Raw genomic sequence first — 273202 nt, forward strand, 5'->3', positions numbered from 1 at the left:
CTTCATAACGACTTTAAAACGTTTCCCGTAGGTTCGAGTGGTTTGGTCACGGCACCAAATTATGTTTGCACAGCGAGTAGGACCCTTGTAATACGTTGTGTGATAGTACGGATATTATTGAAAGACAGTGGCGTTTCTGACCATCCTGCCATAGCGGAGGTTTACGATATACTATTTATTTCTCTTCAATCAATCTTACAGTTATTTGTGAGGTGTATGTGGTAGTATAACTGTGTTGAGTGGTGGTACATGTTTATGACATTTTGCACAAACAGATTGTTTTAAGACACGCTTTTAATTCTTCTATTCTTTTTTTATTTATTTTTATTATTTTTTCTTGCGCCAATTTTTTTGGCGTCTTACGTAGTTTATATGGACATTACATCAAATATTTTTGTTTGTCTTTGTTAACGAGATTTTTAACCCTGGGCTAGTTCATTTCGAGACCAACAGCTTCCAAATGAAGTCGCCACTATTACTTTTTGAGTCATAAGTGACTACCTCCAGAATGGGATTCAATCCCAGGTCCTCGACGTGTGTTCTACACCAGGTCCGTCACCACATCAATTTGGTTCAGAGATGTTTTTTTTTCGTTATAAATTCGCATTCATGTAAAATTTCTGTGTTTAGAAGACGTTGCGTTATTTGTAAGAAAAATAGATAAAACTTGTTTTTAGATTAATGATAAGATATCGAATGTTTAGAATTTCTAGCTCAAATCAAATCAAAGCTTATAAATGCCATATAACATAAGTTTACATAAAGTATGTCTGTCGTTAAAAGTGTCGAACCCCGCCGATGGGGCAAATGTTTGATTAAGACAATCAGCGAAATTATAGCAAATATGTTGAAGGTTCACTGTATTGTATTTATTTTCAACTATTACCTATTGTTTTTATACAAATGTTGATTATACCACTAAGGTCGAACTTTTGCTCTGCCTTACTATGATTGGATATTAATAATTCCATGAGCAAAATACCTTCCATCCTGTTTTCTTCGAACAACTGTTACCGTACGAATTTGCTGACGACAGCTTTATCTGAATACAAAAAAAAACTCGATCCTTCAATATGATGGTAGTCAAGCAGCTTTAGGATTTAAAGTTTTTAACTCTAACAAAAAAGGTATTATTCAACCCTATGTACAAATTTTGGTTTCGAGAGGTTTAGAGAAATGAATCGTTTGCTACAGAAATGCTAAGCAACAATAATCCATATTTTCAAACTGGCAAGCATTTTTTTTAAAGGCTTGGGTGATACATTTAAATCTTTATCTTGTTTTATAACTTTGCAAACATCTAGTTCAAATCAAATTGGAAAGGTAAATCCTGATTATAATCTGCTTTAAAAAAACGTGTATTCTATTCGAGATCTATAAGATTGGGCTAAATAAGTCATCTTGACAATATAAAACGAAAACATAGATTTTTAAATAAATTTTTACTATTTTTCAATGAAAGTGACATTTGGTATCTAAATCTAAGAAAGTTGATCAGTCGGTTTTGGACGATTTTTAGGTTTTGATCCACCTCTGTATGAAAGTGCGCCACCATAATCGGTTTACAAATACTACGGAAACAAGCGTTGTTAAGTTATCTAAATCCTTTACGACTTTTATCTCTCATGAGAAGGGGCCGTGGCCCCCCTCAAGTCTGATGGCTATTTACGCCCATGGTAATTCTGTGACTACCCATGTTTCATACACGCAGTAGAGCGCAAGCTCGCATATCGAACAAAAATGACACGAGCGCTACCAGTGAGCATTTGGTCAACTATTGTGCTCTGCAAGATAAATCCACGTAATTCGATTATCTGAAAATGTCGATATACCGTCGCAGTGGTAATTAAAATCTCCAAATGTTTCAGATTTAGCAAATTTGAAACATTGCATCCTTGAAGAACGAAAAAATCCAAGCCTACTTGAATATTGACATTGCGTTTGAATTGCGCGCATATCTTCTGCGCGTTACCGCCACCGCTGGATGTGGATTTAAATAAAATGAGCGCCGCAATACCAAGTTTTAGAATTGAGCGCTTAAATTGCTTTACGATGAAAACAATTCGAAGCACTAGAGGATACGCCTGTTTAAAAAAGTTCTCGATGCAAAATTTGCGAATAGTCCTTTTTGAAATGGCTCACTGCAAAAACCTTTTCCCATCGCACTGCCCCCGGCGTATGATTGTTTTTCTCTCCGCGTGTTTTTGACAGCGGGAAACGTCAAATTGCGTGGCTGTCTCTCTCCCCTCCACAACTCATCCGCAACCGCAACGCAGCACTTTGATCCTTTTTCGATTGCAGTTTTGTTGCAATTGCTGCAGCACATTCCCGTTCCATAAATTTCACAAAAAGTGCTAGATTTTAGTCAGTTTTGTTTGAAAGTGTAAGATCAAAAAGTGTGAAAATGACGGCCCTCACTTGGGAAGAGAAGGAACAGCTGATTACCCGGAACCTGCAGGAGGTTCTGGGCCAGGACAACATGCGAACCATTCTGAAGGAACGGGACCTGAAAGTGTACTGGGGAACGGCCACTACCGGTAAGCCACACATTGCCTACTTCGTGCCGATGTCCAAGATTGCAGATTTCCTAAAGGCGGGTTGCGAGGTGACGATTCTGTTCGCGGATCTGCACGCCTATCTGGACAATATGAAGGCCCCGTGGAGTTTGCTGCAGGAGCGTACCAAGTACTACGAAGCGGTCATTAAGGCTATGCTGTCTTCGCTGGGAGTGCCGCTGAACAAGTTGAAATTCGTCTGCGGAACAGATTATCAACTTTCGAAGGAGTACACTTTGGATGTGTACAAGTTGTCTTCGGTAGTGACCCAGCATGACGCCAAGAAGGCCGGAGCGGAGGTTGTGAAACAGGTGGAACATCCACTGTTGTCGGGAATCTTGTACCCGGGACTGCAGGCCCTGGACGAGGAATATCTTAAGGTGGACGCCCAGTTTGGAGGTGTGGATCAGAGGAAGATTTTCACTTTTGCAGAGAAGTACATGCCACAGCTGGGATATGCCAAGCGGATCCATTTGATGAATCCGATGATTCCCGGTTTGGCCGGTGGCAAAATGTCTTCCAGTGAGGAGGATTCCAAGATTGATTTGCTGGACAGCGCAGCGAAGGTGAAGTCTAAGATTAAGAAAGCTTTTTGCGAGCCGGGCAACATTGAGGACAATGGGCTGCTGAAGTTCGTCAAGCATGTGATCTATCCGATGTTCAAGGCGGGAGATGGTTTCGAGATTAAGCGCAAGGAAGAGTTCGGTGGGGACAAGAAGTTTGAAAAGTACGAAGATTTAGAAGCAATGTTCGCTGCACAGGAATTGCACCCAGGAGATTTGAAAGCCGCCGTTGAGATCTACATCAATCGGTTGCTGGATCCGATTCGTAAGGCCTTTGACGATGACTTCCACAAAGCGCTTACAGAGCGAGCTTATCCTACTGGAGCGACAGCAAAGAAGGGTGCAGCAGCTCAGGCCACCGGAGAGAACACACCCGACAAGGTGGAACTGAAGGTTGGCCAAATCCTGGAGGCAACCAAACATCCCGATGCCGACACCCTCTGCATCCTGACCGTAGATATCGGAAACGACACGAAAAAGTCCATCGTTAGCAACCTGATGGCTTACTACGGCCTGGAGGATTTGAAGGGACGTTCGGTGGTGACGTTGACCAACATGAAGTCCTCGAAGATCCGTGGAGTGGAAAGTGAAGGTTTGGTGCTGTGCGCCTTCAATCAGGAGAAGTACGAGCCGTTGGTAGTGCCGGAAGGAGCCAAGGTTGGTGAGCGCCTCATCGTAGAAGGTTTTGACAACACGCAAGCTGAAGTGCCGCAGTTGAACCCCAAGAAAAAGGTACATTTGTTGAACTGCGATCATTTAATCCTAACTTGGTTTGCGTCATTTGATATAACGCAATTTGGCATAAAGTAAATTTAGCATAATGGATAGCAAGAATAGACTCTAGGGTGGTTCAAAAAATCATTTTTATTCCAAATCGCTCATTCGATTCTAGATCAAATTCTGTGTGTCTTCCCAAAATTTGAGTTCATTTGGACAAAAACTAAGATGGCACAAGATTTTTTTTAGAGAATGCAGCCAGACATTTTACCATGAATATTACTAAAGGTTTTTTTTTTTTAGAATCACGGCAAGCATTGATTTTTCAATAAATTATTTGAGGTTCTGCTAAATAACATGATATTGATACGTCGACCAAAAATTTCAACTAAAAATTAACATCACCGCGTAAATTTTAGCAAAATGTAGGGAGCGGAACTATTTGGACAGTTTCATGATTCACTTGACAGCGGCTGAATTTTCTTAAACTTCGCTATAAGAATAATTTTAATAGCACGCATATTGCGGCCAAAAGAGCTCAGTAGCTTAAAAAAACAGCAATTCATATTCATGCTTTTTTGACCGTATAGCAGCGCTGGTAGCGGTCAGACAATAAAATAATAGTGACTTTAGTTACCAAAGTGTTCAAAATAGTGAGCTAAAAGTGACATCAAAACACAAACTGTATTAAATGATTTTCGATATTTCTTAAGCGTCATACAATTTATTTTTAATTTTTATACAAAAAATCTTACCATGGGTGGAGGGGTGGTTGAATAACTTCTCAAATTGTCTTACATAATTAATGGACAGCCACTATGACTTAAATATTTTGAATGTCTCTTTTTTAGAAATCAGGTCAGCGAATCACAATACGCATGAAGCATCATGACGGGAAAAAGTATGGCTGAAAGATATTGCCTTGGATATTTCTTTCCTTATTTTTCTACGAGCCGAATATGAGATAGAAATCAGGTATAATTTTTAGAGAAGATTAATAGATCTCATGCGGTAGAAAACTTCTAGAAATACCCAATTCATAAATCCTGAAAAAAGTGACTGTTTATTACTGAAGTGTTTATAACAAACATTCTTGCAATAATTCATTGAAGATTTCTTAGATGACGTAGGGGTGTACGCAAGGTTCCGAATTCTCACTCACTCTCACGATAATGGATTTATCCCTCAAAGCAATTTTCAGCAATAAACTGGCTTGCGATTTTATCCGTCCACAAAACAACGTGAAAACAGATAATTGCACATTTCCACAGCTGTGAGCAGTTTGTTTTCTCTTTTTCCTATCCATGAAGAACTTCTCCTGTGTCCACCACCACGAGCAGCAGTTGCTTTTATGCACCAAATTAACCAAAACTTTCGTCAAGTTGGTGTGGTAGCATGATTAGCGTGCGCGCATCGCAGTTGTTTTTAACAATGATCTAGGTTCGAATCCCATCGCCGGCACTAGTTTTTGTTTATCCACATAATGATAATAATTATTCTCGAGAGCAGTTGGTGAGCGAAAATATGATGGAGTGAAAAAGAAATTATCTCCAGAGTGGAATGATTTTCGATTATCCTCCATCGTAACTCTAGGGGAAATTAATGTGAGCGAAAAAGCATGCTCCTTACGTGTGAAAAATCGTAGATTTCGCATCATTGATACGAAAATTCAGAACCCTGGGTGTACGGAACATATTCTTGGAAAAAATGCTTTTCACGTTTCTAGATCAATTCCTTGAACAGTTTATGAGGAACCTATTATGGTAGAATGCATACAAAGAAAAACAATCCCAACATTGGATCCTACGAAGTGTTCTTGGTTAAGTTCCAGTTAAGCGCATTTCTTAATTGTTTAAGTGATTTCTAACGAAATTACCATACATATGTCACCAAGCTTTGAGACAAAATATTTGGAGCATTTTCAAATTTCTCAAAATGGATAGGAGATACCTTCTGACTTTCAAATTAACATTTAGTTTAGTGTATAGCAGCATCCATTCATTACGTAATGCTGAAATTGAATGTCTTCAATCTCCTCCCAACCCCCCCTTCGTAACACTTTTTGTATGAAGAAAAAGTACATTTTTGTATGGGCCGTAACACTTTAGTCTACGTTTAGTTTTTTTTTTTATTTTTTTGGATTAGGTATCACATGAAATGAAGATAAACATTTGTTATAGTCTTTTCAATACCGTGTCATTGGTACGTGTGAATTTCGTATGGAATGTTGAATAGTTTGATCACCTTAAGGAAAAATCTATAGAAGTGCAGAGAATAATATAGAGGTTTCGGATCTTTGTATGATTTCTAACAATTTTTAGATCAATACACTAGATACGCACAATTTCCGTTGTCTTATAAAGTTCACGGATTAATGAATGATTTTTCAAATATGAGCAGCCTACTTTAGGTTGTGAATTTATCTCATAGAATGTATAAATTTAATTATTATATTCACTAAACTGGAACGTTATTAGTAATTTGAAATACTCTAAGCAAAAAGATTAAATTTTAAAGAACATTGTAACAGACAATCATCAGCATTATAAAATGTTGAACCTTGTGAGAGCTATTCGGGGCAATATGGGCAGTTTTTTCGAACATAATTTATTCCTTTTTTAGTTTAGAACACTGACTTATAAAATGCCTATTGCCTCATTTCCTTGTCAGCTTTGGGGTTGCATATTATTTCAGAAGAAATTTCTACAAATTATGCAGTTTTCAAGGGGTGCTCACTCCCCCCATTGGCAAAACCGCCCCGACTACACCTATATTTGTATTCTGCACTGTTCATACAACACAAGGATCAGTTCGCATTATTGCTTGGAATGTGGCTTGAAGGCCGCTAATGCCACTGGTAACTAAAATTTAAATTTCTTAAGCAAACCAGAAACCTCAGAAGAACCGTAAGGGTCATCCATAAATTACGTCACACAAAATATTACCAACGAGTGTGTCGTAATTCATAGAAATAATTTTATTTGTTGTTTTCTCAATAATTCTATAAGGATTGTGAAATATAAATGAGGGTCGCTATCAAATGTACATTGGCAATTTGTGGTTCTCAATGTTAATTTTGTGTGCATATATGTATGGGCTGTCCATAACCACGTGGTATTTTTCGCATTTTTAGAACCACCTTCCTCTCCCATTGATATTTTAGATTATATGCAATAATTTCACAACCAAAAATAGGGTGCTCATTTTACCCCATCGGTAATTCAAGCGACTAAAAAAATTAAAAAAAAAACACTCATTCATTCGTGAACTTTATTAGACAACAGAAACCATACGGATTTAGTGTATTGGTCTAAAAACTGTTGGAAATCTTGTAAAAATCCCAAAACTCCATAATATTTTCAGCACTATTATCGAGTTATCCTCAAGGTGGCCAGACTGTCCCACTTTCCTCTAAGTGGGGTTTTCCGATATTCCTCTTGTACGTGAAACATATTTATGCATGGATATACTTTTCAGATAAATAGTCAGAAGTGAAGACGAATATAGCATGTTTTACTTGTTTGTTGGGAACTAGGAATTAGGGCATTATGATAAAAGACGTGACCTAATTCCGCGCAATATATTTTGGGATAGAACTCAATAATTATTAGTAAAATTTGATAAGATTTCATAGAAGCACCATGAAACATGTGTGTAGCAAGTAGCTCCATGAATATTGCATAAAAAATAAAACATATTTAATCAAGAAATCGCGTTTGTTTTGTCCCATAATCTTAGCACGATCGCCAAGGAAATTAGAAAAATGGCGTCTACTTAGACGGGCCTCACCCAATTATTTTTTACGCCGCGAAAAAATGTCTTATTTGCTTTTATTTGTGATTCAAACTTATTCTAAATGAAAGTAGCATCAAACGGCATTGAAAGTTGCTGGAATTCTTTATAAAAAGCAGTTCGGCTCCGTAAAGCTAAAAATGGCGGTTGAGCCTTTCAAATAAACGAAATAAAAAAAAATGTGTATTTCCATGTATAAATAATTTTGTATGAAATGCGCGGAATTAGGGCGCTTAACAGTATTCAAAAGGTTTCTCCAATTTCTTCAGCAATTCCCCTAATTCATCATAAGTCCATCGAAACGTTAATTCTCTGAATCTTCTATGGATTCCGTCCAAGATTTTCATTTAAAACATCTTCAATACCTACCAGTATAAATTTCTCCAGAGATGCCTCCACTGATTTTTTAGGTTTTCCTCCAAAACTGTCATTCAGAATATCTTTGAGATTTCAACCAGAATTCTCTTTTCATTAACAACTCCAGAGGTTTAGCCAGAAACTGTTCGAGATTTTTTCAAACAAGCCTCCAAAAAATTATCCAGGACTTCTTCTATGTATATTACTAAGAAATAGTCATGTTTTTTTCTGAAATTATTAAAGTAATTTCGGAAAAAATCTTGTTGGCATTTCAAAAAGAAATGCTTATTCAATCGCTGATAAAACTTCTAAAAATTGTTAATAAAATCCCGCAAGGACGTCTGGAACTCCTGGAATCTTGAAGGAGTATTTATAGAAGGATTTTAATGATAAATTGCTATCAGGGTTTTAATGATAACAGATATCAGGCACCTATCTAATTATTGAAAAAAATATTCCATCGAATCCCTGTAAAATAACCTGCATGGTTTTCTGAAGTAATTCTTTGAAAAACACCGGACGGAATCGAAAAATTAACGTGTAGAAATAATCGGAAATAATCGAAAGAATCACTGAAATATAAGTATGAAGCTTTTAAGATTCATGGAAATTCTAATCCCTGGATAAAATGATGGATAAATTCATAGATAGGGGGAGATCCCCCAGTGCCGGACAGCACCCAATACCGGACAAAGTCGAAACATTGAGAAATCATGGTCCAATCAAGATGGTGTATTAGTAGAAAAGAAAGCTATTATGTAGACTAATGTTTGCGTAGAATAACACATCCTTGAAATATGCATCCCTCTTTAAAAAAGTAGAAAAGTTTGAAAATCTTTTAAAAAATGACGTATCTTCTTAATTTTGAGCCTATTTAGTAATTATTTTGAATATGAAAAAATACTTTGGATCCCGCAAGCATGATCGAACATAATTTTAATATGATAGAATGAATGTATTTTGTACCATAATTGAAGTAAATATGGACAAATTACAATTTTGGTTAAGCACCTCCTGTCCCACAGTTTCGGACAGCTTGATTTGTTATATGATATCTTTGTAATTATTGCATCAGTGTCTCAAAATACTTTCATTTTTCATGGGTTCCGTCGACCATGGTATCAAACATGCAATAAAATTAAGAAGAATGAACATTCATAACACCATCGTAAAATGTGCTATTTTTCATCATATATGAAAGAGGTTTTTGATAGGCATCTTGCAAACTAAGAAAAACTCAAATTATTTTTGTAAATGTTGCAAATGCATTGAATTGGTAATTATAAACTATTTCTATAGTGTACACATTCAATGATGTTCAAATTTACAGAATTCGAGGCATTTCCAGATCGTGTCCGGTATTGGGTGCCACCTTTCAAGATCGATCAATTTGGTACTAAAATACATCATCAAAACTCAATGTCAAAATTCATATTTATATTTTCAAATTTATTTTTGTACACTATAAAAATGATAATATTTATCATAAATGGGTAGCACGAGCCCATAAAATCAATATTTTTCGAATTATGAATTTAGTGGCTTAAGTGTCCGGTACTGGGGGATCTCCCCCTACATTTTTGGAGGACCTTCTCGAGGAATTTCTGTTTGAATTTATTCATAGTCCTGGCAGAGTTCTTAAGCCTTCCTGTACCTTCCTGTAGAGGAATTATTTAAGGTGAAACATCTCGAAATCCAAAGATGGTCGGCACAATGGCCGAATTCTCCCCCCACTCACGTTTTCAAACTCACAAAATTGGAGAAGCAATTGGCAAACGTTCCTGATCTTATTTTAAGCTTTCTGCTAGTGCACAAAGCCAAAATAAAAAGTGCATTGTTGTGGGATGCTTTCTTCGCGAGATTTGTGCCTTTGAAGTTTTAGTGTAATCTTCGAAGTTGATTGCAAACTGTTTCACCTTAAGCAATTCCTAAAATAAACTGTATAGACAATTCGTTAGTTACATTTTTATGATTTTTTTTTGGAAAAATTACTATAAAAATCTGCATGATTTCTTATAAGGTTTCCTGAAAAAAATCGCTAAACGGATTTCTTTGAAATCTCTCAAGTAGACTTTGACAATTATCCTGGAAGAAATAATGTAGGAGTTTTTAAAGTCTAATGGGGTTTCCGTGCAGCTTGCTATATCGGCTATGGGGTATCGTAAAGCTTGGTATATCGGCGATAGAATTAGGGGAAACATATTTACATGAAACATTAGGATAGTACCTAGGAAAATGTTCAGATGCTGTCAAAATTACTGAAGGCCTTGGCCTCTTGCTCAAAGATTTGTTGGAGTCGATTTTTTTTTTTTATTTGTTTCTGAAGGATACTATGAAATTTGTAAAGAACCTGTGAAATAAACCCGTAAAATTGTTTGAAGGCTATATAATTTACACCATTGTTGACTGTGAAAAAAGTAACTTTAGAGACCATTTTGGTTGAACCAGAGACTTTAAGAAACCTTCCATTGAAAATAGAAAGTTTTTAGAAGCTTGGAATCAAATAGTGACCAAGTTTCTAAAAAGAGACCTGCTACCAGCCCTGCATGACCTTACACCAAAAGCCCGATAGCATCCTAACTGATTTTTTCTCATGTATACTTCTAGGTTTGGGACAAGATCCAAGCGGAACTGAAAACGAATGCCGATGGTGAAGCGCTATGGAAGGAATTCTCCATGCTGACGCTGAATGGCGATAGGATTACTAGCACACTGAAAGGATGTAACATCAAGTGAAGATGAAGAGGATTTCGCCAAACAAGAAACGATTATAGACGGATCAGTCTACAAGACGCGGCAGTGATGAAATATTTTTAATTTATTTATCAGTTTGTGTTTTCAAGCAGCAGCAATCGCCATGTACACGCGCAGTTTCGATCATATTTTGCATTTCAATGATTCGTTGCGAGTTGAATAAATCTCATATCGTTGGAACGAACCTATTCACTGGCAGTTGTTTTCTTCCACAGAGTTTGAAATATAGATACTTTATCCCTGGCTATTACCGATTTCTAAAAGATCCTACGTGAGTTCTTCCCAGAAAATCCTGAAAGAAACTACCGTTTGAACTACACTTCTAAACAAAAATCTTAGAGGTACTTCTACGATAAATTCATGAAAAATCCTTGTTCAATTTTTAACACTCTCTTTTTCTTATGATAGCTCCCGAATTCCATTGATTTTCGACGAACCAGATCAATAATATACAATAAAGTTACTAGTATATGATTCTCTATTCATCAGATTTATCCAAAAATTAACTAACAAATTCAATTGTAAAACTATTGATAAGTAGTTTTGTTTATAAACTTAAAAATTTGAAAATAAGCTTTATAAACTTATAAATGTATAAATTTGTAAACAGCTCATCTTGACAATATTTGATCATGTTTTAGGAACGAAAAATGAGCGTATTTAAAAAATGTTTAGGATTGGATCTTATTGATCGCTCTTTTCAAATATACTTTGTCTGTAAGCTGGAATAGCTAATCGGGTTATCATTATTTATTTTCCTTAACGGTGAAAAATGTCCTGGGAAACTTATTCCATTTCAAAAAATCTCAAAGTTTTGAGAAAATTTGATTCCGATTTGACAAAAAAAATGTTTCTGTGACGCTTTTATCTTCAGTTATGATTTTCGAACGAAAATACTTGCACGAGAAATCTGGGCATTTTTCACAAAACTGAGTTGGAGCATAGTTTTTCCGGCTTTTCTTTACGAATTTTCTCAACGGTGGAAAATTTTGTGGAAAACTTTTTCCAGTTATGATTTTTTTTTATTCCTGAGAAAATTTGCTTTCATTTTCATAAAAAAAAACTTTGTTTCTACGATGCTTCGTTCTTGAGTTATGATTTTTCAAAGTAAGTAGTGTCAGAGGAAAACAAAAAATTCCAACTGAGTTTTCCGGGAAAATAAGCGACCCTGAATTTTTCTCATTTTTTTTATTCATATATTGATGAGCCCTGCCTGTGGAAAAAGTTTCATGAAAATCTGAGACCTTTCGGCCCAAACCCGTACGGAAATAAAAAAAATCCCCATATGATAAATGTCTGATCGGATTTCCTTATCCCTGTTTGGTATTTTTGATTCTTTTTAAATCTTAGTATCATAAGGTCTCTAAAGTTCTTAATTTTTGAGAACTTCGTCGCTACCAGTCCTGAAGGATTTCGGATATTTAGCTATCAGTTAATTGACTTTGCCATTAATTTTGGTTTAGTTTTTATTTAACAGAAAATAAACTAATAGAATCGTACTTCTAGCCCTAATTTAGTCGATGTTCAATCTCCTCTCTTTCGCGCAATCTTTCCCCGGAAACCTATCTTCGAGACGGGAAACCAGTCCGTTCAAGTGTGTATCGGTAACCTAGCAAGTAATCGACACCTATACAGAAGAAGTTCTGGATCTCCGGAAGTCTCCTCCATAAGATTTACAGAGGAAAAGTTCAATCATGGAAGGAGCAGCAAAGTTTGGCCAGCCAATCTTTGGTGATCCACACGATTGAAAACTTATAGGAGATAGGAACGGCAACAACACATCACAGCAGCTCAATCGATTTAAATGCAAATGCTTTATGTGATCATGTGCCGAGGGGATTAACTCATTCAACCTAATCCTCAATCACACACGGAACGATTACCGAACAATTCTATTCTAGGAGGTCTTTTGAAAACAAAAAGACGCCCTCCCTCGCCCTTAAGTTCTAGAGTTACACAATTAAAAAGCTTCAAAGTCGTACCTCGACCAGTTCTCCCTTCCTCGTCGGATGTCGTACTCGGATGAAATTCGCCTTCTTCCTTGGACGACCACGGTCATCACCGCACTCCCGGTTCTATTCGATTTTGGCAAGAATGTCCGCCTCGCGGAACAAATGGTACTCCTTGGTGTCTCCCAGATCGACCTTGGTGCCGCCGTATTCGGGCAGCAGGACTTTTTCGCCGACCGTCACGGCCAATGGAACGTGCTGGCCAGTTTGGCTGTTGCGGGCACCGGGTCCGACCGCCACGATCGTACCTTCCAGCACCTTGGATTGGGCCTTCTCCGGCAACACAATTCCGCCCTTGGTCTTCGTGAGGGCTTCCGCTCGCTGAACCAGCACACGGTCCAACAGAGGAATCAAACGCTTGGAGGCCTGTGGAGAGGTCAGGAACCTTGATTAGTAGGACACAACATAACCTCAACCCGATTACTTCCTATACGCTTGTTACCAAGAGCATACGATGCTTCGAGAAAGATGAAAACATGAAGCGGTGTCGTTACGTAATCTAACATGATTCTCAATACAAATGCAGAAAGTGAGGACAACTTTTTTTTTTCAATGAAAATCTTTAAAACTATCGTGAAGGATAAGAAAATCAGAAAATATATTCCAGAATCATGATAAGTTTGGACACAACGGAATTTCATCATTCTTCTCTATGAAGCAATCATGGAAGATTCCTATCGAAAACACATCAAAGCTACTTACCATTTTTTTGAGGAAGATTGAAGATATTCTATGAACACAAGCTTTTCAGCAAATGAAATTGATGATCCGCAAGGGGGAAACGGTTTCTTATAACTTTTCACTGAACCGGAAAATCTCTGTCCGATTATGAGGAACGGGAACTTGACTTCCACCACGCGACTTTCTGGAAAGACAACTTGACAGCGAATGTGCGGAACAAATTTCTGTGGAGAGAGAAGAGCGACGGACGATCAGCGAAGAGAGAAACAGGCAAACAACCGAGAGCTGGTGGCAGCTTGCGCTGACGTTTCTAGAAATTTTAGAGACGAAAAAAGTGAAAGATCGGCAGTGCTCTTAAGTACCGGTAACACCAAGGTATCATTATAAAAACCTTGGGTAACACTACTGATATTTTTTCTTTATGAACTAATCTAATCTAATAATGACGTCACGCTGCAACTTCCAGCGGGAAGGAAACCTTTACTGATGCGGGCCATATTTACAAAAAAGAACGATTTCGCTGTGCATTCATCCACTCAATGTTCCTTGTAAACGCGGCCCACATTTGGAGCGGAAAAGAAAAAGAAAATCGACAATAAAAGAAGACCGTGGATAACCCGCATAGCAAAATACAGTTTGTCTTACTTTAAGAACAACGGGTACGGTTAATGTATCAGAAATAGTTGCTTTTATGTATAACCATATGGACTTCAAAGCTGTTCACCATTTCAAACAGTATGATTAACCCATACCTATCAGTAACAATATATGATACTGCTCTGATATTGTTAAATTATATGGGAATGGATTCAAGCAAGATATGGTGGAAACATTATGCCACCATTCGGCAAATTGTTTTTGTTTTAATTTGTGCAACACACTCACACATTTGGATTTGACAATATTGAACTACATTTTAACAGTTCGACAAATAGTTACATTTTTTTGGTATTTGTGAGCGACAATCTAGCGTTGAGTGTAGAAAAAAATCGCCGTAGGATTGCCGTCAAAGGAAAACAGTCGAGTTAAACTGAAATTATATTTACAAAACAGCAATTCACATCAAAAAATGACAACTGCGATCGACCCAGTAAGTACATTTATTTCGCCAATCTGTTGGATGTTTGGTTCAAACCCAATCCCCGTAGGAACTGCGCACCAAAATCGATGCCGCTTGCCGAATGGAGGAGGAATAGGGTCTTAAAGCCCTGTCTCAATTTTATTACCAAACGCTTAAGTTTAGGGCAGAAACACATGTTTACTCAATTTTTAAATGATTTTCATTGGTTTAAGTACAAAAAACATTTTTTTTATGATTTTTAAGATTTTGTTACACCCCTTGGTTTAAACTCGAATTTTGGGTATATTTTGTTTTCCGTGTCCCTTCCGAAATGTCAGATAGGAACAACCCCAGTGTTAAAACTATATGCCCTGTGGCATTTTTGTCGAAAAAGTGAATGTCAAACAAGATCACAAGTGTCAAGGTTGATATTTGGAACCATTTTTGAAATTGAAGTTAAAAAATGATTTAGCCGTTATTTGAGCGGGAAAACTTGCTAAAGTAGTTGCAAGAACATGCTCTTTCGTATTATTGAATAAAAACGAGAATTCATTAAACATTTTAGGACCCAATTCACCAAACTGTACAACGAAAAAGTAGCCAAGAAGCGGCATCAGATGACCCGGCTCTACATGGACAACGGTTTGCTGGTGTGGAACGGAAATGGTGCCAACGGGAAGGACAACATCCAGAAGTACTTCCAGGAACTGCCCCGCTTAGAATACATTATGAACACCCTGACTAATTGAATCATCGCAGGGCTGGTAGCGGATCTGGTTTTCTATTTTAATTCGAATCTTTAAAAAGTGCAATTCTAGTTATGTTTCTACTAATCATTCAACCGAATTCTCCAGTTGTTACTCTGTCAAGCTAGAGCCTCAGGAGTTCAGTTGGATTGCTGTCGAATAAAAGTTCAAGCTACAGCCGGATACTGATGTGAATCTGAAGATATAATGGAAATGTTAACAAGTAATTATAAAAATGTAATAAAAAACAGATATTAAATAAGGATGGGGACTGGAACAATCATTTTTTGCATTGATTGTATAACTGTATCTCTCAAAAGAAACAATGAAACAAGGAATACCTGTGCTTTAATAATGTACAACTGAAGGCAGTTATTGAGGGAACTATGATGATTTGAATAAATAGTTGATCAAGTTGAAGCATTATTTTTCTCTTCACGTATTAATTTGTTTCATCATTTCTAAGACAATATTTTAATTCCTTAAGATGTAATACAACATAGAATTAAGCAAATGTGTAGTCTACTATTGATTGACGAAATAAATAAATAAATAAAATAAATATATAATGAATTCAATTCAAATATTTGATTCTTATGGTATAACACTAACATACCAGTATGGGATAGGGTAAAAATACAATAAAGCACCGTAATCCAATAATTATGCATACGTTATTTATTTCCCTTAGAAACATATGGTTCAAAATTTATCAAAACTATTTGGCTTACATTGATTTTGCCAGAAAATGGACAGTATATCTACCTTTTGGGAAACTATTGATGAGAAATTTTGTTCGAGAAAATCGACGTTTTCAAATGGTTACATAACTTAACCGCCTATTCCCCACATTGTGATTTTCCTATTTACCGTTTGTCGAATTGTTAAAAACATTTCGGGTATGGTGGATATATTGTTATTTTTCATTGTAACCAAAATGTTTCAGATATTGTTGCAAATTGTTGTGGATTTTTCGGGAAACTGTACTGATATAGTTCTTGTTTATGCGGGAAGTCCATAGGCTAATATTTTCAAAGCTAAACGATCACGTCGACATCTAGTGGCTAGTAGGAGAACCGTCAAAAAAAAAGGTTGGGTTGAGAACGCACCGTGTGTAGCATAGGCAAATTTAATGCGCCACCAGCACAGAGGTCGCTAGGTAAGAAGGAGAGAAATGTCATTGAAAATGTTTGTTTACGTCCAAAATTCAATTTTTCGACCCAAAAATTAGCTTATAATCAATTAATTATTAAACTATTTGGGCTTATTCACAAATTTCATAACGCTGAAGGGGGTGGGTGGGCACGGTGGTTTGCGAATACCCTTTTATGGGTAAAAATATACCCATTATCGAATAGCAATCATATCTGTCATAAAATGGGGGAATTTCACAATCATGAAATGGGTAAAAAAATACTCTTTCTTTTAACTCGCATACAGTATAAAAACGGGTAAAATTTTACTCATTAATGGGTGAAAAAATAGTTACAATCGAAAAAACAATCCTACACGACCATCATCATCTGGCAATTAGCACACGTTTCATAAATATCAGATGTCTTGTGCGCAGTTGCTAAGTTTAAATATAAATTGTTTGTTTTATTTTAGCTCCACTATTTTTTTACAATACTTGAACAAGCGGTAAGTTATGCACTCATAAAGAATTGCTATACACTAAAATCAATATTATAAATTCAATTTGAACTATCGTTGTTCTTGCAGGCTACAACAGATGCCAGATGATTCCAGCCACCGTTCAAATGACGGAGCAGATGGTGTGAAAATCAAATTTACTTAGTTGATAAGTTATTAATTTTGTAAACCATTGATTTCTATAATAAAATCACCTTATTTAGACAATTTTATTTCAATGGTCTTTTTAGTTGAGGTTATAATTATAATTATTTATTTCTGTTAATCGCAAAAAGGGTAAATTTTTACCCTTTTCATGCCAAAAAGGGTAATTTTTTACCCTTTTTATGCCGTGAGTGAGATTTACAAAAAGGGTAAAAAAATACCCATTCATTGACAGAAACCGCATTTACCCGTTAAAGAGTAAACCGTGTTTACTCTTTAAATGTGGAGAGGCACTTCTACACTGAACGAAATCTCCCGCCACTAATTGAATGATTTTTGCCTCATCCGAGCCCCATACCTATTTTCGGACACATTCCGGATGATTTTCATCTTCGTTGAAATCATCTGTTTACATATCGCACTGAATGAAAATCATCCAATCTTGAAATGATTTCAATCCCTCTAGAAACTGAATGAATATGAATGATTATCATTCATAGCTGTAAACAAACCCCATTGCATGCTGGTTAATAATTAAAAGAGATAACATAAAATTACATATAGTTTATTTCTCACACGATTCCTGGAGATTTATTAGCAATGTAACGAATAAGTGATCATTAATAATTATTATCATAGACTGCCGGAAAAGATGACAGCCTGCCGCATACATGCTGAGAGTTGTTTATTCTTCAAAATCCTCGAGTTTGAGTGGTTTGCGGTTCAGAAATCGGCGGTCAAACGAGCCTAAGAGTAAACAAATGCTTAAAAAAGGTACAAATTTGGATAATTCTACCATAAAATGCAATTACCTGCAAAATTTACGAAGAAGTTCGGAGTGACCACGCTGCATGCGCCATACTTAAATTAAGACTGTCAACAAGGATGATTTTCTATCTAGGATCATTCAACTTTTGTATGATAGTTTAGACGATAATTGAATGATTTTTGATTCGGGGCATGAAAGAAATTACAATCCGTCAAAAGGCCGATGATATTCATTTCAATAAGTATAACTCAACTACCTGCTTAAATTCATACGGAAATAGATAAGAAATCATCTTAGAATCGGATAATTTTCGTTAGATTGACGATGGATGCATCATATTGTTCCATGTTCATTCAAAATAAAGAATATGGAGATTGGTAGCCATGTGAATTACAAATCATTCATTACACGGCAGAAGCTTTCGTTCAGTGTAGCGGAAATGGGTGAATTTTTACCCATTAAAGGGTACAGTGGGATTCCGTTTTTGGCATGCTCCGTTTTTGGCATGCTCCATTTTTGGCACCCCCCGATTTTGGCAACAAAATGGATCCGTTTTTGGCAACATTTTTGAATACCATTAAAATTTGTAATTTTTTGTAAATATTATCATGTCTGTTGCTTTTTTTATCTGAATGGCAGGTCAATAACACACCGATTACATTCCAGATCTTCATTTTCGTTGATATTCCCCCAAATCTCATTAACTACTAAGGGCTCCCGTACGCGCTTATTTACTTCAGGATGGTCATTTGTCATGCATTCGCAACGTTTCATAAGGCCATTCATCTCCACCACAATCTCAACTAGAGATCAATCTCTTAGGCATTCCTATTAAGTGTCCAGCCCACTTGGGTCTGCCAGTAGGGGGTACACTAAAAATCACTTCTCTAATGATGTTTTCAAAACCAGTTTTGGAACAGCTTGTTTGAACAGAGCACAAGCACATGAGGCAACTGAAAGTCACCTTTTTAGCTCACTGTTATTTTTGTGGAGTTACATACATTGCGCATGAAAAACACAACGCAGTAATAAATGAAAATACAACAATATGTCGTGCATCATAACTTTTAAAGAATTTCATAGAATAAATTGCTTAATTCTAGTGAATTGCAGAAATGGCAACATATAATCCGTAAAAAGGGAAGATTTTACTATATTGCATATTATTTTTTAAGAATTCTAATGTTCCATTCAATACCGGCACAAATGCGAACACAGTCCAAACTACAACTTATTCTCAATAATTGAAGCGTGCGATAAAAACGATTAAGAGTATTTTAACTTTTTGCTTGTGGTTTTAGTGCGTATATTAATATTTCTGTGACAACTAATTAGAGCTACGTTCCCTCTTTGTTGGAAATTCTTTAAGACGTTAGATTTTTAAGAGACGAGTTCGGTACAAGATTTTTAATCAAGAATACGGGTCTCAACATAAACAAAATGTTCCTTGCGAGCTGGGACTATGAGTTTCCTAACTGAAGCCTGGAGAATCCTTAGGAGATTCTTAGTCCTTAAGAGACTTCTCAGAAGTTTTAATGGATTCTTGAGAATGTCTGCAGATTCCTAGCGGACACTTGGGTTTTTTGTGGGATCCTGAGAATGTATAGTTGGTTATTGGGGATTAAGTCCGAAATTTGGTGATTCCTAATAAACTCTCAAGATTTCTAGGGCATCCTGGTAATTCCTAGCGGGAAAATGTGAGTTTGTGGTGGCGAATTTGAGTATTTCTGGCGAAATCTTGTAGATTTTGAAAAGGATTCCAAAGGAATTGGAGGAGTGCCAGTGGTAGGGTAAGTGTTCCGTTAGTTGTGGGTGTTCCTATAGTTGCAATAGTGCCGTTTTCACTAATTTTATTACATTAGCCGCAGAACCGACACTGCCAATCGACGTATAGGCTTGTTGATAAACGGAATAGTTGAAAAGAGCGTTAAAATTGCTTTAAAAGTGATGACACATCACTAAAATTGCTAAAACTGTTCTTGTAGTTGCGGTAAAGTGTTCCTATAGTGGAGAATCCCATAAGAAAACCACGGATACCGCAACTATAAGAACACAAATTAAAAATATACCGCAACTAAAGGAACAGTTTACCAATAGTGGAGGTATTATTTTTTACTGACATGCCGTGGATTACTACGATGAAATATGTTTTCTCATTAAGTCAAGGGTCGTTATTTCCCGTTACAACATTAACATGTATATTAATTTCGCTTCTTGAATTTAGGCGGTTAAATGAAGTTTAATAGTGCTTAGTACCTCCACTATTGGTACATCTACCCTAACCTAAGAATAAAAAACATTTGAAAATTTTCCTTGGAGACTTGAGAATTTTCGGCAATATTGCTGCTATATATTCTTAGCAAGATGCTTCGGAACCTTAGCGTTTTCCTGTAGATTACTTACGAGCACCTGAAGATTCCTATCAAGTTCTTGAGGTTTCATAACATGGATATATGTAAATATATGTTTTATATGTTTATATGTTTAGCTAAATTTAGCTAAAATCAATACCCAGGGCTTTTGATTTGTACTTAAAAACGTCTTTGTATGAATACAGTAACACATTTTTTTTTTCGTATTCTTACACAGTTTTAGGGAAATGTTCAGTTCTTGTATATAAGCCACTTTTGCGATTATTAATTTTACATGGCCCACTCATACAAATAGTGTACATAAAGCTTCTAAAAATCATTAAAGACGTTTAGGCGTAAAAAGCATGGATGTAGAACGTTTGCCACAATTAACATTTCGGCGCTATAGATCCATAGCATAGTACAATATTAGGGAAACTGCTTCGAAGTGAACCGTTCAGAAGTCTTTATGCCATATGGTTCTATAAGGATGATGTAATAACATTCTAATGATGTTTTCAAAACCAGTAGTTGAAAAATAAAATTTAAAATAAGGGTTCCGATTTTGGCACGGTTCCGTTTTTGGCAACTGAAAATTTCTACTTTGTTGCCAAAAACGGAATCCCACTGTATTTGCAAACTACCGTGGGTGTCTTCGCGATGTTACGGCTCAAACAAAATTTGTAGACTATTCATACAAAAAGCGTTACGAATGGGTGGGTGGGTGTCAAAAATGGTCGTTTTTGGCGTTATGAAATAAATGAATGAACCCTTTTCCATTGGCATAATCATTTTGACCCTTCATTCTTGCGATACGCATGATTTCACAACAAATTTAGCCACAAACAAAGAATCCGGAAGTTTATAACCTATGTAGCCAAACACCAATTTTCCAATTTTATCCCACAAATCGTACATGAGCACTGACCGGATCTGTACATTTTGGAAGGAAAAAAAGTTTATCATGTTTTTCAGTGCTCTCTGATCGTGTACAACATAACTATTTCGAGAAAAAGTGTAATATGTGTGCTCCTTCCTATGCTGCACACGGTGCGTTTTCAACCCAACCTCTTTTATGACGGTTCTCCTACTAGCCACCAGATGTCGAAGTGATCGTTCAGCTTTGAAAATATTAGCCTATAGGAAGGAGTACACAATTTACACTTTTTCTCGGAATAGTTATATTGTAGACGATCAGAGATCGTTGAAAAACACGATAAACTTTTTTTCCTTCGAAAATGTACAGGTCCGGCCAGTGTCATGTACGATTAATGGGATAAAATTGGAAAATTGGTGTTTGGCAACATAGGTTATGAACTTCCGGATTCTTTATTAGTGGTTAAATTTGTTGTGAAATCACGCGTATCGCAAGAATGAAGGGTCAAAATGATTATGACAATGGAAAATACTTCAATAGTTCATTGATTATGACCTAATTTTTGGGTAATAAAACATGAATTTTGGACGTAAACAAACATTTTCAATGACATTTCTCTTCTTCCTCCCCAGCGATCTCTATGCTGGTGAGGCATTATGCCTATTGCGTGGTATGAACCTGAAACGTAAAGCGCAGAAGTAAAATTTATCTTTTGTACCAAATTAATTTTGACAACTGATCCAGTATGAGCAAGGTACTAATTTTACTATCGCAAAAATTGAACGGCGCATTTTTCCGTATGGAAAAGTGACAGCTCCATTTGATTTGTACGCAGGCATTGCAGAATTCGCTCTCATTTGAGTATGAAGCACGATCAAAGCAAGCAAAGAAAAACATTCCATCTGTTGCGGTCCACGATCGTCATTGTATCGCAATGTGTAACAAGTCTGATAAATGGAAGCAGCGAGCGAGAGCCCCAAAGAGAGAGCGATGATAAAATCAATTTTTCTCACTTGTTTACCGTTGGGGATAGGTGTTTTTCTTTAGTGGCACGAACTACCAATAGCAATAGTGTCCCCCAGGCTTGGAGCATGTTTAGAGGGGTTTTATCATGCACTACTATCCCCCCAATCTGATCAAAGTTGTAGCAGTATACGATAAACAGTCTCTCATAATGTGCAGCATGTTATGATCAGGGTTGCCACATTAAAATCTGTATTTTTTCCTTGAATTATCTGTATTTCTGTATCTTGCAGAAAAAATATCTGTATTTTAAAACTGTATCATTAGAACTTAAGATAGACAGGAGAATTACATAAGAAATTTAAGGAAATTCCAATTGGATCCTAAAATTTTTAATGAAATCTTGTTTTTATTTAATAACACGAAAAAGCATGTTATTGTAATTACTTTAGCAATTTTTCCCGCTCAAATAATGGCTATAACATGTTAAACTTTAATTTAAAAATTTGGTTCATGAATGAATCTTGACACTTTTGATCATGTTTGACGTTCGCTTAGTCGACAAAAACACCACAGGGGTTTTAGTTCGACCACTGGGGTTGTTCCTGTCTGACATTTCGTAAGGGACACGGAAAACTAAATACACCCAAAATTTGAGTTTAAGCCAAAGGATGTGATAAAATCTAAAAAAATGTTTTTTGGGCTTAAACCAACGGAAAACATTAAACTGACACTTATATTGAGCTATTCGGTAATCCAATCCGCATGGTTATTAAATTAATTAACTCATTACGCGTGGTAAAGATGGACAAATTATGGGTGAAATTATGAAAAAAATCCACGTGCTCGGCTGGGATTTGAACCCAGGACTCTTGTATGCTAGACGAGCGCTTTACCAACTAAGCTACCGAGCCACTTGGTAACCAACTCAGTTATTGGGTCACCAAGTGGCTCGGTAGCTTAGTTGGTAAAGCGCTCGTCTAGCATACAAGAGTCCTGGGTTCAAATCCCAGCCGAGCACGTGGATTTTTTTCATAATTTCACCCATAATTTGTCCATCTTTACCACGCGTAATGGGGAAAACATTAGAAAATTGAGTAGACATGCGTTTTTGGCCTAAACTTAAGCGTTTGGCACTAAAATTGGGACAGTGCTTTAGGACCCTATTCTTTGTAACTACAATGCTGAATTGTCACATCTTAGCTTGCCCGCATAATCAGGAACCGTATTAGAATAATTTCCCAAAACATCCACGACCGTTTGCGAGAATATCAGAATCATTTCACAAACCGACAAAATAAACAATAAAACAACCGTACCGCAAACGGGTTTGACAGTTCGGGAAATGGTGATTGGGTAAATAACAGTATGGAGAATAGGCGGTTAAGTTATGTAACCATAAAAAAAATGACGAATTTCTCGAACAAAATTTTTCGATTACAGTTTGGCAAGTGGTAGACATACTATCCATTTTTCCGCAAATCAACTGTTAAGCAAACAGTGTAAGAATTGTATAATTATAAAGTTTCATTGGAAACAATAATGTAAGGGTAATTATCGGTTTACGGTATTTTATGGTATTTCACCCATTAACGGTATTGTGCCGTTTCGGTCTTACTATAAGAGAAAAATCAACAACATGAAACATTTTTAAATTTATATTTATTTCATCCTTGCATTTGTTATTTTGTTTATTGAAAACATCGAAACATGATCGAATTACGTACAATTATTTTTTCATATTTTTCTATGTTTTTTGTATAGTGAAATTAAAATGATTCTCAAGTAAAATTCGTGGTAAAATGCTCAGAAGAATGTTCTTTGATACTTCTTTCACATGCTATCTAGATTGATCCGGAACAATAACGTAGATTTTGCAGAGCGGAGAAACTTTTGGTCCGTTCTAGGGATGAGAAAAACAACAATTATAATAAATGAATTAAAACTCAAACCGTTTCTGCTTACTTTTCCAGAGGAAATCATCATTTTGTGCTCCAATCGCGGTGTTTCATTCCATCCGAACCGCGCAAACCCAGTACTTCAGCGACGAATTTCAAAGTCGAAAATTGGGCCACGAAAAGTCCTGTTTCTCTTCGGATTCTTCCAGCTTCCAGCACGTTCACTTTTTAGCTTCTCTTCCGTGTTTCCTTGCAGTCAAAGGAAGTTTTATCACGAGGATAGCCTGTCCGCTTAGTATGCGCCGAAAATGAACCATATATTTTCAGCTGAACGGACGTATTCTGACCACTAAATTTCACGAACGATGTAAATTGTGACTGGGAATATTTTTTCTTAAACAAAACAAACATGGCAGCTACGGCAAAGCTATGAACATTTGGAAGCTTACGTGCATCACAAATACCAGTGCATGCAACTGTTTGCCAAACTGTTAACTAATAGTAATATATAGTAAAATACACACATGTGTTAGTGTGTTGCACAAGGCATCTGGGAAAAGGTTACGGTACATTTCAACCATTTCACCTTGCATTAGACACATGGTATATCCCCATATCATTTCACTATTTTTGCACAGTACAATATATTGTTACAGTTTGGTATGAATTACTCAATCCGTTTTGTATTGTTTAGCGCGAAAAGATTCATATTGTTGAACATTAAATCAATTGTTTTAAATACATTAACCTTTACAGATAGGATATATTTACTGTTCTTAATATAAGGGAAACTGTATTTTTCTATGCGGGTGAATTTAAAGGTTTTCAAAAGTATGTATTTTCTTCTTGGTTCTTGAATCTGTATAAATCTGTATAATTTTGGCAGAATTCTGTATACAGAATCTGTATATCTGCTTTTTTCAAAAAATCTGTAATCTGCATATACAGATTCTTGGTCACACAATATTTGAAAAAATCTGTAAAATACAAATAAATCTGTATATGTGGCAACCCTGGTTATGATAGTTACAAAGAGCGATACGTGAGAGATTCTCTCAATTTTCTCAGGATTCAATCCCTGTTTGTACGTTATGAAATCAGCTCTCAGAAGCGTACAGCTCAAGTAAAGGCCCAAATGCAATGATAGCGGAACGACAACGGAAAGCGGAACCGGTTCGCCAGCATGAACTACACTCAGGCAAATGGACTATCGATAAACATAGGAACCCCCTTATGAAAATTCGCCACAAGAAATCGGGTTGAAATTCAGCCATTCCATGAAAAACCGATCTAGTGGGTCTCCGAATTCCGTGCAAATTTGCTATTTTGTTCCTTATCCGAAGTAAGGATACACGTATTTTTGGATGTTTTGATTAGGGTGACCATTTCCGAAATAGGGTGACCAGAAAAATCGCGATTTTGCAAAATTTTTATTTTAAAAAAATATATAAATTTTGAACCGTTTGACCGATTTTCAATCTTTTTGGACGAAATGAAGGTTAAAGATTTTGACTTTTCGGGATAAATATAAAATTTCACAAAAATTGTGTTTTTTACATGAAAAAACTCAAAAGTTTCCGTTTTTTTGTGTTTCGAAGGCCTCGGGACCAAAGGGGCTATTGCTGCTCTCATTTTTTCTTAAAAGTTCAGAAAATTTTACGTAAACTGTCAAATTTTCAGCGATGTATGTTTTTTAGTTTTTGAGATGAGCAATTCTCGCTGAAACCAGGCCGCGATCGGCACCCATCGTTAGAATTCCAATTTTATGTCTCTGATCGCTAGCTTTCGATAAAACTTAAGGGTGGTCCTTTTTGTTTTCTCAAATTGGTGGACCCCTCGTACGCCAGCTAGCTAAACAGTTTGCAAAAAAGCCCATTTTTTGATAAATCTTGGGTATTTCTTCACGTGATATGTCTCATATTTCCCTTGGAACACATACCAAACTTAATGGCATCGTATAGAGAAAGGATATAGCTTTCATTTGAAGTTAAAAAAAATCCGGCGGCCATTTTGAATTTGGCCGCCATCTTGAATTTTGTTAGAAAAATCGTTTTTTCACCATTAGCGCACCGCTCGTTTTGAATTCTGAGATCACCATCAGAAAGCTGAGGAAAAATTGCGTAAGATAGGCTACAGAAACTAGGTGTGCAATGGTATTTACCCTATGAAATGAACGATTTTCTAAAACATGTTCCACGATTTTGACGTATATGGCGAGTGCAATCAATGCAAACATCATTTTTGGTACAACAAAGATACAAGTTTTCAATAGTTGGTGTATTTTTCGAGTCAGATGAAGAATAGGAGTATTATTTTGAGTGAAAAAATCTGGCGGCCATCTTGGATTTTGACGCCATCTTGGTTTTAAGTAGTAGAATGAGTTTTCAACGTGTCACTGTAAACTCGACATTACCCTTTAATGTGGAAAAAATACCCATTTTTTCTTGTTATATGGAAATGTCAAAATAAAGAGTACTTCCAAATTTTGAATAAAGGGTATTTTTCTCCCATTTCAAAGTTCAAAGCATTTACCCATTAAAGGGTGAAAAATTTCTTGAAGTTTGGGGAAGTGATTCAGATTAATCATTCATGGTCTAGAAGCGAGAACTGTGGATAGAAAGTAATGGAAAGAGCATCAAACATACTTCAAATGTAAGTAGAATTAATTAACTAGATCACCAAATCCTAATCGATAAAATGATTGTTTTTAGAATGGAAATTATGGAATCGAAGACGAAGTTAGGAGGCAACAAATCTTCCGATATCAAAGATGTACTGTTTTTTTTTTCACGGTAATGCCTGCAATGGGACTATTTGGACCAGTCACTAAGTTACCAACTGATGCAGGACACATAATCCGCAGAGCATTATTTCCGGCTTTGCTTCCAGTCGATGAAAGTTACCACCATCCAGTTATTTTTTTTCCTTCGGTGAATATAATGAAAGAAGAGGATCCCAATCAATTATTTTTATTATTTTTCAAATGGCTTTTAATAAATACATATAATTTAGCCTAACGTATAGCGTTTGTTGTGTTAGTTTTTGATTGAAATTGTTTTAAAAAGACGAAACTATGAGCAAATAAAACAGAGTGAATTTTACCCACTTTGCTAAACAATTTATTTCGAATAATGGGTAAAATTTACTCGTTGATTTGACGTACAAGCCCTTTACTCTTTAATGAGTACAGGCGGTTTACTCTTTTTATGAGTTAAACTAGTTTCTCTCAAAGAGGGTACTTTTTTACCCTTTAAAGGGTACTTTTGTCTCACAGTGTAGACTCTGACACGGACCTGTCACAATGAAAAGGGCTATTCAGTACCGAATTTGTGTAATAGAATTTTAGAGTCAAAAGCACGCTGCTGAATGTTTTGTCTGAGAGTTGTCAGTTTCCGTAAAAAGTAAATAAACAACCAGCAAATTAATAATTTAAAAATTAAAAATTTTGGCTAAAATAGGTGATTTCTACAGTTTCGTTGCAAGTCCCAGAGGTCCATGAGTAGTGCTTCTTGCGTAGCATGCCGCACTCGTGGGTCCGGCATGGTAGCCATCTACCAGCACCCGAATGGGTTGGATCAAATGTTCACCTCCGTCACCGGAGTTGAGGTACTTATAAATCTGCCGTAAATCTAATAACTTTTCTAACAAAATTATGTTTCGAACTCAGGTTGAGCATGAAGATCATCTCTGCATACCGTGTTACGACGACCTGAAGGCAGCACATCTATTCAAACAGAAATGCATCCAGAATAACATTCTTCGTATAAGTCGCTCCTCTCACCGTGAGGAAGTTGCCCAAAGCCAAGAAGTCGCCGCGATTCCGGTGGAAATCATTTCATCTAAAACGGAATCCATTCCAGGTGCTGAAATTTCCACTACAATAGCTGACGCGGACATTCTCGAGGAGCACCTGGTCATAAGATCAGACGTTTCGGAAGACGAACCGGAAGAGGAAGAGGATACAGAACTACTGGAAGAGAACGTCATTGAAGAGGGGAAAGTTATCCTCGACGGAATGGTGACTGCTGAACCGGCTGAAACGGATTCTATCGAAGAGGATATCAAGCCGGGCCCTATCCATGAACATATTCAAAGTGCCGAAGAGGAAACCATTGCTACGGCCTCGGAGGAAGCCCATGCCATCCGCTGCGAATCCTGCAATAAAGCATTCAAGAAACTTCACCTCTTGCAAAGGCACATGAAGTCTTACCATCAGGCTGCCGAATCTACCGACGAGGGCGGCGAACAGTACGTTCCAGGCACTTTGGCCACTCTTCCGACGGTGCACAACCTGATGTGCGAGTTCTGTTTCCAGGAATTCAACGTCCTGGATGAAAAGCATGAGCACGAATCGGCACATATGACCGAACCCAAACCGTTTAAATGTCCTCACTGTCAGAGAACGTTTAAGGACAAAGTTGGCCTGCGCAGCCACATACGGATCCATTCGGCGGTCAAGCGTTACAAGTGTCAGCACTGTGAAATGCGGTTCCATATACGGGGGAACCTAACGGCCCATGAGCGAACACACATCGGAGCGAAGCCGTACCTGTGTCCGCATTGTGGGAAAGGTATGGAATCAACACTCTCTAATACACATTTTTTTTTATTTTCGATCTAAACAAGACATGGTCTTTATTTTAATGTAAGTCTATTTTTAGTAGAAAGTCTCTAAAATCTCTTTTTATTTTATTTTAATGATGTAAAAAGGGGTCAGTCTTAAGTATAAGTTTGGAAACTCAAACCTTCTATAATACACTGGGAGTTTTGGAGTTTGGGACGTAGGCAACGCAACATCTTTTAACAGAAGGTTCTTTGAGTTTTGCTTCTACTCTAGAACATGAACAGAACATGAGTCAGTGATACATATAGCGGTAGTGAAGTGTTTTGCCTAAGAATATTGGAAAGGGGGGGATTTTGTGTGGCATTTTGTAAATAGCTCCACTGCAGTATCTTCCTTTTTGAATTATGCCAAACGACTTTTATACCAAACAACTATTATGTCAAACAACTTTGTGCCCAACGACTGTATGTCAAACGGCATTATGACAAATTACATTATGCCAAACGGGGTAGACCCCTATTACGGATACGGACCGCATAAAATAATCAAAATTCTCCTTAGCTGTGAATTGTGAATTTCTATTTGTATTTCAAGTATTTCTCGCAAAATCATGTAGTACGCACAAAAACAGCTGGGTAGGATATTATTATTTATCTTTATTAGGGAGATTTTCAGCCCTTGGCTGGTTCATCTCCGTGGGTAGGATAGTCAAAGGATTGTCCTAACCATGATTCAGCAAAAAAAAAAGATCAGCAGAAACTATTGACGTGATTTATATACATGACCCTCAAAATTTCAGGCTCGTTTCAAGATCAATTGAGAATATCAATAGTGAAAATCCTGTTAAGCTAACTGTAAGAATTGTCACAAGAAACTTTTTTAATCGTTAGAAAAACAAATAAAACAATGGATCAATGGAAAATGGAACCTCTATGAGAAGCTTCTAGAACATCCATAGAGATTAATTCTCTATGTAATTATTATCAGATGATTCTCGAAGAATGTTTGGAATAATTTGTGGAGGAATAGATTGTATCGTTCAATAGTGGAATGAATCAAACGAGTTTTATTCTAACCCAACGTTTCGACACTAAGATTGTGTCTTCTTCAGGGAAAATCAATTTATCGTTTTTTGTCTAGTTTTTTTTTTCTTTATATTGAGATTTTCAGCCCTACGCTGGTTCATCTCATATATTTGTCTTGTTTTGGCCTAACTTTAACTGTTTTATGTCTGACATTTCATTTATTCATAACCATTCGGAACCAATTCCACTTAAAGAATTTTTTGGCAAACCAGAACAGTAATTTTCACATAAATTACTTCGAAAAAAAATCCACAGTGGAAAAATTTTCCACTGATTCTTCCACAGTTTTCTCAAGTTGTTAACAAAGGTTTATTCCTGTGTTGAAAAAAAAAAGGTTTCAACATTTTTCAGAGCACGTCGATTTTATCATTTATTACATGAATATTCGTAAGGATTATTTTAGAAATTCGTCCACGATTACTCTAAGAAATTGCTCAAAAATTCCTGCTCATTATTCCTTGAAATCTATTATAAAATTTCCCAAGAATTCCTCGATAAATTCCATCAGAAACTTTAAGTTCCTCCAGAGATTTCTCTAGGCTTTTCTCCAGCATTTTATTGAAGTATTATTGCTGCTTTTCAAACATTTCTTAAAAAAAATCAAATAGAATTTCAAAATCTCCATGAATTTTTCAAAACTTTCAAGGTTCCACACCAGGTATTGTAAATTTTGCACCCTATCGGACGCGACGATTTGTAATCGTCGCCGGTGAAACCGTCGCCAAAATCGTCGCCAGCCAAGCAACCGCTGTGAATTTGACGTTACACCAGTCTTACCAACACAATGGCAAATCACCTCCTTTGATTTATTTTCTGGCATCTGACGTTTCCCCAGTCTTGCCAACACAAAAGCAAAGCACCTGCTTTGATTGGTTTGCTGGCGATGATTTTTTTCAGTCTGTTCGAAAGTTGGCGGCGCGTTTTGTTGTGAATGAAACAGACAATAATACTACATTAATTATTACAGTTCTTGGCCCGATCATTCATAGAAAAATTTCTAAAGGAATTCTGTCCGATTTTCTTCAAGAAATTTCTTCAATATCACAACTCGAATGTTGTTTTTTCAGTAAGGCCGACACAAATATTTTATTGACTTTTTGACCCATCGATATTCAATTGGTTGAGAGGGAGTGGATCCGGATAATAATAAATCAACAAAAAAAAAATGAAAAAATATATTAAAACACATCGGATTCTTAAGAAATGTTATGGAAAAAATGGAAATTTTTAAGCCAAAATGGCCCCGAAAATTTTGAAAGAAGGAAGATAAAAAGTAAAAGTCAAATTTGTATCGCCCTATTCTTAGCAATTTATTAAGAAAATCCAAGGATTCATCAAGAATCCAGATGTAGAACTCACACAAGTTTTATCAGAGGTTACTCAAGATTTTTTTTTTCAAAAAACTCTGAATTTTTTTCCTCATATTTCCCTGGAGACATCCCTAGATGAAATACTGCAACAATTGTTTGAAGATACCCTTGGGAAATTTTTTAAACAAATATGGAAGAATTACTGAAGGAATTTTTAATTCTTTAAGTATGGGAATGTTCGAGGAAACCCTAGGAAAATCAATGGATACATTTCTGGAGACTTTGGGACTTCCTTGAAAAATGTATGAAACGATATTGGGATGGATTCGTGATGAAATTTCCGTAGTAATTTCTGTGGCTATCCATAGGAAAAAATCTCAGAATAAATTATTAAACGTATTTAAAACGAAATTCTAGGATGAATTACTTAGAAAGTTAGTGAAAAATCTTTAAACAAATCCCTAAAGAGATAATCGGAGTTATAGGTGAATAAAAACTACAGTAAAACGAGCAGTAATATTTGGCTTAATGTCAAAAAGAATTCCAAAAAAGTCATCGAAATATTCTTAAAGAAATGTCTGTTCAAATGAGGAAATCAAATTCTTTTATCGTGGTTACTGGGGATTTTTTTTTTAATTTCCGTACGAGTTTGGGCCAACAGGTCTCAGATTTTCATGAAACTTTTTCCACAGGTAGGGCTCATCAATATATGAATAAAAAAAAGTTGAGAAAAATTCAGGGTCGCCTATTTTCCCGGAAAACTCAGTTGGAATTTTTTTGTTTTCCCCTGACACTACTTACTTTGAAAAATCATAACTCAAGAACGAAACAATCGTAGAAACAAAGTTTTTTTATGAAAATGAAAGCAAATTTTCTAAGAAACAGAAAAAAATGTTAACTGGAAAAAGTTTTCCACAAAATTTTCCGCCGTTGAGAAAATTCGTAAAGAAAAGCCGGAAAAACTATGCTCCAACTCGTGGAAAATTTTCAAAAAAATATTTTTGAGTAGGTAATTTCATAAGCTTTGATCGTTTGAAAAAAATGAAATGGTATTTTTTCGTTTTTGTGTGTTATGGCCAATTTGGCAAATGTACCATTTTGAGCCTTTTCTTTGAAAAATCATAGCTCAAGAAAGAAGCATCGTAGAAACAAAGTTTTTTTTTATGAAAATGAAAGCAAATTTTCTCAGGAATAAAAATAATGTTAACTGGAAAAAGTTCTCCACAAAATTTTCCACCGTTGAGAAAATTCGTAAAGAAAAGCCGGGAAAACTATGTTCCAATTAATGGAAAACTTTCAGTTCAACTTGAGTTATGATTTTTCAAAGTAAGTAGTGTCAGAGGAAAACAAAAAAATCCAACTGAGTTTTCCGGGAAAATAAGCGACCCTGAATTTTTCTCAATTTTTTTTTTTATTCATATATTGATGAGCCCTGCCTGTGGAAAAAGTTTCATGAAAATCTGAGACCCTTCGGCCCACTTTGTACGGAAATAAAAAAAAAATCCCCTCCTGTTAGGTTTATATTTGTATTCAACCTGAAAAAAAAACCTGGAAATATCAGGATATGCTGTAAATGAGCAGACACTCTGAAAAAGCTTTCTTAGTCTTGTAGTAAGGATTTTCATGCCAATAAGGGGGTGTGAACGAAAGGGGCGTCTGAGACAATAACCTAGTTGTCAGAAAATTTACTTTGAGCTTTTTCAGCAATCTTTTATTCTAAGAATTATGTTTTTTCTGTTGCTTGGAAAAACATCTGAAAATAGTGTTAGAAAGCTTGGTAATGCAATCCTAAACAACTTAATTATCATCAATTGGATAATCAAACACCCCTTTGGTTGTATACATAGCACAGAAAAATATTCGCCTCTGTTTCTTTATCAGAATGAGAGTGTGTCTGCGAATGTTGCAAGTGGTAACACGCAGTAATCGGCACCAAAAAGTGGGTGATGTGTGTCTGTCTTGTTTTCATTCGTGGCTCGTTATCTTCCACGAACTGTAATATCATACGCGTTGTGTGAATGCAGGCAGATAAATAGGATTAAATTATGGCTCGTGTGTCAATGATCGTTTAATTCTCCAAAACCTGTTTCGCTGCTATCATAATGTGTACTAAAATAATTGAAAGAACGCAAAAATGTTGTTATACTGAGTGACTACCAAATATAATTCGAATGACGTAATAGAGAACTGTCGAAACCTAGAAATGACACTATAAAAGTTGAAATTGGTATGGACATTGAAAATGTCGTTATAGAGAGATTTATCGCAATAAAAGTTGTCGTTAACGAGCTTTGACTGTAGTATACATAAATCTCAACCCGTATAGGCCTGAATCGAGGATGCTATTTACCATAATGAAAATCATTTTAGCATAGGCAAGCCAATATTTCAAAATTTGCGCCACTCTAACTGTACAATCTATCTAAATATTGGACGCCGCTTTCTTCTGCATAAAACGGAAATTATTGTTTGTGAGGGGAACTAGGAATTATGCCCTTTTTATGATTCTATGACACTACCCCGAACGCCACTACCCCGAATGCCACTACCCCGAACGCCATTACCCCGAAAGCCATTACCCCGAATGGGTCATTACCCCGAACGCCACTACCCCGAATGGGTCACTACCCCAAACGCCATTACCCCGAATGGATAACATTTTGAGACATATTCTACTTAGAGAGTGGGGAGATAATTGTACGATTCCTTTTGAGTATTTCACGAGTTTGGGTCAAAAATGTATTTTTCAAATATTAGAAGATAAAAAGCAGCTAGTTGTTCAGCAAATAATTTTTACACACTAAGTTTTGTCCTCTAATTTTGGGAAGATTCACACAGCCAAATTGCAATGCTCTGAAGAACAGCCTATTTCGAAAAGAAGGGTGAATTTATTATGAGAAGGATAGCTATAATATGCACAAAATTAGGATGTAGTAGAGTCTCTTATTGGACGTCGGTAGCCACTTCCTTTACTCATTTTTATAGGTGTCGGGCATTAAGATTAAGATCTTCTTAAAGATTTTGTTTCGTAAACGATGGTAATGGAAGTTCACCCTGAGATAGTCGCTGCAAGTGTTGTTCTATGGAACCCGCCTAAAAACCAACCTAATAGACGACCGTTCCGCTATCGCACTTGTACACTTGTACATGTTAGAAAAATCGTCGGCCTCTGATGTAGCGTCAATCTTTTGTTGATTTGTGGGATCATTGATTTGAATTTCTGTTAGATAACCAGAAAAAATTTTTTTTTTTATTCAAGATAATGAAGAAATGATGATAGCAGAAAAGTGGTGAAAAAATCTATAAGAGACATGTCTGTTTTAATACAAGAAGATAAAAGAAATGGAAAATTTCCGATTATAATTATAGCAGGAATCACTTTAGTGAATGCCTTCAAGATATATTCGTTTATAAAAAGCTGTTCTATATGGAAATATTAGTGACTAGCTTATCCAACAAAATCGTGAAAGAACAGCCTATTTAAAAAGAAGGGCAAATTTCTGGTGAAATGTTTGCAGCTATTACGTGAATGATCACTGTAACAACGTGATGCTATGAACACCACCAACAAGTCCAAATACCGGTGATTACGCATCTGTCAAGCAACACCATATTGAGAATTATGGATTCGAATTCCTTTCAGTCAATAAAAGGCTTATTTTATTAAAGCCCATTCACAAATTTCGTAACGCTGAAGGGAGCAAAAAAGTTTGTGAGTGGTTGTCCTCAAAATGTTACAGCCCATTCACAATATGTAGAATTTCCATACAAAAAAAAAGTACGAGGGGTGGGTAGGTGTTAAAAATGGCAATTTTTGGCGAAATGAAATTTGTGAATGAACCCTTGAATTGCGAAGGTACCCACTGAGCTGATAAACAGGCACTGTCTCAGAAAGAATGAGAAGAATATAGTTGCCATCAAGATATTTCGAAAGAATAGCTGGCATATAAAAGAAGGGAAAATATATGATGAACATTTTACCGACGAATTTTACGTGCCATTAATTACCAGCCTTCATTAGAGACGCATATTTGCACGCAAAACAAGATACTGTACTGTATCTCATACTATTCGGGGTAATGGCTCATTCGGGGTAGTGGCGTTCGGGGTAATGACCCATTCGGGGTAATGGCTTTCGGGGTAGTGGCGTTCGGGGTAGTGGCGTTCGGGGTAATGGCGTTCGGGGTAATGGGATGGAGCCCTTTTTATTTATTGGAATGAGCGAACACTTTTTTCTTTTAGTATCTCTGTTTAGAAAAACAGATGCATTTACGGCATTTGTTATAATTTTGCCACAGTAAAGTAAAAAAAAAACTTTGAAGTAGGAATCTCTTCCTAGGACGCTGTTGCTGTTGAACGGAATTAAAGCACATCTCAGTACTGTTTATCATTAGTTCTTCGCTATATTGTTTTAAATAAAATCTGAGAATTATAATCATGCAAAATTGTATATAAATCCCCAGCACAAGTTGTATATAAATCCCCAATACGATTTTTAAACGACCATCTGTGTTGACAGCAAAACATGTAGTAAATAGTGCAACATAGAATCGCGTTAAGTCGTATAAAATGACAGATCGTATATCAATCCAAATAGCATCATATGAAATCGCAATAAACTTAGAAAAAATTGCCACCCAAACTTGGTATCTGCTGACGATGGGCCTCAAAGAACAACATAACAGATGTCGTTGAACATGACTCGAACCTTTTTTTTTTATTTTCATTCAAGTTTGTTGGCATCGTATATCTGATCGCAGAAAGTCTGATAAAGTCGTGCCATCCCGAGCAGAAGAAAATAACTTCTGAATACCAAACTAAGGTATTCCATACCAGATAATTCCCAATACTTACAACCTGAATGAGGTATGAATGAGCCCTGCATAAGAGGTAAAAAACCTCAAATAATATCTCAAGCACATTCTACGAACACCAAACTGATAACTAGATCAGGTATTATAATACCTCAATAATACTTGATGGATTTTCATATAAAAGTGAAATTTTTCAATAGTAGTTCAATACCTCCAGCAGACCTCAATAGCTGTCTAATACCTCAATCAAATATTTTTAATTGTTTTAAAGATTTTTTTCAATACCTTCATAATCTTAAAAGTAGATGGAGTACCGTGTACCTTTTAATTCCGCTCCTAAATGCTTATCATTGACAGATACGCGTATTTCGACTACCACTTGCAGTCTTCTTCAGTTACTCGTATCCACTGTGTATCCAGTGGATACGAGTAACTGACACTGAAGAAAACTGCAAGTGGTAGTCGAAATACGCGTATCTGTCAAAGATATGCATTCAGGAGCGGAATTAAAAGGTACACGGTACTCCATCTACTTTTAAGTTTCTCTATTGAGATTCTGCTCAGAGGATTCGAACATTAATAAGACCTTTATAATACCAAATTGAGGTATTGACTACTGAGCAATACCTAATTTTGGTATGATACCAAAATATGGTATGCATAAGTTATTGGGATTTATTTGTTCCTTCTCGGGCAAGTACGCATATAGCCTCCACTTTCGTGCATTATATACGATTGAATTGATTCATATTGAATGATGTATAACAAAAGTTATACCAACCAAAATGTTGACTGGGTTTAGTGTAACTCACCACAATCAATTTCAACTTTTAGGTTTCGCTGAGAGAGGCAACCTGAAGAGCCACATCCGCTACCACACGGGGGAACGGCCGTACCCATGCTCCGAGTGCCCGAAGCATTTTCGGACACACTACTCTCGAACGGTGCACCTCCGATCGCACAGCAACGAGCGACCTTTCCGGTGCACCGACTGTGACAAGGGATTCTACTCGTCCGGTAAGTTGACTATCCATCGGCGGGTGCACACTGGCGAGAAGCCGTACAAGTGCAGTTCATGTCCGGCCAAATTTGCCGACAGCAGTGGGTTGAAAAGGCACTTGAAAAAGCATTGAAGGCGATAAAGGTGGGATCCAGAAATGTGCGATCTGTTGCGATAATTTTGAAGGTCTTATGATTTTTGAAAGAAAGCCTAAGTGTCGTGCCATCTCGTTATACAAGACCGACAATTCTCACCTCACGCCACTCGTAGAATAACCCCAATTCTGAAAAATCCATTTTGTGTTTTCCATTTTCTCAAATTTCATGCCAAATAGTGATTCCAAGGAACCTTCAATAGATTATATTAGAGAGCTGCTTAACTTTCATACGGTGTACAAGAATGGGGGAATTTTTCTTTTCTCACAAATAAATTACAATGCGTTCAAATTTTTAAAAACACTACAGCTGATTTTTATTTTTCTGTTTGTTTTGTATTTTTTTTTTCTTTCGCTTTTCAATTATATGCTCCTATATAGTTTATAGGCTAGTTGTGTGTAGTTGACCTCGATTGGTTGGTTGGTTTTGTTGCTTCTCCATTCGCCTCCATTTTTTTCATAACTCCAAGTTTATTCTTTCTCCTGCACACTCTTCTTTGCTGTATTTGTTTTCCTTTTTGCTTGTGTTTGGGCAATTTGTTTCGTCTAGTTTGCGTTCAGCATTGCTTAAAAATAAAGGAAACATATTCGTACTAATACGGATGTCATTCTTTCTTTCCTTCCGCTTTTGCTTTTTCATTTTTCACAGGGTTTTAATTGGTTTGTTTGCTTTGTGTTACTTTTTGTTGAGCTCGCAGTTAATGATTATTTTTGTTGAACGTTTAGCTTTTTACGAAACTTTGATTCTGTTTACGTTTTCAGAATAACTATTTTTGTTCTATAATTGGCTGATTTTTCTTTTTCGCTATATGATTTCTGTGTATGCTTTGAACTGTCATTGCTTCCTTGCTGATATTTCCTTTCAAGTTGCGAACTTAAACTTTTCCATTCCTACAATGATTTGTTTTTTTTTTTCCTGTAGATTGAGAGGTAAAAACAATCTAGTATGTTTTCCTACATAGGAATTAGGTTTGGACTATCACTTTCTCTGTGTCTAATATGATATTTTCCTGTTTCGATAGCTGCACCGAATGATAGTGGCTGCGGCATCTAAAACAAAATGGTGCTCTATAACTAGAAAAAAACGACTTCTATCAGATTTTTGGCGTCACTGGATGCGTGGAAAATGGCTAGCTTTTTTGAATAAGCTCTGCTTTTTCAATTATTTCAACAAGTGTAGAATGATTTACAATGCTTATTTTTTTTCGAATGAAGGAAACAGTTTACTGGAATGGTAACAAGCGAGAAAGGCTGTGATAGTGTTCAACTGACTTTTCTTATCTGTTCAGTTTTTTTTTGCAATTTGGTAATATATTTTTGTGTTTATAATAATTTTGCTGGTACGAGCCAAAGTTAAGTACTTTCATACAGATTTATGTTCTTTTGCGTTATTTTGGAATAAAATGTTAGCAATCTTGTATTGTAGTTTCTTCTTTATTTATATACACATTTGTAACACTTTTACACTTTTCTTAGTTCCTCCTGTAGCAGTAGTAGTTCGAATTAAATATATTAATAAAACAATAAAAATCTTTAAACAAATAAAAGAAAACAACAATCATGGAGGGAATTCAACCAAACAGAGAAATCGATTAAAATCAAATGTTTCGAAATTCTTCGTTCTCTTTTCCGCCTAGTTCTGGTAATTCACAGTCGGAATATTATCGAAATAGGAGAATCTACGCTCATTTACATCGTATAACAAGTAACCTTCTTTTTTCTCACTTCCACTGTTTAAAACATATTAAAATTCCTCTATAAAACAGTGCACTCAATCGAAATTGAAACGAAAGACCACAAACACTCTCATATATTACTCAACTGTACATATACCCAAACTCATATCGTCATAAACACAAACACACAGAGATGCACACTCAACAAACCAGTACAATTAGTTTTCTTTTAGTGTAATTATTCTAAATTGAATTCAATTCACAAGAACATACGGATTACTTGCTCGATAGTCTCGTGCCCGTTTTTTTTTTTGCTTTCCAAAACTGTATTGTAACATAGTGTTTTATTATCGATATCTAAAAATGACTGTCCGAACAGGATGCGTCTTATTCCTTTTCCGTTGCATACAAACTAATGTTCGTGATTTATTGTTTTCTACGCCTAACTCATTAGCTGCTCTCGCTTCTTCATGCAAGAAGAAGTATTGTTTTCCGTTCCTTTCGATTCTTCATTTCTCTGGTCACGCAATTCAAGTGTAATGTTTAAAGGGCGTAAGGTAATAAATTACAAATATGAATATCATATCGTTAATTATTGTATGGGTTATTTTTTCCTCTTTCCGTTCATTGGATTTGTTTTGTTTTCCCCTGTCCTAACTTAAAAGGTTTTCTTATGGATGCCGATTTCCATGTTAGGTTTGATTGTTTTTCTAATGAATTGTTGAATAAATTAAGAGATGAGAGGATTACTTACAATAGGTGGAAAATGTAAAATGTTATGAGACAGATGAAATCTAGAGAAAACGTTAAAAGTGTGTAACAACCTACGCAAAATGAAGCATGTTTCATCCACCCCAGGTGTAATTTGACTGATCCCGAAAAATCTCACCATTCATTGCCAGGTTGAGCTGATTGATTTTCATCGATTAGTGGGCAATGTTTACAAGAGTTTGTCAAAATGCGCCTTAGGTAGACGTAAGAAGCTTCATTTTTTTCATTTTTTTAAAGTTGTTCAGCCCTTTTCATATATATTTCTAGAAAAATGATTATTCTGCGAGTCGAATGAGTTTACATAAATCAATTAATCCTTAGGAGACAATAAATCAAATTGCATTTCGTCCCCCTATTTAATTCAACACTTCTATAACGACTTGCAGAATTGACCTGAAAGTTACATAGGTCCCATACAATTCGTAGCGTGAAGCATTTGCAGTAACCTGAAAGGAACTTCAGCTTTTCAACAACATTTTGTTTAGATAGGTAATCAGTAATCAGTTATCGATGAATTGTTGCAGATGCATTTAGAAGTTTCAAGTTTAGGGTTGGAATACTAATTTTCGACCAATTAATGCATTGATTTTGGCCTAGTATGAACGCTTGTAGATAAAAAGGTATTCTCATAATACGAATACCATTAATGTACCAGTATCCGCTCTTGCCCCAATTTCCGCTCACTAGTGTAAAAATTGATTGTTTGTACCAAAAACCAAAAGTTTTCGCACGGATATATACTAGCAATATTAACAACTTTCAAATGAAGTCGTCTGACATTATTTTCACTTGATAAAATAATTCTTTATATTGAAAAACAAGACCTCGTGAGCGGTTATTAGGTCACTAGGTATTTTTGTGTGTTCCAAGATTCATGCAAAAAATTAAACAAAATTTTGAAGAAATGTCGATTTTAGTATACAACCTTCTTTATTGAAGTAGTAGCTAAGGTTTGACCATAAAAAATATCAGGATAAATAACAAAATTCAAAATAATGCATTTTTTAATAAGTTCGTCTCGAAATCTGTTTACCGTGAGCGGAAATAGGAACACTTAGATGCAGTAATAAATGCAATTAAATATTTTTTTACTAAAGTTTTTCAAATTATTTTTATTTTGCTGCTGATTATCTATACTTGGAGCTACATTGTGGCATAAAAATAGTATTGATCGACACAATAGTTATTTTATAACAAAAATATGAATTCATAACTTCCCTTAAATAAGCGGAATCTGGTGCACTGATGGTATAAGTCAAATAAAACTTCACTACGGGTCATTAGGGTACCAAACTCCAAATGTCAATGTAGACAATTGTGGGGACTTTTGAAAGAATATGACCCAAGTAATCACTAGCCCGCTAAATCACCTTTTAGGAGTTATAGGAAGCACGTCAAATATATAGTAGCACTATATAGGGTAACCAATATATGTTGGACCTCTATATATTTTGGACCCCCTGGGCCATTTTCTTGCAAATCTCCCAGTTTAAATCAGAAGACCAACTAAATTCGCATGTCATTTAAAAAGATAGGACTATTCCGCACTTGCATCGACCGTTTGTACATAGAAAATGTGTTTATTTTATCTGGAATTAATTCAATTCAATAGGTTCACTCATGCAACCGTTACAACACGTTACACACAGAAAGTGAAGCCGTCAGAATGTTTTCAAATGTAAACAAAAACGTTTTTCAAATTTCTGGACTAAAAGCATAGAATTTCTTCGGTTTTCCATTGTGAATCGATTGATTAGACTATGGGCAAGCGTATTATACAACCAGTGTCGTAAACTTTTTCTCCAATCGATAAAAAAAATGCCGGGGGTCTAAAATATATACTTTGAGGAGAGTCCAAAATGTATTGGTGTGTCCAAAATAATGAAAAACAGTGCTTCACAATTCAATTATTTTCGACGTTTTTTGAATTTTACATGACCGTGTGGGCATTTTTATCTCGTAGAGGAAGTTTTTCTTCGTATGTTGGCGTGTTCTTTGTCTTGGTTGCGCTGTGCAATTAAATAATTGGGACAAAAAACTAAAATCACTTCCTTAAGGGGTCCAAAATACGACCGTTACCCTAAGCAAGCAGGGTGAATGGAAGTGCTATTCAATTCCTGGGGACTCAGTTGTATGCATGAGCAATATAGTACATTGCGCGAGTTTGAGCTGGTCACAAAATTTATCAAATTTATTTACGCTATCGTTAAGAAATTCAACAAACTAATCAAAGTTTTCCTAGGAAAATTAACGGGAGAAGCCTATGAAAGATCTGTCCTGTCACCAGGAAATACAGGAATTCATTAAGAATTTAAGGTAATTTGTCAAGATCTCACCAAAAATTGGATCTCGCTAAAGATTTAGCTAAAAATTCATCAAGGATCATTTGTAAAAATATCAGGATCTTGCCTCAGCCAGTTAACGCTAAGGATTACATAACTGCAAACAGAATCACCTTTAGTCTAGTAGTAACGTCTGCGTTTCTAAGTTGCAAAGTCATCGTTTCTTGGAATCATAATACTACGCACTTAAATTAGAATGCCGAATCACGGCTAACTTTAACCGAGATCCGCACAGCCGAGTATCCAGCAAAAAAGCCGAGTATCAGAAAATTGTGCTTCGTCGCTAATAATCCGGAAAATTTGTTAGCTGAATCTCGGTTAAAATTGGAAAACCGAGATTCGCACAGCCGAGCTCATGAAAAACATCGGAACACACACGGTCTACGAATGTTTGGAGCAACTTTTGCGTGAAGAGCGTGAAGACGTCAAATTGCACAAGTAGTGTATTGACCCAATGCACAGTGAGAAAATCGGGCTCCAAAATGCGACTAAATGCAATATCTCTGCTGGGTAATGGTTTCAGGAAATAATTTTGACCATTCTAGATCGGAAAAAGGCTGCTGCATCGTTTGGTGGCGGTCCCATTGACCGGAGACTTCGCCCTGGCCACCTAGAGCCCTGGAACCATCCTGAGTTCCTTACGGCAAGTAGAATTATTGGAACTGATATAAACTGTCATGATTTCGTTTTGCTGCGGAACAGCACACGACAATATTTTTGCATGGTGGATTTAGTGATATGAATTATTGACCATTATAGCCATTTCATGGTTGCGGAACTAACCCGGAACATCCGTAAAATTGTAAGTATTAAAAAAATTTGTTCTGATAGTTCCTTTGTCTCTTCTTGATTAGAAAGAAGTATTCTTACAATTCGGATTTAGTAATCTGAATGTTTGACCATTGCGGTTATTTTATGGTTCCGGAACTAACCCGGAACATCCAATTTTACGGATGTTCCGGGTTAGTTCCGGAACCATGAAATGGCCATAATGGTCAATAATTCATATCACTAAATCCGCCATGCAGGAATATTGTCGTGTGCTGTTTCGCAGCAAAACGAAATCATGACAGTTTATATCAGTTCCAATAATTCTACTTGCCGTAAGGAACTCAGGATAGTTTCAGGGCTCTAGGTGGCCAGGGCGAAGTCTACGGTCAATGGGACTGCCACCAATCGATTCAGCAGCCTTTTTCCGATCTAGAATGGTCAAAATCATTTCCTGAAACCATTACCCAGCTGAGATATTGCATTTAGTCGCGTTTTGGAGCCCGATTTTCTCACTGTGCAATGCTTTTGGAAGACATACCCTCCGAAATGCGTGGGAAGCAGCTTTGCTTCGAGGACATTTATGTGAATGGGGTGATAAGGACGCTTGCTCTCTTACGGTACCCCGTTAACGACAATTTTCCTTTCCGAGTCCCTACAATGGCAAGTACCTCTGGAATTCCAACTAAGCATCTTGAGCCTAATTGTGGTACTGGCTAAGCTGGTGATGCAACAACTCTGGTGCAATAAGCTTGATTGGGATGACGCTATTCCTAGCGAAGAATTCGAAATCTAGAGCAAAGTAAGAGCAGAATTGTACGAAATCAACAACATGAAAATTCATAGATGTGCTGCAGTAGACGCCCCGGTAGCATTTGAGTTGCTTGGCTTTGCAAAAGCGTCTCAACGAGTTCACGGTTGCTGTATTTACCTGCGGAGCTTTAACACTGAAAGAATAGTTGGTGTGAAGCTGATTTGCGGCAAATCGAGCGTAGCACCTTTGAAAGAGTTGAATCGAACAGAAAAAGGGGAAGCCTCACAATCGTAGTTGACAATTCCGAGGCTAGAATTGTGTGCAGCACTATTGTTGACAGAGCAGATTCAGACTGGGCGTGAAGCCTTGGAACTAAACATTCAACTGATAGTTCTTAGGTCTGATTCAGAAATTGTTTCGGGTTGGTTGAAAAGGTTGAACTCTAACTTGCCGGTGTTCGTGCGAAATAGAGAGTTGAAGATTCTAGCACTGACTCAAGATGTAGAATGGCTGCACATCGGCACGAAAGACAATCCAGTGGATTTCGTATGTAAGAGGCGTTCAACCGTTGGAATTAATGAATAGTGTAACTATAGTGGAACGGCCCGGCGTTTTCGGAAATCGAGGAAGATGAAGTCGCTATGGATTGTCCCGAAGAAGTTAACAACTGCAAATACGGTGTAAGCGCTTGTGGAGAATTCGTGGCTGTACTCCAGACAGTAGTGGCACAATATAGTCAGCTGTACGACGTGATTTTGAGCTGTAGTGACTATCGCAAAACACATAGAGTATTTGGTTACGTAGCTTGATTTATTCACAACTGCAGTTAAGGCGTCAAGCAAAGAAGTGGTAAATTAATGAGCTGTGACTATCGTGCGTTGTTAGCGATGGTGACAGTTGTTCAGCATGTCGTCTATGACGAGGAGATTAAAGATGTTGAACGCAACCGACCGGTGAGAGGTAAGCTCAGAAATTTGAATCCTATTTACTGAGAGTTGGAGGTCGAATCCGACATGCCATATGACCAGTAACACCCCATGATCTTACCGGAGAAGAATATTTTCACTGATTTGGTGATTGAGACGATCTATCGAGAGCAATTACACGTAGGAGTGAAAGGATTACTTGCGAAGGTATGACAGCAATGCTGGCCTGTGAATGCAAGACGAAGGTAATTCGCGCTCCGCGTTAATAACAGTCCTATAAACGAAAAAGGCGAATTAGCAGGCTTGTGATTATTTGGGTTGGACAACGACATCTCGAAATTTTGTCAGTCTCGTGGCATAACCTGGAAATTTATTTCTCCGCGAGCGCCGCATCAAGGAGAACTCTTGGAAGCCGGAGTGGACCGTGAAGAATCATTTGAATGAATGAATTTCATTTGACGTATGAGGAGAGGTGTACTTTATTCCACTAAAATGAAGCGATACTGTATTCGCGCCCTATCATCCGGCAAAGTGATAACCCTTCGGATCACCAAGCTTTGAGTGCAGGACATTTTTTGGTAGGGGATTGCTGAACCTTAATATGCTGATCTGAAACAGTTGACATTGTCCCGACATCAGTTGATCCAATGGAGGAAGCAAGTGTTTTGGCGTCGATGGTCCGCTGAATACGTCACAGGATTACAGAGGCGTGGAAAATGGTTCAAAAATTTAACTCTGCTACGCAAAGGATTGTTAGTGCTTTCGAAGGAAGATGGTTTACCATCGCAAACATGGAAGCTGAGCGAATAGCACTGCGGAACACGAATATATTGTCTCAAGCATCAAAATACCTCTGCCAAAACGATATGAGAAAATCATTGGAAGAGATACTCTCAAAAAAGCGCTAATTCTACAAAAAGTTCAACGCATATGTGTCAAAATAAAGATGAAGTATCTCGCCGTATAAGCGCGAGAATATTGAACTGTGGAAACACTACTACGATAAACATTGCATGGTGTGAAGTCAGAACACTAAGGTAACAGGAAGAAGCAATTGGGTTTATTCTACGACTGGCGTGAGGTGACAATTGTCGGTCTCGTATAGCGAGGTGACAATTCTCGACTCGAGTGAAGTGACTCGCCGTGTAAATCAAATGGAGAGTCACTTCACTCGAGTCGAGAATTTTCACCTCGCTATACGAGACCGACAATTGTCACCTCATGCCAGTCGTAGAATAAACCCGAATGTGTCGACTCCCGAGTGTAGAATGCAGGCAAAACGGAAACCTCTCATTATGACTTCGATGGATAAAAATATGATGTTGCACTTCCAAATTTGCTGTTATTCTTCTTCTTAGCATGAAGTCCAAAGCTCAGTATTCAGAGCGCTTCCACAGTTATTTGAGAACATTCTTTGTCAAATCTGCCATTTTTGTAGTCGTGTATTATGTGATAGCCATAATATTTGAAGTGAAGAAGGTACCATGGTTCAGAAAGTCTATTGTCGAATTCGTTTTTGAACCTAGGTTGGAACTGGCGCAACCCGTTCTGAATCACAGTTTCAACCCCAACCCGATTCAGGTTCGACCGAACTACAATTTGCTTAACGTTGGTTTGTTTATGTGTTGATCACCGACCCAGTTCCTAAAAACGAATACGACATATGAAATGTTCATTGCGAAAAGACCTTGAACCATTTGGGAGGATGGCTTTACTTTATAGTCGAGGACGTTACCACTGGGCCAAGGATTTCAGAATGCGGTAGGGAAGTGTTCCTTTTAAAAAAGAGACGGCAATGATAGACAGTCGACGTAAATGTTGCAGGTAGAGACATAAGCAGATATAGTGTTGTTGATGGTGAGGTTATGCTCAATGGGAATGTATTGCTGAAGATTTTGTTTATCGAGGAATAGTAATTTGCTCCGTAAACTACGGTGATGTTTACGAGACTTTTTATTTGCGAAATTTTGACTATGAAGACTCACATTCAATGTGCGAAGTTTTGACTGAATAGAACAAAAATGAGTTAAAAATAGGCGACATAGGATAGCCATATCACATAGCCAGCACATCATGGTGTATCGAAATTCAAGAGAGGGTAATTTTAAAACATGTATGTTTACAGAGATGCAATTCATGAAATGGTAATAGCAATTTTCACCTAGCTGCCAAAGAATCACCCTACGGTTGGCAAAACGTATTTAAGAATTTTTATTTAAAGTAAATCTATGTATGTGTAAACCATGTGTGAGCATTAGAATAGTTCACATGAGAAAAAATTCGAAAGCACAGCTCTCATACCTTCAGCTAGAATTAGAATCCGATCAAATTTAAAAAACGGATTGGATTTTTTTTGTAATCAGACTAAATGATGTTGACATAGAATTTAGTAGTATTCTTTGAGCTACCTCTTACCTTTAAAGAACAAATGGAAAGATGACACGAAATCCAAAGCTTGCTAATAGTGTTGTAATATCGATGAAGCAAAAGACTCCAACAAATGCATTATAGATATGGAAGCTGTGTCTTTGTAATTGTGTCATAAAATGCAAACTACTCTAATGCGGACGCTTAGATTTTTCGAGTGCATTGATTGTCCCGAACCCATTACGTTTGTGCCAACAATTTCCCATTTTTGTGTGAAATAAATAATAAACCCTATGTAGTTATTGTCCGTTCCCGAAACAGAAAGGAAAACGCATTCTTCCCTCGAACCAAAAGTCTGATTCTATTACACACTTCACAGTAAAACATATTCTACATTGTAGTGACTGGCTGCATTTTGCTGTAACTTAAAACATATACTAATTCCAGAAAGAAAACAGGGAAATCGTTCATCCACACTCTTCAAGGAAAACACAAACTATGGATGCCACCTACCTATTGGAACACTTGATCTCTTAATTCCAATCAGCGCTAATAAATTAATGCTTAATCACTATAGGTCTCCTTCCTTTTTTTTCGAATCGTGCCTATTAACTGATTAGACGACTTGTGCTGTTTACTATGTACATTGTGAACTTTTGTTTCCTAGCACTAAGTGAATAACAAAATGTGGGTCCCTCCACAGCATAGAACGTAAATGCTAGTTGTACCAAAAACAAACACGCGAGACTGTAGTCAATGTGGACGAACGATCAATTCAAGAAATAACCCACTAGCATCATCTGTACAACTTCTTCCAAAGCTATCTCTTGATCCTTGAACCTTACTCCTTACTTTCCTACAATCGCTTTTTGGGTATTATCAGAGGCTACCAGAAATTGCATACCTACTTAAATGGCATTTGTGTTCTTCCTGTGTCGTCCACTAGTTGCATAGGGAATTAGTACTTCTACTTACGCAGGCGTGATTTTGGATGAAGAAACGGCTTGTTTAGGATTCACTCCAGGGCAGGTAGTTTAGCCATTCTACGCCACGTAACTGTTGGCCGTTTCCCGCTTGCAGACGGCGAGTCGTCGTTTCAGCTCGGCAAAGGTGGGCCGCTTCTCCGGGACCAGGTCCCACGCCTGGCGCATCATCTCGTAGATCTCCGGCGGGCAGCCTTCGGGGGCTTCCATCTTGTAGCCGCTGCCGACGTGCTTGACCACGTCCGCTAGGGGCTGCATTGTGGGAGGAACAGGATTAGTATACAGATTTCTAGTAAAAGGGCGTTGCGGTTAAGATACTTACGATTCTCGGGTATGGTACTCGACCGAACGAGTAGATCTCCCACAATAGGATTCCAAAGCTCCACATGTCGGTTTTGTTGGAGAATTTCTGATAGAAATATTGAATGAGATAAATAATTTGTCAGTCCAAGTTCAGTTTTAGTCAATGTTAAGGTGTTTAAAAATGGGTAACCAAAGATATCAAAAATTATATAAAAGAAGCGAGATCGTTTGGAGGAACCAATAGAAGATTAAACAGGAACCAGGAAATACTAAGGATTCTCATGAAATCCAACTAGACATTCCTAAGGACATCATCAAAAATTCTCTGGAGAATCCTCGTGACGTAATACTTATGCAATTAGTATTTATTCATGCAACACCGCTAGTGCATGAAAGATCTTGAAACTATGCTTGTTCCCGGTACCCTACGAAATAGAGAGCGATACAGGGCAGCGAGAGTCAAAGAAAAGTGAAACCATCGCAGAAAGAAAAGGATGGCCTCATACGCCCAATCTACAAGAAAGGGCACAGACTGGAGTGTGCCAATTACATTACTCTGTAATACCCTGCGTAGAAAATACTGTCGCATATCGTGTTACACAGAATGAGACCAGTTGGGACGCTATCGCCGCAGCCCTACACAGAATACGGGTACCCGAATATCTGTGTAAAGTTTTGCAAAGTTTCTTTCAGAACCGGTACTGGTTTACGACACAAACCACGGACGGATGTCAATTAAAGTAACGGCGGGAGTTCTACAGGGATCCATACTTGGCCCAACACTCGAGATCGTCGGGTTCGCAGATGACGTCGTTTTTGCAATAACTGGTGAGACTGCGGAGAAGGTGGAGATGCTGACGGCGGAATCGCTAGACACCATTGAATCGTAGATGACTGGAGTCCAGCTGCAGTTGGCTCATCACAAAACGAAGGTGATGCTGGTCAGCAACTGTAAGGTGATTCAACAGCTCGAGATCAACGTCGGAGGACACGCAATCTCATCGAAGCGCTCCCTGAACCACCTTGGAGTAATTGACAACGACAGGCTAAACTTCAACAACCACGTACACTATGCCTGCTAAAAGGCAGTGAAAGCAGCTAACACTGTAGCTTGGATCATACCGAACATTGGAGGACCAAGAAGCAGTACAAGGCGTCTTCTGACGATCGTATCATCGTCCATACTGAGGTACGGAGTCCCGGCTTGGGCTGCAGCGTAGGGAACCAAACGTAACCGAGAGAAGCTGGTAGGTACGTTCCGGCTCATGGCTATACGGGTGGCGAGTGCCTACCACACTATATCGTCGGAGGCAGTGTGTGTTATCGTCGGAATGATCCTCATCTGCATCACTCCGGCTGAGGTCATAGCATGCTACCACCAAAGGGACACAATGAATGTGAGGAATACCATCAGAATAGATATGGCGAGGTGGCAGCAGGAGTGGGATAACTGGGAGAAATGAAGCACAGACTAATTCCTAACGTGTCGGTGTAGACGACGAGGAAACATGGAGAAGTTAACTTCTTCCTGACCCAGTTCTTGTCAGGCCATGGATGCTTCCGGAAATATCTGCACATATTCGGACACGCAGAGTCTCCACATTGTCCGGCCTGTCCAAATATCGAGGAGACCCCGGAGCAAGTTATATTCGACTGTCCTCGATTCAGGGATATACGAAGCGAGATGATGCCAGAAACCGCAAGCGTCCTGAATCCGGACAACATCGTGCAGAACATGTGAGCGTCGAGTAGGAGTTCAACAGGGCTCTGGCGCGTGGCCAGCCCAAGGGAAGTATGCGTCGTCGCACAGAAAGCTGTCCAAAGCCCCGGCGAGATATTAAACCGCCAATTGGGCAAAACGAGTAATCGCAAAGACACCGTAAAAATGTCTTAGTGGGCAGCGTTTTTGACGACATAAAGCGCCAACAGCGAACTATCAAAACAGCTAGAGGCTGAGATTGACGAAGTGCATGAGCACAGCCCTCCCTCGATGAAATTGCCTGATGTGAAGCACAGGATCAGTAGGGAAGTTTAGGTTAAACATGCTTAACGTGAGCCCCACACCGTAGCAACAAACAACAGGCCAGGCTTTTGAAGCTTTTTTATACCCTGCTATAAAAAAAGACTGAGATCGCTCGAGGAGTCCGTCAGCGAATACAAAAATGGTTTTCATGAAGGCCGCTCGACAGCGGATCAGATGTTTACCTTGCGAATGATGCTAGATAAATTCCAGGAGTATAACTTGCAGACTCACCATCTGTTCATAGATTTCAAGGCGTCGTACGATTCAGTGAAAATAAATGAGCTGTGGCAGATAATGTCTGAACATGGGTTTTTCTGGTGAAACTAATTAGGCTGATACCTGCTACGCTGGATGGTTCGAAATCAAGTGTTCGGATTGCAGACGAGGTGCCAACCTCGTTTGTGATGTTAGACGGATTGAAGCAGGAAGACGCACTTTCGAATTTATTGTTCAACATTGCACTCGATGGTGTTATTAGGAGATCTGGCGTGGAGAAAAACGGCACTATTATCACACGGTCACACATGCGGTTGTTGAAGAATTTGTTTACCTTGGAACACTTGTGACATGTGACAACGACGTTTCCCGCGAAGTGAAAAGATGTGTTGCTTCTGTGAATAGGGTCTTTTACGGAGTACGTAACCAGTTTAGGTTCCGCTACTTGAAAACGGAATCAAAATTCGCCCTGTATAAAACATTGATTCTTCCGGTGGCTCTCTACGGGCATGAAGCGTGGAAGTTGAAAGAGGCAGACCGAAAAGCCTTCGGGATTTTCAAGTGTAAAGTGTTGCGGACAATATTCGGTGGGAAACTCAAAAACGATTTGTGACGTAGACGCATGAATCATGAGTTGTATAAAGTGTATAAAGATGCGAATATGATTAAGAGTGTGAAATACGGCAGACTTCGGTGGGCTGGTCACTTAGCGCGAATGTCGCAAGAAAGAATTGCAAAAATAATATTCAGCAGGGAACCAGGTAGAGGTAGGCGACTTCGTGGAAGACCACGAATACGCTGGATGTACGCAGAGGTAGAGGACCTGGCGACCCTAAACGTTACAGGGCAACTGGATAAGTATCGCCCAAGACCGATAAAGATGGAGCTCTACAATACGTCCGGCAATGGCGTCACACTACGCTGTAGCCATCAACGTACAAGGTAGGTATTTATTCAAGATTACTTCCAGATTTTTTTCTTCGGGAGTTGATTATGATATTATTTTGAAGTTTTCTCTTGGTAAACCTGAGATTTTTCTAAGGCTTTCTTTAGGAATCATTTTAGATATATTACTCTATATTACTCTAGGCTAGATTCTTTCAGACATTGCACAAAGGATGGCATAAAGAAATTTATCCAGAAATTCTTCCAGTAATTTCTACATAAACTTCTTCCAGTAATTTCTATATAAACTTCTTCAGAGAATTCTCATTTTTTTTAGAAATGATCGAAAGCATTCCTGAAAAATGCGGGTGCTTAACCGGTAATAGGTATATTTTATAAACTTCGTCACTATTTCAATGCAAGTGATCTCTGGAGTCACATTTTACCACATTTTACATTTTACCTTCTTCTGGAAGTGAATCATGGTGTAAATTCTTAAGGCTTAAAAGATCCTTACAAGCCTATTCCATAGTTTCTTCAGGAGTTCATTCAAAGTTTTTCAAAGAGAAGCTTCACAGATTATCAAGAAATTAGTTCAGGAATACTTTCAGTGAGTTTTGCGTGGATCGCTCCGGAAATTCCCCTAAAGATTCGCCAGTAGTTTTACCAGTAAAATGTACTGGTGTTCAGTCAGCCATATCTCAAGGGACGCTTCAATAAATTCACCCAGAAATTGTTCCAGGAAATCCTGCAGTAGTCGAACGTTGTCATCTTCAGTAATTTCTACACGGATTACACCGAAAATTCACGCAGGGATTCCTTTTAGAGACTCTCAGCAATTTTTCTACCGACTTCTTCAGTTGTCACTCTGAACAACTTCTAAACATTCCTACAGAAATTATTCCTGGAAAATCTTCAAAGGTACATTTTAGAGTTGAGTTTGTTTTGGAATCAAGATTAATTTTCGAATGGAGCTTATCCTTATAACCATCCTACTCTAGTAACACAACTATTCCCATCCTGTGACAACTATGAAGATAATTTGGGTTCCCTGTATCTTCTTAAGTAGATGCTTGTTTTGTTTATGCTAGGCTATTTCAGAAAGTCCTATATATATTTCCTATGGTTCCGGGTTATTTGGCCGAATGCCATTTGGCCGAATGCCGTTTGGCCGAACGCCATTTGGCCGAAAGCGTCATTTGGCCGAACGCCATTTGGCCGAATGCCGTTTGGCCGAAATTGAAAACAAAAGTGAACTACAGTTAGCATGGATTTATCATGAATTTCAAAGAACTTATTCAGCTTATTCATAAAAATAGAAAACATCATCATTGATATACATAAACTTTTTAGTGTTAGTTGAAGAAACAATCAGAGCTGAAAGAAGAACATCCTAAATGTAAGAAGTTGTTCAATGCTATGCTAGTGGTAATAGCCACCAGCAGATGTTTTGGCATCGCGTTTGTAGTTAACTTTTGACAGTAACTGAAACAGTTTAAAACGTATTCGTCCTTCTGCTGGATCGGCTTGCTTCGATCCCTCGAATCATACTAAGTAATATATGTCATAGTTCTGACATCAACAAGTCTTGGCTTCTTCTTTTCACAACGGAGAAACAGTGTACTTCTTTGACGTAAGTGCTCACCGAGTCGTTTATTGCTATATATAAGAAACGGCGCAGTGTTCAGTTCCCAAGTTGTAATTTTAATCTTGGAGGAGAATGACATCTCATCTACACTCTTAAAAATAATGAAAATCACTCCGGACGTAATTCACATTATGACTGAATGGCACATTATGTAAGTTATGAAAAGACGTAAAAATGGGTTCTGAAAGATGTATTGAAAGAAAAATGTAATGATTGATTGCATTCGGCCAAATGGCAGAAACGTGATTTTAGTGCTTAAAATAATCACTAAAATAAAAAAATCGGTAGTTTCTATTTCGGGGTGAAATTTATCACTTGTCAATGTGATTATTGTTAGTTTTGAAATAAACTCTACATACTCAATTTGAGCCTCCTGAATACGAATATGCCTGCCAAATTCTTAACAAGACAATATTCATAAATTAATTTAATCGTAAATTAAATTTCAACAATACCACGGAAAACGCCTAAATGTAGGCAATTTCCAAAGGAATTTTCTAACATGCAGCCGAAATTCAATTATTTCAACAAAATTAGCAAATTGGTACGAATTTTGATGGTAAAATTGGGTTTATGTTAAGCATCCTCACAAACTTTCAGGCTGACACCATGTTCAAATCCTCGTCTAGAACTAGAAGTTTATGGTTGTCTATCAATATCACACAAAACATGATTCTGAAATTTTACATTATTTTCATAGAAATAAGCATTATTTGACGCAAAACCCTTCACTACACACATTTTGACAATATCTAAGACAAACAACGTTCATTTACTCTAGATTGCATTTATTTTTGTGCAATATTAGTAAGATTTTAAATCGCATGACGCGGTGATCAATTTCACCCTACTGATCAATTTCACCCGAATTTACGGTAAGTTTTTTACAGTTTTGAATCATAAAATTGTACAATAATTATACCTGTAATACCTCCGATAATTCCCAAACAAAATTTCTCCAAGAGATCCGCTTGAAGTTTTTTTTTTGGGATTATTCTGGCGAAACCTCTAGGATACTAAACAAGGTTCCGTTAATATATTTTTTTTTGCGATTTTTTTTGGAAAAAAAAATATCTAAGACTCCCTTAAAAGTTCAGAATATCCTTCGCAAATCCTTTTAGAAGTTTTCCGACAAGAGTTTATCGTACATTGCACAGAGGTTTCGTCAGTAATTATTTTATAATTATCTTTAGAAGAACCTCTTGGAACTCCAGTAATGTCTGTACATTTACTTGAGAACTGCTGGATAAATTCATTGCAAATAACTGAAAGAATCCTGGAAAGAGTGACTGAAGTAATTCCTAAAGAAATATCCTTAAAATATTTTGAAAAATTCTGGTTGAATTCTCAAGAAATTCTAAACCAAAATTTTAGAGGAAATCCTGAAAATGCCTAGAGTAATTTTCAGAGTAAAATCTGGTGAGAAATTTCTGACAGTATCTTTGGAACATTTTGGAGGAAATTCTTGGAAAGCCCGTGAGAGAAGTTATAAATAAATCTTTCGTTCAACACCGGAAGAAAATTTTGAGCAAATATTCGAATAATATCCTGGAAAAATACATAGCGTAATGCCACGAGGAATCTTCAAAGAAATTACCGTCAAACGGGGTGACTTGCAACACTTTTCAACTTCAATCAACATAAACCATACTCTAAACGTAATCTAAAAATCTAAATTCCTTGTAGAACTTTGAATGGCCGGCTCGCCTACAGAATGAGATGATAGAAAATTAAATCGAATTATTTTGTCATATCAAAAGTCATCAAAAAGGTGAAATTTTTTAAATGTCCTTGTGCGGGGTGACTTGCAACACTCACTGCTAATTTAGTTTTTTCCTACAAAATGTTGATATTTTTTATTAGTCACACTTGTTAAGTATTGTTATTCATGTATTTAAAGCATTCGAACCAGTACAAGAACATTTAGAATACATTTTTGTAAGAAAATAATTGAGCTATTTTTGTATGGGAAAAAGAGGCGTTAAATCATCAAGGTCCAATATCTTAACCGAACAATATTTTTAATAAGTGTTTGTAGTTGATTGATGAATTATTACTCTTTTTATTATAAAGTAGACCTAACACAAAAGATTTTAACTTATATAAAACTCTAAATTGCTTAGAAATAAAGTGTTGCAAGTCACCCCGCGTAGGTACATGTGTATAAAAATTATTTATATTAAAAAGTTGTTGCTACAATTTCGTAAAATAAAGTTCGTCATATTATCACTTATTAGTTATAGAAACAACATGTAGAGTATTACTTTTGTACATTAAATCTATCTCATGTTTTCAGGTCACGATTTCGAACCTCCATCAAGTATCAGTTTTCTAGACATTTAAAAGAATTATGTTTATTGTATAAACATATTTATAATAACAGTTTTAATCGTGGCCCCTACTTGAATTGTGAGTCACACGTATTGAAGCACCGATTTAAAACGAATTTTCTATTGAAAATTGTGTTTTATAGTGAAATTTAGTTGTAAATTACAATGTGTTGCAAGTCACCCCGCCGTTGCAAGTCACCCCGTTTGACGGTATTAGAAATACCCTCTGAAAGATGTCTGGTTGAAGTCTCTGAGGAATTCTCATTAAAAATGAGAAGTATTTCCTGGTCTTTGTTGGGCAGACAGATTTTTCCAGGCATGAGAAATTCCAAAAGTAATCTGACATAAAATTGCTGGCAACACCTGATAGACTTTAGCAAAAGAGAACTCCTCTGAACCCATGCAAATCTTTTGAAGGATTCTCTAAATAAATTGACGGGAAAGTTATTGGACAAATATAAAACGATAATCAGGATTTTCTTAAAAAAAAAACTTCAAAAACCTCGAGCGACTAATTTCTATGGAAATTATAGGTGGAATCTCAAATAATTGCTGAAGCATTTCCAGGGAGAAATCATAACAAACTTTTGAAAGAATCCCTGCAAAACATATTTAAGAAATTCCTCGAGAAATCGTTGAAATTGAGCTGAAAATATTTTTGGACGAAATGCTAAGAAAATCGCTAGAGGAAGGAAATACCTCTGTAATAAATTCCTGAAGGAACTTAATTGAGAAAACATGAACGATGATTTTTGGTATATGTACCTACTCTGCCCTTCTACGCCTATTTTCCCATGTTCTATGTAAACCTTATGGATCGCGGGACAAATATGTGTAGAACGGCAGTACTAGAGGAATTATCTGTAGGAATCCCTGTGAGATCTCATTGTAGTGATTCCTGGAGCATTCATTATAGGAATCTTTGGGAAAATGCCCTGATAAATCACCAGAAAACTCGCATAGTAACTCATCGACAAATGCGTGTAGGATTTCCTAGGAAAATCGTTTTTTTTTTCTCAATACTGCTGGTTTAACCCTTTATCAATTCATTGACGAATCTTTAGAGGTAATCCCAGTAAAAATTGCTGGAGTGAAGCCTGGGTAAATCCTCTGGATGTATCTACGGATCACCCTTTATAAATTACTGGACATATAAATGTTGGACGGAAGCAGGCCGTTAGGCCGAAAAAAAATTGAGCATTTAAGGTGAAAAATACTTGCTATTATTTCAAATGGCTAACACATTTATTAGAGTTTTTGCTTCTTTTACACATAAGGTATTATTTCTAGCAACATTTCTCAGCATGTGGGCCTTACGACCCATTAGAACTATCGGCTATTTTCGGCCTTATAACCCATTTGGCCTTATGATCCTTTTGGCCTAATGGCATTCGCCTAATGTCCTAACGGCATAAAACCGCGTTGTACTGCTCGAGAAATTATGAAAGGTGATTTTTCTAAAGGAATCCCTATAATAATACCTCGTGAAACTCCTGGTAAAATACCTCTTCTTAAGCAAAAGTTTATCCTACTTAAAAAGAGAGACTTTTTAGATACTTCCATTAAGATAATCACAAAGTCTCTCTTGGTTCCTTATCTACATAGGTTTCCTAACAATTGTAAGTAGTCAAGTATGAAACCCCTTTAAAACTTACCCCCTCTTTGAGCGCCTCCGGAGCGGTCCACTTGATCGGTAGCTTGCTTATATCAGCCGTGTACCGTTCGTCCCGCGCCAGTCCGAAATCGGACACCTTGGCGACGCACTCTTCCGAAATGAGCACATTCCGGGCGGCCAAATCCCGATGGATGACCTTCTTCATCTCCAGGTACTCCATCCCGGAGCAGGTGTCACTGTGGGGAAAAAGTGATACAAGCGTTTATTAACACTTAGTTTGATATATCTGGGAGGAACACTTACAAAGCGAAATTGATTTGATCTCGTCGGGTAATGTGCTGCCTACCCCGCGATCGAAGGTAATCCACCAGAGAACCTTTGCTCATGTATTCCGTCACCAGATAGATGTATTTGTCGTGAAACACCAGTCCGATGAATTTGACCAGATTTTCGTGTTCGAGGGTTCTGTAATTACAGATTCTAGAGTTAGAAGACACCCACAACTTAGTTACCACATCCAACTTACGTCATCACGCCAGCCTCGGCAAGGAACTTATTAGACGCCCGACCGGCATCCTTCAATACTTTCACGGCAACCTTCTCCCCCTTCAGGATGCCGAGCATCACGTCACCAAACTCGCCTTTGCCGATGTTCTCCTTCAGCTGCAGGTCCTCCATCTTGATCTCCCACCCATTGTCCTGGAAGTCCTTGACGCAGAATTCCTCCTTCGGTAGGGCCTTCATCAGCTTGGTGCACAGTCCGTCCGAGTCCAAAGTGTAGTGCTGAATGGGACAAAACAAACGTTGGCGGTTTGGTTAATCGAAAGCAATTGGATAATGATGCCGCGCGTCGCTCGGAACTTACCTCCACCAGTTGGCCGAGATTGTCAAAGTACTCGTCGTCATCGATCGTTAGCTTGTTCTCGGCGTACTTAATTCGGTAGTGTTCGACCTTCTCGTTGAAGCAGACACACAGCGTGTAATCGCCGGGGAAGTTGGTAGATTCACGCACCAGGAATAGCCCGTCCTCGCGGGGCTTCAACAGATTTTCCGCCTCCTCGCGCTTTATCCGTCCGTGGAACCATCTGTTTGAGAGAGGAAAAATGGGATAATAAATGTTAAAAAACATATACCCGAGGAAAGGATCGAAATATGTTCTCAACAAAAACCAAGAAATTAATCAGAATTTTGATTTGAGGTTCAACAAATTGGATACTATAAACTGGGTTCAAAATCAATAATATACGTACATATACAGGAATTGCCCAAACATTTGGCTAAAAGGTCAACAAAACTTTCTTCATAATTTTCACAGGATAGTTTGGATAGATTGCACTAAACAATCATTCAGATAATGTTACAATAATTTCAACAGATTTTTTTTGTGAAATTCTACATGTGTGTTTGGATTTCTAGGTGGCTTACGATAATATCACTGGCAAGAAAAGATCAAGGACGAAAACAGCAGTGCTTCCCCTGGAAGCTAACAAGACTGATTATTGTGACAATGGACGTTTTGTAGAATTGCGTGATGTTCGGGTATTAAGACAAGGTAATGGGTTTTCATGCATGTTGTTCAATATTCATGACCTCAAGGGGCTTTCGCCTTGAAAATAGATTCAGAAGCCTCGGACCAACTTATAAATGTGAAGACCAGTTTTGCCAACCTTGCAAAGCTGAAGCAATCTGTTATCATTAACAGATTTTCTGGTACCGAGACACGTCTAATGGTCCTAACTAGCAATGAAAAATACATTAATTAACTCATTACGCGTGGTAAAGATGGGCAAATTTTGGGTGAAATTATGAAAAAAATCCACATGCTCGGCTGGGATTTGAACCCAGGACTCTTGTATGCTAGACGAGCGCTTCACCAACTAAGCTACCGAGCCACTTGGACCCAATAACTGAGTTGGTTACAAGTTTAGAATGCAATTCCCTACAGACCACGCAGACCTCTTTCATAACCCATATCCATCCATCTCATGTTAACTTCACACACGGGAAGAGCGAGTGCGATTTATTTAGTGTTGAAACTGTTTGCCTATCGTACCTACATCGCTTCCACAACAACTGTATTGTGGAAGAGTAAAGATGTGGGAAGGCTATCAACGTGTCGTTCTCACTCAAGTGACGACATGACTACTACAGAGAGGCAGTAACACTCTAATATAAATTGACGCTTATATTGAGCTGTTCGGTAATCCAATCCGCATGGTTGTTAAATTAATTAACTCATTACGCGTGGTTGAGAAGGACAAATTATGGGTGAAATTATGAATAAAAATCCACGTGCCCGGCTGGGATTTGAACCCAGGACTCTTGTATGCTAGACGAGCGCTTTACCAACTAAGCTACCGAGCCACTTGGTGACCCAATAATTGTTACAAGTTTAGAATTCAAATCCCTACAGAACACTTGAACCAACTCAGTTATTGGGTCACCAAGTGGCTCGGTAGCTTAGTTGGTAAAGCGCTCGTCTAGCATACAAGAGTCCTGGGTTCAAATCCCAGAAGAGCACGTGGATTTTTTTCATAATTTCACCCATAATTTGTCCATCTTTACCACGCGTAATGAGTTAATTAATTTAATAACCATGCGGATTGGATTACCGAACAGCTCAATATAAGCGTCAATTTAATGAAAAATACGTTAGCTGGAAACAGATTCTATATAGAATATTCTATATAGTGATTGGTGAATAAATGGAGCAGCTGCATCGTTCACAAGAAACGCGAAAGTGCTACAAGAAGCTCGACTCATCCCGAAAATAATTCGTGTTGCGAGCCGAAATCAGAGTTGCTTAATATCAATCATATCAGCTGATGGCTGATGCTGTAAAACTATCAATATCATTTGCGAGCTATCAATATCACTTTGATTTGACAACCAACAGCAGTGATGCGCCAGCGCACTCTAGATCATTATCACTGCAGAATGAGTGATCACGTGGTAATTATCCATGCTATTATTGTTTTTCAGTGACATACGGAGCATACGGAGAACTAGGATTGGTGAAATGATCCCCTAGTCTTAAAGAAGGACGCCAAGGAAAAGGGTGCAGTCTATAAGCAACTGGCACAAGAAGTACATGGCGACGAGGTTGATGTAAGATCCCTTACTGCTGAAGCGACTCTTCAGTGTAAAAATCTGGGTGAGGTCACTGATGCAGTTGAGGTCTCGGCTGCCCTCAAAGAACAGTGTGACATTGACGTAGCTAGTAAGGCCATCCACCTTAGAAAGGGCCCGCAGAGCACCCAGGTGGCGGCGATCAGGCTGCCGGTCGCAGAGGCCAACAAAGCGAAGAACTTGGTCGGTTTGCCGGCTGAGCATACAACAGCCTCCTAAAGTTTTCTTCAAGTGTTTCGGGAAGGGCCATAGGTCGTGGAATTGCAATGGTCCCGACAGAAGTAAGATGTGCAGAAAATGCGGCACCGAAGGCCATAGGGCAAGCGATTGTAAGCAAATCTCTAATGGCCAATTTCTTCACCTTCGCTTAAGCCGTAAACCACGCTTACCCATATAGTTAAACTAGGTTTAAGGCCTAAGTGGGGGCGAATAAATCGACCCTAAGTGCCTAATATGTGTCGACAAAACGAACAACGGACACTTAACGGGCGGACCCAAATGTCCGGGCACAAACGGAGTATCAAAGCAGCCAAAACGGAAGTAACACAGTTAAATTTAAACCACTATGATGCAGCCCAGCAGCTGCTTTGGCAGTCAGTCTCGGAAACCAAGACTGACGTGGTGTTACTATCGGACCCTTACGGCATACCAGCCAACAACGGAAACTGGGTGGCGGATAGGTCTCAGCAGCTAGCAGATATAGGGACGACAGGACGATACTTAATCCAAAAAGTAGTCTCTATCTCAAATGACGGTTTTGCGTTAGCAAAAATCAACGGCGTGTTCTATTGCAGTTGTTGTGGTCGATTGAAGAATTTTTCCACATGGTCGACAGGATGATAGCCAAACTAGCTAATCGAAAGCCAGTAGTGGTAGCTGGTAACTTGAATGCATGGGCAGTGGAGTGGATTGGCCGCTGTACCAACCAAAGAGGCCAACTATTGTTGAAATCCCTGGCCGCATTAAATGTAGAGTTGGCAAATGTGGGTACAGTGAGTAATCAAACTTAAACTGTCGAATCGATTCACCGATTTAATCGAATCTTTTGAATCGAATTCGAATTGAAATTTATGAATTTTGAAACGAGAACAAATGCAATTGAATTCGTTTTTCACTTTAAAGGTCGACAATGACGTGATGCTGTGACTATTAAATGTTGGAATAATACTAATTTATAGTATTTTTAGGCTTTTTAACGAGAGCATACGTATTAGGTCTTAAGTTTGTTGAATCATATCTGAAAAATACTCACGGCATCGCATTCAGTTTGGCATTGACTTCGGCCCTCCTCTGGGCGGCCGCGGCAGCAGTAGGCGAAAGGGACGACGTTGGCACACCACCCGCACCGACCCAACTCACTCCATTACTGTCGAACGCTCCGCCAATGGCTGACGGTGGCGGGGGCAATCCAATTTGGCCGTGCATCGAGTTGGACATCCCGTGCGGGGCCGGTGGCACCTGTGGCGGCTGCTGTTGCTGCTGCGGAGGAATAACAACGCCTGCACCCTGCCCCGCGGACGCCGGCTGTTGCTGCTGACTGGTAAGGATGTGATTCTGTAGCTGGGCACTGTTCATCGAGGTGGACATGAGATTCGATTGATGGCTACCCAGTGCACCGTGCTGGGCCGTTGGCTGGTGATGTTGGGCCGCTTGCTGTAGACCGGAAGGCCCCAGCATGCCGTGCTGGTTGGGCGATTTTGGTATGTGGTGCCCCGGAGGAACCATTCCGCCGGAATGCATTGTTGGTGGTGGTTGTTGGTGATGTTGCTGCTGCTGCTGCTGAGCCGGTGGCAGGTGGATGGAATTGAGATTTTGATTACTCTGAAAATAGGGAATGCAGGTTTAGCAAGGGTAGCCGTATAAGAGGTTAAAAATAACTTACAGTAACACTGTGAGGAGGTAATTGCGGTGGCGCCATCTGTTGGTGTTGCTGGGGCGAGTGCTGCGGCGGTTGCTGGCTCTGCTGCTGTGGTGCCGGCGGTGGATTAATGAACTGTGGCGGTTGCATCCCCACGACGTGTCCCATGCCACCGCCGCCACCCCCGGGGACACCTCCTACACCGGGTTGTGGCGCGGGTCGTTTGTGTTGCCGCGCCGGTGCCGTTGGGGGCATCTGATGCGGCATGAACCATGGACAATCCCCCGAAGCGGCCGAATTGGCTGCGGCAACGACGGTTGACGAGAAACCTCGATGATGACCAACGACTGCTGTTTGACCGGACGATTGCAGATTGATGGCCGCCGTATGGCTGTTCATTCCGCCGTTCAGCGCACTGCTTCCGGTGGAATTCCGACGCGATAGTGTGTTTTGGTATAGGTGGTGCTGGTAGAGAGATTGCTGTTGCTGCTGTTGCGGGCTTCCGATGCCTCTGCGATCAATTCGCGTCTCGCTCCTCACATCGACATCTGCGAATGAGACAATCAAAGCAATTCAAACGTTAGTTCATGTATTAAACCATTTCAACAGAATCATCATCAGCAGTTTATTGTATAAATTAAATTATGTTAGATTAAACCGAGTCCGCGAGCACAATTGTGCCCTCAGTTGATGAATCACCGCACATTCAATCCTCACATGGACATCGTCGCTTGAAACCGATACGTATTCTACTATGATGATGATTATGATTGAGATCATCGTTGTTCCACTTCACTGGAATTTCATTCAGTCAACCGAACCCATCCTCAGTCCTCGAATTTGTTTAATATAGATAGTTCAACAACAGCTGGTTTCGAATCGATTGATGACTGCCAATACTAGGTGGCTTGAATTCTGTCACGTGGTATACCTACTCCAGTGGTGCTCACTCTGGGGCCCGTCGAGAACTTTTGCGAAAGCAAAATTGTTAATAAATATTTGAAAATAAATGCAATTAATTATAAATGCATAACCATTTTGTTAAATTAAAAATCATAGAGCTGGTGGTGACTGAGTATTCTCAAAATAGGAACTGATGTCTGAAAAAAGAGATCAAACAGTAACCCAAAGGAAGCTATACAAGAACTAAGAAAACAGAAAGGATTCAAACAAAAACCAGGAGATGAGTTTCTAAAAGTTTTTTTTTTCTGAGAACTCGCCCAAACATTCCTGTAAGGATATTTTTGTGGCTTTTTTGTGGAATAACTACAAATGTATAACTGTCCGTTTCACGATATGTATTTTCCATTATTTTTTTCGAGGATTTTCTTCACAACTTAATTCAGTAATTTTCCCTAAAAGCAATAAATGCAGTGATTTTTTCTAAAAATTTTGCAGATATTATTTCAGAGATTCATTGAAGAAGTCCACCAGAAAATTAAAAAAAAAAGAATTCTCAAGGATGAAACGTTTGTAGAATTTCATGATGAACTCCTACAAGGATCTCTAAAATGCCTGTAAACTCCTGAGGACGGGATTCATGAAGAAATTTGTGATCGACTGGAAAACTGGAAAACTGGAAAATTTGGCGCAGGAACTCCTGGAGGAAATCTTGTAGAGTTCCCTAAAAAATCCTAAAATGACTTTTTTATTCAAAAACTAGAATAAACCTTTGAGGATTTTCATGGAAAAACTCCTCTAGGAATTTATGGAAGATCTGCTAGAGCTAGAGTAACTATTAATGAAGAAATCGATGGAAAAATCTTGGGAATAGCTAGAAGAATAACTGAAAAATTTGGCATATGATCTCTTGGAGGAAATCTTATAGAGTTTCCTGAAATGACATTTTTTCACAAACTAGAATAAACCTCTAAAGATTTTCATTGAAGATTGTAGTGATTAATTACGTTAGATTTTCTAGAGAAATTCCTCTATGTCACCGATAAAAAATATGGAGGAATTTATGGTGGAATATAATGGAAACTCTTAAAGAATATCTGGAAGAATTTCTGGAGGAATGCCATGAGGAGTCACCAAAAGTATTCCAGAAGAAATCAATGAGAAGTTTTGAAGCTTTTACTCGATTCTGAGAAGTTCCTGAAAAACTCGTAAGTAATCGCGTTAGAGTCTCTAAAGGTGTCTCCGAATCACTAGGTTTCATTGCAAGGTGAATGAGGAAAAAAGTGACTTCTGTGACCATTTAAGTCAAACAAGAGGCTTTTTGAGAACTTTCTTTTCAAATAGAGACCAAATCTCTAGAAAGAGACGTGCTACCAGCCTTGATATCAGCATTCAAGTTAATTTGTATTGATCAAGGCGTGTTTTCATGAATTTAAGTGCAGATTTCAATACAGTACAGTATCGGACATATAAAATGCACCAAAGCGGTTATCCCATACAAAATGGTCAACTTCAGAGGGCTTTATATTCTCCGTTTCTCAACCGATTATTTTCAATTTTTTCTTTGACGAACTACAAATTATATCAATTTTTGATAACTATTGAAAACTTTGTGTGAAAACTATTGATTCAAAAGTTACAGATAGACTAAATTTTGACATAAAAAATGCACCAAGGCACAAAGTGATGTTGCAAAAAAACTACGGGTCGAATCATTTTGGTGTCATCTGCGCATTTGTTCATTGAGTGATAAGGACCAAATGCGCTAAAGACAGTAAAATTATACGACGGGTGGTTTGTGTGCTACACAACATTTTGTCTTGGTGCATTTTTTATATCAATATTCAATAGACTGGCCCTTAAACAAAAAAGTTGTAAAATTCAACGGGGCACCCCCTAGATATGTGCCTTAGGATAAGAAAAAAGCTCTCTCAAAATTTCAACTCATTTGGTTGCTCCCCCAGCTGGCGCATTCAATTCGAAGTTTGTATGGAATATTCGTCTCAAATATATTGAAAATTGACCCTATGTCACTGTTTCGTCTCGTACACTAGTTAATCGTGTTCAATTGAGCCCAGAATGACAAATTCACTAGTTGATACGCTAATGAACATTGTTGCCGAAGGTTGTATCTGGATTTAAGCTCATTTTCATTAAGCTTTCAGTTGTTGAAAGTTAGGCTTAGATCAGCACTCCCGTACAATCACACATGTGCATGCACCTTGTGCCGCAGCTCGCCCAGCGTCATAGGTGGCTATGATCTACCATCCAGCTAAGTTGAAGGAATACTATGCAATATTGCAAATCTACTTCAGATAGTTAAAACACAAACTTTATCAATTTTAATCATCATACAACCTTCTACAATATTGTTTGCTATAGTATCAAGTAGTGTTTTTGACATTCTGGATTCAATTGAACGCGATCAACAATTTTCCTGACTCAAACAGGAGATGATGTGCTGTTTCATATACGTTGGAGCTGAAAATCCCATATTAACTTCAATTCAATTGCGCCAGCTCATGGAACGATCAAATGAGCTGAAACTTTCAGGAAGTCTTCCTCTAACCCTAAAGAATAATCCTGGTGGGTGCCCCGTGGAATTATACAACTTTATTTTTCTCCCATACTAAAGTGGGCCAGTCTAATATTCAACATATCTCTAAAATTTGAATGAATAATTTTCACACAACTCAATCAAAAATAGAGATAGAGTAAGGTGGGGCAAAAGTTCGACCTTAGTGGTATAATCAAAATTTCCAGGAAAATAATAGCAGATGAAACAAAACAAATACCATACAGCGAACCTTCAACATATTGGCTATAACTTTGCTGAACAAACTTGTGTCAAAATATTTACCCATTTTTAGTTATAACAGTTTCAAAATTGATTGTCTTAAACGAACTTTTGCCCCACCGGTGGGGCAAAAGTTCGAATCTAGTGTGGGGCAAAAGTTCGTTGGCTAAAACACAAAATATCAATACTTTTATGCCAGGCATAGTTTATACCAGCCGTAAACTTATGTTTGCCGAAAAATACACACTAAATTTTCATCAAAAAATGCCCAAAATAGGGTTAATTGTAATACACCCAAAAAATAGCAGTTTTTCGCAAAACTATTTGAAAATGTAAAATTTTTGTGACATTTTTCGCACGATCAGGCAAATTTCACTAAATTTGAAGATATGTGGATTTCAGGCAATTCGAATTTTTTTCCGTGGGTTTATACATGAGTCGAACTTTTGCCCCGCAGATTCGAACTTTTGCCCTGCTATGGGCCAAAAATTGATTCCAACTATTTATGGAAAAACTAATACACGTCAAAGCATCCTTATGATAGGCCTAGAAACGCCCTTACATAAAATATTGAAAAATATTTTATCTTCATTTGGATCCATACATCGAAAGTTTGACCAAATATTACAATATTTGCGTTGAAAAACAACAAACAACCATAACTTTTCCAAATCTCAATCGATTTTTATGATATTTGGAGTGAAAGTCTCTTACTTGAATAGCATTCGAACCACCATGACATTTCTAAGTTTTGATTTGATTTGAGCTAGAAATCTTAAAAAGAAACTCTTGCCCCACTCGAACTTTTGCCCCACTTTACTCTAATTAGTAGTTCGTCAAAGGAGAAAAATTAAAAGAATCGGTTGAGAAACGGCGGAGAACAGCTCTCTGAAGTTGACCATTTTGTATGGGAAAACGCCTTTTGTGCATTTTATATGTCCGATACTGTAGGTACTCTACTAGTAGAAAAAACTACTAAGTTTTGTAAGGGACACAGAGAATATTTCCAGTGCTGTTTTTTTCTAATTCTTAATCTTAGTTGAAAAAAGATTTTGCATCACGCTTTTTTATTTGTAGATGAAGCAAATGTTTCAAACAAGTCACTGTTAGCCATAAATTCCATCCATTCGCATAGCTGCTTTTACGAGTAAAACTGGAAAAACTAAACAAAGCGAAATTTTTTTGCCCATTTACTTTTATTATTATTTTTATTCAAGAGATTTTCCACCCTAGGCTGGTTCATCTCAAACAGTCCATTTACTTTAGAAACCGTGACAGAAACATCGAACAAAATATTTATTTTGGGTGGTAGCGGACCTAATATATTGAAAAAAAAAAAAAAATCATCGGTGACTTTACTAAATTGATCAGAATAGTGCCCAAAAATCTACTTCAAAGTACACAAATTACCTTCTGAAGTAGTTTGTTTTAGATAGTAGATCGGAGATTCCTGAAGGCCTTCTGTGAACGGCCAGACAGCAAAATAATAGTGACTTTAGTGGCCAATGAATGTTAAAAAAATATTGTTTTGATAAAAAGTATATTTTTTGTCAATGGATTTCTAGGAATTCTAAATCCATGTACCTACTTCACAATAAGAAACTCGCAATAGATTTTTTGATAAAATTTTTTGAAGTACTTACGACAAACTTGCGATAATGGAGATTTTTCAGATGTCGTAAATATGCGAAATGAGTGTTTTTTATCCTTTTATGACAAACTCTTTGAGTAGTTGGAGGGGAAGTTTTAAATGGAAATAGTTAAAGAATATTTTACGGAATTCTCAGAACATTCATGATTGAATCCCTGTTAGAATCTAGAAATAGAAAATAGAATAAAGATGTTCAGGAGGTATACCGTATTGATCCATATTACGCACACTTAAGGCCTCAGTGAAGCATAATTCATCAAAAAGCATCTACAGTCAACTATCCATAACTCGATATTGAAGAGACCATCGAGTTACAGAACACAAAACCAGTGCAACTGTGATCCAAGGGACCATCGAGGTAGCCATGAAAACCAACTTTAACTATGGTTCTCTTACTCGATATCGAGATACGAAATATCGAGTAAGGGAGAGTTAACTGTGTATAAATAAAAATGGAGTGGTGTTTGTATGTCACGAAATGGCTTTAGCATAACGGTAAAGGAATCTGTGGAGAAGCATTTAGCAAAATAACTGGGAAAATGAGGAAGGAATTCATCAGGATATTCATAAATATGTGCCAGGATCTCCTTTAAAACAATTCTAATAAATAATTGCAATAATAGCATTGGCAGAATCTGTATTCTGGGATTGAATTGTTGTGCAATTCCAGCGCATTTTAAAAACTTGCAGAACTCTCGTACGCAAGGTTCCTGATTTCTGTAAGTCCATCAGGAATCGCTCATCAAATTTTCAAAGTACTGCCAATAATTTCTCCAAAAATTAAAATTCAGTTAACTATAAATATTTTTACCAATAGACATGTTGGATAATGTTCTTAAAAATACCGCCATTTTTTCACGTTGAACTTCTACAGAGTTCTACCAAAATAAATAAAAATTGTCATTCCAAAAAAGTAGTTTGTTTGGAATATCTGCAAGTAGGAAAAAACATTGTTTCTGCATCAATCTGATCGCCATAGTATTATGAACCTTTGGAGTTTATGCAAAACAGTTTCTGGGATGTTAGATACAAATACCTTCAGTAAAATTTCACCGTTTTAACGCCAATCATCGTTCATTATAAAAAAAAAAAACGAACAAGAAGTTTTGTAGTAAATTCTACAAATCCTACTTAAGCTTTTCTGTGAGGCGTATCCTTAGAAATTTTGTCTAAGTTTTTCAGAAACTCCGTCGAATTCTTAAAGTTTTCGACAGAAATTTAGTATATTTTTAAACTCAATTTTAGCTGAACTTATCCAACAAATTTCTGACGAAGTGCTTCCAATTTTTTATGTATGTGTGACTCTAGAAATGCGATAGAATTTGGATATAATAGATAATTTGTAATCAAATCGCGATATTTTTTTATTTCTGCACCATTTTTTCACAAGTTCTCAAAAAACTCTTCTAGTTTTAAAATCTGTGTCAACATTGATCATTGGACATCTGGATCCAGAGATATTCCGGAATTCCTTGGGGGACCGACGCGTAATCATAACCCACGCATATGTCTCAGGCTACAGAATTTTTATCGTATTCGGATATTCACTCTTCGGAATAATACATCAATGAGCGTATGTTGTGAAAAAGCTTGTTAGTACCTAAAAAGAAAAGGCAAGCTGCCGTCTTTGAGTTATGACCATTTATGTTGCTGGTACCACGCTGGCCAAATAAAAATCTTGAACACTTTAAAAAACCGGATATCGTTATTTTCATATATCTCTAAGAATACTTTTGAGAATAAAATCAAGTCGAGTCTAATACACAAAACTGAAGATAGCCTTACAGTTGGGGTCGAAATACGCGTATTTGTCAAAATATAAAATTATATAAAATTATAGTGGAATTAAATGGTGTAGTATTAAATTCGGTTGTTCATCTACTTATTAAAATCAATTTGTATGATTTTTTCAGAGTAGCTCCTTATTACATGGCATTGTATAGCCCATATTTTATGCTTTTGACAAATTGACGTGAAACAGAATGGCCGCCTTAGACATTTTATATGGAAAATGTTGGTCCCCCAAGGAACATTGGAATATCTTTAAAACCAGATCACCAATCATCAATATCGACACGATTTCTCGAACTAGACGAGTTTTTTGGGAAAATGAAGCTTCCGGTAACCCAGCAGATTATTGAGGTATTCCCAGAGAAGTTTTTGAACCAAAACTGAAGAGTTTGTAGTTTCTAGATATTATTTATGAAAAAAATACCGGGTCTATTTTTTTTAGAAGATCAAAAATGCATTGCAAAATCCTTTAATAAATCTGTTAAAAAAATCTACAGGAGAATCCCTAAAGCTGTTCAAACAAACATATCTCTAGAAAAAGGATAAATCTTAATTTTTCAGAAGAATTCTCGAACGACATCCCAAGAGGAATATAATATTATTCTCTAAGGAAATCTCTGAACAAATTGTTCGGACATTTTTGAGTATTTTGCGAAATAATTTGGAAACACTTTTGGTGAACTCTCTGAAGAATCCTTGCTTGGTGATCTCGAAGACAATTTTGGTGAGACTACTAGAATTTTTTGTACTATTTCTTGGAAAAATCTTCAGTAATTCCAGAAAATTCTAAACAAATTACAATGCGGAACACGTTTTTGTCTCAAGTACCAAAATACCGATATTTACTTAATTAGGGGTTGCTAAAACCATTGCCATTTTCAACAATATCATAGCACGTCTAGTTTTGAGATATTAACTGTTGAAAATACAAAATTTGACTATTTCAGCCAACTTACATGCAAGTTTGCCAGCTTGTATGGCAAATTATTTCCTTAATTTGCCACAGAATTCAAACTTCATGTGTATAACAATCATTATCAACAAAGTTCATAATACTTTCGATGCTCAAAAGCTATTTTCTGATGGTTTTGAGAACCATTGTATTTTGTCATATAAAAGAAACGAAGAATTTGAATGTTGAAAAAATTCATTTGATATAAATTTATTCGTGCAATTTCAACCAAATTATACCTCAAATGAGAGTTTAAGTCATATATTGCATTTTTGGAAGATTAAATGGCAAAAACGTTTGATAGAACATACTTTAAATTTCATGTAAACATCAATTAAACAGTGTTTTATACAACTTCGGCGACCTGTAGCTAAAAGTTGTGACGTGCTGGAATATTCCTGAGAACGTCATCAGATACAGCAACCCCAAACCTACTAGAGATACATAATTTGATCCTTGAGACACGCAAAAATGTAATTTTTGTTACGCTGTATTATTAATGAACAACTGGATGATGTTTTAAACTTACAATTGGAATTTATATCTACTAAGTGGATTTTTAAAGTAATTTGATAGAGATTATTCGAGAAATCTTCAGGTGAGATAAGAAAGCTTAAAGAAACTTCAAGAAAGATCTGTTGAATAATAACTACTAATTCCGAGAATAATTTTCCATGGGTATTCCAGTAGGAACTCAGTGAAAACTGGTGAAGGAGTTCTTGGAGAAACCCCAGAAAAAATACAAAAATAATTTATGAAAAAAACAACGTGAGAATTCTCAGAGGAATCTCTTAAAAGCATATATCACAAAGGATATTTCTCGTGATATCTTGGAAATAATTGTTTTACTGAATTAAACAAAGAATTAATATTTTCCGTGGTAAAATTGAAATTTACAAGTATCACTGATGTGCAGCGATATCAGAAAAAATTGAAAACAAATAAAATTAATATTAATCTATGCAAACTGCGAAACGTGTGAAAATCGTGATTATTGGGACCGACATTATTTCTGTTAAAATCAGAATTTGCTAGCCCCCGTTCCCTCTAGGAAAATATGCTAGCTAAGCCTTAATGGGGCCTGCAGCTTTGAAGAAACTTGCTTCTTTGTTCCGTCATTTGCTGCAGCTTGAGCACCACTGAGCTCGCTCAAAACGCTTCAGACGAGAGCTGCGATTGGGCATGATTGAAACCCCAATAGAGGAGAATCACACACCCACGTGGACCAGACTAGAGCTGCCTTCTACCACTTGCCACCCACGTCGCGGCGATGAATCGATACATACCGGAATTGGTTTAACGATATGCGGCTGGCTGGTTGACTGGTTGGAAGCTGGACGTTAGTTTCGGTTTAAACAATGTTCAGCGCTCTTCATGGGAGGAGGTCATGCATATATGAATGCCGGTTGGAAAGTGGAGAAACAGGTCAACGGTAGCAGAAGAATCGAGCATAGTACGAGAAGTGACCACTAATAGCATTGTCCGTAGATAAATATGGTGTTTAAACTCAATTCTGGATGATGAACCCCCGCCACGTTCATTTGACGGCATGAAGTGAGCATACTGTTGTTGTCGTTGATTAGCGACATGATGATTGACCCACACATTTCAGCGTTGATATACGATATGGGTGCGGTGCTGCCACCAATCAGTGGAAATTACACGAAAATTGTAGATATGATTTGGCGATTGAATGACACACGTCGTTACGCGAAAATGTTCCAATTAAATTGGCAAGACATCGGTGGCACACTGAACCGCGTCGTTCAATTATCGAGTCGATTGGCATGCACAACATCTTTATATGTGCCATGTCCAGTGGAGCATGCGATGGCAATTTATATATTACACAAAGGTTTGTTGTTTTGTTGGGAGCCTCGATATAACAATGATTGAGTTGAGCAAAACATCAGATCAGTTTTTTGCCGAGCAGTTTTGGGCAGGCCCACAGTTTTGTTGGTTATTTCTTGCAGTTTGTTCGATATATTTTTCAATTTTTAAAAGAAGATTACCAAGAGTTTTGCCTTTTTGGAAACTTCATTAGGAATTATCGACAAAGGATAAATTCACGCCTTTACTATCAAGTTTAAATTCGTATATTACCGACCTCATTGCATTCACAGGGTAGAAAGACAGCGAGGATAGGCTTGATCATGATTTCTCGCTTAATTTATAATTTCGCCCTGAAAGCCATTGGTAACCAAATGTGTAGCTTGTTGTTATACTGAGCAACCCTATTGATTTAAGAGTTATTTAACAATGCTATGATGTAGAGACTATCGTCCTCTGTCTCCTAGTGGTGATAGTTTTTATCTTGGCTCATTTATTTGCTCAAAAATAACGAGTTACACGCTCGGGTACCAATGCCTTTTAGGGCAAGAGATTATACCAGAATAAAGCACGGAGTTGCAGGTAGAGACAGAGTTCAGGACAGCAATTTTAACGATTTCAGGGCTAGATTCAGACATAAAGACTGTGTCTTTTATCATAAATACACCTAAAAATTATTTTATTTAAAAAAAGTTATTTATTTTGCAATCAAAATTTTATTACAATGTTTATTGAACATCAGAGAATCTCATAACACCAGAAAAAAAATTCACGGATTTGGCCAGCCCTTGCACCTTTTTCTTGATGCTCTGCATAAGGTTTTGGACAACCTTTCAAAACCGTTGTTGTTGGATTATGCAATATTTTTACCAATTATAATTCATTGAACACCTCTGATCAATCGATAACGTAACACGAACACATCGTTTAGGTACTAACCATCAACAGCCTTTTTACTCTACACTCACCCACATAAATCGTCCCATTTTTCACTACCTTTTTCCTTCCATGAATAGCCCACTAGATGAGATATGAGCAAGTTGAAAAAAATCACCTGTCACGCTCAAACACCCTCACGATTCGAAACAGAAAATAAATCATAACAATATCCACAAAGCAAAAGTGATGATTTAATAGCCAGCAACTTCTCAACCAAAAAGGAGTTCAAGATTTAGTGAAGATTAAACCACCGAGTGGCTACGGTCTCAGGCGCAGAGAAAAAAGCTTAAAACGTACAAACGGCCTTTAAATCCTTCATCAATGGAACCAGTTGTTAAATAATAGTTACACCAATCACGGCTAAACCGGTGTGTTCACCGGCAAGCGTGTGCGGCTTGTTGTAAATCAGTGGTTGTCAAACTTTTTGAAGTAGTGGCCTTCCTTTTTTTGAAATGTAAGATCTTGAAAATTTAACGAGATAATTGATTAGTCTGAATTTTAAAAACCAGATGACTTCAATACACCTCGAAACGGAACAAATTGAATTACCTAACTACAATTACTACAATGAGATATCTTTCAAAGTTGTAATAGGTATTATTACGAAGTAAGTAAATACCCGAGCAAAATCTGATTTCAAAATCTTATTGAAATGATATACAATAGAGCTTCAACTGAGAGCTTTCTTAGCCAATTGATCTTTTTCTGCATTTATATATCGTGTGGCAAGATAGTATGTCTGGGAAGTCGGGAAAATTTCATTTTCGAAGAGATTCTCGACCGGCGCGATTCGAACCCATAATACTGAAAATCTCACTTATTTGAAATGAATTCGCGGTTCCCCTGAGGAAACCGCGGACCACTTGTTGGGAAACCCTTTTGTAAATGGTTACTGCAAAGCCGATAGGTAAACCACCCCAAAAACCCTTCGCACGAATTTGGCCATTCTCAAATTTTGAATGCAGTAGGCATCCACAGTCGTCATGAACGAACGAGGCGTTTCAGAAAAATAAAAATATTTCAAATCGCCGAGGGAACCGTGACGCATTTTTTCGCAAACAAAAAATCAAAATGCATGCATAAAAACTAGGTGAACCCACAACCGAGAAAAAATCCTACATGCACGCCGCCGGTACTAAACGGAGCAAAACAGTAGGCGCCGTCACCACAGTCTGACAAAGTTGGCGAGGAAAATTGCATTTTTAAACTTGGTCGCGTTTAGCCAACCGGTCAGGCATTGCGGTGCGCGGTTGCTTGGATTTAATTAAGGCCATGCCATTTTTTGGCAATCTTTTTTTTGCGGTTTGTTTTGTTTTGCTCGGTTCAACAAAACTTGTAAAGCCCTCTCTGGTGCGAGACGGTGGGGACGAGGTCCGCCAAGCACGTCAACCAAGTAAAAACAATTACAAAAGGATTATAAATATGAAGGCCTCTGGTATGGAAAGCGGATGGGCCGAATTTTAAATATGGCGCCGCAAGACATGACAGGAAAGATGAGGGTGTAATCCTCTTTTTTTAGCTGAATGAGTAGAGCCGTTTTTAAATTAAATGAGTGAAAGGTTGCCTTAATGGATTTAAAATACTCGAGTGGAAAATTTAAATGTATTTTAATGCAATGTTCAATCTTTGAGTTAAAGCCAATGAACTAACTGACTACTTTCATGCGTTAGAATTTTCCAAATTCCACATATTTCAAAAGCCTTCGGTAAGTAGGCGCTAACACAGATCACATTCTTTACCGAAAATGCATTCTACACAAACTACGAAATGTTGAAATTTACTTGGTTAGTATTCCTTTTTTAAAACTGGTTATGAATAATCTCTTATATCAAGTAGTTTTGAATGCGTACATTTTCCATTTCTTCCCACGGCGTTACGTAATTTCTGCTGGATGCCTGTAGGCTATCAACAGCACCAGGTGGAATTTCAAGGAAGATATGAAACGAACAATAATTGTTGCAATGCGAGCGCGAAAAACCGCACCGAACCGATTAATTTCTTAGCTAATAGAGCAATTAAGCGCTCGCTTTTATTCAGCACCCGACCGATCGTCGGCGCCTTCTGCGCATACTTGGATCCATACCGACGGATACTCTGCATTTCATCCAAAGAGTACACGCAAAATGTTCATTTGCATGTTTTGATCATATTTTTATTTGATTTGGTTTCCTGAGAGTCAACGAACACTACCGTACGAACGATTGTTCCCTTTTTTTTGTTACAAACGTAAGCCCTCATACATTGCGTTGTGAGAAGTTATTATCAATGGTACTTACTGGTCGCGTGCCATATGGCTGTGAAAAACTTATCAAATTTTCATAAGCTTCCATGCTAAAACACAATTCTAACTTGTGCCTTGTGTGTAGGATGGCGTCAAATATTTTGATGACTTTTGCACGGATTGGTCACTCTCTATTTTTTCGGTTTAAATCCTTTGTTCCGTGAAGTAAAGTGGCAAAAGTTTCTTTTAAGATTTCTAGCGCAATTCAAAACCAATATTATAAATATCATGTCGGTTCGAATGCTATTCAAGTAAGGAACGTTCATTACAAAAATTTTAGAAATCGATTGAGATTTGGAAAAGTTATGACTATTTCAAGTTTCTGCGCGTAAAAATTTAAATTGTTGGCCGAACTTTCATTGCATTTAGTAAGTAAGGGCGTAGCTAGGCTTTTAGCAAAGATGCTTTGAACAATTGAAAACCATTTTTGGCCCTTAGTGAGCAAAAGTTCGAATCAGCGGGGCAAAAGTTAAAACCATTTATTGTCTCGTGGAAAAATTTGCAAATGGCTTAAAATAAACAAATGGTTTTTAATTTTAGTGAAATATGTCTGATCGTGCGAAAAAAAAGTCACCAAATTTTAACGTTTCTACTAAGTTTTGCGAAAAACTGATATTTTTGGGTAAATTTTTTGATGAAAATGTATTTGCATGACAATTTAAGTGTGTATCTTTCTTTTATGGCTAGTTTTCAGTATGCCTGTCAATAACAAACACTACCGTAACGGAACTGGTACCAGTGGTACGATTGGCTCAATTATGATTGAAATGAATTTATACGTCCAATTGTCTTGCTAAATATCGAAATAAGTGACCTTGTGGTAAAATTATTGATGAACTATTATTTAACTAATTTATTATTGCAATTGAAATAAGAAAGGGTCAACAGATAACGAGTTGGTCGTCAATAGCTAAACGGTTCATTTCTTGCCAAATGCTGAGAAACCCATAAGAAAAGCTTGGACTGTACAACATTTTCTGAGAAATTCGACCGTTAAAAAATTGGAGAATTAACCAACACATTACATAGGCTAACTTGTTGTACTTTCGGCAGCTTTGTTCTCTTTGTGGATGTTTTTTAAGTTACTGAGCTAAACATGTGTTTCAATACTTTTAGCACATAAGCAATCTCTTATTATTATAATTTCGGCATGAAATATTGGCAGAGAACTACAAATATCCTCAATTTTATTATCACTGAATTTATAAATTTTCATTTATTGTCTTTCATTCATCTGATCGTTGTTTCATGCTCAGATAGTTTCTGCTAAAATAAAACTATTCATTGAAGGAGATCAGTATAGTTCCATGTTTCAATCAAAACGATATTCACTTATTGCTTTGTAGAATGATTCTATCGCTATTCGCCTATTATACAGTATTCGCTATTTTTCTCGACGATGTCGGTTGACGAGTTCTTCAAGAAATACCGTCAACTCCTCATAACTTGATATTGAAGGGATCATCTAGTTACAGAACAAAAAGCTAGCGCAACTTCGTTCCGAGGGGCCATCGAGTTAGTCATGAAAACTAACTTTTCCTATGATTCTCTAACTCAATATCGAGATACAGAATATCGGGTAAGGGAGAGTAACATTATTCTAGGGATTCTCACAGGACTATAGTTAGGACTAAACTATAGTTTGGAGGAAACTGATGAGAATTTTTTGCTGGATTGAATTCCTGTGAGAATCCCTGGAATAATGTTTGGAGAAATTACCAGTAGAATCCTTATCCTATACGGAGCAAATTCTACAAAAGAGTCTTTGAAAAACATCTGAAGAAATATTGACAGGAATCTCTAATGAAATTTCTGGAAATTATTTGCGAGCATAATTTTTAGTATAACTGAAGGAACCCTAGGATGGACAAACAGCAAGAGACATTCTAGAATTAATCTTAGAAGAAACACATAGCGCATCTCAGGAAGTTATTTTCAGGGTAGACAATCGTCGCCGTCAAATGGACAAAGTCGACGACGAAACTATGAGAAGAATCGTCATCGTCAGTCAACCAGCGTTGAATTTGTTGCAGTGATCCAGCACATAGGCTCGGCGTCATGAAGAACAATCTTCGTTAGGGAGCACTGAGCCGACAAAAAATATGAATCGTGTCTTCGACAGATTATGAGCCTGTTTTCAAAAACAAACAAAATAAAACGAAACATGTCTGGAATCGTACGAACAATCTTTGAACCGTCAACTCTACGCGCTTACCAACAGAGCTATTGTAGTATCTTGAGGAGAGTGGGTTCAATCGCGAATACCGTTTTGATTCATATTGCGGACACTTATAGACTCAGTGAAGTATAACTCACAAAAAAGTAATCACAAAATAGATCACTTCGTTTGATTCCTCCACGTTATCGAACCTTCAAACCCCTTAAATTTCGAATGGTAAGGGAAGATTTCGATTCCGAAACATGAATAATTTTAAATAAATAGAAATGTGTGGACTTTACATGATTCTTATTCCGGACGCTTCTTTTCTTTTCTTTACGGACGATTCGAATTCCGGACAGGTCAAACAAATCATAAATAGAAAAGTCAAAACATCAAATGAAATCGTTAAGCCACTAGAGAGACGCCTAAGGAAGTTGAGTATTATACATTCGTCGAACACAAGCTAAAACTAATCAGCAACAGCTTTGTTGACGTTTCGATTTGGTAAGACATTGTCGATCGAATGGAAATACGCACACAGAAAAGACTGCGAAAACGCTACCACCGCCCGACCCGAACGACGGGAACCTATGTTAAACTTTGTTTGCCATTTATCTCCATTGAAAACTAATCATCGGAAACTATAATTGATAACTAAATAAATTATTTAATCAATTGTGGCCCTGAAAAGGGCAGTTGTTTGAAATTGTACTTCAATGCAATTTAAGCACGTTTGCCACGGATACGACGAGTATCGAAAGGCTTCGGAACCCACTTAAGCAAACAATCGGTCGGTCGAAAATTAGTGTTGGGTCGGAAATTGGTGCTGTTCTCTTAGAAATCTTTCATAAGTTCGTGACGGTCTCAAGCCAGGAAATAGAAGAAGCTAAAGTTATCCAACGTCACTTTGGCGGTCGTATCTCGGAAACAACCTCTTACTTTTTTTCTGTATAGACACTAATACGTCAATGCATCCAGTGGACTATATTGATCATTGAAAGATACACCTGAATGCCTGATGACACTAACCGCAGGGCTACAAAGTCTACAGTACGAAAGTACTGGAGTAATCACTTAAGACAGGTGTTTTCATGGGAGAGGGCTAGCGGAAATTCCAGGTGTACTATAAGGAGTCGTCAGATGAATTCTTTCTTGGCTTTTACCTCCTCACTGGGACAAAGCCTGCTGCGCAGCTTAGTGTTAAATTAGCACTTCCAGTTATTAACTGAGAGCCATCTTTGCATAAGTTGCCTTTTTCATATTTGCACATCGTGTGGCAGAACCGTACCGACAGCTTCATAATGGCCTTGCTACACAACCACGGACGTTATCATTAGGCTAAGAGAGAACATTCTGTATGTTTTTTTATTTCTTGGCTAGCCTTTAGAAGAACTCTTGAATAATTTTTAGGAGAACACTTTTAGAAAAAGTTTGGAACTGCTAAAAATCAATGATAAAATCCTTTTATTATTTTTATTATCAGAGCAATTCTCGCTGAAACCAGGCCGCCATCGGCACCCATCGTTAGAATTCCAATTTTATGTCACTGATCGCTAGTTTTCGATAAAACTTAAGGGTGGTCCTTTCTGTTTTCTCAAATTGGTGGACCCCTCGTACGCCAGCTAGCTGAACAGTTTGCGAAAAAGCCCATTTTTAGATAAATCTTGGGTATTTCTTCACGGGATATGTCTCATATTTCGCTTGGAACACATAGCAAACTTAGTGGCTTCGTATAGAGAAAAGATATAGCTTTCATTTGAACTTGAAAAAAATTTGGTGGCCATTTTGAATTTGGCCGCCATCTTGAATTTTGTTAGAAAAATCGATTTTTCACCATTAGCGCACCGCCAGTTTTGAATTCTGAGATCACCATCAGAAAGCTGAGGAAAAATTGCGTAAGATAGGCTACAGAAACTAGGTGTGCAATGGTATTTACCCTATCAAATGAACGATTTTCTAAATCATGTTCTACGATTTTGACGTATTTGGCGAGTGCAATCAATACAAACATCATTTTTTGTACAACAAAGAAACAAGTTTTCAACCTTTGGTGTTTTATTCGAGTCGAGTAAAGAATAAGAATATCATTTTTAGTGAAATAATCTGGCGGCCATCTTGGATTTTGACGCCATCTTGATTTTGAGTAGTAGTATTTATTTTTCACCTTGATAGCACTCAGCATGTCGAATTTAGAGGCTACCAATAAAAAAAGGTTACGTATACTCTTCTTCTTATTATTCTTCATTTTACTGACGTTACATCTCTACTGGAACCGAGCCTGATACTCAGCTTTATTAGTTATAAATCCCGGTTATTAAACAGGAATTTTCTTTTTTAATGCGATTTCTGACAACAGAATAATTCTTCGACATATCTTTGAGTTCAGTAATAATGAATAAATAAATTCAATAAATGAAAACCGTCAAAAAACATTGATTGTATTAAACAAACATTTTTTTACCCTATGCATTGTTGTTCATTGTATTAAGTTTATAGATTGCGTGTCGGGACATTAGTAAGCCTTGTGGTAATATCTGTAGCTCTAACGTAAAACATTGACAAAAGTGCATTAATTTATAATGAAAGTCTTAAATTTTTAAGCAAAAAACATCCTTGATTTTCTAAGTCATAAAGTATCGTTTTTAGTACCGCCCAACATGCATGTGAAAAATAGCGAAATTGAATGATGAGAAGCAGGTTTTGTTCTAATGTGGACGTAATGCCAAAAGGAAGGTGTATAATTTCGAGGTTAGAAAAACTGGCGGCCATCTTGGCTTTCGACGCCATCTTGGTTTTTAGCAGTTGCATGATTTTTTACCATCTCAGTGCTCATCATGTTGAATTATAAGGCCTCCGTTAAAAAAAAACAATCAGATTCTATCTTTCTTATCTTATCTCAGCTGTTCAATTGATTGTTCATTTGTATCAATGGTTTTAGACCAAATAAATGAAAAAAATAATGCTATTTCACAACTCGAAGATATGCAGAAGAATCATTCAGGTAGCAAATAAGCGTTAAAAAATCCTATTTGACAATTTGTTTTTAAAACTAGTTAAGCTTAAGGGCTGGCTCTGTTCCAGTAGGGACGTAACGTGAGGAAAAAGAAGAATAAGAAGAAGAATAAGTGTAACGGTAGCATTGAAATTTAACATGTTGAGTGCTAACAAGGTGAAAACTCATTCTACTACTTAAAACCAAGATGGCGTCAAAATCCAAGATGGCCGCCAGATTTTTTCACTCAAATTAATACTCCTATTCTTCATCTGTCTCAAATAATACACCAACGATTGAAAACTTGTTTCTCTGTTGTACAAAAAATTATGTTTGCATTGATTGCACTCGCCACATACGTCAAAATAGTAGAACATGATTTAGAAAGTCGTTCATATCATAGGGTAAATACCATTGCACATCTAGTTTCTGTAGCCTATCTTACGCAATTTTTCCTCAGCTTTCTGATGGTGATCACAGAATTCAAAACTAGCGGTGCGCTAATGGTGAAAAATCGATTTTTCTAACAAAATTCAAGATGGCGGCCAAATTTAAAATGGCCGCCAAATTTTTTTCAAGTTCAAATGAAAGCTATATCTTTTCTCTATACGATGCCGCTAAGTTTGCTATGTGTTCCAAGCGAAATATGAGACATATCCCGTGAAGAAATACCCAAGATTTATCAAAAAATGGGCATTTTCGCAAACTGTTCAGCTAGCTGGCGTACGAGGGGTCCACCAATTTGAGAAAACAGAAAGGACCACCCTTAAGTTTTATCGAAAACTAGCGATCAGTGACATAAAATTGGAATTCTAACGATGGGTGCCGATGGCGGCCTGGTTTCAGCGAGTATTGCTCATCATTATTATTTATTAGCGATACATTAGTTAAAATCCTGGCTGGAATAATTCGCGTAGTAATCCCTAGAGTAAACTCTAAAAAAAATCTGGAAACAATGCTTGGTAAAATTTTATGATAAGTCAATCACGGATTGACAATAACTTCCTCGAGGAGTTCTTGCGTATTGCAATTTCTGGGAAATTTCCTAGAAAGAATTCATGGAGAAATCTCTGAACTTTAAACGAATTCTAACAACATAAAACCAAGGGGATGTTCTTGGTAGTTCCAAAGATAAACTCCTGGAGGTTGAAATTCTATTATAATATGTATTTTAGCACTAGGTGAGTTCATCACTTAAAGCTTGTCGAAGAATTCCTTTCTCTGGAGGGAATCTTGAAGCAGTTGCTAGTGAAAAATATGACAGCACTTAGAAATCTCTCAATGGAATCTTGGAGGTGTATGAATTAGTTTACCGTTAGATAAATTATTTCAAAGATTCATGACAAAGAGGAAATATGTTGAGGTCGCTAAAGTCAGAAAAATAAGATATTTTAAAGAAATGGTAGAAAAAATATCAAAATGATTCTAGAAAAAAAAATCAGCAGAATTTCTAAATTAACTAGGACAGAAGCAGCGGGTTGAGTCTGGGAGTGAGGCACAGAAACTACACACGAAATATGAAACTACTTTTTTTCAAACTGCAAGATGACTCCAACTTGCCAACGATAATCAAGGTTTGATGAAACTTTATTTCTGAACAAACATGGTGTTTTCTATGCATTCAATTTTCATTTTTATTATAAAAAGTAAAAAAAAAAATGAGAATCAAAGGTGTTTTTCGGAAATTACTTTTGAATGTGCACGAATTGATTCTTATTTTGATTTTCGTACTTTTGATGAAATGTAGAAAATATGTTTGCATCAATTAGGCGCGTTTAATAATATTTGTCAATTGTTTAAGAACCCGACTCACAGTGATATTTCGTGACAGCAGAATTTCGGATCATTAAGACGTACAGAAATTCAGTACCGTAATTCGGGAATCTATGACATTTGGTGGAATGACATTTAGTCGAATGACGTTAATGACATTTGATCGAAAGTACATGTGCTAAAATGGACATTTCGTCGAATGGAAATTTGGTCAAAAAGCATTGAATTGCCATAAAAAACGTCTGGTCGAACAGGATTTTCTAGATTATTTTACAAAGTGACGTTCTGACATTAATGCACGGTAGGATCATTGAAAAATGGGAAAGCATATTTGGTAGGTGCTACTATTGGACCTTGCATATGCTAGGACAACATGATAGAGTGCAAGAAATCTGCATTGGAGTACTGGTATTTCTTGAACAAACTTCAAGCCGTCAATATATATTTCAATTTGATAATTTGAGATTCCAGTAGATCACCCAGACTCATTCACAAAACCGATTGACCCCTTCCGTTAGACTTTACTTGATGTCATTTTTCTCATTCAGGCTTATTCTGCAATTCGGATGAATCACGAGCTGATCTCAAATGGAAGCAAGTCAATTTTTTTTTCACCTAAGTCGACTTATCTCACCTCACTTAATACACAAATACACGGGATAGACACAAGTCTCTTGTTTGATAGTTATAGATTGAATTAATTGCCAGGTTTGTCCATTTCTTTTAATTTAACTAAAAATCACAATCACAACAATAATTCATCATGAGTAGGGTACGTATCCAAGAGGAACTTTTGACGTACTTCGTCAAAACCGTTCCCTAGAAATAATGTCTTTTTTAATTGGTCCCTTTATTCTACGTATAAAAGTGCATTATGTGCAGACAATTCAAGGTGTCAAAATTGTTCTATGCCCAACTGTATCAGGACTGGCCCCGTAGTCCGAATTCTTACCCAAATAAGATAAATAATAAAGGTTCGAATCACTCACTCTGGAAGTTGTCATTGAAAAAAGACTAGCAATTATATATGAAGAAAGATGACAGTTTTCAAGAATAATAAATTCATCAATGTTCAATACTGCAATAACTGAGCAACGAAATATGTCGGAGGATTTTTCCAATGAATGATTATATTTTGAAAGAATGATAAATTCAACAGATCAATATAGTTTCAACGTTGTGCAATAAATATGCACATTTACTTTTGAATTTCTACAAAATTGGGTAAAATAAAACGTCTCGTCTTCCAAACCAAAGATAGCTGAAGATTAAAGCCATTTACAAGAATGATTTTTCCTATACAGACACAAGTACATATACTGAACACTTTGTAAAGCATAGGTAATAAATATCTAGTAGATAAATTCGTTATTGACTTCTGTTAAAAAACATGTTGCCCAAAAGAAGTTGAGATCATCCACTGTGCAAAAAAAAATAGTTTGGTTTTATATCTGTTGAACCGAACGATTTTTCGATCAACCATTACTGAATAATATCCGAGCAAATTTTCTAAAGTGATTCGACCAAACGTCCATTCGACCAAATGTCCCTTCGACCAAATGCACTTTCGACCAAATGTTCTAAAGCCGTAATTCGGGGTGTAGTTGATCAGTGGGAAGAAGTCGTACCCACATGTATAGACTGTCGAGAGAACTATGATCATACTTCAATCATCACAACTTATGTGATGTCACATTATCTGATAGCTACTCTTGATGTTCCTAAATTCGGTTTGACATTCGAGATAATTATACCATGAAAAAAACAGATTTTTTTTTGAAAAATTTGATGAACTGTTGAAGGGTTCTTCTCTAAACAATCGACTATATAAAGGCGAGTTTCCAAATTTCAAAGAGAATTGCATACTTTTAGGTGTTTAATGTGATGTATTCTGTAATTCACAACATTCAATTCTAAAAATGGCCGATATATCAACAAGTTGTAAGATTTTTGAGACTTTCAGATTCAGTGACCCCAAATTTAGTGGACAGCATTTTTATTTTTGGAAACATGTCGAAATAATGGATCAACTTCGCCCCGGAAACAAAACATCAACTTTCAAATGTCTAAAAATTCTTTTTGTTACTAGGATACCATTTCGTCAAAATTTCGTTCATTTAATTCGATAAACATCCACCCAATACCCCAGGGCCCAGATAGACGTAGCGGTAAACGCGCAGCTATTCAGCAAGACCAAGCTGAGGGTCGTGGGTTCGAATCCCACCGGTCGAGGATCTTTTCGGGTTTCTCGACTTCTCTGGGCATAGAGTATCTTCGTACCTGCCACACGATATACGCATGCAAAAATGGTCATTGGCATAGTAAGCTCTCAGTTAATAACCGTGGAAGTGCTCATAAGAACACTAAGCTGAGAAGCAGGCTCTGTCCCAGTGGGGACATAACGCCAGAAAGAAAGAAGATCCACCCAGTACATGTTTTAAAATATTGTGATGATAATACATACATCCTACTAGAAATTACATAACAAAATCACTTAATAGTGATCAACTTCATCCTATTTTACGGTATCGGTTTCTCCCAACCAGGTTTTAGCCAGTATGAGAAAAAATATTTTTAGAAAAATATATGGAAAGCTCACTATGAACTGCAAATACGCTAAATGGAAGCTGTCAATTCATATTAGGGATCATGCACAAATTACGTCACGCTTCGAGGGGAGAGGAGGCGGTCAAGCCAAGCGTGACTAGCCTTACAAAAATTTTTGAGGACTCATATAAAAAACGTGACAAAGGGGGGCAGTTGAAATTTAGCGTGACGTAATTTGTGTACCATCCCTTATTTATGAAAAATGTTGTCCCTTATTTATGAAAAATGTTGAACACGCAATGGTTCATGTTAGTTTGCTGTATAAAACGGCGAATGATTCAATTGGCTACAATTGGCGCTATGGTCAAAACCAGTGCTTCAACCCAACCAAAATCATTTGTGGAAGAATTCAATAGGGAATACCTGAAGGAATTATTTGTCCAGAGAAATTTCAGCAGCAGTATTAGTGGAGTTTTTGAGCATGTAGTATATATACGGTATCAAATATATGGCGAGGATCTAACATCAGTCCAAGCATTTGTTTAATAACAATGTGCGATTTTCTTTAGTGTCAAAAAAGTGGACTGCTGTCAAATCCCTGTCATATAATTTGGAAACTAGGAGAGATCAACAACGGATTCTCAATAGATTAAATATTTGCAAGATCTCTGGTGGGCTCTTGACAAAACCAATAAAAGTGATATTTCTGATAAAAGCTGATATTCATGGTGAACTCAAAAAAAATTTAGAACAACATTAAAAAAAACTTATTATGTTGTTTGATGTCTCAATTATCATATTGACCTTCCTTGATCTGATAAATCTGATTCATAAATGTATCAGGTGCCATACAATAGTACATAATCATCAATACTTCAAGGACAAAATCATGAATAACAGCAATACCCGCGTGAACGCAGCACGCACCCATCCAAGACAGCATTCGTTTTCCTAGTGAAAGTGATCCACTCACTCTCAATAATTAGCATTTTACGTGGAGCGATCTTCTCGCAGTACCAACCGATCGGACTCTCCGTGGCAGTTTTGTTCGCACAAACCAATGGTTTGTTCGATCACTTCACGCAACGTAATAGTTACAATGTGCATAATCACCCTGAAGACTTTGATTCGTTTGACGTCTATTCCCTTTATAGAAGCGCTAATGTACCCGTAATTCACTGTCCGCCGTCTTTTTTCTATCTCTAATTTTATTTGCCTATTCTTTAATTAACCTCCTCAGGGCTTTCCGAGTTTTCGATACATATTGATTTTGTGCGGTTGCTGCTACATCTTTGTTTGAGACTCTTTCATTATTCCGATGTGCCGTTATCGTTATTCATTAAGTCATTGATTCATTTTCCGATGCGAGTTTTCCTCGTCGCTACGAGCCGACAGGTTAATTATCTGGAGAGTTTTGAGCGTTAATTATGGTACGAGGGCGTTTTCACTACTAGTCATCAATTCCGGAGTTTTGATTTAATGGATAGCTAAGCCAAAGGCAAACGTTTACGCCTGAATGAGTGCAGCAAACGAAAAAAAAACATCAATAGCACAAGCTCAGATCTTCGGCCATACAGTGCTTAAAGTTATGGACATTGTAAGTTGTTACGAACGAACTTTACTCATTATACAAAACTTTAAACAGCAACGACGTCAACCAGGTGGAAATATATTATGTCGTGCTGATAAATGTTGTTAGTGAACTAGTATATACAATGGCGAGTAAGGTGGCTACTATTTCATTGACAAAGCATGTCTTAATTGAAGTTCAAAAGTTTTTGTTTTCTATTTGGACATTGTTAAGTCAAAGTTAAACAAGCGTATTTATTAATAATTTATGGAAAACGTATAACAAGCATTTGGAATGAAAAAAATAGGTCGCATTATTTATTGTACACACTCAGATTCAATTTCGCTGTTCGATAATTATTTTGGTGGTAACAAAGGTTTTCACCTTTGTTCACAACATTTATTTTTGAGAAATTGTGATTATTTTACCAAATTTCAGTAAGAAAAGTACTGATTCATTTGTAATTTGACAAAGAAAGCTTTTAGTTGATAACCGTAAGAGTGTTTAGACATATAAAACGTACAGGTTCATTTGGCGTTCTACCCATTTGAACTTTTTTTTAATGCTGGGATTAAAAATTTCACATTATTTTTTTTATTCCATTTTTTGTGTTTATGGCCTTCTGACGCTGGCTATGAATGTTTGTATGTTTCCAGCTATCACCTTATATGAAAAATCGCTCGAGCATCTAAACATCTGAAATCTACAAGTACCTAAATATTGATGATATCTGACTTATCTGACTTATCTGCTTTCCAAAAAAATATATTTTCTTTATGGATATTTTTAGAAAGTGTGATTCATTCAAGCTCAAGTGGCCTCACCCTTCATAACTTTCCAGTACAGTAAGCTCGAAAACGAGCCCAAATAATAAAATTCCACTCGAAACTAGGTTGAACGACTTGGATGGAATAATTCGGTCATACTCGCATCAGTCATAGAAGAAGACACCGGCGTGGACAACATAGCCCAGGGAAATTTGCCCGGTAGTTCCCGTACCGCACACGACTGGTGCAATGTTTATAATGCAAAAGAAAGAGAGTAAGGGACTGTCTAATGATTACGTAAAACGGTTTTGATGGTATTTAGGGTCACCACCTGCTTCCCATATAGTCAGACTTTTTGTATGATTTATCACAACAAATTTTATAGTGGAAATGAATTATGAGCAAACCATTTCGTAATTTCTGTGCGGCTCCTAACCACAATGGCAAAGACCCCAAAGAGGGAGCCCGTCAGGCAGACGGATCGTGAGAACTTTTCTTTCTGTTTTTATTTCGGTGTCCCTATCTGCTGCACATCATCGCGCTTTCTGAGCTTTCGGTGCTGCGCTGGAATAACCGTCATTCCAACTGTTCTCCGTGTACGTGCCCTAATGTGGCGCTGTCACAGTTGTCTTGTCGTTACTCCTTTGGATGAATTAGAGCCTCGTTCTGCTTTTGAAATGCACAAATTAAATTCCAGCAGATATGCTCTGAAATTCTCCGAAGAAGAACTATGCTCTTGAACTCTTTTGAAGAGGGGAGTTGATTAGTAGGTGCAACAAATTTGGACTATCTTCATTTAAGGTGAAGATCAATCGAAGCCAAAGCTTAAATTTTCAAGAGTACAAATTTAGAGTACCAGAGTAACGTTTAAGCTGAAAACTTGATTAATTGGTCACTAGTTTGTGGTGACCAATCGATCAAATTTTCAGCATTGATGGCTATCTGGTTCTTGAGGATTACTGGTTTCGATAAATCCTCACCTTAACTTTATTTGAATTCTCAAGCACGTTTCGGATTGGCATTCAGTGCCGGTCGTTTAGTAGTACAGACTAACCCATCTTCAAATGAAGTGCGCATGGGATTGAGAAAATGATTGCCAAACACTTGAAACACAAATATTTATCTTCGCACCAAACCGGCCTGCAGAACGCGAAATTCTTTTGAACAATTTCAAGCGTTGGATCGTCAATCGGCTAGAATCATGCATGAACTCATTCGACATGCTGAATTCACTAGCTACCATTGGAGGGAACAGGTTTGACAACGAACTTTCAAGTATTTTGCAGTAATGTTGAAGAAAAACTGTATAATGACCCACAATATTTGTCAACATTTAACAACCGCACCGTGGTATCTAGCAGCACGTTTACCCACAGACGACGGTCAGACAGCTGACGTAATTTGAACGATAATCGCGCTTTGTACACAAAAAAACGCCTCGAGAGGTCGCTGCTTCGAACAGCATCGTGAAAGATCACACATCTTGTGATTGCTGGTAATTCACCTGTGTACGAACGAATAGGTCAATGTTAGGGCGGTTCAAATAACAAAAAAGGTTGAAAATCAAGTATCCTATGTCTTTGTAATATTTACAAAAAAAAAAAATCGTTCTATGAAATTTCAGAATTTTTGGTGATGAGAGATTTCTATGGAAATAACTATGGATAAATTTTGAAAAATGTTCCAAGCACGAAAATACTGTAAGTTTAGGGGGAGATCCCCCAGTACCGGACAGCACCCAATACCGCACACCGTCGAAAAATTGAGAAATCATAGTCCAATCAAGATGGTGTATTAGAAGAAAAGGAAGCTATTATAGTGAGTAATGGTGGCGTAAAATAACACTTCCTTGAAGTATGCACGCTTTTTTTTTTTTGAAAAGTAGAGATGAAAAATTGACGTATCTCCTTAAATTTGAACTTAGTTGGTGATGTTTTTGAATATGGGAAAATAGTTTGGATCTCGCAAGCATAATGAAAAACCATCATAATTTGAAAGTACGAACGTGTTTTGTATCACATTTAAAATAAATATGGTCGAGTAGTGTGTGATCCTTCGACCGTGACGCTTGCTCCTGCGGGGGCAGGTGAAGCGGTCAAGCAGGATTAAACGTGTTAGGTGCGCAGTGCAGTTGGGGGGGAGAAGGGTGGCGTGATTCGCGGGCTTATTTAGTAGTGTGTGATCCTTCGACCGTGACGCTTGCTCCTGCGGGGGCAGGTGAAGCGGTCAAGCAGGATTAAACGTGTTAGGTGCGCAGTGCAGTTGGGGGGGAGAAGGGTGGCGTGATTCGCGGGCCTATTTAGTAGTGTGTGATCCTTCGACCGTGACGCTTGCTCCTGCGGGGGCAGGTGAAGCGGTCAAGCAGGATTAAACGTGTTAGGTGCGCAGTGCAGTTGGGGGGGAGAAGGGTGGCGTGATTCGCGGGCCTATTTAGTAGTGTGTGATCCTTCGACCGTGACGCTTGCTCCTGCGGGGGCGGGTGAAGCGGTCAAGCAGGATTAAACGTGTTAGGTGCGCAGTGCAGTTGGGGGAGGAGAAGGGTGGCGTGATTCGCGGGCCTATTTAGTAGTGTGTGATCCTTCGACCGTGACGCTTGCTCCTGCGGGGGCGGGTGAAGCGGTCAAGCAGGATTAAACGTGTTAGGCGCGCAGTGCAGTTGGGGGGGGAGAAGAGTGGCGTGATTCGCGGGCTTATTTAGTAGTGTGTGATCCTTTGACCGTGACGCTTGCTCCTGCGGGGGCAGGTGATGCGGTCAGAATCGATCATGTTACGTGTGTAGTGTAGTGAAAGTGTGTAGTATTTTGCGGTAAGCACAGTGCTGCGACGGGAGAAACAGCGTTACATCCTGGTAAATTCATTCTTTATTATTATTTACTCACCTATTACGCTATGAAACTAAATACGTGCCAGGGTCGAAAATTTAATTTTCGATTCGGGAAGTGTAAAAACATTTTAGATATCCATTTGATATCTGGGTGTTTTTATGCGGGGCTTACTGTATATGAAAATGACCTCAGAATGTGTGTGTATTTACTGCCATTCTTGAAATGGGTCGTTGGAATTTCAGTAGAGCTATCACCTTTCATCTCCTGGGCTAAAATTGTCTGCAGATATAAAGATATCGAAGGGTATCAATAAATACATGCATACAATTTTCTTCCATAAAAGCACTGCCGGTCAGTGGGAGGTGGATTGTATACACACACACACACACACACACACATTTAAAATAAATATGGTCAAACTACAATTTTGACCGAGCAGCACCTATCCCCCAGTTTCGGACAACTTGATTTATTACATGATATCTTTGTAATTTTTGCACCAGTGTCTTCGAATGCATTCATTTTTCACGGATTTTATCGATCATGGCATCAAAGATGCAATAAAAATAAGAATAATGAAGATGTAGAACAACACATAAAATGTGTTATTTTCTATCATAAATGAAAGAGGTGTTTTACGACTTTCAGATTTAATAAAACGTAAATTACTCTTGTGAATGTTGCCATTGCATTGAAGTGGTATTGAATTACTATTCCTAGAGTTAAAATATTCAATGCTGTACAAATTTACAGAATTTGAGGTATTTCCAGATCGTGTCCGGTATCAGGTGCCAGCTTTTCAGATCGGTCAATTTGGTACTAAAACACATCATCAAAATGCAAGGACAAAATTCATATTATTATTTTCAAATTTATTTTTGTACGCTACAAAAACAATGATATTCATCATAAATGGGCACCAAGACCACATAAAATCAATAATTTTTGAATTACGAATTTAGCGACTTAGGTGTCCGGTACTGGGGGATCTCCCCCTACACTTTTATCATCTCAAAGTAAAAACTGATTCTTAGCTTAAGCTTAAGTTTGATTGGTCGCCCGTGGTTGCTACACCAGTATCGCCAGATCAGCTGCGCTTACTCAAGGAACCAACCGGATGAATGTTTGGGATCAACAGACACCCTCAATGTATAAGTGATGGTTATCTTCTATTTTTAGGCAACAATGGCGCCTGCCATGTCAGAATGCTGACCAATGAGGGGAAAGGGGAGGAATTGAATGAAATATATCAACTGTGATAGATTAAGAGTGAAAAGATAGAAGCAAGAGAAAGATACACCTACAAAGTACGAGGCAAGGGACGGGCCTGGGATTGAACCCATGACCTTCTGCTTATGAAGCAGAAGCGGTAACCATTAGAACACCAACCTTGACTTCAAAGTGAAAACTGATTCTTAAAACTGTAATAATGGAATTTACTGGAAAGAGCAGTTGAATCCGACGGATTGGAGAATTAATTTGCAACAATTTGTTTGCTATTATTTAACTCCTTGAGGAGATTTAGTCAAATGAACTACAGCAAAAACCCCAAACAAAATTAACTCGAAATAATTTGTTTCTCAGCAACTTTCTTCATCATAGCTTTCGACCATTATGGTGATAATTTAAAAGTGGACCTAAGACGTTAAAGATATGAAAATCTTTACGAAGAAAAAGTATCTATACTTTTAACACCGGTAGAATTATTATGTCCTTGTTGATGCTAGTATGAATAATCAAACCTTCTAGGTCCACTTTTAAATCCTCACCATAATGGTCGAAAATTTTACAAAATCGTAAGGATTGTAAGGAAGATATGGAAAGTAGAATTTGTTTTGCAATTTGAACCGCCCTAGTCAAGACCCAATGGCTAAAACCTACCCTACGTCCTACTGTAGCTGAGATGCTCACAAAGATCGCGCTCACCACGGGGCTACCGATCAACCTGTTAAATGGCAGTGATTTCGTCTAAGGCTCTGCATTAAATCTATCTTTGGTGGTACACGGTCGGCCACATGGACAACGGCGGCTGGCGCTTGGGCTCTCTGCAGTGGGCCCAGTGCAGTGTGATTGTGGCAGTTTACCTTGGCACCTGATGCTCTCAGGTTTAGGCAGGACTGGTTGGTGACCGTCGACGGCGACGCTGTTTCTCCAGTGTAATCACGGTTTCTTGGTGCAGCATAAAGCGCTTAACCGCGGTTGCATAAGGGACAGATAATTGTCGAACGTTTTATGGCAATCCGATATTGGCCATATAGTGAATTGGTTTTGTATCAATGGATACATTGGATTAGATAAGATTCCGATTTAATACAGCTTCGGTTTCCCATTTAATGCTTCTAAGGTTGTTATTTTATCACTGCTAATCATTGCGGGGATTTCCGTAGCCTTACGGTAACTTCACAGCTACAAAGCAAAGCCATACTGAAGGTGATAAGGTAAGCATTGAGTGAGTTTCACAAAAAAAAACCTTGATGTTACTGAAATGATTCAACTTTGAACAGTTGATTCAACGATTTAAACTAATCCTTTGACCGATGTTATTGAATCAAATCGAGTCTTAGGTACCGTTTTGTCTCAAATTTAGAACATGACTCATATTTCGTACACGCGACTTTTTACAGCGATTTTTCAAGAAAACTACTCAATTTTTTTCACAGAATGATATTTTTTTCTATGATTCAATTCTTTTGCATTTAAGTTGTAAAAATATATTCTCTTTAATTTAGTGTTCTTTAAGGAGGAAATAAAGTATTAACTAAATACTCAACCAGCGGGATTCACATCCCACACCCTCAAATTGGTCTAGTTGAATAGCAAGGCTATTTGGGCTTCCATCTTTTTTGATACATTGAAAAACATAATACATTAGGTAATGATATTATCCATCGTAGTAAGCTTTAATCAGTGAGAAACTGGAATTTTACCAGTATTGCAGTGAATTATGCTGATACAAACTGATGTCAAACTATTATTTCCCTAGACGGCTTTCACATTTTGCAATAAGGTTTTGATAAATCTTAATCGTTTATTGGAAATCATGCAATAAAATTTTCAATTTCCGTTGCCTACATCCGTAGTATCCATTTTTTATTCTGCTCGCAATCAGTTTTGATTCGTCTCACAACTAATGACTCACTGTGATATAATAATGAGTGGTCAAAATACAGCATTTCAATGTTACCATTAAATGTTTAACTAGGTTATTTTGATCTTCGGACATCCCTCTCCATGTCTACAACATGATGAAATATGTGGATTTCCCTTAAAATTCATAGGCCCTATCAGAATACAGCCCAAACATATAAGCACAATTACTTTTGACCGAACAACAGGGTGGCCAGTGAAAAGTCAATTTCAAATTCCCGGTTATCTCTTGGTTTTTTCCCGGTATTTCAAAAATATTCCCGGTCGATTTGTTTTTCATATTTCAAACGACTTTTAAGTACGAGTTTTTTGGTCATAAACCTAAGCATTTCTATTAGGGTTAGACGGAAATCAGATATTTTGCTACGCATTCAAATTTTCTGGGCTTATACTGAATACTGATTCTGCTACATTCCAGTTTGAACAATGAAACGATATTTTACAACGGTGATTTTAAGTAATCGTGGAATTCGTTATAAAAAAGTTCAGTGTTAAACAAAGTTTGACCCTTGTTTATATGTTAGGATCGAGTCAATCTTTGAACAAATCATAGTTTAAATGTTAATCGGTCACAGATTTGGTAGACATAAAAATTAATTTATCAATTGTTCAACATTTCTTTCCATGGTCATCTGCATAGAATTGTTTGTTATGTATTATCCCCACATATCTAGAACATTTTCTCAGGGCAATTATTTCTGATAAAAAATAACAGTCCTAGATCTGAAATGAATTAGAACTTTATACTATTTTTACCAAACCCAAAAAAAGCGAATGGCAAATCTTCAATGAATATCATAGGTTGTAAATGCATTAAATTTGATCTTAGTGAATTGCAAGCTTGCTTAGAGAAATTTATAACTTCCAAACATTGAAGGTTTTTAACATAAAATGCTTCATGAACTATATGAAAAACTTTTCGCAAGATGTTTCTTCATTAAAAGTTTTTAATTTACTGGCTAATTATTTACTGGATTAGTGCAAGTGGTAACATCTGTATAAAGAATATGTTATTGACTTTATTGACTAACCTGGGATTCGAATTCAGAAGCTTTTGTAAAGATCCACTAAAGTATAGATCGTGCTGGTTTAAACATTACTTGGTATCCAAAATTTTCCCGGTGCTAATTGAAATTCCCGTATATTTCCCGGTTTTCTCCCGGTGATTCGAAATTCTCGACTTTTTCCCGGTTTTCCCGATTTCCCGGTGCGATGGTCACCCTGGAACAAATGCATGACGGCTCAGAGTGAAAACAATCACAATTGAAGCAATAGTTTTGGCCAAACGTCACGCACTTGATGCGTAAATTGTTTTTCTCAATCCGGACGAATGAAAAACTTTGTGTACGTTCTCTCAGATTTCACTCGGTACGTCTTCGTCCAACATAGCTCTGGTCCTCACGAGTCCCTACCTCACGCTTCCACGGGTCAAACGACGACAAAGACCACCAGCTAAGGGTTGCGTACAGCGTACTCAGCTGGTAGTGCAGCCTGGGCACTGTTGTCCTTCTGACATCAGCTAGAGCGAGGAGGTGCGTCTAGAGCGTCTGTCCACCAAGGAGATACGGCTCAAATAGCGTCTGTTCTGGCATCCAGCGGCTGAGTATGAAATGCTGTATCGTGTCAGCTACACCTAAGGTGGCAGCCCCATCATCGTGAAGTAAGGTATCGTAAGGTAGCATATCAAATTTCTTACCTACCACGAAAAATGGAGAAAGGAGAAATAACAAACGATATTTTCGGCAACCGACCTGCCAACGGAATAAAGACTATGAATGGAAACTCGGTACCTGGACGTTCAATGAACCCGGACGAGTAAGCCTTTTGGCTCGTGAATTACAGAAGGTTGGAAGGAGCGTGGCTGCTATTCAGGAAGTAATATGGCCTAAATCTGGAGAACGTGAATTCAGGGTGGTGGATCCCGTCGCCAACACAGCTTTTAAATACAACATCTACTATAGTGGTAGCGATAAGGCAGAAAATGGTGTCGGATTCATAGTGATCGGGAAACAGGTCAAGCGAGTTATGAGGTGGAAACCGATCAATTAACGAATCTGCGTATTGAGTATACGGGGCAAATTCTTAAACTACAGTCTAATCAACATCTATGCGCCGAAAAACGGTAAACCCGACGACACGAAGGATGCGTTTTACGATTGTCTCGACAAGACCTACGGAGAGTGCCCAAAACATGACGTAAAAATTGATATCGAGGATAGCAACGCTCAGGTCGGAAGAAAGGTTTTTTTTTCGTCAAATAATTGATACGGAGAGCCTCCATTCCGCCATTGGTGGCGGCCTAAGACAAATAACTTTCACAGCAGCTTGCGGGATGGTCATAAGCAGCACCTACCTTGCACGTAAAGACATTCGAAAGAACACCTTGATTCACCCAAATGGCGAGCTCTGCAATCAAACAGACCACGTTTTGGTGGACGGCTAGGATAGCATTCACATCAGAGGTCCAAACGTCGGCTCTGATCACTATCTCGTTGACAGTAGAATTCGTGCACGGTTGTCTACTGTGGCGAACACAAGAGCACAACGACCGTTGCGTTTCAATATCCAGCGCTTATCAAGAGAAGGTGTAGAAGGCGAGTACCACCGGAAGCCTGATGAGCGGATAAAGGGAATCAAAATAGGCGACAACCTCAACAATCCGTGGGAGTCTATCCATGGTGCGATGAGCACAGCAGCGCGAGAGGTGATAGATACTGCTCAGAGACGACCCAGAAATGATTGGTTTGATGAGGAGTGCCAGAAAATGACGGATGAGAAGCATATTTCCAGAAGCCGGATGTTAGTGTCTGGTACCCAACAGAATAGAGAGCGGTACAAAAAGTGAGAGCAGCCGAGAAAAGAATTCACCGCGGAAAAAAGTAGTATGAAGAAGATATCATTACTGAGGCGCAAAACGACATGAAACAAAATGATATGCGAAGATTTTACGAAACTGTCAATGGCGTACGGACAAAAACAGCGTCGTCTCCCGTCATGTGCAATGACCGTGAAGGTAACTTATTGACAGACAAAATCATGGTGGCTTACAGATGGAAAGAGCACTTTGAGCATTCGTTGCACGGAGAGAATACGTGCGTGTCTGAGAACAGATTAACCATCAGCAACGATTGACAAGCTGGGGAGCCCCTGACGCTAGATGAGGTTAGAAGAGCGATCCAGTAGTTGAAAAACTCTGCCGAACTTTTCAAGCACGGTAGTGAGCAGCTGTACAAAATACTGCATCGTACTCTGTTAAGGATATGGGAGGAAGAAGAATTGCCTGCTAGCTGGCTGGAGGGCCTCATCTGCTCTCTGTATAAGAAGGGAGACAGACTGGAGCGCGCCAATAACCGGAGAATAACGCTCCTCAATTCGGCGTACAAAACAATGTCGCGTTTTCTGTTCAACAGATTGAGACCGCTAGAGGAGTCCTTTGTCAGCGAATAACAATTTGGGTTTCGTGAGGGCCGATCAACGACGGATTAAATGTTTGCCTGGCGCCAAATCCTTGATAAGTTCCGGGAATATAATTTGCAGGCGGAACGGTTTTCCGACGAAACTGGTTAGACTGATTCGTGCAATATTAGATGGATCGAAATCAAGTGTGCGGGTTGCGGATGAGATTTGGACTTCCTTAATAACCTATTGTTCTCTAAGGAGCTATTAGGAGAGCAGGCGTGCAAAGAACCCAGACAACCAGAATGTACGTATAACGAAATCACCTTTTGCGTTATGCGATGCTTATATGCGGAAAGTTTCACGTATAAGATGTTGCGAAAAGGCCTTATACGTACAAAAGTGGAGGCAATATACGTGCATATTTTACATGATGAAAAATAACATGCAATGCGAGTGTGTATATTTTTTTGCGAACTAGTTTGTAACTTAATTTATCATAACAAAAATTATTTGACAGCTGCTACGGATTGATCCGACCTACATTGTACAAGTATACGGGACGAATCGAAACGTACAAATGAACTCAGAAAATAGCATTTTATGCGAGGAAACTCATCGATCAAACGATATTGTTCGTAAACTGTTATGCGACTTCTGGTTGTCTGGGAAGCAGTACCATCGCACAGTAGCCGAACTCCATATAAAAGCTGGCCAAAAGTACAACTCTCTCAAAACGTTCAAAAATGCTAATTATCTGACAAAACTTGAATTTTGATGACAATTTGAAAGAAATGGCCGCTGAAACAAAATATCGATATTTCTGGTACATTTCCCAGCCTTGTTTTGAAATAGCATATTAATTTAATTTAATCAGTAACACCATACAAATATCAAAATTTATTTAAATGTAATTATTTGCATGTCAATTTGAAGTTGAATATCTTGGACAAACTTTTGATGGTTTCTGAATCAATTCGGAAGCTTACCATCATCAGCAAAGGCGATATTTACAGTGAGAGGCAAAATAAAGTGCCCACCTTACCAGTTTTCGAATTTCTCTCATTGATTTGGTTCAAATTAAAGTTAACACACCTAAATCTTTTGTGATATTTTATTTTTGATGTTCTTTTAAAGTTGCACTTACGAAATTTTGATAAAAAAAAGAATTTTACTTAAAGAAAAAGAAAATCAATTTGTATTGAAAAAAAAGTAGTGACAAAAATAAGTGCCCACTTCCTTCTTGGCCCCAGAAAAGATGATTTAAGAAAAATAAAAAGCAATTTAATAGTTAATGTGTCCTCCTTTGGCCTTAAGGACTTGCTGGAGGCTCTTCGGCATGCTTTTCACCAGGTTTTGTAGGTGTTGTGGATCTAGTTCTTCCCAGGCGCGCTCCAAGGCTTCAAAATAATTATTTTTGTTGGTAACACCAGTTTTTTCAACCCTAGCATCGAGAATCGCCCACAAATTCTCGATGGGGTTGAGGTCTGGGCTTTGTGGAGGCCATTCCAGCGGTTTAATCCGACAAGACCGGAAGAAAGACTTGGTCTTCTTTCCAGTATGCTTCGGGTCGTTGTTCTAGAGAAATATGAATTTCTCTTCAAGGCCCGTCTGGATCAGCGAAACCTCCAGATTTTCCAGCAAGATGTTAATGTAGGAATCTGCCGTCATTATTCCGTCGATTTTCACGACGCTTCCTACTCCACTCCATGAAAAACACCCCCAGACCATCACATTTCATCACATCACACTTCCATGCGTCACCGTTCCTTGGATGTGGCGCTCCTGAAGCTCGAGCTGTCTAACCGAGAGCGGCGGGCTCGTATGTGATGCAGAGCACCACATCCAAGGAACGGTGAAGCATGGAGGAGGAAATGTGATGGTCTGGGGGTGTTTTTCATGGAGTGGAGTAGAAAACCTCGTGAAAATCGACGGAATAATGATGGCAGATTCCTACATTAACATCTTGCTGGAAAATCTGGAGGTTTCGCTGATCCAGACGGGCCTTGAAGAGAAATTCATATTTCTCTAGAACAACGACCCGAAGCATACTGGAAAGAAGACCAAGTCTTTCTTCCGGTCTTGTCGGATTAAACCGCTGGAATGGCCTCCACAAAGCCCAGACCTCAACCCCATCGAGAATTTGTGGGCGATTCTCGATGCTAGGGTTGAAAAAACTGGTGTTACCAACAAAAATAATTATTTTGAAGCCTTGGAGCGCGCCTGGGAAGAACTAGATCCACAACACCTACAAAACCTGGTGAAAAGCATGCCGAAGAGCCTCCAGCAAGTCCTTAAGGCCAAAGGAGGACACATTAACTATTAAATTGCTTTTTATTTTTCTTAAATCATCTTTTCTGGGGCCAAGAAGGAAGTGGGCACTTATTTTTGTCACTACTTTTTTTTCAATACAAATTGATTTTCTTTTTCTTTAAGTAAAATTCTTTTTTTTATCAAAATTTCGTAAGTGCAACTTTAAAAGAACATCAAAAATAAAATATCACAAAAGATTTAGGTGTGTTAACTTTAATTTGAACCAAATCAATGAGAGAAATTCGAAAACTGGTAAGGTGGGCACTTTATTTTGCCTCTCACTGTATAACAAATATGGTGATCTAATGGTGTGATTCGTATTGTAATCAAAAATTGAATTTTCTTATCTTGGCGCAAAATGGCGCAAATGGAGCCATAGTACATCGGATGCTATGAAACATTAGCCGCACATTGAGGGGTAAATGATCATTTTAGAACGTTTTCTAGATACCTTACACTAGCTTTGAAAAATTGCCTTATTTTTTGAAGGAGCTCTATGTTTAAAATTTTTTGACATTCTCAAATGGTGAACATGTAAAATACGATTCAAAACATCCTCAAAACAAAGCCTAAGATATATTCTTTCGAATGAGACCGGTTGAGAAAGATTTTTTTTATGAGTTATTACAGAAACTGCGATTTCTATAGAACAACACTAACAAAATTTGAAAAATCCAAAAGGGTCAATTTCAGCCGTCATCTCTGCATGATCGCCGGTAGACAGCGTGGTTTCAATCGTGACGTTGAACAGTAGTTTCAGCTGCATAAATATGAGGGCGGTCATAATGCAATTTGATATGTATTCGTGTTCTACATGCAAAGAATTTCTTCTGTTAAGAGGGGGAGGTGCTAAGGTTTTCAGCCCCTCCCTCTCAACGTATTGACTTGAGTGATTTTAACATGATTTCAGCTTTATTTACTTAATGTACCAGAAAAGTGAACAAAATCGTGGAACAAAGATTGGAAAACTGGACATAAGCGGCACATAAGCGGTTACCATCATTCTGGTCGCAGCTGCATGTATGTGCAAAATGTAATATAACTACATAGGTAAGTTTCATAGAAGAACGCATGAAGGGAATTGGAGGGGAAACAATCTTTTCGGCTTAGTGAATGTTTCTAGAATTTTGAGTTTGTTCGAATTTAGGCTGTATAGCAGCAATGTAGTGTGCAAACAAAATATTTGCAAATTTTAGTTATATTTTTCATAGAGATCGATAAAAACCTTATTGAAAACTAGTACCATTGATAGCATACTAGCAAAGTATCGTTAACATTTCTGACAGCGTAATGAAAGTGTTAAAAATGTTTAGTTTTTTATAATTTATTTCGCCACTTAATTCATCTCACTTAGGTGACCCCTATCGAAACGTAAAACCAAGAGTTCAGCAAAAGCAATTACGGAATCTTGTTCTATAAGTATTTGACATGATATCATTGAAAAAATATCACGATTTCGTTGAAGTCGAATTTTCAGATTTATGACCTATGGGGGAACCACTGTGCGTTGGTAACGAAGTGTTGTTGAGTGGTGGAAAATTTGAAATAGTGGAAGAATTTGTGTATCTTGGTACTTTAGTGACGGACTTTGGGTTCAGGTTGGCCGATTGCGCTACAGAATCGTTACCCGTTCTGTGGTGTAGTTGGTTACCGCGCCCAGCCTAGCGTATTGGGATTCGTGGGATCGAAGCCCACACAGTACGAACTGTAAAACTGTAAAATTATAGCGAGTTGAATGTAACAAAAGGACTCCATCATATATGATAGATATTTATGTGCAATCTTTAAATTACAATGAGCTATAATTAACTTCCAAACTAGATTAATCTATTAAAAAAAAAGTCCCATACGGGATTCGTACTCGCAACCTCTGGAGCGTTAGCAACACGGCTGAGCTCCCTCGGCTGTCATGCCATATTAATAGAGGAGTGATGCAAGATCAACAGGGTCTACCTAAGATGAATGTATCGTAGAATTCCTCCGATGGTTGGTGGTTTCATCGAGAAGTGATTGAAAGAACAGTCAATAATGCGGAACGTCCTCTCGGCCGTCTGACTGTCTAGCGTGCCTGGATATGTTTTGTGGCATATTCATGTAAATTTCCAGCTGATTTAACTAAAATATAGTTGGAAGAGCCCTGATTGGTTGACAGATGGTCAGATTTGCTTCAGCTATTGGCTAACGCTTGTAATTTTCAGATGCCGTCGATGTCCAAATTACGTGCTGCTTAATGTTCACAAATTGTTGCTGTGCGCCAGAACAATTCTATTATTTTTCACAATGTTACATCTCAATTTGTCCAAATTGACTTTTGTGTCTACGACCTTCAGGTATTTTCAAAACACCGTCGGCTGGTTTAAGTCGTAATAGACATGGCAACCCTAGCTGAGTAAAGCTTTTGGAGTCTTTGAGCGTAAAGTGCTGCGAACAATACTCGGCGACAAAAAAAGAAAATGGCATCTGGCGGAGTCATATGAATCATGAGCTGTACCAAGTATATAAAGAATTGGATATTATTAAGCTTAGGCTGTGTTAGGCTGGTCACGTGGTACGAATGCCGGAGGAACGACAAGCAAAAATAATATTCAGTAGAGAACCCAGACGAGGCCGTCTGCTTCGTAGTAGGCCGTGCACACGTTGGCTTTTTGCAGTTGAAGCAGACTTAAGGGCACTAAAAGTTCAGGGCGACTGGAAGCGATTGGCTCAGGGCTGAGCCCAGTGGAAAAGAATTATCCATCCGGCGTAGATTCAACGTATCGGATTGTAGCCCATCAAGTATCAAGTAAGTAAGTTCGAATATCCGTAGTAATGGAAAATCTAAAGTTTACATAATACAACGAATAATAGCGCTTGCGACGAAGTAGATCGGAACCCTATCAACATTTTGAAACATTTCAACGCAGATTGAAGATTCTCAGCAGTTAACAAACTGGAGTGATATAAAATTTTCTATATCATGATTCGGTATATCTTCTTCTTCTTTCTGGCGTTACGTAACAACTGGGACAAATCCTGCTTCTCAGCTTGGTGTTCTTATGAGCACTTCCACAGTTATTAACTGAGAACTATCTATGCCAATTGACCATTTTTGCATGTGTATATCGTGTGGCAGGTACGAAGATACTCTATGCCCTGGGAAGTCGAGAAAATTTCCATCCCGAAAAGATCTTCGACCGGTGGGATTCGAACCCACAACCCTCAGCTTGGTCTTGCTGAATAGCTGCGCGTTTACCGATACGGCTATCTGGGCCCCATAATTTCGGTTATGTAGTATGTAAAAACATTGAAATTAGTTTAAAATTGGGTTATGTACCAGTGGTGCAATACTGATCAAACTTAAGCATTTTATGTGTTTATTGATCTATAGCATAGGAATTTCACATAGAGCGACAGGCGTGTTTTTTGTCAAAATTTCAAACGCTTATTGTTGAAAGCGATTGAAATGAACCTCACAGGTTGAACGATATAAGCACCCATTGGCAAGTGCAAGAACTACAATATCAGATCTATATACGTTCTTTAATTGGAGATGTTGATCTCGTTTCATTACTATCTCGTGCACCTTGTTGATCATATTTATCGACATTCATGAAACGAACAAGTTTCGAACCGGTTTGGCACATATCACTGATTTGGCATAACCACGTCCCAGCACATTTGATCGATCAGTCAGTGAGTCAGTGGAACAATCGAAACTTCATCAATTTTAAAACTGCAAATCACTCTTGATTAATTCTTAACGAGGCACCCAGAGCAAAAAACGGCTCGCTTCACAAATGCAAATCTCATTCAGATTTAATGTGGCTCGGAGACTGCGGTGGAATGTTCTTCACTTTAGCTGATCGCACTCCCTCAATTTAACATCGCGATCACCCCAGGCCGGTGATGTCCTTGAGACGCCACATTTCCACTCACCAACCTTCTCAGAGGAATGTGTCGCATTTGCTTCCAAATTCTCGAGGGTGGGACCTACCCAGATTGAGATAATCCAGTCGCGACGACGATGGGCGCCAACTTATACCCACTACGGGATCCATATTTCGAGTTCTAACTAAGAACTTCTAAGAACGAAGAACCGCGCTCGCGCTACGAACGACGACCCGTAACTACGTTTGAAAACAAACTAAACCGGAGAAACCAAACGGAACTGTGGCAGCAGCCCAGCCGTCGATCGAGATTCATCAGTTGATCATCGTCCGGAGCCCGTTCCGCAAAACTAGATCCAACGGAAAGGAAAAGCAGAAAATCTACTATATCTGTGCGCCGATCTGCTAACTAAATATGTGTGTCCGGTACTAACGCTGGGTTTGTTCATCTTTAGGACGACCGGTACTTGACGGAGCAGGGGTCTTCAGATCGTGTTCAGAAAATGTACATACAAGTAGTTATTTGTGTCAGATGATCGCAAAATTTCTTTGAATAATCGGGCAAAAAATTTGTTGAATATATTAATACATAGGGGCATAATTCTGTAATGTAGTATCTACTAGGATTGTGCGCCGCCGTCAAAGGATTTCTCCTGGGATGAGATTTTCTATGAATTCCTTCGAGATTACTCCCGAAGATTCTTCTGAAAATATTTCTTGTGATTTCTCCACGTTTTTTTTTTAATAATTTATTTAAGGATTTATCTTGACATGTCTTCAAGGGTTCCTCCATAAATTTCTGCAAGATAACCTGCTAGAAATCCTTTGAACTTTGATCTTTTAGGAATTTCCTAAAGGATTATCCAGAAATAATTTCATAAATCTTCCTAAGTATTCTATCAGACATTCTTCAAAGATTTCCAGCAGGAATTTCTGTACGTATTCAATCAGAGATTCGTCCACAAATTTCTGCAGGGATTTATGTATGCATTAATCATGTATGAATAATAATTCTTCATAGATAATTCCAGAACCCCCAACAGAGTTTTTTCAAAGATTTCACGAATACTTCTTCAAGGAATTGCTCCAGAGATTCTTCCAAGAATTCCTATATTAATTTCATCAAAACTTCTTTTAGGGATTCCGCAAGGGATTGATCGAGAATTATCATTAGAAAAGTCCCCAAGACATCATTCAGGGGTTCTTCCAATAAGAATTCCACCAAGTAAATTCTGGGGATGTTTTTCAAAAATTTTCTTGAAGTTGGGTTCTCTTCTGAAGACTGAGAAGTGGGTCCGTGGGACTATCACATTTGTTTTTATCTTGTTGATTGCCAGTTCTCTGTAACATGCAGAAAATAGCTAGTTTTGTACCCAATGTACAATAAAACGAAATCACCTTTTGCATTATGCGATGCTTATATGTGCAAAGATTCCGTATAAGATGTCGTCAAAAGGCCTTATGCGTACCAAAGGGGAGGCGATATATATGCATAATTTATATGATGAAAATTGACATACAATGCAGAATAATTAATGACATTCTTGTAAAATTTCTTAGTGAATGTTGAGAATCAGCTTTTGACAGGTTCCTTTCGAAATTGTTTGCAAAAACTTGGATTCCTCTCGATGTTATCAACATATGTCTCCTATGATACCGTGTCTCCTATTATTTTCAAACGGTTTCCAGCTTCGTGTCTTATTAACGGGTTGTGATCTGTGTCGAACTCGGAGTAGATCCTGGCTAGATGTTTCGATTACTCTTAAAGTGAAGATGAATCGAAGTCAAAGTTCAAATTTTCAAGAGCACGGATCTGGAGAATCAAACATCCGTTTAAGCTGAAAACTTAATCGATTGGTCACTAGCTGGTGGCGACCAATCGATTAGATTTTCAGCTCAAACGGGTGTTTGGTTCTCCAGATCCGTGCTCTTGAAAATTTGAACTTTGGCTTCGATTTATCTTCACCTTAAGGTTCTCTGTGGAAAGAAATCTTTTTGCAAAAATGTTATTTCCTCTACAACTCTTCTGAAGACCACATTCACGTAAACTGAAAACAAAAAAGTTTGACCAAAAACTGATTTTTCGGGTTCACCATAAGTTAAAACTATCAGAATCATTTAATTAGCTCAAACGAAGAGATAGATTAAAAGTGTCTTCGACAAAGTTGTTTATAAAAACATTTTGTAAAAGTTCACAGAAGAGCGTTACCACAAATTTCCTCGAACAAAAAAGTTTGAGTCAAAAATAAAATCTAAATAAGGGCCACCCTATTCAACTTTTTTCTTAGGAGATGCAATACTCAATAACGATCAACGAAAATAGATAAAACACTTGTTTTCCTGCTTGAATGGCGATTCCAACCATTGTGCATTGTCTTTGAGGATAACCCTTATATGATTCTATGACATTTCCCGGAAAACCATTTCCCGGAATGCCGTTTCCCGGAATCCATTTCCCGGAATGACCCATTTCCCGGAAACCCATTTCCAGGAATGCCACTTCCCGGAATGCACCAATAATAAACTTTCGCGGATTTTGTTTTGCGATAGAACTGCCAGAACTGAAGGGCTTACAAGAGCCCTACACGAAGCGAACTGGACTATCAATATTCATACCTATTTTTCTTATGAAAGATGAAAGCGCCCAAGGTCTTTGACTCGATTTTTTGTTCTCAAATCTTGTTTGACAAGGCAAATGTGTGAATTTCAATCCGATTTCTCATGGCGACTTTTCATAAAGGGTTTGTATGTATTTCAATTCCATTTGCCTGAGTGTCATATTTGTAAAGATCAACGCGGACCACAGATAATTGTCGCGGATTCCAATCCCGCCTATCGAGAATCTTTTCGGGTTGGCAAATTCTTCTATTTTCGAGGGTATAGAATTTCTTTGTTAATTGGCGAAAAATATTATCAGTTGATTACTGTGGGAGAACTAATATGCACATGGAATCGATAAGCAGACTTTGTCCCAGTTAGAACGTCATGTCAGAAAAAAAGAAGAAGATGATATTAATTAAAAACCAACAAAACAGGATAAAGTTTATGCTAATATCTCATTCCAAAGGTGGAGAAGGAGTTGTGGGAAGCATCACAAACCTTACTAAATTGCCAAGGGGGGTTTGGTCAAATATGTCTAGTTTTAGCGTGAAATAATTTGTGTATAAATCAATGACTCACCAGAATAACCTTAGTTTGAAAGAAGGGAAAATTTATGATGTTCAATATTAGCAGCCTTCTCGCCAAACATTTTTCTGTCGGTATATTTTGGAAGAACGACAATTGTTCAAAAGAAGGGTGATTATCTATGCAAATGGCAGTAGCTATAATTGAAATTCATGTTGATGTATTTGTTTATCAGTCTGAACATTGCCATTTGTTTTCATGACACAACTTAAAAGAACAGCCTATGTATGAAAGAAGGGTTCCGAGTCATTTGGCCGTATGCCGTTTGGCCGAATGCCATTTGGATGAAAGGGTCATTTGGCCGAACGCCGTTTGGCCGAAATTGAAAACAATAATGAACTACAGTTAGCATACATTTGTAATGAATTTCATAGAACAGTTTATTCCGAAAGAAGCATAAATCATCATTGATATACAGCTCTTTAGTGTTAGTTCAAGGAATAGTCAATATAAGCAATTTTTCTCTTCTCTGCTAGCAGTAATAGCTGCCAGCATAGGTTTTCGCATTGCGTTTGTAGTCAGCTTTTGACTGTTACTAAAACGGTTTACGACTTATTCGTCTTTCTGTAGCATCGATTTGCTTCAATCCTTCTGATAGTAGCAACCACAAGTTTAGCTTCTTCTTTTCACACCGGAGAAACGGTTAGCCTCTTTAACGTAAGTGTTCAGCGAGTCGTTCGGTATAATTTTTATTAGGACTATAAACTTATCATAAGCCTTAGTTCTATTAACTATGAAAATTATTTAAATATGAAAGAACAGCCTATGATCAAAAGAAAGAAAAATCTCTTATGAAAATTTAAGCTAGTGTAATGCAAACAATTATTATATCAGTATAACAATGAATGATTTAAAGAAGGGAAAATTCCCATTTAAAATATAAGCTATATTATCGCCAATAGTAATGAAACCAGTACAAGTTGAAAGAATAACCTATGTTTAAAAGAAGGGAAAAATTCTTATGAAACTATCAAAAACTATGCAAACCCGAGCACACCGTTGGTAGCCCAGAGACGAACCAACCATAAACTTAGAGTCTTGACGCGAGTTCACAACTTCGTTCTGAATGAACGGATAGTTTTATGTATTCTCTTGGAGCTCATATATAGCGATCCACCATATCATATAAATTGATAAGTTGACTGGTAGATCAGGGCAACAATTATAAATCCTACACATAAGCGTTGAAAATATTAAATGTTTTTTTTTGTTCTTTATTCGGCCAAACGGCATTCGACCAAACGACCCATTCGGCCAAATGGCCAGACAGCGAAAGAAGGACAATTGTCCAATGAAAATATAAATAGTATGGACAATAATAACTCTACCAGAACAACACGAAAATAGATCGGCCGAAAAGTTCTTCGCAGACTGTACATAATACCATAGTAGAGGTTTAAAATGCCATGAGATTATTCAGTCTTATAGTAAGTCTACAGTTGTAAGGGATTTGAGATCTAGAAAATTTTGTCTATATGATATATACATAGACTAAACTAAGATTGCACCGGATTGTTTGGAAAAAAAATCCTACCCATAAAAATGCTCGATCTAATAAAACATCTAGCCCAAACCTTAACCTCCCTTACTAACTGAAAAAAAGTTGAATAGATTTCATTGACGGTCATTATTTTAGTGATACTTGAATATCTTTCCGGGAAATGGGGTATTCCGGAAAATGGGTCATTCCGGGAAATGTCTTTCCGGGAAATGGGGTATCCGGGAAATGATTTCCGGGAAATGTCTTTCCGGGAAATGGTATAGAACCCCCTTATATGTTTTTTGTAACGATCTTCCAGTAATCATATATCAAAATACCTGAAAGAAAATAATCTGGAATTGTTTTCTAAAATTCCTTCAAGGATTACTCCATTGTTCTTCTAGGGGTTCATCCAGAATCCTTCAGGCATCCTGGGAGTCCTTAAGCAATCTTTTCAGTGATTTTTTCAAGAGTTTTCCAAGGATCACTTGAATTTTTCCAAGGAATACATACAAAAGAAGAATTCTCAGGGACTTGTCTAGGAATTTCTTTAGTATTAATTTAACCATAGATTTCTTCAGGAGTTCCTTCAGATTGTTTTTAAAGAAAGTCTTCACAGTTTTCGTCCAAAAATTTACCCAAAAATTTCGTCAGAGTCTTTTTCGGATTCCTGCATTTAACGAGTTATCGATTCTACTTATCGAAAATTCTTTAGGAATGTTCCAAGATTTCTTAACGGATTATCTAATGATTAATCCGAGAAATCTCTTAGAGATAATTTTTTTAAAGTAATATCTTCAGTTATTTAATAAAAAGGTTTTTTTTTTCTATCTTTATTAACGAGATTTTAAGCCCTGGGCTAGTTCATCTCGGGACCAACGGCTTTACTTCCCTTCCGAAGGAAGTCGTCACTGATTTTTTTTAGTGACTATCTCGGGGATGGGATTCGATCCCAGGTCCTCGGCGTGAAAGGCGTGTGTTCTAACCACTTCACCAGGTCCGTCCCCAATAAAAAAGTTATTCCAGATTAGTATTAGGAATGTTACTGTGAATTTTTGTAGGAATTTCTCATCCGGCCTTTTCCGAACTGTCTCTAGGGTTTCTATAGCATTTTTATTACATAATATTATTCGCTTATGCTGGTTAAAATGCACTAGAAGGGTTCATAAATTACTTATTAATAGTTCTCCAAAGTTACCTAGACAAACTCCTCATAGTATTTCTTTTTAATTTTTGCTATGTGTTTCTTCTGAAGCTTTCCCAGAAATTCGTTAAAAAGTTACTCCATGAATTTCTCACATATTTTTACAGGGATATTTCAATACACAATTATTCGTTCACCAAGCATTCATCCAACTAAATTCCTTAGGATCCGTCGCGGAATCGTCTCAAAGGTATGCTTTCAAGATTCATCCCTCCATCCTTCATTGATACTAACAAGTAATGCTAAAACGAGGTTACTTGGGATTTATTTTAGTATGTCTTCAGAGAGCAAATTTCCTTGATTACCCTGGGCATAGAGTATCATCGTACCTGCCACACGATATACGAATGCGTAAATGGCAACATTGGCAAAGAAAGCTCTCATTTAATAACTGTGGAAGTGCTCATAAGAACACTAAGCTGAGAGAAGCTGAGCTTTAAGGATCCATCAACGAACTTTTTCAAAACTTTTTCCAGAAATAATTTAATTGTCGATTACAAATATTTCAGCGCACAGGTCTAGTAGCTAAAATGGTAGAGATTATAATTTGCTGGTATAGTTTTGCAATCATTATGGGCACGAGCTATGACGCATGCCTAGAGGTTAAGCCTCCTTAAAAAAGTAACAGTACATGGACTAAGGTCACGATAATTTTACTTAACGACTTTTTTCTGATTAAATGTAGCCCCCACATTCGTACATTACCGATTCGGCAATCGACAGCTGAAAGCCCCTGGAGATACAGCAAGGCAGGGTTATCCAGCGTGCAAGTTGCAAGTATATAGTTTATAGACAATATGGACAATGCTGCGCAATTGCCCGCGCAAAGACGAGCCGGTTTTTTCTTCTCTGACCATTAACTCACCGCTTGCAGCCATTAGCGAATAATGCAACAGCAGCAGCAGCTGATCAACGGGCGTAGATAGTAGATATTACTTATATTAGAGAGAAACCATCATCCTCCTAACTGAGAGCTTGGGCAAACAAGTGAAACCACGAAGTGATGCCGAGGCGTAAATGCAGCAAAACTGCATCTGCCGTACCTGCACGCACAGTAAAAAGTAACCTCCACCTCTGCGCAAAACGAGTTTCGGGCCATTGGTGATGAGTTGCTGTAAGAGGCTGGAGGAGATCCTAAATTTCACCTTCTATAGACACTTATACAATGTCTCACTTTCATGGGGAGATAGATGAAGGCGGGCAATAAGCGGACAAACCAGTTCACGAGGCTACTCGAACTCGACTGTATGGGCAGATGGCTATTTATTATTGTCATGTGTGTGGTGCGTAGAACAAGTTTTGCCGACATTGTGCACCAAGAGAGATGTTGATGAGATGCGTGGATGTCTGGTACCGTCAACGCGGATGTTTCCCAATTTAGAGCTTGTGATGGCTAGCTGACTTAGATATGGGCAATCCATACTTTCATTTGGTCATATAAGATTCTATAGAGATGAAGTGACTGAAACTTAACTGTTGTCCCATGGGATCGCATTTTGAAAATTGTAAGTGTTTCAAACCTTTATTGCATGAGCAGAGGACTGATGGCCAGAACAATCGAAGGTGCACAGAGATCCAATGGACCGGTCTTGGGATTAGTTAACCATTCTTAAATTGCACAAAACGATAAATCAAAATTTAGAAGTCATGAACTGAACTGACCACGTCCTTGCAAATTAGTTAAATAATATTGTTAGATTTTTTTTTAGCTCGGAAATCAACATGATTTTATTTTCAGCTAGAACCTTAACTCATAACAAGCATATAAGAAAAGTTTTTTTATGACTTTTGAAACTTTTTTGTATTTTTAGAAATTGTTTGAAAAATTGCATTCTTATATAACCTACAAATGCCTGGGCTTCATTTAACGTGTAATATAAAAAATCGTACCTTTTATATTTTTCTACGATTAACCTATCACAAAAGAAGAGCCTGGTGGTATTAAAATCATTTCAAACCTGTTTTTCCGTTAGTTACACGGAAAACAAAATACGCTCCGAAAAAAAAATTAAAAATTTAATATTTTTAAAAATACCGTAACAATTTAAATTTTTATTATTGCCAAAAATCCAAAACTAGAAAAGGCTTCAAGAAAAAATGAAAAAAGCTAGGAATGTTCAAAAATAAAAATTATAAAAATCAAAAACCAAAATTTAAAAATTTGCAAATAAAAATAAATAAATGCCCAAAACGTGTTTAGAACGATTTTAGATAACGAAAAATAATACTTAAATCGAAAATAAAAATTTGGGTATTAGAGGGTTAATCTTAATCTTAAGAAATCCCTGAATGAATTTCCCGGAAATGTTTTACAATACATATAGATTTGCGGAGAACTTCTCTGAGAAATCACTTAGATTATTTTTCCAATTGAATCCTGTTTCATTGCTTATGAAAATCTTGGAGAATTTCCAAGAAGTACTGGAGAATTTCCAAGAGATTTTTTGAATGATTTGTAGAAAGAATCTAAAGAAAAACTTTAGGAAGAACTTAAAAGGCAAAGTTAGTGCATTCTCAGAAGAATTTGTGGAAAGAGTCCTTGGTTGGTAATCTTGAAAACAATTTTGATGGTGAGGCTTATAGAATTGCATGTACCTTCTTATTGAAAAATCCTCACTAATTTCAGAAAATCCTAAACAAATTAATAACGAACAGCTGGATGATATTTTAAACTAACAATTGAAATTTCTATGAAAAAACTACGTCAAGGGTATTCCAGGAGAAAAAATTAAAAGAATTTCTAAAGCATTCTCTGGCGGATTTTTTAAAGAGATTTATTAAGCATTTTGATAATGATTTTTCGAGAAATTTTCTGGCAAGATCAGATAGCGAAACTTCAGGAAAAATCTGTTGAATAATAACTTTCAATCCACGTGAGAATTCTCAGAGAAATCTGTCAAAAGTACATGGTTGAATATTTGAAAAATTCGTGAAAAAAAACCAAAAACCGTTTTTACTGGAGTTTATAGTAGTTTCGGTTGGTCAATCCCAATTATTTCTTGTTTTACTGGTGCTGAAAATACTTTTTTTCATAACACTATTTTTTTAAATACAACACTTTATTTTTGAAACGAACTGAACTATGAGCATGTTTTAACACATAATTATTATTCGTCTGCGAGTGCTCGACACTGAAGAAGTCTGTAAGTCACACACGAAATAGGCCTATCTTTCAAGATAAGCAACCTATTAGAAATTAAAGGTATTTGCTCGCCTTACTAGTGATTTTAAGTACATATTTTATTTTGCAAAAGTGAAGTGAAGTGTAAAGTTCTTAAACATATTCTAATAATCCCTTCCATAAATTCAAGAACAAAAATATGGTCGAGTGTCTAAAATCAAATAATAAAACAAAAACTTTTAAATGTGTACGGGTTTTGTTAACCTTATTTGAAGAAAATCATCGTCAAACCTTTTTAGCTAATGTATTCGATCCATTCAAACGTCCAAACATACCTGTAACGAGACAAAAATAAGAGAAATTACTTTCATTACTCAATTGCAAAAAGAGGAAGCAGAATGCCATCTACCAGCCATCACACGTGACACAAAAGGTCAAAGTAATAAATAACGAATCGTTGCCAATAGATAAACCAAGGTTCAATTACCGTCGTCGTCTGCCTGTTTGTCTGCTATTGAATTGGTCAGATGACGACCCTGCGGTATTCTTCGGCTGGAGTGTGAACCGACAACCAACAGCGTTCAATAGGAGCCCAATAATCTTGGGTTGAGCTGAGGCATATCACTTACGATGCGATCATTTCTGGTGTTGCACAGCAAAAGCCCAGCAACATCGAAAGCATTACCCACAAAGGTGAAGGCGTCGTAACTGACACCATCTTTCATCGTTAGTATCGATCTGCGCGGTCCCACCGATCAAAAGCCTAGCCTTTCGGGTAAAGTGAGAGTGTGATAACGTTCGATATCCATTTCCCAGTGAGGCAGCAAATACAGAAATGAAAGAAAAAGTGCACCTTTTGCATCGGCCATCAGAGTTCGATTTCACCTTCCTAGGTAACCGAGGGCTAATGTGCAACCGGTAAAATGCTGCTACTGCAGCTCGGTCATCAATCAGCCATAGGCGAAGGCTTACCTACGATGCGATTAATGCTGTGAAATAACACCATCAGGCTAATCGCGATACGCGCTTCCACTCCATGGCTGGAAACGTGATATAAATGCTCATAAAAGCGCGCGCCAAACCGTCTCAGGAATAATAACAAAAAATCACAATGATCCTCGGCTCATAATAATGTTATTCAACACTGTCTACAGACTGGTTGGCAGAGAGAGGCGCGTCCGCTTCAAGAGACCATCGGCGGCGGATCGCAAAACCAATCCGATCGGATCAGATCGGAGGAGGCATTATCGAGCAGTGACCTTTTTGCCGGCTTGCTGCTGCAAATCAGCATGGAAAATAGTATGATTTTGAAAAGCATATGACAAAATGGTATGAAATAGTATCAAATAGCGGCTCTCAATATTGGGGTTATTTGAAGAGGGTATTTGAATGACCTTCTTTATAATTCCTTTATTAGTATCATTCCAAGCATTACTTTCATGTTCTTCATCTATGTGTTTTGTGTTGAAAAACACTATCATCCTAATTTGACTATATTAAGCATTTATTAACATATTGTCAACAACATATTGCATTCATTTGCCGTAGGAGTTCTGATTTTTTACAAGTGTTGATTTCACCTGTTTATTCCTTTCAATTAACTTAACCTAGATATATAACGCATTTATAGTGGCACAATCTTCTTATTAATAATTTTAATCGACATTTGTTCCAATGTTTCAACATTAGATATTCTATGTAACTCATTAGTACTATACCATGGAGGAAGGCACAGAATCATTTTCAAAATTTTATTTTGAATCCTCTTCAGAGATTAGTCCATACTGGTACAGCATACAACATAGCTGGCCTGAAAATTTGTTTGAAGATCAAACGCTTGTTCTTAAGACAAAGTTTTGATTTTCTATTAATAAGGGAATAAAGACATTTTACATACTTTTTACATTTGGCTTCAATGCCTTCAATGTGATTTTTAAAAGTTAAATTTTAATCTAGCATGAGCCCTAGATACTTAACTTCATCTGACCAATTTATTGGAACTCCTCTCAACGTAACAACATGTCTACGTTTCAAATAAAGAGCTTTTGATTAATGTGGGAATATTATTAGTTGCGTTTTGAGACGGGGTTGATGGTCTAATGCAGTGGTCCTCAGCCTAACCGATTACACGGGCGTATAAGTCGCGGACCGCAAGATTTAAAAGGACTAATTTTAGCAGCTTTCAATGGGATTGCAAAAATCACAATTTCTATGAAAACGGATAATACATTTCTGAGAACTTTATGATCAAAGCAGTAGGGGTTTGGAAGCAAAGATATAAGTGACCGAGAAACAATGCCAAGTTTTTGAGGTACTATGTTTGCTAATATAAAATAATTCATGACGAAAAAACTCACATTGAAATACTTTTTTTAAAGCTAGGAACAGAGCTTTATTAGTACACTTTACTCAAATTCTATCGACATTTCAATTACACTATTGTGGACAATGTATTATTAACTTTTTCGATCAATAATACAAAATAGTCTACTTTAGAGAGTTTTATCTATTTTTTAAAGGATCGATTTATATTAAATTTTAACATAACTTGAATTTTTACATATATTTGTAATATTTTTTTTACTTTTAAGAGTTAAAAGCAGTAACGGAAAACTTATCGACAAATTTTAAAATTTACACAAACCAAAAATGAATTGGAAAGATTCATAGTATCTTTAGCAATTGTACATTTAATTGAAATTAACAATTATGTTGAAGATACTTGTGTAGGTCTCTTATATTTTGAGATAAATCGTTTAAATTCTTTTCGCGAATTCACTTCAATCGGATTGATATTATTTTTAATCTCTTGATTTTTGATATTTTGAAAATGTTTACTCTTAAGCAATTTCCGAAACACTGTGTAAATTTCATTCATATCGGACGTTCTGGGGACACCTCTGCAAGACAAAGATACTGGTTCAATTTTTAAACTGAAATATGTTCAGCAGATAATTTTTTAGAGATTCGAATACTTTTAGCAGGCCCTTAGCCTTCCTTTTAAGATTCTAAAAAAAAACAGGTTTTTCAGAAACTTTGAAACTTTGAATGAGTCAAAGTCAATTTAATATTACTCCTTATGCAACGAAGATTGATAAACGCAGACACCTTTTACATGATTTCAATGAAAGACTTTCCAGGAACAAAGTTGCAAGAGCAAAGGTTTAAACATCAGCATGGATAAAAATTATAACATACGTGCCGCATCAAATTAATATTCAAAATCCATTCGCGGGCCGCACAAAACCTGCTCGAGAGCCGCAGTTTGGTGACCACTGGTCTAATGGCTACCGCTTCTGCTTCATAAGCAGAAGGTCATGGCATCAATCCCAGGCCCGTCCCTTTCCTCGTACTTTGTAGTTGTATCTCTCACTTGCTTCTATCTTCCATTCTTAATCTATCACACTCAAACTATTCGTTCATAGCAAACGCTAGACAAGAAAGAAACCGTTTCCCTAACATTTCCATTCTTCCATCATTATAGCACGCCTTTCCTAACGCTTGATACTTAAGGCTGTCTGCTAACGACAAAAGCAAACCTCTCTGCCATGCCTTTCCCCCTATCCATACACTCCCGCATAAACTGGACTCCACGGTCTACAGTGGGCCAGTAAAGTGCATCATCAATTCCTCCCCCTTCCCCTGCATTGGTCTACATTCTGACGTTGCAGGCGCCATTGTTGCCTAAAATTAGAAGATCACCAGCATTTATACACTGAGGGTGTCTGTTAGTCCCAAACAGTCATCTGGTTGGTTCCTTGTGTAAGTGCAGCTGATCTGGCGATACTGGAGTAGCATCCACGGGCAGTCAATCAAGCTCAAGAATATTATTAGTTGCGTTTTGGAAGCAAGAGGAGAAACGTTCCATTTTTGCAAGTAGGAAGAAAATATATCCAAACTTGTTTGCAATCTACTACAGATAACACGCAGGGTTCGTCCTTTGGCGGAGAGGCCTGTATCATCCGCAAACAAATATTTTTGACATCCCTAAGGTAACTCAGGTAAGTCAGATGAGAAAGTATTGTATAATATTGGTCCCAAAATGCTGCCTTGGGGAACACCAGCTCTTACAGGAAGTCTTTCAGATCTGGAGTTCTGATAATTAACCTGAAGTGTACGATTTGACAGATAACTTTGAATTATTCTAACAATGTATGTTGGAAAATTAAAGTTTTTTAACTTTACAATCAAGCCTTCATGCCAAACACTGTAGAATGCTTTTTCTATGTCTAGAAGAGCAAGACCAGTAGAATAGGCTTCAGATTTGTTGGAACGAATCAAATTTGTTACACGTAAATGTTGATGAGTGGTCGAATGTCCATGGCGGAATCCGAACTTTTCATTGGCAAAAATTGAATTTTCGTTGATGTGGGTCATCATTCTGTTCAAAATGACCTTTTCAAAAAGTTTACTGATGGAGGAAATCAAACTGATTGGACGATAGCTAGAAGCTTCTGCAGGATTTTTGTCTGGTTTTAAAATTGGTACAACCTTAGCATTTTCCCATTTGTCAGGAAAATATGCTAATTGAAAACATTTGTTAAATATATCGACTAAAAATGATAAGCTACTTTCTGAAAGTTTCTTGATGAGGATGTAGAAAATTCCATCATTGCCAGGAGCTTTCATATTTTTGATTTTGTTTAATAATAGTTCTCACTTCTTCCAAATCAGTCTCCCAGGAATCTTCGGAAAACGTTCCTTTATTGAGAATATTTTCGAAGTCCTGAGTAACTTGATTTTCAATTGGACTAGTAAGTCCTAAATTAAAATTGTGCGCGCTTTCAAACTGCAAGTTTTTGAGCTTTTTCGAAATTAGTTAGTAATAATTTGTTTTCCTCTTTCAATGCCGGTAATGGCTTCTGAGGTTTTTAAAATTTTTAGATAGTTCGCAAAACGACCAAATGAGAAATCTTATTTTCAAAATTTTTGTTTCTTAATTGTGAAAAACGTTTCTTGATTTCTTTCTGCAAATCCTGCCATATAATATAACATAGCAGGATCGCGAGTGCGTTGAAATTGATTTCTCCTTACGTTTTTAGGGCGGATCAAGAATTTAAGATCTTCGTCTATAATCACGGATTCACATTTTGGTATTGTAATCCCCCTTGCTTCAACAATGGAATTTGTTAAAGTTTCAATAGCATTGTCAATATCAAGATTAGTTTATAATGAAATGTTAACATCGAGATTAGAGTCAATATACGTTTCATATATATTCCAGTCGGCTCGAAAATAATTGAAAGTTGAGCTGATAGGATTGAGAATCGCTTCATGGGATATATGAAATGTAACAGGAACATTATCAGACTCAAAATCAGCATGAGTAACTAATTGGCTACAGAGATGCCTAGAGTCGGTTAAGACCAAATCAATCGTAGAAGGGTTTCTAGAAGAGAAAATATAAGTAGGGCTATCAGGGTATTGAATTGAGAAATATCCTGAAGAGCACTCATCAAATAAAATTCTGCCGTTGGAATTGCTTTGCGAATTATTGAGCGATGTTTTGCATTAAAGTCCAATGACCAATGACAAAAATTTTTGACTTATTGCGAGTCAATTTCCACAAGTCATTTTGAAGCAAATTAACTTGCTGTCCAGTGCATTGGCAAATAGGCAGCTACGAAAGTATATTTACCAAGCTGTATTTCAACAGAAACATCTAAAGTTTCAAAAACTTTAGTTTCAAATGGCGAAAAAGTTGCCTATGAATGATAATTGCAACTCCCCCACATGTCCCATCGATCATTACGATAAACAAAAAGTTTGGATCTCTTTTGAGTTTGGATTCAGGTTTCAAATAAGTTTCAGTAATAACTGCTATATGAATGTTATTAGCTGTTAGAAAATTCAACAGCTCGTCTATTTTACCATTCAAAGGACGAGCATTCAAATTTAAAATATTTCCATTAGAGAAACGTAATCCAATAACAATTTGATTAGTATATTTTACACCAACTTGGACTGCTTCAGTCATAGTGGTGGTTTTGAATTTTGCATCAATCATTTGGTTCAATCAATCAGTTAGAAAAATAAAATCAGAGGGAGAGACATATCACTTGAAGTGGGTACATTATCTGATGATTTTACGTTAGGATTTTCAGTAGACGAAGGCAGAATGAGCCGGAATAGAAGTTTACTGTGGCGGCAGGGTTTTTTTAATTTTATTTGAAATAATTAGAACGGTTGCTTGTAGTATGAAAAGGAAGGAGTATAAATTACCTGTTACGATATCGGCATTGTATTTTCTTTGGGTAGATCCATTCGAAATTAAAAGATTCGAACGGCTACCCGACGGAATAAAATTAGTTTGTGAATGAGCATGATTATAATCTTCCTGATGGGTATGATTCTTAATCAAGCGATCGTTAACTGAAAAATGATCATTGTTCGATACTCTACCAGGGGAACTTCGGAAACGAAAAACATGACCGTCCATCTGCCTGGTACGAGTCTCGACGACTCGCCTACGCGAAGGGCAATCCCAAAAGTTTGACTTATGATGGCACCCGCAATTCGCGCATACAAATTTTGTGGTATTATCCTTCACAGGACAGACGTCCTTAGCGTTAGAAGAGAACCTCCGCAAATCATACATTTAGCATCCTTGCGGCAATGTTTTGTTCCATGACTCTACTTTTGGCACCGACGGCACTGAGTGGGGTTCAGGAAATTTCCTCCAGGTTTCTGGAAATGTTCCCATGCCACACGGACATCGACAACAAGTCTTGCTTTTTTCTGAAGCTTTAATATTATTAAGATTTTTTTTTGTTGAAGTGAACTAAATAATATTCTTGAGAAAGCCCTTTTCGAACAATGCCAGATTACTTGGACTGGGGAACATCCAAGTGAATAATTTATTCCATTTTTGATCTCTTCAGGTCACTTGAGATACCTTTTAAGACAACTTTGAACAAACGTTCAGTTTTGCCGCCATAAATAAAAAATGTGCTATTTTCCTTCAAGATGTTTGAGAAGAAGTTCGCGATCTTAAAGAGTTTCCAGCAAAACACGGCAGTCTTCTTTCTTTGGGATTTGGAAGAAAACCTTGATTTAACTAATGGAGTTCAAGATCTCCTGCCTAAATCGTCTAAATTCGGAACAACTGACCACGATTGGCGGTACTTTTTGTTTCATCCGCTGCTTCGATTTGGTCTTCAGAAAATTTGTCTTGAGCATCGAACTGATTACTCATTCCGATGCAATTATCAGCATTAATCATTTTACCCTTGGAAGAAAGTGCGCACTTTGGAGAAACGTCTTTTCTTCCATTTTAGTGACAGTTTTAAAACGATGCGCACTGAATGTACGTAACTTATATATATATATATATATATATATATATATATATATATATATATATATATATATATATATATATATATATATATATAAATTTCACAGCTGTTGTGTCTCATGCGATCAAAACAAACAACGAATGTTAATTTCTATCTGTTTTTTCTTACCCACTGAATGCATCGCATCAAACACATCTAAGTATTACGTCAGCATAAACGAGCAAAAAAGTACAAATCGTTTGCCTGATGAATCATATTTTTTGTAAATAAAATTATCTGTTTCCGCACTCTCTCGCGGATTTCGGTCTACCGAATGCGCACGGCTAATGGCCATATACTCTTGGTCAAGAAGCAAGTGGCTGTGCGTGGCTTCTATTTATCAGTAGGGAACTTTATTTTTTTAGCACTTTTATCCGTCGGATTGCTGGTCCGAACCTTGCGCCAGCCGGTATAGTGCAAAGTAGTGATGATGGATGCTCTCACGGTTCGCGGCCCAGAGCTATAATGTGCTTTGCTTATGCTGCTGTTGCTTCTACCGTTCGTTACTTTTATGCTGATGGATGTGAATTTCATTCACATTTTCACTGTTTCGGTTTTGTTATTTCTGTTTCTGGTTGACCTCAAGAGAGGATGAAATTTTCCGGGTTTAAGCGTTGATGATAGTGTGGATTTAATTAATTGGCTGAGAAGCTGTTTGTTTATGTCGCTATTTGTACGAAACGTTTCATAGTAAAACAAATGGTCAGTTGCTTTATAGTTTTTTTTTTATTTCCGGGAGAGCACTTCTTCTGAATCAGATTTCGCAAATTTGTGCGTTTTATCTAATTGAGTGTGTTTAAGCACTTCCTGTCCATTTCAAGACACACCAAAAGTAATCCAAATCACTATCGCCAACAACAAAATACACGGTAAAAGGTGGCAAGGCTGCGGCGGGGAAGGACGAAATCCCAGTCTGTTCTCAATTTTTGATGTTGTGCGATCGTACTATACAAACTTATCGTTTTACCATTAGAAGCAAGATTATATCCTTAAGGTGTTCATATTACCACCCCTTCCCCTATACCATCTTTTTTACTAGGTTTTGAGCGATGCCAAACTTCAAAGCGCTACTCAATGTTCCAACGATTCCATACCTTCGGTGGGTAGTGTGAGAAAAAATATGACTTAAGTTTGAAGATTGTCTTATATTCAACTTATGTTTGAAAAGCATTGTAAGGCGGGAGCAAGATCGGTTCCACTTATTTTCAGGAATTCTAATGAGCTCACGTCCAGCTATCTAAACTCACGATATAACGAACCAGCACCACCGTATCTACACAGCTTCCTACTTTGTAGATAATTTAACCTAAAAAGCTATTCGCCGCAAGATAACATTTCTCGCGAAATCAGATGACTGTAGCTGATCGTAAATTTTTACGATAATCGTGAAAGTTTACCCAGCAAATATGCTACGGTCTTTGTGTCGCATTGACGTCGATCTTCCAAAGACATGATCTTCCCGGTTGTGCGAATATCACTTCAAACCACTGTTGTGGGAGTCAGTTGCTTAATGACTCATTCCCTGGAGCTTGGATGACTACAAGTGTGGCAGGAAAAGACACATCATCACGGCAAGATGCGGCGAGGTGGGGTCCAAAACAAGACTAATCGCTTAAGTCAGCTACCGGAATTGAGTCGCTGGTGCTGCGGTCGTTGTCATCCAGTGCCCCAAACACAACATCACGAATTCCACCTTCTTTTAGCGTCGAAGAACAAAGTGTCAGTCCGAATGGTTTCTTCGGTGGGTTCGTCTGGCGACATCTTTCGCCTTGCATTCAGTGCCCACAAAGTCAACGTGTTCGTCGTTGTTCTTCGTCGTGAGGAAGTTGAACACTGAAGTCACGGTCAAAGAACTTGGGGCAACCGGCGATGGGCATTGATACGAGGAAAAGGAAGTGCTTCTTTATGTTGTGACTTTTGCTCTTCCGTGACAATCAGTCGCGGTGTGTCTGAAACCGTTATTAAAGAAATTAAATGGCCATCAATCGTTCGAAAGATCTGGTGTACTAGCATCTAGTGTTGGTAGGCTCACACTCAAATCGCAATCATTGAGTTCTCCTACAAGAGCTCTCATTTGAGATCTGCTTCGCCAAATTTATGAATGAAATTTTGCGCAAACACGTGCCGTCAAGAATTGATCAATGATTCGATCATAAACACCAATTTTAAAGTTTGATACTTAAAAAAAAAAGACAATTTACACCGTCTTCAGCACATAGGCTGCACAGACTGAACGATCACTAACATTAGGCAACGGACAACACGATACTTATATTGAAATGACACGTTTCTAATTGTCCACATCCTCCGAACACCTGAAGCCTACTATAGAGCGGTCATGCCAGCGGGTGTTTCTAGAAAGGCTTCCGGAATCATATCCTTAAAAAATATTGGAGTTTGATATAGGGTGTCCCAGAAAGTATGGGCACTTCGATAATGACTTTGACATCTTTGACTTTGATAATGAAAATCATAGTACTTTTCCAAACAATCAAATATTTTTATATTTTTCTAAAGGCTATTTTAACCAGCACCTGTGATAAATTTGTTTGATTTAATAATCGTTTACATTGAAAATTTGATTTTGGAAAATCAATTCTTATCTGGTCAGCACAGACCCTACATTTTGTATTTCTTAAAAAATAACCAGTAAAAAATGTTTTTAACAAAATCTTTCGTCGTGGTGAGTTCAAGGTTATTGTATCAAAGGTGTTTCACATAAATTTTTGTTTTAAATTTTATTTGGCTTTGTTAGAGAACGCTTGAAAAAAATGGTATGATTCGAAAGATCTCGAACTTTTCTCTCCACATAAGACAATATCACGAAATCATAACTCGTCAGGTACCGTGAAATCGGGTGTAATTGTGTAATTGTAATTTTATTTATTCGTAATGGAGCACAAATGTCCATGTAAGCTGCAGTAAATGGACGTAGTTTCTCGTAACTATTTTCAAATTGTGTGTTGTAAGGTTATTTGCGTTAAAGAATGTTTATTACTATGAAAATAATGTAAAATTTCAAAATCATGCACGAGGCAGTATTGACCTATAACACCTATGAACTTCTATTTATAAGCAAGGATTTGAACATGGTATAAACCTGAAAGTTTGTGAGGATGCTTGAGATACATCCCCAAACCAGATTTCATCACCAAAACTCGTACCAATTAGTTCATATATGGCTGAAATAATTGAATTTCTGAATTTCATTGAATAATTTAGGAAATTGCATACATTTAGGCGTTTTCAGCGTAATTCTTGAAATTTGACTATTCGCTATTTAGATAAATATTGCATTGTTAAGAATTTGACAAGCATATTCGGATTCAGGGAGCTCAAATTTATGTAGAGTTGTTTTGAAAACTAACAATAATGGCATTGACAAGTGATCAATTTCACCCCGAAATGAGATCCCCTGATTTTTTATTTTCGAGATATTTGTTGACACTAAAATGATATTTGTCATGTTTTTACGTAAATATAAGGATTTGTTTTTGACCATTTTCAAATCGACCACGGATGGAATCTTATTTTTAGTTCCAATACAAATTTACATTCTTGAGTTTAAAATTTCAATTTGAATAAGTGATAGACCGATCAATTATCATATCGTCGCTGATAAATAGATTTTTTCAGATTTTTATTAAACGCACTTTCTGACATAGAACAAATTTTGTAAAACAAAGTCGCTCAAAAATAATGCGATTTGTGCAAGACTGATAAGAGATACTTCAAAGAAATGTTACGTAATCAACACATTAATAATTAAATTATTCCCTAAAAAAACCGTTGTTGGGTACAGTAATCAAATGTGTAAAAATCAGATTTTTATATTTACTAGTCTTGAAATGGCAGTATGGTGAAGTCATGCCCATACTTTCTGGGACACCCTATACATACAACAGAGATTCTTCCAGAGATTGCTCCGAGGATTTTATCAGAAATTCCTATAAAATAAGCTCTACCATAATCCTTACAGCAATTTCTCTAGGAATTCCACTAGCAGTTTTGTCAGTGATTTTTCAAGGAAGAACTTATGTTTTCTACCAGATTTTCTAAACCGGTTCCGATAGGGCTCCAGCAATTCATTCAGGAATTTTGCCAAAAGTTCCTTCAGTGATTTCTCCAAGATTATTCCATGAACTTTGCAGGGATATTCCTACAGGGAAACCTATAGCGATTTCGCCAAGAGTTTCTATCGGAATGCCTTCAGTAATTCTTTAATTCGTCCAGTAAAATCTTTACTGGGATTTCCCCGGAAATTTATATGGAAGATATGAAAAAATATGAAAAATATGAATTCGTATATGGACTCCCCGGTTGAATTCTCGCCTATGTTTCCGAGGAAATCTCTGAAAGAATTTCTGAAAAAATCCCTGAAACATCAAATATGCTTTTCGGCTACGCCGTCTTTATTCTCTCAACGACTTTTTTTTATAATAAAGAGTGCGTAGAGGACCAGCATGTTTCATTAAAATATACAATCGATTCTCCAGTAGTTCATCCCTGCAACAATTCCTACAGGAAATCATGTAGAGATTTTTCTGGAGCAATCTTTGGAGAAATTCCTGAAAAATAGGTGGCGAAAGTCTCTGGAGAAACTTCTGTAGGAACCTTTGAAGAATTATCTTAGTTATAATTACTGAAGGACTCCTGGAGGCATTTATGGAGGAATTCCTAGATATACCACTGAAAAAAACTCGTGTAGATTGTTCTTAAAAAAAAAATCTTTGAATAATCCTTGGAGGGATTCATGGAGAAATTTCTGTAGGTATCCATGTAGGTATTTAAAAAAAATAGAAATTTCACTATATGAATTTTTGTAGAGATTTTCCTAATGTAATCCAAAAATTCTTAGGATAAGTTCTGATAAAATTGTTGCAGGAGTTTATGGGAGAATTATCTGGAGAAATCTTCGGGGTGCCATGTGATAGCTCTGGGAGAATTATTGGAGGAATCTCTTGAGGAATTCATGAGTTGTAGAACACCTGGAAGAATTCCTGATAGAATATATGTAGGACTTCCTCGAGCGATCCTTGGAAAATCCTGGAAGAAATGTATCCATGGAGGAAACCTCGGAGGCAATTCTGGAGAAATCATTAGAAGAATATCTTGAGCAATCCTTGAAGAGATTGCCCTAGTGTAACTCCTGGAGGAATTCCTAGAGGAAGCCTTGAAAACATATCTGAAAAAATCCTTGTAGAGATTTTCCTGGAGGAATCCTTACAGAAGTTTGTGAAAGATTTTTTAGAGGAATCTGCAAAGGAATAACAACTACCGAAAAGCTAAACATTACATATACTTTGCAATTGGATGAAATGGACAAATTGATGTGAAGTTTTGTGAAAAAGTTACACAAGGAATACCAGAAAAAATCACTTGAAAATCCCTGCAGAAATCTCCGTAGAAATTTCAAAGTATTCCTGGAAGAATTCCTGAAACAGATCCTGGATAAATTCTTGGAGGAACCCCTGGAAGAATCCTTTATTGAATGAATCTATTAAGGAATCGATAGGAAGAATCTCTTGTCGAATCCCTGAAAGAATTACTGGAGGGTTTGCTGAACGTGTAGCCCTATCAGAATTGGTATAAACTGTCTAGTGGCGAACAAATTTTTTTCTTGGGGGAATCTCTGGCAAAAGCCCTACACGCTAAGAAAAAAGTAATATGTATTACATATGACTTAAATTTCATGGTTGGTAGAATACTCGATGTAAAAAATAAAATGGCGATGTAAAAAATAAAATTTTGTTGGTATTAGAGCTTAAACATATGTCATTCTTATAAAATTACGTCCAATGTAACAATTTTTTTGTGAATCGAACAAAATTCTGTTCAATATGACGGAAAATTACAAATTTGTAACTTAAATTTACGTTATTTTACTTGCTTTAATATGTCAGACACATATGATGTAAATTTCAATAATTTTTTTCTGTGTGTGTAGTGAAGTCCCTCGTAAAATCGCTGTAGTGATTACGGTAGAGATTATCTTAGAGATTTTCTGGTGAACTCCCTGGAGGAATTTTAGAAAGAATTCCTGGATATTTCTCCGTAAAAGCCTCTGGAGATATTACAGGGGAATTCTTGAAGGAATCTCTGAAGGTTTTCCTGAAGGAACTCTTAAAGCCCTATTTGAACTAGTTCCCAAATTGCGATTGTTGTCAAAAGTTATAAATGTCGTAATATCGGAAAATATTATCCACGCATATTAAGCGAAATTCTCAACGTAGTTGTAGTTTAATTGTTCTTACATTAGCTTCTTTCATACTTTGCTGGATTATGCCTGCAATTTCGTGGGAAAACTAGTATTATGTGTCCTTTCTAGAGATGGGCGACATACTCACGAATAATTCAAAAGAGTCGAGTCTCTAAAATGAGTGAACGAGTCACGATTATTTTCTAAAGAGTCACGACTCACTAGCACAGCAATTTTCGGAAAGGATTTTCAAAATACCAAGAAAAGGACTTTGAGTTGGACTTAGTCAAGTGCTCCAGATATGTATAAATATTTGAATTAGGCAATTATATAAAAACAATATATCATTCAAACAACATTATTTATTTTTTTGCGAGATATCTATACCATATTTTTTTAAATGAGTCACTGAATCGATCGAAGAGTTGATTTACTTTAGTGAGTGAAAAACTCTCAAAATTGGACAAATGTACCCATCTCTAATCTTTACAATAATAGTAAAACAGGGTGGACAAAAATTGGCACTCATTTTTATTCCGGTTCTCGTTTTGTCTCCGTATTACCCGAGATGGAACAAAGAACTCGTACTTAGATAAATATAGGGGTCATGCACAAATTACGTCACGCTCCAAGGGGGGGAGGGGGTCAAGCCAAACGTGACAAGCCTTACAAAATGTTCCAAGGACTTATACAAAAAAGTGACAAGGTTGGGGGAGGGGGTCAAACAAGTCGAAATTTAGCGTGACATAATTTGTGTACCATTCCATATTATGGCGTACATAGATAAGCATATTTTGGTATGATACCTAAATTAGGTATTGTTCAGTATTTCAGGTATTGTCCACACCTCAATTTGGTATTATTATGAATATTACTAGTGGTCCCGGCAAACTTCGTCTTGCCATCAAGTCATCAAGTAGGCTGTTGACAAATGTCAAGGTATCTCCTATACAAAATGACATATTAGTACTCACCCGTTTTAGCTAATTTTCCGATAACTTCCCTAAACTTTTTCGTCACACGAACACGTCGGAGCCCTTCAAGAAGACAATAGTGAAAGAATTGTGCAAATCGGATGTCCTGTTCTCAAGTTATTTCGTGACATACAAACACCACTCCATTTTTATTTATATAGATTTGGTATTATTCAAAATATTGTTTAAAACGATTTAATATGCACCAAATATTAGAAAGCTATTGAGAACTGCCTGACGTATTGAACTATTGAGAAGTTTCACTTCTTCATGAAAATTCATTATGTGTTAATGAGGTATTGCAATACCGGATCCAATTATCAGTCTGGTGTTTGTAGGATAGGTTGGGTGACAAAATGAAGAAAGACAAAACGTCGAAAAAGGGGGGTCCCGTAGCCTCGGGGCTACGCTTTCGCTTCCTAAGCGGAAGATCATGGGTTCGATTCACAATCCCCCCTCACAAAAAACTCCGTCCAATCACCAGAAGACGCCGCACGAAGGATTGTGAATTGGGGAACACATCCATCGTCCGTCAGTATCGGATGGTGACTGAGACACACTGACCCTCTTTGTAGGCTGTTGCCTCACACGACACGGAAACATGGCAAAATGAACCACCGCACACCAATGGACTACGGCTATATGGATATGTATTGGACCAACGGCAGTTCTCTCCTCTACCTGCTCGGTATGAGAAAAATAGCAATAAGAACTAGGATATAAATAGATTCTGTAAATATATGATAGTCGGCATAGTAGTGGCCAAGTGCACGGAGTGCCTAATAAAAAAAAATATATTAAAAAAAAAACGTCGAAAGGACAAAATGTTGAGAAAAAAATTGTAAGGAAACGAAAGTTTCTTGGAAGAATGATTCTCTACCGAAAGAATTAATGATTCACTATGTGCCAACGTTATTCATAGCGCAATTAATCCTACAAGATGTGAAACAACAGTTCCAAACCGCTGTTGAAAATTGACTGCTTTCGACGTTTTGTCCCTTTCAACGTTTTGGGATTCGAGTTTTAGCACTCGACATTTTGTCTTTCGACGTATTGTCTTTCGAAATTTGGTCGCTATGCATGAGATATTATCTGAGCTTTTTTTATATACCATGACTCTTTCATACCTATCCAGGTGGTAAGACTATCTTAACTTGGTATACTGCAGCAATTTTCTTCTGCTAGGGTACTTACTAACAATAAATACAGAAACTATAAACAAAGCCAAAGTGATTTTGGCAAGTATATGTGTAAGCGTTAAAAAGACAATTTACACCGTCTTCAGCCAAAGGCTGTACAGACTGAACAATCACGAACATTAGGCAACGGACAACACGGAACACCCAGTAGCCCAGTGATGAATTTTTCGTTTGACGAAAAGTTTCCACCGACTGGAGCGGGAAACGAACCCACGCTTCGTGGCACAATACGCCTAAACGACTGACGCCGCTAATCGCATGGCTACAAAGCCCACAAAAAAATCATCATAAAAGCGAGAAAATAATGGTGTATATTATTTCCATTGAACGTTCGGTTACTTGGCGATTTTTTAATTTAATTTTCCCATCGATTTTTTAAGTTCTTTTAAGTTGCAGTGGAAATCTATGCGGATTTTTTTTTTAATAATTTTCGATAAGTGTAATTTTTCTTTGTTTTTCGGTTTGTGCTCGTTTTACCGGACATTGCTTTGTGAAGCCCAAGCAAGCTGACTTGTTTTTCTAGATGCCATTTTCTTGACAGTGCTACATGAAAGCCCATTCGTGTTTTTGTTTGAAAAGCAAAAGTGTTATTTTCCATGCGTCTCCAGAGTGATTTCTTTCTCAGTTAGTCTGCATGCGTCAAGTGAAGCTGAAAGTGGATTGTGGCAGCTTAGTCAAGGATGACGGATGAATTGGAGAGGTCGTTTCATGCTTTTATTTCAAAAAAATGTATGACTACGCGTTTTATCGCTACAACGGTGGGACGTGTATATGATTTTTCAACATTTTTTTACAATTGGTTCGTCACTGTGAGTGTCGGCATAATCTCTTATAAATAAATTATTTTTGTTTTACATTTTTTTCAAAACACGCTTTTTATTTTACTTTTATTTTCGTTATTTAAAATACCTTTGAATGGTTTCAGACACTATATGTGTAGACTTGCCAAACATTCACTTTATTCAACAAACTTTGAATGGTACGTCATTGTAAGAATCGGCATAAGAGTGTTCTGCGGTGGTCCAGTCAATCGGTTTTTTTTTGCTTTTCATATGAGTATATGAGTGTTATCATACTTGCTTTCGTCACGATAGCGGTAGGAATGTTGCGTTAACGACTTTGAATGGTTCGTCACTTCAAGTGTAGACATTATATTCTTCTGTAAATTTTTCATATCAATTATACATATTATATGTATGAGCATGTTAATATCTCATAAATAACTGTTTATCATGGTCTAATCGCACATCAAAGGGAATCCTGCAACCCTCCTCATTAACAAACATTCCTCCCAGTAACCTTTGTGGAGATTCAGGGGTAAACACGGCCTTCCAATAGCAAAGGTTACACATTCATTCCATCAATCCCACCTGTCTGCAAGGACGTGGCCGGCGCCTTTATTGACCCTGTATAAGTGGAGGCACAGAATTATACACAATGAAGAAGATTATGACCAATCCCAGCCGAACTCCTAGTTGATTCTTTGTGTATATTCACTGACTTCGGTCAATCACGGTATAGCAACCATTGATATGTGTAGTCAGTCTAAGCTAAGCTAAGCTAAATTTTCGATGAGCGAAAATTAGCATCAGAAAGGGGCGAAAATTGACAGCGGGTTGAAAAAAACGTGAATACAAGATTTCCATTTCACGCTGTATTACAAAATTTACTCAACATTGCATCAAAATCTCAACTGTCAATGATAGAAAACAAGATATCCTGAAGAACAGAAACATGATTAAGAAAAAATTTCAAAAAATATTCACATTGATAAGTACTCGAAATTTAGTGTTAAAAAATTAGCGATATGCTATAATATAGTTACCGTATTATATCGTTCGAATAGTGGGTATAGAATTAAAGGTCTTTTATTATCGTTAATAACGGTTGCAGACACACCGTGTCACGAAAAAAAAACAGATCCAATAACACCACATGCGTGAGTTGTCCTGAACCCAACACTGACATTTTGCACGTTGTGGACACAAATCAAGTTTAAAAGTCCGCAATTTGAATATTATCTGATCGTGTCAGTTATGCCTGTATCTCAGGTCGTAATGATGATTTATTGGGGACGAACACTTACGCAAGATCACCGGCCGCTTGTGCAGTGGTAATCGGTGCAGTTGCAGCACACCGCAACAAGCGTGCCGAATTTCTTGTGTTCCATTGTTTATGTTTTCATCAAAAGTTCACAATTCGCAGCCAGTGAGCCAACGGACGAAACCGGAATGAGCGGCATGACATCATCCAATCAATACACGCGCAATTATCTTGATAAACATGCTCCAAAAAATAACAACACTCCACAAATGATCAAAGTAATTACTCGCCGTACTCCGTGGCGAGCGCCGACTGGCGAATATTGTTCAATCAGGCCGAAAATTTTGCGCGCCCAAAAAAGTGTGCAACGAGTACACGCACTGGCAGATGTGGCAGAAAACGAGGTTTGCGCTGTTTGGGAAAACAGCACCGCACCGTCAAGAGAGCTTTAACCCTTTCAGTGCGAATAAGATACATTGATCCAGTTTCTATATTTCACATTATAAGATCGACTAGGTATGTGAATTCTTCTGCAAAGTTGCGCATGCAGTTGTTAGCTAACGCTAATAACTGTCATAATTCGGAGATATTAAAGAAGCGTTATTAAACATTACAATGTTTTTTTATAAAGGCTTTATAAAGGCTTGAGCTTGAGCTTGATTGTCCACGATACTCTGGGATTTCCAGAACATATTGTGTGACCTAGAAAATACCACAAGCCTTTTCCAATGTACTTAGCTGTCATTATTTATGATACATACCAACATAATTTGAGCTGTAAATTCATTTATAAAAAGTGTGTAGAAAAAAGTCGTCTTGAAAGGGTTAATATGTGCACTGTTTTGTGACTGGTGTGCTACGCAGACGGGCCAAAAGACAAACAAACATGGAACGGAAGGGGCATGTGCCATAATCAGTTATTCCATTTCCCAGGCCGAAGCACATCAAGCAACGGTGCAAGAAAGTAACAAAATTACCATCATCCCTTTGCTCACGTATCTACCTGAGGGCAGTCTATAGAGTACGTTAAATTACGTTCACAGCAATTGCTTCTTTATAATACATATTTTTTCATTAAAAAATATCAAAAAAATTTCATGCCGTGTTGTGACCCATATTCCGAATACTACTTATATTGATTTTTCAAGTTTCACACATTCTTCTATGCTTTAAGTCATCTATATTGAATAGTTGTAAAAATCTCTGTTCGGGACATGAGTCATGTTCGGATTTTTAGACAAATGTACATCAACCAGAGCTGGGAAAAGTTCTGAAATTCACACTACAGTAGGCAAGCGTAGCAAATCACAGTCAGCGGAGCCAGTGAAACTCACGCGTATCGCTGCTGTAGACAAAACGCCTTGAATAAAGCAAAACACCCGTTGCTAATGGAAACTCAAAACTACTGTAGAAAAATTTTCTAGGTATTTCCCGCATTTACAGCCTTCAATGACACTACTGATTTAGGAAATTCATGTACCCAACATAGGCTACTTGATGGGATTCACAATTTTGAACTACTGTATTAGAAGAGCCACGTGATTTTCGCAAAAACTCAAGCCTACTACTATTACCATTCCCAGCACTGACATCAACACATAAGAAATCCAATCCACTAGCGAAATCGGTGGATGATCCTCTACAATGTGAAGCTCTTTACAACAATCCACACCGAAATTGAACTTTCACATCCAGTCGGCCAACAAGGGGCCGGCTCGATTCACGTGTGGGACACCGCACCGGAACGTGATGAAGTAATATTGGCTGCTTATTGCATCTACGGAACCCGTTACTTTTCGAAATTGCATGAGGCAAAACAAAAACAACATTGTTAATTCGAATCGTCAGAATCCATCCGGTAGATGGACTAAATAGAGATGAGAAGGTCTCTTCATTCGAATGGGTAAATAATGCAAATTTGTCTCCTCAGCTATGCATCGTGCTAAATTGTCTGACCCGGACGGAGGCAGAGCAGCTGTTTCGAAAGCATGGAGGTATGCAAATGTTTTACTCGTAACTATCGTTTGCACGGCCATTACCATTCTAGGTGAAAGTTTACTGCATTTGCATTTTTGCGGCAGGTTTTAATTACCTGATCTGCCTTTGCTGGTGCTGCTGTTTTTCACTCCATTTTCAGCATTTTAGCGAGCATGGCTAAGTTTCTGGGAATGACTATTATTAGCACTTCGGATTGCGCTTGCAGAAGATTTTAATTACGGGATTTGTCTTTTTGTTAGCGGCGAAGTTGGTTTTGTTCCAAAATAGTTATTGAAACGTTTATGAATATGATAAAATCTCTCACAGTATTGCTGGATGATATTGACTAAAATTGAGCTCACTGGTGATGATATGAACACAGTTACATAAAGTACATAATTGCGAGTAGTGATAGAAGTAGGCATATTGGAGTTGGTGGATAGTTATTGAATTGAAGAATTAGTTTGTTTTTGAACAATTGAACATGTGACACTTAAGTTTTCCGTAAAGTGCAAAGTGAAATGGATTTTTTTATACTGTACTTGACCATTTTTTTTTAGAATTGCTCAAGTGGTGAACAGTGCATCGACATTACCCTTGGTCTCAGACCCTTATCTCCCCGGAACCACTTTACGGTATTTCTTCGGGGAGGGGCCTGTGCAGTGAAAAGGTGAGGTCCACCAACTTGCAAACAGCAAAGTAATTCGCCCTATATAACGTTGATACTTCTAGAGGACCTCTGAGGGAACGAAGAGTAGAAAATACGGCAGACTTCAGTGGGCTGGTCACTTAGCGCCAAAGCCGAAAGAAAGAATTGCGTCAATTATATTCTAGGTCGATGTCTTCGACTTCGATGGTATATTTACCATTGTTAAGTACAGGAAGGGTCCATTACAACATACCTGTAAAGAAATGAAAAAGAAATTTGGTTTATAAATGTTTGATAATTTTATGTTTAAGATAAATATAGATAGGTATAACTAAGAAGCATTTTGAAGCGTATGTTATATCAGCTATGTAGGGAAGGCGTACCCATATTCACCACCCTAAAGAAAACTATTTTATATAAATCAATCATGAGATTTTTGTATACTGTCATTATGTTATGCGACAGCCTTCAATCCATATCTAACAAGAACCATATAAGTAACTGGTCAGAATATTAGTTTTTATGTTTGAAACTGGGGTGACGAATACCAGTAAAAGAGCTAAAGTTTTAAGAATACAAATTTTGTCTCTTTTTCAGCAAATTTTAAGGTTTCTGAGAATGTTGCTGCATCAGTTTGAAATGATTTAATGATTGCTAAATGATTTATCCGATTTAGATCGTAACACGGTATATAATCTGGAGTGGCAAATACTGATACTACGGGGAATACCGGTGCATCTTTTAGACATGCATCGCAGAGCTCGCTCTCATTTGATTTAGCGTTAGCGTTAGCGTAGTTACGGTATACTTCGTAGATTGGATACTAGCAACATTCATGTTTCTTTTTAATAATCTCATCCTGACTGCTTTCAGGAACAAGGCAGGGGAAAATTCAAATCATAAACAAGAATATTGCTGTTTGCGTTTGACGTGCAAATCCAGTCTAACTGAGCTTCAAATGCGGTAACACAAAGTAATCAAAGGATACTTCCCAGACAACCAGAATGTACGTATAACCAAATCACCTTTTGCGTTATGCGATGCTTATATGTGCAAAGTTTCACGTATAAGATGTCGTGAAAAGGCCTTATACGTACAAAAGTGGAGGCTATATACGTGCATATTTTATATGATGAAACATAACATGCAATGCGAGTGTGCAGATTTTATTGCGAATTAGTCTGTACTATTATGCGACTTAATTTATGATAACAAATTTTATTTGACAGCTGCTACGGATTGATCCGACTTACTTTGTACAAGTATGCGGGACAAAATGGTATGTACATATGAACTCACAAAATAGCGTTTTATGCGATGAAACTCATCAATCAAACGATTTCATCCACTATGTAATGCGGGAGTGATGTAGTTTGTACAAATAAGCAACTTTGTTCGTATACTGCAATGCAACTTCTGGTTGTCTGGGTTAGCAACCATGATCTATATCACCGCCAACCTAGCAATGAAAATCAATCTTTGACTTCGCCTTCCTTGTTGAAAATATTACCGCATTTGGTGTTCCCGCATTTGACATTTGCATTTCAAACGCACACAGCAATACGAAAAGCTCGCTCTCATTTGATTTAAAGCACAATCAAAGCAAGCGAAGAAAAACATCACATCTTATCGGTCCATGGTTGATAATGAATCGCAACAGCAGCGAACGAGTGCCCCAAAGAGAGAGCAATGATAATACCCATTTCTCTGGCTTATTTACTATTAATAACCGGCGTTTTATTTAATTTTCAGGATAAACAACCCTCGAACATACTGATAGCAATACTGTCCCCCAGTTTTGGAGCTTGTTTAAATTCGTTTGATCTTGCACTGTTATCCTCCCGATCGAATCAGAGCTGTAGAAGAAGACGATAAACAGACTCGCATGATGTGCTGAGGATCATGATTGTTACAGAGAGCGATAAGTGAGAGATACTCTCACTTATCAGCATTGAATCCCTGCTTTTGGAGTTCTCCCTCGGCGATTACCGTGAGGATTGCTCGACAACGGATCTTGAAAACGATCACGAGTATATTACGAAAGTATAACATTCAGACTCCTAATCTGATCCGGCGCTGTCCACAACCATTTCCACAGCATCCTGGAAGTGATTTCAATATCTGGACATTCAGAAGCTGAACATGCAATCATATTGAATTCTGTGCTGGAAAAGCTTAAAGGTCCATATATTTATCGCATTATATAGTTTGTAATAATCGAACTGATTTCTCTTCCAGGCTATAGAACATCCCGGAAGTACATGTAAATATAAAAATATTCCGAAATTAGATGTATATTTGAATAATAAGACTGAGATATTTATGATGATGAAGAAATTTTTCGACTCAACTGCTTTGCTACGAACATAAATCATGTGTTTCAATTGTCACAAATTATCTTCATTTTTTGTAGGTTTGGCATAAGGGCATCTGAAACATGTTTCAGAACAAACTGGCATTTCGAACAAAGGAATTGTAATTTAAATCATATGTGCCCGACATAATAAAGCAATTAAAATTACGTAAATTTAAGTTACAAATAATTTAATTTTCAGTCACAATGAACTGACTTTTGTTCAGATCACAATAAAATCAGGCACATTGAGCGTAATTTAATAAAAATGAAATATTTTTAATTTCAAATATCAACAAATTTACGTCATTTCATTTAATTTTATTCAGGTATTCTTCTAATAATGAAATTTACGTCATTAGTAATTTTAGCTTTTTCTTATTGTGTAGTTCATTGATGCGACAGCTTTAAAGTCATGATTTTTCATCCAGATCTAAACAGACACAATGCCAAAAACCACACATAAATTTCTTCTTCTTGTTTTTGGCATTACGCCCCAACCAGGATAAAGTCTGCTTCTCAGCTTGATGTTCTTATGAGACCTTCTAGTTATTTACTGAGAGCTTCCTTTACTGATTAACCATTTTTGATTGTGTATATCGTGTGGCAGATACGAAGATACTTTATGTTCTGGTAAGTCAAGAATACTTCTTTTCTTAAAAGATCCTCGACCGGAAGGATTCGAACCCTTGCCCCTGAGCTTGGTTTTGCTGCGCGTTCACCGTTCACGGCTATATGGGACCATCAAACATAAAATCATTATACTCGAATACCTTTTCCGTTTCGGCCAAATCAGAAAAAAATAATATAAGGATACGGAAACATTCGGCAAGTCATTCATGTTTTTTTATGTATAGGTAAAAAGACATTTTATCGCTGACGAATTATAACTTTTGACACCAATTGCAATTTTGGGACCTGTTCCAATGGGGCTCAGGAGTTTCTTCAGAAAAAAATGCCTCTCCAGAGACTTCCATAAATTTCTCCAGTAATTCTTTAAAAAATTCCTCCAGGGATTTTACCAGAAAATTCAAGGAACTCTTCACATTATACTCCAGAGATTCAATCTTGGCCTCCAGAAATATTTCGAAGAGTTCCTCTTGAAATCCCTACAGATACTTCAAGAAAAATTATCCGAAGAATTTTTCCGGGATTCCTCCACGCAGAATTAACTGGTATTCTCCAGGAATTTCTTCAGGGATTCATTCTTGGTCTCCAAAACTCCTTCGGGGATTCCTCCAAGAGTTCCTCTTAAATTTCCTCCAGAGATTCTCCCATGAATTCCTGCAGTAATTTCGTCAGAAATTATCCTAATAATTCCTCCAGGGATTACTTTACGAAAGTCTCTAAAAATATTCTCCAGTAAAATCACTAGATAAATTCTGTTTTGGAAAATTTCTTCATGGATTAATCCAGAGATTTCTTCTGGGATTCCTCCAGAAAGTTCTCTAAAGATTTGATGAATGCTTTCGACTGTGATGGCTAATTTCTTTCGAATTTTCGAAAGAAGTTCTCTATAGATTCTTCTCAAGATTCCAAGGATTGCTGAGATAGATTTTTCCAGGATTTCTCCAAGGATTGCTTAAAGCCAAAAAGCATATTTGATGTACCAGGGATTTCGTTAGGAATTCCTCCAGAGATCTCCTTGGAAATTCCTCCATAGGCTCCTGCAAGAATTTCTCTAGGGATTCTTCCAGAAATTTAACCGGGGATTACTCTAGATCATAGTTTCCCAAACTGTGCATCGCGACCCCCACTGCCGTTATACGCATAAATGTCCCATGTTACTTTTTGTCATTTTTTAGTTTTTGTAGCCAAAAAGTCTATTTTAACCTACATTATTAGAAAACAATTAAAAAAAATAGACGGCATCCATTTATTACGTAACGCTAAAATTTGAAATTTTTGACCCCCTCCCCCCCCTCCGTAACGCTTTTTGTATGAAAAATTTCAAATTTTTGTATGGACCGTAACGCTTGAACCTACTCCCCCCTCCCCCTAGAGCGTTACGTAATTTGTGGATGCCGCCATATACTTTGTTCGAACACTCTATGAAAAGCATACCAAGTCAATTTGTCCCACTGTTGAATTTCTACGCATATCTGTCCCACTATTTATTTTCCAAAAACTGGTGCAAATAATATACTAAATTTATAAGATTCATTGAGCTGTGTCAAATCGTTTTATATCATCTTTTTCCCATGGCTTTACATCCCATGTGGAACACTGCCTGTTTCGCACAGTAGTGTTCTAAGACAGGTGTTGTACAGGGATAGACTAAATAATTGAGTTAGGCGAAATTTTTCCTAAATTCAAATACTTGAAACTTTTTGAAAAATGAATGAAATTGAATGCATCCAGAAGCATTCGACGGAAAATTTTATCTAGTTTCAGCAACTTGCTTGACCATGTATATTTTTTGATATTTCTGGTTTTCTGAGCTCATGTGTTAATCACATTTTTTCTGTTACTTGTACTTTTGTGCGGTGTGAAGTTGTATTCATGATAACGATTTTTTTAGAAACTAAAACTAATTGAAAATTGAATGCCACATTATGGTTCGTTTGGTTGGTAAATACTGGGCATGGCGTACCATTGGTACTTCGCGTGCCTGAAGGAGTAAAATGTGCCATTTCTTGTGGTCCTTAACCTTCTGCCCTATCCCTAACTTCTTGTTGTAATGGCTGGGGTTCGAACAACCTAAGAGAAGATCGGGTAATCAATACAGATGAGAACTTTGGTCATGTGCTGACAGGGAATCCACCATCCCCCCACGGTTTGCTTTTGCAAACCTTGAGCGTCTGTTCCCCATGTCAGGAGCGGCTGATCATCGCCCGAGTGCCAGAGAAGAACTCTAAGCTAAACTGTGCCCTATGGCCCTCCAAACATTAGGGGGAATGGTCCTCCAGAAATCTAGGGGGTTTGTGTCAGGCCCTGCAAGCCAGCCGTAAAAATACATCAGCTCAAGAACATTTATAATTGGAGGCTATGAACCACTCAAAGGGGTCTATTTAATTCCTTCAGGTACACAAGGTACCCAATGATTCGCCATGCCCAGCACTTACCAACCTGTATAACCACATTGATTCACATACGCATATACGGCTCCACTTAGCTACATGCTACACGAGCCTTGGTTTGGACCCTCAACATAGGCTTTACAATACACATCTTCCATTTTCGGTATAAAACTCTCGTCAAAGCTAACACCAAGAGCAATTTGATTGATCAAAATTGGTCTGCTACAATTAGTGGGACTCTTATGCGTAGAAATTTCCCCAAAACGCGGTATTTCTAGACATAACCGTCCCACTTTGAATTTCATAGCAAAATTCAAATGCTTTCGCTAAAAACAATTCTTGACTATAAAAAAACACCCATTGTCTCATATTATTATGAAGAAATTATTCAAATTTGTCATAACCTTCACCAATACGGAGCATAAATGTACTAAAATCTTGATTCGCGTTTTTCTCGGTTTCATATTTTGGAACATGGGACATTTATGCGTATAACGGCAGTCCAGCTATATTCGAAAATCAAAACTGTCAGCTATAGCACAGCTGTCAAAATCTCTTGTTAAGAACAAATTTTATTTCTCATTTCTGAAAGAAAATGCGTAACTATGGTGAACTATTTCACATGAACGCTACTGTGCAAAGATTTGTGATAGTTTTCGAAACTTACATATTACATTTTAGTGTCAAACTTCTGAAACAACTAAATTGTGTCAAGAATAAAATTTTGAAATATTTGTTCAAATAATGTTATCACAAATACTGGATATTTTGTGATTTTTAATGATAAATTGCACTCTCAATGCTAAAATTTTCAGTTTAGCAAAAATTTGCTAATAATTATCGAAAAAAACACAATACAATTCTTTAGTTGAGAAAGCTATACACGTTAACAAATTCATTTATGTTTCCATCAAAAATGTAAAAAAATGAATAATATCAATTAAACGAGAATTAGTGGTATTGAAGTGTTAGCAATATTGTAAGCTCTGTAATTGAAACGTTCTTGGTGCGTGTTCAAGATCAAATTCCGTGTCCAAAAAAGTAACGATAGACTTCGAAAGTATCAGTGGATAACTAATTTCTAAACCTTTTTAATCTGGTGGGTCGCGAGTAATATGCCAAATGGCTAGGTGGGTCGCGAACTCGAAAAGTTTGGGAACCTATGCTCTAGATTTTTTTAGCAGTTCTTTCAGGGATGAATACCTCGGAGCATTCCGGAAGGAAACTCTTGAGGAATCGCTAAAGGAATTTATGAAGTTATTTATTGAAGAATCTCTAGATGAATTCCTGGTGGAATCTCCGGAAGAATTTCTGGAGGAAATGTCAGCGATAATTGCAAGAGGAATTCTAGAAGACTATCTGAGGAAATTCTTGAGAAATCACTGTACAAATATCTGAAGTAATCGTTGAAGAAATTGAAAATCTCTGCAATAATTCCTGGAAAAGTTCTCTGGGGAATTCTTGGAGAAACTACTGGGCAAATCCCAGTAAAAATTTTACTGGATGAATCTATGGAGGAATTACTGAAGCCATTCTGGCAGATGCTCCTGACGAAATTGCTGAAGAATCCCTGTAGAAATATCTATGCTAAATCCTGCTTCTGGAATAATCCTTGGAGGAATACCTAGGGGAAGACGGGGTAAGAGCGCCCGTCGTGGTAAGACGGACCACCTTCAGTTTGGCATGAAAATGACGGTTTTCTTAAATGTTCATCAAGCACTTTCTATAAACACAAGATTTTTGACATTCCGAACCGTTTAGGGTGATAATTACATTCAATTTTTCATAAAAAATATCAAAAACAATGTTTCTGCTCGTCGATATTAAATTTGATCTAATTTTAACAGATTTAAGGATTTCGGAAGGGATTCTTTTGTAAAAACATAACAAATTTACCGTCCATGCTTGAACAAAAATTTGAAATATGCTTCTGTGAAGTGAAATATGAATTATAAATATTTTACTTTGAAATAAATCCATAGTTGTGATGATTGCGCAAGCAGGGTAAAACCGACCACTGTTGATGGGGTAAGACCGCCACCCCTAATTTATACCAAATAAAATGTGCAAGGGCCGATTTCTTCACCCGCTTAGGCCTACAACCTATTTTAATCATATGGGTAAACGTGCTTTACGGCTTAAGCGAAGGTGAAGAAATCGGCCCTAAACCATTTAAAAAGTTGTAACAATGTTGTACATTACTATACGAGTAAAATGAAATCAATTTTGTATATTTTTCCAAAATATGGGTTTCTCAAGGTCATAAAAAGTATATGCCTATCTAAGTTTTTTTTAATTAGTTAACCCTAAAAATGATTCATTATATCCTAAGGGTTGCGGTCTCGAACATTTTGGTCTTTTAATTTGAACTCAAATTTTTCCACCAGTACTAACCGTTGTTTGTTTATTTGTCTCGTAGGAAACCATTTTCAAGGTTCACACTCAAAATACTTCACACAAAGCTTTTACAGTTTGATGCTAACAATAAGTCCAATGAATCAGCTGAATCAGATAGTTTCTGACCGTATTTCAGTTTAAAATATATTCACAAATATCTGAAAAAACATACGCATCATTAAGACCAAGTAGAACGTACCTCCAACACTTTTAACAGTTGATAGTTTTTGTATAATCTTTTTTAAGCGTAACGAAGCCATGACCACACACTACTAGACATCGGATCATTTTGCTGATATCCAGTTCGCACTCCCTAGATTATCCCCGTTAATAACTTTAGAATTCATAAAACATTATATTTTTTAGAATCACAGTGAACTGATAATATCGCAAAATTGTGTACGGTTTTACCCCGTCGTCGCTAAAAATAATCGTGATGAGACATCGCTTCTTCAAGCTATAAGAAATGAATAAATTATTGCAAATACCTAAGGCTTCAAAAAACGACATGCTGCGTCGAAAAAAGATTTATTGATTCTTTGTTTTGACATATGAATTAAATTGTTTAGGCGGGCGGTTTTACCCCGTGTTTTCCTATAGGCAAATTTTCTGATCGAATTACTGGAGGTGTTTCTGGAGCCCTATCGGAACCGGCTAGGAAATATGGTTGTGAAAAATAGTTCTTCCTCAAGGAATCTCTGCCAAAACCGCTAGTGGAATTCCTAAAGAAATCGCTGTAGGGACTACGGATGAGATTATTTTGGAGAAATATCTGGTGAATTCCCTGGCGGAATCTTCGAAAAAATTTCTGGAGATATCTCGTAACAAGCAAAACAGCTAAATAATAAAAGCGATATGTGTCAGTTTCTTCTGAAACAGGTTCAAGATGCCCTTGTGCCCAGAATGGCCATACTCATGAAAAATGTCCGGAGTTCCATTTTAGGATTCAATATCTTTCATATAAAGCTACAAGAACGAAAATGGGTTCAAGAGAGGATTTTTGAGAGCATTTCGAAATCATGTATTATTTTTGACCCTTAAAACGCTGCTCCTAGAGGTCGCTGAAAGCTTCTTTCAGTACAATAATGTTCCTTTTCAAAGTTATTAAATGTCAGAAAATTAAAAATTTCTATCTCTTTTCTCTACAAAATTACAGATCTTTTGCCGTGCCGATTGGCTAAAAATGATCCCAATGCACAAGAAAGGTTAGCGCAACTATGTTAGTTAAAATGTGTAAAAATATATTTCTCGGCGAATACGATTGTATCTACAAAAAAACCAGCCCCAAGTTTACCTCTCGTTCATACACTGAAGGACTCCATTGAAAAAACTCACAAACAGAACATGGGCGACGAATGAAGGATAATCTAATTGAGAAAATTAGGAAAACTGCTGTTTTCAGCAGCGTGCCGAAAGAAGGATACCCCTTAAAAGGGGTTGAAGAGAGCACCGGTTGTGAAATGCCGTCATGAAAGCTCGCACGCGACACAAGCGAGAAAGAGAGTTTTCACGGTTCGTTGGATCAACATGGTCTATAGATAGATACATTTGTGTGTCTACACTTGGTATCACACCATTTCGAGTACTCGATGCGGTTCACAGCGCAATTCGTTGCCGCACGTAGATACGTTGAAACGACACGGGAAAGCCGTAAGGATAGATGAATTAAAAAGCGGAAAACCTGTCGTTAGTTTGTTAGTGCAGTGCGGTAGACTTCTCTGCGACCTTGAGCTATATATTCGGAGATAACGAAGTGCAGGTACATCGATCCACTCGAAATTGCCGAAAGCAGAAATGTGGCTACATATGTAATAAGCACCGTATCGAAAAGAAATTGACAACTTTTAAGATGTTTGTTCTCTCAGCTTACTGCATTTTTTTGTACTGAAATTTTTATCAATCTTCCGATGTTATGTTATGTATAGATTAAGTTAGAGCAATCATTTTTTAATGTTTTTTTTTGGATTAAGAATTAATGCGAAAAAATGGAAAAATTTCAACTACACATATTGGTTTTGTCTCAATCACCACAATACCACAATTAACTTACATTAGGGTTGCTGAATCGAGTTTTTTGAGATATTGGCTGTTGAAAACATTACTTTCGATTTTAGTCAAATTGTATGCAAGTTTACCAGCTGATATGGCGTTTTATTTGTTTTATTTCAAAAAGTTCAGCACTTACGAACAAGTAAAATGTTGGTAAGATCGATTCAAAGTTTTTGGAACAGTGTTGCTAATTACTTTTCGATACAGCGCTTAGACATATAAACTTCATCTCTTCCCTCTCTGGGTTGAAACGACCTAGCAGCAACGAAGGCAGATGGTTATGGATGCAAGTCACGCCAGATGAGCTACGAGGACAATTATCTACCACTCTCGGAGGCGTCCGAATGCGCACAGTAAAGGAAGCGCGATGATGGCCTAGTTCAACACCGATAAAGGCCATCTCCATTTAGAGAGCTCTCTTATCGCACTCTTCCCCGTACAGAAATCAATGAAACAATAAAAAAAAACTTTCAGTTTCAAACTGATTTAGCACATCGAGCAAATTTGATGAAACGATTCAATTAGCGAGTCTGTATATCTATTCAGGCTTAACTTTTAGGATTAGGAACACAACAGAGGAATAATGATTTCATGCGGCAGTATTTGGGGAAAAGACGAAGAGGGCTAGATGGGTTCATTGATGTTGAATGATAAAACGGTCCATGAGTTATGCGAAACGAGTAGCGCACTCGCCGGAATGCTTTGTCGGGAAATTTTAATATTTCTTTTTTACGATCCCTATCTGCGTCATCTGGATGTGGCGGCGGTGCAGACGTTCGGTTTGAAAGTCGATATTGTCTGACCGAATTGCACCAGATATTCGATGATAGACTGGTTTTGCTTGTGCACGCTATGCGTAGTAAAAAGTAGCAATGTTTTAGTTTGTTCCGAATAACTACACAAGAGAACCGATAGAATTGTAGACAATAATTTGACTATCCTGTGCCTGAAAATAGGAACTTCAAAGACCAAAAATATATCAAGCAGGAATCGAAAAACAAAAACAAAGAGATACGAAACAGTAACGAGGACGTACTCTAAACGTTTTAAAGAATTTTTAAGAGAATCCAACCACTAAGGGCACTCTCAAGAATATTTTAGTGAATTCCTTGCAACAAGTATGTTTCAATGATTTTTTTTTCAAATTTCTTCAGGAAATTAATTCAGGCATTTGCTCCAAACATTCGATTTGGAATTTGTTCAGTGATTCTTTTACGGATTTACAAAGACGTTCTTTCTAGATTTTCGTTCATAATGCTCTTATGAATTAAACCAGAATGTTTTCTAGGGATACAGAGATTCATCTAGGGATTTTCTTCATTTGCTATAAATGGCTGAAGGAAGTCCTCACTCTTCTAGGAAATCATCCACAGACTATGTCATGGGTTTTCTACTCTAAAGTTTTTCTTTAGATATCGTTTGAAGAATTCAAACAGTTTGTCCTATTTTCCTTTGAATTCCTCCATGATTTTTGTTCGGGATTTCTTCAAAAATTTAATAATGAAATACTGCTAAGGATTCCTTTAGGGATCGATCCTAGAATTTCTAGAGATTCCTCCAGAAATATCTCAAACAATTAATTTAGAGTATCTACCACAAATTTGTCTAGTTCTCGCTCCTGTAGGAGTCCGTTCAATGATATTTCTATGGGTTATCCTAGAATTTCCTCCTAGGTTTCAGAGCCAGGGCGTACGGGGGAAATAGCTGTGTCCCATCCAAGGAAAAGGACCTAACATTCTTAGCAACGCCAACGATTTTGCCTATCTCCCTAAATGGTATGGTTGTCCCCGTTTTTCCCTCACAATAATAAATAAAAATTCAACTTTTATGTTATTCATCCATGAATAATCTGTTCGCTTGAAGTTTCTGAATAATTTTCAAACCATGCAAGTCTGCACAGTGAGCCTGGCCATTTTAGTATTTGTATCAAATCATTGATGTGCTGCAAATATTGATGGTGACAAGAACATACTGGAAGAAATTTCGGTATTTTCAGGATGCCTTTCAAGATTGCCTGTGCAAGCACTCAGAATAGAAAAGAATAGGTCCTCAATCCTCTAAGAATTCATTCAGTTATTCTTCTAAGAATTATAATAGGATTTCCTTGAAGATTTTCCTGAAGTGTCTTTAGCGTTCAACCATTCATTCTTTCTGTGTTCTTCACCATTCAACCAGTATCCTTTATTTTTTCATGAAAAGTACATTTTTCGAGGATATATTATGAAACTACTTTAGGATTTCTTACAAAAAATCATTCGGGGATGCCTTTGAGAATGTTTACATAACTTTAAGAATTTCTTGGTTAACTTCTCTAGAAATTCTCCTTGTATTTTTTTTTCAAGAACGAGCTAGTATTTCTTCTACTTTTAAAGCTTTCTTTTGATTTTTTTTTCCTAAAAACACCCCCAAAAATTACTCCAGAGATTCCTCTTAAAATCTTCCTGAAATTTCCGGAAAAAAAACTTAAGGAATTTATCTAGGAAATTATTGAGGATTTTATACCCGAAAATCATACTAAATGTGGCACCTTAAATAATCTCTGATGGAAAACGAAGAGCTTCTGAGAAAATGGGGAATTTTGGGAAATAACTCCAATCAATCTAAAAAACCAAAGGACAATGGCTTACAGACTTATGTTCTAATCCACGAGCAGCATTCCTGTAAATAATATTTGTCAAAAATGATTGAAGACATTACTTAAAATGTTGATGTAGAAATTCCTGGTGGAATCCCTGAAAAGTTTAAGGAGAATTTACTTGTAAAACTATTCGAGTATTTTTTGAAGGATTCTGAGTAATCTCTTTAGATGGTCTTTTAAGGAAGGGAGTTAATGAGCAATTCTGAAACAAATTTATTTAGTAATCCTGAAGCAATTTCTGTTGAAATATATTAAAGTTCTCCTGAAAGAATCCAATGATTAATTATGCAAGTAATAGGTGAAAAATTTTCTGGAAAAGTTTCCAATAGGTTTCCCGGGATAATTCGTGAAGAGTAGTTTGAAGAGATGTCGAAGTGGCTGGAAGAAATTTTGAAAAATCAGTGTAGCAACGCATGGATTTCCCGGAGAAATGGATAAACTCTAGAATAAACATCAACGAGATTTCCTGAATAATGCAGGTAGAAATCTTTGAAAAATCTCAATTGTTAAGTAGATGAAAAAACCGAATTTAGTACTATACCATTTAATTCCACTAGAGTTTGTATCCTTTGACAGATACGCGTATTTCGACCTCAACTGTAAGGCCGTCTTCAGTGTCGTGTATAGTACTAAATTCGTTTTTTTTTCATCTACTTATAGGTATTCTACTAAACAGCTCGAAGATTTATTATTTCAATTGTTATTCAAATTGGAGAAGAGGTCCTGAGAACAATTCATGGAAATATCAGCGTTGGACTCCTCAAAGCTGTTTTGGAAGAATTCTTTAAAGCATTCCTTGTCCTTGACAAATCACTAGAGGAATGTCTGAATGTATGCCTGGGGGGAATAATTTTGAGAACTCCTAAAGCTCTTTCTCGAAAATCTTGTGAAGGATTCTTAAATATCCTTTGCAGCAGCTACGTAAGAATCTCCAAGTATCTAGGACTGTGCTGTTAATTGTAATAGTAGTAGGCTTCAATTTAGCGAAACTCACATGGTTCTCCTCACTACTAGAATTGGCGCGATTGGCCCTTGTTCTAGAACATTAGGGGCCATAGCTTAAATATTCAATGTTTTCTGAGAATAATCCGAATTTACGCGAGAAAGAGTTTAATTTATCTAACATTTTTAAAAACGATAAATATTTGTTCATAAAAACCTTTCTTGATATGCGTGTTAAGGTATTAGGCAGCGCATGAATGTAAACAGGTCGACACGTATTTTGTTTGCTTATGTAGGGTTGGTGTGCTCTCTGTAAACAGGCCCGCACTAATATAAATCGTTTCACAACATTTTTCATATGAAGGTCAGGAGCTATTTATCTAAGTACCATTGATGCACAGCTCTATTAAAAATTATCGAAATAAATGGATTCTCTTAAAATTAAGGCTCCCATGTACTTATAGTAGACCTATTGTTTCTATAGTAGCACTACTATTAGAAACAATAATTTAATTAAACAAAATAATCGTAGATTGACTATTGGTACATCCTACGATCCTACGAAAAAAATACAAGATAAACACGCCGTCGGCTTACACTGCCGGGAATACATTATTTTTTCTATGCAAAACTGTGTCGGAAAAGGTTTTATTATTCGGGTGGTGAATACTGGTACTGGGGCCGAGATAGCCGTAGCGGTAAACGCGCAGCTATTCAGCATGACCATGCTGAGGGTCGTGGGTTCGAATCCCGCTGGTCGAAGATCTTTTCGTAAAGGAAATTTTCTCGGTTCCCAGGGCATAGAGTATCTTCGTACCTGCCACACGATATACACATGCAAAAATGGTCAATCGGCAAAGAAAGCTCTCAGTTAATAACTGTGGAAGTGCTCATAAGAACACTAATCTGAGAAGCAGGCTTTGTCCCAGTTGGGACGTAATGCCAGAAAGAAGAAGATACTGGTACATCTACCCTATTTTGTTTAGCTTCTCCATCTCGTCATATTTTCATGACAATGTGAGGAAATGGTATCGTTTTGATATGGGTTGAAGAAAACCGTTGATCACCCAAGTAGAAACTTCTTAAAAGTTTTGGAGACTTGCATCGCATTACACATCTTCAATAAGAGACCTGTAGGTGAATTCCGGCGCACATTTTCTTCGAAGAGAAGATATTTTCTTCCATAACTCACCAACAAGAATATTTTCTTTTCTTCGAAGAAAATACGCGCCAGAATTCGTATACTGGTACCAGCCCTGGAAGTACATCACGAAGTATTTTTCTCTTTCAGTTATTAAGTTGATAAATAAAATGCTAATAATAACCCTAAAAAGTGGGGTTGAAAAGCAACGAAATGGTTATATTTTTGTTTTATTTTCTATTGATGTGACTAATGGGTTGTAATGAAGTAGTCGTTTTTTATAATTGTATAAAAACACGACTACTTCATATTACTTCTCAATAATAATACAGTAGAACGACATGCACTAAACAAAGCACACGGGTATACCACAAAAGATCAAAGAAAACTGGTCGCAAGGGTTCAACTCGAATAGAAACAGATGACATTTGCTAGAAAAACATTCGCTAGAAAGTCGTTTGTCAGAATCAATTTGCCAGAATGGACAATTTCCCAGAAAGTCATTCCCAGAAAAAAAATATATAACTTCATTACTATGCTTTGCACAACAATACTTAGACAATACTTAATCCTTCGTATTATTATAATTTTCAGAAAATATATTTCGGGAAATGGATAGTCAATGCCTGTCCCCAAATGAAGAAGCTATATTGAAAGTAAGTGGATCATGGAATGTCAGCCATGACGTTTGTTTAATTTGTAATTTTCAACGGCTCGAGTGATTCAAAAAAAAAAACATGAATCTTCATAATCTTCGTGATTCGTATAGCAAGTGGCTGAATATGAGGAAAAAAATATACGTGGCCAGAAGTTCGTCCTCCAAGGAATTTTTAAATATATCCTGACTGTCCATAAAAGCATAACTGCTTCATATAGAATTAGTAGGCATTGAGAAAATAGCGCTCAAAGTTCCAAGTTGCGTTTTCTCATACAAATTTTCATAATTTTATAGTACAATTCTGCACGCTATATTCATTTAGCATCACCGCGCAGATAACTCATTTTGCTTCTATTGATCAGCAGAAAATATAAACATGTACACAATTCAACTTTTGCAGTTACTATTCGGGTTGAAAGTTTATATAGAGACTGTTATGTGTTAATTTTATATGCACAGTAAAGTATATATTAAAACATAAATGTTGAGACGCAAAAAGGTGTTGGTTCGTAAATCCGTATGGGACAGTTATGCTTTTATGGGCAGTGTATTACATAGCTAAAACTAACAAACAGGGAAAATACTGAAAATTGAAGTTTTTCGACATCTTATCGTAAATGGTGTAAAACTACTTTAAAAAAATACGTGGAATACAGAATTCCACCTAGTATGATTCAAAATCCTACATAAGATTTTTTTAGGCTCATGACCAGGAATAAGGACCTTTTGCGATCTTGGTCAGAATGAGAATTCTGTCCAGAATTCCAGAAGATTTGTGCCTAATGTTCTGTTAGTAATCCTACCTTGAAATCTTTGAGAATACTGTCCAGGATTTCTTTCCAATCTAAGCTAGTAATTAGGAAAATTACGTATTAAATTCGATGCAAATATTGGCTAGAAGGCTGTGGAATCCTGTTGAAAAAATCTGTGAGTATCCTACATATATTATCCGTGAAAATCGTGTCCAGAATTCATGGAGAATTCTGTTTAACATTTTTCGAGAAGCATGTCTACATTTTTAAATCCTGCCAAGGATTCTGTGTTTCTCTCAGAAGTTGGTTTAATTCATTTTCTAGATTATGGGAGAATACTACTCTATGATTCAGTACAATTGTGTTTGAAAAATCAGTCTTTTGGCAATGATATTTGTTCTGACCTCATTTATCGAATGATGTTGAAGGAAGTGGCTGCAAAGTATTTAAGACAAAGATTTTAAATGACTCAAAATAATTCGAACACGAAAATTAAAAAAAAATACCGAGTCAACATATTTCCTCCAAGCAAAATTGAAAACTAAAACAGTTGATAAGAGTCAACGGGCCGAATTTGGGAAGAATTTACGAAACCTCTGGAGTGGCCGTACGTTGGGCAGGCCTGAAAGAGTCCAATCTTCCTGACGAAATTAAAGTTGGCTTTACAATGTTACTTGCTATAAGTACAAATAATATGAGTATAATCAAGTTACCCAAATGACCTAAATGTATTGAAGATTTTCCATAAATTTATCGATCAATGATGATATGAAATCGTGGTTGAAAATTAATTAAAAAAAAATGATTCTGGGGAATGGATTACTGGCAAAAATCATTCTGGCGAATTGATTCTGGAAAATGGTTTTCTGGCAAATGTCATATAATCAACTAATGGTAACACAATAAGTCCCAAATAAATGCAGTTGTCAGTGGTGCAGTTCACACATTGACAGCCTTTATACGCCTCAGTCAGCCGTCCACGGTACGGTAATTAAGTCAGCGCTGAGGCAATAATCCAACACACATTGTAATGGTAATTCTAAACCAATCGAGTTCGTTTCAATGGGAATTTTATTGTTATGACTGGGCTGCAGTTGCATTCGCCCGATCGTTTGTTGCAGACAGTGAAAATCGAGAAAACACCCGAGCGTGCCACATGCCATCCCAAACCAACTATGTGTAAAAGTGAATTATAAATTCCTGTCTATGTTGGATTCAAATAAATTCACTTGAGTTTAACCCAGAGAAACCAAGACCAACGACAATAAACTTTCGATGGTTTTGTTTATATCTACCATGCGTCTGCTGTAAACCCAAATAGAGCCGACTGCTTTACAAACAATTCACCCATTGATTGACGTGTGTCCCAGCATCGATCTTGTGCATGGTGCTTCCTGTTAATTGACATTCAGACAGTGAGTAAGTGCAGTAACTGTGAAAATTTTATTACGATAATAAAAAAAAACAATTATAACCTTCGAAAGCTGTTTGTGACATCGAAATATGATAAAGAATTTAGTAAATTGATTAACATACATCAATTTGAAGAGTACCAAAACATGTCAACACCTGTGACAGGGACTCGCCAATACGTATCACAATTTGGGGCCAATTGTACGGTAAAATCGGCACCTTCTGTGCTATGCATTCTTTTTCAATTTTCATTTATGTACACCAGATTTCTGGCAAAACAAAAATATTATACGAATTAAGGAGAAGTAAATTAACAAGAAGACAGTTCACACATCTCGTCTTAGGTCAACACTGTCTAAATGATTTATTCTACCTAAATAATCTTACATGCTCAGTTGGTATTATTTGGGGAGCTAAAACGCGCATCTATTCAACAAGAGTATGGTCGTGGATTTGGATCTCCTCGGTTGAAGATCTTTTCAGTTCAATTTCTAAGGATTATCAAATCTTTAATCCGTTGTTAAAAAGTCATTTTTTACCGATTTATTCAAAGGCAATGATGCCTGATTTAGATTTGTCTAAATTTGCAAGGACCGCACCCAATGGTTCCAGAGTTATTCCAGATTCCGTTGAGGTCAATTCGATAAATACCATCGTATAGAATTAAGACAAATTTGGATTGCCATTAAACATTGATTTTGAGAGCATCGGTTGGAAAACAACTTTTCAATAGCTACTCGTAATTCAGAAATCCTCAAAAACAGAAGCTGGGTACACAAAGCTCAATAACAATGCTTAAAAAACACTAAGCTGAGAAGCAAGCTGTATCACAGTAGGGACGATACGCCAGAAAAGAAGAAGAAGAAAATAAAAATTGTGCAGCAGCGCGTGCATGCCGCAACAACAAAAACCGTCGTCGATCGCGGTTCTTTGGGCAGACACAGGCTGTCAAAAACCACATCTTTTCATTTGCAAATGAGTCCATTCGTGTTCGCCGCATTGCACAGTGGTCCGCCCTAGAATAAATACCGGACAAACCTCATACTTTTTTTAAAATGATAAATTGTGCTCTTTTATTACATATTATAAATATTTTAAGTATTTCTTGACGTATTCAGGCATTGCGATTGTCATTTCGATTACTGTCATGTGTATATTACTGGTGATCAGAATAGAGTTCATGTGTTTTACTCACTTATATTTATTTAATTCAAATGAACAATTCCAAAACTAAAATTAATTTATCCAATTCAAAATGTTATGGCATTAAGAACAAAACTTCTGTTTCTGAACCTAATCTTCGCAATCTGATTGTGTCCCAAATGAAGCATCATCCGAGTCGTCTAATTCGTTGTCAACATCATTCTCATTTTTCAATAACTGCAGTACATCTTCTGGTAGGTCCTTGTGATGATTACGGGGTGGTTTCAGGTGTGTGTTGATCAGTGGATCGGATGTTATTCGGTTCACTATATCACGATTGGTGTTCTCTCTACTATTTTTCCTCGAAAAATTGTTGCGATATGATTTTATCGTCTTGTTACTTCGCTCTTGTGCTTCTTCGGACATTCTTCCGACGGGAAGAACAGATCGCTCAACAATTTTGTGGCCATGAATTAGGAGCTTGTGCAAAGCAGTTGGCATGTAATACCACGGGTAAAGAGACACATATAGTTCGACGGGAAGAACAGATCGCTCAACAATTTTGTGGCCATGAATTAGGAGCTTGTGCAAAGCAGTTGGCATGTAATACCACGGGTAAAGAGACACATATAGTTCTGCAGTTTCAAAACAGTAAGATTTGAACTTCACCGGGTCATGGCCACATGAAATTGCGATGAGGATATTTCTTGTCCGCTCTATAAGGTTTGCGTCAACGTCACTAATTTCCGAGCTGATATTTGAGTTTGCAAAAAATCGACGGGCAGTATTCCCGTCGTTGGAATTACCTGATCCTCCCGGCTTGGGTTTATCAACTAATAAACCCATTCGAGTCTTGAAGTCAAGTTGTATTCTTCGTTTTGCTTCTTCAAACAGTTTCTCGTTACCTAAATATATATATTTTTAATTTTGAGTATGAAACAAAAAATTAGTTTACACAGTTCATTCCTACCAGTCTTCCTCCAGCATTTAAAATCCAAACGATAGCCAATGTGTATATAACATTCAAACGCACGAATCCATGCGTGTAACGGTGACATCCCAAGATCCAAAGAATCGTCGTCAATTGTTTGCAGGCTTAACATTTTCCTCAAATCATTGAATTGAGAAGATGTTGCATGACAAGCATAGCATCGCTGAGATGATGTGGTGTCTGTCAACACATTTATCAGTTTGCCGTCCACCATGGTTAAATAAAGACGATAGGATACTGATAGTCTTCTTCCACCTCGAGCAGAATCATAGGGTTTGAGTTCTTCGATCTCTGCCCTCATGCGTTGGTATTCTTCAACAATTACCTATTAAACATGAAATTTAACTCAGATTATTCAATATGAATTAATTATTATGTAAATATACAAACTGTTGGGTCTCAGGGCGGAACTGTAAGTTAATAGGCCTACATAAATATGGAGAACTGGGATGTTCGTTATCCCACAAAATATCGACCGATTCTTCGCTAGACCAGCGCAACGGAACAAACGAAGTAAAGAACACATGTGAATCTTTATTATTTGTGTTCTTAAAACGCTGCTTGTATTCAGTGAGCCCTGATGCTCCGTCACATCCCCATTTGATGATAAAGATGAGATTTTCTAGTGCTGTATCTGAATATTCCGCGATTTTATTGTCAAGGCTCAACAACAACCTTTCTGTTGTTGTATCTAGAAGCGCTTGTAGTTCGATACAAACTCCAACTTCATCAACCGTATAGGCATCTTTAGGAGGGTAACAATCCTTTTTGGCTTTAAGCACTTTATAATAGGAGGGATAGTTGTCCTTTACTGGCTCTCGTATTATATTATAAGCTTGCTTGCTCAATCTTGCTTGTACAATTATTGACACTGCTTTTTCTGGTGATATCGTATTCGATTGCTTGCCTGTCTCAACTGCCTGTTTAATAGCATGAGCAACGTCTTTTTCGCCAGATGATCGCATGCTCATTATAGCAGCAAACGCAAGTTCATCGGGGGAATGATTGTTTCGAATTTCTGCAGTCTTTCTACGTTTTGTCCTAATGTTGCATTCCGAAAATGGTACTTCTGGTCGACCACCGTTGTTAACAGAGTCGCTTTCTGCTACCGTAACGTACTCATTTAGCCATGCTTCAAATCTTACCTCGAAATACTCTACTTTTCGGGAAGCCTGGTTGAATGTTTTTGTAAAACTCTTCCAAAATGCTGCAAATGCTGAATCCATGTTGCAGCTCTCGTAGAAACCTTCCGCTACAATGCGTTTTTCCTTCATGCTAGGGAGATTCCGAATGTTTGCGAAAACGGTTTTTCTTTTTATGCGTATTTCTATTTCAGAAATAGAATGAAAAGAGTATCAATGTATCTTGTAGCCATATATAAAACGATTTGATCTTACCACTTGTTACTGATGCCATTATCCGAACTTAAGTTTAACACAATTATGGAGTAGCACTTTTACAAATACACCTCACAAGAGAATTTGTGTTGTTCACATAGAAAACACCTTTGCAATGAGCACGTGTTCCATGGCTACTACGATTAAATTAACGTATTTAGCTTGTCGTGCGTCTGATTCAAATAGGTCCAAATTGCCCTTCGGATGCATTCAAACGCCTAAAAAGTGGTCTATCGCAAGTTTTCGCAAAATAATTTATTGTCAGCTTGAAAGCTCTTGTTTCAAGCTTTCAAAAGCACATAATCTCATCGCGGGCATTCACGGGCTACTTAAAGTTTAGGGCACTTTTATCAATAAAATTGATAATTTTGAGAATTTTTTACTCTAATGTTTTATCTACTATTTTTGTCAACAAACATATTCAACACAAATAAACTTCATGCATATATGTACGTGCAACTTCTCTGAAGACACCATCACTGTATAAGCTCATCTTAAATATTTAAATTGCTGGTGAACATTGGATTACAAATATCAATAATTCTTAAAAATTCCAGTCCACGATCCACTCAAAGAGCTGTAAAAAAATAAAACTCAATTAAACTGCTTCAAACATTGGATTTGAACCGCATAGGTGTTTAGGAATTCGTGAAAAATAATACCGAACGGAAAGAACAATTTTGATTTTTGAGGTTTTGACCGCCTTCGAACCACAGTGCGTTGGTTCGTTTGTTTGGTTTGCTGCAACCGCATCCGCCCGTGGTGAGGCGTTGGTTTATTATCAGCGGGTAAACAAACGTCAACCGTCGTCATCAGCGCGGTGTGCCGCCCAGGGAAAACGAGTCGGTGAACCATCATTTTGCAGTTAAAGGCATGTTTGGTTTGGAGCGTGCCCCCAATTGGTGACGAGCTCGGAATGTTTTGTGGCGGTAGCACGACTGGGAACGTTTATTTTTGGGCGAAAATTGACCATATAATATTCAAAATTATAGACAACGACAGAATTAGAGAACTACGAGAAATTGAAAACAACCAAAGACTGAATGATTTCATCGCCTTCTAGAATGTGGCTATTTTATCAGCTCCTTCAACACAGTTTTCCGACACAAACGAGATGTTCACGAATAAGGATGGAACCATTTCGACAGAGTTGGAAGCAGCACTTCGACGAACACTTGAATGGAGCTGAAAGCACAGGCAGTAAGTATCAGCAAAGGAATGTCTTCTTCAGTTCAGCGGACTAGCTCCAACTTTAAGGGAAATCTGAGTAAGATCCTGTTGCACCGGGAAACATTTTTTAATAGATTCAGTCAATTTGTTTGCATCGCGAATTTTCTAGACATTGCCAGCCAAACATTTACAAAGGATGCAGACTCTAGTAGGGCCTAAATAGGTAGCCCTAGCGTTAGACAGATAGTTATTCTGCAAGACAACGCGTATTCAAATCTCGAGATAGCCGAGGATCTTTTCGAGCTTACCAATGTATAGAGCAGTGATCTCTAAACTGATACCCTTGAAAAGGTTTAATACAACCTGCAAACGAACATTATTGTGATACAGCTAAGGGTTGCGTACTTCGATGGTAGTGCAACCTGAACACTGCTGTCCTTTTAAGATCAGGGGATTTTTTTTTATTTCCGTACAAAGTGGGCCGAAGGGTCTCAGATTTTCATGAAACTTTTTCCACAGGCACGGCTCATCAATATATGAATAAAAAAAAAAAAATAAGAAAAATTCAGGATCGCTTATTTTCCCGGAAAACTCAGTTGGATTTTTTTTGTTTTCCTCTGACACTACTTTGAAAAATCATAACTCAAGAACGAAGCATCGTAGAAACAAAGTTTTTTTTTATGAAAATGAGAGCAAATTTTCTCAGGAATAAAAAAAATTAACTGGAAAAAGTTTTCCACAAAATTTTCCACCGTTGAGAAAATTCGTAAAGAAAAGCCGGAAAAACTATGCTCCAACTCGTGGAAAATTTTCAAACAAATATTTTTGAGAAGATAATTTCATAAGCTTTAATCGCTGAAATTTTTGAAATGTACTTTTTTTCCTGAAGTGTACGATTTGACAGATAACTTTGAATCATTCTAACAATGTACACTCCCGTGCATAAGTTTGGGTTCACCCCCTTAAAAACATGCAAAAGTGTTCAGTCCATATCTCTGTGATTACACGTCCAATTGAAACTCTCTAAGCCGCATTTGAAAGGCAAAGAGTTATTCTTACTTCGTATGCATTTTTCCAAAAACATTTTTTGAACTTTGTATACTACATTTTTACTTAAAGTTGTGACATTTGTCAAAAAACGCACGGAAAAATTATATCTAATTTCCTCAGCATTGCGTCGACCAAAATTTTTAATCAAAGCGTCATTAGAATCGTAATCTTATATTCTTTGAAGAGACCCCACGAAATTTTGGCGGAAAAATCTGGAAAGTATTCAAAATCAATGAAACAGACAATCAAGTCATCGTGCAAAAGTTTGGGTTCACCCCTCAGTATGGGGTATAGTGCAAAAGTTTAAGTACACCTTAACTTACTTAAATCTGTAAAATCTCAAACCAATCATGTACGCGCCACTATTTTCGCTCGAAAAAGCTTTAAAATATTAAAATCGGTTCAAAAATGGCAGAGATATTGACAAAAATTATGTGCGTGTGGCTCAGGTGAACCCAAACTTTTGCACGATTTGCATCATACTGAGGGGTGAACCCAAACTTTTGCACGATGACTTGACTGACTGTTTCATTGATTTTGAATACTTTCCATATTTTTCCGCCAACATTTCGTGGGGTCTCTTCAAAGAATATAAGATTACGATACTAATGACACTTTGATTTAAAATTTTGGTCGATCCAATGCTGAAAAAATTAGATATGATTTTTCAGTGTGTTTTTTGAAAAATGTAACAACTTTAAGTAAAAAATTAGTATACAAAATTCAAAAAATGTTTTTGGAAAAATACATACGAAGTAAGAATAACTCTTTGCCTTTCGAATGCGGCTTAGAGAGTTTCAATTGGACGTGTAATCACAGAGATATGGACAGAACACTTTTGTATGTTTTTTAGGGGGTGAACCCAAACTTATGCACGGGAGTGTACATTGTTAGAATGATTCAAAGTTATCTGTCAAATCGTCAAGTGTATGTTGGAAAATCAAAGTTTTTAAATTTTACAATCAAACCTTCATGCCAAACACTGTCGAATGCCTTTTCTATGTCTAAAAGAGCAAGACCAGTAGAATAGCTTTCAGATTTGTTGAAACGAATCAAATTTGTTACACGTAAAAGTTAATGAGTGGTCGAATGTCCATGGCGGAATCCAAACTGCTCATTGGCAAACATTGAATTTTCGTTGATTGGGCCATCATTCTGTTCAAAATAACCTTCTCAAAAAGTTTTCTGATGGAGGAAAGCAAACTAATTGGACGATAGCTAGAAGTTTCTGCAGGATTTTTGTCTGGTTTTAAAATTGGAACAACCTTAGCATTTTTCCATTTGTCAGGAAAATATGCTAATTGAAAACATTTGTTAATTATATCAACTCAGAATGATAAGCTACTTTCTGGAAGATTCTTGATGAGGATGTAGAAAATTCCATCATCGCCATGAGCTTTCATATTTTTGATTTTTTTAATAACATTCTCACTTTTTCCAAATCAGTCTCCCAGGAATTTTCGAAAACGTTCTCTTGATTGAGAATCCAGCTTTTTACGCTAGCCATAAAACAACCAGGGATGATTCGACATTGAAGTCTCTTGTGTACAGGTTTTATGGCTGGATCTTAGTAGGCCGTGATTCTAGTTTGTTGATAGAGTTGTCAAATTTGTTCATCAATATTTGTTTCGGATCTTTTCATATCTCAAATCTTATATTCTCATTTCTAATCTTATAAATCATTGCTTATAATTTTTCTTCCAGCAGTTTATAGGCGTCACATGTTGCAGTATGCTTCGGTACTATAAATGGATTTGTGCATCAAATGGAACATGTACCAGATTGTTGGGAAAGCATCAATATACCACCGTTTCAGACCCACAAAGCTTTTTATTGTCGTGACCTTCCATAGTCATTATTCAATTTCTCCGCATTAGTGCGACTTCTAACTCTTCAAGAGTTCATAAAAAAGTCCATGACCTTGTACCATAGAACATTTTAAATACTTGTTTAATTACTTTAAAATTTTACAAGACGGAGATGGGTGCTGGAATCAGAGAAAGGGCAACAATCAATTTGAGTTTAGTCTATGTCAGTATCAGTAGTCCTCTTAGGTTATTTTTTATATGAAATTTTCAACCCTGGCCCTAGGCTGCACCTCAGGATCAACAGCTTTACTTTCCTTCCGGAGGAAAGCGTCAGTATAATCTTAAGATCATAAGTGACTATCTTAAGGATGATGTTTGATCCCGGGTCCTCGGCGTAAGAGGTCCTCCTGGATAGGTTCACTGTGAGAGACGGTAGCTGCAGTACGCAAAAGTCGAGTGTATTCAAATTGATTTAAGTCCTGTGGTCTCCGACTGGTGCATTCATCAGATAACTCGGCAATGCACATGACCTTCTTTAGATTTGTATTTGTATTTGTATATTTGTCAATTCATCTGACTATGTGTCTTAATGAACAATTAATGTAAAAAAAAAATAATCAACTATTTGAAACGCATATTGAAGACATATACAACGAATAACTTAATTCTAACACTTTAAAAATGCGTCAAACAAATATCAAATATCTTCCCGTTCTTCCTCGCGTAACACTCGTTCAATCCGTTGTCGAAATGTAGAAGTTGCCAAGCCGAAATCGAAGAGGTGATACACCCAAAATAAATCGGATGGCGGATTTCCCTCCTAGCGTATTAGGTGCTAAATCCACCTATTGATGGTAAAATTCGCCCCCTAAGCGTAGACGGGCAAACCCGTCAATTGAAATCGAGCACACTGGACTTGAAAATTCGAGCAATCTAAATGTTTACGCCCGACCCACACAATTGCACAACCAATCCGAAGCCGAATGATGGCATCGGAAACGCACACTTAGGCAAATGGTCACGCGGCAAATGGATGGTGGACATGTCAGAGGAATGGAATGAATATTGCAATATAAAACGCTTTATATATTGCTTTTGTCACACCTCCCAATAAGCGTCGATAGGTTCGTGGAGTTAGTACTGGTTTATGAATCGGGAGGTCCTTGGTTCGATTCTGAATATGCGCGAGGATATATTTTGATTTTATTTTTTGGTTCTTTAGGCAAATTTATGAAATTCAACCCGATTTCTTGTGACGAATTATCATAATAGATTCCGGTCCCTGTATTTAGATAATCATTTTGCTTGAGTGACTATCGAAATAAGGTACCGTGTGACAAATGGGTAAAGGAAATCGTATAGAGAGGGTTCTTAAAAAAATAAAATGAATAAGATCTACTATATTTTTCAGATTGTTTCCTACTAAATCTATGCTATATTTAAATTTAATGTTTGTGCCAAAGTTCAAGGTAAATATTAAAAAATTTTGGAAACTAGTGGGACAAGTGAAAATATTGTCTTTTTAAATGACTGAACTGAAACTAAAAAAATAACAGTCAGATCTGTAATTTCAAATGGCCTCTTTTGTTAGTGTATGAATACACAAAAAGTCACACATAAATAATAAACATTTTGTTCTTTTAAAAACAATTTTCTTGAGTTAAGTTATTTATTTAGCAACAATGTTACTTTTATTAAAAGTAATGACATCATCCAAAATCAAACACCATTCTATTTTACCGATTTTCTACTACTCATTTTAAATAAAGTTAAGTTATCTCTTTTCTAAATAATGTATTTATTACCTTTATCGAGCGGATTTAACCCGGTCAAAAGTGTCAACATTCTTGTACCTACTGAATAAGTCATTATTTGAACTTAGTATCCAAACTCATGCGTCATCCGTTGAAGCCATTCAGAACATTACGATGTACATGTTTTTTTAATTTCTTTATTAGTATCATTCCAAACATTACATTCATTTCTTCTATCATCCTAATTTGGTAAAACAAATTTAAGATTTTATTAACATTTTGGCTCATCACCCGAAAGGCTTTGGGGTTTTACATATGTTGAATCCAACAAAAATAGTCCGGTTGAAAACCCCGTGTAACACCATCGTGACCTTCCCTTGTTGGATGCTACCCCATATACCCGATTGCCCCAAGGCTCCGCCACAAGAAATTTCCCTTAGACACCAAAATATGAAAAACAAAAAAATTGTAATAAAACCTGGGTTCGAAACCGCAACCTTTGGATCCTTAAACCTTAACCCACACCACATGCCCATCATAGTTTAGCATGTATGGAATTCTCTACATCACACAAGATGGAACCATCTTGTCACGGAGGACAACATGCAAGAGGAGCAAAATACAACACCCGTTGGACAGCCAAGTGCGAGAAGGGGTGAGATGATATGTTCTATAAATATATTTAAAGTACCAACGCGGTGCTGCGGGAATTTCTTACTTATACCAGAGTCAACATCTATATGTTTGTATATCTATATTATCGGCAATGACTTATACATTTGCAGTGGAAATAGAATTTCATGCCGTGCGTGTTGGATTGGGTAATATATTAGGGAGAAACAAATAAACACACTTGGCTATAACAGTCGGGCGCTTTATAAGCAGAATTTTATCGTTGACGTTTGCTGATTGATTTACTTTTAATTTATTTAAAATTTGGTCTCCTATTAGTCGCATGGTTGAGACTTCTCGAAGTAGGAGACCCAGAGTTTGTGGGATTCGATTCATTTGACGATGTAATATTGTAATCAAACATCGAAGTGTGCATACAGCAAACTGGATTACCGTAATTCTTTCGCAATATTAGAAGTGGAACAATTATCACGACATGGATGTTTTATGTATCATTTAACAATTACTTATCAAAATAGAGGCCGTTGGTAAACCATGTGATCATTTAGCGGGGAGGGGGTATCTAGCCAAAGACCACGGTCCACCCATTTGTGTTTCAAAGAAAATTCCACCATCAACTAAACCTGAAAGGTTTCATTAGCAGTCGGATGGTTCAAATATAAAAAAAAAAGTTTTAAAATTCAATATTTCATATCTTCTTTACCAACATCGATTAGAAGACGATTAAGATTTCTATGGAAATTAATATGACAAAATTTGAAAAAAATGTTCCCCACATGTTAGTACTGTAATGTTAATACAAAGTTATCTCTAAGTGAAAACTAATTCCTCAAACAATAATAAGGAACACTGCAGTAGAAATAAATCTTTTATGATCTAATTTTGTTAGGGATTTTTGCAGAAGTTTATCACACTATAATCTCACATTTCGCTTAATAATAGCAAACCAATTCATAAATATCTCTTCTCCCATTTTTCAAATTTGGGTTTCATTCATGAACAAAAGAAACACATGATCATTGGGCGAGCGGGGGGTTATTCGTCAAAACCACACAGAAGCACGAGGGGGGAGGAGGTGACTGAAAAGTCAGGAAAAATGTTCACGTGGTTTATGGACGACCCCTAAGAAAGATATGGGGATTGGAATTTCAAACTTTTTTTAAATTTTAAACCGCTCTTATTAGCAGTCATTTACATTTACCGTTATATTTTTTGTTTGTAAAGAAGATGCAATAGTACCTAACTGGAATTTACAGAAATTACAATAAGGTTTAATTATCGCACTCAACATTTTACACCAAAACCAGATTTTCTATATTTTTGGAATTGATATACATAAATAATAATTCTCATAAAACTTATGTGCACAACATAATCTCAAAATAATGGTGAACGCGTCACGAAATGATTTCTTATACCCTTAAGTGGATTTTTTGGTGTTGGTGTTCGTTCAGAGGTTTGCCAAGCCGCATAACTAAATAAAACTCGTGAAGATCTTTTCCGAACAATAATTTTTTCTACATCCTAGAAAATAGGGTGTCTTTGAGCTTGTTGTGATATACATATTTGAAAATAGTAAATAGGCAAAGAATGTTCGCAGTTAATAATAAAGCGAACGCTCATAGAACATTTCGCCGTGGATCAAGCTCTGTCCCAGTTGGAACGAAACACTTGAAGAAAATTACTCAATAAAAGAAGGAAAAATTTTGAAATTTTGAAAGTGTACATCAAAAACATTATCAAAAGAATGGAAAATTGATTAAAATAATGTTTTTTTTTTTCAACATATCTCGAATAGATATCATGTCTTTGTTATAAAATTATTTATAAAGAAATATTAGCAGGTTCTAAAGTAATGATCATTCTAAATGCGTTGCTTGCAAGAATTGATAAATCAGTAATATATAAAAATGTTTATTTATTAGCTTTACTAAATTTTATCTAAGTGTAAAAGTCACGTAGGAAATTGATTGAAGTGAAATTATGAAATCTAATTAAGGAAGATTGGATTCAACAAATGTGTAGTGAAAATAAATCACTTTTTTCAGCAGAGTGTGCTACTACAGCCTTGACAATCGAAAAAGTGTCACGCTGTCAGCCGGAAGGTGAAAAATTTGATGCAATTGATTTTGCTCAATACGTGTGTTTCCAAGGAAACTTACTGTGATGACTTGTCGGCTTACTAGGAGAATTTAATATTTTGTTTAAATGCTATGGCCTGCTATGATACGTACATGGTATATGAAACCTTGTGAAGACAAAACTTCTAAGAAGAAAGAGTGTGGTATGATCAGTTTACATATTTGATGTGAACAGAAAATGTTCTTTTTTTCCAATGTGTTGCATTATTTAGTCTACCGTTAACGGGTAATAAAGTTTTTGTTTATGAAAACTTAGAGTTTGTAAGTGTTTGATCGAAGACATATTCAGGTAAGATGATAAAACATTCATGTTGCCCCCAAATTTAGTTTCTGCTGCATAAGAATTGATGCAGAGTTGCAGTTTTGGTGAGAAATTTCAAAATACTTTTTTTTTTGTTCAATTTGATGATTTTGTGGGTTTTTATACACATTTATCTGAATTCACAGCATAATAGGAGAGGGATCAGATTTAAATTTCTTTTCGTTTCAGAGAGCGAGTAATGGCGCTTAAGCCAAGGCTCTAGAGCCAGGACATACGGGGGAAATACCTGTGTCCCATCCCAGGAAAAGGAACACAGCGATGAAGTATGCATTAACTTTCTTAGCTACGCCACTTCCAACGATTTTACCTTTCCCTCTTAATGAAACTGTCGGTACGGTTGTCCCCATTTCTTCACTTATAAAATTGAAAAATGTTCGCTCACCATGTTATTCATTCGTGAATAATCTGATGGTCGTAAATCTTTCAATTATCTTAAAACCCAAGTCAGCACAGTGGGCCTAGCCATTTTAATGTTTGTGTCATATTGTATACGATATGCTGCAAATATAAATATCGACAAAAAAATACTGGAATCATTTCCAGGATGCTTTTCAATATTGGTTGTGCAAGCGCTTAGATAGATAGATAGATAGATAGATAGATAAATAGATAGGTAGCTTTACACAATTTTATCTTATGATCTTATATGAAGAACAACCTATTTTTAAAAGAAGGCAAAATTTATTATTAAAACATTAGGTTATTGGACTTCAAAAATTATTGTTAAATAATAAAACGAAAGAACATCAAAAAAATGCGTTCAGAATCATCGGAGTAACTGCAGTAATCGATTTCTCTTTTCGCTGATAACTTGAGCAGATCAATGTTATCGATTGTCGCTTTTATATTAGTTGGAAACAAAAAACAATATCTAAAAACAATATAGCTCGAAAGAACAGCCTATGCATAAAAGAAGGCGAAATTCATTTTAATTTTAAATCTTCAGTTTTTATATTTATGGTTACATTTTATTTTGAAATGTTTGAAGGAAGGTTAAATTTGTGCTAAATATTTTATTTATTGATATATCAAAATCTTCAGTGCAAAAAATTAATCCAATAACGAAACTCAATAAGGTTTGTTCATAAATTTCATAAGGCGAAAAATAGTCATTTTGGACACCCACCCACCCCCTCGTAACGCTTTTTGTATGAATATTATAAAATTTTTGTATGACCTGTAACAACTTACTGACCCCCACCCACCCCCTCAAGCGTTGTGTGAAATTAGCGAATGAGCCCAAAGAAGAATAAATATTTGAAAGAAAGTTTGTCTGAATAAGTAATGAAATAGTTTTGGCAATAACTTTCCCAATATGTTTTACTTTATTCAAAAGCATATCATTGTTGCATTAAGTGCCTTTTTTAAATCAACTGACTGTAAAATAAGCCTGATGTCGTCAAATGATTATTATGCCAAATGACCTACCAGCAGATCAACTCTATATTTACTTATAAAAATAATGCTCAACATATTGTCGATTTAAAGTCATGCTTTAGAGCATTCATGATGTCAAAACTATGTATCATTGCTTGACAGTTATCGAATGAGTGCTTTAAGGTGAAACTCCGTTGAATCCGTAGATTTCTGTGTGCAAGTAGTAGTACTCAAGAAATATTCTCGTAACTGCTGGTATTAGTGAAGTTATAATATATAATACGCAGTTGCCAGTAATCCCTGTATCAGTTTGAGTATTTTTCACTTCGACTGAATAATATTGCTTGATGCCGTACCGAATCATCCTGACAGCACTGCAAGCGATCAGCCGACCCAAAATTAGAAAAATGAAAAAAGCGAAAAGTTGTGATCGGGTGATTGTTTTAAGCACGGTTTTGCAAAGTTTCAAGTTGTTTTCTTCAGAAATCAACTATAAAGTGTTCTTTAATAAACAAGTAATAAAAGTAAACTGTGTCCGATGGTCTGCGTGTGATAAAATTGTGCGAAAAGTGTCCTCCGTTCGTGGGTGAACAAGTGTAAACAAACGTAGCAATGTTCGCCGCTCGTGTTGAAAATTAGCACGATTCGTGCAAATTTGACTAGTTACTGATTACCAAACTATGAAAACTGTAAGGTAGCAGTGTTCCGATGTCCCTTTAGCAATTTGGGAGTGAATAATTATAGGTAAGTAAAATAATTTGAGAGAAAAAAGGGAACCACCGTCAAATGTGTTTGTATGTGTGAGGAAGCCATTTTTCCTGCCATGACAGGGATTCCTTCCTATATGTCCTTAAAACTGATTGAAACTTATTTTAATCTGCATTTTATTATGTATATAAAAATAAACACATATTGTTTGAAAATGTATTGGAAAATGTGAAGTTGGTGCAGTCCCATATTGAAAAATAAAGGCATACCAGTCTCCATTTGAACTTTTAATTTAAATTTCAGCTGCTAAACGTGAATTGTGTTCAAGTTTATTATTTTTTGCTGATCATTAGAAGCAAAATTAGTTAGCTATGCGGTTGTGTTAAATATGTCAGGAAGAAATGTAAGGAGTCGTCCATAAATGACGTAGCTATTTAGGGGGGAGGGGGATCTTTACGGGGCCCATATAGCCGTAGCGGTAAACGCGCAGCTATTCAGCAAGACCAAGCTGAGGGTCGTGGGTTCGTATCCCACCGGTCGAGGATCTTTTCGGGTTGGAAATTTTCTCGACTTCCCAGAGCATAGAGTATCTTCGTTCCTGCCACGCAAGCAAAAATGGTCATTGACACAGTAAGCTCTCAGTTAATTTGACTTATAAACTTGGTTTATAAAATAATGATTCAGCTTCAAAACATTCATCAAGATTGAAAAGAAATCTGAGAAATTTTAGATTTTCTTGATAAATGCAATCAAATAGATTTTTCAAAGCTTTAAATGGTTATGTAAATATTAAATTATATTCGTGTCTTAATTGATAAATTTATAAACAAACAAAATCAAAGTTTAATAAATAAATTAAAAATCAATACTTTAACTACTCGAAGTGCATTGTTTTCTCATTTGTTAACAAGTTATAAAGTCAGCCGTTTTCAAGACAATAAAATATGCTCTTTTCGGCAAATATTACATGAAACAAGATATTTATACCGTGTATTATGCATTCAATGTTGCAGGAGATCTCACTCAATCAGCTCATCGATTTGTTTTGATGTATCAATGCTCTTGATGGAATAGCCTGAATATTAATTCAGGACAGCAGATTCGAGTAATATCGAAATTGCCCTATTATTTATTTTATTGATAACTTGGTAATTTGATAATTTTTTATTATTTAACTGTTTCATTATAGGTTGTGTAGGTTTATTTTATTATGAAGAAAGATAATGAAGTTCAGCTGAAATATTAATAGAGATAAATAATTTGTATAATAATTGCTAAAATTTTCTAAACATTCCAAATATATCATGTATAATCTTTTCTATATCTGGCCACTGATTGCCAAATGGATTTGAATTCGGATAGTAATTCATTTCGAATTAATATATTTTATTGTTCATTTTCATTGAAATCTATTTCCTAACAAAGAATAATTAAAAAAAAAAAAACAATCCTCTAATAACGAAATTTCTGTTCCAACTAAAAATAAACTAGAAATATATTGTACCCTAACTCAACAATAACGAGCTTCATCAATCCAATCAATTTTTTTTCACATTTTCTAAGGTAAACTTGTTTGTCTTGGTAACAGCAAAAGTAATACAATTTAGCCTATATGAAACTAGATACCAAAATTATGTAACAGGAACTGTGTTTATTTGAAACTGTTTTCCAAATTACTTTTGAGCGCTACTGTATATCATACTGTTAGATTAGATTATCCTTACATTTTAGTCAGTAATTAATATCAAATTTTGTATTGAACTTCTGAATTCTATTTTTTTTTTCAACCCAATCACTGAGGAAAATTAATAAAAAATATAAAGGGGGGGCCTTCCTTCGCCGAGTGGTTAGAGTCCGCGGCTACAAAGCAAAGCCATGCTGAAGGTGTCTGGGTTCGATTCCCGGTCGGTCCAGGATCTTTTCGTAAAGGAAATTTTCTGGACTTCCCTGGGCATAGAGTATCATCGTACCTGCCACACGATATACGAATGCGAAAATGGCAACTTTGGCATAGAAAGCTCTCAGCTAATAACTGTGGAAGTGCTCATAAGAACACTAAGCTGAGAAGCAGGCTCTGTCCCAGTGAGGACGTCAATGCCAAGAAGAAGAAGAAGGGGGGGGGGGGGGGGGTGCTTGATATGCTACGTATTTTCCAAGGGGAAGTATCAGCATTTGTGACGCAACGGTACGAGAGGGGAGGGGGGTGTAAAAAATCAGTGAAAAATGCTACGTTATTTATGGACGGCCCCTAAAAGAAAATTATCAACATTTGTATGAAAGGAAAACTTCAAAGTTTGAGCGCTATTTTCTCAGTGCCCATTTTTTTCAATATGGGCCATTATGGGCAGCATAAGTTGTTCTTAGAAAAACTTTCTTATCGAAAATGTCTCCTTCATGAAATTTTGTCCTGAACAACTAATTCCTATCACAATTCATAGAAAGTCAAAATTAAAAATGATAAAAAAAGATTATTGCGTTACATAAAAATGAAATTTTGTTTTCATATTTTTCATGATAAAAAAAGATCAGTATATATGTTCTCTTGACTTCTCCAAACGGTTTACTACAATCTCCCCACTGAACGTTCTGTTCTAAAATCAACATATCGGTGCCATAATTCTTAAAATAAATTGCTTGCAAAAACTCATAGCCAATTTGCAGAAGTTGTTCTTGAGTCAAAATGATCGATTCATCTATAGAAATATTTTTTACTATTATACTAAAACCATGGTTAAAATTTAATCCCATATATGGGGCACGGTTTGTTATAATCAGCTCATTCTGGGTAGCATTCATCAGCATTGGATCGATATTTTTTTATCAATGTGAAAGTAGAACCGTGATCTTGTTTTCTTTGAATAGCACCAGCAAAAGATTACACAGAGTTTTCATGTTTTGAAGACTATTCATTTTATAAAGAGGACACCTTGTTTATGCTATATCTTTTTTATCATGTATAGAGTTTTCTGTCTGTCAGTAACGCTTTGAAAGGTTTCATTGAGCAGCATACAACAGCAATTTAAGAGCACAACAACAGTCAAATTAAGAGCACTGCAAAAGTCCATTTGAATGTTACAACATTACAATAGGGTCCTAAAGCCCTGTCCCAATTTTAATGCCAAACGCTTACGTTCAGGCCAAAAACACAAGTTTACTCAATTTTTTAATGTTTTTCATTTGTTTAAGTACAAAAAACATTTTTTTATGTTTTTATAGATTTTGTCACACTCCTTGATTTGAACTCAAATTTTGGGTGTATTTTGTTTTCCGTGTCCCTTCCGAAATGTCAGATAGGAACAACCCCAGTGTTAAAACTAAAACCCCTGTGATATTTTTGTCGACTAAGCGAACGTCAAACATGATCTCAAGTGTCAAGGTTCATTTATGGATCCAATTTTGAAATTTAAGTTTTAATATGGTATATCCGTTATTTGAGCGAGAAAAATTGCTAAAGTAGTTGCAGTAATATGATCTTTCGTGTTATTAAATGAAAACCAGATTTCATTAACCATTTTAGGACCCTATTGCAAATTGTGGAGCACTATAACAGCTATTGCACAGGGTGTTCTAGAGTTTTCCGGAGCTTTGTCCTTCCTAATTCGTATAAAAGTCACGATCTTTTTATCATTGTAGTTTTCCGGTTTTATGAACTTGGACGATAATCAAAATGTAAACAAACCAACTTTATGCTGTTCGACCGCACTTAAATTCCGATGCAAGTTGAAAATGTGATTAATTACGGGTTTCGTCATTTCAATATAAGGTTCAAAAACAAATAAGATATATGCAAAGGATAGATAAACATGATTGTGGGTCGAATATTCTATTTTTTTTTTATTTACACAACCTTCTTGAGTCGATGTTCCATGGTTCGATATCGACTTATGAAGGGAAAATAAAAATATTTTTTTATGGTAACTATAATGGTCCCCTAAAAGAGCTTTCCAAAGTATTCCTGTTCGATGACTCGATATATTCATTAGTCGATAGTCCCCTAATTACAATTCGATTCGTTTTAAACCATTGACGATCGCCATCGCAGCACAAATTTCTATACAGAAATTGTAGCACTGGTTAATCGGGATTCAATAGAATATTCTAGAATTTTCAGTCAGATTCTTCTCTCTTATTTATAGAAGCTTCTGGAACTTTTGAAATATTTCACAACAGCATTTAAGGCTGTTATTATTTCAGATCAGAATAACGGCACTATAACAATGGAGTATGGTTAGAGCATAAATTTGGTCGATTTTGCGTTCATAAATATCATGCGTGTCTCAGCTTATTATTCATACACCAATGGCATATTTATCAACAGAGAAATTTCTCTGTCCATGTTATCATTTTGCAATTGAACATAAACATTATTAATATTTGAAAGAGGTTTTTGCTTGAAAATGCTGATGGAACGTGACTAGCCACGCTGGGTTAGCTAGTTTATCAATGAAATCATAATCGGTTTTCTGTGCATCGTAATATTATTATTTTCCTCTTATATGGAAATATAAGATCTTACAAAGAAGAACAAAGAAGTTTCGACATAAACTTCCTAGAAAAGATGTTCTTCAAACTTAAACAATATTTTTCACATACCAAAAATCAACCATTTTAAACATTGTTCCTTATTCGTGTGAATTATAATTATTTTGATGGCTTTTTTGTTATAACACCATTGTGCAATAATATAATAGTCAAACGATACTGTATACAGAAAACCGATTACGATTCTGTTGATATATTATAAAGATATAGCATGCACAAGGTGTCCACTTCATAAAATGAACAGTCCTTAAGTAAGTTCTACAATAGAGAATGTGGCTACTCTGGTAGGTGATAAATTATTATGAATATACATTAAACTTGTTCAACATACGATGATTAACGCTTTAAAGGAGACTTGACTGTATATCTTTATTTTGCTGGGGATAACACATGTTCACATGTTTATCAATAGCATGAGCAATCATGCATATGAAAGGTAAAACCACATCGACTTTGGTTACTCATCATTTCAGTAGTAAGTTTGGAGCAGTAGATAAATAGTGTGCTAGTCGATCCGATGATTATGGTTCGAATCTGGTTTGCACCCTTTCAGTTTTTTGCGTATTTCCATACTTCCAATACATGCACTTAAAAGGCATATGTGTGGAAGTTTTATTTTTTAATACATGTGTTGGTGATGCACGCACATGAAAAAAAATACACATGCGACATCAACCAGGATCGATCCATGATCATGGGCGTGAGAATCGAATACTCTACCACAGCACTAAACCTGCTTGTTGGTATGAGTGGTGCAAAAAGCATATCAACTTGTACTTCTCCATTTGTACCGTAAAAACTGCTCGACTCAATGACCGGATTATCTGCCTATCAATAGACGCTCAATAACGTCATGTCGCTCAGAAGAACACTTTTCCGCCATCAATAGACGCAGAAAACGCCTATAATGACGGTTTCAACTTTTCGGTGTAGTGTTCGTTGAAGCGTGCTGCCTTGTATCGAATAGGGTCATGTAATCCGTAATTAACTGTCCGAGCAGGGAGATGTAGGAAACTTCTTGTACGGAGTGGCCGTTCTGGTGCATATACTAACAGATTGGCAAGAATTTCCGGTGAATCAATTTCGCCTACCAAAACTTTAGCTACAAACACTGATTGAGCTGTAGACCTTCTGCTCTCAAGTGTGTCAATACCCAACAGTTGACACCGATGTTCATATGGTGGCAGACTTGTGGGGTCTCTCCACGGCAGATGCCGAAGGGCATAGCGCACAAATTTTCTTTGTACAGTCTCCAGTCGCATTATCCAAACCCTTTGGTATGGGCACCAGATGACGGATCCAAACTCTATGATGGAACGCACAAGGGAACAGCACAACGCTTTGAGACAGGTTGGGTCACGGAATTCATCCGCAATTTTGAATATAAATCCGAGCTGCCTATTAGCTTTGGCGATAGTGTCCAGATAATGGGGCTTAAAAGTTAGAGCTGAATCTAGCGTGATACCTAGGTCTCGAATAGTATCTACACGATGTAGTGGCAGATCATCAATGGTATAGTTGAATATAATTGGCTTTTGCTTGCGGTGAAAACTGATCACGTTGCATTTCTGAACACTTATGGTGACGAAGTTCCTATCGCACCATTCGCAAAAAACGTTGATCAGATGTTGTAGCACCAGACAATCGTTCTCGCAGCGAACAACTACAACAATTTTGATGTCGTCAGCAAACAGAATTCTGCATCCAGTAGGAAGAGCGAATCCAATGTCGTTGAGAAAGATGGAGAACAACAGCGGCCCTAGGTTGCTGCCTTGGGGAACTCCCGAGGTGTTTGTAAAGTAGCCCGAATTTGCTGAACCTAGCTTTACACAAAGCTTCCGGTGCGTTAGGTATGACTGGAACCAGTGAACCAAATCCGACGATACGCCAAGTTTGCCTAATTTAGCAAGTAGTATGGAGTGGTCGACGCGATCAAACGCTGCTTTGAGGTCGGTGTAAATAACGTCCACTTGTACTCCTGCTTCCATATTCTGCAGACACAGTGATACGAAAGGAGCGAGGTTAGTTGAGATCGATCTTCGGGGGTAGAAACCATGTTGGTCAGGTAAAATGTAGTTTTTACAACAGGAGAGTAGGACATCGTTGACAATTATCTCAAAAACCTTGGAACAGGCGCAGAGTGATGTGATGCCTCGATAGTTTTCCGCATTCTTCTTATCTCCTTTCTTGAATACCGGAAACATGTAAGAATACTTCCACCGCTCTGGAAACAATCTTTGGAGCAAAGAGGCGTTGAACAGCTTCGTCAAAGGCAGAATAAGTTCGGTAGAGCATTTTTTCAAGATGCTTGGTGGGATACCATCAGTTGGCTACAAAGATGACTAGAGTCGGATAAGACCAAATCAATCGTAGATGGATTTCTAGAAGAGGAAAAGGATGTAGGGCTATCAGGGTATTGATTCGAGAAATATCCTGAAAAGCACTCATCGAATAAAATTCTGCCGTTAAGTGGAAGAGAACTAATGTACTGTAAGATGTAGTGTATGACTGCTAGTTCAGCGATTTATATAGAAAAAAAAAGCTCTCAGTTAATTACTGTGGAAGTGCTCATCAAACACTATCTCGGCTTAGCAGGCTCTGTCCTAGTGAGGACATAATGCCAAGAAGAAGAAGATGGATAAGAAGAAGAAGAAGAGATTGGAATATCTGATGATTGTATAATTACCATTACTAAGAATAGAAAGGGTCCATAACAACATACCTGTAAAGAGATGAAGAAGAAGAAATTTAAGTAAGTAATACAAATTTAAATGTTTTGAAATTGTTTGTAGATATATCTAGAACTGTTCTTTGAGGATATGTTATACCGTCAATATTCCATATCTCGGTATTGAAGGGGCCTCGATCGAGAGGATCAGTGGTAAGTGAGCAAGATCCCATCAAAGTATCCATCAAAATCAATTTTTACTATGATTCTATTTCATAATATCGAGATATATAATGTCTAGAGAGTTGCATTTTTGCAATTGCTCTATTTATTCAAAAGATTTAAATTTAATCAATTCTATGGCAGGATATAGCTTAATAAACTAAAAACAGTTATAACATAACCGTTCACTTGAAAATGCTGCTAGTTGACTAGCTATTTCATTTACTGTAAAGAAGTGGACAGAGAAAAGAATTAGAGAAGTAGAAGAAAGTGGTAAGATAAATAATTTAAGAATTTAAATTGTATAGATAGGTGGAAATCCGTACATCTCGAGATGGATACAAATGTATGATAAATTTTCGAACCACCCTAATTCACCAGTCCAGTTTACCGTCTCATATGAGCAAAATATCAGTGCGAATTGTACCGTGCAAGGCTTACTGGCAAAAATTTACGATGCTCATAAAATATGACATAGAGATTTATTTCATATTTTTTTTTTTTTTTTTTTCTAAAAATTCTAAAAACTTGTTTTATTTCCGTTTAATATTGTTATACAATAAGTATGTTTGTTTTTTTTTCTATTTTGTTTGACATTGGTTGCTACTTGATGTTAATTATGTGTTAGTTAGTTTATCCCTTCTCGTTTTATTTAAAGTGCCAATATCATGTCTTACAGTTCAAATTAAATACAAGTTCGGACAAATCCAGTTCTTCTCTGCTTCTGCTTTTTATGTAATTTAAATATTCAATAAATATTTTTGAAGCTTCCGTTCTTTCAAGCATATTAAGGCGACTCAATACAGGAAATTTAAAATCGTCGAAACTCAAATTTCGAGTTCGATTCCTATTTATCAATTTTATCTGGGTTAAGGAATACCACCAACATTTCCGCACTTTTTCGCAGTTTGCATATCTGTGCTTCCAGTCTTCAATCTCTTGAGGACAAAACACACACCTTTCACTTGCAGTTCTACCGAAACGAAATTGTTGTTTACCACACGGGATTTTTTCATTTACAAAAAGATACCATGATACTTGGTTTTCCGAAATGATTTTTTTGTTGAAAACATTCTTCCATATCCGTTGCCACGTGCACTGTGGATATTTTTGTTCGATATGTGGTGTTGGTAGTCTAGCTATATAATGATTATACAAAGCGTTCGCTGTTGAGTTTTGTCTGATATTTTCAGGAATGTATGGAAGCTCCAGATATACAGTTTTGAGAAAAGGTGAATTTAGGGGAACATCTTTTATGTTCGGAGGATTATCTATTTGATTAGTTAAGTTGTGGAGAAATGGTGATTCAGACTCTAAGCGCAAAAATCTATTTAATAAAAGTGCATTGCTTTTGAGGTTGGGTGCTATCAAACCCAAACCTCCACGTTTTCTAGGCAAGCATAATTGATCAAAAGCGACTCTTAGTGTAGCACGGTACCAAAGAAAGTTACCATAAATGTTCCTGATCTTAGCATTCCGTTTTTTGTCCAACGGCACCACCGATGAAACATACCAAATTCTTGATGAAGCAAATGTATTTAAAAAGATAACTTTCTGTATCAAATTTAAGTTCCGAAACTGGTTATTCCATGTTGAAAATTTTAACTTTTGTATTACGTTATCCCAATTCAAATTCATCATTGTTCTGCTGTTGTTGTGATAATAAATGCCTAAGATCTTAACACTCTCGGCAAGCTGAATCCAATCCGGCACGTTTGACGTATAATTTGTTCCTATACACATAGCTTTAGTTTTCAAGAAGTTAATTTTTGCCCCCGAGACTTTTCCAAAATTTTCAAAAATACGTTTGACTTCCTCAAGTTTAGTGAAATCATTCAAAATCAAACTAATATCATCCGCATAACTATACAACATATCAAACTCAGCATTGCAACATCTCTGTAACTTTTGTATTAGAGGTTCCAGATATAAACAAAAAAGTAACATTGAAAGAGGGTCGCCCTGCCTGACTGAACTTCCAATTTTTATCTGGTTAGAAAAACGACCATTGACCATAATTCTGGAATATGAATTAGCATGAATCTGTTTTAAAAAATCGATGAATCTGTTATTAATTCCCATTCTGTCCAAAGTTTTTTCTAAAAAGGTGTGACTGACCCTATCAAATGCTTTCTCGAAATCAAATGATACGAGAATGCAAGATCTTCTTCTGCAATTTACTTCGAGTATCTTATCCCTGATGCCACAAATTGTATCAAATATGGTGTTTGGCGCATTAGCACATTTTTGTGCTTTAGACAAGAGCAACGGACTAAATTTGCTTAGACGAGTTTTGAGAATTCTTGCAACAAGTTTGTAATCAAAATTTAACAATGTGATTGGTCGGTAATTTTCAATACTACTCCTGGATCCTTTTTTATGTATTAAGATTATTATACCTTCAACAAATTTTTTTGACATTTTCCCATTGAGTAAATCATTAACAACTGCAACTAACTCTGTTTTAATAATATTCCAACATTTCAAGTAAAACTGCTTGGACAGACCATCAATTCCGGGGGATTTTCTGGATTGACTGGTTTTGATTGTCAACAACAACTCTTGTTCGGTCACGGGGCTCATCAAATCATTGTTGGCAGGTAGATTGACATCAACTGTTTTTTGAGGAATAAAACTATTATCAGATGTAACATCTGACGCTGAGTAAAGTTTTTGAAAATAATTCACTACTTCTTCTTCTATTTTATCTGCATCTCTTTCCGTGTTCTCTGCAATATCCAGTGATTTGATAAACGCCTTCCCCCTGTTCTTGATTTGCTCACCGACATGGAATATTGAAGCATCTTCCCCCGCGATCATTGTTTTTGAGTGGGAGTAAAAATTGTTTGATATTTGCTTCTGAAGTGCTAGCATTTTACCTTTGACAAGATTTATCTCACTAATCAAAGCTGGTTTATCAACATATTCCCTGTGCAACAGGTTCAAAGCTGCATAATAAAATTCCATAGTGTCATGATTTCGTTTCCTAGCAATGCTATTTTTCCATTTGAAAAACGAAACAATTTTCTTTTTCGCTAACTCGTTCCACCACGAGAACCAAGAATCATAATATCTCCTCTGTCTAACCCACCACAACCATTTAGTTCTAAATTCTGACAGAACTTCCTCCGTTAAAATTGTGTCGTTGAAACGCCAGAACTGTTTTCTGTAAGGTTTTCCTAAATTTGGTAATTTCACCTTCAAAATCACTGATTTATGATCAGAGAAGCAGCACACATTAGATTTAATGTCTACTACGTTCTGTTTAATTCCCTCTGTCACATAAAATCTGTCCAACCTTGCTCCGGATCCGTTTCTAACAAAAGTGTAATCTACTACCGTTTTATGTACGTGCTCCCATGCATCCGACAGTTTCAAAGATTCTACGAGAAATTTCAAAGAACTACTGTGATTAGAAGTGTGATTAGCATCTTTCTTGTTGATAACAGCATTAAAATCGCCCCCCAAAATCAGTTCGCCAGTACCATGATTGATATAGTGTGGAATCGTATCCGTGAAAAACTTCTCCCTTTCTGCCCTCAAAGCATACCCTGATGGTGCATATATGTTGCAAATGGTTACATGTTGATCTATCTGAAGACTGATGATACGAGAATCAATACTGCGTTGAATCCCTGATGTTTTTATGTGCGACTTAACCATTATCTCTGTACCCCGCTTCTTATGATCGATATTTGAAAAGGAATCAAAGCCATTAAAATCAATTTGCTCAGGAACCTCCTGAAGCATAACTATATCTAGTTCCATTAAGTGAACGAATGCTCTGAGAGCATCGATCTTGTTCTTGTTGGAGATCCCGTTCATGTTAATGGAACCAATGTTATACGAGAGAGCGTTCATTTTCGAAATTACTTCGAGGTTTTTCTGGGTCTACTACGTTTCTGAACTTTTTGGTGAGAGGGAGAGGTGCTTCTGCTCCGAGTACCGTCATTATGCAATGACTCGTCGTCTGAAATGAGTGCCATAAACGTGTTGTTGGTCGGAATTCCCAACTGAGAGCCTTCTGCTATGAAAGATGGTGATTTGGTGGCTCTCCGTGTTCATCTCATTACCCACAGATGGATCCGTGGTGCGATGAATAGTTACGGAATTGCCTTTTTTCGTGTGAGGAATTTCTGAGTTTGAAGCGTGAATAACTGGATCAACCGACTTGCTCGTATTAGCATTCTGCTCTACTCGGAGCAGTTGATTGAGACTTGTGAAATTGGCACTTACCTGTTTGTTAGCGCTACCTGTACCTACGCTTGTTACGGGTTCTTGAGCCACTTGCTTTAACGCCCCTGCGTAATCTACGCCAGAAGCTCTCAATCTATCGCTGATATTTCCAGTCAACCCGGTCTGCAGTTGTAACTCCATGTAGTTGGCCTCAATGCACTTTCGTCCCCAGTGCACCGGTTTGTTGCAATGCCTGCATGTCTGTTGTTGGTTCTTGTACGTGACTAACGTGACTTCACCCCGGATGTTGATGTACGACGGTATGGCAGAATGCAACCGGATACGAACCGATCGGACTCCACTCTTGATTCCCTTCAAAATAGCTGGTTCAGTCCATGTTTCCTCCTTCAGCCAAAATACGTCTCCGTACTGCTCCAAAGCTTGTTCAATAACCGAATTTTCCGATTGCGGTGAGATATCATGAATTCTTACGGTTGTTGCTCCATCCTCCATGTATACATTTACTGCATACTTGATGTTCTCGATCGTGATCTCGTGTTTTCCATCGTTTTTGTCCGCAACTGCCAACGCTTGCTCCTCAGATTGGCATTCCAGAAATACCAAGGATTTCCCCGTATTGTGTTGAAGTGATTGAACTGACGAAAATTGTATTTTCAAATTGTGATTGATGAAACGTACAATCAAGTCCATCGTGACCTTCCTCGTGGGCACTGTAGCCAAATCGATGACAATAGTATTGATTCGTGGTCCATTGGAGGTGAGGTGATATGGCGATACGGCCATTGTTCTCACGTGTTGTATTGTGTTGTGTTGATGAGCACAGTCTGTATTGACTGGCAAAATAATAGCTTCACTTTTAAACTCCGAACAATTGCAAAAGCGTGCGATCTCGCCGGCTGCCAAAGCGTAACTATTTCATATTGTCTATGACGTCTGATTGCAAGCTGTTCATTGGGACCGGAGGAATTTGAAGGTCAACACTTTCAGACTGTGACAACGGACGGAACACTGTTTTACTGTGTCTTCGTGACTGGGTGTTGCGTTCCATTTTGTCGCTTACTTCTGCAAACGGATAGGAAGCGCAGCGAAGTCAGGAAGTGCTAATGAAATAAAAGTCAAACAAATGTAGTTTTAATGATCCAATCCTGAAATAATGCACCATTCTTCATTCTAGCCATATCTTCAACATTATTTGGCGAATGAAGCTTTTAGTTGACAAATATTCGAGTACTTTTACAGAAAATGACTCAAATCGAATATCAGATAAAAAAAGAAGCTTGACCTATCGAGCATCAAACACCATGATTTCTACTGCTGATCTGAGGATTGTCCTAGAAAAGTACAAAAAAGGCAAAAACAACTGAAGCAAAGCAAACGATTTATCATCCTTGAGCATAGTAACAACTTCAACCTCTACACACCGGTACACATTCAAAGCTCAACTTTTCAACGCCCAACTCGTTCAACCTTTCGTCATGTCTAGAACTCTTGAAGGACTCTGGGTTCAAGCTTTCAATCTAATCAACCAGCTCTGGTATGCGCAGTAAGAAATAAACCTGCCACTCCAACCTTTTACGGCGCTCAACGGCACCCATGTACAATTTAATCTTACATCGACTCTAGCAAAAACAACACGCATTTCAAGGGAACTATCCAACTTATGGTGGTACAGCACTTGTTGATTATGGATCCATTACCGCAACACCTTTCCTCGCGTTGGGCATTGAATTAGTTTCGTTTTATGCTCACAAGCATCAGCAAAATATGTTGTACGAACCAGTCAGTAGTAATGATCATTCAGAGTCAAAAGACGCGAAAAAATCAGATTGAATTCCGTTTGCGGTAGTTTACACGCTTGTAAAACGCCTCATTGACGCGTATGTTCAGTCCAAACAGCTGCTGGTTTAGATTATCCGTGATTTTCCTATGAATGATCATCGGATAAACTGCAATGGCCAGCACCGTGCGCACCATTTACTGCCGGGTCTGTTGTTAGCGCTATTGGATACCGAGAAATTGGAATTATTACGCCTACGCCAACTTCCCCCGGTCTTTAAACAGAAAATGTGCATATAAACATGCATTGGCTGAATACTGAAACGCACAATAAACTCCTCAATTAAGTGAACAGCGTGCTCAAGCCGTGAAAATGCGAAAACGTTTTTTTTAGCATACCCGGACAGCTTCGGAGGGTGAACGTGTCAATAAACCTGCATTTTCTGGCGAACAAAATGCAGGTTTTGGGCTACTTGCTTGGTGCGAAGCAAAGTACCCCTTAAAATCATCAACCTTGCCGTAATTTCTCGACCATTTGCTTCACTCAAAGTAGGTCTGGGTAACTCGCTTTAGAGTAGATTCAATTTCCATCGCCTGCTGCTTTTTGTTGTCCATAAAATGTACAACATTTGACGATGCGTGTCAATAGCTCTGAACTGAACACTAGACCCAGGGCTGGTAGTGGCTGAGTGTCTTACATATAGGAACTGAAGAAACCACATACCAGAAGAAGGAAACCAAACAAGTAGCAAAAGAGCCAAAACAGCAATTAGGAAAAAAACAAACAGGATTCAGAACATGAAAGTTTTAATGAAGATTTATTATAGAATCAGAGCATAGATCTTCTTGGTTTTACATTCTCACAGGGATGCCACTTAGCTCAGTGTTCCACAGTTATTAGCTGTGGGGTTTCTTCGCCAAAGCTGCAATTTTCTTGTTTAGTTCGTATCAGTTATAATGAACCTTATTCTAAAATTGGGCTATGCCGCTTCTAAAAGAAGTATGGAGAATATAAGCAAACCATGGTTTTGATTGTTCCTTGTATCACAAGCAATCATGACGATAAATTACGATTTTTTTAGTTATAATCTTCTTCTTCTTCTTCTTGGCATTAAGTCCTCAATGGGACAGAGCCTGTTTCACAGGTTAATGTTTTTTTAGTTTTTTTCTCAAGAAATCTGCGAATAAATTCAAGAAGAACCTTCATACGTCTCTATAGGTTTCTCTAGCATTCTGGAATGTACTGCAATTAAAAGACAACTTTGAAGACCGTTTTGATTAAAAAAGAATCTGTAGGGACCTGCCATTAAAGATTGAGATTTTAGTGACTTTCCTCCAAATCGCTAAGAAAGGACTCGATACCAACCCTGTACACCCGGTCGGTTACGTTGCGATTCTTTAAATGTCCCCCAAATTCGATCGTGTTCCGTTTTCGTACAAGAAACACCCCAAAGTCCGTAGGCAATCAACAAAAAAAAACACGAACTGCGTACAGACACTGCGAGGGTTCACTTGTGGAGGAACCGAAGTGACTGACAGCTCAATACGTCGATGGCAGGTTGGAATTGTTTGGTTTTCCCTCCTTCCGTCCATAAACTGATTCTTGATGTGGCTGGACTGACTTCTTATAACTAGTGCTCACAAGGAGATTGCCCAAACTGATCGAGCCGAAACTGACGCAAAGTGACAAATGAATGAATTTGCGCTGAGTGGCTACGGTAGAACGAGTACAAAACGAACAATAGTTTTTTTTTTTGGAACTGTGAACAGTCAGGGTTTGGTCCTGGGCCGCCACTTATACCGGTATTGTTTGGATATGGATCACTTGAAAATAAATGTATTTATTTTGGCGTGCCCAAATTGACCACTTTGCGCTCGAAGGAATTTGTCTGACGTTGTCGTAATACTTGTTATGGACAGTTGATTAATGAGATCTGATCGATAGAGAATGCTAGGGTGCGTTAGGCAAGTAGATTTAAAACACTGAAAAGGATTACTACTTCAATGCACAATCCCGTATTTAGATTTTTTGCTCTTTATGTTTTTGCAGCTCAGAATTTCATTGATCTTATTTTTGTTTCTAATAGTCGTGATATGCATATCAGGAATGTTTTTAAAAACTTCAACTGTTTAAAATATTGAATTATGTTATAACCATCAAATGCATGAGAATAATTTAATGTGTGAGATACATTAGGGCAAGTTGAAACGGTAGGGGTCAGATGAAAAAGCAAGGTGTCAGAGATAGGTAAATTTCATAATTATGAGAAATTTTATTACAGAAACATCAAGTTAACACATGAAACAAACTTTGAAAAATCAAAAACTCCCTAACATTAAATGTCCTCAGTAGTTGGAATGAGAGATTTTGTCAGTAACTTATTTTGAGCCTAATTCGATTGTTCCTTTAAAATTATTCTTTACGACATCGCATTACTTGCAGTTTCTTCAGTGTTTGCTCTAAACATTTCATCAGAAGTTTTTGCTCCGATCAATAAATTTACCATAAAGGTCTGGTTTGTCTGTTTCTTATTGATATTACATCCAGATGGCTCAGAAAGCCCAATTTAGGAAAAAAAAAAAGAATTTTGAGCTGTAAAGTGAAGATGAATCGAAGCCACACCTCAAATGCTCATTTAAAAGGATTTTCAATCCACTAAAAGTACTTAGCAAGATTATATATTATATTTTTATTGTTAACCTTTACAGTACTGGGTGCCGACATCAAAGTATCAAAATTCAGTATCTTCATTGTCCTTCGATCGATTTTGATGGGATATTCAGAAAAAATCACATATCCGAATTTGTTGGGGTACCTTGGGAATTTCAAAATGAAAATGATGGAGAAAATGCATGAAATTCCATCAAAACAATTAAAAAAATTGATGCATTGATCTATTTGATAGAATATATCATCTGTTTTTCAGTTTAGAAACTAATGAACTAACTAAATGACCTCAAATTTCGGGTATATGGTCACCGGATATCGGTTTCAGTAGGGACCATAGGGGCCGCTTCCAGAGTGTCATGCACTGATACCTTTTGACGTCTCAAAATTTACCCATTTTCACCCAGATATGATCAAATATCGTGGTTCTAACCATTTTCGGACACTCGATGTCAAGTTCCAATAGGGTTCCAAATGGCTGATTTTGGAACCTATTCTGCTGTTGTCGAATGATGGCTTAATTAAATTGTAATGAATTTCCACATCAAAGTGAATTGACATCATCTCCTATACTTTATTTCTTATATATTTGTTTTATTTGAATCAGATGAGAGTCTGTTTCTCAGCTTTTTAACTTCATGAACAGTTTCACATTCGCATATAATAGTCTCCAAACTGGTGACAGCAGAGTGTTATGATTAACGGCTACCAATGATTGATTAGGTGATCGATGCATCAATTCAATTTTACTCTGATTAATGATTGTGATTGATGATTAAACCAAAGCATGATTAATTATTAAACTTCAATTTTAGGTGATTCATTATTGCATGAGCATGAGCATGGGCATTGATGACCGTACAATTCGTAGTTGCTACTCCGTGATTGATCAGAATAATCGAAATTGTACAGGGAACGAATAGATGTAGTTTGGGTGTAGCATACCATTTTCAATGAACATTTTTGAGGGCTCTGAAATTAGTAATGCCAATAAAGGCGCCGGCCACGTCCTTATGGTCATCGAGCAAGGGAAGGAAAGTTAGTGTGACATCCATTGTTACTAAAAACCAAGTATACCTCTGCATATTCATGGTAGTCACGGAAAGGAGTTTTGTTAGTGGGAGAGCTTAAAAGCTACATGATCAGGATTCATTTTGAATATCAAATTTTTTAAAACATGAATAAGTGCTTATGTGTCAACACTTAAAGTGCGAACCATCCATGAAACAAGCTCACCAGTTCCAGTAATCCATCCTCGACTGAATAGTCACAATGTCAGCGTCGAAATGCATAAGCAGGAATATAAAATCACTCTGTTGGCGCGCGAACTGAAAAAAAAATACTTCGAGCGCGCGAAAAATGAATCGGACAGTTTGGGCCTTTGCAAAACACTACCTAAGCGAACAAAGCCACCGAAATAACACTCCGAGCGCGCGAAAAATGAATCAGACAGCTTGGACCTTCACAAAGCACTCAATTTTAGGTGATTAATGATCATGATTAAACTCAGTATGATAAGTGATTGTGATTAATGATTATAATTAAATGTTGCGTACCTGATGTTAAATTTGACCAATATTTTTAATTTCAAAATAAAGTATTTCAGTCGCCTTATAACAAAATTCCGTTTTTTTATGAGTGATTCTGGTTTTTAGAACTTTAAAATTTTGCAAGAATTTTCTTATGAGGTCTCAGTGAAAACACTAGAGAAATATTATTTCAAACAATGTTTTAAAATAATTTCCGCACTTCCTCGATGCTTTATTAGTTAAATCACGATTTCATTAAAATGAAAAAGTGAGCATTTTACCACAAGAATTAACTCGCAACCAGCAGTGAAAAAAAAAAACAGATAGTTATCTCTCAAAAGTCGCCAAAGGCGAAAAGCACAGAATACACTGTGTAGAACGCATAATGCAAAACCATAAAGGTGAAAATTTAAACTAAATGACAACATTTTTCCTTCTTTCATGAAATAATTAATATGCACTATCAGCATTGTTTACTTTTTCAACTTGTACTGCAGAGCTAGTTATTTATATATTAATGATAAATTGTTTTTCTGTCAAAAAGATGAAATGTGCATGATTTTACTTTCTTTTAAAAGTGGCCAACAGTGACTTTAAACGCATCTGATTGGCATAAATAAGCTGATATTTGTGTAAATTTTAATTTCTTTGCAAAGCCCAACTGTTAGCTATTGTACCGATAATAATGTTGATTTAATTAGTTTTAGTATTGTTTTTACGTAAAAGTATGGAACAACATTTTGATTCAAATGCCGAACACTTTGTTGATTCTGTCTCATATTCCGAACACCTTGATTCAAATTCCGAACAGCAAGAATAAATCGTATTCAAATGAATAATTATGCAAATACATTTATCTGAGCTTGTTCTACTGGTCCCAAACTAGGCAATCATCACTACTCCCGTGGTATAAAATATATTGGGAACGTTAAAATTAAATTGAACTTGACTGCCACTTCCTTGTTATTTGGTGACATATTTCAGCGAAACATTTCAACCGACTCGCCATACAAGAATCGAGTGTTCGGAATATGAGTCTGTTCGGAATTTGAAACAAAACGGTAATTCAATTATCATATCGTTGAAACGGCTTTCAGCACATGATTACCTTAGAATCTAATGATCAGACCCACAAATAATCGCCTGCTACCATATGGTGTAAATGTAAGCTAATGAGCTCTCACTCTTAAGATAGAGGTTTGTATTTCTGTTCTTGTATTTATTTACATTTTGTCACATTTTTCAGCATCGACTTGATGGATTGATATTGATTGTACAGTATGGCCCATAAAAAAAATGCAAAAATGGTCATATCATGTTTTATGGTAGTTTTTACATAGAAAATGCGAATGAAACATATATATTATTCATTATATGTATTGTTTAAACTATTTAGATTCAGTTTTTCGCTTTGGATATGATTTTTATCTGTTACTTTCACCTTACCAGAGAAGAATTGGAAGCATACCTTCAAATTTTATGATGCGGACGTCGAGTTCAATATCTGTGTGATGAAAGCTTCTAAAATATCAACGATGGCGTGGGATTCTTCACAGGCCTTGTCTTCAGCATACGCCCATATCAAATGATAGAATTGGTTCATACCTGGGTAATTGGAGACTTAAACATGTTTTTGAAAAAACGGCTCATTTTGGAGAGCTTTGATTGAACCTTCATATAAGTGTGATAAGCGGCTCCGTTTTGCTCAAAATCTATGAGCTAGTATTGATATAAGTTGTCTCTAACCGATGAGACAAATTTCATCCTCAAAAATCTGTTATAGGCGTCCGTATTTATTTTTTATTCAACCTCAACAAAAAATAAAGGCATATCAAACCTATAAGACGCAAATGCCCTCAAAACTATGACCCTGGCAAAATATTTTATTGTGATCATGAAAAACACGTTCTCTAAGAACTCCTTCATCCTCTGATACCAAACAAACTAAAATTTTCAAAAATAAAGTGTGATTTTTGAAGGTGGAAAGTTTATTACCAGAGTATACGACAATCAGACGCTGTTTCTAGCTTTGGGCGGACAAAACCTTTGAACTTATTTGCTTTATTACATTATTTAGGACAGTAAGAAAATATGACAAAAATTGTCCTGGATAGCGAAGTTGTGTCAGAATATACTACAATAATCAGAAATTTCATTCACTATCAAAAACAATGAAAATAACGCTTGTGGATGCAATGTTCACGTTCAAACAATTTTCGCATTTTTTTTATGGGCCATACTGTATACAGGGATTAAATCCTGAGAAAATTGAGAGTATTTTCACTTACCGCTCTCTGTAACAATCATGATCAGCAACACGTCATGAGAACTTAATTATCATCTTCTGCCCCATCTAAATAAGCACCAAACCTGGAAGATACTATTGCTATCGGATGTTAGAGGATTGTTTAGCATTCTAGTAATACGAAACACCTACCCCAATGGTAGATAATCGAGAGAAATGAGTTTTATTATCGTTCTCTCTCCTTGAGGCTCTCGTTCGCTGCTCTTGTTTATCAAGCTTGTTACAACTTGCGAAACATTGCCGATCATGGACCGTTACAGGTGGAATCTAGGATGGATTTTTATCGTTTGCTTCGATCGTGCTTCGGGTCAATCATATTTGTGTTTGATTTCGGTAAAGTTGAATCAAGCATACAAAATAGTCAAATGATCCATAGATATGGTTGAATCAGTTGTAATATGTGGTTGACTAAAATTCTATGTAATGTTATGATTGTTCGTCCAGCAAATATGGACAGGAAAATTCCTTGTTTTGAGTGAACAAAATATGAGATACTTCCTGAAATAACTAAACTGTTATAAAGGGTGGGAATTCAATAGCATGTAGTCGCTGAATACGCACATGATATCCGTTCATACTCTTCCTATGCCTCTATGAAGTTTCTCCAAGGTGGAAAGGCTGATGAATGAATCATTTATTGTTTTTTGTTATAAGAAAACGTATCAGAAAAACATATAACTTTATCTAAGATTATTACCAATAACTTTTTACAATTTTTAGGAATGTTCTGTTTCTGAAACCTTCCGATTCGTTGAACAGCTGAAGTTATTTGCAAGCTTGTAAACGCTTCGAAACAAGCTTGTATACCAAAAGCGTACGCTGTCATGCATCACTGCAGTCCATTTGGCGTTGTATTCTTCCTAAAACTAAAGAAAGATACACCGAGTGGACAACGTTTTAGCGATTTCCCATGAATCTAAACGAACTAATGACGCCACTATAGAGCACAGATTCTCGTCGCGTGCACTAGACATACAGTCACCCTACAATCATGGATCAGCTTTGGATTAAATTCAACATTTTTCATCAAATACATTTTTGATCTAACTAAAACATTGGACCTAGGGAGACTTACGGCTTCGGCACCATTCGACTATTGTCGACAACCGAGAAAATTATAAAAGAAGCACGGCATCGGCTGAGACTGCCGAGAATACGTAAGGGTCCCTACATAAACTATTTATTTTTTCAATCTCGCAAATAATTGTAATGGAATTTCACACAGCTTTCTAACTTTTAAAAATAAAATGTTAACCACATCATAACTGCAAGGCATAATGAACAATACCAGAGTTATGAACCAACAATTCGAAAAAAGACGCCTAAATGTTTGGTTTCACTTGTACTCCATTCATTTAACTCACAGATAAATTGCTGTTGTAGTGCTCTGATCCATAATAATTGTCCTCTTTTCTTACTAATCTTCGTCTGTAGCAAAGATAACTTTTAAAATTTCTATAGAAATCAATCGTGAACTTGGATGTACACTCATGAAAACAAATATATTCTACAGTGTCAGCGTAGAAATTTGGTCTTGCTCAGCGTAACCATGATTTTTTATCAAATTTCCATTAAAAGGTGTCCCCAGTTGATTCATAACCGTGAGGTGCCTGTACTAATGTGCTTTTAATAGTATGCATGTCGCTCAACCAAAGAGCGAGCGCACGAACAGCTTCCGCATAGATCGGCAAATTAGTTCTTATTCTTGCGTCTGGCCCAGCCAGACAGACGGACGTGCATCCAGACTAGAGAGCCTCTTGTGACTCTTGCTCATTAAACTCTTGTGTTTTCCCAGTGAATTACGACCGGGAACGATTACTGCCGACGGACGCCGAGCAAATGGAATGAATCCGAGAGTTTATTAGTCTGCCTAGACGGATGGATGGCACTACTGCGAGACCGAAGCGGAATGAACTGAATCTCGCTTGTTTCATGGAAATTGCAGTTTTATTGGGAAAATTATTTGAGCCATCAAAGAGAGAATGTGTAAACAATTTTTAAGCCACATCGTTTGACCGAGAGATTAGCAACAATGGAAATGGATAGCCATACTTTTTTTCGGGCTTTATGGTGTGATTATCATTTCATGCAAATTTTCGGGCTGCTTGCTTCCCATCGTTTTCTCCGTTATGACTCCCATGGCAGCAAGCTATAATTTTAGGTTAGGTATGAAAGCTGAACGAGCATATTGCGATTATGACAGGTTCCAACACCTCGCCAAAAGTAAGCATTAATGTTTTTATGTGAAAATGGTGGGCATCATTCAAATTTGAACAGATGTTTCGAATCGATTAGATCTGTACAAATAATGCGAAAATTTTCTTCATGTGGATTTTGGTTTCGCATTATTGTTTAGGTTTCTTACAAATAGCAATACAATCGAATTCAATCTTAACAAGGTATCTTCCTCTGAATTACGTAAAATTTCGTTAAGGATCTCTAAAAAATTGGATATAGATATTTTTTGGAAGATGCAGTATTCGAGAATACATTTGCAACTTTTTCAATTTTCCATATAAAATTATCTGCTTTAAAATGTGAAATTTCAACCGATTTAAATGAATTTTTCACCTAAAATCAGATATAACTTGAATGTTTACACATTTTTCTGAATAATTTTTCCAATCACGAGTTCATAAGTAATAACGATTTGACTAAAGTGAAATGTTTGACGGAAAATTAAAAACAATTCATCTGAAAATAAGAAAGCCCTACATAAAAACTGTCTTCAACTGTGTCAAATAAATTCAAGTTATATCCGATGTGCTATTAAAATTTCAATTTCATAACCGATTTGGTTATAAATAACTGAGATTTCACATTTATATGGAGAATTAAAAAAGTTGCTAATACTTTAAAAAGATTGGAATTCATGTATTTTAATTTTATCCAGGAGTTTTCTCCGGTTAAAAATCGAATTTTGTTTAGAATTACATTGAATGAGATACCAACTACAGAATTGAAACATTAAGCTGTAAAATTAACTAGTATCATATCTGTGATTGATAATTTTGAGAGTTACGATACAGATATTCCAAACATCACGGAAAAATGGTCGACGTCACTCGAAGCATCTCCTTTCGATACAAAATATTTATTATCGATTAGATCATGACACGAAATGAAAAAAAAGAGCATTCAATGGGTAACTGCAAAATTGCACAAATTCCATATGTGTATGCATTGAAAACACAAAAACTACTAACATCTCATAAAGCATCAACTGCAATATCAACGAATGGCAGCGTTTTTAAACAAAACAAAACCGAAAGAAGTGCCTGGGTATTCATTTCTTTCTCGGTCAATATTATATCAGAGTCTGGCACAGCCTCCAATTTCCATGCTTTCTTCCAATATATGTAACATTGCAACATACTTTGTCTTCAGTGGGAAGCACCAAGCCAACTTCTACTGTTTCCATCCTCAAAAGTTTCCATTCAGGTGGCTTGTTTGCTCTTTTGCATCTCTTTCCTTATTTGTGTGCTGATTATCGTTGTTACAGCATGCATTCATAGCCAACAGAAGCGAAAAATCGTAGGCATTCGCCGTATGGGCGCACTTTTCCTTTTGGAACCACTGTTGCTTTCTTCTCGACAAAGCCAGAGTCATGTCTTGGATTGATATAGAGTTGCATGGATTTAACGAGAAGTAACGATGATAGCGATCACATCTAGTGAGGAATCAGGGACCGGAACCGGACCTGGAGAATCTCCATTGAAGATCAGTGAATTGTTAGTAAACATAAAAGATGGCTGCTTGAATAAAAAAACATTGAGCTTTTGTTGCTACTTACAGTTCATTATCTGATCGATGCAATCTGTCGAGATAGTTGTTGGGTAATTCGTACGGTATGCTTTGCGTCATATGCTGAATAAATTATCACTATTACCTTTTCAGAAAAAATATGAAATCTCATTAATTTATCTTTTTGTGGTATTACTTTTGGACAGTTACAAATAGATTAGGATACATAAACTGGGTATCGTTTATCAGTGCAGACAGATAATTTTTTACATGAGCAGCTACTCTTGAGAACCACTTGTTGAAATTCTGAAGGGCTTCCTGAAAAGAATCCCTGGAAGGCTTCCTAAAAGGAATTCCTGGAGGGCTTCCTTAAAGGAATCCCTAGAGGGCTTCCTGAAAAGAATCCTTGGATGGCTTCCGGCAGGGAATCCTTGGAGGGCTTCCTGGAAGGAATCTCTGGAAGGCTTCCTCAAAGGAATCTGTGTAGGACTCCTTGAAAGGAATCTCTAGAGGGCTTCCTGAAAGGAATCTTTCTGAAAGGAATCCCTGGAGGGCTTCCTGATAGGAATCTCTGGAGGATTTCCTGAGAGGAATCTCTGGAGGGCCTCCTGAAAAAAATCCTGCTGGTCAGCCAAAAAGGAATTTCCGAAGGACTTCCTGCAAGAAATTCCTGAGAGGTTTCTAAAAAACATCTCCGGAAGACTTTCTGGAATGAAACCCCAGTGAACTCCCTAATGGAATCCCCGGAGGACTCCCTGACATGGTTCGCCGTAGAAATTCTCGAGATAAATCTCCGACGAACTTCATGAAAAGAAATCTCCAGAGGAATTGCTGAAAAGAGATCATTAGGGGGCTAAAGAATCAAGAATCCTCGTGAACTTCCTGAAAAGTACCCCCTAGGACTTCTCAAAATGAATCTCAGTACAATTACCTGTAATAAATCTCCGAAAAAGTCCCTGCAAGGAACCACCGTAAGACTTCCTGAAAAAAATGATCATAGAACTTCATGAACGTAATTTTCTTTGGTCGCCCTGAAAAGAATGTTCGGAAGACTATCAGTAAGGAACTCCCGGCAGACTTCCTGCGGTTTCCGTGAAGGACCTGTTGAATAGATTCTTCGCAGGGCTTCCTGGAAGTAACCCCCGCAAGACTTCTTCACTTAGACTTAGAGGACTTCCAGCAAGGAATCTCTGTAAACTTCCCTGCAAGGAATCCCAGATTGAGTTTCTGATTGGGATCTCTGGAGAAGTTTCTGAAAGGAACAATTTGATGGCTTTCTGAAGTGTTTTTTGGAAAACTTCTTAAAAGGAATTCATGGAGGAATTACTGGAAGGAATCCTGAAGGTGTCTGCAAAATTTCATGGTGTTATCTACAGAGCACTCATTGGAAGTACTTTCAGTTAATCTCAAACTTTCTTATAAAATTTGTCTATTCTACATTGTTTTGTTATACCTAGCTAATACAATAGTACTACACACTTAAAAAAATTTACGGATTACGGTGAAATTTCACCGTAATCTCAACAGCTGAAGGTTCGGTGAAAAATCACCGAACAATCTGTAAAATCATTGAACAAAATCATAAAGAAAAACAAGAAAATGGTTTGACTGGGAATCGAACTCCCGATCAGCAACCGGGCTTGCTACGACTAAGCCAGCTTTTACTTCATAGTGGTGTGCAAAAACTAAAACAAAAGGAAGCTCATGCCTGCCAGAGCGGCTGTCACACGATTTCACAGAAGTTCGGTGAAAATAATGCTTTTACCGAACTGTTCGTTAGTATTTCACAGGGTTACAGTAAAATGGTTTGTTTCACGGATTTTTTCCGGTAAAAAAGTAGATTTTACCGATTTTCTCCGGTAAAATAGCTGATTTCACGGATTTTGTCGGTAGAATAGTAGATTTCACAGGAAAATCTGTATTTTTATTGTTTACAGTTCAATTTCGGTGATTCATTTCACAGGATACAGCGATTTATTTTAAGTGTGTACAGAATGTACTGTTTTCTAGATAATCCCACCAAGGGTGCCGAGACCGTTGGACAGTTTCTTCAGAAATCTTTGAAAGTTTTGATAGGATCATAGGGAGGTGTTTCTGAAATATTGATTCTTTAAAAAACTCTGATAGGTTATTTTCAAGATCCTTGGTGAGATTGTCAGCAAATTCTTTGGAATTTACTAAAATGTTCGCTAGGTAAGAAATTCGATTTGAGGCAAACCGAAAGTAGTGAATTTCACTAGGAATGAAGTAAGAAATACACTTCTCTAGAAAATGTCACAGAATGTATTAGAAAACTGTCATGATTTGAAAAATAGATTTGTTTGATATCTGAACTGATTCAAGCTCAAACATTCTAAAAACTACAGACTTTCTATCAAAAACTTTAAGATGTTAATGAAAGCCCAAACAGCTCAACTAGCCATTTAAGATAAATTTCAATTAATCTACAGTAACTAAAGTATAACTGGAAGTCATGAATTGCAGTTAAATTTATCAAAAGAGGTCAGATCTTAAAAACTCCGACTCGCTGCTTCAAATCCTGAATATTGTTTGATGGTACATAACCATCATGATTTAATAAAATTAAAAAAAAAATTGTGATAGTTCTATTCGAAATTAATTACACCTCAAATTTTCAAGAGCACAAATTTAGAGAACCAGACAACTGTTCAAGATGAAAACTGAATCGATTGGTCATCACCGAGGAATGACGAAAAATTTCCTTTTTTTGGCAACATTAAGGTGATTATAAAACGTAGCATAACTTTGAATTTTCAAGTGCCCAAGACTGGAGATTCTGACAACAGTTCGCGTTGAAAACCAATCAAATTGCTGGTGGTGACCAGTGGGATAAATTTTCAACGTGGAGCGCTGATTGGTTCTCAAGTCTTGTGCCCTTGAAAATTTGAGGTGTGGCTTCGTTCTATAATCACCTTAATGATTAAAGAGCAAGTTCGCGAGAGCCGCAACCCCATCTTGTATCGATGTTCTTCGATTAGACTGAAATTTTCAGGGTTTGTTCTCTTGTGTAAAAAAAATGTTTCGCAAAATTTTAGATTTTCATATTAGAAGGCAGTGGGACAAAATGACCCCCAATTATTTCATGCCGTAAAACATGTAAAATCTTATATAACTGTAGTAAAAATACATAGATTAGGTGTAAATTTGGCATGATTACTCTACATTATATAAACTTTAAGATAAGCATGGTATATGGATTTGGAAAGTGCTTCAAAGCGAGAAAAACAATTTTTTCATAAAATATTTAGTGATTTTCAAATCGATTTTTTTCTTGCTAGGTCAAAAAACTATATATGACGTTTTGTAGGATAACTTTTAACACCGTTTCAAAAGCTTTTGATTTTTTTTTCAGGTGTTGTTTGAACTTGAGCCAGTTTGCGAGTACCCCTTGCCAAGAGAGGTTGTATTGATGTTCTCCGATCAAGCTGAACATGAGTTGTTTTCTTATATAAAAGAATATATCTTGAAAAATTTCAAATTATTATATTACAAAATAATCACAAATGATTTAATGTAAAAAAAACAAAATCAATTGAACTGCTATAGCTATAGTAAAAATGCACGAATTTATATGAAATTTGGCTTGTTTACTTTACGTTATATTAACCTCAAAATGAACATGGTATGCTTATCTTGAAGTTCATATAACGTAGAGTAATCATGCCAAATTTCAACATAATCCGTGCATTTTTACTATTGTTATATCAGTTATTGTGATTTTGCATGTTTGTGACACGAAATAATTGGGGGTCATTTTGTCCCATTTCCCCCTAATATAAAAATGTAAAATTTTGCTAAATATTTTCTTTTATATAGAAGAACAGTCCCTGAAAACTTCAGCCTGATCGGAGAACATCAATACAACTTTCCTTGGAAAGGGGGTTGCGGTTCTCGCAAACTGGCTCTTAAGCCCTATTTATTGTATTTGTAAACTTATTTGATTTCTGAACAAAATCTTGCAAGAACCTTAAAATGAATTTTTCTGAACAATAGGAGCTTCTCTAGGTACTTTTGAATGAATCGAAATATAATATAAAATAGAATAAATCGTAAAGGAATTGAAGACGAACTTTCGAAAAAATTTTCGTTCGAAGAGTTGTTCTTCAGAAATTTTCTCCCAACTGTAAACCTAAAATCATTTTATTAACTTCTTAAACTGATACTTTAGGGGCCTATTTTGTAAATCGAGCAGATTCATGTGACTCGTCTATATTCATTGTCGATCAAAGCAAGCATGTATATTTCAGATGTCACCCGTCGACTCCCATAGTAATCCAGTCACATAGAGTGATAAATGTCGAAAAACTCGACAGTGCTGAGTCGAGCAAATTTTTCGGTCGACAGTGACTCCAGTCGAGTCATTTTGATCGACTCGACTTATAAAATAGACCCCTTAGTTTTTCTCTAGTAATTATCATAAAATACTTACCTTAACTTAGTTAAATTTTGCATTTTGTTCGAAAAGAGAAGTCACAGGAAAAAATTTGGTTTTCCATGAATTATGGAAACAAAGGATAAATGAATTGTGAAATTTCAGAAATTTTCATTTGTGTTCTTTAAAATTTTGGGCAAATTGGAGGAATTTTATTGCAATTAGGTGTTTTTTTTTCAAATCATGGGTCAGCCCTAAATTATTGTTGTGAGTCCCTGTATGTAAATTTTGCTACGCCTTGTATGCTTTTCCAGGTCTATGGAGACACAAGTTTACTTCAAACCCAAATTATTATTATTTTTTAAAGTATTAGATAAGGTACCGCGGGGCAAGTGGGTAAATAGAGTAAGTGAATACAATTGATATATTTTACTGAATATGTGAATTAACGTTTTAAACTCATGCGTAAACCTTTGAGGTCATTGAGAACATTACGATAGGTAAGAGATTTCTGAGATTTTTCAGCCATTATTGCATAGAAGAGTGAAAAATTGTTAACCTGTCAACTGTTACTCTGTAACAAGTTGGCGGCGTACAATCTTATTTTAATATTTTCAGTGGAAAAAGTTGCGGAAAATAATTTCCTGTACCACTTCTTAGTTGTCCTCTGTGACAGTTTCAAACTGCAATAAAAAAAGTTTTAGAATTAATTCGACGTAGACCTAAAAATAACTAAATTTAAACACCGTCAATTTTCTTATCAGGTGGGGCAAGTGAAAAGCTTATCATTAGAGATTGAATTTGTGCTTTCTCTTTAAGTAGCCATAAGTAAACATGGTTCGCAATTATCATAGAAAAACATAACGTGCTAATAATTCAAGAAACACTATATTCAAGCGTCAAAAGCTATTAGAAATCATGGAAATTCTCTAAAAGATGTTGCCAAACATTACAATATCAATATGTTTACTTCGGGCAGCCAATTAAAAGGAAGACGTTGACTGAAAAGTTGTAATATTAGAGAACACACGGAAATCGCGTGGAATGTCTATGTAAAGCTAACTCAAAACATAAAAATGGGGTATAGGTCTATCCACATTAAAAAGGTTGTAAATACTTAGTTGAAGGATTCCGGTCCAAGAAATTATGTCTTCCGAAGAGTTATCCGACGTCATATTCGATTTTCTTAAAAAGAAATAACGAGCGGTGGAGATGATGTGAGAACTAACTTTGGAAATGTTGCAGTTAAAATGTTGTCGAATCATTTCAACTAACATAACTGAACAGAAGAAAATTGAAGTGAAAAGAATAACATTTTCTTTGTTTACATGTTACTTATGTTATTGTTCATTGGGAAGCCTTAACAAGTGTTAAAGCTAATAGAAATCGTGAATATAACTGTTTGTTTTTGAATTTATTGCCACTTTTGTGGCAAGAGACGAACCAGCCTACGGCTGAAAGTCTCTATAATAAAGCAAATCAATCACTTTTGGGGCAAGTGAAAAGTAGGAAGACATTTTTCAAAAACTTTTTCTGTATTTTTTTTCTTCAATTTTTCATAAAAAATCAATTTTACCATGCTGCTTATATATGGTGGGAGTCAAGCTAAAAAATATACACAACCTCATTGGTTTCAATTTAAAGTCTCTAGAATTGGAAGAATCTCAACTATGCGAATTCCATTACCCACTTGCCCCACGGTACCTTAGATGACAAAACTGCTTCCTCTATGAAGAGCTTGTCATATTACTGTGCTGCATACCAAGCATCATCTTCAAAGTGACTGGAAGCAACGTTTTTGCGTGGGTTACGCGATTCAAGCTAATTTGAATACCCAGCCAGAACAAACAGCATTAAGGTGTAATAAAGTAAAGAAAAAAAAAAACAAAGACCTACTGACCAAGATTCGATGATGAGTTGGAGCTTGCCGATGCTGTTACCGTCGTGGGAAGCGATCCCGGCGAAGGCGTCGGTGAAGCCGAAGCGAATCCACTGGATGGTGACAGCGATAGCACCGAGGAGGACGGAGCCGGCGATACCGTCCGCTGCAGGTACGAAGTCGATTTGGCAATGGCCAGGCCGGGAGGTGGCGTTGCGGTGGCCGGACGATCCGGACTACCCCCGGGGGCACTAGCTGCGATCAGCGATGGGGAGGTTAGAACTGACGTTGAAAAGGCCGGCTTGAGCCTTCCGTTCAGAAACTGTCGGTACTGACTCGGATGGTGGTAACCGCTTTGCGTTAGGATACTGGAAGGTTTTGGTTTCTTGCTATTGTACACTATGAACTTTTGATTTAACAAACTTTTGCCGTTCTGGGCACGAGTGTTCAAAAACGAGATCGTGAACTGATCATCCGATTCGGCACTACTGTTGTAATAGACGGAACCGGTGGCATCCACCGTATCGGATCCATCTGAACTTCCACTGAACTTTTGCAACCGAGAGAGCACCTCTTCCGATTGGTATCGTCTTCTCGCGATCTTCTGGAAGTTATTGTTACTATCGCTGAGAACCGCCCTGGGGTCCAAACCGCGATTATTGTTTCCGTCCCTATCGACGCGATCCTTCCCGCCGTTGATGAATTCTCGATTCATTTGATGATCTTCGTGTTCACCACCACTGCCTCCACCCCCGCTACTAGAAGTACTGCCGTGATCACTTCCCGGACCACCGAATCCCCTTCCCTTGGACAGTGAACTACTATTGCTACCGGACGACGAGTGGCCACCCGGTTCGGAAGATGTCGACTGTTGTCGGCTGTGGAGATGTCCTCCGACTCCACCGTTCGCCAGATAGGAATTGGACTGGATAAACACTCCGTCGCAGGTGATCTTGATTGTCGTCACCATATTAGTATTCACTCACTCTCGCACACTTGCACACACGCACACCACTATCGCTCGTCGCCGACACCGTCGAGCACAAGTTCTATCGCCTTCGGGGGATGATTACTCATCAATGATCGGTTTGTGTTGCTTTCGTTGCACTGCGGACGTGAATCTTCTACGGTACACGTAGAGTTTTCAATTTTCCCGGGAATTGACTTCCCGGGAAACGGGAAATAAAATTATCATTTCCCGGGAATTCCCGGGATCCCGGGAAATTCTAAAAACGTGAAAGTTATGCTAATTTGATGAAGTTTTTTTTAAAAAATGTCTTATTTTATGTATGTTTTATTTTAACCCTTTGCATTTGCACGATTGGTTCTCTCTTTTTATGAGTAATTTATTTCTTCTTCTTTCTGGCGTTACGTCCCCACTGGGACAGAGCCTGCTTCTCAAGTGTTCTCATGAGCACTTCCACAGTTATTAACTGAGAGCTTACTATGCCAATGACCATTTGGCAGGTACGATGATACTTATGCCCTGGGAAGTCGAGAAAATTTCCAACCCGAAAAGATCCTCGACCGGTGAGATTCGAACCCACGACCCTCAGCTTGATCTTTCTGAATAGTCGCGCGTTTACCGCTACGGCTATCTGGGCCCCTTATTTATTTGTTTTTATTTTTATTTAATTAGTAATTTATTTATGTTCCTCCAAAAATATTTGCTTCTTTTTTTTTCTAGGCTTTTTAACAAAAAAGTTTATAAAATTAAGCAAAACTATATGTGGAGGTATCGTATGAAGTTCAAATAATATTTACCAACATTTAATAAATCTTTACAAAACTAAAATAAAAAACAAACAAGAAGAAACCTTGAAAACTTTTTAATTCTACTCAAATCATGAAATAGATTATTCGAAAATTTCTTTATATTGTATTGCCAACTAGTTGACCAGGTTAACGTTATATTGCCAACCAGTAGGCAGTTAAGTAAGCCATGTAGAAATCACCTATAAAATGTTAGTGAAATACATCCCTTTTCTTCCCTTTTTTGGTTGGTTTTCACCAATATTGTAACTCACAAACACATCGTATCTCTTCTAGTGAGGACATTGTTTGGTATGATATGAAAAGTAAATTGTGCGATAGTTTTTGCCTGAATATATATGGTCCATTCTGTATTTAAATAGAGCTTCCCGGGAACTACAAAAATCCCGGGAAATACGGGAATCCCGGAAAACAGAAAATCATTTCCCGGGAAACGGGAATCCCGGGAAATCTCAATTCCCGGGAAATGTTCCCGGGATTGAAAACTCTAGGTACACGTGATCCTGCACTGTAAGAATCGATCACATCACGACTGTTGTTTACACAATTGGCACCTTATAATTGCACGACCTGTTTTTGTTTGCCATATTTCACCATTCGACGCCTTAGTAGTGGTACCTAGATAAAATGCACTGTGGAAGAAGTATGCGATATTACAGGAGCTATATCAGTCAGTACGTGAATGCATGCTGAAAATACGATGTGGGTGCGCATATTTGGGCGATGAAGCGAATGAAGGATTATTCTGCGATCACGTTTGTTTGCTGTCGAGTGCTGCGCTGATCAAGATTTGTGGAGCTGATCGAGGTTTGCGATGCGGATTTGATGATAGGCTTCAATTATTTTGTGGAATAAATACCTTAGAGGTGATGAGTGATGAATGCTTGTTCACGATAAGCCATGTTGTGATTTTCGAATGGATTTGCTCATATATAATTACGTAAATGCTTATTAATGTTATGAAAAGGGCGTTAATATTGTATTGTAAAATGTGAATAATGTAGAAATCAATCATGACACTCTCCCCCCAAATATTCATTGAAAGTACACGACAGCGTACTAGAATGGAATTAAATGGTATAGTACTAAATTCAATTTTTCATTTACTTATAGGTATTCCACTAACAGATTTATTATCAGAAATTAAGCTTGTATACAGAAGGAAGACACGTGACACCAATGAGAGCCCATGATCACAAGTTACAACTAATGATTTTAATTTCCAATAGATCTTAATCTGAACGAAACACCAAGCAAATAATCTATCCGGCGGTTCCAATCGCACACAATTCTATTGGAACAATCATGCTAATCTCAGCGACTACACGTCCAAATCCGTATTAATAAAGCTTAGATGTAATTATCGTCACTATTTAGGCGATTCAACAAAGAACCCGTCGAACAACCGCGATCCTACGCATATCTAAGTATGGTGACTCGAACCCCCTCCTACAGTGCCCCACCGTAGTCGTGTAGGCGTATATAATTGAATAGAATCATCTACTAACATCTTCTTCACCAAGCAAGCGGTGTGAAGCCCGCCCTAAACACGTAGTCCCCTTCCTAACTGAGAAGACGTTTTGTCCATTTCCATTAGTCATCATCACCAACAACCATCTTTAACATCAGCCGTCGACTAAGTAAAGACGCAACAACTGCCTAATGTGCGAAGCGAGTGTTTTGTCGCATATCTTCCAACTCCCCCAGTGCAAGCAAATCAGCTGACAGCACCACCAAGGGGAATCGCTCATCAGATCTTGTGACTTCTAGCACATACACATGGTGTAATAGGGTGGCTCAGAGAAAAAAAAATCGATATTGGAAAAGTCAAGGTGCTCAACCCGAGAATGAAAGTTATGCTTATTAATAGCATTTTTGTAGAATAAAGCAACACTCTAAAAAATCGTTGGCTGGTTATTCATATTAATTTAATTATTTTTTTCTTTCTCAAAACTTGGCCCCACTATTCGATAACACTATAATAGATAAAAAATATTATTACATATATCTTTTTACAGAAATATTTCTATTACAACATAAGGTTTCTGGAATAACTGCAGTGATTCCTCCAGAAATCAAGAAATGTTTAAGGAAGTCCTCATATAATTTATCCCGGTATTTTTCCTGAGAGGTCTTCAGAGAAATCTTTGTAAAAAAAAATGTAAATGTAATATTTGATGTAATCTAAGGATAATCTTTTAAACTTCTGCAGAAATTCATGATGAACTCTATCAAGGGTTTCTGAAAGAAATCCTGAACTCTTGAGGATGTTTTGTAAGTTATTCTTGATTAATTGTTAAGATACAGTCAACTCTTCATAACTCAATATTCAAGGGACCATCGACTTATAGAATTATCAAGTTATGGAATATACCGACACAAAAAATCACAAAATCTAAGGGACATATTTCTGTATTTCCAATACATTTATGATCAATTCTGTAAGAAAGCAATATTATTTAGTTGATAGTATTTTACAAACTATTATTTGAAAATATTTTTGAAGTGCTCAAAAATCACAAAATTTTCACTGATAAAAAAGTTTTTTTTTATGTTTTTCAACTTTAATCACAACTTGCAAGTATTTATTCACCTCCAAACAAGAATTAGACCTGGTTTCCCCAACAAAAATAATTTTAGATGGAGTTATGGAGAAAAATTTACCACTCATGTGACATCGACTAGTGGAGATATGGAGTTATAGAAATATCGACTTATGGAGAGCACGATGTATGAAAATTTTAAAGGACCGAAAAATCCATCGAGTTAAAGAAAATCGAGAATCGGAATTTTCCGAAAAACAACGGAGGAAATAAAAAAATATGTAGGAATGATCAAAGGAAATACTCAAAAAATTGCTGTAGTATTTGCTGGTGAGGAACCTTATATGAAATTTTGAAGAATTCGTGAAAACTTGAGAAGCATAATCGAGAAATGCTTGAATCCCAGTATAAAATGCTGGAGAAATTCTTAAAGGAACTACATGAGGAATTCTTGGTTGAATTTGTCGTGACAATCCTGGTAAAGTTTCAAATGGATTTCCTTAAACAATTCCTTCAGGATTTTTTGGAACTATTCCTGGGAAAAAAAACTGTAAATGAATTCTTGAAGGAATCCATATAAAAATGGTTGGAAGAGAAACTGCGAAAAACAGCGTGGAATCTCCTAGAGGAATTATTGCAGAACTTCCATGAAAAATTCCTAAGCGAATTTCTTTAAAAACTTTGGAATGAACCTTTGCGGATTTTCTTGAAATAGCTTTTGAGGAAACCTTTGGGAGATCTGATAGAGCTACATTAACAACTGGAGCAATCGATGGAAGAATTAGGGAAGCAATTTATGGAGAAAATCCTGAGAAAGTCTCCGTAAAATTTTTAGAGTAGTACCTGTGGATATAACTGAAGGCGTCAGATATCCTGGAGAATATTATGGAAAAATTCTTCTAAGCAATCCTGGAAAAGTCGCAGGTGATATTTCATGACGAATTACTGAAAGAATAGTTTTTTAGCTTTAAGGGAATTTATGGAGGGATGCCTGGTGGAGCCAGGCACTATTGACACTATTCTAGAAGAAAAAGCTACAATAATGTCTGAAGCTTTTCCTTGAGGAATCTAAGCAACAATTCTTCAAGAATCAGTGTAGTAATCGCGTGAAATCTCTGAAGATTTCTCAGGAGTCTCTACAGTTATGCACCAGGCTTTGCAAGGAGAAAACAGAGACTTTAGAGGCCATTTTATTTAACTTAAGACTTAAGAGACCTTCAATGAAAAATAGAGGTTTTCTAGAAATTATGGTAAATGGTACATGACAAAATGTTCTTATAAAACTCTTGACATTTTTGTGGAGACTTCTGTACAAAATTCTTACATAATTAGATGCTTCTGTAGAAATTTCTGTGAAAACCTCGGTGGATGCCTTTCCCTAAACTTCTGTGCACAGTTACGTAAAGACTACTTTGTATACTTCAGTGGAGATGGAGTGGAGACTTCTACAGAGTTCTGGAAAGTTTATGAACAAAATTCTGTGGAGACTTTTGTGGAGGCATTCGTAAAAAGCTCTTGTCAGATATCCACTAAGAATATTCGCAGAAATCTTTCAAGGATTATTTCTACAGATACCAGTCGAAAACTCATCCATACCCCTGATGTATATTCAAGAAGATCCCTTCGTAATGCGAAAATGGCAACTTTGGCAAAGGAAGCTCTCAGTTAATAACTGTGGAAGTGCTCATAAAAATACTAAGCTGAGAAGGAAGCTCTGTCCCAGTGACGACATCATGCCAAAAACAAGAAGAAGGCATCTGTTCAAAACGTCAAAATATAAAAATGTCCATCAAGAATTACTGGTGGAACGTCCAAACATTTTTCTAGAAAATTGATTTGTTCTACAAAAATACTTTAAATAAGCATATCTTTCATTCAAAGGTTGAGTCCCATGACTAACTAAACACTAATTATTTTTCTCTGGGACACCCTAATTGTATGTGCAAGAAGTGGCGCTTTAGCAGCGTCGCGCCGTCGCCGTCTCCAAAAGGCTATGATGAGTAAGCGAGTTTACACACCGGGGAGTTTTGTTAGCTATAAAGACGACGAAACACACATGAGTACCTCCGTTCTGAGCGTTTGTTTTCGCAGTTCCTGAAGCGGAAAATTAATGCCGCGCCAACGACGACGACGAGAGGAAACAACGCAATTGTGCCATCAGTCATCGGTCGCGGATGAACACAGAGCTAACTGGTAGTCGTCATTCAATGCAGCACTTAGCAAAGTCTCAAGAACTCACACGAAGTTTGCGAAGATGGCACAGTGCTGCCACTTAAAATTGCAAATTTGTGTAATCCGGGCTTGATTGAAAAGCTCTCGAAGACGAGTGGAATGATTTGAGTGCCGGCCGAAACATGGTTCCGTAATCAGGAGTGTAAATAGATAATTCTTCTGGAACACAATTATGGGTTTTATGTGGGATCACAGAATTATAGTATCAGGTATCAGAAGGCCGGCTCCAGAGGCACGTTCCCCGCCATTTGGGAGATTTGTGCCATCGCCATATTTGAGCCTATTTCATCATCTATCCGATGGGAGAGGAAAGGGAAGGAAAAGATGGGACGAAATAGGAGTGGGGTCCCTTGAAGAGGGAAAATCGCATAAGCGAATTGAGAGCATGTAGCGCCACACCACAATGGGTTCGAACAGCGCCCTAAAAAGGACACTGCAAAACGCATGAGCGTAAAGAGAGCCTATAGCACATTACCACAGCGGGTTAAGAATAACAGAATGTCCTGGAGATCCAGGTTTCTGAAATCAGTTTCACTTAATAAGTGTTTACCAAGTAATTTGAATCGCAATTACGCGAAAATTGGATAGTTACATATCCGGTGATAAGAAGTTCCATAATCGGAATCACAACTATCACACACAAATGTATCAACACACTGAATATTTGCCATGTGATAGTTGAGTCGGCAGTGGCCAGTCAAGGTTGTTACCAAGAGACTGCAATTCTGCTTTGTTGTTAAATACTTAGCCACCTTTGGGATGGCTCAGTGCTGTACAATTTTGTTTGATGACATGACTCAAAATTATTCCAATATTGCTGGTGCTGAGTTGCCGCCCAAGAATTTCTGAAGCTTCACCCAGTACTTCGTAATTGGAATAGCTGCCTGAGAGCCAATGAAGTCATGTGATGCTCCATTGCGAGCTAATTCATAAGCCAATTCATTCCCAGCAATGGAAGAATAGCAAAGAACCCATATAAGTTTTACAGAGTTCACTGAATTCAGTTCCTCAAATTGAGTTCGACGTGCGATAACAAGCTTAGACCTTGAGTTGGCCTAAGCAAGAGCTTTAAAAGCAGCCTGACTATCTGACATATTTCTTTACAAGTAGCCAGACGTCAACTCGTCCCGTGAAGGGAGTTGTGAGGAACAAAGTGACAAGCATTTGTGGGATTCAATCGAAGCAAGGACAATTGTGTCCCAATTCACCGGAAGTGGAAACATTCAAATCACTAGGATTTCCAATGGACGGAGAGAATTCATAGAATTTGGTCACACCCAATTCCCAGTTTGTGGAGTAAAACAAATGCAAAGTCTGCGAATTAACATTCATATGTTCATATAGAGATGTAGCGATGATCAGATAATGATTCATCATCGGATACATGCCAATTCGTCAACTCGTGACTGATTCTGTTCAAGCAGAGCATTGTGTCTAACACTTCTTCTCTAGCAGATACCATGAAGGTTGGGCGATTCCCTAAAATAAGTAATCCAAGATTTGAACTACTTAAGCATTCCATCAGACTGGAGCTTCTCAAATTGATATCTGAGCTGCTCCAGATGATGTGATGAGTATCAGCATCACTACCCACAAATCAGTTATCCTGGTGTCGAAAAAAAGTTGAAAATAACAAAGGAATATGAGAACAAAATAATAATCAAATCATCGAATAAGGGTGATGATGATTCACTCAAAAAACCAACCAAGGTGACGAATTTATGGTCGAAAACAACCATCACCAAAACACCATTCGAAGTTGTCGAAGTAAAAAAAATGCGGATGACGGACATCAACAACACAGGAAGCAACGCAGAACTGCCCCTACCACGCTCCCCAGGGGATTGATTAGCATTATTCGCCGGTTTAGATTTATTGGCTTTTCTTGTTTGAATTTTGTCACTTTATGGGCTTTTGAAGCTAAGACGCGGTGGACGTGCCAAGTGTGTTGCAGGATTTATAGCCTTCCGTGTGGGATGGCAGGTCGATGATGTTATGTCATTCCCTTTCGCCAATAAGTTACGGTGCGCAATTGGTGCTTTGCCACTCAAGCAAAATGTTTTCCTCCTGAGATTTAAAGGCTCTTCGGGAGTAAAATGTTTACTTTGACTTGACGCTTTATGGGAAGTTTAAATCGAAAAAAAGTCTTAAAATTTAAGGTCTCCCACATCGTTTGCAATCTTATAGGTTAAATTGGGTTCCATTTTTATTATGTAACATAATTTATTTCAATATAATTAACATTGAAGCTGAGGTATGGTATTCGATATTTTATGAAATAATCTTCAGAACAATCAGAATATACCTAATCGAATGTAAAATCTGTTAAATTATGTTTAATTGTTAATTCGTATGCAGGGCTGGTAGCAACTGATTGACCACAATATACGCACTTATGCCCGGAAAAAGGAACTAAACAGGAATCATAAAACCTATCAGAAATCGAAAACAAGATCGAGCGGTAAATATTTCGACTTCTGGTAACGTTTTCTTAGAGAATTTAACAATTGAAAACCGACAGAGGTTTCGAAATTTTCTTCAGGTGTTACTCGGAATATTTCTTCAGTAATTTATTTGGTTAACGGTTTTGTCAAGGATTTCCTTCTATATTTCCGTTCAGGTTCCTTCAAGAACTCAACCAGAAATTACTCCAGGGATTTCAAAAGAGGTTCCTTCAGCAAAGAGGAATGTTTAGGTAGAATGATAAAGAATTTGAAGAAAATTATTTTCAACTAAGACTAGTTTGAATTTCAGACATATTCTATGTTGTACAAACTTTTCACTAATTTAATTTCGAAAAGAATGAAAAAGTTTCAAATTGATTGTAAAATACAAAATAAGAAGACTTAACTGTGGGTCATTAAAATATGAATATTAATCGTCAAGTCGCTTGCGCCACCTATAAATCCTAATATTTTTGTCTCAAACTTTGAAGTTTCTCTTTACATGTGATTTGAATTCTTTGCAGAAGTAAAGCTAATCTGCTGTGTACAAGCAACCACAAGTGGTCGACCAAGCTCGTGAACATTGGCAGCTTAGTCATGGCACATGACTGTAATTATTATTCAGTGTTGCCTAATGCAGATCAATTAGTTCATCAAAACTGTTAAAGCCAATATATGTTTCCGATAGAAGAATCTATTGACCAATTAGCAAATGTTTAGTTCAGTAATTTTCTTTATTCTATATTTGCAAATCTTCCTTCAACACCTAAAACACTTCCTAGTCTCATCGGTGCAAAAAAGATAAACTTATCCACAACAGCTGCATAGCCATAAAATCAGCTGTGATCAACATCATCCTCAACCAAAGCCGGCCGCGCAGCGTTTATCCTTCGCGCAATTAGCCATCACACCGCCACCACAATCCATTGCACTTCGATTGTGCGCTACCGATCGATTTCTCTTCACTAATGATTCCTCCGACGACCGTCGTAGGCGATCATCATTTTTGTCTAGACTATGGGCGAGAAATCAAAAGTTCACGATAAAACTCTAAAAAAGCCGTGTTTGGGATGATTGAAAACCATTTTAAATTGTATTGACAATATTTGTAAGGATCATGACTTCAACTTCTGACTGTATCTTCGAAATAATTTTCAATGCTTGACAGGTATCTTTGAAAATTTCGGTGAAAATACTTCATTCCAAAACTTCATATTTTTTTTACAAATATTATTAATTTAATCTGAAATGCAACATCACCCTAAACATGTCTTTTTCGCGTATACAAGATTGTATTGCTTCTATATTGATCTTTGTAAAAAAAAACAAGAAACTTGCTTAAAATTTTGTCGCGAAATTTTAATTTCTGGCCCATAGTGCACGGGTCGCGGGCCGCGATCGACCTTTGTGTGTGGCGCGCGGTTCCAATTCTTCCTGCTTCTGAGAAATCATCTCATCTAACAGCCAGCCGTGGAGTCATGGCAAGTAGTTCGTCGTCAACGTCGACGTACAACTGCTGCCAGCGCAAACTCGAGATTCATCTAATTGATCGTTTTAATAGATTTATAGAATAATTATGAACGCGCGCGCGATCACTGGCTGGGATCAACAAGCTTCAGCTGGAACGGTCCTAGGAGTGGCCTCCTCTGTTATTAGGAAATTACCCCAACGGTCAGGCATTGAAGGTTCAATGGAGCCCGGTTTGTTGATGTCTTCAAACCCAAACCAGACGCAGGGCTGGTAGCAGATCTCTTTTCAGAAACTTGGTCACTATTTTAATGCTAGTCTCTAAAAAGTCGCTGTTTCTAACAAAAGTTCTTCTTATTTCTGACGTTACGTCTCAACTGAGACAGAGCCTGCTTCTTAGCTTAGTGTTCTTATGAGCACTCCAGAGTTATTAGCTGAGAGCTTTCTTTGTCGCTTGACCGTTTTTTGCATATCTATATCCGAGTGTCCGGTACGAATATACTTTATGCCCTGGGGAAACCCTTTTTTAGGTCTCAGAAGTTTTTTTTTTTCACTAAAATGGACACATAAGTTACTTTTTTTTCTCCTTGAGTAAATTATGCTTAAAATTCTAGAAGCTCCAGAGACAAATTCATGACAAATATTACTGCTTCACATTTGTTTTATCAAATTTTTCACGAATATCATCAAAAACCAATTCAGGTATTTGTCCGAAGTTCATTCATGTAGTATTCCGAATATATTTTAAGGAAATCAATGTTTTAATTCTTTAACTGCGATTTTAATTAATTTCAATCAAAATTCTTTTAAGAATTCAACCTGGGTTTTTTCAGGGATAACCTCAGAAATTTCAGGAATTTCTCTGAAAATTCTGTGAGGAATCTGTGTCTAGAAAATCAAAAATCCCACAGGAGTTTATCCAGTGACATTTGACATTCAATATAACCAAATTTTTGTGATCTTTAGGCTCTAATTTCCACAACTTTCAGCCGATTTCAATGAAACTTTGGGCAATACTATTCTGTCCGAAGATTATTCGAGACATTCCCATAATTATTTTACATGAATCAAACAAAACTACAGTGTTTATAACTGAGTCATTAAACCACGAACGATTAGTATATTCCGACTCTCAACTTATTTGGAACCACTCTGACCGGTTCTGGAGTCCCTGGAACCGAGTCCTGGGGTATGCAACATAGAGTCATCTACAAGTATTTTTGGAATATCCTAGAACTGATTCAGGACCCCTAGAAAAGAATTACGTTCTTCCGATTATTACAATCCAGATTATGCGGCACATCAATCTTTAAGTTTTTTCGTCAATAGTGTAATACAATACAAATTGAATAATTCCTTGCAACATAGCGTCAATCACAAGTAGTACTTCCGGGATGTTCTGAAGTCACTTCCGGACCCTGGAGAAGAACATCAATCAAATGATTGCTGTCTCAAATGACCTTCAGACAGACCTCACGACTCGTATATAAATTCAAAACCGTCCCTCCGACATGGATTCCTAATACTGGCCAAACACTTGAATAGTATGCTGTTGTGTCAGAATTTTATTGAAATCAACTAAAAATTGTGGAGATCAAGGCCAAAAGGTCACGAATATTTGGATGTGCAAAATAGGTCAGGGGCGCAAAGCACCATTTCTTCCAGACTTCCTCCTTTAAAAATATCTACAATAATTTCTCCAGAGATGTCTTTTTAATTTTCGTTCAGGGTTTCTAAAAGATTTTATCCAGATTTCCGAGGATTACTCCAGAGAATTGCTAATTCTCCAAAACTTCCTTCAATAAGTTCTGCAGAAATCTTTTGATGAATTTTACAAAAAAGTTATCAAAATATTTAAAACATTTTTACAGGGATGCCTCCAGGTAATAAGCAAGAATATTTTTGTTGAAATTATTGGAGAAACTTCTAAAAATAATCCCAAAAGATATTTCTAAAACATATCCTATAAAAAATTATAAGACACCATCCACAAATTACGTAACGCTCTAGGGGAAGGGAGAGTAGGCTCAAGCGTTACGACTCATACAAAAATTTGAAACGAATACGAAAAGCGCTACAGACGGGGGAGGGGGTTAAAAATTGCCAATTTTAGCGTTACGTAATAAATTGGACGCTGACTAATGAAACTGCTGTACAAATTTCTGATAAACACTTGTAAGGATCTCTGAAAAAACTCCTTCTATTCGTGAGAATGGTTTGTTGGATTTAGCAAATAAATTGCATATATAACTTTTGAAAAATATTCAATTGAATCCCTGGAGTTATCATGTAGAATTTTCTGTAGCAAAAACTTCGACTGAAATCCATAAATGAATTTGTGTACGAATGTTCGGAATAACTTCAAATTATTTTTAAGTTTAATTTTATAAGGCATTCCTGGCACAATTCTTAAGAGATTTCATGGAATAAACCCTAGGGGAGTGGTAGAGCAAATCTTATGACAACCTGTGGATAAATTTATAAAGGAACCCATATAAAAATGGTCGAAAGAATAACGGAAAAAACGGCATAGGGAATCATCAAGGTACCTTTGTAGGGTTTCCTGGCAAAAGCTCTTAAAGAATATCTTTAAAAACTTCTTGAGGGTACTCCTGTAGGGATCCTTCGATGCTATGGTAACATAACTAGTGGTGAAAACGTTGGAAGAATAAATGGAAAAATCTCTGAAAGAAATTCTGGAATAGTATCTAAAATATGTTTAGCGTAATCCCTAAGAAAATTGCTGGAGATAACTGCGTTTGGGTTTTTGAAGCTTATTCTAGAAAAAATCCTGTAAACAAACCTTGAATATTTGAACAAATTCCTGAGATAATTTTGGGAAAATCTCTACAAGATTTTGTGGAGGGATTCATGGAGGAATCCCAGAATGTAGTCCAGACATCTCTTGTGAATTTATTAGAAAAACTCCTGAAGTATTTATTTGTTGAATTTGAGAAGAAATTACTATAGAATAATCGCGTAAGAATCTCTGAAAATTTCTCTGGAGCCTCTAGAACTTTGCACCATAATTCACTGTAATAAGAAGTGACTTTTAAGATCCTTTTAATTAGATATAGGCTCTAGGGTCTTTCCATTGAAAGTAGAGATTTTTTAAAGACTTGTAGTTTCCAGCGCTGAGCTTATAATTTCAGAAACTTCTCAAGATATCCCACCAGAAATACCTCCAGAGATTTTTCCACCGATTATCCCAGGAATTCTTCCAGAAATTCCTCCACAATATGTCAAGCATTTATTCCAAGACATTCTTCAGCCTCCCAACGCTACTACTACCTTCAGTAATTTCTACAGGGATTACTTATTTGCAGGATCAATAAGGGAACGGGCCTGGTGTAGTGGTTAGAACATAAGCCTCTTACGCTGAGGACCTGATTCTTAGAGAAATTCTTGGTTGAAGCCTGAAAGAAATCTTGAACAAATGTTTTGGAGGAAATTCTGAACAATCCTTAGAGTAATCTTCAAAGTAGTATCTTAAAAAAAGGTTTAACCCTCAGAGAAAAGGGTTTCAAAAGGAAATCATGGAGGAACGCTGATCATAAAAGATGGAGTAATCAATATTTGAATTTCTGAAGAACTTAGAACATACTTAACAAATTTATGAAAGAATATTCGTTGGTCATCCTGAATAAATATTTGGAAAACCTATTGAGTGATAATTAGGGTTATTCTTTAAAAAAATCTGAGTGAAATTCTTGAAGGTATATTGAGCGATTTTTCTGAAAAAGTCTGAGAGGAACTTTGGGCAAATCATGAGTTTATTTCTGTAAAATTCCTTTAGAAACTCATGAAAAAACATGCACAAATATAAGAAGAAAGTTTTAAGTAATCTCATGATAAATTCCCAAATGTAGTAGTCTTGTCGAATTCTATGAGGAATATTTATGAGAACTCTCCTGATTTTTGTTTAGTTTTGGTTTAATTTTCGGTTCTTATTTGATATTTGATTGATTCCTTTTTGGTCTCTTTTTTCAGAAAGTGGGTATCTAAAGTTTCTATTAGAGTTTCTAATCCCGGGAACATTTCCCGGGAAATGAGATTTCCTGGGATTCCCGTATTTCCCGGGATTTCCATATTTCCCGAGTGCTCCTATTAAAAAATGGATTGACCAAATATTTTCAAACAAAAATCATCGCACAACTTACTTTTCATATCATTCTATTCAAAGACCTCACTTGATCACTAATTATATTTCAAAGGTTCCAGTTACCGTCAAACGGGGTGACTTGCAACACTTTTCAATTTCAACCAGACGAAACCATGATCTAAACGTCATCTAAAATCAAAATTCCTTTTTGAACTCTTAATGGCCTCTTAATGAGGTGACAACAAATTGAATTGAATTATTTTATCATATTAAAAATCATAAAAAAGGAGAAATTTTTTAAAAGTCCTTGTGCGACTTGCAACACTCAATGCTAATAATTAGCATTTAGCAGCTAATTTAGTTTTTGCCAACAAAATGTTGATATTTTTTATTGGTCGCACTCTTTAAGTATTGTTACTCGTGTATTTAAATCATTCGAACCAGTACAAAAGCATTTTGATTACCTACTTGTAAGAAAACAAATGAGATATTTTTGTATGGGAAAATGAAGCGTTAAATCATCAAGGTACAATATTTTAAGTGAACCATATGTTTGATTGATCAATTATTACTGTTTTGATTATTAAATAGACCTAACACAAAAGTTATACAATTTTATTAAACTCTAAATTGCTTGAAAATCAAGTGTTACAAGTCACCCCGTATAGGTACATTTTTATAAAAATTACTTGTATCGAAAACTTGTTGTTACAATTTTGTAAAATAAAATGCGTCGTATTATCACTAATTAGTTATAAAAACACCATGTAGAGTATTAATTATGTAAAGTAAATCTACCTCCTGTTTTCAGACCACGATTTTGAAAATCCATCAAGTATCAGTTTTTAAGACATTTAAAAGAATTATGTTTATTGTGTAAAAATATTTCTAATAACTGCTTTTATTGTGGCCACTACTTAAATTGTAAGTCATATTAATTATACCACTGATTTATAACAAGATTTCTTTTGATAATTGTATTTTATAGTGCAAATTAATTCTAAATTACAATGTGTTGCAAGTCACCTCGCCGTTGCAAGTCACCCCGTTTTACGGTATATTGTTGTGACACTTACAATTTTAAACATAAGACAGGTTCTTATTCTAATGCGTGAAAAGATTGTTTCAATATTGGTAAATTTACCGTAAATATAATTTGAATTATAATATACGATTCGTAAAGAATAAGCTCCACATGAACTTCTGCTTAGTGATTTAATTTTTTATTTAGACCTAGCATTTAAAACGAAATCAAAAGATTTATTTTTTTAGAAACATGAATAAATTACTCACAAAAAAAGAGAATACAAATTTACTGGTATAAAATAAATATACAGTAATGTCCCGATTTTGTCAGCCACATGTTGCATTTAGAGTTGACAAAATCGGGAAAGAGCTAAAATCGGGAAATTTTTCTCCACTGGCTTAAAGTTTTATTTAAACTTAAGGGCTTAGTTTTATGATTTTGTTAATATAAATATAGTTTTTTACTTCCATTTTCTATGTATCAGTTTCTTGGATAATTATAAAAATTTTCAAATTTTAAAATGTCGGTCTTCAGATGATTGTATAGTCGTCGCCAATGTCGTAATTGACTTTATTCACCCAAAGGTGCTAGTATAGACGTGCTTACTCTGATTAGAATAAATATCATGTAGGTTGACAAAATCGGGCAAAAAGGATGCTAAAATCGGGGGTAGATAAAATCGCGTAAAAAAGGGTGCTAAAATCGGGGGTAGACAAAATCGGGGGCTGACAAAATCGGGTCATTACTGTACATGAAATACGAACAATTTAAGAAACGAAAAAAGGGTCCTAAAATGTTTATGAAATCTTGTTTTTATTCAATAACACAAAATAGCTTGTTACTGCAATTTCTTCTTCTTCTTCATGGCATTAACGTCCTCACTGGGACAGAGCCTGCTTCTCAGCTTAATGTTTTGATGAGCACTTCCACAGTTATTAACTGAGAGCTTTCTTTGCCAAAGTTGCCATTTTCGCATCCGTATATCGTGTGGCAGGTACGATTATACTCTATGCCCAGGGAAGTCGAGGAAATTCCAATTACGAAAAGATCCTGGACCGACCGGGAATCGAACCCAGACACCTTCAGCACGGCTTTGCTTTGTAGCCGCGGACTGTAACCACTCGGCTAAGGAAGGCCCCATGTTACTGAAACTATTTTAGCATTTTTCTCGCTCAAATAACGGCTATATCATATTTAAACTTTAATTTAAAAATTGGGTCCATAAATAAACCTTGACACTTTTGATCATAGGGGGGTCTGTAGCCTTGAGGTTACGCTTTCGCTTTATAAGCGGAAGGTCATGCGTTCGATTCCCAGCCCCTCCACAAAAAAACCCGTCCAGCCACCAGAAGACTAAAAAGACAGGGCTTTAGGACCCTATTCCATCAAATTTACTGTATTTTCATGTTTCTAGGAATTTCCCGTGATCCCGGGATTTTCCGGAAAACGGTAACTTTATTTCCCGGTTCCCGGGAAGTCAAATCCCGGGAAAATTGAAAACTGTAGTTCATATATTTAAGACACTCACACCAGCCCTGCAACTTGCGGTCGGAAGTAGTTTGGGGAAGAGAGCGCAAAATCGCAAACAGATCAAACATCTCAAACGAACGGTGATCAGTGTAAGGTAGATGCGACCGCCTCAGTATAATTACCTATTTTCGTTTTCAAAGGCACCCCTCCTTTAAAGGCCAGTAGGAGAAACTTTGCGGGGATGTGATCCCACCTGAAATGTGATGGTCATATTTCTCCCACTCACTGCTTTCTGCTGTGGTGAATTGTTCATGGTTCGAAGGAAAGAACCCTTGAGATGCGATGGAAATAGATGTGAAAACGAGACCTCTTCGCTCATAGTGGAGTTCCAGAAAGTTGCAAGTCATAAGTGCAGATATGAGTGTGGCTCTCGTTAGCGATTTGAATTAGAAGTAGAATGAAACACTGGCAGTGTGGGAAGCGCACTTAGAACTATGGTTGACATAGAATGGAATAAATCAATGGAAGTTTCTAGATTGTAATATCTGTACATAGATTGTAATATCTGTACATATAGAAGTTGATCCCCACTCAATGATTGATCTCCATAAAGAGGAGATACCAAAACTACCAAAAACGAAGTTGAGTTTATTTTTTTATAGCAATGCACACACAAATGCCGTGTAAACAAGTGTAGCCTTATAACAACTGAACAATGCCGAAGACAATTATCTTCTAAAATAACATCAACATCGGATAAGTTTAAAATATTTAAAAAACAGCGCTTCTTAGTGGCAGTTTGTTTAACTAAGCAACTTTGTTAGGGATGAAATTCTTAATAATCTTCAGATTCGTGAAATATAAAACGTCATAACAAATTTATGGGCTTTATATAGGGAGACTTACGGCTTCGGCACAATTCGACTATCATCGGTAATCAAATTTCAAACGCCAAATACACACTATGTTTCTATCGAAACATACCAATGAAAATATTCAGATGATACTTTGCTCTGTCAACTTCCCGTTGACGAGATTTCCGAGACGGAACAAACAATTTTGCTAGAGATGTCCTCAATTCAAATGATCAAGCCTCAAAATGTGACTGATTTGGAGCTGCCGAAGCGATTCGCCTGCAGCGCTTATGGGAAAGTTGCCGAAGAGAATGAAGCTGCCGACAATAGTCACACTGACAAGAGATGTTTGCAGCGTTGTAAAACCGTTTCCAGAGAGATTTCAACAAGTATGTCGGTGTGAATCGATAGATGAATGAGCAACGCATGACTTTAAACAAACAAACACGTAATTTGGCTGCTGATGTTCGAGAAAATTACAAAAGAAGCGCGACATCGGCTTAAACTGCCGAGAATACGTAAGTTCCACTAGCTCATTTTTTGATCTAGCGCCACCATGCGGCGAAAATATTAACTAATTAACGTGTTATATAGATACTGCAGCCATATCTCTGTTTTAAATCGTTTCTGAAGAATGTATGATTGAGTATTTAAAAAGACTTATCTGTTAAACGTAAACAAACTTAGATTATCGATACATCTTTATTTGTAAAATGATTCATCGAAAAAAAAAACGAATTTCGTATTTATGTTTTCAAATTTGTTTTCGTATACAACAAACACGATGATAATAATCATAAATGTGTAACAAGATCGCATAAAACCCATAATTTGGGAGTTATTAATTAAGAGGGGTTACGTGTCCGGTACTGGGGGACTCCTCATACCATTTGATATCACAATTGACTTTGATGACGAAACATTTGGCATTACCGAATTTACAAGCGCCATCACCTGCCTAACTTCTGAACAACAGACTTTACGATCGGTAAACAAGCTCGCGCAGCAATCAAAGTCTCGTGAACCTGATTAATGTTTTAATCGCCGAACCACTCGTTCACGCATATCCAACTTGTTGTTCACATGTAACACCACCCCAGGGTCATTATTAATAAGCGCGTACCATAAAACAACCCAATCGAATCCTAATCACGAATTCCTATCATCAACCAAAAACAACAACACCCGTGTTGGACCAGGTCCACTGTGACCGAACCGAGCAGTGTACGATTCACAACGCACAGTGGTTGCACTTCGTAAAAATCTGGCTAAAAGTGCAAATCTTGCTCGTTTAAAAATCTTTAGTTATGGAAAGAACATGATTTTTGCAAGAAAATATTTTGTTTGAAGTTGGAATTAAGATAAATATTAACATCAAATTGTATGGAAATGTTATCATCAAGCAGAACATAGAGCGCGATTTTATGATGGTTTCTGAATTCATTCAAAACAATATAATGAAAAAAAATGCGTTCTTTAATACAAGGCGAACAATTTGATGGAATAATTCGACGTGTATCAAAACTTTAAATTTGCCCATCTTGACTTAACATAAGCCAGTAAAGCCATAGCACATCATATACTATAAAACATTTGGAAGTTGACATATTCAATAAATAAACATGTTGGATTCGATTCAAAGCATGTTTGAAACAAAGTATAAGGCCTATTGAGATTTAGTAAGACGGTTTTGTAAAAACGACATCCGAGGATTTGAAAATTTCAAAAGGTCAATTTTAACTGACATCTCTAATCATGTAAAAAATAGCCCTAAAATTTTAGAGAGCTGCTATTCAATACATTTACAATCTTCATTTTTTCGACTTTTGGCAACCTTTGGACCACTGTGTGATGGCTAGAGGGGGGGTTCACCACACACATTAGCCGAGGGTTACACAAGGTAATTGGATTTCCATACACACGGGTCGTCGTCGTCGTCGCTTCTTGGTGAAAATGGAGATGTCGGAGCTGCACCGGCTGACGTCGCAGCACGGTAAGATTGCCTCATCATTACGATTGATGGTGGTCATCAACCGTGATCATCGTGAAGCAACCACAAGCCAGTCAGTCGTATGTCTTATGTTTCGGTCTAGTTTTTTTTTGTTTGGTTTGTAATTTTGGAATGATTGACTGCAGATAAGGAAAGATATTTGAGTACGTCTGTGCACAATTACCGGAAATGGTCTGCGCGCCAAATGAATCAACAAAATTGGCACAGTTTTTTGTTACTGGAAGTTTAACAGAAGCAGTTCAGAGTTATCTGAAATTTGGCTAAAAAACAGCAAATTGTGCAAAATAATCCTAAATTGAACGTAATATAACTTTTGACGCTAAGACAGATGTTCAACTGACCTGAGCATTAGGTTTGCAAGTCAGGTCCAACGTCTAGAAGCAATGTGGATAGCATGAACTTCAGCATGGATGACCACTTCGTAGTTGAACTTCGTGATTGACCAGAACAATCAAAGTTGCACAGAGATAGAATGAATGGAGCTTAAAATTAGCTAACCATTCTCAAAATCGAGAATACAAATTTTAAAATTCAATAACGGCGCCGGCCACGGCCAATGCCGGGTCACCGGGGACGGAAAGGAATGTTAGTTGAACAACCATTGTTAGTAGAGACCGAATATACCTCTGCATCTCCACAATTGTCATGGAAAGGATATTGGGTTAGTGGGATAAGGTGAGATCGAAACCTTCTGCGCAATGACGATTCGAAACCTTCTGCTACTTTTCACGGTATGTCATTGGACTTCTCTAAAAAAAAATTGGCCTTCAAATTCATATGGCGTTTCTCAGTGCACTTCTATTTTACAACTTTCGGATGCTCTTTTCCTTTTTTTTGGAAGAGTCGACATTAAACCGCAAAGCCAACGACGAGGTTTGGCTCGAGCCAAGTTCTGCCACGGGAAACACCTTGAAGCGACACACGCGAGAACACTACATCCAATAGGAAGTGGTACCCAAAGGAAGCCACTTAATTGAACCTTCATTGCTGCTCGCACAATCCAGACACAAACAAGTGCCGCCCATCACCATCGTGGTTGTTTTGAAATACACAAGGAAGCCGTTTGTCACCGGCCGGGTCGAGCAAGTGGCTCCAATGTTTGACTCGAATTGACACGCAATTTCGATTTTAGTCAGCTTAGGCGTCGAAATGGCAAATAAATTCAATTTTGCAACAGACACTTGCAGCCTGGGTGAACCGGCGTGGTTAATGAAATGCAACCGGGCACTAGCTTTATCGTGTCGCCGCTTTAGATTGTAGGAATAGCTTGCTGCTATCTTTGGAAACTTGTTGCTAAATGGCATGTGGGAAGCTCTCCAGCGAGAAAAATATAGAGTGTTAGCATTGGCTTGCTTCTACGTTAAAAGTTGAATCAGCATTCAAAGTTTCAAAATTTTCCATGTCCTGGAATTATTTTGAAAACGTTTGAATTTAGTATGGAAGTCATTTTTGAATTATTGACAATTATTGACGTAGGGAAACGACGAGCTGTCATTATGTAAATAAAATTGTCATTGAAATCTTTTTTCATCATTTTTTATATTAAAAAAAGGATACTAAAGCGCAACAAAATGGTGTTATATTCAAAGAAATATGATCTTTAGATCATGTTACAATACACTGTAAGGTACCCCGGGGCAAGCGAGAATTCGGGGTAAGTGGGAAATAGGTCATTTGTGATAAAATTTTAAAGGGACTATTCTTTTTGAAAGTTGAAGCCGTAATGACAAAGAATGCATTAGGAAAACAAACATTGTTAATGTTACTAAAATGTGTACTGTGTAACAGTTGTAATTTCAACTTGTATGAAAAATTGCAGCGAGTTTAACGTCTTGTATATTCTTGAAATGAAATAATTGTGCTTAAAATTGAATCATCGCCTGGAAGCAAAAGTTCTGAGTATTATTGAAAGCTGCTTACTTTAAATACCGTTTTGTTTAAAATTCCGAACAGATCACGATTCATATTCCGAATACTCGACTTTTCAAAGCAATTTTTTAAAAAACCATTCAAATTTCTTTACAGAATGATCAATACTTCTATGATTCAAGTCCTCTACACAAGTCGAGAAAATACCAATTTTTACTTCTGAAGTTGCCACTGTTCGGAATATTAGCCACATTCAGAATTTGAAATAAAACGGTAGACATTTTGATTGAGTTAAACATTATTTGGTCTAAACTCTCCGAATTTCTTCATATCCCGGGTAACTTGTTTGCGTGGTCTGCAAATACTCATTTAGTACTAGAACGATGAAAAAGCTCTCGTTCCCTCGCAATCCGAAGAGGGAATCCCATGAATCATTTGTTTGTGCAGCATCGCAACAAGTCGAGTGAACGCGCCCTAGCAATTACAAATCTTTGCCGTCTTCCAACCTTGACAGCGTGATTTGACCCGAGCTCGTTCATACCCGACACGAACTCTTGGGCCCTCTGCTGAGGCAGCTAGTGGTGCCCCAACAAAGAATATGCTCCACCACGATGGCACAGTTCATGGCTCTTCCTTTCGAATTAACACGAACGATTACGCGGCGAACGTTGAGAAGTTCAAAAGATATACCATTGTGGTGTGGATTATAGTTGCCGCCATCGCCGCCACCTCCAAGTGATCCAAGACCTGCCGGGAAATCGTTACGAATTGGAAATCCGATTAAAATCTCCGCTGTACGAACATCATCAGCCCTAGGGTACTAGGAGGTCTCTCACGCCCCCTCGCCCCAAAGGCTGACAACAATCGGCAGCAAGCCACAACAACATTGCTCTGTGTGCAACGCTTTTATAAAGGGTAGATGTACCAGTATTCGCCATAGTATTCCGTAAAATACAGATGTATCGGTGAATCACAGCATATTCATCGAAAACTGTAAATAAAATTGCTGACAGTCAGTGATTCTATCAAGATTTGACGAATACGGTAAATATTTTCACTGACATATCGGTAAATAATTCGAAGCACTGATGTCGGTGAAAAATAAAGCTAACTTTTCGGTAAACACAGCCCTGCATCACTGAACTCGGTGATGTAGCAGCACGAACTGTCAAATCCGCGGCTGTGAATATTGTCGTTTTGTAAATTTTAATAAGAATTTGGAACATTTGTGAAATATATATTTTTTGTTATTTCACATTTCTATCCCAACTCTAAAAAAATGACATTTTAAACACCGTCAAAATTGAATTCAACTTAAACTGTGTAGATTCTAAATATTTGCCATGACTTCAAGTCGTTAAGATTTTTAGATTCAGTCTAGAAAAATTATAAGCGTCTAGATGAAGTTCCGTCTAATGTAATATTCACAGAATACTTTCTATTAAGCTTTATTAGATTCGACTTCAAAGCTCCTACCTAATAAGGTCAATATTTTGTAAAACTAGATCAAGATCACGGAAAATATAATACTTGGGCAATAATTAATATTTCAAATTAAAAATGATGATAGAAAATCGAATATGATTGAAATACTGCTTACAACCAATGTATCATAGACGCGTCATTCGAACGCCGATTAAGAGAGAATAAATGGTGTACATAAGCCTGAGTGACATTGAAATTATCCATCAGTAAGTTTAATGGTAGGTAAGTTTGGCCGAATGGACATTTAGCATAAAGGCGATAAGCTTAATAGGCTGTTCTTCTGAGTTATGCTGTTAAAGTAGTTGTTAGCACTAAGCTTCTTATATTTCAATCAAAATTACTTAGACACTTTCATGATTTACTTGACATTGGGGGTTATATATAGTTAATTGTAATAAACTATGCAATAACAATACTTCAATACCGTCCATATTATTTTCAAATATAAACATTATGGCTTTCAAAAAAAAACCTCCAACCGAACTGAGACAAAAAAAAAACAGGATGAGGATCTGACACCCCACATTTCTTTTGAGAAAGCATGCATGTTTTCATGAACGATTCAATGAAAACGATAACTTCTTTGAAGCATTTCTGTATTAACATTCTTATTTATCAACCCATGAATATATGTTTTGGTATCATTCTCATAAAAACTTCGAAAGAGGTTCTTCAAAAATTTATGTTTAGTAACAATTGATAAAATGCATTCCTAAATAGATGCTATACATGTATATATACATGCATAATTAATAAGAAAGTACACTGATTTTTTGCGCGGTGCTGCATAAGAAACCCGCGTTATTTAAAAAACAACGTATGAAAACCTAAGACAATTTTATTTTCGTAAAACGTTTTAATAAAACAAAATTTTATTGTGATTCGTATGGTAATGAATCGTCGAAAAACCCGAGGTCTTTTACACGTCGTTTTTTGAAATAACGCAGTTTTTTAGCGCGGCATGTCGACCGACGTAAAAAAAACCTTAGTGTATACTCTAGCTAAGAGCTATCCGGCCATTTTTAAAGGTTTAGTTTGCAAATAAAATGTGTCCTAGAAGTATGCTAAGTTTTTACTCTCAAATACAATATTTAATAATTATTTTTTGTTTTGCGTTTTAGTGTTAAATACCTATACAGTACTGACCCGATTTTGTCAGCCCCCGATTTTGTCAGCTTTTTGACCCGATTTTGTCAGCCTATTTTAAATTTGTCAAAAAAATTGTTATCGTCATGTTTTACCACGTTTACATTAAAATTGATGAAGATGTTTGATGTCATGCACGCAAGGGTGTAGCCAGAGGGGGCAATGGCAATGCCTTTTATTAAGTGTTGAAAATCGATATTACCAATATAAGGGAGGGGGGAGCCCCTGATAAAAAAAAAACTGGCTACGCCCATGTCCATCGTCCTCTTAAAAGTTAATGTAACCATGTAAAAAGTCAAAATTTGAAAAACACGAACAAAATAAAATGACTCGATTTTGTCAGGTTCCCCATTTTGTCAGCCTAAAATTCATCGAGGCCTAAAATTCAATGAGCTAATGTGCTTTATACCAGGATGGTTTGATTAATAAAACGAGACTGGCTTAAAAAAATTACACTTTTTTATATTAAATTTAGGGGAGGGATTATTAGAGTATGTTTAAAACTACAAATTGAACTTTAACACTCGACTTGAGCACTCGACACTGAAGAAGTCTGTAAGTCGCAGACGAAATAGGCCTATCTGTCAAGATAAGCAACACATATTAGAGTTTAAAGGTATTTGCTCGCCTTATTAGTGATTTTAGTATTTTATTTTTTTGCAAAAGTGAAGTGTTAAAGTTCAATTTGTAGTTTTAAAAAAATTTACCAAGTCACTTAAAAGTGACTCGCTTAATGTAACCATGTAAAAAGTCAAAATTTTCCTGAGCTTCAACATTGGCTTGAAAATTACAGATTTACGGTAATTTGAATTACATTGCAGGCTTGTTTGTTACGGTGAAATTTAGCGAGGGATCAGCAATTTTGACAGTTGGTTCTTCTAATCCAAATTACTGATTGATCGGTAATTTATTTATTTACCGAACTCGTTATCGACCGTTCAGATGTTGAGATATGAATCACCGAAGTCGGTAGTTTTTCCCAAGTGTGTGTACACTTCCTGCAAAACCTTTCATCAGCATCAACGGCCTAATGTGTTTTCTAGTTTGCCTGATGATAATTTCAAACTGTTTTTCTAATCGGTTAGTTTTATAATGATTAGATTGTTTATAATGTTTTGAAGATGTAACTAGCTTGAACTCCTGAAGTCTACATGCAAATTTTTGAGAATTTAAAATAACTTAAAAGTAAACTATAAAACACCTTAAAACCATACAGCCTTACAATATTTTTTTATCGATTGTCAAATGCCTATTTCGAAGAAACTTGCCTACCTCCAGGCATATGATGCGAATTTTCAGAAATTTCAAAGGCCCAAGTTTATAGTGGTATGAATTTAAACACACTTTCAAATAAAGGGGACCCATTAGAGACCCAAACGTTTGTCTTCTGGTTCGCCGAAAGTGAACCGGCCATTGTCTGGTTGTCTTGCTGAAGTGTTCATACGGGCAAGAAGCATGTTCTCACAGTAACGCTGTGGTTATTTCATGTAGTTTAAGCAGTCGCATGTTAGCTTTTAACTTTTATTAATGTTTGTCTCACGATTCACCGGAAATGACCTCAGGAACCAGTCATTCTCTGGTCATCTGGCTGAAGTGTTCATACAGGCAAAATGCTGGTTCTTAAAGAAATGCTGAGATTATCTCATAAAGATTGAGCAGTCGCATGCCTACGCATTATCTTGTGAAACAAATCACCAAATTTGAACTGTAAACAACAAAAATACAGATTTTCCTGTGAAATCTACTATTTTACCGACAAAATCCGTGAAATCGGCTGTTTTACCGGAGAAAATTCGTGAAATCTACTATTTTACCGGAACCGTGAAACAAACAATTTTATGTAACCCTGTGAAATACTAACGAACAGTTCCGTAACAGCATTATTTTCACCGAACTTCTGTGAAATCGTGTGACAGCCGCTCTGTAAGGCATGAGCTTCCTTTTGTTTTAGTTTTTGCACACCACTATGAAGTAGAGAAAGCTGGCTTAGTCGTAGCAAGCCCGGTTGCTGATCGGTAGGTCGGGAGTTCGATTCCCAGTTAAACCATTTTCTTGTTTTTCTTTATGATTGTGTTCAATGATTTTACAGATTGTTCGGTGATTTTTCACCGAACCTTCAGCTGTTGAGATTACTGTAAAATTTTCCCGTAATTCATATTTTTATTAAGTGTGTAATTTTGCCAATTATTTAGGTATTTAGGTATGTCTCCTGAGCCCTGATTCACCGGAAGTGGTCTCAGAATCCGGTCTTTACCTGGCCAACTTGACGAAAAGTCAATACAGACGAAGCATGTTCCAGCAGCTAAAAATAATATAAAATTTCGAGATGGTGTGCTAATTATGGATCCTCTTGTGTGGTTTCATTTACAAAACTGTTCAAATATCTGTATTTATGCGCCTCAAACCAAATATCTTACCTGAAACTGCTTACTAACAATGCAGTCGAAGTTGCCCCGGTAGATTTTCATAGTAATAAAGTTGCTTTGAGTGTTAATTTCATGTTTTTCTGTAGGGGGTCCATAATACGAAAAGGGTCCAGAACCTGCATCTACTCCCTAGCTTGCTTGGGCCTTCAAATGCACTGCCCAGCAAACGAAACGCATGGAACGAAAACAAACGTCATTCCGGCGACACGAAATCCGAACTAGCTTGCTTGGGCCTTCAAATGCACTCACACAATATACACATGTAAAATTGAGCCATTAGTAAAGAAAGCTTTCAGTTTATAACTTTGGAAGTGCCCATAAGAACACTAAGCTGAGAAGCAGGTACTCTTGCAGTTACCCCAAAAAGAAAAAAAATCAAACAAGGGGGCAATAATATTCTCAGAAGTCTCACAATTTGATCAAAAATCTATTAGTGATCTAAAACTCGTAATCCCCGTTTTCATTTCAAAAAAGAAGTTTCTGACATGCATATTTAACCTGTTAAACATGGATTGAAAGCTTTGGTTTAACGTCCAGAGTTTTGTTGTTTTTAAGAAAATAGTTTTCCCTAGGGTGTCAAATACTGGTACACCTACCCTACTACGGGCAACAGCCACGGAAAGGAAGATGATCCACATCTTCGGAGGTACCATACTCGAACCGACGACGATGACAAAGAAAAGCGAAATCAGGTCAGCTCTACATATTTCTATTATTTGTTGTCGTTTCCCTTGCCACTTGGTGGTTGTTGGCTGTTGGTTGAGTTTATAGTGCTGCATTACTAATTTCAGTCACAAGTCGGTGTCGTCGTCACACTAACTATACCAACCAACGAAGCGAATCTAACTGAACAGCTGCTGCTGCTGCTGCAGATCTATGCCCATCGACACTGGGTAGTAATAAAAAAGAGTCACTCAGTCGGTTAGTGGTGCCTAGTAGGTCTCAATAGTGGTACGTACAACTCCATTGCTGGTCTGCGCCAGCCAGTAGCGTCACCAACAGACCCCGTTGATGGTACCATACCAATCCAAATACCGTCGCCGCGCCGTGAGAGACACACAGAGGGTAACCTCGTTGTCATCACTGGAGCGAAGAAGAATTGCGCTTTGTTTCCCAACACTCGCTGCGCTTGCACTCTGATCCGAACCAGACCCGATGGTTGGCTGATTCGGAATCGTAATAGCCAGAGATGAGCTTTGGACGAGTTTCATCCTAGATGAGTGGATGAGTGAGAAGGTTTCAATATATATTTACTGTTTAAAATTGAATCTTCTACCCCAAACTGACTTACATATTTTTGGTCGATTCATTCTCTTCGTCATGTTCGTAATTCCTGCAAATTCTTGCAAATCCTTAAAATATTTTCTCTAACACCTTGGAATAAACCATTGTGATTTTTTTTTAAATTCCGGTAGGCATCCTTTGAAAATCTCCTGAGAGATTTTTCAGAGAAATCCATATGGAAATTACTGGGGTTATAAACGTTGGACCGCTGAGGAATTTTCTGAAGCACATGCATGCCTTAAGGCCGCACGGGACGTCATTATAATCACCCTATTCATTTAAAGAAGCAAATGACAAGTATCACTCCATATATCGATGTGAAAAATTTATCATACAATTCTATGTATGTAGTGCACAACCCATAAAGTTTTCAGCTTTATCGATTCACTAAAACTCGAGATTTCTTCAGCAAAGTTTTGATGAAAATTGTTAGAGTGAGACAAAAGATAGGTAAAATTACACGGTCTCCCGTGTTACCTTAAGAAATCGCTGGAGCAACATTTGGTCGATTCGCAGAGAATTTCTAGACAATTTGGCGAAATTGTCAGAGAAATTACGAGTTGTAATTAGTAACTCCTGTAGCTCTTCCTCGAGGACGAGGAAGAAAGGAATTCCGGAAGAACATGTAGAGGAAACTCATCTTGCAACCCAAGGGATTTCACAAAACATTTTCTTCTATTTTATTTTTTTTTAATTTCTGGAAAAAATCTGTATCTAACTCAAAAGTTATCGATTCGAAGGTTCTAGAAATGTGTTGCTCTGCAAGATCTGGCAGTTGCATTTCAAAGACGCCAAATTGTTCATAGACCATCACGGAGAAATCTAACATGAAGCTTCTTCAAGTCACAGCTTCTCGACGTTCGGTTCAGAAAAATGCAACAATCCTTGTCCATCAACCGCAGACGGTTCCGGGCTCCTTTTCCGTTCTGCATTCTCGTATAATAACTATATACCAACTCTCCGCACAAAAAGCAAACGAAAGAACGGAAATGCATCTCAGGCACACAAAAAAAGTATGAGTTAAAAGAACATCACTCCAACGACCTTCCACGTTCTGGTGTGTGCCGTCAGTTCTCTTGTTTCGTTGTTGCTGCCACCTTTTTGAAAGGTTGGTTGGCATGCTGCAAAAATATTTCACAAGAAAAGGCAGGTACGGCACACCACACACAGCCAGATTTCCGCTCATTCCGCTTAATTACGCGATGAAAATCGGTCTTTTTTTATTCAACTCCAGTGCTCTTGCACTGTGCACTGACCCTCATTAGGGGGGAGTTTTAGATTCTTTCCTCCGTGCGAAGTGGCCCACAGAAAAGGGGTGGGCTACGGTAAGGTTTGACCGACCAGAAGCACACAATATACGAGGTGCAAGAAAAGTGAAACATTGCTGGCTAGGGTGGTCGGAGGTTGAGTGGAAAAAATTGAGCATATTTTTCAGGTGCTCGTAGCAAGTGGCAGCCGACTGAGATTCTGTTGCTGAATTACGGTATGCGTTCCAGAAATCGATCATAGTCAAATCAAAAACATTAAATGAACTGCTATGCGATGATAATTAAAATTTTATTTTCATAATAAAATAAATGAGTCTTGCGAAAATCCTTCAATAATTCTTGGTGTTCACCAATACTCCAGGATGTTGCCAGAGATCTACTTATAGATTTTATCAAAAATCCATCACTAATCTCGAAAAGCATCCGCAACAAAAATCTCACCATGGATCTCTTCAGGTTTATGTGAAGAGATCTTGCAAGCAAAACTACTATTACGCGTTGCAAAAAAAATTTAGATTCCTGGAAAATCAGATTGCTTTGAAGAGGAAATTTTCCTGGCTTTCAATCTAAGCAAACTTTGCTCGTCGTTAGGTGCAATTGACTGTTTGCAATGGTATGACGTTTCCCAATTTTCTCGACATCAATAAAGCGGTCTTTTGTCTAATATTCATAGCTTTTTTTACTACAATCAAAACTAGGCCAAAGAGCATATGTTATGCCTATCTCACTAAAGCAGCTCGATGTGGATAATCATTTTCCGCTCGAACAATTTGTTTCGAAAGATTCCTTTGAGCTTTGGAAAGGGAAGATTTCAAAATCGTATCCTTGATTTTTCGGTATTTTTAGACCTGACCCCCTCTGTTACGCTGTTTCTAATATCAAGCATATATTGCCAAACTTTCATAGAAAGCACCCTTATGTTAGACGTCTTTATCACATGTTCCCAAATAGAAACAGCTTCTGAAGCCGTTTCTAATACTAGTATACATGAACGCAGCTCAAATCTATGCGGTTCCAACCATGGCGTTCCGAACGAACATCATTACCTAATGATCTTCGGAAATATCTATTGAGAACCTTTCACTAGCACCATTATCAACCTTAGGTGTGACACACAGTGATAAAGTTGATATTTTTTTTTGAGTCAACGTTCAACGCACACTATGTGACTTTTGTTCTGTGCGGGGATAGCTCGCTGCGCGTTATTTCCGCGAGGCTATCCAAATTTTTAAATTTCCCCGCAATATTTTTTCTCCAAATAACCTTTTAGAGCTGACTCCCAGTGCAGGGGCCCAGATAGCCGAAGCTGTAAACGCGTAGCTATTCAGCAAGACTAAGTTGAGGGTCATGAGTTCGAATGCCATCGGTCGAAGATTATTTCGTAGTGGATATTTTTCGACTTCCCTGGATAAAGAGTATCTTCGTACATACCAGTCAGTTGGCAAAGCAATCTTTCAGTAAATAACTGTGAAAGTGCTCGTAAGAACACTTCCTCGCAAGCTGAGAAGCAGGCTCTGTCCCAGTTGGGACGTAGCGCCAGAAGTAAGAAAAAGTTGACTTCTAGTATTTCTCCCGAGTTTTTTTTTTCTATGAAATCTTGCTATGATTCCGTTTGATACTTTTCCTGACAACTTGTCTTATGCAGTGTATATAAACTGACACTTAAATTACAATCAATGAGCTCACCCGCGAGAGCAAACTCATTAGCAATCTGCTTCAAAAATCTCATGCTTAAGTTTTTCGTGCAAAAACACTAAATTACACTTTGGCAGCCGTGAATGATTTAGGCATAAAGCCCAAAAAAGCTCATAAAAATTGATTGTTGTTGTTTACGTTAGAAAGGATTACCATAATTCTATCATACTAACAAGACAATGAGTAAAACAGATGAGCCAACTCATCCATGATTTTGTGTTTGCTGAGTTGCGTGACTGATAACTCACGCATGAAAAATCTCAAGCGTGAGTTATGAGAAATTGAGTTTTTCACAACACTGCTGTCGAGATATCATAAAAATACTTCCTCTGACCAATGTTATGAGAAACTCATATTCTCATAACTAAAAAAATGAAAATCAGGAATTTCTCCAAAGATTCTATAAGACATTTTTCACGGAGGCCCTTCAGAATTTTCTATCCGATGATTCTTCCTTCGATTTCCTTATTTATGTTTAGAACGTCTTCAAAAAATCTTTGTTACACCTCCTAGAGCAACAGCTTTAGAATTCGGTTGAAGGATTTTTGAAAACAATAACTGTAGGATCTCTTAGTATAGTCGGGATATCATTGAGAAAATTACTGCAAGTAGTATCGCTGGAGTTCTCAAGAACTCTGAGCATCCTTTGGAAAAACGCTGGAAGAATTTCAGAGACAATTGGTAGATAAATCTCTAGAATTATTTCTAGACTAGAGACTATAGAGGCCTTCCATTAAAAATTGAGACTTGCATTAAAATAGAGACCTTTCTTTCAGCCCTGCAACAATTTCCTCAACTCAAAACTATTAGGTAAATCTGTTGGGTCAACCATTTGAATATTAAAAAATGAATAGAATAATCATAATTTTAATTAAGGTACCAATAAAAGTGAATCATCAAATGCATTTAATTGTTGACAAAGAGGAAAAATTTCGAATATAATTCCTGAAGGAATTTTTGGATGTATTCAGTGTGGTATCTATGGACGAGTTTTCCTATGAATCCAAACATACATTTTGGGAAGAACCGTTTTAGAAGTTATTGAAAGAGTTCCTGAAATAATCTCTGGATTCAATTCCTGAAGGCATTCTAGAAAAAAATTCTAGAAAAATGCGTGAAGCGGAGTTGAACAATTTGAATTATTAGCGGATTGCTTAGATAAGTTTATAATGAAACAATAGGAAGAATATCCTGGAAAGCTCCGTAGTTTGCAGTAAGTTCTAACCAAAGAAAAAAACGAGAAATTTGTAGTTTTTCCAAAAAAAAGACCCTAAACAAGTATCTGTATAAATATCTAGAAAATATATGAATGCATGTTCACAGTTGGATACTGGTAAAATTACAAATAAGTTCCTTGCAAGATTCATCCAAAAATCTACTTAAGGAATGTCCTTTAAAGTTTTTCCCGGAAAACCATTGAAAAGAGAAAAACTGATGAAGCTTCTCGACATTTCCTTATGGAATTCATAGGATATTGGTAACATCAGCCAGCCAAAAGAAATAGTAATTATACAAAGAGGTTGCAGAGGGTATCAACACTGTAATTTTTACGTCAAATATATGAAATAAGTTTAAATATCGTTCTTCCCTTACAAACGAAAAGCCTGCCCACGCCCCGTGCTTCAAAATATAGAATTAATGGAGCTATTTAAAAAAATATTGTCAATAAATTATTTTCAAAAAAATAATTTGAAAAAAATTTCGTTAAATAATGAAGGAAAAAACAATGAAAATTCAACTTGTTGCTCTTTTGGTTTGCGGAATGATAAAAAAATTATTCAACCTAGAATATAAGAATCTTTTAAACGGGAGCAAATTGAAAAAATAAAGCTTCTTTGGATAATTCTTTAACCATAAATTATCAATGGATCATTAAAATAATCAAAACGGCGCTTTGAAAAGCATGGATTGCGTCTTCATAGTCTTGTGAGTTCGACAGAATTAGGAAAACAGAGAAAATTAAGATTTATCTAATTTTTATTCAACTATATAAGATAATGTCCCAGAAAGAATTGCTTTTCTTGGTAAACTCTAAGATTTGAAACTCTTCTTAAAAATTTCCCGGTGAACACCTGGAGTTCCCAGTTCTCTCAACGGATTGAAATTTCTAACTTTTCCGATTTTTCAAGGTTTAGTGGCTACCCCGTTAAACAACGAGCTTAATCAAATGGAGCCCTTCTCGCTGATTTCATACATGACGAACAGACCACTTTAAAATGAATCTCGTTAATTTTAATGAGGTTTCATTGTAATCTGAAAGGATTCACTGTATATAAAACGTAACGAATTAACATACTGTTGTTCAGAACTTTCCTAAGCAATTATTACCGCCTAGAAAATCATCTACTAGCCTACATCATTGGCTTACACATCAGACATACTAAAAGCAACTAATTACGAATGACATAGCACTAATCGTTAGAACGCACATTACATCCTATTCATCGGTGTGAAAGCAAAACAGCAGTCATAAAAATTCTTTCCTCGCCCAGAAACACACTTAACGATGACAACACTATTACATTATAACACGCTTAGAAGCAAAACATCATTCTAATAGCTTGAGCTAATCCACAAGAAAATCACATCCATCTCATTCGACTGCGCGCGCACGCGATCATCACTTTCAGTTTTCTAACTAACCATCTGGCGTCTGAGTCAGTCCCAGTTGTTGTGCACATCGGTCGCTGTACAGTATTGGATAATGCATTTGCAAGTTATTTTTGATTTTCTATTTAAAACGGTTAACTTTAGAAGATTAGATCTGAGTTATTTATGAACGAAATATTTGACTGGAGTGAATTTATTCGAATCGTTGTTACTTTCGAACTAGTGATTGGAAAAATTACTCAAAAATATATGCAGAAATTCAAGTTATGCCAGATGTTCTATTAAAATATCATTTAAATCGGTTCTTTTTGAGATCGAGCATACCAAAGTTGATCATTTTTATAGAAAATGAAAAAAGATGCAAATATATTGTATGGAAAATCAAAAAATTTCAAATGTACTGTCCAATACTGTATATGTAGATTAGACATCGCAATAACATCAAGCATTCACACAAGAAGCCTGTCTGACGCAGATGCTCGACGATGCTCCCACAACTAACCTTCGTAGATCTTAGTATAGGCGCAACCACCGTCACCACCACCGCAACCTCCACCGTGCTGTTGGCAGAACCGCAGGAAGTACATTTCGATGCGCGATATATTTTTCAGCTCCGATTTACATCGATGAAATTAGGTAGAAGGTATTACGCTCGGAAAATCTTGATGATCAGCGCAGTGCACTAACTGAGAAGGCGGCAGCACCCGACATAATAACAACCATGATGGCAAGGTCGTGATCGACACATCCTCTCCTCACTTGGACGCGATCTGGCAGTAGATCGCCGTCGCCGCCTTGTTCGCTTGCTTCGCAATAGATGCTATAGCTAATATACGCACGCAACACCGATTTTCGACATGCATTGGGAGATAGCTTCGTTCAACGAGTGTGTTCTGTGTTGGCCGAAACTACTTGAGATCTAGTTTCTATTTCATGAAGTTTGGTTACTATCCTGTTATGATTTATTTACCAAACTACTAATTGTTCCACCCATTTATTTGTTGCTAAAAGCCAATTCAATTTTTAGAATCTGCGTTACAGGGTAGCTTCAAAAATGTTTATCTTAGTTTCCAGTTGGAATACGAATGTATAAGAATTCTAAGAACATCAGAGGGTTTATCTTGTCTTTCATTGTTGTTTCGATAGTTGCGTCTAGTCTTAGATTGATAAATTCGGAATTTTAAGATGGTGTCAATGTTTGAAATGGGAGATCTCATGAATTTCTTTAGTGACACTACCATAGATTTTTTTTAGGATTTCCACCCATCTTCAATGATTCTGTTCACGATTCAAGAACATAACCAGTAGATTCTCTAAGGATAGCTCTACGAATAATTACAGATTCCTTTAGGGATTCTTCCAGAAGTTTTTCAAAAGACCTCAACGAATTCTTCCAGAAATTCCTCCAGCGATTAATGTATGTAATTTCTTTGGATTTTCTTCAGGATTTTTTGTAAAGTTCAACCGCGAATTTCTTTCAGGATACATCCAGAACTTACTTCAGACATTCTTCCTGATTTTTTTCTGGAGCTGATCGAAAAAGTTCGTTGTGAATTTTGCAAGGTATTCTTCCTTGGATTTCCTTTAACACCCGTGGACGACTTTGTTGCATTTTTTGCTAATATCTTTTGACTAAAGAGACCGATTCTCGAAATTTAACAGGTTTTGTATAAGTAATTAGTTATACTTCTAAATGCATCTACAGAGATTTGGATGCCGGTGGTAAATCTGGATACACATCCATAAATGTAGCGTACACCTCCTATTCCACTAGTTTACACCATTATTTGACAAATTTCAATACATTACTAATAAATTTATGTGAAAGTATACATGAATATACAGTATATATGAATATACAGGTCGAACTCGATTATTCGGAGTACCGTTTTTTCACTCCGAATAATCGAATCTTCCGGATAATCGAAACACTAAAATAAAAATTAAAAACTGAGATAAAAAGGAAATATTATATGTTTTCATTGTTTTATGTATATGATGCAGCGGCGTAGCCAGAAATTATTTATAGGAGCATTAGGGGTCTTGAGAAGAAAAAAAATGTTTGAGCTGCATACAAAAAATAATCATTTTCAAACGCCCCTTTTCCTACCTACGTCCAAAACTGCTAAAACATTCATATTGTATATTGCAATACTAAGTTATCTCAAATTCATGCATAAGAACTGAAAAACGAGAATATAAAAAACATACTCCGGACATTCCGCATAATCAAATCCCGGATAATCGAGTAGCCGGATAATCGAGTCCGACCTGTAGTATGTAATAAGTCTTGCGATTCAATGTAGAACATTTCAGAACCATTTGACATGTTGAGATATAAGAGGCCGAAACTCTCAGTATGCGATTCCATTTTCAATGTTCATTTCCATACTATGACATATCAAATGGGTTCTCATAAGAATCATCACGAGACTCTCATCAGATTCAGATTTTATATGTGAATTCTTTTGGGATGCTCATCAGAATCTTTTCTGAATTCGCATCAGAATCCTCTCTAGATTTTCAATAAAATGTTTCTAGGATTCTAATAAAAATATTCCCAGGATTTTTATCGGCATTCTGTCAGAGTTCTTATAAAAATTCTTCTTGGTTCCCATCAAAATTCTCATTAGATTTTTCTTTGGAAACCCCAGAATGTGTTCAGTTCCTCCTGCATTTTCATTAGAGTTGTTCCAGGATTTTCATTACAATTCTTCCAGAATTATTATCATAATTCTTCCAGGCATCATCGTCATTGTTGGCGCGAAGGAAAAGCTGGTTACCCTAGATGAGGGCATACATTGTTTGACCGGTAGAATGACGGAATGTAAAGTAGTTGTTGAAAGAGATAGAGTGAATTTAGAAGCAGTTTAATTTAATAAAGGTTTGAAACCAATTAAAGGGGCGTATAGAAGCACTGATAATTGTAAGTAAGAATACTGTTGAAATAGTGATAATTTAATGAATAAATATTTGCAGTTCAAGCTGATCATCGAAATTTAATGTGTTTTGATCTGCTCTGAAATACAGTGCACTGCTTGTGGTTGAACCATCGCAACAATCTTGAAAATTATCAATTTTCAACCGCCAAAAGTGAGCGAATATGACGATTGATGCATTGAAAGAACCAGCGGTGCAGAAGTCAAAAACGGGGTGTAATCCGAAGGCTTCAGCGACCACTTCTGTACCTACTCCGGCAGCAATAATAAAGCTTCAGTTGGATTACTTAGAAGAAGAACATTCTATCAAGCTGAAAGCAATAACAGATCGAGAGGCTGTGGAACTATCTCTCGCACGAAAGCGGTACTACCTACTGAGATCGCAACTGAATATCGAATCCGACGAGGCGGATATATTTGCAGCTAACTATCCCGATGTAGAAGATGCTGAGAACAATGTGGAGGATATGGCCGTACCGAATGTTTTTCAATATACCTCATCCATTTGCGATTCAACAACTGGGACACCGAACAACGTATTAACTTCTGAACAAATTTGCGCTCGGCAGGTTATGTCAGCAGATTTGCCTGTCTTCACTGGAGAGCCTCAAGATTGGCCAGTATTTTACAGTCAATACAAGCACACTACATCAGCTTGTGGGTTTAGCAATTCAGAAAACCTGGTACGACTGCAAAGGAGTATAAAAGGCCAGGCGTTAGAATATGTGCGTAGTCGTTTACTGATGCCCGAACTTGTACCGAAGGTTATGGAAACATTAGAAATGCTGTATGGTCGACCATCAATATTGATCAATTATCTGATCAACAAAGCTCGGGCTGTTCCTCCACCGGAGATAGAACGTTTGGAAACCATAATAGATTATGGGATGGTGATCCAAAATCTTTTTGATCATTTGGTAGCAATGGATCAGAAAGTACACTTGCGAAACCCAACCTTGTTAGCAGAACTTGAATCGAAGCTTCCTGGGGAAATGATGCTGGAATGGGCACGCTATAAAAGAAAACACGCACCGTCGTCACTTGAAACGCTTCATGAATTCATGAATGAGCGTGTTGAAGCTGCTTGTGAACTTACTCACACCGGAATGGAGAAACAAAATCCTCGTTCTAGGAACCTGAGCCCTGAGTATGAAATAGGAAATCGTTCGTTTGTAATCAACCGCAATGAGGATTGTTTAGTTTGCAAAAGACAGGGTCATCTCGTCGAAGATTGTATGCAATTTAGATCATTTGAAGTTTGCCGTCGTTGGAGAGTTGTAGGAGAATTTAAACTATGTAGATGTTGCCTAAATCGACACGGTACTAGAGTTTGTCGTAATGCAAATGAGTGTGGCATAGACAGATGCAAGTTAATTCACCATCCATTGCTACACCAAGCTAGAGTATGATAGGGATACCAGATATACGCGCTTAAATTGATAGATAGTAAAACTTAATGGAACATGAAGTGTTACGGGGGGGAGTGTTGGCGCGAAGGAAAAGCTGGTTACCCTAGATGAGGGCATACATTGTTTGACCGGTAGAATGACGGAATGTAAAGTAGTTGTTGAAAGAGATAGAGTGAATTTAGAAGCAGTTTAATTTAATAAAGGTTTGAAACCAATTAAAGGGGCGTATAGAAGCACTGATAATTGTAAGTAAGAATACTGTTGAAATAGTGATAATTTAATGAATAAATATTTGCAGTTCAAGCTGATCATCGAAATTTAATGTGTTTTGATCTGCTCTGAAATACAGTGCACTGCTTGTGGTTGAACCATCGCAACAGTCATCATTAATCAGGATCGAGATTATCATCATATTCACTCTTGAATTCTAATCATAATTGTTCCAAGATTCTCATCAAAACCTTTCAGAATTCTCATCAGAAACCTTGCAGAGGTTCTCATAAAAACCAGGATTATCAACATAATCCTTTCTGAATTCTCATCAGAATAGTTCCAGCAAAACCTTCCAAGATTTCCATCAGAAATATTGCAGGGATTTCATCAGAAACCAGGATCGTCATTACAATCTTTCCGAGATTGTCATGCGAATTCTGCCAGGATTTTCATTAGAATATCTCCCGGATGGTTTCAAGAACCGTTCCAATATTCTCGAAAACATTCCAGTAACTTTACCAAAACCTTCTAGAATTTTCATCAGAAACTTTGCATGATTCTAATAAAAAAAAAACTTGAATGGATCTCATCAGAAATCGTCTACCCAGTTAACGGGTATATGGTGCTATATAGAACTATTGAACGACTTATAAGCCCTGAACTAGCTCTATATTGCCGATTTAAAGCGTTGATTGCTTGGTGATTGCTTGGTAATTACTTGGTTACGATTATCACAAGAATCTTTCCAGGATTCTTACCAGCTTCTTCCAGGATTCTCAATAGAATCCTTTCATGAATGTTACAAGAACCCTTCCAGTATATGAAGAATTGCAGAACTTCATATACTTGCTGAAACAATGTTGTTTTACGTTTCACATAACGAGTATTTCTTAACGATAAAACTTGGTCTTTAGAGGTGTACACTACATATCTGGCAGTGTATCTGGATAGGCCACCGATATCCAAATCTTTGTGGATGCATGTGCACAACTTGCACCATTCATTTTTTGCGAATCGGTCTATTTAGTCAAAAGATAGGAGCTAATGAGTGCAAAAAAGTCATCCACGCCTTTCAAAGGTTAATCAAATGATTGACACCTTGTCTGCTGGGTGTGGGGGGAAAATGTTTTCAAGGTCTCGATTTTTTTTCACTTTTCTATAAACGAATGCTGAACTCCACCCTCCAGACACCGACACTAATTGTTGTTATGAAATAAGAGAATCTTTCGAAATTGTATTATTTGTTATTTTCCAGTAATCTACAAACGATTGTTTTATGGATTTTACTAGGATTTCCTCCAAGATTTTTTTTCAGTGATTATTTATGAATCTTTCTTAAGATTTTCTCCAATATTTTTGTTCAGGGTTTCTTCAAGAACTCACTAGGAAGTTCTCTTAGAATACTTTCTGGAAATGGTACAGAGATTTATCTAGGACATCCATTAAAGCTTGTTAATGAAACTTTCAAGGGAGTCCTCAAAAAAATATCCAGAAATTCTTCAAGTGATTTCTTTCATGGAATTGTGAGAAATATTTTTCCAGTTTTGTTCAGGGTTTCTTTAAGAATTCTCTTCAAATACTTTCATGAACTTGTACAAAGATCTATCCAGGTCATCCATCAGAAGTTGTTAATGAAACTTCCTTAAAACTATTTATTTATACTTCCTTGAAACTATTTATACAATCATTTTTTCAGAAATTTGTTTCTTGTAATTGTGAATTTTTTTTTTCAAAAAAAAAGATGAATGGCTAAAAAATCCGGAAGGAATTTTTAAACGATATTCTAAAATAATCTCTGATAAAGTACCTCCAAAGACCGCTGAAAAAACTTCTTTAGAAATCTTCGCAAGACCTTTGAGAAAGTCATGGAGAATACTCTAGATAAATTGCTTGCTTAACTATTAGGAAACTACTGATATTTTGCTAGATTATCTAGAGGAATCTCTGTTAAATCTCAGACGAAATCTACGGATATAATATAATCGAACAAATCACTACTATAACTGCTGTTGCATTTCCTAATGAAAACTTCAAATCAACTTTTGCAAAAATCTATAGAAAATTTACCCAGCAATGTGTGTTATAGTCTGCTGGATGAAATGATGAGGAAAACTTTGAAGGGTATATTTATATGATTCGTTAATTCCTAGAATATCAGGAGAAAACCATCGACAAATATGTTGAGAGATTCTGGGCAATTCTTGGGAGAGTCTTTGTGGGAAATTTATGGTGAATCTATTTCAAAATACTTTGATGAACTATTGAAAAATCTACGTATGAACTCGCTGATGATTTTTGTAGAAGTTTCTGACAAATAAAATCATGAAGTTTTTGAAGTATATGGTCAAAAGTATTGAATCCATCAAAAGTATCTCCAAGAATTTTGTGAGGAATTAGTTGAATAAAATTTTGCTAGAAATCTGTCGACAAGGATTCTTTCAAAGTCTTCCGTGAATCTTAAAAAAAACCACTAAGATCTCCCTAAAAATCTGCCAAAGATCTTTTCAGAAATCGGATAAAAACGTCAAGTAGAATCAGCCAAGAAACTCTCATACAATCTATCAAAAATCTTACTAGAAGTTCGCCAATTATCTTTTCACCGATTTGTCAAAAATCGTCCAAGGAATTTTTAACGTATATTGTCAAAAATCGAATAAGAACCCTTCTTTTGAGTCCACCAAACACTTTACCAAGAGTCATGTCAGGACTCCCTTTTCTAATTTTCTAATGAATGTTTAAGTAGGTACATCTCTTGAGATACGCGGCGCCAAAGGTCTCATCTAGAATTCACTGAAAATCTCAGGAGAAATCCTCCAAAGATGTTGGGAAAGCCCCTCCACAAAAAAAAAACCCGTCCAGCACAAATTGCCTAAAAAAAAAAATAAAAAAAGGGCAATTGAAAGGACGAATCCACTAACAACCAGGAATCTGTACAAGTAGTCCATAAATGGTCATGGCATATTGTTTGGAGACTTCCAAGGATCTGACTTCGAAACTGCTAAAAATAATATGAATTTGACGAAGTATCTTGCCAGGAATCTTTCAACAGAGATTCCTCAAGAATCTGCCGAGGATCTCAAAACAAACCCACTAAGATCTCTTCAGCCATTTAACGAAGATTTTATAATTAGTTTGCATTGTGTCTGCCAATAATCTTGGGCTCAAAATGTCAAGATGAATCAAATGGAAATGAAATGGAATGTTTTCGAATATTTGTCAAAAATTGTCAAGACGTTTTACAAGTCCATCGCCAAGCAACCGGCTAGAACTTCTTCAAATTCTAACCAAGAATTTCCCGAAATATTCCGCAAGGAATCTGTTAAGACTCTGCCAAATATGTAGCCCAAAATCTACGATGGATCTTATATCAAAGTAATATATTTTTAAAACACGATTAGGAAGTCGCAAAACGGCAATAATATTTGTGTATGATTCCTAAAATGAAAATTAGGCATTGTATAAAATCGAAAAATTTAAACAACTTTCAAACAATAAGGTTGAAAATCGATATTTATCTTCAAAATAATTTTGGTCAAATTTTGCATTTAAGTATTGTATAAAGCTTTTCATTTCATAAAGTTTCAAACTTTTCGGAAAGTTGCTCAACAAATATGTCGAGTTGTTGTATGTCTGTTTGCCTATTTGTAGCCTTGCAAATGATACCTTCGGGGCACCATTGAACCGTTCAGTCGACCGCGAGCTGTGAAAGCCTGTCGAGGTCTAATAACCTTCAGGATATTATTAAATGATTGGTTAAAATCATTGAAGATCTTAAGGTGAATTTGAAAAGTTTTCACCTTGAAATGATTTTTTCGTGATCTGCATCCAGAGTTGAAGATTATTCCAATCTCGAGTATAAGGGAGGGTAATGTCCGGTGTCCGGTCAAAGTCGGTGTGCCTCATAATTTCAACAATAAAAATTGTCACTAGGAGATTGAGTTAATGACTCTTGATTGACTTAAATAGTCGAGTCGTCAACGAACAGCCCCTTGTATAACGAGGATTTGAAGTTACTTGTATTATAACATCAGATATTTTGAAAACTCCATAGTTATCGTATAGAGTGGAACACGTAAATCAAAACTATCATAACAATCCTTAGTTAGATGACTTTAGTTATATGTCAATTGTCATTTTTATCACCAGAAACTTCAAATTCCAGTTCATTCCATTGATCTCTTGAACTACCTCCAACTAACACAGAATCAATCACAATTATCTATGAACACTCATCGAACGAAACTATCCCGAATGTGTTTTGATCCATATCCAAACAGAGAGCAGATGGTTTATTTTCGTCTCGTTGCTTCTCTGATTCGACAGCGCTAACATCACTCACAATCCCCAAAACGATTCGAACCGCTTCACTGATGTCCAATCTTCTTCTTCTCCTCCAACACTTTTTCCACCGTAGAATTTGCCTGCCTATAATCTCCAAATTTCCCAATGTTGGAAAGCACTTATCAACTTTTCCCACACTCGGTACGACGACGATGATTACACAGGGGGATCCTTCCCAACGATGTCGTTGATGTCACTTTCTCGAAAGTTGTTGAACCTTTCAACTTCTGCCCGGTGGCAGCTCAGGAATCCGGTTTTGCTGCACCAACGACCTCCACTTCAGATATCTTCTTCCTCTTGCACAATCAAGCCGCGCAGCACGTATCATGCAGAAATGCACCTCGGCTGACTACACGCACTTTCTGGTATTTCTTAATCACTATGTACACACTTCACATTTTCTTCCTCGTACTTCGATTCGATTGGGGCTTTAGGTCCTCCTGTAGCGCGCCGATCACGATATTTTCCCAGAATTTCCTGAACAAAAATTCTTCGCCTCACAGGATCTCTTCACGTGCGATCGCCCGCTCAATCACTGCGCCTCATTCCGCCTCAAAGTCAACTACAGTACGATTACGATCAATCCGGTGATCTTTCACTTTCCACTCGGTTTCGCGGGAGAGCTTTCGAACTCAACAACCACCAAAACAATACTGATCGTGCTTTACGCTGCGCACGATCGGCTTGTGGTGGATTAGCGATCACTAGTTGAACCGCACCAAAATAAAAAAAACACACATCAAGCTCTCTCTCAAACTCGCGACTCCCTTCCAGCAGCCGACTCTCGCTTCGCCTCGTGTGTACGAACTCTTTATTTCCAGTTTTGTTTAACTCAGCCTCGTCGAGAGCCTGCCTTACGATCGCGATAGAGGAACTAACCCGCACCACGGTACAGGTCGAAATGGTGAATAAAGCAACCGCAGCAGCAGGGTTCGATCGCGGTTCGCGGACGCGGACCGGAAGGTAGTCAAGTGGATCGGCTGGTTGAATGGTTGGCGTTGGGAGCTTTCGACACCCAACCCCGCTGCGGTAACTCACTCTCTTCTTTGGAGCGCTCTTTTTATTTCGAGCCAGATGGTTGTGGTTAGTTGCGTAGAGGGTTGTTCGGGATGGACGTTCTCCGACCTGTGGTGGCTTTTAACAGCAGCACCATGTCGGTCATGCCATGCTAATAGTTTTTGCGGTACTCACTCGCTCGTGGTTTTGTGAGTACTTAACTCACTCACGTGGGAAAGGATTCGATCGAATGGGGAGAGCTAGGGTTGATCGAAAATTTAATGCAGATTAGTCACCAATCAAATGATGGCAGTTCGATGAGTTGGTACGGTAGGTCGTTGACCAAAGTTGGATTAGTATCGAACTATGGAACTTTTCAAGTTCATCTTTTGCGGATTTTAACAAGTCATAATGTGTGACAAGACTGTGCAATGTCGAGCAATGCATCGTGATGAGATTATATAAATGACAGGAAATACCAAAACGATGAGATATTGAGGAATTTAAATGTTTAGCTTAGGAGACCTTTACGGTGTTCCATGTGAGAAATACTCTTCAATCTGATCATGTCCACTAATTTGATACACAACACTTCCATGAATAAAATATTTTAATGGAAACTAATGAAAAAAGAGACATAAAAGAGTAACCAAAAGGAGATCAAACCCACTGAAAAAAGAGACCAAACAGAAGCCAACATTTCTCAAGGAATACTTCTAAAAGTTTTACAAGAGGGGATGGCGGCTCCGTTTTAAGGTGGACAATCCTAAATATTCGACTTCTAGTATAACCTAGTATAACGCTAGTATAACCGTCACTTGCTACATCTAAGGGTCACAAAACTTGGGCGAAGTATACCAGCTTAGAAGACAGATTCGGGATTTTCAGCATATAAACGTAGTCGCCATTCCCCTTAATCCTCTTTTTATTTCCGTGACAAGCATTACTGCTTATATTACATGATTTTGTCAAGTAGTTCATTTAGAAATTGATTCATATATTTGCCCAAAATTTCTTCAGGATATTATTCCGAAGATTTCTGCAGAAGCTCATTTAGTAGTTCATTCACAGAAATCCTAGTTCTACCAAGAATTCCGTTGGACCTGAAATCTTCAGGATATTATTCCGAAGATTTCTGCAGAAGCTCATTTAGTAGTTCATTCACAGAAATCCTAGTTCTACCAAGAATTCCGTTGGACCTGAAATTTTTCTAAGGCTAATCTAGATATTACTCCGGAGATGCTTACAGAAAATTCTCAAGAATTCCAGGAATTTAGTTGAGGCATCTTCAAAAAAAATCATCTGTAGTTTAAAATTTCAACTTAGAATTTCTCAAGGTCTCTAAGCAATTCTTTGAGAAATTTCTCAAGGATGTCCGCAAAGATTTCGTCCAAGAATTCTACCAGGAATTTTTCCGGGCAATTGTCAAGGAAATGTTTAAAAGAAACAGAAAGAAATTCCTTAAAAAGTGCAATTATGTAGACATTATTGATGAAGTCCTGCAAGGAGAGACTTTTGAGAAAATCTAGATTATGTACATAAATTTGTGAGATAATCACTGAAAAATATATCAATGAGCAATTATCGCTGAAACCAGGCCGCCATCGGCACCCATCGTTAAAATTCCAATTTTCTGTCACTGATCGCTAGTATATGCTAAAACTAAAACTGCCCATTTTTTGATAAAACTTAGGCATTTCTTCACGTGATATGTCTCATATTTCCTTTGGAACACATAGCAAACTTAGTGGCATCGTATAGAGGAAGGATATAGCTTTCATCTGAGACTAAAAAAAATGTTGTTTTCACGCCACTTCGTGACATACAAACACCCTTCAATTTTTTGTATATAGATAGATAGTAAGATTAAATCTATAACATACTGTGATTTCGAAACGGTCTGAACTTCGAAAGAGTCAAACATATATAAAATCTTTGTTGAAATTTCTAGAAGACTATCCACTTTCTAGAATTAATAGGAAATGCAGATTAACTTTGAAATTAGATTACTAAGATATAATAATTCTAAATCTGGTAAAACTCATTTCGGATTCAAAGAAAGATCTTTTTAACAGAAACGAATACATTTTATTGTTTCCTAATGGCACTGGCTAAAATTTTTGACATAAATCCAAGATTGCATCTTCTAAGCAATATTCAAAAGATTGAGGTTGAGAATCTCATCAAGAACCTAATAAAAATCTGGCCAAGACCATCGTCATTCATTTATTCATCAAATTGAAATGTTGTTGCAGACGATTGGAAGAATTCATTGTAAATCAGCAGAAATCCATACAAAATCTCGTCAGGGGCCGCATAAGAACATTGTCATTGATCATGGACCAGTATCAAAACTGGTATCAAAACTGAGTATCATCAACAATCCCTGAAATCCGCCAAACGAAACTCTTGATGAATATGTCCAGGACAGGGCTGACAATAGTCACCGTCAAATGGAAAAAGTCGGCGACGAAACTAAAAGAAACATCGTCATCGTCACTCAACCAGCGTCGGATGACGATTTGCCGCAGAGATCCGATACATAGGCTCGGCGTCATGACGAACAAATACGATTCCTTCGTTACCGGTGAATCTTCGTTCGGGAGCACTGAGCCGACTAAAAATATAAATCGTGTCTTCGACAGATAAAGAGCATTTAAAAAAAAAATAACATAAAAACAAATAAACAAAACCCGTCAGGGATCGAACAAACGATCTCTGGATCGTGAGCTCCATGCGCTTACCAACAGAGCTATTGTTGGATCATGAGGAGAGTGGGTTCATTTGCCAATACAAGCAATTATGTGATGGCATTCGTTGGTTCGTGCGAAGCAAGTGAATATAAAGTAAACGCCTTCTTCTTGTGAGTATGGTTAGCAAGCGGAATGAAGAAAAATTTGCTCGTTGACGATTTTGGATCGAAGTTAGTCGTGCATTCATTCGTCGACGACGAGACGACGACCTGCCAGAATTATTATACTGGATGACGATGTCTTTTTTTATTTCGTCATCGCAGTGTGACGAATCTGACGATTGCCTGCCCTGGTCCAGGATATCAGAAATATTCGAAATATTTGTTTTGGCTTAGCTCTTCGCCAGACTTTAGCAATCTACTAAGAGTTTCAAGCAAAATCAGCCAAGGATATTTTCTAGAATACACTGAAAACCTTATTATTAACTATCATTTCAGTGATCTCAAAGAAAGAACTTTCAAGAAACAGGTCAATTTTAGGTTCAATTCCTACAATGATCTCATCAAAAAAATTCCATAAATTTAAATTGAAATACAACTATCATCTCGCTAAAAAATCCTAAGTACCCTGAAATATTTCAAGGATTTTGATCGTTAACTATCTCTCTACTAGCTCACGAAAAGTAAGTCATGATGCGAAATACAAATGACAGGCAGTAGTGCACCTCCTGGGAAAAACAATCCCGGGTTTTTACCGCTTTTCCCGGGGATGGACACCCTGCACTTATTTTATACAATATTTATGATATAAATAAAACTCTGATGAAGTACGTTAGGCCAAAGTAAGTTTCGGCCGAAGTTCGTTAGACTCGCAAAGAGGAAAAATAATATATGCCGCCCAGATTCCGCTGTCACGAAACGTCAAATGCAGCCCACCGTTTTTATGGCTGAAAAAGTGAAAAGTATTGTATTCAAAATAAACTGTTATTAAAAACCTCAGCCGACGGAGCAGTTTTATGCAAAGTTGCGGATAAATCTAAACACAGGATTAGTTATTTCTTATGTCTGCAACGTTTGCTGGCATGAAATTTCACTCAAAAGGCTATTTATGATTCGGTGTGATGCGCAAGCGCAATCATTTCCTGCTAAGAGGTCCATGTGAGGGTTTGAACGACTTGCGCATGATTGGAATAAACACAAGGTGGAATAAGAAAAAAAACTCAGCAATCACAGAAAAAGAAGACCGTCTTCGCGAGTCTCGTCTCAGGTTAGACCGAATGAGTTCAAAATGACGGAAGATATCTGATTTCGTAATTGATCATTTAATTTTAATGCAATATTTTTTACTGTTATCTTGACATAAGAGAAGGATGTTACATTAAACTTTGCTGAATTAATAAAGTAACTCCAATTTTATAATATGAGAGGTGTCAATAATCAATGTAATGATATTATTTGAAAGAACAGCATATATTTTGAAAAGGAAAAAAATGTGATAAAATTGCAGTCAAAAACTAATCAATGAAGCAACATTACTCGAAATAACAGTTTCTATAGGAAGACAAAATCTCTCATGGGATCATAAATTACCATAAATTCAACAATAACTATGAACTTGGAGCTCTAAAGTTATTCTTCACAAAAGAAGAAAAAAAATTAATGTATAAGTAACATTTTTAATAGAGCACTATGACCGCAAAACTCGAACGAACAAGCTTTTTAACAGAATAAAAATCACTGAGTCAAATGATGAGTTCTTACACAAGGAACCAACCAGATGACTGCTTGGGATTAACAGACACCCTCAGTGTGCTGGTGATCTTCTATTTTTAGGCAACAATGGTGCCTGCCACGTCAGAATGCAGACCAATGATGGGAAGGGGAAGGAGTTGATGATGCATTCAACTGGCTCCCACGGTAGACCGTATATACCACTGCATCTACGTCAGTTCATGCGGGAAGGGTGAAGGGGTGGGGTAATTTTTATGGCAGAGATGTTTTGCTGGTTAGGTTAGCAGACTGTCTATGTATCAGGCGCAAGGAAAGGCGTGCTATAATTATGGAAGCATAGGGAAACGGTTTATTTCTGTCCGTCTCGGGTTCTAGCAAATCCTACGAACTGTTATAGATCAACTAATATATCACAAGAGTGGTAGATAGAAGCAAGTGAAAGATACAACTACAAAGTACGAGGAAAGGGACGGGCCTGGGATTGAACCCATGACCTTTTGCTTATGAAGCAGAAGCGATAGCCATTAGACCACCAACCCCGTCAAAAATCAATGATTTATGGCAGGTATGAAGCCAATGATTGTTAGAATAGTGTAAATTGAAAACCCTACAAATTTCAACAGGAAATCGGAGAATCTCCGACGAAAATATAACGCTGAGCTACCATGATGCGCAGCAACAGGCTCACGCTTGCTCTTCAGTGTTTCACTCTTTGCAGCCAATTGTTCTAGCAGCGTTATTTTCTTCAATGAAGCTTGAAGAGAATATCGCTGCTAGAATAATTGACCATCTATATTAAATTAATAACATGATAATAAAACAAAATTCTTCTAGATAAACAACCAAAATGCCGCAAAAACTTTAACAAATCACTGAAAGTACTGCTTTAATTAAGTTTTGAAAGTTTTGGTCTACTGACCCATTCGGCCTAACGTCATTTGACCGGACACCTTCTGGGACAGTTACAGTATTTCCAGCCAGTAAAATGACTGATCATTGAAAAAAGTGCTTGTATGAATTGGAATGTCCTGTGTATATTTAGTATTGAACCTCTATAACGAATCTATGACAAAATGTCGACAGGACAGAAGGTCGAAAAACAAAAGGTCGAAAGGACAAAAGGTCTAAAATCTTTTTTCAAAGAAAGAAAAATTTCCCACCAGGCAAATAGTTTTCGACCTTCTGTCCTTTCGACTTTTTGTCTTTCGACTTTTTGTCCTGTCGACCTTTTGTCTTTCGACCTCTTGTCCATAAACCTCCGAAAGAATGTCAATTGACTAGCACGTTATTCAGGAGAATATATGTTAATTAAATGAGGCATATTTGTTTCACTCAAATGTTCCATAATTAGTGTCTGGATATTCCCTTTTTTTTTTTTCTTCCAGACTTCTAGACTAGCGAAGGAAATTGGAATTCAAATTTCTGCGATAAATGGATTTTGGATCGCAATCGGCCATAAGGTTTAATCCGAAGTGCTACCTGACGCCTCAATCTACGACACTTTTTTTTTTTTTTTTTTTTTTTTTTTTTTTTTTTTTTTTTTTTTTTTTTTTTTTTTTTTTTTAATTTCTTTATTAGTATCATTCCATACATTACATTCATTTCTTATATCTAGGTGTTCTGTGTTATTTGACAACACTATCATCCTAATTTGGTAAAACAAATTTAAGATTTAATTAACATTTTGTTAACAACATATTACATTTCATTTGCCGTAGCAAAGTTTTTTTTTACAGGTGAGTTGATTTCACCTGCTTATAAGAGAAAAAAAAAAAAAAAAAAAAAAAAAAAAAAAAAAAAAGAAACAAAAAACGTTTTTAATATACTTAACCTAACTTAACCTAAACATATAACGCATTAATCGTGGCAATAGAAGATTGTAACGATTTTTGCCTGAAATTATTAATGATTGTATTTGACATTTGTTCCAATGTTTCAACATTGGATATTCTATGTAACTCATTGGTACTATACCAGGGAGGAAGCCTCAGAATCATTTTCAAAATTTTATTTTGAATTCTCTGCAGAGCTTTCTTCCTGGTATTACAACAGCTAGTCCATATTGGTACAGCATACAACATGGCTGGCCTGAAAATTTGTTTGAATATCAAAAGCTTGTTCTTAAGACAAAGTTTTGATTTTCTATTAATAAGGGGATAGAGACATTTTACATATTTATTACATTTGGCTTGAATGCCCTCAATGTGATTTTTGAAAGTTAAATTCTTATCTAGCATGAGCCCTAGATACTTAACTTCATCTGACCAATTTATTGGAACCCCTCTCATCGTGACAACATGTCTACTTGAAGGTTTCAAATAAAGAGCTTTTGGTTTATGTGGGAATATTATTAGTTGAGTTTTGGAAGCATTAGGAGAAGTCTGGATATTCCCTAGTTATTCAAAAAGATTGTGATGATATGCTGCCTCAATTGGACATTCGACGTTCGATCAAAAATAGAAAACGTGCGTGCCAACTGTAACACAATTAATAACGTATGTGACTAAAAATTAAGGTAACATAAACATATAATCAGCAATACTTTGTTAAGATAAGTGTTATAAATTTATAAAACAGAATTTTTACAGGGAATTGAAATTCATACGATCATCTTTTCTCTATGATCATTTACATTACTGACAGGAAACATTATTTAGCCTGTAAATATGTTCTCAAATATTTTTCGATACAGTCCTCATTAATCCCCCAAATAAATGAAAGCTTATGCATTTAGATAGTCAATCCACAGAGGGCGGATTCGATTTCCGATCCGTCTGAGGAATTGTACTAGCAATAAATGTGAAAATTTCCCAAATCAATAATAACACACATTACGATGGTACTCGTGGTAAATCCCACAGAAAATCGATAAATATGTTACCTTACTGTTTCATGTCCAGATGATGTTTACTGGTATAACCTGGCGCTTACATATAGTACTGCTTACCTGCAAAGAAAAGAACAACAAAAAAGAGTCAAAAATAACTTTTTCATTTATATGTGATATCATAATAAGAAAAATAACAAACAGGATGAATACCAAACGGAGGTTAGAAGCATCATAATTTTTTAAATCATGATGTTGACATAACATCAATCCTTTTACCCCTTTCTTTCCAACAGTTTTTATACAATGTGCCTAAACAAACAATGTAGTATTTGAGCAAAATTTTTCGAAATTTGTTCAAAAAAATAGACTAATGCTATTGAACATAAATTGATTGTTCATCAATAGTTTTACTTTTGAAACAGGTAATTTGATAGGAATAGAATCATATTCTAGAGACTATTGCACCATATTTATCTGATTAGGCAAGTTCGTTGAAAATCAATGTAGCTCTAGAGCTACCATGGTAAAGAGAGGAATCAGCTGTAGTTAAACACTATAAAATCATAATTATTTCTAGAAAATTTCGCGAAATTGACAAAATAACGATGTGCTAATCTCACGGGCAAATTATTCAAAAAATAAATAATTACAATTAGCACAATTATTGTATTTGAAATAGACACAATCTTCTCATAATTAACAATTAGCGTTCCATCTATGAACTGCTGTGTTTCAAAGTCTACCGAACATCTGAACTTACTGTTCACAAAGTTGCATACAAAAAAAAAAAACATTCGCAAAACTCATTTCCCTATGAGTAGCAGTTTGATCAATTACACTTCAGCTGAGTTCAATCGAACTTCAGCCGGTTTGATCAAATTATGTCCGACAATCTAACAAAAAGATCATTTCCTCACGAAGCTAAATTATTCCAGACCAAAAAAAGATCGTATTCATTTAAAACAGATTTCCATCCAAAAGACAAATTAATCGCTTCCGACCGTCCGTATAGTAGATTAGCGCCTCTGGCAGAGAAGACGTCGCTGTTGTGCAAACAACCGTCCGACAGGGGCATCGATTGAACCCAGAAGGATTTACGCCCGGTTGGTTTTGATGGTCGTCCTTGACCACGCGAACGCAAACGTGAACTCTCGGCGGATAGGTATAGGTACCTCCATCGTATCCATCGTGCAGACACTGGTGGTGTCGACAACCAACCGTGCATGGGACTGGCACTACTATACAACTGATCGATCAAGTCAAGGTGGTAAAACTGTAAACTTGTGACTTTGAGTGGAATGTGATCATACGCGGTTTGGTGCGAAATTGCGGGTGGAGAACCCACTGCTGGGTGGCGAAGCGAAGCGAAGGGTGCCGAGCACACTACAGAGTGGCCCAAACCTGGCTGAAAGTTAAAAAAATAAGTCTGCAAAATCTTCTTGACATTTTTTTTAGTAACTATTGATTACCGATTCCCCAGACGTTCAGATCGCTTGGCATATATTTCGATTTGTGTGGAGATCATGTGAAAATATAAAAAAAATCAACATTTTTTCTTTCAATTTTCTTGCTATTTTTGAGCTAAATTTTCACCAAATCAAGCTCAAATGATCACATTCGACTTAATAGACTTAGTTTTTTGCTTTTTAGATGCTGCGAATTGCATTTGCCATGTTTACCATTTGAAAATGTCAGTAATTGCAAAAGTACTTGTTGTTTGTACGTTTGTACGATATCTATATTACCCCAGATTTGTATAGACTGCGGCCACTGTTCCCCGGGTTAGCCTATTGCTATGCAGAACAGCGTGGTACCGACAACAATGCACTGATTGGCGGTGGTGGCTATGGGCGGTATAAATTCCTTTCTAAAACGTCGCTCGCAATCGATCATTGGCGGTGGCGTGAATTTTCATGAGGGTTAGGTCGAATTGTTGAAAATGTTGCGTAGATGGTTGTTATTCTAGAAATGATAAAAAAGTGTGATTCGATCAAAATGAAAAGATATGAAACATTTGCTGTAGATTGAAATCAAAAAGGCTGAACAGACTTACTTTTGAGACAGAATTCGATTCTTGGAAAAAATCTTGCCGAATCTTTTAGCTATTACCAAAGTAGCTTGCTTGCCTCCATCCAGAGGCGTCGCGTCCGCATGTGCAACATGTGCACTGCACAGGTGGCAACTTGTTCATCCTGACCACATACAATATACACTGCTTTTAAAGTTCTTTTTAACAATTATTTTAACGAAAATCTAGCCTGTTTCAATTACCTTTATTGCCAATAGCTTGCGACGCAATTTTCACATATCAACTGCTAAATGTTTGCTATGCAAAAAATGCAAAAGTTTCATGCGACGCGCGCTCAGCGCGATGAATGCTGCGCAAGCGCAACACTTTGTTCCACGCTACTCGTTTCTGCTGTGACGATGAATCCCAACGCGTGCACTCTCCTCGGGAAACGTGTAGCCTTGTATTGTACACGCAATCCTGTATATGTGGTAGAATGCTTTTTGAACTACAAATGCCAGTGTGTAAGTAGCCAAAGCGTCAACTTTGACCGGTGCACAGTTTTGCTACATCAACAAATTCGATCCGTGCGAGCGTGCGGATGGGAAGACAAGAGAGAAATCAGTCCAAGAGAGGATTCATTTTGCTTGCTCTCTTTTGGCATTCGCGCTCTTAACATCACCGCGCTTGTGGTGTGAAGTGCAAGCGTGATTTTTCAGACGGCTGACGGTAGAAATTTTTTTCAAGTTGGCACTCAAGCTGTTGTTTTTTGTTGTTTCCTGGGTCAAAATCTCGCTTTTCACATACAGCATTAGCGCGGTGGTAGGTACTTGTGATGGTCAATTAGATGACAACTAGAAAATTGAATGAAGAGCGCCCTCCGTCATCGCCAGCATCTTCACGCTTGTAATGTGTTTTGAAAGCGATCATTGTTCATAATGCGTGCACTAAGTTACACGATGAAACCGATCCTCTATTAATTTTATATTGTGATGTCGTAAAAACTGTTGAACAGAAAAAGTGGGGGAATAGAAATAAAGTGACCTATAGTTAGAAATGCTACTATTATGTAATGATAATCTTAAAAAAAAAACACTGAAGTATTTTTTGTTTCATTAGTCCATACTAATACAGTATTGATAGACTATTTTAAATTGAAAATGTCTCATTAAAAAATAAAAATGAAATAATAAAATCTCAAATATTTTTGATATCTGCCATTTTTCCGATTTCGAAAATGATTTAAAATTGATATTATTTTTAAGAATTTTACTTTTATTATCAAGTGAACATATTTGATTTTTTCTTCGAGATGCACTTAAAAGTGTTTATTTTTGCATTGAAATGAAAAAAAGGACTGATATTTACTGAACAGTGTTTCTATTCGCCTCATTTAACAATATATGGGGTATGACCATAGTCCTGTATTGCAATAATTGGCTAGAATCCAGTGCTCTTTAAATTGTCACTGATGACCCGCATAATTAGAAATAATCTCATATTCATATTTACAATATACATATTTAAAATTGAAAACAAATGTTGGTTGAATTGAAAAATTAAACTAAACAACCGGATTTCCATGTGCAATCTCAAAAGCTCAATCAACTGGAAGACTTGAAGCAAATTATATTTGAACACGAAGTTTAGTAACCACTGGTAACACATTGGTAATGGTATACATAATAATACCATAAATAAAATAACACTATTTGAGAAGTGCACAGGTTGATAATAAGGCCAAGCGACGCCTCTGCCTCCATCAGTATTTTTTTAGTTATTTTGAATGATGGTTACCATTGCCGTAAATTCATTTTTTGCAAATGAACAGTTCAGTTTCCGAAATGGACATTCGACAGCCCGCTCATCAACATGCACTCATAAATAATTTATTTCGTTCCCAAAGATCAGAAAGCTACGATGCTGGTATTGCTCTAATAGCCATAGAAAAAGAATTCGAAAGTATATTACATATTCAGCAAGAGCTAGTGTTAGAGGAATTCCTAAAATAAATCCGGAGTAGCTTCATGAGAAATATCTGAACAAATTTATAGAAGAAACCTGGAAAATCATGAAAATTACTAATGTGTTTCCTGTAAGAAAATTGAGACCACTTTCTGCAAGAATTCGCGAAAAGATTCTCAAAGGTATCTTCGTGAAAATATCTGGAAGAAAAAAAATAATTTTCTGGAAAAATACCTGAATGATTTACTCATAAAAAGCTTTGTGGGTTCTTATTGAAAAAAGCATTTAGGAAACTTAAGAAGATTTCCTGGAGTGATTCTTGAAGAAAATCTTATGAGAATGTTGAGAAGAATCCCTTGTAACTCAACGTAGCTGAAGGATTCTGGGAGAATTCCCTCGAGCTGGAGAAATTTTTGGATTGACGCATGTGAGAACTCCAGCAATTCTTAAGCGAAACTTCTATAGGGATACTTATATGATTCAATGAATGTATTTTTGAAGAAATCTCTGAAAGCATCACTGGAAGAATTTTTATAGCACTTCTTCGAGGAATCTATGAAGCAATTCTTGGAGGATAGGCGTATCAATCTTTGGAGAAATTTTTTAAGCCTGGTTTGATTGCAAGATTTTTCACCAGAAGTTTTGTAGAATTTCAATAGACGTGTAGATCTTTCAAAATTACTCTGATTAGTGACTTTTTCAGAATTTGAATAAAGTAAGATCATTACTGAAATACAAATGTAAGTAATGGGCTTAGAACCTATGACTTTAGGTTTCGTAAGCAAATACGATAACCAACCCCGTAAAGCAGCATAATTGATAAAATATTAGTAATGGAAGTGTCGTTATATGCAACAGGTGGCATTATATGGCGACCAGGTGGCCAATAATCGAAAAAAAATGTTTGTGATGGGTTTTTCATGTTCACTTATATAAATATATTTTTGGAATGTGAGAGCAAGATCTTTTGTAGTTTCATTGATACAGTATGTCAAAGTTAGAGTTTCTTCAAATAGCGGATTCAAACAAGCACAAGATATACTTTGCATGAAATATTCTGCGTTATCGTAATATTTTATACAGATCTTTATACACTGTTCGAATACTTATTGAAAAGCACATCCCACACTTTTGTATCCCATGTTGTCCCAGGATAAAATTTATTTCAAAGGATAGTACATAATTTAGCTGCACATATTTGCACTTTTTAATCTAGTTGTTTTTGACTTTTTTCAGTAAAATCAACCATTTTTCTTTACCAACAGCTAAGGATTATTTCAGGGGGTAATTGAAAATCGCTATGTGATTCATCATTATAATTAGGTGTTGTGTAATATTTATAATATATAATTTGTTTTTACCAAAACATAAAATTTGCATCATAAAACTCACATATTTGACTTGAGACGACAAAAATATTTTTGGCAGCCAATCTATATGTAAACTGCCCATAGTGGTATCGACTGAGTGTTTTAAACGTAGCAACTTTAGAGACATCTTGCCAACCAAAAAGAGAGCAAACAGGAACCGAAAAAAAAAACAAAAAGAACTAAGAGTTTTCATTAAAAATCCTAAAATAAACCAAATATTCAACTCTCTAAGGATATTTCTAAGATTTTTTAGGAATTCCTCTTGACATTACGATGAGTATTTCTGCTCGTTTCACTGTATGTATTTTTATGATTTTCTCCAGGTATTTCATCAGCAATTCATTCAAGTGTTTACCTAAAGTTTCCTTTAAAATGTTACTCCGAAGATTTATTCCCAGTCAAGGAAATTTCCATTACAAAAAGATCCTGGACCGACCGGGAATCGAACCCAAACACCTTCGGCCTGGCTTTGCAGTCGCGGACTCTAACCACTCGGGTATGGAAGAACCCAAACTAGCCATTTTACTGTTTTAGTTAAGTTAATATATATCATTTTTTATTAGGTTGAGTATTCGTTACCAAATAGGTAATCATCTTATCATGTAAAAACCTCCTTCTGAATACGCAGTCAATCCAACACACGACAATGATTTTTTTACCACAGCGGAAATCCGTCTGCCAAATAGCATTGACAACGCTGAGTCACAACAGAGTGTCATCGCCGTTGACGCACGTATCACGGTAGCACGTAAAAAAAGGATTTTCTCGAAATGCAGTGGCAGATGTGCCTTATACGAAGATCGGCGGGAAGCCAGATTGCTCAACGAAGACGATAGTAGGTAAGCTATAAATAGTCGCGGGCCCAGGCTAAAGTAACAGAACAGCAGCCATAATAATAACATCGGCGACGATGAAGCGCAACACCAAATTCCAAAAAGGGAAACAACTCAAGCATAGCATATATAAATGAATGACTGGAAGTTGAACGGAAAAGAAACACTATAAACATAAGAAAGAGGAAAAACGCCTTCATAAAAAAGTCAAACGTAGGGATAAATAACATTCTCGATGGAGCAAAAAACGAAACACGGCTTCTCCAGTAGCGTTAGGCACAGCAAATATATTCCGACTCCGACTGCTAAAGGTGCTGCCATGTGGTAAGCGAATTTCGATTGGAATGTTTTTTTTTGTTTTTGAAGTGTTATTTTTTTTTGTTCGGTTCTTACTTGATATGTTCTACCGAAAGGAGAGATTGTTTTGCGATATCGCTTCCGACATGAGGAGCTCCCACAGGGCTGGTAACGACTAAGCGTCATAAGATAGGAATTTTAGAGAATTCATGCCTGAGAATAAAGAAAGTAAAAAAGACTAAACAGGAAGTAGAGACCAGGGAATACTCATTACTTTTAGCACTTTAACAGTTGCGCCGTTGTGGAAGGCCAATATAATTTCTTCAGATAAAATTACTCTCAGTGGGTATTTTTTAGAATTTATTTTAAAGTTCCTTTGGCATTACACCAAGAAGTGATCTATGTATTTATCATGATTTTCGTCAAAAATTACACTAGAATTTAGTTCAGGTATTTGCTTATCCTACTCTGAAGATTTCTTTAGGAGTTCATTCAGTGGTTCTTCTTAGGATTTCCAAAAGGATTCCTCCAAGATGCCGTTCAGGATATCTCCAAGAATTAACCCAAAGATTACTCATAGATTTGTTCAAACATTCATTTAAAGTTTATTCCAAAACGTTTCTCAGCTATTTTGAAATTCATCCTACAGTTTTCTGCAGAATGTTTGTTGAGGATTTATTCAAAAAGTTTTTTTTTTACATATTCTCAGAAATTACTCCGGGGATTTTTTAGAATTTCCTTCAACATTTTGCTTCGAATTTTTTTAAGACTTCAATCAGAAATTTCTCTTAAGTTATCACTAGGATCTACTTCAGAAATTTCTCACAAGATTTTTTCAGCAAATCCTTAACAGATTTTTTCAGAAGTTTTCCAACAAATTGCTTGAAAGATTTATCCAGAAATTCATCAAAACAAAAACCTCCAGGAAATTGTCGCGGAAATTTTTCAGAATTTTTGGTAAGTAGGTTTTTTTTCTATTCTATTCTAATTCTAAACGCTTGCACAGCCAATGTTGAAAAGCATCTTGGAAATTCCATAATTTCATCCAGTATATTATTGTCAGGATTGATATTTGCAGCAAATGGGTAATATGAAACAAATATTATAATGGCCAGCAGTGATGCATTTTGAACTGAACGCGAGCCAAAAGTGAACTGAACGCGTTCTGATTTTGCCCGAGAACCTAGTAAGCATTGAACTCTCGTGCAAGATTCTGCACCTGCTCAAGAACGGCCCGTACACTTCAAAATGCACAACGCAGCTGAAAACATTAAAAAACTTCATGAAAACATAATGAGTCCATGGTATTACAAAAATATGGAATCATTAAAGTTTCCTAACATCTTTGCTAAACTTCCGCATTCAAATATGTCGTGTATCTGCCATGAAGATAGTTTTCATTTCACGTTCAGTTTTTAGCTCGCACGGGTTCAAATTTTTGAACTGCTCATTGTTCAAGCCTACTTGATCCCTCGTTCAAAGGTTTGAACTGGAACGCAAACTGAACGCGTTCAAATGCAACACTGATGGCCAGGCCCACTGTGCAGGCTTCGTAATGAAGATAGTTTAGAAATTGACGGCGATCAGATTATTCATTCATGATTAATATGATAGACGAAAATATCTAACTGTTCGAAGAAAGAAACGGGGAAAACCGTACCGACCGTTTCATTTCAGGAGATATATAAAATCGTTGGGAGTGGCTTTGCTAAGAATGTTAGGGTGCACTCCATCGTAGCGAACTTCTTTTTCCTGGGATGGGAAATAGGTATTTCTGCCTTATGCTCTGGCTCTAGTGCCTTGGCTTAAGCGCCATTTCAATGCCATGAAACAATGCAATGTATGGAAAACACAGGAGCAAGAACAGGCATTTATACATGGTCAAAAATCAATATTGAGGCTGATTAAGTAGCAAATGCTATTTCGAAAAAAAATGCTGCTATGAAATACTTATCCACGGTTAAATCCATGCACAAATTTACCATAGAACAAGAAATGACTCGATCACAGCAAGCATTTTAAAAATAATCAAATCCAATCGTAAGTCCAAGTACTTCTCCGTCAATAAAAAAGGACACCTGCTTGAAGTCTTGTTAATCATGGTCATCTGCTTCCAAATCCAGCGATTTTATTCAGGTTAACTCTTTCCACTTTATCAAATCATATTTTCGCTTCACTTTCACTGATGAAACCTTGTACACAGATTAGGTATTTTTGAAAATTGTAGAAATTTGCATGATAAGCCAGAACTCTAAAGTAAAGAAATTCAACTTTTTGTGCGCAACAAAATAACAGCCGCAGTTTTGAACGTCCGTCCACGCTCACAGATTACTGCGATCCCCCCAAATTAGGTTTTTTTTTTTGAGGAAATTCTAAAGCAAGTTTAGATGAAACTCCTACTTAAAACATGATAAATTCTTGGACATTTGAAGACGTTCTGGATGATTCGCCAAAAAATAAAAAATAAACTGCTGGTAAAATTTCAAAACCAAACCTAAGTAGCATTCAACAGAATTTTTTGAAACAATCTCTGAAAAACCTAGGGCGGTACCTTTGAACTAATTTTGTGTGAGAATTATAAGTATAATTGCTGTAATATTTTCTGCTGTGAAATGTTATACAGGCAATGGAAATTTACTTGTTTAATTGATAGAAAAATGTAAGAAACTAAAGAATAAATGTTTAACGAAATACTGGAGGAACCCCTAGAGAAATCTAAGGAGGCGAAACTTCATGATGAATTCCCGGTGAGCAGTTCGTGGAAAAGTACTTGATAGATTTTGTGGAGGAATTCAAGAAGTATTTCCTAACATAATTCCTGACCGAATTCCTTTAGGTCTAGAATGAACCTTTGTAGATTTTCCAGGAAGAATTTCTGTAGAATTATTTGAAAGGTGTCCAAAAAAAAAAATCGAAAAAAAATCCATTAATAATTATTGGAGTAATCCCTGAGCAAATTATTACAGGCGTCAGCGCTGGAATGCTGAAAGATTTCGTGAAGCGAATTATGGAGGAATATGTCAAAGCTTTCCTTGAGAAATCCCTGGAGGAATTTCACATCGAAGTCCTGAGAGAATTGCTGGAGAATCTTTAGAAGAATTTATGGATCTCTGAACAAATCCATCCCTGCAGCCTTTTCTAGAGGAATATGTGGAACGATTGCTACAGATCCTATGAAATAGTGACTTCTGAGACCATTTCGCTTAAAAAAAACTTTTGAGTCCTTCCTTTGGAGATGGACCTGGTGTAGTGGTTAAAACACTCGCCTCTCACACCGAGGACCTGAGATCGAATCCCATCCTCGAGATAGTCACTTATGTTGCGAAAGTTATAGCAACGACTTCCTTCGGAAGAGAAGTGAAGCCGTTGGTCCCGAGATGAACTAGCCTAGGGCTTAAAATCTCGTTAGTAAAGATGAATCAAACCTTCCATCTCGGAAAAAGTCACCAAGTCTCTAAAAAAAAGAGACCCGCTGGCCGCTACTAGCCCTGGTCCTACTAGTCAGTGGCCCACCATGTCCCACGGATCCTTGCGAAGTAGCATGATGACCTTGAACGTAGTTCACATTCTATCTTTGGCTATGCTGTTTGTTCTACAACGTCATGCTGGGCCTGTTGTACCTTTTGAATTCACGCGTGGACGCCCATTTTCGTCGTCTCGAGGGGCATTCATTGCGACGACGATCGGCCGTGTCAAGTTTTGGCGTTGAAAGGTGACTTCCGCTAGGCGGAATAGCTGTTCGTAAATTACCGTGATTTTTACGCCTTTTTTTTTGATCGGATAGGAGTGGTTCGAACTAGATTAGATTTATAAGATACAATTCATTAAGTTGATAGGGGGCATTTACGTATTTTCGACAGATTGAGTCGATAAGACGAAATATTTTTATTCGGCGTCGGTGTAAGCAAACAATCCTTGGAGAAAAGGGAATCAAGTCTCTTGATAAATTCCTAGATAGATCTCTAAATTTTTTTTTGCATGAATCCATGCAGAAATGGCTCGCAAAATTCTTGGAGAATTATCTTAGAAGAAATTCAAGGAATTAAGCTTAAAATAATTTATGAAAACCTGCTTTCAGAAATCCCTGAAAAAAAAATCTGAAGAATTTTCTGCAACAAATCCTGACATATTTTTTGGAGAAATTACTGTATGAAAGCTGTATTGGAAGGAACTCTTAGAGCTACAGTACTAACAATATTTTATCAGCCCCTTATTTCGAAAAACGTTTTTGATCCCACCGTTCCGCAATCATTTTTTCCTAAAATGGGGATTTAACATATTCCACAATCCTGTGTAAGGAGGTATGGAACAGATCATAGAAAAAAAAAAGAACTCTCATAAATTGGTTACATAGAAAATCTATGTATTTCTCAAAAAAAAAACTAGGAAAATTCAATAGGAATTCCGTAATTGGATAAATTCCTGTAGATATTTTAGGCATTTCCGCCCGAATCTCAGAGAAATTCTCGAAGAAATTATACACTTTTTGGAAACTTCCTTCAACAATTTGCAAAGTCTTAAGATAATTGAAAAATATATAAAAGGCTTGAAGCATCCAGGAGGAGTTCTCCCAGAAATCTATGGATGATTTACTGGAAGATTTTTTAAGGAATAATTATAAGGATTCCTGGAGTAATCTCTAAAGAAATATCTCTGGCAGAACATGTCGATGAATTATTTCTTGATTTTTTCAAACTGTATCTTCTGAAATTCTTGAAACATCCGTGAAAGCTTTTCCTTGGAAAAGTTTGTGAGCGAATACTTGGTGATTGTCTAGCAAGAATCTATGGCGAAATTCTTGAACAAATCTATGTCAGAATACTAGAAAAAAATTGGATGAAGTCCTGAAGAAATTCCTGTAAGCATCCCTGGAGAAAACCTACGAGAATCCAATAAGAAATTTCAAAGAAATGCTGGCATTTTCCAGGGTTTTCTTTCCACATTCCAAGAAGGAATTCAAGTAGAGCGTAGAAACAATTAACAGAAATCTCCGAAGAAAACCTTTCCGGAATCCTGCAAGGAATTTCTAGCGGAATATATGCAGAATTTTCTGACCGAATTCCAGAATGAATTCTTGAAGTATTAGTTAGAGAAATTTTTGGAATTCCTAGAAGACGAATGCTTGGCGTGGTTTTTAGGTAAAAAGAGATAACAAGAATCGATGGCAGGATTCCATAAGAAACCTCCTGGATCAATTTACAAAAAAAAACTGTAAAGAAATCTCTTCAATACAAATCGCAATAGAAAATTGTGCATAAATCGACAATAAATTTCGAGCTATGTAGTGGAAAAAGTTTTTAAGAATTACTGCCTTCTCCGCTGGATGAATTCGTGAAAGAATCCCGGGAGTAAACCATGAAAGTATCTCTGGAAAAAAAATTCTGCAAGAATTTCATCGAAAAAATCATCAAGAAATATGAGCAATCTATAAAATCCTGGAGAAATCCCTTAGAGGAAACTTGTAAAAAAATCCAAAACAAATTTAGAAATATTTATATAAGATCTTGTAATAACACCATCAAGAAATGTTTTCAATTACACTGAAATCATTCAAGAGATTGTTTTGACAAATTTCTTAAAACATAAAACTAGTGGAAATCTTAGAGGAACCTCTGATGAAACCTGAAGAAGTTCTTGAACAAACAATTAAACAATGTTTTAGAGGAACTCTTGGAGATATTCGCAGAGGATGTAGGCCATTGTGACAGCTATTTTTGGATTTCGATAGCGAAACATATCCGATTAATTGCCGAGAATACTCGAATGATACCAAAGTCGTAGATTGCCTTACTTCAAGAATTGTTAGCAACATACTTGAATATTTTATTTATGAATTATGCGTTTGAATTTGCATAAAACAATCTTAATGAAATGATTGCACTAAGAAATTGATAGCAATGCTGATAGAATAAATTTGAATAGAAGAAATGCCCATATGTAGAAGGTTGGCGTTGCACTACTAGCTGGATTAATCCAATAATCTTTTAAATCACGCATTGGTGACGATTCGCTAAACCGTCTCTCACGTACCTTCCACACATATGCAAATACGGAGTCATCATCGTGTGGTCGCCACGCATTCCAAGCCATCGGCAGCGAAGGGGATTAGCGAAATCCCAAAAGGAGGACGAATCAAACTTGTTTTTTTTTTCGAAAAAAAGAAAGAAAAGAATCTCGCGAATTGTCTACGTGCCACAGATTTTTAGTTCCTCTTTGCGGTTTGGTTTGATTTTTTTTTTCGCTTCGATGGTATCATACAAATATACGTATTATGTTTGTCTGTATGGCGGTGTGGTGGTGGCGAATGAGAAGAATGTCTTACGTTCCACTCGACTAGGGAATCAGGCGGGAAGATGAAGAGCCGCAGTCGGCCGCAGCGGCAGCCCAAGAGAATTAAAATTCCACAGTTGCGTTCTTGAGAAAACCAACTCGAGAAGAACTGAATCCAAGAAGGGAGTCCGAGAGTGGCAGAAGATTTGGCGATTGCTGGAAACACATGGAACGGTGACGTCATTGATGATGTTTGAGGATTTTTTTTCGACGAGATAAAGTGTCTAATAGGCGTGAGAATTTTCTGGCTTATAGGTATGACTCTCACGGTGATTTGAATGGATTTGATACGTGGTCATTTGGAACTGAGATTTTGCGGGTTTACCCAGTATAACATATGCTATGATTCAACAACAGATAGCGAACAAAGCGTTTTCTGCATTAATATTTCAATGAAGATACCGTACACCGAGAGAAAATATATCAGTCCGGTTTGATTTGTCAGCTTAGAAAATTTGATTAGACACGTGTGTACAGATTTGCAAGTACATATTGTAAATTTGAAAGACATCTAGAAGCAAGCAGCATAACAAAAACAAGTGTGACACCTATTCGAAGTTCTACGTAGTATTTGCGGCGTTCAATCTGTGTGAGCGCAGACATTCGCAAATCATTCTTAATTAGCATTAGCGTTAGCATTAAGCATTTCGCACCAATTCGTAGGTGGTACAATCCTAGACCATTGTATGAGGATTGACTACTTCCCGTCTGTAACCAATGTCAGCGATTTGGGACTAACCTCTAGCTCTTAGACAAGATTGACGCATCCTCTAATAGCCGAGAGCTGTCCTGGCCAAGTCCTTGTGATAACTGGGGAATGGGAAGGTATGATTGATTGAACAACTACTTAAGAAAGACGCCGAGAACTCTATGATCTTTCATAGATATTATGGGGTGTTGTGGAAGGGTATTGTCATGGGATATGGTCGGTAGACGTTCTGGCCAGCAAATAGTTAATATTTACGCATTGGCTGCTGATCGGAACAAACTTACTAAATTCATTTTTCGATGCTCCGCTGCGAATAGTGTAAAAAACGACACTCTTGTTTGTACCTTCCATTAGCACTGCCCATTAAAAAACTCTCTTCGTGTTTATTGAAATACTTAAAAAAAGACACCGACACGTTAATGCTTCCAGTGGACGATTTGCCCTTTGAAGGAAGCACCACACTAGACAACGGACTAGCATGCAACGCCCAGTGGAACAGTCGAAAAACTTTCCTGACGAAAATTTTCCGGATTGAAGCGGGAATCGAACCCACACCCCTTGACTCGATGCAGCTAAATGCTTGGTAACACTAACCGCACGGCCACGAAGCCCACACTTAAACGAAAGAAAAAAATGCGATTGATCCACCTTCCATGTTTTTATCATTTCATAATGCTTTAGATACCCAAAACATATTTTATTTATGCTGTAGAAAAATATTTTATCTTGCCATATAAAAGAAACGAAGAATTATGTATGGAGACTACAGGCAAATTAATTTAAACGAAATTTAATCGTGCAATCGAGACCAAACTATACCCTAAATGAAATTTTAAGACCTGTCGTGCATGATTGATAAATTAAATCCTTAATAAAACCAATATTTTATACAACATTGGCAACTTGCAGAAACATTTCTGAGAACGGAATTAGATATATCAACCCTAAATTTACTAGAGACACATGATTCGATTTTGAGATACAAAAATGTTAATCTATTAATGGTTTTACTGGAAAATCGACAAGAAACCAAAATATTATTTAAAAAAATAGTATAATTTTCCCAATATCTTAGGTGAAATTCATCAAGGTTCTTAGACAAATTCGTCACGGATAAAGGAATAAAAAAGACTACCAAATGTGTTTGTAAAAAATCCAAAGGAACTATCAGTGTCTACAAAATATAATACTCCAGTGACAATGTCCTAACCACAAATATACCTCTTCTACGAACAAAAATTCATATTTTTCCGCAATAAATATGCATTAATTCGATCAATATATACGATCAATTAATGAAACAAACTCTTCGAAGTTACTACACCATGATCGAACAATATAGTGATATTGCACAGAGAACCAATCAGATGGGAGCTTTGGGTTTAGCTTATTACCATCTTCAATGTACACTGACACTAACTCTACTGTTTCTAGATTGGTGCCGGCCACTTTCTTATACCGATCGGGAAGAGGAAGCAATTTTAATTAGATAACCGTTGTTACTAGAAAGCTATAGAATCTCCTGCATTTCCAACAGCTATCTTGGAAGTAGCAATGTTTTGTTAATGGTGGATACCACTGTGGTTAGCGGGTAAGTCGATTTTATTGAATTCTAGCAATAGAGAGAAATTTGATGTCAATATCAAGAAAAAAGATATAGAAAGACAGATATTAGGAAGAATGTTACGAATATGAGAAACAGACGGGCCTGGGATTGAATTGAACCCACGAAAAAAAAGAGGGGGGAAGCGAAAGCCATGTGGTTACGATACGCCCCTGAAATAATCATTCCTCATGTTTGAGATTTTTTCATTCGTGAGGCATCGCTTGTCCTTAATATATGAAATACGCGTGCTGACTCTATGACAAAAGGTCGAAATGACAGAAGGTCGAAAGTTAAAAGGTCAAAGAACAAATAAAAAGGGACAAAAGGTAGAAAATCTATTTTTAAAGAAGGGAAAATTTCCCACCAAGCAAATCATATTCGATCTTTTGTCCTTTAGATCTTTTGTCCAAAAACTGGTGCAAGTTACTTGAAGATGAATTTTAGAGTTATAATCTTGAATATACTATTTTATTGAAGTTTGCACAATTTAGTAGTTTTTTAGGGTTAAATGCATAGCACAATTCTGTGTTCGTGTTTTTGAATATAATTCAAATGTTTTACTACAGTTTAACCCTTAAAAGGCGCGGATGACTTTTTGCACTTTTTGCTCATATCTTTTGATTCAATTTATCAATTATCAAAATTTTAACAGTATTGTGTAGGAGACTAGTTGCACCTCCAAATGAATCGACAAAAATTTGATTACCGGTGGCCGGAAATAGAATATACACCTCCAATTCTATAAGATATTCTCAATAAAATTTCAATATATTTCGAATGTATTTATGTGGAAATAGAAGATATTTATAAAGTGTGAAACATTTTTGAACCGAAATAATCACTTGACATGTTCAAATATTGGAGACCGGAAGTCTTGACATGTGATCCTGAAGAACCAACGTAAATCAAATGTTGATTTTCTTTCCGTACGAAATCAGATCACATTTATTCGACAAAATGTGCCCATTGAAAGCTTTTCTGGTAATTTTGAATGTAGGTTACCAATTGAAGTTCAGTTTCAGGACCACGTTTTTAGCCAAAAAAAAAAACGTTTTTTTACTATAAGAAAACACACATTATGCGAAACATAAAATAACATTTAGCAAATTGGAACTTATCAAGTTGGAGAACAAATTGGAACCTATAAAGTTTGAACGTACAGGGGCCATATTGAGTTTTGTCAAGTAGTTTCGGTATTTAGTTCCGGAATACAAATATGTTAAGAAATAATTATCACAAAATGCAGCATGGAGGGTTCCTGATAAAAATCCTGCACAGTTAGTGGTGACAATACTGGAACGGTTCTGGTGAAAATTGTGGTAGGATTCTGATGAGAATCTTGGAAATTAATTTTGTAATGAGAATCCTAGAAGAAACTCTGAGAACCATAGCAAGTTTGGAAAAAGTCGTGGAAAAATGTAATGTGAATCCTGCGAGAGTTATGATGAAAATTCAGGAAGAATTCTGATAAAATTTCAAAAAGATTTCTGATGACAATACAGAAAGGATTCTGATGAGATTCCCGGAAGTAATCTTTGGAAAGGTTTTAGTAAGACTCATGGAGGATTCATATAAGAATCCTGTAGAGATTCTGATGAAAATGCTGGAACGATTATGATGTGCATCCTGGAAGGATTCTAATAAGAAACTTGGGACGATTCTGATAAGATTTCTAGAACGATTCGAGGATTCTGATGAGAACTTTGAAAGGAGAGAATCAGAGAATCCTGGGAAGATTTCTAATTTCTACGAGGATTCTGACAATCGCCTAGAGAGATGATCTCTAATGAGAATACTGTGAGGATTCTGAAAAAAATTCTGATGAGAATCCTGAAAGAATTCTAAACAGAATCCTGAGATAATTTTTATGATAAATGTACGAGGAATCTGATATGAATCGTGCGTTAATTTGGATGAATTCTGATTAGAATCATGAAAAGAATCAGCTGAGAATCACGCGAAGAGTCTCATGTTAATTCTGCGAGGTAGGGTAAGTGTTCCCTTAGTTGTGGGTGTTCCTATAGTTGCGGTAGTGCCGTTTTCACTGATTTTATTGCATTAGCCACAGAACTGACACTGCCAATCGCCGTATTGGCTTGTTGATACACGGAATAGTTGAAAAGAACGTTCAAATTGCTTCAAAACTGATGAAATATCACTAAAATTACTAAAACTTTTCTCACTTATACCAATAGTTGCGGTAAAGTGTTCCTATAGTGGAGGATCACATAAGAAAACAACGGATACCGCAACTATAGGAACACAAATTAAAAATATACCGCAACTAAAGGAACAGTGTACCAATAGTGCAGGTATTATTTTTCACTGACATGCCGTGGATCACTGCGATGAAATCATTTTTCTCATTAAGTCAATGGTTGTTACTTCCCGTTACAACATTAACATGCACATTAATTGCGCTTCTTGAATTTAGGCGGTTAAATGAAGTTCAATCGTGCTTAGTACATCCACCCTATCCAATGAAAAAATCTTTCTGAAGCAGTGATGCATTTGTTCGCGTTCAGTTTGCGTTCTAATTCAATTTGTTGAACGCAGCGATCAAGTAGGCTTGAACAAGATGAACCCGTGTGAGCCAAAAATTGAACCCAGTCAACTTTGACTGACATACGACAAAAATCTATGTCAAAATTATGTTTTTGATATGCAAAACATCAAGGGTTGTATTTTTTTTTTTTCTATTCCTAAAAATTTTAGCGATAAATTCATTCATTTCCCAAGTGAGAGCTCCGACTACTTCTGGCTCGCGTTCAGTTCAAAATGCATCACTGCTTTGAAGGAAATCCCACTTTCAATGGACCGATGCACGAGTTCACTAATTTGACGTTTGAGCGGTGCCGTATTCACTAGTTGCCATGGTCACATAAATAACACGGCACCGCTAAAACGTCAAATGATGAACTCGTGCTTCGGTCCATTGAGAAAATTTTGCAGCATATACTGGAATATCCTTCTTCTTCTTTTTCTTGGCATTAACGTCCCCTCTGGGACAGAGCCGTCTACTCAGCGTAGTGTTCTAAGAACACTTCCATGGTTATTAACTGAGAGCTTTCTTTGCCTAAGTTGCCATTTTCGCATTCGTATATCGTGTGGCAGGTACGATGATACTCTATTCCCAGGGAAGTCAATGAAATTTCCATCACGAAAAGATCCTGGTCCGACTGGGAATTGAACCCAGACACCTTTAGCATGGTTTTGCTTTGTAGCCGCGGACTCTAACCACTCGGCTAAGGAAGGCCCCCCATCCTATATCCTGGAATTAACGCCTGATGTAATATCTTAATGTTTAACTCCTATGGTAATTCACTGTGGAATCCCTGGAGGATCTAGAGAAATCCATGGATGAATTTCGACACATATTCTGAAGGAATCCTTTGTGGATTCTTCGTGAGAAGTTTGTTTAAGATTATGTAGAACAGTGATTCCCAAAGTGGGCGAATTCGCCCCCCTGGGGGCGATTTTCAGGTCCAGGGGGGCGAAAATTTGTAAAGCTGAATTTGGGGGGCGAAAACGCTAGGAAGGGGGCGAAAGTGGGATCAAATAAAAAACAAGAATAGATTTAAACATTGAAAGAGACAAACATATTTTAATGATAGCATATACATCCGAGGACGAATTTATTTATCACAACTATTTCATCGATTCTTTTCCTCTAAATACGCTCGTTTTTGAATTATGATAGACAAATTTGACGATTGTCATTGTGATCTGAACGGTTTCTGCCAAAAAATAATATTGAATGCATATTGAAAGCAAAAACTATGTGAGAACTTTTGGTGATGTTTGAAATTAGTTAGAGGTCTTTAGAATAAGCCACCTTAAGTTTCTATTATTTCTCACGCATTTGTTAAACTACTCATTTTTATATTTTGTGGACACGCATACTAATCAGTGTTTATAGTACAAATCATTTTATAAATAAATTTATGCGACTTTGGTCGGAAATCGGATTTCAATGATAAAATTACCCAATAAAATCACCCAATTAAAAATAAGCCAGAACGACATAAAATTGGATCGAAGCTTCAAACAAAAAAACAATTAATTGAACGTTACATTCAATGAATGAAGAGTTGACTAGAGTCTGGATTTACTGATATTTTTTTAATTTAAAATCTATATTAGACTATTTCCAGAACAGTCGAAAATGTACCCACAATTTTGTATATTTATTTCAACAACTTAAGAAACATTTAAAAAAAAGAAAAATCAGAACGTGAGCTGAAACTTTTTTAATGATCGCACATTAGCCAGGATAATACATTCGTTATTACAAAAACAATTGATGCATATGATAGATGTTGCATGACTCTTTTATGGATATACAAGTAGAAGACACACTTTTTGAGGTATTTTTATTGAAGCATTAAGATTGACTGCTACACCCTTTAAATTTGATCAATTTTCGGTATACTTATGTTCAGATATTTATCCATACTTCAACATAAGTTTAACGTGTAATATAAAACGACACTGTTACTTCAATAGGGACTAACTGACATGAGCGATTTCCCTTCATCGATCCTCTCTTTCATTAATAACTTCATTAAATTAGATAAATCTGTAATATTTCTTGTTAATGAAGCAAGATATAGTGATTCTTCATCCTACAGCACAAAGTATGGTACGAAAAGAGAATCAATTTTCTGCAATAACACAGAAAAGCAAAGTTGAAGAGAAATCGATGAATGCAGATAAGCCTATATAAAAAAAAATGCTGAAATGTTTAAATTTGATATCAGGGGGGCGATTCCAAAAAATATTGGTCTCAAGGGGGCGAAAGTCAAAAAAGTTTGGGAAACACTGATGTAGAATATATGTTAGAGAAATCCCTGGAGCTATTACCGGCAAAATCGGTGGTAAAATTTAAAGAAAAATCTGTTCGAAATCGTGGGGATTTTTCGAAACAATTACTGTGGAAACTTTTGAAAGAAAAGGAGAATATCTTCATCGATGAATCTTTGGAGGAAGTCCTGTAGGAATTTCTGGAACAGTTTCTACAGGGTCTAAATCAAGGACGTTTGTCAGAGATATGAGCGATCTGAGAAGGATCATGCTGAAATAAGATACTATTAATTGTTCAACAAAATGACAACTATGCAAATCAGAAAATAGACAATTATCAAAATTTGCGAATGATTTTTCACCATACAGCAAAGCATTGCGCCTGTCAGGAATGCATTTTTTCACATGCTTTCCCCCCGAAAAAACGCAACCAATTACGCATCCTTGGCAATAAGGACCCGGCTCGGCAACGTACGTCATCGCTCTCAACTTTTTATCACAGCTGCAGTACCGATTCATGGCTCATACGCACGTACGTCGCCGCCGTTTCTATCGTACAACAAACGTAGGTACGTACATGTATAGTAGTTCAGTCCCCAAAAAAAAAAGGTCCATCATCCATCCGACCGGCGCGCAGAATCCCAATATTACCGTTCACGTGTGCCGCAAGCCCTGGACTGGAGTCCCCAAAACGAGCATCGAACGTCATGCACATAGGAGTGAATGGGCCAAAATCCTGGCCATAAGGAGGATTTTTGGGATTTTCACAAGCCTATTATTATACTCGATTTCTTTTTAACTTATAATAGGGGAATTTACGTATTCTCGGCAGTCTAAGCCAATGCCACGCTTATTTTGTAATTTTCTCTAACATAAGCAGACAAATTACGTTTTTTTATGTTTACATGCGATCAGAATAATGTTTGTCACTAGAATAACAAAAGTCTTCAAAGTATCAATGTCATGCTTTTTTAGTTTTAAAAATTGATACGAATTGTCAATTTTCATCATCATTACCAGAGAACAGTGACTTTAGTGATATTTTTCTTAAATGAAGTGATTTTAGTGACTTTATGTAGCGAATAGTGACTATTTAGTGACCAAGTTGAAATTGGTGAACAAGTTATTAGAAAATGACTAGCTACCAGCCCTGAATAAACCACTTAAAAGCCTGTAAACATTTTGGCCATGAAATTGTTACTGTTACTCCTATGTATGTCGTTCGAGTGCGTGTATCTACAATTATTGTGGGCAGGCTGCACGTCCTTTTTCCCAATCCTCCCCAGCCCGGAACGGTCAAACCCATTGTTGTTGGGGAGGAACATGCGCTGTCGCAATCGCCGACCGGGAATTCATCTGCACTTCCCTTCTAGGTCACACATCCTTGCTCTAATGTTACCGGTTAAGGAAGACACTGTAGTGCAACGGAAGTCGGTGCGGGGGCGACTAATCAGCTCCTCTCATGCAGAACGGCAATCGAAGTCCATTGAACGGTTGTATAGTATACTATCAGTGTAATTTGTTGTTTTGTAACACTCGTATAAATGCGAGAAGCGCGCTTGTAGTTGTGTGCCAAATGTGGCATATCAAATTGCAGTTCGGTTGTAAACTACCGGAGGGAATGGCAAAGTGCATCCAGCTCAGAGTACATTTGGAACTGCGAACTTTTTGTACGATGGGCAGCTGCTTGTAGTGAGCTGGAAGATGAGAGCAGATGAATTGGAACTGTAGTAGTGAAACATGCTCTTCTCAGCGAAAGGTCAGGATGGACCAAAATGTGTAAAATTGTGCATGTGACGAAAAATGCATCAGCGGGGTATGCACTGTCGTGATGGGTTTGATTGATGCAAAAAGGTCATAGAAATACTAATAAATCTTCGAGCTGTTTAGTAGTTTATAGAAATACTATCTATAACTGAGCCTGGGCCCCGTTGACATTCATTAACGTTTGTTGCTACACTATTTTTTGTAGCTTAGCTTAGCTTAGCTTAGACTGACTACACATATCAATGGTTGCTATTCCGTGATTGACCGAAGTCAGTGAAAATGCACAAAGAATCAACTAGAAGTTCAGCTGGGATTGGCCATAATCTTCTTCAGTGTGCATAATTCAGTGCCTCTATTTATACAGGGTCAATAACGGCGTCGGCCACGTCCTTGCAGTCAGGTGGGACTGGGGGAAGGAATGTTAGTGTGTAACCTTTGCTTTTTGGAGACCGTGTTTGCCTCTGCATCTCCACAAAGGTTACTGGGAGGGATGCTTGTTAATGGGGAGGATCGTTGGGTCATAGGATTCACTTTGATAAGCGATTAGACCATGATAAACAATGATTTGTGAGATATATACATGCTTATACGTAAATATAATATTTTCATTTGATATGAACAATTTCTATGTAGAGGAAAATTATGTCGACACTTGAGGTGACGAACCATTCAAAGTTTGTTGAACAAATACCTAAATGTAACATTCCTACAGTTGTCAGGACGAAAGCATGTGTTATTATATTTTACTCATTTGAAAAGAAACAAAAAACTCGTTTGGTTGGGACATCATAGAACACTCTTATTCTTATGCCGACACTTACAGTGGCGAACCATCCAAAGTTTGTTGAATAAAGTGAACCTTTCGCAAGTCTACACTTGTAGTGTCGAACCATTCAAAGTTTTTTTAATTACAAAAATAAAGGTATATAAGAGGTGTTCTGAAAAAAAAATGTTAAACATAAATAAATCATGAATCAGAGTTTGTGTCGACACTCACAGTGACGAACCATCCATAGTTTGTTGAAAAACCATATTTACATCCCACCATTGTAACGATTGAATGTGCAGTCATACATATTTTATAGATTAGAAATAGTAGCATGAAACGAGCTCACTAATTGATCCGAGATTTTCCCAAAAATTTCGTCAAGAAGTACGTAAACCAAAATCTACCATTTGAACAAAAAAATATCACGGTAAATTCACAGAGAATTTTACAAGACATTCACAGACAATGCTTGTAATTCCGCAGAAATCCATACGCAATCTTATTAGGCACTTAATAAGGATTTTGTCACAGATCAAGGATTACGCAAAACTTGCAAACAAGTCTTTGTCAATCTTTATCAGAATCTCTAGGGATTCGCAAAAAAGAAATATGAATCCATCCAGAATGTCAGTAGGAAACCACTTAAATCTCCCAAGAAGTTTGCTTAATTTTTTTTAAGTTTTACGGCTTCGTCAATCTACTAAAGTTGACAAAAAATCGGCCAAGAAACTTTCACAGAATCCACTAAAGAAACGCTCTAATTACCTGGTCAGTGATTTTCCCAATTAACTTTTAAATAACCGGTAACTTATCGCGAATCGGCGCTAGCATTCGTGCAATATTATTATGTTTGAAATACATATTTTTCCGGCGTGTTTTACAATCCCCCGGTTATTCCCCTATGTTTCCCGATCATTTTCATTTTTATCTCAATTTTCTCAGATTTTCCGGATAACACCAACTTACACAAGATCAAGTTTATTGATAAAAAATAAGAAAATTTGGACATTTCTCGCATAATCTAGGATAACGCTCTAAAAGTCATTGGTAACCACGTGTGAAGCTCGTTGTTTCTGAGCAAAAAATGATTGAGCATCCTAACCAACACCACGAGCAAATTATATTGGCATTGTAAGTGTTGTATAAGGAGATGCTAATCTCACACGTCGTTATAAATGATGATGCCTAGATGAAACCATAAAATTAAATTTATGAACTTGATCAAGTTGACAAATTGAAGATGATAACAATAACTCCAGCTAAAAATTTATGTTACAGTTAAATCTCACGTCTACGGTCAAGTAGGGGGAAGTCCTCTATGCCCGGATACTTTTTGTTTTTTGGTAATATTTCAAAATCTACATTAGTTTTATCGTTAAGCTTATTTACAGTATAAAACATTCACATTATTTTAAGTACAAACTCAAATGAGAACAAAAATAATTTTTTACAATTCATTTGCATGGTGGATTACATTATGTACCAAAAATGGTGTGCACTGAAATGTGTCCTCTAGGGCCGGACACTATGATTTTCACCATCAACGTTTACACCAAACCCGCAGAAAGGTCAAGGGGTGCTTCGTATGTCAGCACATGCCTTGTGGGTTCAATCTTTGCATGATGTACACCGTATGAAGCATATTAGCGAGATCATAGGTCAGTTCCATAAAGTATTTCTTGATTAGCGCCATAGATCGATTCGTCATATGTCGCCGTCTATGTTGCATTAACGGTTGCTCGTATTCAGATGGAAATGTCTTCGGAAATTCAACGGTGTTCAAGGCTATCTCCATGGTCCCTTGAATCGCATATTTGCACTGGTTTAGTATTTACAGTATCGGACATATAAAATGCACCAAAGCCGTTTTCCCATACAAAATGGTCAACTTCAGAGAGCTGTATCTCCGCCGTTTCTCAACCGATTCTTTTCATTTTTTCTTTGACGAACTACAAATTACCTCAATTTTGATAACTATTGAAAAAGTTGTGTGAAAACTATTGATTCAAAAGTTACAGATAGGTTGAATTTTGACATAAAAAAATGCACCAAGGCACAAAGTGATGTAGCAGAAAAACTACGTGTCGTAGCATTTTGGTGTCTTCGGCGCATTTATTCATTGAGTAATAAGGAACAAATGCGCTGAAGACACCGAAAGGTTACGACGCATAGTTTGCCTGATACATCACTTTTCATCTTGGTGCATTTTTTATGTCAAAATTCAACCTATCTGTATCTTTTAAAGTAATAGTTTTCACACAAATAGTTATCAAAAATTGAGGTAATTTGTAGTTTGTCAAAGAAAAAATGGAAAGAATCGGTTGAGAAACGGCGGATACAGCTCTCTGAAGTTGACCTTTTATATGGGAAAACGGCTTTGGTGCATTTTATATGTCCGATACTGTATTCTGTAACATGATATCTCTCAAATCGATGGTCCCTTCATTATTGAGTTATGGAGGGATGCTGTACATCATATCTTGTGGCTGCTTCTTGTGCGCTCATTTGCCTTAAGAGCATCATATTGGCAGCACTTTATAAGGCCTTCAAAGGCCGAAAGTTTGGTTATTTCTGCTTTATTTTTGTTGCTGTTTGTTTTTTGTACCCTACATTTATGAAAAAAGCGAATTATGAATTAGATCCCAGTTATAAGGTTAACATTTTCACTGTCCGGTCATAGAGGACAAGAGGTGTCCGGCCATAGAGGACTTGCAGTGGTTTACAAAAAAGGTTGGTTTTCTTTGAAATTCGACATTTTCTAATAAATTTTGCATTGTGATTGATGCAAAACAAACTGAAGTCAACGTACGGAGACAATTCAGCTCAAATTTTAAGAAACATATGTGGCTACACTTGTATGAAATTTTATCGTTTAACATTTTTTTGGTAGATTGTATCAGAGCGAAACTTTTAACAGCTACTGTTTGTTTACGTTTGGACATGAAAACGTCATAGTTTATATACACTACAAAAATGTGTTTTGGTATAAACCTGGACAACTAAAATCTTAATATCATTATTCGTTTTAAGAAAATTCAAACTGTCCGAACTAGAGGCTGTCCGGCCATAGGGGAAGTCCACTAGATATCGAGAATCAAGTTATAGAACCGTAGAACAAGTTTATTTTCAAGGCTACTAAAATAGTTCCTTGAATCGCATTTGCACTATGTGCTCTGTGCTTCAATATCTCCATGATTCGATGGTCTCTTCAATGTACCACCTATCACAGTATATCTAAACAATGGAAGCAGTTGTTTAAATGGTCGCTTATATCGAGTTATATAGAGTTAATAGTTGTACATATATCTGAAACTACCATTCAAATACTATTACCTTTAAACCAAAATAAAACAACAAGAAAACATGATGAAACGAGCTCACCATCTTTGATCGTCGATATTATCCAATTATAGTGTTAGAAACTCTCCCTACACGACACTTATTGACTCCAAGAAAGAGCATTTCATCTTATCAAAAATACATTTTGATAGTCTGTATTTTGTTTCTATCCCTCAATAAACTAATAGAAAACTCCAAAAAAAGTGATCCTATCAGACCCAATTCGTCATATCGGCCGCATCGCTGTGTTGGTAAACAAAAAGTGCCCCCCATTTACAGCGGTGGCAATCGCAGACGATGACGACGACCAGTGACTAGTGATGGATAAGACCAAAACAAACACCACTTTGACAACCCACAAGCAGCAGACAGACCCAACAACAGTTCAGAGGAGCATAAGGCCAGCCAGGTCTCTCGATTCTCGTCCGCCGCCAGGGCCAACTGCGACTGCGACGGTGACACAAACACATCCGCACACCTCGCCTGCTATTTTGTCGTTCCTTGTCGGTGTCGTGCGTGGTTGGTTAGTATCCGACTAACTAGTCGAGAACCGATACTGAAGCGCAGCCTGTAGACTGAGACTAACTAGCTACTTCACTGGCGAAGCTGGCTATGAATGTGAATGAATAATGTGAAATCTGAGATTATTTTTTTAACAATAATCTTGAATGTGTTATGTCCCTTAACCGCATTACTATAGTATCTTCGAGTACTATGGAAATCACAAGAGATGTGTCAGCAAAAATCGTCGCACAACCGTAGAAGAAACTTTTTTGTTCATTTGATATTTGTGGATTCGTCTCGAACTTGAAGACGAAACCGTGAAAAGGTGTAAATTGAATTAATTTCAGGGGCGAATCAAAATGTTGCATTGCTTTGCTAGATAGCGCAGCTTCTTTACAGCGGATCAAGATGATGAGGAAGACGAAAATGAAAACAAAAAATATTGCTTTTATTTACATTTCAGCTGCCCATGACCCGCGCCAGACAATTTCTAATTTTACTGGTTTTCACTTCATTAGCAATCATCTCATGATGAAAGATTTCAACGAAGATAAAATTTTAGCTTAAATCGATATGGTAAATGGTGATGATTTTTAAGTAATTTTTAACGATACTGACCTTACAACATTTCCTGTTTTCAGATGTGTAAAAAATGTCTGGAGCTGAGCTTGCAGTGGGAAACCGTCTGGAAGCTTCCGTTTTCAATCCTCCCACGTATAGAAAAAATCCACAGGAACAGCAGGAACCGGATCAATACTTCGACATGCACAACGATATACACACAATTCACTTTCGTGCTCCTCAAATGGAACCACTTTCTTCCTCTTAATGATACATGATCTAGTGGGCCGTGCCAGACACTGGTTTTCTCACTCAAGACAACGATCGCAGCTTTCTTAGATAGCGATTCCTTGATAACACTCACACCTTTTTTTATGCACACTTTTCCGCAATCAAACAACCCCTAAAAATACTTTAACACAGGTTTGGGGCTTCTGCTGCTGTTTTCCTCGATGCACCTGTTTCCGTTTTCCGATTGTATTATTTTTCCTCACGATATTCTTCCGACGACCATCCAGCAGGTCATTCGAATCCGCTTTCCATCTAAAGCCCTTCGCGGACACTTTTTTCGAAACCTCTCGCTCTCGCGCACTATATGCAATCCCTGATGACCGTGGCCACTACCCTAGGTGTATAGTACACACAGTATAATTTGCACAATTTTTTTTTGTCTTCCAAAGAGCTCCACCGAGACTTCCCAACCAGCCTTCTCCGATTGGAATTCCTCGAACCTACGCACCTTGGCGCGCGCGACACTCGAACGACCGCACTTGAAATCCGTGAACTGCGACCGTGACTAACGATATCGTCCGTTTTCCTATGAACCGTAGCAGGCTAGGACTTTCCAAGCCCAGGATTTATCAGTCCTGGCGAGTTTTTAGGGGGACTCTGTGAAATTTTTATCGACGACACTTTTCCTCTTCGAGCGACTCTTCTTCTATGCATATGAGTTCGTGTTCGTGACTGACGACCCGACAACGACGAACGAACGAGCTGCTCCTTATTTGCGCTCTCGCATACACAAGTTTGGATTTTTTCTTGCTATACAGAAACAGAACACACTACGGTTTAATTTATGGACATATATACGCCATACAGTGGCTATAGTACCGCGAGCACCATTGCCATTGATGATATTATTCCGTCGACGGCAGTAGTGTTTTGCTGTATTGTGTTGTATTTGTTGTGTTATACACAATACGCATGCACTTACATATTGCACGAACACAAATTTCCAAACTACAGGGTTTTCGAGGGTGTTCGTATGAGTTTAGGGCACGAATGGTTCTGAACAACTTTTGACAGCTACCCAGCTATACTGAGGAATGTGAACCGGTTAAATCCGGTCTCCGGTAAAATCGGGGGGCCAGAGAGCGCAGCCAATTACGGGTCGAGCCTCCTCCGCGCGTTGATATGGAGGATCAGCTTTGCAACGGTGAACAAGTTGAAGGTTTTTTTTTCTGAAAATAAAAAGAATGAAAGAATAATTATTACTAGTAGGAAGCAACACATGTTACATAAAATTTTAGTTAAACTTCCATAAGATGATATAAAAGTATTTTCGACTTAAAGAAATATCGAAACAAGGAACAGAAAAAGGTTCTTTGGAATATTCCTGGAGACCATTGCACTGACCATGAAACTTCGTCTAAGCATAATATCATGCATCGATATCGATTGAGCAGGGATTAAGACATGAGAATCATGAATGACAGACGCAAAGCGATCAAAAGGTGGAAGCAGCACAACGATGAACACCTGAATGTCGGGAAGAACACAGGCACAGAGAGTCAGGACAGCGAAAGTCTCATGGCTACGTCAGCACAGCGAACAGTGGAAATCATCAACTAGGAAATTATCGACCAGATCTTTTCCGTTCGACCACTCCTCCGGAACTACCATGAGTGCCAGGTTCCACGCATCAATTTTTCATCGATTTCAAGGCGATTACGACAGTATTGATCATAGAGCTATTCAATATAGAGCTATGAAAAATCATGAACGAAAATAGCTATTCCGGGTCCGGGAAGCTCACATGATTGATTAAAGCAACGTATGTCGTGCACAACTAGGTGAAGTGTTAGGACGAACACTAATGTTCACACTCCAGGGTGATGGAATTTCGTGGCTGCTGTTGAATATTGCGCTTGAATGTGTCATGCGGAGATACGAATTTAAAACCAAGGTACGATTTTTACGAGAATCAATTTATTTGTTTCGCAATTGACACTAATAACGCGGATGATTGGTAGAAAATTTGAATCGATGACAGATTTGCTCACCCACCTGAAACGCAAAGCAACAAATGTCGGACTGGTAGTGAATGCTTTGAAAACTAAGTAGGTACATGCTGGTAGGCGCAACCGAGTGCGACAGAGCCCGTCTGTGAAGCAGTGTCACGATAGAAGCGATAGGATGAGCTCGTCT

General features: G+C 37.0%; 4 protein-coding genes and 1 long non-coding RNA gene across 6 annotated transcripts; 3 read left to right on the forward strand and 2 right to left on the reverse strand.

The window, feature by feature from the left end:
* Nucleotides 1–2226: 2226 nt before the first annotated feature.
* On the forward strand, nt 2227–10930 carry LOC5579902 (tyrosine--tRNA ligase, cytoplasmic). Its single transcript, XM_001657832.2, has 2 exons — nt 2227–3850; nt 10592–10930. The coding sequence occupies exons 1-2, from the start codon at nt 2405–2407 to the stop codon at nt 10718–10720; spliced, it is 1575 nt and encodes a 524-aa protein (XP_001657882.2). The 5' UTR covers nt 2227–2404; the 3' UTR covers nt 10721–10930.
* A 1256-nt stretch (nt 10931–12186) lies between these two features.
* Nucleotides 12187–13779, reverse strand: LOC5579901 (10 kDa heat shock protein, mitochondrial). Its single transcript, XM_001657831.2, has 2 exons — nt 13450–13779; nt 12187–13113 (listed from the first exon to the last, which is right to left on the reverse strand). The coding sequence occupies exons 1-2, from the start codon at nt 13450–13452 to the stop codon at nt 12814–12816; spliced, it is 303 nt and encodes a 100-aa protein (XP_001657881.1). The 5' UTR covers nt 13453–13779; the 3' UTR covers nt 12187–12813.
* Nucleotides 13780–15059: 1280 nt separating this feature from the next.
* Nucleotides 15060–15654, forward strand: LOC110678015. Its single transcript, XR_002501386.1, has 2 exons — nt 15060–15252; nt 15307–15654. It is a non-coding gene; the product is annotated as an uncharacterized LOC110678015 (long non-coding RNA).
* An 11534-nt stretch (nt 15655–27188) lies between these two features.
* On the forward strand, nt 27189–37380 carry LOC5579899 (zinc finger protein 771). 2 transcript variants are annotated; one of them, XM_021855985.1, is made up of 4 exons: nt 27189–27290; nt 27361–27495; nt 27557–28460; nt 36497–37380. In XM_021855985.1, exons 2-4 carry the CDS (start codon nt 27385–27387, stop codon nt 36793–36795), a joined length of 1314 nt encoding a protein of 437 aa, XP_021711677.1. In that variant the 5' UTR covers nt 27189–27290; nt 27361–27384; the 3' UTR covers nt 36796–37380. The 2 variants fall into 2 exon arrangements, with proteins under 2 accessions (XP_021711677.1, XP_001657879.2); XM_001657829.2 differs by having other exon boundaries at nt 27239–27495.
* Nucleotides 37381–46461: 9081 nt separating this feature from the next.
* LOC5579898 (trithorax group protein osa) lies at nt 46462–194143 on the reverse strand. The gene is made up of 9 exons (XM_021852698.1): nt 193079–194143; nt 61435–61958; nt 60805–61373; nt 57289–57508; nt 56950–57206; nt 56727–56888; nt 56464–56659; nt 47726–47812; nt 46462–47655 (listed from the first exon to the last, which is right to left on the reverse strand). Exons 1-9 carry the CDS (start codon nt 194025–194027, stop codon nt 47464–47466), a joined length of 3156 nt encoding a protein of 1051 aa, XP_021708390.1. The 5' UTR covers nt 194028–194143; the 3' UTR covers nt 46462–47463.
* Nucleotides 194144–273202: the final 79059 nt, after the last annotated feature.

This window comes from Aedes aegypti, chromosome 3, assembly GCF_002204515.2.
Source record: "Aedes aegypti strain LVP_AGWG chromosome 3, AaegL5.0 Primary Assembly, whole genome shotgun sequence".
NCBI lineage: Eukaryota > Metazoa > Arthropoda > Insecta > Diptera > Culicidae > Aedes > Aedes aegypti.

Bases quoted from the DNA above. Each gene is read 5' to 3' on its own strand.
- LOC5579898 (XM_021852698.1), bottom strand. From the start codon at position 194,027: ATGGTGACGACAATCAAGATCACCTGCGACGGAGTGTTTATCCAGTCC. The intron at 56,889-56,949 runs GTAAGTTGGATG...CTGTAATTACAG, and splicing joins GCCGAGGCTGGCGTGATGAC to AACCCTCGAACACGAAAATC. The intron at 56,660-56,726 runs GTAAGTGTTCCT...TTTTCCCCACAG, and splicing joins GATCAAATCAATTTCGCTTT to TGACACCTGCTCCGGGATGG.
- LOC5579899 (XM_021855985.1), top strand. From the start codon at position 27,385: ATGAGTAGTGCTTCTTGCGTAGCATGCCGCACTCGTGGGTCCGGCATG. The intron at 27,496-27,556 runs GTACTTATAAAT...TTTCGAACTCAG, and splicing joins CCTCCGTCACCGGAGTTGAG to GTTGAGCATGAAGATCATCT. The intron at 28,461-36,496 runs GTATGGAATCAA...TTCAACTTTTAG, and splicing joins GTGTCCGCATTGTGGGAAAG to GTTTCGCTGAGAGAGGCAAC.
- LOC5579902 (XM_001657832.2), top strand. From the start codon at position 2,405: ATGACGGCCCTCACTTGGGAAGAGAAGGAACAGCTGATTACCCGGAAC. The intron at 3,851-10,591 runs GTACATTTGTTG...GTATACTTCTAG, and splicing joins AGTTGAACCCCAAGAAAAAG to GTTTGGGACAAGATCCAAGC.